Source organism: Silurus aristotelis, assembly GCF_946808225.1.
Source record: "Silurus aristotelis genome assembly, chromosome: 3".
Lineage (NCBI taxonomy): Eukaryota > Metazoa > Chordata > Actinopteri > Siluriformes > Siluridae > Silurus > Silurus aristotelis.
In genome coordinates, this window is record NC_139576.1 from 35,299,550 (window position 1) to 35,587,907 (window position 288,358).

At 39.7% G+C, this 288,358-nt stretch overlaps 10 protein-coding genes and 2 long non-coding RNA genes across 23 annotated transcripts; 7 read left to right on the forward strand and 5 right to left on the reverse strand.

The window, feature by feature from the left end:
• Positions 1 to 5,357: 5,357 nt before the first annotated feature.
• slc39a10 (solute carrier family 39 member 10) lies at positions 5,358 to 30,442 on the forward strand. Of its 5 annotated transcripts, XM_083537241.1 has the most exons (12): positions 12,923 to 13,141; positions 13,268 to 13,328; positions 16,493 to 16,572; positions 19,305 to 20,495; positions 20,579 to 20,747; positions 24,495 to 24,670; positions 24,782 to 24,955; positions 25,124 to 25,244; positions 25,433 to 25,702; positions 26,785 to 26,865; positions 29,558 to 29,748; positions 29,842 to 30,442. In XM_083537241.1, exons 4-12 carry the CDS (start codon positions 19,326 to 19,328, stop codon positions 29,989 to 29,991), a joined length of 2,502 nt encoding a protein of 833 aa, XP_083393367.1. In that variant the 5' UTR covers positions 12,923 to 13,141; positions 13,268 to 13,328; positions 16,493 to 16,572; positions 19,305 to 19,325; the 3' UTR covers positions 29,992 to 30,442. The 5 variants fall into 5 exon arrangements, with proteins under 5 accessions (XP_083393368.1, XP_083393366.1, XP_083393365.1 ...); XM_083537242.1 differs by lacking the exons at positions 12,923 to 13,141; positions 13,268 to 13,328 and adding an exon at positions 5,358 to 5,531; XM_083537240.1 differs by lacking the exons at positions 12,923 to 13,141; positions 13,268 to 13,328 and adding an exon at positions 6,324 to 6,469.
• Positions 27,216 to 127,066, reverse strand: dnah7 (dynein, axonemal, heavy chain 7). 2 transcript variants are annotated; one of them, XM_083537224.1, is made up of 66 exons: positions 126,384 to 127,066; positions 125,540 to 125,614; positions 125,366 to 125,462; positions 123,364 to 123,499; positions 122,908 to 122,983; positions 122,216 to 122,396; positions 121,627 to 121,699; positions 120,700 to 120,825; positions 120,225 to 120,344; positions 118,703 to 118,886; positions 117,582 to 117,761; positions 117,157 to 117,429; positions 115,718 to 115,845; positions 114,864 to 114,942; positions 114,542 to 114,763; positions 114,262 to 114,408; positions 113,797 to 114,117; positions 112,251 to 112,618; positions 110,110 to 110,296; positions 106,451 to 106,644; positions 102,934 to 103,132; positions 101,040 to 101,180; positions 100,743 to 100,955; positions 100,496 to 100,605; positions 99,882 to 100,050; positions 98,026 to 98,128; positions 96,828 to 96,955; positions 95,920 to 96,132; positions 93,509 to 93,607; positions 92,849 to 93,097; positions 88,428 to 88,577; positions 87,375 to 87,557; positions 80,143 to 80,319; positions 79,185 to 79,316; positions 77,125 to 77,346; positions 71,583 to 71,780; positions 69,811 to 69,966; positions 68,960 to 69,128; positions 68,611 to 68,737; positions 68,242 to 68,461; positions 67,254 to 68,126; positions 66,661 to 66,890; positions 66,215 to 66,545; positions 65,786 to 66,132; positions 65,483 to 65,663; positions 63,565 to 63,750; positions 60,367 to 60,530; positions 58,443 to 58,597; positions 54,518 to 54,708; positions 51,711 to 51,844; positions 51,116 to 51,451; positions 49,770 to 49,896; positions 49,034 to 49,228; positions 48,859 to 48,951; positions 48,591 to 48,767; positions 47,992 to 48,153; positions 47,346 to 47,546; positions 46,930 to 47,091; positions 45,257 to 45,442; positions 43,121 to 43,258; positions 41,731 to 41,961; positions 37,877 to 38,029; positions 36,452 to 36,629; positions 34,784 to 34,887; positions 31,719 to 31,929; positions 27,216 to 27,428 (listed from the first exon to the last, which is right to left on the reverse strand). In XM_083537224.1, the coding sequence occupies exons 1-65, from the start codon at positions 126,393 to 126,395 to the stop codon at positions 31,723 to 31,725; spliced, it is 11,979 nt and encodes a 3,992-aa protein (XP_083393350.1). In that variant the 5' UTR covers positions 126,396 to 127,066; the 3' UTR covers positions 27,216 to 27,428; positions 31,719 to 31,722. The 2 variants fall into 2 exon arrangements, with proteins under 2 accessions (XP_083393350.1, XP_083393351.1); XM_083537225.1 differs by lacking the exons at positions 27,216 to 27,428; positions 31,719 to 31,929; positions 34,784 to 34,887; ... (9 more) ...; positions 48,859 to 48,951; positions 49,034 to 49,228 and having other exon boundaries at positions 51,116 to 51,447.
• Positions 81,912 to 87,241, forward strand: LOC310723600 (uncharacterized protein; the record flags this gene model as incomplete). Its single annotated transcript, XM_083536861.1, has 3 exons — positions 81,912 to 81,972; positions 83,481 to 85,737; positions 87,229 to 87,241. Exons 2-3 carry the CDS (start codon positions 84,350 to 84,352, stop codon positions 87,239 to 87,241), a joined length of 1,401 nt encoding a protein of 466 aa, XP_083392987.1. The 5' UTR covers positions 81,912 to 81,972; positions 83,481 to 84,349.
• LOC310723857 lies at positions 100,438 to 114,683 on the forward strand. Its single transcript, XR_014532813.1, has 4 exons — positions 100,438 to 100,548; positions 101,045 to 101,194; positions 106,407 to 106,542; positions 114,548 to 114,683. It is a non-coding gene; the product is annotated as an uncharacterized lncRNA (long non-coding RNA).
• A 4,001-nt stretch (positions 127,067 to 131,067) lies between the features above and the next one.
• esyt3 (extended synaptotagmin-like protein 3) lies at positions 131,068 to 152,967 on the forward strand. Of its 2 annotated transcripts, XR_014532804.1 has the most exons (24): positions 131,068 to 131,969; positions 135,633 to 135,674; positions 137,009 to 137,143; positions 137,273 to 137,349; positions 137,568 to 137,637; positions 138,452 to 138,541; positions 138,634 to 138,689; positions 138,996 to 139,116; positions 139,322 to 139,498; positions 140,938 to 141,020; positions 141,129 to 141,177; positions 142,370 to 142,459; positions 142,821 to 142,883; positions 145,429 to 145,488; positions 146,445 to 146,516; positions 146,697 to 146,783; positions 147,640 to 147,789; positions 147,910 to 148,238; positions 148,703 to 148,801; positions 149,711 to 149,842; positions 149,921 to 150,026; positions 150,115 to 150,164; positions 150,849 to 151,896; positions 151,939 to 152,362. XR_014532804.1 is itself a non-coding variant. In XM_083537247.1 (23 exons), the coding sequence occupies exons 1-23, from the start codon at positions 131,670 to 131,672 to the stop codon at positions 150,886 to 150,888; spliced, it is 2,478 nt and encodes an 825-aa protein (XP_083393373.1). In that variant the 5' UTR covers positions 131,068 to 131,669; the 3' UTR covers positions 150,889 to 152,967. The 2 variants fall into 2 exon arrangements, 1 of the variants encoding a protein (XP_083393373.1); XM_083537247.1 differs by having other exon boundaries at positions 150,849 to 152,967.
• A 328-nt stretch (positions 152,968 to 153,295) lies between these two features.
• Positions 153,296 to 166,234, reverse strand: parp14rs1 (poly(ADP-ribose) polymerase family member 14-related sequence 1). Of its 2 annotated transcripts, none has more exons than XM_083537227.1 (17): positions 165,789 to 166,234; positions 164,500 to 164,603; positions 164,348 to 164,381; positions 162,821 to 163,048; positions 161,970 to 162,197; positions 159,601 to 161,840; positions 159,271 to 159,504; positions 158,966 to 159,184; positions 157,680 to 157,746; positions 157,427 to 157,576; positions 157,248 to 157,310; positions 156,956 to 157,132; positions 156,277 to 156,483; positions 155,510 to 156,172; positions 154,339 to 154,478; positions 154,030 to 154,204; positions 153,296 to 153,947 (listed from the first exon to the last, which is right to left on the reverse strand). In XM_083537227.1, the coding sequence occupies exons 1-17, from the start codon at positions 165,973 to 165,975 to the stop codon at positions 153,664 to 153,666; spliced, it is 5,400 nt and encodes a 1,799-aa protein (XP_083393353.1). In that variant the 5' UTR covers positions 165,976 to 166,234; the 3' UTR covers positions 153,296 to 153,663. The 2 variants fall into 2 exon arrangements, with proteins under 2 accessions (XP_083393353.1, XP_083393352.1); XM_083537226.1 differs by having other exon boundaries at positions 155,510 to 156,175; positions 165,789 to 166,196.
• Positions 156,543 to 173,774, forward strand: parp9 (poly(ADP-ribose) polymerase family member 9). Of its 3 annotated transcripts, none has more exons than XM_083537250.1 (9): positions 156,543 to 156,563; positions 167,920 to 168,797; positions 169,133 to 169,366; positions 169,562 to 169,780; positions 169,875 to 169,941; positions 170,192 to 170,602; positions 170,706 to 170,809; positions 171,416 to 171,572; positions 172,010 to 173,774. In XM_083537250.1, the coding sequence occupies exons 2-9, from the start codon at positions 167,922 to 167,924 to the stop codon at positions 172,294 to 172,296; spliced, it is 2,355 nt and encodes a 784-aa protein (XP_083393376.1). In that variant the 5' UTR covers positions 156,543 to 156,563; positions 167,920 to 167,921; the 3' UTR covers positions 172,297 to 173,774. The 3 variants fall into 3 exon arrangements, with proteins under 3 accessions (XP_083393376.1, XP_083393374.1, XP_083393375.1); XM_083537248.1 differs by lacking the exon at positions 156,543 to 156,563 and adding an exon at positions 166,269 to 166,422; XM_083537249.1 differs by lacking the exon at positions 156,543 to 156,563 and adding an exon at positions 166,703 to 166,853.
• A 226-nt stretch (positions 173,775 to 174,000) lies between these two features.
• On the reverse strand, positions 174,001 to 177,845 carry faima (Fas apoptotic inhibitory molecule a). The gene is made up of 5 exons (XM_083537272.1): positions 177,678 to 177,845; positions 177,063 to 177,217; positions 176,390 to 176,618; positions 175,534 to 175,583; positions 174,001 to 175,157 (listed from the first exon to the last, which is right to left on the reverse strand). Exons 2-5 carry the CDS (start codon positions 177,174 to 177,176, stop codon positions 175,008 to 175,010), a joined length of 543 nt encoding a protein of 180 aa, XP_083393398.1. The 5' UTR covers positions 177,177 to 177,217; positions 177,678 to 177,845; the 3' UTR covers positions 174,001 to 175,007.
• Positions 177,846 to 184,869: 7,024 nt separating this feature from the next.
• Positions 184,870 to 206,965, forward strand: LOC310723830 (aryl hydrocarbon receptor-like). Of its 2 annotated transcripts, none has more exons than XM_083537236.1 (11): positions 184,870 to 185,383; positions 188,049 to 188,230; positions 199,435 to 199,535; positions 200,418 to 200,507; positions 200,802 to 200,916; positions 201,398 to 201,540; positions 202,203 to 202,405; positions 202,488 to 202,597; positions 203,430 to 203,571; positions 203,659 to 205,291; positions 206,130 to 206,965. In XM_083537236.1, the coding sequence occupies exons 1-10, from the start codon at positions 185,328 to 185,330 to the stop codon at positions 205,289 to 205,291; spliced, it is 2,775 nt and encodes a 924-aa protein (XP_083393362.1). In that variant the 5' UTR covers positions 184,870 to 185,327; the 3' UTR covers positions 206,130 to 206,965. The 2 variants fall into 2 exon arrangements, with proteins under 2 accessions (XP_083393362.1, XP_083393363.1); XM_083537237.1 differs by having other exon boundaries at positions 184,921 to 185,383; positions 201,401 to 201,540.
• Positions 206,966 to 209,230: 2,265 nt separating this feature from the next.
• ndufa10 (NADH:ubiquinone oxidoreductase subunit A10) lies at positions 209,231 to 220,251 on the forward strand. Its single transcript, XM_083537258.1, has 10 exons — positions 209,231 to 209,418; positions 210,214 to 210,382; positions 211,010 to 211,225; positions 211,301 to 211,387; positions 211,583 to 211,704; positions 212,909 to 212,988; positions 213,882 to 213,936; positions 214,710 to 214,795; positions 215,107 to 215,215; positions 220,125 to 220,251. The coding sequence occupies exons 1-10, from the start codon at positions 209,344 to 209,346 to the stop codon at positions 220,191 to 220,193; spliced, it is 1,068 nt and encodes a 355-aa protein (XP_083393384.1). The 5' UTR covers positions 209,231 to 209,343; the 3' UTR covers positions 220,194 to 220,251.
• A 25,148-nt stretch (positions 220,252 to 245,399) lies between these two features.
• On the reverse strand, positions 245,400 to 247,518 carry LOC310723851. The gene is made up of 2 exons (XR_014532808.1): positions 247,225 to 247,518; positions 245,400 to 247,056 (listed from the first exon to the last, which is right to left on the reverse strand). It is a non-coding gene; the product is annotated as an uncharacterized lncRNA (long non-coding RNA).
• An 812-nt stretch (positions 247,519 to 248,330) lies between these two features.
• gypc (glycophorin C (Gerbich blood group)) lies at positions 248,331 to 278,171 on the reverse strand. Of its 2 annotated transcripts, none has more exons than XM_083537275.1 (5): positions 277,880 to 278,171; positions 272,671 to 272,774; positions 253,274 to 253,306; positions 251,325 to 251,363; positions 248,331 to 249,647 (listed from the first exon to the last, which is right to left on the reverse strand). In XM_083537275.1, exons 2-5 carry the CDS (start codon positions 272,735 to 272,737, stop codon positions 249,451 to 249,453), a joined length of 336 nt encoding a protein of 111 aa, XP_083393401.1. In that variant the 5' UTR covers positions 272,738 to 272,774; positions 277,880 to 278,171; the 3' UTR covers positions 248,331 to 249,450. The 2 variants fall into 2 exon arrangements, with proteins under 2 accessions (XP_083393401.1, XP_083393400.1); XM_083537274.1 differs by having other exon boundaries at positions 272,671 to 272,749; positions 277,880 to 278,167.
• Positions 278,172 to 288,358: the final 10,187 nt, after the last annotated feature.

Consider the following 288,358-nt stretch of genomic DNA (forward strand, 5'->3'; position numbering starts at 1 on the left):
ACCTTTTCATCAGTAACCCACAGCTTTAACCATTGATCTACCACTTCCCTGAAGGGGAGGTGAAAAGGGGAGGATCTAATAATAGTTTATTGGGTTACTGTAATACCCAGACTACGGGGAAGTACGTTTAAGTTGACAGAAAGAGTGGTAGCACAGGGTGAGTGTATGTTGTTAATAAATGAACAGAAATGAATCATCGCCTACATCGCCTCATCTTTATATGACGTGTTACTGGTGGTGGTATTTCTCCACAGAGAAACACATGGAATAAAGATTAACATGGTAGAGGTAGAGCTGTATCTTCCTGGAAACAGGAAGCACTACAAAAGCCTGTTTGTGAAAAGGTGTTAGAATTCCGAAGGCATTTAAGTGAATTGATGATTTGCTGTTTGTCTGAACCAAAGAAATAAAAGCAAACTGTAATATATTGAATTGCACAGCATCATATTTTTTTCCCATCGCATCCCATTGTGTTGAATCAAATCGGATCGCACTGCATCAGTACAGTATCTCATGGTTAGCTGTTTCATATCTATCTTTAATTCAGTGTATCGTATCAGTGGCTATGCATCGAGATGCAAATCGCATCGGCCTCAGTTATAGAGATGCGCATCCTTACAACCCACAAATGAGTACATTAAGAGAGCAAATACCTTGAAACACATTCATCTCTCAAGATCTCAGGCAGCAAGTTGTTGAAAAAACTGATTGACTGCTTAGACCCTTTTATCAATCCTGAGGGCTTTAATGGCATTACTGGAAAACAGAGGTTCTTTACTTTTTGTCCCACCATAGTAAGCGGAACATACTCTAAACCTCTGGAAAATCATCTTATATATATGTGACTTTGATAAAACATCAATGGTAGGTCTGTTGTCTGTCTCATCTAAAGAACTGCAAATGCATAGTGGTGTAGAACACAAAGTAGAGCCAGTAACCTCCTGGCTGCAGCCCAAGAATGTCAAAGAGCTCCAGTGATTTCTTTGGGTTTGCCAATTTAAATGAAAGATTTATCAGAGGCTGCTCCACTCGTTATTATTGGAGCAAAAACCCAAGACTGTCATATGAGTTGCTGATGCTGTTGCTGCTGTTTAGAAGCTAAACGAATGTTTTTTCCAGTGCCTACTTGCTCCATAATCCTGTTTTACATTTTCTCAGCTTCTTTTTTCCACCGTTTGATGATGATTTACTGTACATTGAGCACTGCTTGCCCAATCACAGGCATCTGACTGATGTCAATGGTTCTAATGAAGATAAATATGGATGCTACAGTGGTTTACACTCAACAATGATAAAATAAATATCTAAATATCTGGTTGGGAGCCAGACCTTTTCTGTCTGATTTCTCTCATAGGTTCCTCGATATTTCTCTCAGACAGTTTTCCCCTTCCAATTTCATCTCTGGCTCGTTCTTTAGGGCTAAACATGCAGGATCTCATTTATAAATTTGTTATATATATTCTTGATCTACTTATTTCTAAGCTTAAAATTCCGATCCTAATGAAAATGCTCCATACCGTATAAACACCTCAATCGGAATAAATCTTCACCATGCCTCCTCTTCACCTGGCATCCATTCCAGATCTCGTATCGGCCCATTTCACATTTACATGCAGAAGACTTTTTTTTTTTCCTTTCTCTTGTAAACAGCGAATTGATTTGCCACACCAAGATATTCCGCAGAGCTTACTAATTTTGTATAAAACAACCGCAACGCGTATAATTAGGAGAATTGGATTTCTGGTCTCTTTTTTCTGGGGCCATAAATCCCCCTACCGGTCCACACAAACGTGTGAACGATGCCAAAGTTTAGTTTCCATTCCAGGTCACTAAACTCCAGCGGTACAACCCGCTCCCACCAGTGCTAACTACGGACCTTCATTCACACGCTTCGGCTTTTCTGAGGAGGAAAGGGTGGTAATGAGATGCTCCTTAGACATGCACAGCCTCCAAAAAGCTCAGCTTCCTGCACCCATCTTTTTCTCACACCTTCCAGCAGCAGTATGCCTACAAATTCACACTGTTGCTTGATTAAGAGCAATGTTGACAGGAATATAAGACGGGAAAAACAGGACATAGGCTAATGTGCGCCTGTCACAAAGTCATTCAGATTGAAAGCACCGGCACATGCAAACACCATATCGGATTAGATCACGTCTCATGTGAACAGTCCAATTAAAATGATTTTAATCGGAAGGACAAAAAAGTGTTCGTGCTGACGTGACAATTGTCTGATCAAGTGTGGTAAGGAGGCCAGCCACTTCATCCCAAAGTAGGGTTGAGGGAAAATGTCATGCCGGTACAGCCAAAGACATCTTATTCAATTAAGTGCCTCTAATTTTGTGGTAATAGTTTGGAATCACTAATGGCTAGAAAAGTTATGTGTCCTAATACTTTTGTCCAGATATTGTAACATGGCTCGGCTATGAAACATTTCTGCAGTGGAAATTTTTGGATTGTTTTCTTCATTAAAATTGACATCTAGTAAGACATGTAGTAAGCTAGCTGGCTAGCTAGCTAGCTACATCAATACTTAAGTTGTGGTTAATTGAGCACAAATATTCACACATTTGTGCTCAATTACCCACAACTTATATATTGATGTTGGTCAGGTTGATGAGTTCTGGGGTGTAGTAAGTGTTCCAATTCATCTCAAAGGTGTTCAACAGGATTAAGGTTTAGACCCCTATAGCAAGAGATCTTCCACTCCAACCCATGTAAAGCACATCTTCATAGAACTGGCTTTGTGTACAGGGGCATCGTCATGCTGGAATTGGTCTGGGTCTCCTAGTTCAAGTCGAGGGAAAATATAATTCTAGCACATCTATCATCTGATTATAATTTGGTTTTGAAGTAAGGAATCACCAAAGTAGTTTATTCGTGTTTGATAAACGTTAAAACGAAGCACAATTTAGACATAATTTAAAATAAGTCCGAATCTTATCTGCTTTATCCATGTTTTAATTTTTTATTACAGCTCTGTTTTTCTTGTTATATTTACATGAAGACCGCAGACATGTTTTTGTTCTTTGCCTCGCAAGTTCTAACAGACAAAAAGACGAATCCTGTAGCATCGGTGCTGGATTCAAATCTTCCAAACACCAGCTGTGTATAGATACTCATCTAGAAGCTTATGATTGCGATGATGGGGTGGAATGGCATTTTCCCTTCACTTGAACCAGAAGATCCAAACCTGTTCCAGCATAACAATGCCACATAAATGCTCATCTACTCTACATGGAGTGTTATAGAGCTCTGAACCTCAACCCTACTGAACACCTTTAGGATGAAATGGAATGCTGTGTTCACCCCAGGCCTCCTCACTTACATTAGTATCTGACTTAAATAAATGCCTTTAAGATTGAATGAGCATTTCCACAAGCACACTTCAAAATCTAGTGGAGCATCTTCAAGGTTATTATAACAGCAAATGGGGATTAAATGTGGAATTGGATGTTCAAAATGCAGATACCGATTATATCAGGTGTCCACAAACTTTTGTCCATATAGTAAAGCTAGCTAGATCTCTCTGGATGGATGGATGGATGGATGGATGGATGGATGGATGGATGGATGGATAGATAGATAGATAGATAGATAGATAGATAGATAGATAGATAGATAGATAGATAGATAGATAGATAGATAGATAGATAGATAGATAGATGTAAATATACAGAGAGAGAGAGAGAGAGAAAGAGAGATAGAGAGATAGATAGATAGATAGATAGATAGATAGATAGATAGATAGATAGATAGATAGATAGATAGATAGATAGATAGATGTAAATATACAGAGAAAGATAGATGGATGTAAAGATAGATAGATAGATAGATAGATAGATAGATAGATAGATAGATAGATAGATAGATAGATAGATAGATAGATAGATAGATAGATAGATAGATGTAAATATACAGAGAAAGATAGATGGATGTAAAGATAGATAGATAGATAGATAGATAGATAGATAGATAGATAGATAGATAGATAGATAGATAGATAGATAGATAGATAGATAGATAGATAGATAGATAGATGTAAATATACAGAGATAGATAGATGGATGTAAATATAGATAGATAGATAGATAGATAGATAGATAGATAGATAGATAGATAGATAGATAGATAGATAGATAGATAGATAGATAGATAGATAGATAGATAGATAGATAGATAGATAGATGTAAATATACAGAGAGAGAGAGAAGAGATAGATAGATAGATAGATAGATAGATAGATAGATAGATAGATAGATAGATAGATAGATAGATAGATAGATAGATAGATAGATAGATAGATAGATAGATGTAAATATACAGAGATAGATAGATGGATGTAAATATAGATAGATAGATAGATAGATAGATAGATAGATAGATAGATAGATAGATAGATAGATAGATAGATAGATAGATAGATAGATAGATAGATAGATAGATGTAAATATACAGAGAGAGAGAGAGAGAGAGAGAGATAGATAGATAGATAGATAGATAGATAGATAGATAGATAGATAGATAGATAGATAGATAGATAGATAGATAGATAGATAGATAGATAGATGTAAATATACAGAGATAGATAGATGGATGTAAATATAGATAGATAGATAGATAGATAGATAGATAGATAGATAGATAGATAGATAGATAGATAGATAGATAGATAGATAGATGGATGTAAATATAGATAGATAGATAGATAGATAGATAGATAGATAGATAGATAGATAGATAGATAGATAGATAGATAGATAGATAGATAGATGTAAATATACAGAGAGAGAGAGAGAGAGAGAGAGAGAGAGAGAGAGAGATAGATAGATAGATAGATAGATAGATAGATAGATAGATAGATAGATAGATAGATAGATAGATAGATAGATAGATAGATGTAAATATACAGAGAGAGAGAGAGAGAGAGAGAGAGAGAGAGATAGATAGATAGATAGATAGATAGATAGATAGATAGATAGATAGATAGATAGATAGATAGATAGATAGATAGATAGATAGATAGATACCATATGGTCAGGTATCAACAAAAAAAATGTATTATGCTGCACAAATGAAATACATAGTAAAAAAAAAGTAGACTGGTGTAGGGGTGTTTGAGCCTAAACTCAAAATGTTTTGTTTTTAGAAGAAATAAAGCTGTTGTTTAGCCTCAGTACGAGCGTGCGACACTCGCAGCTGTTGGTGTGTCAAGTGCAACAGACGTTAAGATCCCACTCGCTGGCCTTGGTGAACGAAAATGTGAGCAAACACGACCCTTTAACAAGGCATATGCCGAGGTCAGGCCGTGTACATTCCGTCTCATTTTGCATCGGGAAAATTCTCAGACGGTGCATTTTCTTATTCGTTAAACAATCTGCCTGATCGTATTCCACTATATACTTTGAGTTTAATGCTGTACTATTAAACAAAAAGAAGTCAGTCACTGTGTTGGAGCTAGGTACTAATCAGATCTGTTTTTGTGACGGTTTGAAGACAATTTCGGCATTATGGATTACGGTCTGGTGACAGTAAGTAGCCTAAAGTGCAGAATTAAAATATACATAATGCATTAAAAGTGAACAAAGAATAAAATTTACCTAATTCATGTGTAAAAAAAAAAAGGTAAGTAATGCAATGCTTGCAACTTGGTGAACCCAGTAACCCAAATGCTTAACCTCTGAGCTACTAATTTCCAACTGGATGAATGATGACTTGAAAATCTAGTGGAACATCTTCCCAGAAGAGTGGAGATTAACAGAAAATAGGCCCAAGAGACCCAAAGCCCAAGAGTGGCATCTTGGCAAAACCACCAACCAACCTTCTGATCAGTAACCCCAAAGCGTTATCCAGTGAGCTTCTAAGTTTCTGACTGAATACAAATGTCCCCATAGTGGAACAACATCTGAGAAGATTGGCGGTTATAATACCAGTTAACTGGGACTGAATGTTAGTGGTTAGGGACCTTGCTCAAGGGTCCAAGAGTGGCAGATTGTGGAACCTGGTTTGGTCTCCCCAAACCTTCTGATCAGTAATCCAAAACCTTAACCAATGAGCTACTAATTATCTGACTGACAACATTTGAAAATCCAGGAAGCTGGAGGTTATTATAACAGCAAATGGAGGAGGTATGGAGGAAAACGTATCAGTTTTGGACAGTGTGGAATGGGATGTTTGGAAAAAAAATGGCATCTGAGGATGAAAAGAGGGGGTGTCCACAAACTTTTGACCCAACCATCAAACAGGTTGAACTTGTTAATGTTAAAGATAGAAGGGAATTAATGAATGAATGAATGGATGAATGAGAAGAAGGAGGAGAAAAAAGGAGAAGCAGCGCACGCGACATGGTCACGAGGTTGGTTGGTGAATTGTCCCTTCCCGCGCCCCGTATCGGCCCTGCTGGTGCGCTTCCGGGTTTTTTTTTTTTTAGTACCGAGCGGAGAGGAGATGCACACGGCACTCGAGTGAGGTAACTATATAAAAAAAACCGCGATTCCGTTTTCACACACTCCCACAACATGGACCCGAGACGCGAATACATGCGTAGCCATCCGTCTTGCGTTTGTAGGCAAAGCGGAATAATAAATATAGCGCGGGAAAAGGTTGAAGGTTCCCGGGGCTTCTCTCTCTCTGTCCTGGCGTTCTTGCGCGTTGACGTGTGCCTTTACCAAGCCTGGATCTTAGCTCGGTGGTTAGCTTCACCGTTAGCATTAGCTATGTATTTCAATTTCCCTCCCGTGTTATTCTATGTGACGATTTTGACAGAGGATGTAAAATGGCGGCGTCTTTATAAGAAGACTATAATAAAAGAATATCTTCAATTTTCTATCAATGTGTATGTGTGCGCGTGTCTGTGTGTGCGGGCGCGCGCTTGTCGGTGCGCATGCGCGCGTCTCATGAGGTTTAGCATTTAGCTAAAGTTGCCTCAGCGTCCTCGGACGGGAAGTAATGCTTAAACAATATAACGAAATTGATTAAACTTGATATTTTGATAAAGAAAAATGGTTTGGAAAACCTCGGGGACTGGGTGTGGACTGGGTGCTGCTTATGGTAGGTTCGGAGCTCCGTTTTAAAATTAACCCTTTTAACCGAATTATTTTTTGTCCTTAAAAAAAATGATAGAAATAAATTGCTTTTGTCATGTGTTTATGATTAAATACACGTCAATGTTTTAACGAGAAACACTTCACAACGTGTACAATATTTTTTTTATTGTATTTATTTCGTGAATTCGTGTCCCGGATGAAAACGCCTTTCACGCGCCGGAGCGTGCGCGTGGGCGGCGGTGTCTCCATCCGGGGAATGCGCAAAGGTGCGCGCGCTCGATTAAGTGCCCTTCTAAGGAAAGAGAGCTAGTGTGTAGACTCTGTATTAGTCACAAACCACTGCCCGAGGGGGTGTTTTTATTATTTGGATTTATTTATATATGTATATTAACGCAGGATAATTTTAACGGCACTCATTTCTGTTTGACTCTTTTTTATTAAACATCCAAATAAATACATATAAAAGAGGCGAAATTTAAACCTCCACTGCAACACATTTATTTACAAAGTCCTTTCTTTACTTCACTTTATACTTTACTATATATATCGCCACCGAAAAATTGTTTAATCGCTAAACATTTTGTTTTACTGCCAAGTTTGAATTCAAACAACAAAATCTGCCAAATCCGCCGATTAAAACCGTCCGTGTGGAAACAAAGCAAAAGTCCCATTTGGGGTCCTGCTGGTTTACGTAATTTAAAACACAGTAATTAAAAACGTCTTTAAGAATATTTTGTCTTCGTGCTCTATGTTGAGTTCGGTTTCACTAATAATAAACAGAGAAGTGCATAAAGTGTCCATATTTGTCCATGTTCATTAGATTGTTAAAGAGAAAGTATTTATTTAAGGTACATTTAGAACATGTGTTCAAGTTGCGATTAATCTCGATTGACAGCCCGTTATATACACATATATATATAATGACACGTGCACAAATGTGCATATGCTATTATAGGTGTGTTATGATTTGATTATTTAAATTCTTTCTAATATAATAAATTCTGAATTGGGGTGAGTTTAATTTCTCAGTGCATGGAGATTTAAAAGTGGTTTATATTTTATATATATAATGAATAAAACTCCCTGCAGACTAAATTTCACGGTCATTTATGGAATTAAATGGAAAAAAAAAATTCACAGCATGGTACTGGTCCAAATTAGAGATAATGGTTATATGTAGTGCTTATGTTTTTGTTGATTTGGGAAATAAACATTTAGACATTTTTTTTTGTTGTGAAACACATTCACACTAACACGTACTGGTTGTGCAAAACGAATAACGTCACCGTGTTACCAAGCAGAGGTATTTGCACACTTCCTGCATACCCTTCATTAACAGAGTATGTCTGATGACAACACGGTTAGACTTATGGGTTTAGTACATTCTTCTGAAATTTCAGACAAGTCTGTGGAGCATCCAGGGCTCTTAGACCTCATTATTACTGGTAATTATAACCAATTATGTCATCATTTGCCAGGTTAATGTTGACAGTGGCATCATACACCATTGAAACTCGATCTATTTTTACCGGTTCATCAACAATATGCCATCAGTCTGACTCAAACACCATACGGGTGAGATGATTTCTTGATGTGTGCTTGTCACGTCGTGTTACAGGAGGACGTTTTTTCAGATCAGCAAGCTCTATAGGTCACAGAGTTTGAAGTGTTGTCATGCCAAACTCCATGTGTATTACATTCAAATCATTCATAACAACCTAATTGTTTTGAGTTATCATAAGGGCCGTTGGGTTTGGTCACATTGACCAGAACCCTTGTTTGAAGAACTGAACATTTTACTCAAAAGCCACAGATTTGCTGCTGGCTATTTTAGAGGTCAGATCTATTTTCGTATTGCGGTTTCAACTCAAACTAAATGCGTTCTTTCAATCCGGTGTGGACAATAGACAAAACGACGAAGCGGTTCATGGATTTATACCGAATAAACAGCACAGAACCTCTGTTTTCATTTCAGATTTTTTTCCAGCATGTCCAGAGATACACCCGTAATAAATACATCACCCCACCTTCCTATCGAACCCCTTCTAAGAAAAGGAACCCGTCTGAATCAGGGCACATTCCTTCAGATTAAACCATATTCCAGGCTGATCTTGTTTCAGCTTGGACCTTCTGGTTCGCTTCCTGTAATAATACGCGAATAGAAAATTGGGTGCGTTGGGAACTAGTCATGAACCCCATAAGCGTTATTACTCATTATTCCAGTGGAAATAAAGAGAGCCGTTTTTCTAGATGAAAATCGATGCAATCTAATAGGAAATCGATTTGCTACGGTCCTAAAACAGAACATAGGACCGTTCACGAGTGTCATCGTAACTACTGGTAGCGACGAGTCGTTCACGAACGCTTCGTTTATTTTGACGAGTTCTAACGAACTAAACGACTCAAAGATTTGTTCATTTTGACGAACGAGATTCAAAGAACCAAGTCACTAAAATGATCCGATCTCCCCATCACTAGTAACTACTATCTAATCTAAGTGCTGAATTTTCTGTACAGACTAAGAATAAATACAAATGCGTAGCAGTTTAATTGACGTGTGTGTGTGTGTGTGTGTGTGTGTGTGTGTGTGCGCGCGCGCGCGCGCGCGCGTGTGTGTGTGCTCATTTCTTGTCAACTGCACCATTGTTAATTGTTATAATATGATGCTATTTATATTTATGTATAAAACAGATTTAGTTGCATCTCTTAGGAACAGGTTTAAATAGGAGTCAGGGAGTGGGCGGGGCTTGCGTTTCCTCATGTTTCTTCAGAGAAAGATTTCTGCACGATTTGGATTCTTCTCACAGTTTCTCTTCCTCTTTCTCATGCTTTTCTTCACCACAGCTGATTTTCACGCGCTGTGGCGTATCGATTTTTGTCTGTAAATTCTACAATACGAATGCACATTATCGCTGTTTAACGAGAAACGGTTTCAGTGCAAAAAAAAACACAACAAAAAGAAGTTTCGTTGTTTTATTTAAAATTTGTGCAAATGATTCCCATTAAACAAACGTGGTTTAGGCTGGCAGGCAGTAGGACTCATGTACCAAGTTCTTAGTAAATTCAGTAAATGTTTGCGTCATTTAAACGGAAGTAAAATAAAGTTTCCCAATGAGGAGGATCTGAGGGTTGTTTTGTTTTTGTTTTTTGTTTTTTGTTTTTTTTTTGGATTTATGAATAAATTATACCCACTTAAATAACCCCTTTAACTATATATTTTATCGAGTTAAAGATATAAGTTTAACGAGTTTAACACCGGTGCCGAGTTTTTTCTCAAAATATTTGAGAAAAAATTTGAGTTATGACTTTATTCTCGTAAACTCCGATTATTATTATTTTTTTTTTTTTAAATGCGACACTAAAACGGCTTCATATATTAGACGTTATAAGCGTATAGAGACTAATTAATGACACTAATGGTTTGGGATGATGTTTATTGGCTAAACATATAAAATTGAATGATTTTTAATGAATGAAATGAAAATGATTTTTTTTTTTTTTATGGAAAATGGCGGTTGTGAAAAATGTATTCATTAATCAAACACGCAGCTCACGTTTTTAAAAGAAGACGCGTGTTGGCTCCCCGTGTCGTTTCACTTGTAGTTTTTGGAAACCACATATGAAGTTCTTGGAGTGAAGCCAGAACGTTGGATGAAGCCGCTGATGTTTAATCAGTTCTTTAACCTCCAGGTTGTTCCCACACGACTACAAATAACTCAAAATATAAGATGGAAGTAAAAACAAATAAATGGTGTGTTTTTTTCTGAATATAGTTTCTGAATTCTTACTGAGCATGAAAACGAATGACACCTTAGAAACTCTCATCTTACCTACCGTGATCTTGAGTCGAAAATGTATGTTGATGCTTGCATGGATTTAAAAGAACGTCGAGAGTATTTGAACATTTCAGTAAAAAACGTGCGAGATTCATGGGATCGATGGTGTGCACTGGAGTCGGTCTTCTATCAAACGACCACACGCTTGTAACAATCTCCAGCTCCCGTGACCTCATGGTTTTTTTTTTTTTTTTTCCCCCCCATATCACAGGCTGTTGGTGTTAAGGGATTAATGCATCAGCACGCTTGTAGATTCCTCGAATTTTTCAGGTTTTGCTGATATAAGCCTGGTGAAAGGGTGGTCTGAAGGTCGAACTTTAACCTTCATTTGCAGGGTGGGTCATACGGCTTTGTTCGTATGGTTTCCATGAAGGATTTGAGTGAAATTCCATAAATGACTTTCCAACTTTTCAGTGTATTTGGTGTTTTTGTTGTTGAAATTGTAGCTAGAGGGAAATCGATGCCTTCCGAGGTGAACAGATGAATCCGAAATTGAGCTCTCGGGCTATTTTTAGTATCTGATTATCACGAGCATCAGTGCAACCCGCCGTCTCGGATTTCAGCCTCCGACAGGCCGCCACTTCATTCCCGAGACGTTTCTCAAGATGCCGAATGTCATACACACCTGGAGTGTCAAGGCAAATTCGCTCGCTACGAGGATATCAAACTGGTTGAAGTTTAAAATTAGTTTTGTTTTTTTTTCTGCTCTGTTTTAACATCAAATCCAATGTTTATTCCCCCAACACCAATCATTGACAATATAAGTGTCATTCTCGTGCCAGTTTTCTTTTCACATCCCCAGATGTGCACACAGATGTGCGTCCAGCATTCATTTCCACGCGTGATTTAGTAAATAAAAACGTACACATATTTTCTACCGAGTCTCTAAACATTGCTAAGGAGTATTTGATGCGTCTACGCAGCAGATTATTATTATTTTTTTGGTCACTTATGTGAAATCAAGGCAGGACAGTGTAACGAGGCGGGGCAAAAGTATACACACCCCTGCTGAAAATTGATGTGGGAAAAAAAAGAGACGATTTAGACATCAAAAGAGTCAATATTTTGCTAAATGTGCATGTTTATAAAAGTGCCAATCTTTTTTATTTCCTTTGAGTTTTATTATATGTATAGTGGCTGCAATGGTGGACATTGTCCCAAAGCAAGTTTAATCAAGAACACCCCCCCCATTTTTCCATCACAAACACAAGTATTGGCACCCTGGGGTTCTCTGGGATAAGTAATAAGGGCTGGAGGAGGCCCATTCCCACCACCACCATGTTTAATTAGAGGCCTGGGAAAATCCGATTTCGAGCAGAACTTTTTGCTTCTTTATACGAAAATTAAGCACGTTTTTCTCCCACATGTTTTTCCCCCTTAGTAGATTTCACTTCCTTCTCACAAACAATTGTTACATTGTCACATGACTTTTTTTCTTCTGAATTTGTCCCGTCACTAAACCTGGATTTTCACTTGATTTACTTGATGTCGTTTTTCAATTAGCGCAGTTTATTATTATGTAGTAGTAGTACTAACATTTGCGAACATCAACAGCTTTAAAACAATTTTAAATCAAATGCCTTCTTGGTGTAAATAATGTAAAATAATATTTTATAATACCTGATCAACATAAAATATATTAAAACAAAATAGAATAAATAAAAAATAATGCAATACACCATTATTATATTATATTATTATATAAAATTGTATTAAATCAAATTGAATAAATAGAAAAACTGTTTCGATCCCAGTTGGGCGATACGGATTTGTGTACGTTTTCAAGTTTGAACGAACTTTTAAAACGTCTGTGAATACGTGTCCCATTACACCACTGTCCATTTCTTGGTGTGAAAACCTCATGACGATTATAAAAAGCGCTTTAATGTTAGAACAATATACGATTCCTAGAAGCGAGGTGAAGCTGGCCTTCGTTTAGCACCCGGAACTTCACAGCTGTTCAATCAAGCGTTCCTAATCTCTCAAAGTTCACAGCTCACTGATGTTCCTCAGCTTGCTTCTTTTTTTTTTCCCCTTCAGCATGCGGTCACTCCGGTAGCCGATTAACTTAAATCCCCCTCTCCACCCACCCATTCCTATGCGTACAAGTCCGCAACCGCGCCCTTCTTGACCCAAAAAATGCATCAGCGTGAAGGAGGCGTCCTGCACGCTGCTGTAGGAGAACATTAAAGGCAGGTCGATCTCCTCAGTCCGTCCGCGCGGCTCGTTCAGCTATCCAGACCAAGCTTCGGACGGAAGGTACGCAAGGCCTGAGAGACGCATCACAGGTGCACCGTCGCCTCGTGCTGAAGGATTCGATTCAAACTTTTTAATTGTTTTTGAAATGATATGTAGCTTTTACTCACTCGTTTTACTTTATTGTAGGACTTTCGTGTCTGAGAAGTCCAGGGTTCAGGGATCAGCACTTCAGGATCAGCGCTCGAAGGTGACGCTCAGGGCGGGAAAATTTCCAGAAACTTTCTATGGGGACTTTTACTTTCTGTAAATTTGGGTCATGTTGCAAGTTTATGGGAATTAATTAGAATTTTTTTGGAAATTGATGTAAACTATGATATACAAACATTTTGTCGCTGGCATGCATGCAAACTAATACAGAATTTTTTTTCTTTGAGATTTTTTACTTTGTCAATCGTTCGACTGTTTTGCACACAGCACAAGGACGTTTCCGACGTTATTTTGTGTGCAAGATTGAAAAAAAAAGGTGTGTGTTATGTTACGGTGGAAATGCACGTGGCCTGAGTAGAAATTCAGGTTGAAATTCAACTGAATAAAATCTGGTGGTTTGAACCCAAATTATCTAAATTTAAGTTCCCTGCTGACCTTTTGTAAAATTTGCTGTTATAATTTCCGTTAATTCCATAAATTTGCGGAATTTTGCAACCTTGCGGTCGGACTAAGGACATTTGAAGACGCGATCTTATTTCCGAACACTAGCGGCGATGCTAATATACATATAACTCATATATACGATCCTATATGATTATATATATAGAAATCTGTCCAAACCTGCCTATCAGGGAAAAGTAAGTAAAAAAAAAAAATCTATTCACAGCACCGTATTTGTTGCTAGTAAAGTGCGAATCTTTTGCCGTGTTTTGACACATCAAGCTCGAGAACCTTTTAACCTCGCCGGTCATCTATCTGGGTAGTACGTGTTTGGTTTTACGGTGTGTCTTGTTTATTTTTAAGGTAGGCGTATGTGCCTTTTTGACTAAAGGATCAAGGATTTGTGGGCTTGGCTCCCTGTAGCTCAGGCATTTGTTTCTTTTGGATCATCTTTTACCGTTGCACAAGAAACGTGATCACGTTGACGTTTCGATTTATAGAACACAACAGGGTTCCTTCAGGTCCAAAAATATTTGTTTCCATACTATCACCCTATTCGGTTTTCTTATATATATATATATATAATTTTTTATTTAACTAATTAAATTTTTTTCCACAAATTTTTTTCAAATCTGGAAACATCCGAAAACGTTCGTGTCATTGGATTGGATTTTAGTTCTGTTTTGAAGTTTCTTGGCGAGTTGCACGTAAACAATCCTTCTGATGCTGTAGGATTGAAAGTTAAAAGTCGATTCTATTAATCAATAATTAAAATGCGACATTCTAACGTAACGCATGTTTATGTTGCAAAAAATTATTACAAAAAAAATTATTAGAAAAGTCTGGAATTTTGAAATGAAAAATGTGTAGGAACCCTGTGTTCAAGTGATCATCATGTGTATCACCAGGTAGTACAGAGTAGAGCGTATTTGACCATCGTATCGACCAGTCTCTAGAATTCAAATTTTTCCTCTTGAATGATCTGCACAAGTTTGGTCAGCATGTCTCCACTTTGCTTCCAGCCCATGCTGCTCCTCCCTCCATCTGCCACAGCGTTCCAAAGCCTCTGCTCATTGCTCCTGACTATCAAGGCTTTGCGAAAACATATGCACATGCTCACTCATGTGGACTTGTTTTCTTTGTGTCTATATTTACATTTGGACGGTTTAGCAGACGTACGTCTCGAACCAGTCACTGGATTTCAAATGCGTAATTCAGCCAGGAACTGATGAATGCTAAACTTTCTAGACTTCATTTTGTGCTTATGTGTAGATCAGGGCTATAAAAACAAATTTCTGAGTTTTGATAAAAAAAAAATCTACATACATAACTATAAAGGAGGTGAAAATAAAACCTCCAAAGCAACACGTTTTTCCACGACGTTCTTCCTCTAATCTGATATAAAAAAAAAATCTATAAATCTATAAACCTTTTTAAATCACTAAACATTTACTTTACTGAAGACGCGCACATCCGGCGATTAAAACCGTCCGTGTGAAAACATGGCAAAAGTTCCGTTGGGCGTTTCCTAAGATTTCCGTCATTTAAAACGCCACAATTACTTTACAAACATTTACAAGAATAGTGTGTCTTCATGCTCACGGTTGAGTTCTCTTTCACTAATAATAAACATACATTTGCATAAAGCGTCCATATTTGTCCACGATTGTCATCAGTATTCAATTCCAGTTCCAAGTTCGAATTCGTTGGAAAACCAGTGCCCTCTTGACGTTTTTTTTTTCTTACGCTAGATTTTAATCAGGGGGAAAAAAAACAACAAAAGCATGCTGTTTTTCACTACGAATATACACCACGGTTCTGCTGAGAGGGTGTGTAAGGGTTCTCTCCTCTCACTGTGTGTCTACTCTCCCTATAAAGATCTGACAGACCATTGAGCTCACCTAGAGCTCTCATAGAGCGTCCTCCATAGATATGTTTGTGCCACATATTTAATGATTTGGGGAGCATTATAACGTCTTAGAGCAAAAACCAGCCCACATAGCTTTAATGTTAACGGTTTCTTGAAGCTCCAGGAGCGGAAATCACGTTCTGATGGAACACCAGAACCTGGACTGAAGTTCAATCCGATCTCGTGTCATCGCGGTTTCCCTTTAAAGTTTGCGAGTTAATCAGCCGGTTTGGTTGATTGATACATCCGTGGACTCGCCTCGCGGCTCAGTGGGTGTTTGTTTATTCGCTATTTTATATGTTGTCTGGTGTGTGTGTGTGTGTGTGTGTGTGTGTGTGTGTGTGTGTGTGTGTGTGTGTGTGTGTGTGTGTGTGTGTGTGTGTGTGTGTGTGTTGGTGTGTTTAAGAGAGCCAGATCGGCAATTAAACAAACAAAGCAGCCTGTAAATAATGGGATAATCCGGTTTGGCTTTACCGTAAGCCCTGTCGATCCGGGTTACACGTCGGTCGCTGAACCAAGGACTGACTCGCGCTTGAGCGAAGCTGGAGAGACGAAACGAGGCGAGTCATGAGAGCGCATGAGAGTCATATGAACTCAGCTGACTTAAAGACTTTGGGAAGTTTCTTGAGCAGCACAGTACTAAAACAATGCCCTCATCTCCAGCTTTCGTCCAGCAGCTAAGAAACAAGGGGCTTAATCATATCGCTGACCTTCTACTGTGCCAAATTGTTGTCACTTACTTTTATCTTCTTTTTTTTTATTTCTTTTTTTGTCATGGAGTTTCTGAGATTGCTTAGAGATGAAATAACAGGCTGAAACGCTTTTCTGATACTAACCACTACTTTGTGATTCAGTTTCAGAGCAGAGTGAAGAGTCGGGGGGAGAAAGTCTTCGCATCAGGACCGGGGCCGAAGTGGAGGGCCGTAGTTGTACGGTACGTACTGGTTAGTTTACAACAAAAAACCTCTCATGCTCTAAAGTCTGATGTTAGACTGGACTCTCTGTGTGTATGTGTGTGATGAAACAATGATCAAACAATGTGTTCAAAGCCGTTAAAAAAGAAGGTGTAATCATATATATAAAGCAAACGAGTACGCCAACCACACCCCCCTCCCTCCCCCACCAACACACACACACACACACACACACACACACACACACACACTCACACACCAGTGACCAGGCAGATACTAAGGATGAGTAAGTACATGAATGAGTATGTCTACATGCGTACATACGTCCTGTGCTGCACATGTGACTCTTCACCAGCACCTCGGAGTAGTTCCTCTGTGTCATCATGTGTGCTCACTCTTCCAGCAGATTCCGGTCTGATCCGAAGTGTCTCATGATTTTTTTACTTTTTTTCCCCCACACACGCGCCTTTCGCTTAAAAACAAACCCTTTTGCGCAGGTAACAAAGAGCACATTGAGCAGGCAACACTGCCTCGTTTGTGAGGCCCGATCGCCTCGGAATGAGCTGCGCGATTGCCCTTTCCTATCTCCTGCGGGGTTCAGAGGTCACTGCACTCGCATGTTTATAAACACAGGCAGCGAGCGCTCAGACCGAGGCTCGATACTCACTGTTTGAAAGCGAAAGCCAGCCTGACCCGCGTGTCTTTTAATTCCACGTAAGCTGCGCGATCGGGAAGCACACACTGGTGTAAGTACAAAACATATGAGACCACCAAAGCAGGAGAAACCCATCGAAGCTGCTCGCTGCCAGTTTCTTCTTCTTTTTTTTTTCCTCAACTGCCTTACGAACGATTTCATTATTTCTTTTTTTTTTTTTACGCAGCAGCATGCGATGCGATGTGATCTCGATCTAGCCAGAGCTGTTAAATTTATAATCGCTTCTGAAGTGTAATAAAGAATTATTTAGTCTGTAATCTTTTGTTTCGCAATGGACCGCTCGAGGATAACATCGTATCAAAGTGATAATAGTTATGATTTTTTTTCTTCCTTCTTCCACTCATTCCCCTCAGGACTAATGTCGCGATCGAGCGTAGAGCGGTTTCAATTTCGCAGACGTCTCGAACGCCAGAAAACGAAGAACTTCCGCATTGCGTCCGCAACTGAGATTGACGTCTCCGCTGCTCAGTTACCTTTTATAGGGCTGGTCCTTGAATTGACGGACAAGCCGATTCCTTTCTTTCTTTATTCCTTTCTTTCTTTCTTTCTTTCTTTCTTTCTTTCTTTCTTTCTTTCTTTCTTTCTTTCTTTCTTTCTTTCTTTCTTTGTTTTTATTTTTATTTTTTTTAAAACAAGACTCTTGCTTGCATTTGCCTTTCATCTCTCAGGGCATTTATTCTGTTTTTGAAGTCTGTATTTGTTAAAATCCTCCCTCCTTTTTCTTGCTCTTTCTTTTTCTCTTCATCCCTCCTTCTCTTGCTCTCTCTCAATCTCTCTTCTTTTTCTTTTCTTTTTTTTTTTGCTCTCTTCACCAGAGGGTTCATTTCTTTGTAAACAGCACTTCTCCAATGTGACCATCACTTTTTGTCGTTTTTTTTTTTCTCACACAACCGAGGCTGATGGTAGAGAAAGGATGTCGGTCACATCTTTAAATAAATAAATAAACAGATTAGGTGATGAGGATAATCGGCTGCAGATACGAATTCTGGAAATTCACGCCGTTTGTATGTCGATTTATCAAGTTAGCGATTGAGCTGTTTTGTCCTCGAGGTATGTTTGTGAAAACTTGTATCTTCTGGGTTCAAATGATTTTAAACAGGACTTCATTTACCGACGTCCATGTGACGCGCTTCCTCTAACGCTCATTGAAATGCTCATGCAGCACTTGTGTTTGTTTTCTGTTCGTTTCCGTGGTGTTGTAGTTCTTCCTTTCTTCTTTCCAAATATAATTCGCTTGTGTTACGACTTCATATGAGACCAACAGCCAATCAGGTACTGTTATTAGAGTGAATCTCTTTCTCGGATTGTGCCACAGACGTGAAACGGATGCTATATTTCAGCATTTAGGGCTGGGTTAAGGGTAACAGCGTATTTTTGTGTTTGTGTGTGTGTTTGTTGTGATATAGGTCTTAAATTTGATTCTTAATGGTTTTAAAAAGGTCTTAAATAGTTTTACTTTTGAAACCTTCAGAAACCCCGATCTATGAGTTTATGGTTCAACTTACCAGAATGGTTATAGAATTGTTCCTTTTATTCATTTACTTATTTATTTAACAATTTAATTAATTTTATTTATTTATTTATTACCAAGTTATTTATTACTAATTTATTTATTAACAATTATTGAAAATTATTTAACTTATCAGAATTCTTATAGAATTGTCCCATTTAATCATTTATTTATTTATTTATTTATTTATTTATTTATTTATTTAACAATTTAATACATTTTATTTACCTATTTATTTAATACCAATCAATTTTGTAAAATGTATTTATTACCAATTATTGAAAATTATTGAACTTACCAGAATGCTTACAGAATTGTCCCTTTTTATTTATTTTTGTTTTTGTTTATTGCATTGAAATTCTCCCATAATTGTCAATCGTAACCGTGAAATCGTTATTCTCTCGTTAGCACTTCACTTTGTTTTCTGTGTATTTCGATGCTTCTCTGTCCAGAAAAATCAAATCCACCACAATTTAAGAGACTTGTTTTCATTTCAATTTCCTTTTTTTTTTTTCTTCAATTCGCAGCGGTGTCGAAGTGAAGAGACGATGAGAGTTCACGCCCACACCAAGTTTTGCTTTCTCTGCGTCTTCACCCTGCTGTTCCATCAATGCACTCACTGTCATGAAAGCGGCCACCACCATCACCACCACCACCATCACCACAGCAACGAGCACGAGCATGACCACGACCGTGTCCACGACGACCACCAGATATCAATGGAGTCTTACGTAGGTCCCCCCAATCACCCGGTGCCTGTGAACCGGAAAGAAGCCGCAGAGCAAGAGCAGCATTACTACATCCAGCAGCTGTTCCGGCGCTACGGCAAGCAGGACCTCCTCGACTTCGGAGGCTTCCAGGACCTTCTGCTAAACCTGGGATTGGGAGAGGTGCGAGTGGTGGAGCTGGATCACGACAACCTGGGCCATGACTACGTGGCCCATTTGGACCTTCTGGAAGTGCAGAAAGGGCTGCATTCTCATTCAGGTGGGACCTCGCGCACGAAGCATTCTAACCACCACCACGATGCCCATGAGGGAAGCTCGTGCAGCCCCAGTCTCGCTGCAAGAACCAGACCGACTGTAGAGAGCAAGTCTCATGGGCGGAAAATTAAGGATGGAGACCACCATCATGACCACGATCATGACCACGATCAGAACTCTGATCATGACCACATTCACGAACACTCGCATGAACACGATCATAACCGTGAACAAAATATTCTGACTGAAACACCTCACCATAAACATCTCGAGCCCACTAAGGAACACACCACTGAGCAGGAAACCAATGACCTCACTGGAGACAGCAAAGAAAACAAAACGCATCATCGTGGCCACCACCACCATCATCATCATCGTCATAAACACCCTCATCCTCACCACCACCACCACACTTCAGGCACAACGGACCAGTCGGGGCCTACGCAAATGACCTCGGAATCGCTGCAGCTCAGCAATCCTGAAGCACTCGCTCTCCAGAACTTCAGTCACCCTCCTACCTCGACGCCTAAGAGGCTCAGGAGGACACAGAAGGGTAAAGGACAGACCAACCCTACCCTCAGCTCCTTAATGGACGAGAGCGGGAACGTCCACGATCATAACCATGACCAGCACCACGAGGGACCATCTTTTAAAGAAAAGCGCGCCGTCCCGGAAAAGATGATGATGATCCCGAACACATCACGGCTTGAAGGCATGCTCCACCAACACGAAGAGGTACTTCATTATTACGGGAAAACTCTTACGCGTTTGCAAACATTTTAACTCACTCTTTTTTTTTTTTTTTTTTTTTTGTCCAGTGTCTAAATCTCACGCAGCTGCTCCACTACTACGGCATGAGTCCCGACTTGCTCATTTCCCCGGCGCAGTTCACCTACCTCTGTCCCGCCCTGCTCTATCAGATAGACAGTCGCCTGTGCATTCACCATTACCATCAGGACGAAGTTGAGGAAGCGATTCAAAACTCAGGTACGATTATTATTATTATTATTATTATTATTATTATTATTTCAGACGGTCTGATATTCATACCGGGTTCCTACGCGTTTTGGACAAGTATGAAAGAGGACGGAATTTGATTTAAGTTTTGTTCTTTTGCTCCGTTTTATTTATTTATTGTTTTTCCCCAAAAACATAAAACCATGGCCCGAGTGTTGAATAAAGGGTTAAACAGGCTTGTTATCTACATTCTCTAAATCAGAATTCCTTTTATGTTTTACCGACGGTTTATAACTCGCCGTAATAAAGCAGTAAAATCTTTACACATCCTCACACACAAAACAACAAACAAACCTTACTACAGGAAGCAAGTCGACTCGTTAGCGTTTCATTTTTCTGCAAGTCGCATGATCTTAACACATTAAAGACGACTACACTGCTGTATACAGGGAGCAGGAATTTGTATATCTGCGAGTCTAATTTTATATGATGTGTGAATGATGTCTTTGTGTGTAAGGTTGTGTTATCTCCATGAGGAAAGGCCATCATGTGCTCTCACTCGAGACTTACTCAGTTCTGTTAATCATCATTAATAACGAATATGCAGTAAAGCGGAGCGTAAACTCGACACAGTTCAGCAGATACACTCAACACTTGTTTTATTGAAGGAACACCTTTACAATTTAAAGTGGAACAACAACAAAAATAAATAAAAAAACTATAGTAATTAAAAAAAAAAAAAACACACACACAACAGACCAACCCTTGAGTCTAATGTGCACTTTTGCAGCTAAAAACAAAAATACCCAGGTATGTAATTTAATAATGAGAGAATTCCAGAGCACACGCACCCATCTAACTAATCTTTCTGCGATTCGAGTGTTTCGTTTCCGTGACACGTTTTTTTTTTTTCTCTCTTGCATTATTTTATTTTTATTTTTTTATTTATTTTTTACTTGGGAACAAATACGAGTTTAAATGTAGCTAAATGCAATATTTCAAACTAATCATACATACAAACAAGGCTGCCACTTTTGGGGCCCTTGAGCAAGGCCCTTAACCCTCAGTGCTTCAGGGGCGCTGTAACACGGCATCCTGATATTTATGTAATCAAAATTTGGCCAACAATCTTACTTTTTGTCATTTCCTCCGGTTGTGACGATATTTATTTTGGTTGTTGAAGGGGTTGCAAAGGGGTGAAACCTTCCATTGTCTTTCTTTCTTTCTTTCTTTCTTTCTTTCTTTCTTTCTTTCTTTCTTTCTTTCTTTCTTTCTTTCTTTCTTTCAATATTTTGTCTTCTTTCTTTTTTTTATATTTTCTTTCTTTTTTCCTTCATTCTCTCTTTCTTTTTTCTTTCTTTCTTTTATTTTGTCTTCTTTCTTGCAATATTTTATTTTTCTTTCTTTTTTTCTCAAAATATTTTGTATTTTTTTCTTTCTTGAATATTGTCTTTTCTTTCTTTCTTTCTTTCTTTCTTTCTTTCTTTCTTTCTTTCTTTCTTTCTTTCTTTCTTTCTTTCTTTCTTTCCTTCTTTCCTTCTTTCAATATTTTGTTCTTTCTTTCTTTCTTTCTTTCTTTCTTTCTTTCTTTCTTTCTTTCTTTCTTTCTTTCTTTCTTTCTTTCTTTCAATATTTTGTCTCTTTCTTTCTTTCTTTCTTTCTTTCTTTCTTTCTTTCTTTCTTTCTTTCTTTCTTTCTTTCTTTCTTTCTTTCTTTCTTTCTTTCAATATTTTGTCTTTTCTTTCTATTTTTATTTTCTTTCTTTCTTTCTTTCTTTTTTTCTTTCTTTCTTTCTTTCTTTCTTTCTTTCTTTCTTTCTTTCTTTCTTTCTTTCTTTCTTTCTTTCTTTCAATATTTTGTCTTTTCTTTCTATTTTTCTTTTCTTTCTTTCTTTCTTTCTTTCTTTCTTTCTTTCTTTCTTTCTTTCAATATTTTGTCTTTTCTTTCTTTCTTTCTTTCTTTCTTTCTTTCTTTCTTTCTTTCTTTCTTATACTGTGTCGTTTTGTTGTTGTTGTTGTTGTTTTCAGTATTGTGAGGTCTTTTTTTCTCCCCTGAACAATATCATCATTCTGGATCCTGTGCACTCGGTGGTGTCAGTAAGTCGTGACCATGTGCAGTGAGTTCTAAACAGTACAGTCCCAGTGGAAAACAGTGTCTGTGTGACCTCTAAAACTCTGCACTAACCCTCATTAAAATACAATTAACATGATTGCTTAATGAAGCTAATTACCTTTCATTTTTATTTTGCTCGGTACCCTCTGTGATCACTCCAGCATATCTAATCAGGTCTTCCATTGGAAAGTCAAAACTTATTTGCTTGCGCGCTGCATCGCTGTATTCAGTGTACGATTTCAGTGGGACAGCCGTGGCGTTTTTATTTATTTGTTTATTTATTTATTTATTTTTTGCTCGTGGTTCGGGTTGCACAGGGCCGAAAAATCTCTGGGAACTTTCCATCGGAATTTCATCTGGGGAATTTTGAAAATATTCCAATTTGGAAACTTACCAGGAATTTACAGGAATTAATTAGAATGCATCATATACAAACATAAATATAAACATATTTGGTCATAATTTGACATGCATGTAAACTAATACAGTCTTTCTTTCCTTCCTTCCTTCCTTCCTTCCTTCCTTCCTTCCTTCCTTCTAAGAGGCTGTAGAAGGCAAATCTCAGGCTGAACGTTCAGTAGTTTCAGTGATCCGATTCACTGAAGAAAGAAATTGGTGCTTTCAGTTCGTTTTTCATTTTGGATCATTCATTGAACCTGAAAGCAAAAAGTCGCACTAAAGGCTGAAGAAGAAAGAAAACGAAATCGTTTTCACTCTTCACATCGACATAGACAGATACTGCACGCTGAAATCCTTTCTTTACATATCCTAGCCAGTTAGTAAGCCGGGGTCAGAGCGCAGGATCAGCCAGGAAACAGTGCCCTGAAGAAGAGAGGGTTAAGGGCCTCTCTCAAGGGCCCAACATTGTCATTGTGGTGGTGTTGGGGATCAAATTGCTAATCTTCATGGCCAGTAACACAGAGCCTTAACCAACAGCTTCCAAATATCATTCATACATGAAGAACATGGAGAACTGCTGTTTTTTAATACATTTGTTGCAATTAGCAGCATTTCTTTCAGTAATGTGTCTTGCCTCGTCTACGTCCAGTTCACACGTTTAGTTGATCCGAAGACGTTTATATTATTACATTTCGTTAAAAAGCGCCTCAAAGCAAACTCCACGGCATGTTAGGTTCACAACCTGTGGGGTTGAAACGTTGGATCTTTTGTAAAGAAACCGCGCTGTAGTTCATGGAAGTTCAGTTTGTTTTTGGGTCCGGACCCGAGTGCGAGGGCTGCGTTCTCACCTGCGCAAACAGACCACACCGGGGTCGGGTTCTGTAGATGAAACACTGCGTATGCGACGCACCCTTAGACAATACAAACAATCATATGGATCGTATGAAATAATTTGAAGTTTGGGGCAGATGAAAGGGGCACTATGTAACTTTACCCTCCTTAAATGTTGACTATAGACTGCTGCCACCTGCTGGTACGAGCGAGTTTTGTTCTCCCGTACACAAAATGTCTGGTGTGTCAGATGCGCCCCTTGTAATACAGCCTAATTTGCAGCCGATTAATAAAAAATATCACAAAACAGCTTGATTAATCAACTAGACAATCAATTGTTGACCTCTAGTCCACATTCCATTCTGCCATTCGAACAGCACACTGTGATGTAATTTGCTCTTCAGCAGCACTGAGTTCTCGCTCTTGTCGTTGCAGCATGGGTTTGGGTGTGGGGCTTCGTGTCCATCACGGTGATCAGCCTGCTGTCTCTGCTGGGTGTGGTGCTGGTGCCCATCCTCAATCAGTCCTGCTTCAAGTTCCTGCTTACCTTCCTGGTGGCGCTGGCAGTGGGCACACTGAGCGGCGATGCCCTCCTCCATCTGCTGCCACACGTAAGATCACACAAACCTTCTGGCACGACCGCCGATCACTACCGGCCCAGTCGGAGGGTTGCGATCTCAGAGATCACATTTTTCTCAAGGTTCTTCGTTTTTATCTCGCAGTCTCATGGAAGCCACGACCACAGCAATGGGGAGCACGAGCACGAAGAGGAGGAGACGGATTGGCTGGTGAAATTCGACGGCGTGTGGAAGGGGCTGACGGCGCTCGCAGGGATCTACCTCCTGTTCATCATCGAGCACTGCATCAGGATGGTCAAACACTACAAAGACCACGGGGTACGTCACTGATACAGGTGTTAAATTTCAATCCTAATGGTCTTAAAAGTCTTTTAAAATATTTCAAACACAGAAACCCTGTGACTATGAGAATGCATTGAAACCAGGAACTGAGAACTTCAGTAACTCAATTCAGGTATTATATCCCCAGTGGTTTGGTGTGTGCAGGGTGGCTTCTGTCGGAGGAAAAAGAGAGGCGAGGACGGGAAGATCGGGAAGAAGCTGTCCGATCACAAGCTGAACAGGCGCTCAGATGCCGAGTGGATGCATTTAAAACGGTTAGATGATGGTAAGTGGCCATTTTCATATACCATAAGACCGCGATGGTGATATGCAGCATTTAGCAGACACCCATCACACACGCTTTGTTCGAAGACAGACAGTGACTCAGCGCTTCAGACGTTACATAATAAACAAACTTCCTCTTTTTTTTTTCAAGCTGAATCTCAAAATCCCTTTTTTCCCCCCCGCAATCAGCTTCCCAGAACGACACTCTGATGACTGAAGCGCAGCCTCCAGATTCTCCCAGCAAGACTCCACTCGCCATTACGGACTCTGAGCTGTCTGGAGCTGCTGCGGAAAACAGCCAGCAGGCCAAAACTAAGAAGCACAGTCACGGCCACGGCCACTCGCATCACGGCCACTGCCACACGGAGAAGGAGATGAAAGACGCAGGCATCGCTAGCATTGCCTGGATGGTCATCATGGGAGACGGCATGCACAACTTCAGCGACGGGTTGGCGATCGGTAAGGCCCGCTGAAATGTCCACAATAACGCGGGTTCAAATCTATAAAAAAAAAAAATGGTGCCGTTTCAGCAAAATGACTGATGTCGGAAAAAACGCAATGGCGCAATATTGAATCATGAATCGTGGTCTAATTTCATTTTCATATCTAATCTGATCCGAGTCCGACCCATTTCTAAATCAAATTTCAAAGAGCACCTTGTAACGAAGAATCACTACATCAGTATTATGTGCCAAAACGCATGTGTAACCTGCTGTAACACAAACGATCGGTTTATATTTACGTCTTTCTATGCGTTTTTATATAAACGGCATGATGGTCGAATAAAATAAGGATAGAGTATGGATAAGGTTTTATGATGGAATTGGATTAGGATAAGAATAGGATCTTCCTTTACCTTCCTTTTTTCCTACGGTCTGGTGGCTCCTTTCTCAGCATTCTTCTACCGATATACCCCATGTTCCTCCTCTGCACATGACTGGATAAGTGTAGGATATGGATATGAATAAGGATAGGAAATGATATGTATAATTAAAGGTATAGGATGAGTGTGGGATCTGAAGAAGTGTGAAATATGGATCAGTATGGTATACAGAATAAGGATAAGATATGATATGGAAAGGACATGGATCCGTATAGGATATGAATACAATAAGAATGAGTTCTATAATAATGGATGCTAATGAAAGAATAGGTTTTTATCGCAGCTTTAACACACAATAATAAAATGGGAGGTCCTCTTAAAACACACAATTTCACATTCATCGTTGGCAAATCGCTGCTGTATAAGCAGAGCAACACCAACACCACATAAGCGGTATTGCTCATTTTTCTGATGCAAACGAATTCTTAATAATACACTGAATTCCTCTCAACCATTTTCAAGGTCTTTTCATTGCATCATACTGCTTCAGAGTTTTTTTCCACAATACCTGATGGACATGTGTAGATACTAAAAAGAAAGTCGACAAAACTCGAAATTTGACAAAAATGGATACTGTATAATGTATTTGAATTCTACCTATAGTAAAGCTGTGGGTGCTTTTTTTTTTATTTTTAAAAATTGTATTTATTTTTTGCAGGTGCTGCGTTTAGCGCCAACGTTACAGGGGGAATCAGTACATCTGTCGCTGTGTTCTGCCATGAATTACCTCATGAACTGGGTAGGTCACTGAAAAATAAACCCATATAGCTATCATTCTTTTTTTAAACGTATAATATATATTATATTACTATCGGAAATGATCAACTGTTGCGTGTTAATGACCGACATCTAAGTTTTTTTATTTATTTATTTATTTATTTATTTATTTTACTGCTCATAGTGTTAGCATCAGTTTTATGCCTTTATCAGACGCCGGAGTTATCCAGAGTGCTTTTTTTGTTTTGTTTTGTTTTTTTTTGTTGTTTTTCAAAAGCGCATCCTCACTAGGTCAAGGACTGAAAGCATCATCGATCGAAATTCCCCGCTGGGAAGTCTATTACAGAGAAAAAAGAAACGGAATAAAAAAGCAAGGTCAAGGCACTTTTTAATAGATTTAATAATTCATAATCCACACGCTTGATGAAGAGGTGAGCCTTCAGACATTGTTTGAAGGCTGCTCGTGACTCAGCGTTTTGTACAGCCAGCAGGGAAAGTTCAGAGTCTCGCCACATGTTGCTCTTGGTCCTTGAAGCATTATTCATGCGATCATTACCTCAGTTCTTGAAGCTGGAGGAAAAGGATCTGAGGACGAACAAATTCGATTGTCACAATGGATTTCATGAGTCGTGTTGAGATTGTCAGCATGTTATTTATTCAATCCTGATGCTCTACTTCTGAATGGAGTTTTTTTTATTATTTACACTCAATCTCCATCATCGTTAATAACCTCATCATCTCCACTGACATTCTCATTGAGCGTATAGGAACAAATGTATTAGTGGTCGACCGATTCATCGGGTTTTCCGATTAATCAGCATAAATAGTAAGATAGCATGGATTTTTGCTGATAACCAATAGTTTTTCCTGCTTCCAGCACGGCGTCATTACCGAGAGCGGCCACTAGAGGTGAATCACTGTCGTTGCATGCTGTGCGCTATATTCAAGTATTTATATTTTATATAAAAAAAACACCATTATATTTATTAAGTAATATATTCATATTTATTTTATTGAACACATTTTCATAGTTTATTTTTGGATATTTTGGTATTTGTAATATCCACTATCGGTCGACCTCTAAAATGTTTGATGTTCAAATTTATATGTGCAATTTGCTATAAAGATAGAATTGAATTATTTTAAACGGTTTAAAAGACATACAATGTTCACAACAGGTTTATTATTTAATACAGGTTTACATTTTTATTTTTCTTCCAGTAACCATAAAGCATACTATATGTATACTATAATATGTGGCAGAACCAAAAAGGACGATGAATTAGAAGAAGAGCCAAAAAATGTGTTGTTACACCATATTTCCCCCAAAAAAATCGTGTAGGACGAAGTTGCCACTAGTGGCCTTCTCGCCCGCCCCTGCTATATTTTGGATATACGGAAGGTTAAGCTGGCCTTAAGGATGCCGCTAGTCCGTATGAATCACTCGTAGCGCAGCCAGATCTCCCGTAATATTTCTCCCGCTCGTGTGAGTAATGGCTTTTCATTTCCAGCGATGCCTCATGCATCCCATATCAATCGATCATCTCCTTCCAGACATCAGGCGGCGAACAGAGACCTTCCGTCCCACCTCTTTGTGTGCGTCTGCGTCTTTTCGTGTTTAAATGGAAGGAAAACAAACGGTAACCAAAACAGCCGTGCCCTCGATCGATCATGCACCAGATAAAAGAAGGGGAAAAAATTCTATTCTTTCTAGTTGTTTGGATTACCTGGAGAGAATATATATATTTTTTTTTTTTTACAAACTATTTATATCATTTTTAGTAGATGCGCTCTACTTTTATTATTTCGAAAGTAACCAATCATTTGTAACCAGCATTTTCTACGATCGATTTCTCCTCGCTTAAACGGTTTCTCGAACGCGTTCTTTCAGCACCACTACATAGAATAGAGATTAACATGGCAGAGGTAGAGCTGCATCCTCCTGAAGCCAGAACAGGGAAAAGAACGGCAGGTTCTATTTAATCTTTTTTTCTTTTCTTCTTTTTTTTTTCAAGGCGTGCTTGTAAAAGGGGTCTGAACCAAAAGAATAAAAGTGTACTTTCTGTACCATATTGAATCGTAACACATCGTATTATGGTGAATTGAATCGCACATCCCTTATATATATATATATATATATATATATATATATATATATATATATATATATATATATAATGTGTGTGTCTGTGTGTGTGTGGGAACAAAGAAGCTTGTATGTATCTTATGTTTTTACATATATTTATATTCTTGCTTTCCCCGAAAGAGCACCGAGTGTGTCATCGCCTCTTCCTGAGGTTCTGCCTACGTGGTGGTAATAAGCGCTGTTTAGCACCTCGGGGTGCAGCTAATTTCCTTTTTGACGGCTGTTTTAATTGCGCCTGTCGACACGAGGGAAAAAAGCGGCGTGCAGCCGAGCCCGCCTGTTTCCCCAAGACGGATTGATGCGCAAGACACGTTAATGACGTTAATTAGCACGAAAAGGGGGACAGGTGAGGAGGCGCGAGAATCTAGGCCGGCGACCGACTCCTTTCGGCGGTTTCCGATCCGTTTTTGCTCGGGGACGGAGACCCGTTTTTTTTTTTCTTTTATCAGCTCATAAAATAAACACGTCCAAGATTAGCGCTGTGGAAGCGGCACGATATGCAGTGGGGCTGACTGTGTTGCCTTTTCTCTCTTTTTTTTTTCTTTTTTTTTCCTTTTTTTGTCTCTAGGTGACTTTGCGGTGCTGCTGAAGGCTGGGATGACGGTTAAGCAGGCGATTGTGTATAACTTGCTGTCAGCTCTCATGGCCTACTTCGGCATGGTGATCGGCATGGCCGTGGGTCAGTACACGCACAACGTCACAAGCTGGATTTTCGCCGTCACCGCTGGCATGTTCCTGTACGTGGCCTTGGTGGACATGGTGAGTATTAACGCCCTCCTGAGGAATCAGTCCGCAATGGGAACGACAACACCGAATTCCTTCATTTTTTTTTCCTTTCCTTTTGCCGAACAGATGCCCGAGATGCTGCACGGTGACAGCGAAGATAACAAATCCTGCCAGCTGGGCCACTTCGTCCTGCAGAACGTGGGCATGCTTACGGGATTCGGCATCATGCTCCTCATCGCCATCTTCGAGGACCGCATCAAGTTCAACTTCGACTAGCCCGGTCTCCCTTAGTCGCGACACGGCGCGTCCTCGCGTTTCATCCATCTCCTCGTGTCTTCATTCGCTCTCCAAGAGGGCCTCCGCGGCTAACGACGGACATGTTTTTTTTCCCCTCCGATCATTTGAGGGTTCTGAACCCGAGGAAGCACAACACGGACACAGAAAGACATCTGTCTCGTCCCGCTTTTATCTCTCAATGCTAGCATGTCCTAGTCTTGTATCGTGTGAATCAGTAGGTGGAACGTCCTCTAAATGGCGCTACATATCAGTAAAAGGGAAATCCCACAAATTCAAGGCGTATCCCTTTAATATCACCATGGACAAACTGTTGAAAGAGGCAGACACCCCTCCATCCATTCATCCAGCAATTCATCCGTTCATCCATCTATTCGTAGCACGCTTGCTGGCCAAATCATGATGTAAAGAGTTTTGTCCGGTGTTGTTGAGCCATTAGCTTTCAAATCTTTATATACCGGGAACGAACGGCAGTGGGGGGAGAAAAAAGACGCAAAAGGCGTCTAAGTGTGCGTTTCCAGTTGTGTAGATCTCACCTGCTTTCCACCATGCTTTCCACTGTACTGTACGTAGAGAAAGCGCACTACATTTCATCGCTCCCCGAATACGAATATTCTTTTTTTTGTTGTTTTTTTTGTTGAGTGTTAGTAAAAAAACAGTATTTTGAAGGTTAGAATAACACGACGGCAAGGTCGAGCTGCTAGATAAGATCTATCCGATCAACCCAATACACAGGCTATCAACCCAGTACACAGAATATTTACTCGTTTGTCAATTTCTCGCTTGTTAAAAACAGCGAGTGCGTTCAGGATCTTCACGTGCCCATTTATTTGTCTTGACTCCAGCGTTCATTATCGTCTTTTCCGTTACCCCGGTCTATTCGAAGCGACCGCCGCTTGGTTTTGCGAATCGCAGCACCGACGTTTTTCCCACCGAAACACATTCCAACGCTCGATTAGCTTCCCGAATGAACCCTGTTCTACGAGCCGTTCTGTTCGTTTATCCAGCATTTCTTAAAACGGACCCAAGCATTGCACGTGGCACGACGAGCTACGCGGAACAAACCCTTTTCTTCTACTTTTTTTCCTTTAACCATTTGGTCAGTGTTTAATTTCTATTGGCAAGGCGAGAATTTTGTTGGTTTATACAAGCATTCCAATTTCTGAGCGGGACGCAACAAAGACACGTCTTTCAGTAAATTAAATTTACTTTATATATATATATATATATATATATATATATATATATATATATATAGGATGAAAAGAGAAGTAAAAGTATGCAATGCGATTAACAAGCGTTTTATGGCATTTTCATTTTCACACGGATTCTGCAGCTTGTATTTAACAATAATCATCACAAAAAAAAGTCTGGTCTTTGAAAGAAAACTTTTTTTTTTCACGGGGGGTAAAAATTACTTTTTTTTTTCTTTTTTTTTTTTTTTCTCCCTATCCGTTCCGAAAGCCTGCGTGTATACTTGTCTTCGTCTCATTTGTTAGTCTTGCTGATGTTGATGTGTCTCGAAAAATAAAGGTACACCAAACAGCTCTTTTTGTGTTCCAGCGTGTAAAATAATACCCCCCCACACGCGCACGCACACACACTCCAAAAATTTGATTGATTGACCCTTTTTTTGGTTAACAAATAAAAAAATGTCTTTTTAACAGTGAAGAAAAAGGTGTTCTGACGTTCCCCTTTGTAGGACTCACCGCTTTACGAGTTCATCTGGCAGAGCAGAGCGACGCCTCGCCGGATCCAGTGCTCTGGGGGGACGTCCGAGTCGAGGCTCATGGCGATGACGTAGTTGGTGGAGTGGCCCGTGGTGGACAGCGTCCCCCGTCTTTCGCTCGTCTTATACACAGGTGAAATGTAGCACAGGCGCTCGGGGATGTCCTGCTTCTTCATGGGTATGAGCCAAATCTACAACAAGGCCACATTAATGAGGAGACGCATTTGGTATGCAGACAGAAAAACTGTTCAGACTGTCTGCTTTGAGATTTTTAAATTAGATGCCACGGTATTTTATATATTTGAGTTAATTATGCTGCATTCAGGACTGGTATAATTATACTTAAAAAGTATTTATAAAATAATTAAGGGTATTTGTAGCTCAGTGTTTAAGGTTCTGGGTCATTGATTTTAAGGTCAGTGGGGTTCAGGCCCTGGTATTACCAAGCTGCCACTATTGGGGCCATTAAGCAAAGCCCTTAACTCTTTGTGCTTCAGGGGCGCTGTATCATGGCTGACCCTGGGCTCTGACCCCAGACATAATAGATTTTATCAATCTGATTGACTAAGGTTAGTAGCTACATACGAAAAATCATGTCGTTTAATGTTAAGAAATTTTTTTTTCAATCTATCGCTTTTATTTCTCGCTTTGAATGTTGCTACTACACAAGCAATCACAGCCTTATAGACCTTCAGGGGCAATTTTAAGCCCCTGAGTGTTCATTTAGTACGAAATAAACCCAGAACTGTCAGTAGCTAACGTTTCACTCAAGCTTACTATCGCCCCCTAGTGGCCTGCAATGCATCTGAAATGTAAACTATTGAAACTTTAAACTTTTTTTTTGTTTTTTATATATAATAACTTAGCGGGGTCCAAATGTGCAATAGGTTCAAGTTTGTGGGAACATTTTGCTCGTATTTTGATTTTAAATGTCAAATATTAAAAATATTAGTTAAATGATTAAGAACTAAATGAGCAACGCAAAATTTTTATTTTTAGCTTTAGTGTTAATGCAAATATAATAATAATAATAATAATTATTATTATTATTATTATTATAACAATAATGTTTTCAGTTGACTGTTGGTATAAAAATAAAATGTGATTATTGGCATTTTTAGTATTATTCAGCAACTCGTGGCACTTCAGGGCATGAGACTGAAGGAGAAAAATTGTTTGGAGTATACATAAAAAAAGTGGTATTTCCAAAACTATGCCAGCTGCAGAGACCCCCACCACCAATCAAAATCCTCTTCCTGCAACATTCACGTGGTATTTTGTATAAATATAGTTTTGGAACGTCTTCCAATCAGTGCCGAACAAAGACGGAGTGAACTTTTTATTCTTTCCTTTCCGAAGCACCGAGCTGAAATGGCTTTCTGCTTTTTCAGAAGTCTCGAGATAACACAAAGCGAGACAATAGCTCACCATGTGCGTTTTTGTCTCCTGGGTCAAAGCGGCTATAATTAATCATTCGGATCCTCAGCGTAGTGAAGGCTTCTGGGTATTGTACGCGAGATGAAAAGCGCTGCCTTCCAGGAGCCGAGCCACGTAATGTCTGAAGGAACTCGATTCTCGTCCCCTGTATGCCGTGTTTATATTGCAACACGGTTTATTCGATTCACGGTAAAACCAGGGGGTTTCCGAGACCTAGCTGAGATTTGTGGATTCCTCTTTTAATAGGAACTCGCCAATATCTGCTCTGTCCTGAGATGAGTTCTAATCCAATCAAGAGCTTTCATTAATGCTCCCATCAAACATTCGAATGAGGGATTGGTCTTTGACTGCCTCATTGAGAACCACAAAAAACCTTGATGAGGTCAAACGAGAAGACTGGTCTGAAAGAACAGACTGCTGTGGCAACCATCACTATTTACAAGCGTGGTGCGCAGAAAAACATCTCAGTCCACAGCTGATTCCTGGGATTTCTGATCAGAAGGTTACAAGTTTAAATCCCAGCACCACCGAGATGACAGCTGGGCTCTTAGAAATGCTGCAAATGAGATTCGGTTGGAAACTGATCTCCTGGGAAATGGTCTGTACCACGGATACACCTATAGCTCAAACCTCGAGGCAGATGGGCTACAATCCACGTTAAGGTTTGGAGATGCTTTTCAGCAGAAAACCACATCTGGTTCTGACCACTTTTCCTGTCATTTTCAGATCAGACTTTGGCTTCGAGAAGTTTTGCACGGAACATGCTAGTTTGGGAGCACTTTTATGCTAAGTTTGAAATGAAACTGCATAAACTTAGTAGCGGAGCGTTTGTCAGGTTATCTCGGCCACATCGAGACCAGGATCACGCACGAACGACTTCAAACCTGAAAAGCGTGCATAGCGTGGAGACGTCAATCAAACGATCAGTGAGGCTTGGTAAAGTAGGTCATGCCGATAAAAGCAGCATGGGACGATCAACACTACGCTAACGTCCTCTGGGACTGCTAGTGCATGACTCAGGAGATACAACTAATATATAAATATCATTTATTTTCTGGTTTATGAGAAAAAATAACACATTCACGTCCTTTAAATTCTCTAGATCGAAATAACATGTAAAGTATAACGACTAAAGTATTGGGACACCTGACTTTTTCTAGCCATATGTGGTTCTTCCCCAAACTTTTACAACTTGAAGGCACACAATTGTGTCTTTGGATGTTCTTGCATGAAATCTTTCCTTTACTTGAACTTCGTGACCCAAACATGTCCCGGGATACCAAACCAGCTCCATGAAGATATCCTTTACATGGATTTAAAGTTTACAAGTGATTTAAAGATCTCCTGCTATAGTGATCCGCTCGTTCATGCTCAGCCGGGACCCCTGAGATATCTCTTATAGCTTTACCTCTGGTCCTGAAGCATGCACAGGTTCTGTATGCAACCCATTACCTTCTGCACCTTAAAGAACATCCTGAGAGCCCTTTTGAACTTGGACAGCGTGTCAGGTGGAATTACACCCTGTGCCGAATGTGCAGAAGGTACACAAAGCCAGCATGATATACCCCTAAGGGAGATTATAAATAAAGGGAAGTGAAGAATAATTACCACGGGCATGGTGTCGTGGAGGACCTTTGGGTACGACTCTGCCAGTATCATCATCTTCCTGTCCCAGCGTGCCCCATCCAGGAACAACCCGCGGATGTAGACGCCTGTCGGAGAAAAGACGCACACACACTCTATCTCTAGCCTTAAGAATAAGCAGCCCTGGGGCAGACATTAACGATTTGAAATACTCTGTAAACACTGGTGCATACACACCAGCTGTCAATCTGTTTGTGTGAGTGTGTGTGTGTGTGTGTGTGTGTGAGTGTCTGCGTGCAACCCCCCGAAGAACAAGAGCGTCATCACATGCTGATGAACGAGCGCCAGGGGTCTGATGTAAAAGAGCGAGGTGATGTTGACTCTGATTGATAGCCCGTGGGCACGGCAAGGGGTTAATGCGTCCTCTCGCTCCCCCCGTTCTCCTCGTTCCCTCGTTTTTTTTTTTCTCCTCCCGTCGAATCAGTCGCTCGGGTTTCAACCTTCTCGCGTTTCTTTTTCTTCAAGCATGCACCTACGTACGCTAAAGGAACAAAAGTATTGGACTTTTCCAGCCATGTGTTTTTCTGTTAGAATTCCAGCTAGAAGACCCAAGCCTGGTCCAGCATGATGGACACACAGGTATCTGCATGAAGATATGGTTTGCATGTGTAGGAATGGAAGATCTCCAACTCTTAGCACTCCAATCTCTTTGGGATGAATGTTTCATATTTTTCTCTTCACCTACCCGAATTTTCCTTGTGGTTGAATGAGCACCAAACTTCGAACATCTTCCCAGAAGAGTGGAGCTCATTATAACAGTACTTGAATACTCAATGTGGAATGGGATGCTCAAAACTCACATTTGTATCTTATATTCATGTGTCCGTATACTGTCTGCATCCATATCCAGAAATTCCATACGCTTCAGGCTTTTTGTTCCTTCACTCACACATCTGATTGATCTATCCATCCATCCACCCTCAACAGCCACTATAAGCAGGAACACCTTGATAACTTCTGGTTCCTGAAACGAAATCCACTTATGCAGATCCAGTTTGAGAGCTAAAAATTACATTTCCATAAAATAGCATTATTTCTCATTTACCTTTGGCCTTTTCTGACCTTCTGGAATTGCCTCTGGAGGAATTTACACAGGGTGGGATTAAAACAAAAACAAAGACGCATCCAGGCACACCATAATTATTCGAGAGGCAAGAGAAGTATGTGTGGACCGGTGTGAGCTGAAGATGACGGCGACTCAAATAATCACTCTTTGAAACCGGGTTGAGCAGAAAAGCATCTCAAGTCCACATCTGGTTGGATAAACAGGAATCGTAGGCTATTATTGTATTAGAAGCTTGAAAAACATCGCCACTTGTGATGAACAGATTTGTGCTGTCATTGTCGAAATTTGCTTTGTGTCAGCCTGGTGGTGGTTGTGTAATGGTATGAGGAAGCTCCTCTTGACCTATTAATCCCTATCAATCATTGTTTGGTGAGCATTTTATTCATCAACAACGCAAATTGGTTCCTACATGTGGTAGACTGCGAGATTCCCAGCGTCGATCTCCAAACCTGAACTAGAATCCCAAAGGAATGTTTCCAACACCTTGGGGAATCCATGCTACAAAGTGATGGGGCTTTTAAAACTGAGAGAAAATGGTGTGTTGAATAAACATCTGTCTGTCTTACCATCCTCGGGCGGTCGCGTGTACTCCGTATCGTCCATGACGTGGAAGTCGAAGGCGAGCAAATCAATGGGGATGGTGTGCTTTCGGGCGTAGTTCTGCTGGGCGCCGGTCAGGAAAGCCTGCGTGAAGAAGAAGCCGGACATCCAGAACACGGCCGGGATGCCGTCATCATACCATTCCTACAGAAAGAACAAGAACGAGGGGATAAATCCGTAGAATTTATTGAACGTTTATATTAAAAGACTATTTGGACATAAATTGGAAACCACAAGATTGTAATGTGCATATTTATTTATCATTTGCACTCATAATAAGCACAAATAAGTCACAAAGAGGAGGCCTGGGGTGTACTGGATACTGTTGGAGCTCTCCAGCAGGAGATCTTCCTCTTAATCCCATGTAAAACATATCTTCATAGAGCAGGTTCGGGTCAGGGTCATGTTTTGTGCATCCAAAGGCATCCTGTACAAGTTTTCCCTCTAAATTTGTGTGAGAAACGCATCATCGCAGCATCACGGATGATCGCATCCGCTTTAACGTTGTTCCTTCTCAAGTGTCGGGCACTTAGGTTTAATTTGTCGATCACCGACAGACACGGAGCTACTTCAGTTTGTGCGAGTCCCTGATCAAATACACAGAAAAATAAATACTGATCGCGAGGTAACAATGTTTATGTGGAGAAACAATTTTTGTAATTGACGAGAAAATGACGGTGAGATCAAGAGGAGACTATGTAATGTCAAGAACGCGAGAAAAAAAAAATTCGAGATCGCGAGAAAACTTTTGTTATGGTGAGAAAAAGGGAAACTTATAACGAGATCAAGATGAAAAGTCGCGATGACGACAAAAGTTTTGTTGTGGCGTGAGTGCAAGGAAACGATGTTTGTGTCGTCGAGATCACGAGAAAATGTAGCCATGATGACGAGAAAACAGCTTGTCATGTCGAGATCATGAGTAAACAAGGAAGAAAAAAAGAATTATAATGCTGTATAATGCGATTGTTATACTGTAATATTTTGATCTCGAGTTCATGAGACGTAAAGCAGATTTGCACTAAGGGTTCGGGTTCAAGATCAAGCTGCCTCCTGATTGGATTAGGGGTGAGATCAGATCTGATTGCCATGTAGTGTAGATGTACGTCGTCTTGTCGAAAAAAATGGAAGGAAGCCGAAACACTAACGCTGTAATCCCCAATTCCAAACGTGATTTAAACAGTTATCACCGTAATTACACTGTCAGATTCAAACCCCCGAATCCACTGTTCTTTTCCGCCATCCTCCCTTTCCGTGGTGTGGGATTTATTTTCTACCCGAAGTGTTCTACTGCCCCCCTGAGGCACAGATAATACGCCTGCACGTTGCTCCTCACAGATCAACGTGCAGCTGTTTTTTGGATTCGTTCTGATTTGAGGCACCCTCGAACTCACCTGTAGGAACCGGAGCCTCTCCAGGAAGTCGCTGACGTATCCCCCGAGGGGTTTGAGGCTCGGGTACGACTTCTTCATCCACATACCTGGAACGCGGCCCTTCAAAATGCTCGTCACAACCTCCTCCAGCTCAGCCGACATCACCACCAGCCCCTGCGGCACACACGCACAAACACACATGGAGATGACGGGTAATTCATGATTTATAAGCCTTTGGGCACAGCAGTTAAGGCCAAAAGTTTGTGGACACCTAACCATTACACCTATATACCTGTTGAGCTTCTTTTTTTTAATTTATTACCGCTTTGCTAGTAAAAAAAAAAAAGACTAGATTTTTTGGGGGGGGGTTAAATGTGGGTATTTGTGCTGTTTCAGCTACAAGGGCGTTATTCAGATCAGATACTGGTGAAAAAAGGGGTTGAGTTTTGCGATTTCAAAGTTCTGTGGAGTCGAAATCTGAAATTTTGGGTTCTAACAGAAGAACTTGTGTAAGACTAAGACCAGGAGAGATGATGTTTGTAAACCACAGTATAAAAATGGAGGTGGAAGCGTAATGGTTTGGGTTTGTTGAAAAGCAGGGAATGTTGGAGACTTATTTCTGAAAGTGAAAGAACCAACATGGCAACCCTTCCATACTTCAGTTTTGTACTTATGCAATTCCATCTGGACTGCGGAAACGACTTCACCATACAAGATTAAATCTTTTTCTAAGGTTCTACAGAGCCTCCAAAGCACCTCTGAGGTTCTTTATAGTTCCCCAGAGCCAACAAAACATGTCTGAGTTTTCTCGACATTTTCACTGAGACTCCAATGGTTCTCTAGCATTTCCTCAAGGCTCTTTCTAACCTGTAAAGCTCTAAGCTTTTTCTAAGGTTCATCAGATCCTCTGAAGGACATCTAAGTTTTCTTTAATGCTCCTTCAAAACCTAGCTAGCAAAATATTTCTGTAGGGTTCCTCAGAGCCCACCAAAGTTTCTCTAATCTCATCTTGGGTTTTTCAAAGGTTCCTCTGAGCCACAAAAGCCTGTATGAAATTTCACTAAGCTTTCTTAGAGACTCCAATTCTTCAAGTTTTCTATGAGTCTTAACAGCTTTAATGAAGTTTCTGTTCTCGGTTCTTCAGAGCCTCTAAAGCTTGTCAAACATTTCTGTCAGAGGTTTCACTAAGTTTCTCTTTATTCCGAGTCTCCAAAGCTCCTCTAAAATTCAAGGGTCCCACAAAGACTCTAAAGCGCCTCGACAATTTAATTAAGGTTCCTCAGACACTCCAAAACTCCTCTAAGATCTCTCTACAAGACGACGAAGCGTATCTCCAAGGTCTCTAAGCGTTATTTAGAGAGCAGACAGTCATCTGGAGTGTTTTCATCATGGAATCACGGAATGGCCTGCCCAGTTTACGTCCGAAGCGGCAGCTCCATTCCTGGCTATCATCAGCACTCGTTGACTTGTAATTTATTAAACATTCCGATGCATATTGAACATCGGATCTCCAAATGTAGATGCAAAAAATGGCTAATCCGCTCATTTTTTTTATTTTAATAAAGATTTTACGTTCATTCTAACCATGATTAATGTATTCCAGCCAGCCCGAATTATAATTAGCCTCATGGGGGTTTGCACTTGGCAGAGTAGAGAACTGGTATTGAGAAGCTGTCGGTTCTACGAGCAGAGATATTTTGTACTACTCCGAGATAAAAGCTCGCCCGGAGCTGCGTCGCAGTTCGTATTGGCCCGCCGAAATGCCATGTTTAAAACGTTTTCGCAGGTTGAACTTCGGGGGCCGAACGTCTCCGTGTTTTTCCCTTCGGCCAAAGCCGTAATCCGACGAGAGCTCGGCGGCAAAAAAATGTCGGAGGAGATTAAAAGAAATCTCGGCCGCCTCTTTGTGTTCTCCAGAGCGCTATAGAGGATACAAGGTGGAGAAGGAGGAAAAAAAAGGGAATACAGAGGATAAAAATCGTGAAATTGCAAGGGGTTTGAGACCGGGACAGGGTTGAAGCGATGAATTGAAGCAGATGAAGAGGATTATATTAGGGTTAGATTAAGGGATATGGGGAACCACAGAGTGGATATTAATAGCGCTGCTCTTTCATAAAGAGATTGGGACGGGGATAACTGGGATTGGAGTGGTCAACACCTACAGCAGGAAAAGATCTACCACAAGTTTTGAGGACCAGGTACACTAGCAAGTACTGAAACTGCTTTTCATTACTAATATTGGGGTGATATTGCCCAAGGCTCACCATCCTGCTTCTCTGCCCAATATTCATTAATCACCAATCAAAGGACTTATACAGACCTTAACTTGAGGTTCCTCTAAGGTTCCTCAGAGCATCCAAAGTTGTTTCAATTTTCTTCCAAGTTTTTAAATGACTTTAGAGTCCGTGAGAAACATTACAGGAGCTTTAAAGTTATTCCTCAAGGTTCTTTAGGGTTTATGCAAGCCTTCATTGAAGGTTCCTTTTTGGTCCTCAGAATGCCTCTTATAGATTTATTTAATGTTCTATAGGAAATCTAAACATCCTCTATGATTTCTTTACATTTTGGTAAAGTCTTCAAAGCTCAGGCTCTTTTAACGTTCCACAAAAAGTCAAATTGTTTTCAAGGTTCCAGGAAGCCTTCAAAGCTTGTCTGAGGTTCTTTGTAGTACCTAACAGCGAATAAACCAGTCTGAGCTTTCTATAATGTTCCACTGAGATTCCAAAGCTCCTCTAGATTTTCCCTAAGGTTCACTTAAACCTGTTAAGTTCGAAGCCTTTTCTGAAGTTCATCAGATCCTCTAGAGACATCTAAGTTTTTTTTTATTTTTTTTATGCTCCTTTAAAACCCCCAAATCGAGTCGAAAATACCTTTAAGGTTCCCCAGAGCCTCCCAAGGTTCTGAGAGCCTCTAAAGCTCACTTTAATCTTCTCTTAGGATTCTCAGAGCCCCAAAAGCTCATCTGACATTTCACTAGGTTTCCTCAGAGACTACAACACTCATCTACATTTTTCTACAAGTTTCCAAAGACTCATAACAGCTTTACTGAAATTTCTGTTAGGTTCTTTTGAACCTTTAAAGCATGTCCAACATTTCTGTCTTGAGAATTCAATAAGGTTCCTCAAAGACTTGAATGCTCCACTAAAGTTTCTCTCTATTCTGAGTCTCTGCAGACTCTAAAGACTCTAAATTGCTCCTACAGTTCATTTAAGGTTCCTCAGACCCTCCAAATTCGGATCTAAAATATTCCTGGGTTTTTTTCACAGCCTCAAACCTGCCACTATCAATTCTTTAAGGTACTCAGACCCTCCAAAACTCTCTAGGTTTTCCTCAGAAACCCAAAATGGCTTCTAACTATTCGTTAAGGTTCCTTAGACCCTCCAAAACTCCTCGATGGTTTCTCTAGGTTTTCCTCACAACCACAAAAGTGCCCTTAATTATTCTTTAAGGTTCCTCAGACCCTCCAAAAATCCTCTGATTTCTCTAGGTTTTCCCAGAACCTCAAAAGTGCTTTTAAAATTCCTTAAGGTTCTGCAGACCCTCCAAAACTCCTCCAAGATTTCTCTAGGTTTTCCTCAGAATCTCAAACGTGCCTCTAACTATTCTTTAAGGTTCCTTAGACTCTCCAAAACATCTCAGAGATTTCTCTAGGTTTTCCTAAGAATATCTAAAGTGCCTCTAACTATTCTTTAAGGTTCCTCAGACCCTCCAAAACCCCTCTATGATTTCTTTAGGTTTTCCTCAGAACCTCTAACGTGCCTCTAAAAATAAAGGTTTCTCAGAGCATATCTAAGAGCTCTCCCAGGTTTCTTATTGCCTCCAAAGCCCCACTTAGACCGTCAAATTTCCTCTCAAGTTCCTTTCATGGTTCTGACCTTGATGGCCTTCTGGATGTTGATGCAAGAGTCCCGAATAGTCTGCAGCAGCTTGTTGAAGCGGCCCATCTCCTGCACCAACACCGTGTTCATACTCTGCTTGTAACTGGTGGGGAACCTGCGCATGGCTGCCTCTGTATCGAAGTCTTGTGGCAGTTTGCTCAAAACGTCCGCCGCCACCTCGTACACCATGTCGTCCGAGGACTTCGCATCTCCACCTGTCATACGAGACTGAAAGGGAAAGATGATGACTTTTTTCCATGTTACAATAGCAAGGATATGGAATTTACAGCTGTAGGTTTAGGTAACAGCTTTCTAAAATGACCTACTTAGGATGTAAATAAAGGTGGACAGATTCTGCTTATTCCTGACTGGACTTCGTTTGTTCGCTATTCCTTCATGTACTTATTGTCAAAACTCCCCAGATAAACACTTTAGTTAACAAGCAATTACAAGTCACTCAGAAAATATACAATTTGTCTCACAAATCATTTTCAATAGTTTGGCAATTGCAATCATCAGCTTGGAAAGCAAAATTCGGTAATTTGCAGCACGCTAACATTACAGAAATTAGCCCAGTTGAGGCTTTTTTGATTAGAGACGGGGTGGTATCAAAAGGTTTTGAGACCAGCTCTGTTTACAAGAAAGTACACACTAGCACCCTTCCACAGCATTCCTGAAACTTAAGGAAGGTGTACTAGACGTCTTCTTTCCAAAGCACCTCAAGAACCTTAGCTCGATTCAGCGAAGAGCTAGGTCTTAATCTTTGGGAAGATGGCGAGTTTGCAGAAACCGAATCTGGCGAGTAGGGTGGGTGTGGAATTGAGATTATGTCGCTTGTTCTCCGGCGATCATCCTGCACAAGTTGCCGAATGGCTGCGACAGAATTCGGGTGGTTGAGCACGATGGAGGTCTTCCTGTACTCTCGTCATCTTCCAGTGATGTTCTTCTGCTCTTAAAGCCGGAAGAGGGCGAAGTCCCAAGGAGCCAAATCTGGAAAGTAGGGTGGGTTCAGAATGAGATCATGTTGTTTCCGGGGAGAAACCCGCCTGTGAGGAGAGCCCACGATGAAACCGCAGACGTGGTCATAATTTGTTACACTAGATTCTGGATTCTGGTGGGTGCTTGTAGAGATTTGGGCTTCAGCTACAGGGGTTTTAGTGATGCTTATGTAGGTGATGTGAGGAGGCTTGGGGTACAGCCCTCTATAGCTATCTTCCAGTCTTCGAGTTCAAGTTTAAGTGTGTTTTTAACCTTGTGGAATAACCATCGATTGCTGGAAATACCTTTGTCCTATAGCCCTTCTTTCCTCTTCATACCTTCCTACAATGCCTGGATTTTAATTCTAACCTGTTTGTAATTTCTTCCTCGCCCTGTCCCCCCATCAAACCTGAGTGAGCAGGATGCTGTCAAACAGGAGCTCCGTCTCCACCTGGTCCTTGGAGATGTCCGCGTTGGCGTTCATGCCGAAGACTTCGGGCGACGGGTACAGTGGCAGAGATTTTGTGTACTCTATGTAGCTATTGTGCTGCACACAAAACACACACACACAGACACAAAACGAGACACTTCGTGATGCACACATGCGGAAAGCAGAGACACTAAATAACGACGGCGCACTTAAAGCACGCCACCCACGAGATCGCTGACATTTATAATAATGACTATGCAAATTCGACGCTCATGAATAAAAGATTCTGGGCCGAAAATGGCAAATAAAACGGGCTGTAGATTATACATGCGCTCGCAAATAAATTAGGCTCCGGCCACCGGTGGCATCCCACCGCGCACGCTTATTGAACCCGGAGCTCATTATGATTTTCAGAACTTTCTGGAATGGAGAAGGAAAAAAACTAAAATGAGTGGGCAAGCGAATCCGAAACGATGCGTTTTGCATTGCAGGGGTGAGGTACACAGCAGTCTTTTGATCTAAATATCATGAAGTTCTGATGGAGATTTCATTTATAATGTGGACCGAGACAATTTTGTTAAGAAAAAAAATTATGTATGCAAACGTTCGAATTGATCATTTTGGTCTGTTTTGTTTCATTGCCTGGCACCAGAAAAAAATTTAAATTATGATAATTTCTGGGGCTAATTCTTACCTGAAGAAATGATTAGACCATACACCTCAATGTCCTACTCTTTTGTTCGCATTTCTTTCTTATTAAATTTTATTTTTAAGAATAGAAATGCCAGCTTAAAAAAAATGCAATAAATCCCAGGTATAGCTTTTAAATTTGTCCTTTCAAAAAATGTATTCCTAATGAACAGCCCAGTGGTTATCTTTTCATTATGAGGTATTAGAAAAAAACCTTGAGAGAAACCAAGCTTAACCCCATTATCTAGGTTGCACTCAGTGTCTATATACAACCCCAATTCCAAAAAAGTTGGGACGCTGTGTAAAACGTCAAAAATAAAAACAGAAAATAAACCATTTTAAAGAAGGTCATTTCAGAATTATTGGCAGCACCATGTGTTGTAAATGACTGGAAAGGTGAGAGCTACTATATAAGAGCTGAAAAAACATTTTACAACTAATTTGATTAATTGAATATGTATCTTGAAATGAAAAAAACGCCAAAGAAGACCCAGGACTGTTGAGTGGTTAGAATCGTATTTCTAGCAAGTTCCCAGACGTTTACAGAGTGTTGTTAAAAGTGGTAAAAAAAGGTCCTTTTTTTACAGTCATGTTGCTGCAATCAACTTAAAAAATGCATTCTTTTTTTTCTTAAAACGGTACATTTTCTCAGTCTAAACATTTGATATGTTGCCTATGTTCCCTTGTGAATAAAATATGGGTTTATCAGATTTGAATTCTGTTTTTATTTACATTTTACACAGCGTTGAAATCTTTTATAATTGGGTTTGTATTGTTATCATTGTTGAAATTCTCAACTAGAAAAGCAAAACTGTTCATGAAAATTGCAGCCTAAACCAGTGTAGCAGACTATACTGCCCCAATCCATCTTCAAGGTTCTTAGATTTAAGCCTCCACAGTATAGACCTTATGAATGTTTAGACTGTTAATGTGTTTCCAATCAAAAACGACTCGATTCAGAAGTGGGATGTCAGGTTCAATCTGGGTTTTTGGAATCTGGCTGGTCTTACTTTTTCTGACCCCTTTCGTGTTCCATATATCGTGAAATCTCTTAGGATTCATTAGCATTTGATAAACCGATTGCGGCTTTTGGAGCCAATTATTTTGAATATGTGTTTGTGTGTGTTTGTGGGAGTGTGTGTGTAATGTAAAAATAAATATATATGTATATAGTCCCTCAGAAGTCAAATAGCAACAATTTGCTTTCTTGAAAGATTTTTCACAAAACAAAGAATATATATATTCAAAAGCAAAACGTTGCTATTTGACTTCTGAGCAACTTTGTATGTCACTTGGTAACTACTGTGTCCCGGGAACCTGGGTTCGAACCTGGTCGTGAACTTCCAAAGTGATGTACAGTACCACATAAACCATCAGCTGTACAGAACCATCTATGTGTGTGTGTTTGTGTGTATGAGATCTTACATCCCCTTCACACGGTGAGTAGTAAATCCCACTCGGGTCGAACTTGTACTCCTGATCCATGATGATCTTACTGGTGTAGAAGATAGACAGGATGGTGCGGAGGGTCCGGCGGTCCCAGTCATCCGTAACACGTCCTCCGTAGTTGCACTCACCAGTCATGTAGCGAAGGGCGTCGAATGGCACTTCCTAGAGGGGGAAAAAGTACCTTGTAGAGTGTAGCTGATATATATAACCATTGATGAGTGTGAGTTTCCACTCTGGGATTCCCCAGGATACGCAATCGATTGCAATATAATTCTCGATTGTTATTATATGAAGAGAAATCACTTTCTGATGTCATTATGATTCTAATTTAGATGAAACCACAGTCTATGCATATTATGCAATTGGGTTGGAATGGAACCATGGCAACAAGCATGAATTAGTTTTGGCTGCAGTGTAATTTTGTAAACAATTAATCTAATAATTGTAATTAGACAGCGTGAGCTAATGCTATTTACTGTATACTATGAAGTGCGTGGATATGATTGAATTTAAAGCAACGAGAACACGTTGTATTACAGTATTAAGACCTGATTTTTCCAGTCATGTGTTTCTTCCTCAAACTTGTCTTTCCCTGTCTGTGTCCAGATGCTCTGATTATAAATGACAAATTATTATATTTCTGGTTATAAAACCACAGTCCTTTGCATGTTAATGATTCTTTGTTTTGCGTTACTTGTGATATCAGGATTCAGTATGTGTTAAGGACGTGTTAGCGCTTCCAAAACACAAAACAAAATGATTCAGATCGCAACTTTTCAACTTTTTATAGTAATCAACCCTGCTATTTAAGTGCACCTGAGCGTTTCTGATCCAACCTTCCAGTCAGCAACCTTGACAATCAAGTTCGAACTTGATTGTCTAGACGACTGGGTCAGAGCGTCTTCAAAATCGTATCGGTAGCTTCTTCGTATGTATTTCTAATGTAGAGTATCACTGGCTAAGCTTAAATACTGTTTATTTTTCAATTGTACATCATGAACTAAAATATTTCATTACAATAATATCAGACTCAGACATTTGGACCCTACTGTACCTTCAGCATCTAAACAAAGCCCTTTGAAGGCAGGGTTTCATTGCTCCCTTTCCCCCTGATGTCTCCTTCGATTAGCATGAAAGCAACAAGCTACTGTATACCACTGTCTCATTTTCACACCAAAGACTCTTTTCATTACGCGGTGCCATGCTAGGTGTCAGTCGGCAAGTTCGGCGCGCTTCAGAAATGAAAAAGGTGGAGCCGGATCGTGACATTTCCTGCTGAAATTTCCCTTGCTAATGCCACGGAGGAAATGTCAGCATGTTCTCGTGTTTTTTTCTTTTTTTCAGGGGGGCTCTTGATCAGTATATGCAGAGTGCTTGTTTTGAAAGCCATACTGCAAGTGGCATCGAGAGTGGCTCTGATGTTATGGAAATGTCAAGGGTTTTTTTTTTCTTTCCCCCATGCTTCTTTAGAGGGACGTATGAAAGGATTGGTGGGGTGCGTGAAAATGAAGTCGGAGACACGGAGAGATTGTGTTAAGAGAGCATGCGATAGAGTGCAGGCGGGTGAGAATTGGTCGATGTCGCTATGAAAAGAGGAGCAGAAGTGGATGGGTGTGTGTGCGTTTGTTTGTGCGTTTGTTTGTCCTCACTTCATACTGATCCAGGAACATATGCAGCTGTTGGACGGAGATGCGTAAGTCGGTTTCGTTAAACTCGTAGGGGATGTTCCAGCCCAGGGGGCCAAACTTCCTTCGCTCTTGGGTGAGCGCATGAAAGAAACACAGGCCATAAAGTAGTTTCTTGAAAACAGCCTGCAACACAATGATTAAACATTACATTTGAACATTTATGACATTTGGCACCTAGGGGGTAAGGGCCTTGCACAGGACCCCAGAAGTGGCAGCTTAGTGTGGCTTGGATTTGAACTCATGACCTTCAGATCTACAGTCCATTATCACTAAGCGACCACCTCCCCTTGTGCATATATACGAAACACACAACCTCAAACTTAACAGCAATATTGACTTCATATGAATTAACCCCATACCACTCCCCCTTGACTCACTGGCTTTGAGCTGCTGTTGAAGAACTCCGGATCGGATATTGGGTTCATATGAAGGGAGCCGATGATGTTGGAACGCAAGCCCTTGGGGGCCTCGTTTGTCATCTTGACACCATTCTGAAGCACAGCCACTGGGAAGTTTGGTGAGGGGTAACTGGTCAGCCACAAACGGAAGTCTGGATGGGTGGTGTCTGGGTTGAGCTCCTGGAGGAAAACAAAGCAAAACTTTGAGACAACAGAAATGGAACACTTGATTTTTACTAAAATGGGATCTGTGAACTGAGCTATAAAGAAACCACACTTGGTGGGTTTTGGGATAGTTTGGTGGTTAAGGCTTAAAATCTGACGGTTGTGAAGGTTGTGACTTTAAATCCAAGTAAACACCAACGTGACATTCCTGGGCCCACGAGCAAGGCTCTTAACCTGTTTACTGAACACCTTTAAAAGGAATTGGAACACTAATTGCACCCCAGGCCTCCTCAACTTCCCCAACTTACATCAACAACACACACTGTAATTATCCAATTTTTACCATTTTTTGCGTAGGGATGGTGGGGGGGGCAACTGGACCAACTATCAATGTGAGGAATATTTTCTTATTTCTACCCTCCAGCTCAAACTTTTTTCTCATTCAATCCAAATCCAGTACCTCACAGACCCGTTCCAGGGTTGCCATCCAGGACGTAGCCAGGTGGCAGTTCTGTAGCACCACCCATGTGCCTTCCTTTACACCCATTTCAATCATATTCATGGCAATGGGTCCCTGGCCTTGGCCCAGGGACAGAGAGGCCAGCTTGTTTCCTGTAAAGCCCTGCGAGCAGAACACATGGTCATTAGCATAAAATGGTGCAGAGACACAATTGAGACAAAGACTAAGACAAGATCCTAACAAACAGCTTTTCACTGCCTAACAGTAAAAACATGGATGGATATATATAATGTATTAAATGAACAACAGTGTGTGTTATAATATCAAACTAACGATTTGGTGGGATGAATCCTGATGTCAATCAGTGTTAACACTTTTAACACCGTAAAGTGTAAGATTATTTGTGTAACATTGTGCTTTATTGCTATTTCACTATATTGATTCATCAGCGATTTACAATTATTAATATAGAGTAGAACAATTAATTCGCTATTGACTGTCTGCCCCCTGTTGACGAATTCTCGATGCACAATGCCGTGATAGTCGCAACCGGGGATGAGCATGTACTTGGTACTTAAGAAGAACATTGTTTGAGATACCTGTTCATCTCCGAATTTCAGCAGAGCTGCCATGGGGTCGGAGCCTGGTGAGAGGATGAAGATGAGGGGAGCACAGCAGTGACTGTCTCCAAAAGCTTTCCCAAGGTTAAAAGGAGGCACCTCGATAAACTGCTGTCCCAAGCTGTTGGACACAAACTCCTGCACCATAGGAATGATCTTAGGGGTAAGAAAAAAAAAAGTTATAGATCAAGACGTTGATGTTTGTAGCGCTCAAAAACAAGTGAATAGCATGAGATGGTGGTTTCACCTTGTCTGGTCTCAGGCAGCGTATGATCAACATTCTCTGAAACTGGCTGAGTTTCTCGTGCCAGTCTCCAGGAAAAGGTGTGTGATGAGGATCCTGGGTAACGCACATATAGATGAGACACACACTTTGAGAAATTTTTCATTCTGCTGTAGCATGACGCTGGTATAGAACGCACCTTGCTGTCGTACACGTCTTTCCAGCTGTCTTTAAGGCGTGCCAAGTCTTTGCGGAGACCCTTGAAACATCGTAGCTCGTCCAGGCGGCAGATCTCGTCCCACGATTTCTTAGGCAGCCACGTAAAGGGATTGGGGTGAGGGTTCTCCAGACCTACGCCTCCCGTTAGCAGAAAACGCCACTCGTTCTCATCAATCTACAGCAGGAAATGGGCAATGTGCATAGTGATGTGGGCCAGATTTTTTTTCTCCAGATTATTAATCCAACACATTTTACATAATTTCTCAATTTAGTCTTTATTAAGGGAATTTAACGGACAATTAATGCAATGAGTTTATTAACTAGAACACTTGTGCAGTTATGCTCGTTTAAATTTAAAATGAAATACTTAAAAAATGAATTTTAAGACAACATTCCTACTGTCAAATAGACTTAATTAGAAACCTGTGACGTCTCCTGCTGGTCAAAGATCGAATTAATGTCAATTGCCCCATTAAAGTCTATTTTTTCTTTTTGCCCCTAACATCTTGGTGGCCCAGATATACCTTCAGAATTTCGAGGTCTTAAGAAGTCTGATAGCTTGAAGTTGTTTTGGAAGCATACGAAGGAACCAAAGCAGGAGGTTTTGATGTTAAATATGTACATAAAATGATCTGCGGCACATTTTCTATTCATTAAATCTACACATTCGGCCGATCGACTTTTTGAACAGCGCGCTGCGCAAAGGCGAAACTTACGAGATTTTCGTGTTTCAACAGGTTGACATTGAGGCAGAATGAGAAAAGCAGCTTGTCCTTCTCGAACAGCGATCGGCACACGTTGACATACAGCGAATAGGTGAAGTGGTCTCTTAGGATCTGCAGTCTGAAAACAAATAGGCAACGAAGAATGAGTCATGAAAATCACTGGGATTTTCTTCGTATGGAAAATCAACGCAGTGAGTAATTCAAATAAATGACTTGGCGATTAACGTTTTTTGTTCAGGTTACCACATTTTGCCCCATTTGCTAAACAACCTCCACTCTTCTGGGAAGATGTTTCACTAGATTTTGTAGTTGGCTTGAGAGGATTTGTACTCATTGATTCACAAGGTTAGTGGCAGTGGTGGGTTAGTGGTTAAGCATCTGGGTTACTGATCAGAAGGTCAGGGGTTCAATCTCCAGCACTGCCAAGCTGCCTTTGTTGGGTCCTTGAGCAAGGCACTTCAAGACTCAAGGCTTCATCATGGCTGACAAACTGGTGTATATGTAAACATTTCCTTGTGTGAAGTGGTAGTTTAGTGGTTAAGTCTTTGGAAGGTCATCAGTTCAAATCCCAGCCACACCAACTGCCACTCCTAGGCTCCTAAACAAGGCCCTTAATCCTATTGCTGCTTAGTTGTGTAAATAAGATAAATCACCCTGTAAAAGGAGCGTCTGCCAAAAGCTGTAAATGTAAGGATTTCAGTAAAGTCAGGTACTGATGAACATGAGGTGATGGAGGCCTGGGGTGCACTCGGCGTTCTAATTCATCCCAAAAGTGTTCATTAAGGTTGTAAGCAGGCCACTCTGATGTCTCTCTTAATGATGCTAAGTATCTGAATAGGGCACACACTAATTTGGATAAATAAAAAAATGGCGTTTTGGTCTAAAAATGCTCCTTGTCCAACCCTTTAATTTTCGATGATTTCCCAACGTCTCCCAAAAGTTGCTTGTCTACACTGAAAGGTCCGAAAATGCTCATGTCCCTGTACGAGCGAAAAATAAAACCCTTCGACCCGCGTAATATCTGCTGGCCCTTTATTTACTTTCCGGCTCCTTGAACTGAAACATCGTTTCATCAAATCAAATTAAATGAAACATTCGAAAGCCTCAATTTTCACAGTCCTCGATGCGTCGCTAAAACAGTTTCTAAAGCTGCTCTCTGACTGATTTATCCACCATCAGTTACAACTCGTAGGTTTCAGTGATGGGTCTCATATAGATTGAGTGCAAGAACATATTAATATTTTCCAACATATTGCTTAGAGAAAAGAATCTTTGAAAGAAAAACAGCGATGCAAGAACCTCTGACACAACGACTACTTGTGTAAAACACTTCACACCTCTGCTCCAGATGCTCGCTCTTGTCCGAGTTGTCGATGGATAAAATAAAGAGATTGATGAACCAGCCGAGGGAGTACTGGTACATGGGTTCGATGTTGGCCAGGTCGGCGATTGAGAAGAACAAGATGGCCGAGTGGACTGCGATGGGAGTGTAGCCCATACGCGTTTCGTCGATCTTCCTCTCGGTCGCTTCAGCCACGGCCTGCTTCTCCGAGATTTCATTGGCCAGAACTTTGGAGGATGACAGAATCTGAACAGCTGTTTCGTCCTCGAGGATGTTCCCTTCAGATGCCGAGAGCACTTCCAGGATCTTGTCTTCGATCTCCTTGAGCTGTCTGAGGGATGGGAAAGGAATTAGTCTTCGAGATTATACAACCATTCCAATCAACCTAACATTATTATTATTATTATTATTATTAGACTATTGGAAAAACTTTCTGTTTAACAGATGAGTGTCAGTTATGTAAGGTATAAAATAAAGGTATAAAAGGATCTGCTCTCGAACAAACTGCCATGACGTACTTTGAAACTGAATGACTGGCAACCAAAGATCTATGCAAACACACAGGATATAAAGGTTCTCTCTGATCATACCTCTTGTTTTCCGCTCCCCGCAGGATAAGGGCTTGTTTCTCCTCTTCTAGATCCGGCCTCTCTCGAGCCACCACTATACCAAGCAGCTGGTCTTGCATTCCTTCAGGCGTGATCATGAAGTTCAGAAGTGTTACCTAAACCACCCAACAGGTGAATTCAGACAAAAATCATGTGACATGTTTTAAACTAGGTTTGCATGTATTGTATCTATACACAGATGTAAGGTCATTTTAAGGTCAGAGGTTTTTTTTTAATTTTTTTTTATAATAATAATACAGAAAAATATTTAATTGTTTGATAAAATAAAATAAAAAAAATGGTCGAATATGGTGGCTTCAAATAAAATGTAAATAAAATCACGAAATAAAAATGTTTAATATATAAAATCTAGTGCATAATTTTTTTTTTATTGAGATCTTTCAAATGAGATTTGAAGAAGAGGCACGTATGGATGGGGAAAAAAAAAACTTTGTCCATATAGGTTTTACATTTTTTATATTAAAATTAATGTATATATTTTTGTACTTCTGTTTGACCATTTAAAAAAAAATATATATAAATAAGTAAATAAAAGGGCGAAATTAAAACCTTCAACGAAACACACGTAAACATTTGTTTCACTAGTCTCAAATCAGCACCAAAATCCACCACGGCGCACACATCCGGCAATTAAAACCGTCCGTGTGAAAACATGGCAAAAGTTCCGTTTGGTGTCCTGATGATTTACGTCATTTAAAACACCATAATTAATTTAAAACATTTACAAAAATATTTAGTCTTAATGCTCTATGGTGAGTTTGGTTTTACAAATAATAAACATACATTTGCATAAATAATCCATGTTTGTCCGTGTTGATTCGAGAATTCAAAACTTGAAAAGTATTAATTTAAGGTACATTTAAAACTTGACTTCATGCCTTTTTGAGTCCTATAACAAAACAAATTATTTCAGCTCCATTTCAAATCTTTGTCTATATTTTTTTACCATTTGACCAATCAAGTGCCTCGATGTTATAAGAAAAAAGAATACATAATAATTCATTCTTTCTAGTGCGGAAAAAAATAATACAATTCAGAGAATTGTGCTAGAGAAAAAACTAGAATAAAATCATTTCAATGGGCCCTGAATATACACTGAGATTAGTACGATCTAATCTTGGCTTGCGGCAAAAAAAAAAAAAAAACGGCAAATCTTGGCACAGAGACGCTTTCGTTTGCCGCACAATCGCTTTCAGTTTGTAACGGAGTTGATGTTCGCGTAGAAGAAAAGGATTCGAAAAAAAAAGTACCGTGAAGACGTTTAGAACTAGAAATATTGTGTGGGAATACGGGGTACAGGGAAATCGTCTGAGCACATCTAACGCTGTAGAGCTTATTATTCATGACAGATGAAGATAGAGACAGCTCGCTGCATGAAATATCTCTGCATCTGTTTGCTGGGGATTCATTAGGGGTGCGCACACACATACACACTCATACACACCTGTTCCCTGCAGCTGTGTGTTGCCGCCTCGGACGCGAACACGCAGCATTTATGCGAAATAGATCAGCGTGATCTTGCCCGAGGCTTCATTACAAACTTTCAAAGCTAATGCCTTGCACCATTTGTGTTTGTCTACTGAGGGCTTTTCTAGTAATCCTCGAGTTATCCTTTTGCAGTTTTGCCGCCTTTTATCGAGTCGGTTTCGGAAATGAAAAGCACCACATTATACTCATAAAAAGAGGTAACTTTTTTTTTTTTTCTTTCTCACTTGTCACATGTACATTACAGAACAGTGGAATTCATTCTTCCAGTGATTTCAGGAAGCTGGGGTTAGCTACGATACAGCGCCCCTACAGGTGAACGGCAGTAGCGCGTTCGAAACATGGCGGCTGCAAATCGTTGAATTTACTGCCGGATTAAGTTGAGCGTGAGCGGAGAAATAGTGGCCGATTCAGAAGATATTTACACAACGGACTTGTTCCTTCCCGTCAATGATCAAAATACCAACGACAATGCAACGGTAGCCCCGCCTTCAAGCAATGATCGACGGAGGCTGGGCGTGGTTAGCTCTGAATACATTATCAAAACAGCAGCGACTGAACTCCATACGTCGTGGTTTATTAATTGACGTCTCGTGTGTGTGTGTGTGTGTGTGTTAATGCTCTTATTTCCGCTTGTTTCACATATCTGGGAAAATACCTTTTGTACCAAATGTTGCCCGTATGCTAATGGAAATTGTAAATTGAAATACTTAGCCATTACCTACTTAGCCGTTTTGCATACGTGTTGTAATTACGCATCAGTGAAATAAAACATTTTATACAAAACTCGTTTTTTGAGCGTTTACGAATCATAAAATGAAACCCGGTCTCTGTAGCGCTTCACGCCATTGTCAGTCGCACGCCTTACGAGATGGAGATGTCTGCTTTAGATGTCAGAGACCCAAACAATGTGCAGATCTCTGAAAGCAGCGGGAGCCTCTATTATGATCGGCAACAACGATCGTCTCTCTTTTATCTAGCGGATGGCAAATAGAAGGGGGGTTCGGGAAGGGGGGTGGGGGGGGGGAGACGGCAAATAACAGTAACTTGGCCTTAAGTTACTTTCTACACTTGTGCAGTCTTTTGTCACTAATGCCGTATTCTAGTTCGGAGAGGGCAGCCTTTCATCACCAGATTAAATCTGCGCTATCTGTGTTTGGACAGTGGGGATAAAGAAGCGCTGTGTGTATGAATCAGAACACTCTGTTCTGGGCTTTATTTTCCTGAATAACTGCAGTGTGTGTGTGTGTGTGTGTGTGTGTGTGTGTGAGATTAACTCCCACCTTGACCGAAGTCTCGGGCAGATAATGTGGGTTGCGTAGCTTGGTGGTGATGTAGAATCGGAAGTCCGGGGCGTATTCTATAGTGGAGTCTCCCAGGCGGATACACACACTCCCGCCTTGCTTGAACGTCTGCTTCAGCAGCAGAGGCTCCAGAATAGGGTCCAGTTCCTCACCTACATTCTCCAGCAGAACTGGAAGAAAAAAGTACGAAATGAGATCATGGGCCTTCGTGTGAAAATTGCAGAAAGAAAGAAATCCATGTCCTTTACACAGATTATATATGCATTTCACACCTCAGCCTTCAGTGGTGTCCTACCTGAACTTCTTAACACCGTCATGATGACGCCACGTCTATAAAAACCATCAATATTATCGAGAAACGCGGTAAAACAGAAAGCGAGAATGAATGCAAGAGCATGAATTACTGGAACTATGTCCTGTGGTCTGATAAACTTTTTTGGGTCAGATGGTGTCCAGCATGTGTGGCGACGCCCTGGTGAGGAGCACCAAGAAAATTGTCCTACCTACAATTAAGCATGGTGGTGGTAGCATCATGGTCCGGGGCTGTATAAATCCTGCTGGTACTGGAAAGCTGCGGTTCATTCAGGGAAACATGGATTCCAGCATGTACTGTGACATTCTGAAGCATCACATAAAGCCCTTTCTTCAGAAACTGGTCCGAACAGCAGTTTTCCGAAATAATAACGACCCCAAACACACCACAAACATGACAACTGCCTTGCTGAGGAAGCTGAAGGTGAAGTGGCCAAGTATGTCTCCAGACCTGAACCTTATTGAGCACCTGTGGGGCTCCTCAAGAGGAAGGTGGAGAAGCGCTATGTGTCCAACATCCAGCAGCTCTGTGATGTCATTATGGAGGAGTGGAAGAGGATCCCAGCAACAATCTGTGCAGCTCTGGTGAATTCCATTCCCAGGAGGTAGGTCGGTCTGTCTGTCTGTCTGTCTGTCTGTCTGTCTGTCTGTCTGTCTGTCTGTCTGTCTGTCTGTCTGTCTGTCTATCTATCTGTCTATCTGTCTGTCTGTCTGTCTGTCTGTCTGTCTGTCTGTCTGTCTGTCTGACAAGAAATTTCTGACACTCTCTCTCTCTCTCTCTCTCTCTCTCTCTCTCTCTCTCACTCACTCTCTCACTCTCTCTCTCTCTCTCTTTCATGCCAAACTGAGTTCACGATGTATAAAACCCCTATTTATTTTTGCTGAAACAAATGTAAAAAAAAAACTGTACCTCACAATAACACCTATTTACTCAGATGCCACTCAGGGCTTCTGAGGTGGGAATTAAAGCATTGCTTCTCATCATCAGGGCTAAAAACAGTGAATACTGAGGGAATCGTTCAAACACAAACGGAGCCATCTGGTCTATTCTCACTTATTTCTCTCTCTCTCTCTCTCCTTTATTCTCTCACTTTCTCTCTGTTTCCTCTCAGGGAAAGAGCTGACAGGCATGGAAGACGATCACAAATTCAGATCGGCTTCTCTGGCCCACCTTTGATCCGCCCAGGAGGATCAGACATGCAAAAATGATGTGCAGATGCCGCTTCCAGGCAGCGTGCGTCCTGGAAATAAGCAACGTTTTCATCGCCCGGAGGTGAGAATGTGAGTATTGCTTGTTTCAGCTCCGAGTCGGTTTCAAGTTTGCTGTTGAAGAGAGACCCCTGGGGAGAGCGGGCTGTATTGCAAGTGCGCTGTAAATATCAGGTTATTGTTTGAATAGATCAGACTTCACAAGCAGGAAGAGATTCTCAGTTATCCAGGTTCGGTTTTTTGGAAGTTGAGTCGTGTTAGTCTGGTTAGATTGAAATGTTTTACTGAGGGGAAATTAACAGGATTCCATAGATTTGTGTGCTCCAGGGTCAAGATCCTGCCCCCCTCTATAGCTAAAGGAATAAGGGGACGGTGGAAGGGGGTGGGGGGTGTTAGGAATATAAGGAGTTGTTAGGATGTAATAATCCTGCAGAAGGAGAGTAAGAAGGAGTGTATTAAAGTATGTAAAAGGTTGTAGTCTCAGAGGTAAAAAGCATTGGACTGTGGCTTGGAAGGTCACATGTTCAAATCCCAGCACCACCAAGCTGCCACTGCTGGATATTTTGAGTAAGGCCCTTAACCCCTCCACTGCTCAGTTGTAAGTCGCTCTGGATAAGGTTGTCTGCCAAATGCTGTAAATGTAAGTATTGGGGTATTGTGTGCCCCGGTGAGGCTTTTCTGGTGGACACATGAAGTGGGCTTGATCTTGCTGAGCTTGTTACAGTGACAATTGGCAAGCTGTGGGATTTATTAGGAGGAACTGTGAGTCCTCAAAGTTGGTGTGTTGAAAGATGGATTGCATAAACCTCAGAATTTCTGTGACAAAGGGCCAAATTGTGATGGCTAGACGACTAGACCAGAGAATCTGGAGAAAAACAGCTGGTCTGGTGGGGTGGTCCAAAGAAGGAAACTGGAACATGTTGGGAGTGAAGGCAAACACGTCTGATCTGATCCACGAAATTGCGTTTCTCCAGAGGCTCCAATGTGCAGATGTAACATAACAGTCAGCAGCCAAGACAGGAAACAAATAGACAGCGAAATAGACCGTGGACTAGACAGTACCGAAAAACAATAAACAGAGATAACGCAATAGACATCACAACAACAAAAATAATAAAAAATATTGCAAAGGCTTATTGCACAATAAATGTTCACATTGTAAGGTTCAGTGCAGAAGTGGCAAGAATATAAACTACCTGTGATTAATTCAAAGTGCTCAAGTGATGAGAATAATTAATAGCACATGTCTGGTTAATGCACAAGACGAGGTTGAAAAAAAAGTGTGCGGTTCAGCCGTCATAGTCGTGACAGGTCAGTCGGGTTTTTCCAGTACAGACACTCCCCATTTTACGAAAATTAACTTTCACGCATACGAATAAACCTGTCCTCAACGTGGAATTTGTTCGGAGTCTTAAAAATTGAAAACGGAGGCGAGTCGGCGCGAGCTAGTCGTCGACCGTAACGAGTCTACGAGATGCGCACTGGACTGGACTACTTTTAATTACTTAATACAAAATATTGTATACAGTATTTTGATTATTTCGATTTGTTTATTTGATAGTATATATAGCTCTTGCATCATTAGGAGATATGCGTAGTCAAAAACGAACACAGTAACAACTTACGAGTGTTTAAAGGCTCTGGCATGGAGAAGCTGGTGCTGGATCTATGATGATCACAAATGTTGAGCTATTTTATGAGTTGCTCAGTAGCTCCTAGTTTTATAACCATAAAGACTGTAGAAGACTGTAGAAAGAACATTACTGTACTTACATGAGCACTGAAGTGTAAAATTATTAGTTCTCACTCTCCAGTATTCTGTAGTGTTGAAAGATTTATGATCAAACTCTTGATGTCACCCAAATGAGGATGGGTTCCTTTTTTGAGTCTGGTTCCTCTCAAGGTTTCTTCCTCATAACATCTTTTCCTTGCCACAGTCATGGCTGCTCATCAGGGATCAATGCTTTTTTTGACCCCCAACTACACGTGAAAATAAACTGAACTCCGTGAAGACATGGTCGGAGTAGAAGAACTCGTGTCCTCTGACCTCCTCGACTGCACCAGACACCTTCTGGATGAACTGGAGCACTGAATAAATCGCTAAAGCCGCACCTAAAATCTAGTGGAAAGCCTTCTCAGAAGAGTGGAGCGTTAAAGGAGAATAAATACGGAATTGGACGTATTGCGTTTCAATATACACAAAAACACAATTTCTTAGGACAATCTGGATTGTTAATTTATAGGGAAGACTCTTCATTGGGGTCCTGATTCTTTTGAAGATGGTATATTTACTGTAGATAAACCCACCATGAAGTGTGTATCCTCTAGAGTCATACCGTTACAGTCGCACATCCTGCTGAAAGCCAAATATGAGTTTAATCACCTGGTGTGCCGAACTGGATGCAGTTCTCCAGCGTTCTCACAAAGTTTCCATCGCTCAGCTTGATGACGTGCAGACTGTTGCCCTTCTCCATATTCTTTACCCACTTGTTCGCCTGGCCCTGTGGGTCGATCATCAAAGGCCAGCGTCGGGCGTTCCTGCACGACAGAGATGTTTGCCAAACAGGTGAGGGACTTTTTAGGACCTGCTCGAGAACTTTGTAAAGAACATTCACATGCAAGAAGCGGCCTCATCCTTGCTTCATAAATCCTGTTTGAAGTCTAATTTGCATAACTCTTTTTGAAACATTGCGAATGGTCAAGGTGAGGGTGAAGGGCGTATTAGGAGTAGTGGCTTTTTTTTTTTTTGTCTCATTTGCAGGAAGCATGCGAACAGCATTAGTGGATCATGCAGGGAAGAAAAGTTTCCTTCCTAACGAAGGAAAGTCACATCTTTAGAAATACTTATAGTGGCTGTCAGAAGTGTGAAAACACCTAGTTTTTGATGGTTTTCGAGACCATTTGTTTTGCAACAAATCAGGCTAAAACACACAGGAATTGGAATGAGTGGAATCCAATTGTGACGTTTTTTTGGCATTAACACAAGAACTGGTATAAGACAGAGACCAGAAGAGAGAGAAGTTTGTAAACCTCCTCACCCTCACAGTCAAACATGGAGGTGGAAGCTTAATGGTTTTGGGGTTGTTTCGGAGCAGGGAAGGTTGTAGACTTATTCGTTTTATTTGTTTGGTCAACGTAAATCCTCAGACATTTTATTTTACCTAATTTGTTGCATAGAAACAGAAGGAACATGGACTTTCAAAAACCATTAGAGAAGGTGTGTCCAAATTTTTAACACAAAAAGTAGCTGGTTGTTAGTTTTAAAATGGTATTAATTCAAGGAACATGCAGAGGACCAATTAAAGACCACTTACATGTAAGGAACCCTCAACATGCTCCTCAAGATTTTCGACTGCAAGTTAATAACGAGAACGTGAAACAAAAAGTGGTTATGATTTCCGGCACCGGGTCCGGTTTTTGTGTTATTTTAAGTGTTTATTGATTTTACAAAAATTTCCGGGCATGCACGGGAAATAAGCAGTTTACGCAGAACAAAAGCTTTCAAACGATCTCTCGGGCGTCTTTGTGGAGCAGATCCTTGGAATATAAAGTTCATATTTTAGAAGAGATCTTTCAGGACTGGGATGAACTTTAGGAATATATGATTAGAGATCAGGATCACATGTCAACAATCTATATTATTTTCCATTGGGGGGTGGGGGGGGGGATCCGGGGTTTGGGGAATTTGAATATCTCCGATTTCTGGGATTCTGAGGGAAATTCCGGAGAACACTCTCATTTTGACTCGCACGGCGTTAATATTTTCTATTTTGAGGACATACAGTATTGTGTGCAGGACGTGATTGCATTATTTCTCAAGAATAGCATTTCTCTAATCTATTCCCACCCAACAAACCTAAATCACTTCTCGATATTAAACGCTATTTTTCTTTTTTCTTTCGAATATTGTCACACAGGCTTCTAAATGGGATTATATTGCTTCCTAAAAATACCATCAGCTATTGTGCTGTCAAATCTGGTAAAGTAAATCGTTAAAGAAGTGTCCCTTTATGAATAAAAAAGAAAGTGCTATACAAATGCTGTATTAGGAAAAAAAAAAGAAGACCCTCTAAACCAATCAGATTCCAAAATTCCGCAATGTTAAGTATTAAATTTGTATATATTTTTATTATAAGACATCACAATGTAAGAACAGTATGATGATTAGCCTGGAATGAGATGCCCTAAAACATTCACAGGTAAACACCACATCTTCAGGACCATGTAAGTGCTGAACTCCATAACGTACCATACTACCCAAAGGTACACTCAAATATTTTATGGTCTGGATTTGAGAAAGTACGTACGAGATGATGATGGCGTTGTCAATAGAGAAAGTGTCTGACGGAAGTCCGGCGATGATCCAGCTTCGGATTTTCACCGGCTCCCCCAGAGAGAGCATCAGCGACATGTTCTTAGAGCAGGGGATCGCTCTGGCCTTACACAGCTCGATCCATTCTTCTGTAGCACTCTACAAAATTGTACATTCATGCACAAGTGAGATTACTATGAACGGTTGCAGCGATGATGAAGATGTAATGATGGATATCTGGTGCCCTTCAGATGAGGATGGGTTCCCTTTGTTGAAAAGATTGAACACCCCTGATCTAAGGTTTTGTATTTTATTTTATTCATCACCATCAACCCTATAGTTCGCTCATTAGAGATGAACTCAAAGGAACAAATTTGTGAATTTAGCATTTCTATTCATAATCTGTTTATTTCTCGAAAACTTCTTTGTGACACTGTGTAACGTAAAAAAGGGGCTACTAAATTGAGTTTAACTGCATCTAAAAATGTATTTACTATCAAACCTGCAACAGATTAGGACAGTGGTCCCCAACCTTTTTGGCGCCACGGACCGGATTAATGTCGGCCAAATGTTAACGGAACGGCCTTTAAGGTGTGGCGGATAAATACAACAAAATAAAACGATACGACCATAAAAACTGGTATTTTCTAAATCGAATAATAAACGTGAACCCACTGTGTTGTTTTTTGTTCATTTTGCTCGCTTGGGGTTTGAATTTAGCGCTAATGTATTATGTGTTAGCGGCCTTTAAGAAGGTAGGGGATGGAGGTAAGACATGTGACTGAAGGCATCATGACATGCATCATGAGTGAGACATAGACAGATGTGGCGGAGGGAATCCGGTCATTTTCCAAAATAAAACCATTCAGAATTTGATAATAAATAAAATGAAAATAATGTAAGTTATATATTCTTTCTGTGCGACCCGGTACCAATTGACCAATTGCCTGGGGGTTGGGGACCACTGGATTAGTTCCCTTATTATTAAAAATAATCCTTTCCTGGAAACCCTGGATGGCGTCGTACATCCACACCACCGGAATCCAGGTCCATCGCAAGGCGTTCCAGTCTCATGCATACTAATTCCGGCTTTAAAAGTAGCTGGAGAGTTTTGTTTCGAAATGAAAGCGCACCTAATATTTAAGCGACTACCGGTCCCTGCAATATTACCTCTCTTGCATGGACTACATTTTTTTACGTGGGCCCTGACAGCAGGATATCTTGTTCCAAGCTGTTAGAAATATTACTTGTGTATATTCGATATCACTCCCACGTATAGCGAAATTGAACGCGGCTTGAAAAAGCAGTAGCGATACCAAGCATTGTTGTTGTTGAGCTCATACCTCAAAGTCTCCTGCCGGAAAAGATAACAACGGTACGGTACGACTAATAATAATTAGTTTGATTTTCCGAATCCGCCTGAAGGTTTATAAAAATATAAGAAGAAAAAAAGGTATCCCGTCCCAGTGATATCTAATAGATGAGTTCTTTGGTCTTTTTTTTGTATTTTAAAACAACAATTGCTTCGTACACACACACACACTAATTATACACACACTCCTGTTCCTGGATAGAAGACGCGTCTGCTGGGAACACAATAAAGTTAAAGTGCTCTTGTTCCCCAGTCACTACTCGGAATTCGCGGCATTATCTCACAGCACGCTCCCGAGATTTCTTCCCAGGGTTCATTCATTTTTCATAGACGAGTGTGCCAATAATGACAAAGACGCCATGAAAGGCATTTTAATATCGCTCGTCTCATAAAAAATGATTAAGTTAAATATTTAGAAATGCGGCGCCCCGGCCACCTGGGTCACATCAAACAAGGACGGAAATGAAATGCAGAACCCGGGCGGGATGTCGTACGCTCGAAATATGTCACCTTGCAAATGCGCGCATGTACTGCGAGTGTGTGTGGGTTTAAAAAAAAAAAAGGGAAAAAAAACAGACGAGAGAACAACAGAGACTTTCTAATGTCTTTATAGCAATAATAACCAGAGCGTTTTAAAATCGAGGGCAGGTATCATACGTTCCAGTGAGGAAATACTTTTCTACATTTCCTGATGTAGTTATCAATTCAAGGAAGTTCCAAAAATTGGATCGGGAATTAGATCGATTGTGCATTTTTCTTTTTTTTCTTTTTTTTCTTTCTAGAACGCAATTCCAGGTTAGAGAAACCTACGATTTTTTTGCTGTGGTGTTTTGTATGCTCTGTTTCCTCGGGGTTGGACGGTTTTCCCAGTAAATCCAATAAACATGATGGAAGACCGATCTTGAAGTGGTAGCGTAGTAAAGATACCTGATTGCAAATCCCAGCATTACCCAGCTTCCACTGTTGAATTTTTTTTAACACTGCTCAGGTGAACATAAGTGAAAATTGTAGTGCGCTTTATACGGCAAAATAACCATAAATAAGTTAAAGGTAACTTGTCGCATGAGCACAGTGCCCCAGTGTGGCAGCTTCAGTTGTAAAAGTGCAAAAGTATTTGCCTTCATATGTACTTAAGTATCCAAAGAACTATGATTTATAATGGCTATAATGTTCCTATTATCATTTTTGTCACAAGACTCTTTACTTAATTAACGTATGTGATGTTACTCTCAGCACACCGATCTATTCATAGAAAGATGTTATTAAGTTAAACACTGATTTCTATTCAAATGATCATGAGCTTAAAACAACTTTTTAAATAATTTCACAAGTTTTGCGGCGAGTCTGGAGTTTCTTCTATCATTTTATTCCTCTCAAAATGTTCTTGAAATGTTGAACTGATGCTGAACTGTATGTTGGTGATCAGTAGATACACCAAGCGCCGATCAAAACAAGTTCAAAACAGAGCAAACGCTCGACCCTGATCGGTGGTTTCCTGCGTGTTTGACCAGTTTTTATCCTCATAAATAAAAAGGAACGACTGATTTGCAAAATGTAGTTGAGTGACATGGAAGAAATTGGACTCCCCAAATGGAAATACTTCAGTAAAGTACAGATACGTGAAAAAGCTACTTCATTACATTGACTTTGTTACTGTCCAACACTGATTGCGATACTGGGGTTTGAACCCCCGACAATCCGATCAGAAGCCAAGAAAACCCACTGAGCTTCCACTTCCCCAGTCTGCATTACAGCACACCTGAAATCCACCAGAATGTTATATGTATGTATATATAACTATGTGTGTGAGTGTAGATATACCTGTCGGTAACTAGATGTAAAAGCCCCCAAATAGGCGACTATAGCAGCTGAAATGAGAATATCTCCAGTTAAATTGGTGTAGAGTTCTCCGAGGTTCAGTGCCGTCTCACTCCAACGCGTCTTCTCCCCTCCCAAGCCACCGATCAGCTGTTCCGCTCTCTTCAGCTTCTTACTGCACAGCTCGACCTATTACAAATGGTATCAAACATCAAGAGGCATCAAACATTGAGGGGTTGAATGAATCCAATTCATATCCGGCACCTACTCTCTTTAAATTGTCTGATGTTGGTGGTAAAATGGCAACTCCTCAAATCATGTCAAGTCAAGTCAAGTTTATTTGTATAGCGCTTTTCACAACAGACATTGTCTCAAAGCAGCTTTACACAAATCAACAATGATACGTTCATAACCTGAACCTGAGCACCTACATTCTCCATGGTCAAAAAGTTTTTTTTAAACGTGGAAAAATCCATGACCAGAAGAAGAAAATCCGAGTATTAAAAGGGAAATGTTTCTCAGAGGTAGCATTTAGGGAAGAGTTAGACGTTTACCCCTGGGGTGATGTTCGATATGCTCGGGGGAGCATGGCATAAACAATTTTCTCCACTGAACAGGGGAAAAAAACAGACAGGCTGGGAAATATATATAAATAAATACACAGAGAGAAAAGACAAGGGAAAGAAAAGAAAGAGGAAACATGAAAGGTAGTGAAATAGGGCAGAAAAAGACAGAAGGGCCCTGGTGGTGTGTTTAAGCAAAAGGGGGAAAAAAAATAAAATGACAGCCAGCGCCTATAAACAAATCAGAGTGGTGTGTTTGGGTGTGTGTGTGTGTATGTAAGGGGGGTGTTTTTGCTTCTGTGTGTATGCAGAGGGTGGGTTACGAAACGAGAGCTTCACTCCTCCCGACATCAAAGCGAGAACCGTGTGATGCACTGAAGGAAAGTGCGCACAAAGGCAAAGCCATGGGGCTTTCGCAAAGACATACTTTGCAGAAGATAAAACTACTAAGAAAAGTAAAAAAAAAAAAACAACGTAAACAAAGCCCACACAAAAAGACTATCAAAAAAAGGGGCAGAATTTGTAATCGGTTCAAGTTTGATTGTGTTTTGTCTCTCGGAATGTTTTTTTTCCAAGAGGCAAGAAAAAGAAAAACTTCTGCACACCCACACTTGATAGATTTCTGCCGCCGACAAAGAAAAATGTCACCGCAGAGAAGCGATATATTTATCACTGCCAATGATCAAGAAGGTTTTTGCATTGTTTAAAAATATCGGCGTGTTCTTTGGGATTGGTTCTGGATCTTTTCTGACTCTCGAAGATGAATGAGTGGTGTTTACCGATTCCAGAAACTAGTATATACATTTACACCAATCAGGCATAACATTGACATTATTACATTATGAGGGGTGAAGTGAAAAAAAAATCTGATTATCTTTTCATAATGGCACCTGCTAGTGGGTGGGAAATATTTATTAGGCAATAAGTGAACATTTGGTGCTCAAAGTTGATGTTGGAAGTAGAAAAAAATGGTGGCGGGTAGGGATTTGGGCGAGTTTGACAAATTGTGACGTCTAGACATCTGGGTCAGAGCATCTCCAAAACTGCAGCTCTTGTGGGATGTTCCCAGTCTGCAGTGGTCAGTATCTATCAAATGTGCTCCAAGGAAGAAACAGTGGTGAACCCTCGACAGGGTCATGGGTGACCGTCATGGATATCATGGGTCTGTGTGGTCCAATCCAACAGACAAGCTCCTGTAGCCAAAATTGCAGAAGAAGTTGGTGCAGCAAGTTTGAAGTCAATACTTTTTTGGCAGCAAAAGGGGGACCAACACAATATTAAGCAGGTGGTCATAATTTTATGCCAGATCAGTATATAACTTATACTTCGAAAGTAGATAGTATTAAAATAAGTCTAACTTGATTTTCCAGGTCAGCTTTCTTGTTCTTGTTGGCCTCCAGAGTCTCTTGAAGTTTGGCCAATTTGTCCTGGACCTCCTTTAGTGCTGCTTGCTTCTTCTGGAGACTCTCCGTGGCTACCTTTAGTTTAGCCTCCGCTTGGGCCAACTTCTCTTTCTTCGGCGCAACAACTTTTGCAACCCTGTAGAAAAAGACAGGATTGATTTCATCATAAACCCGTTGGAGAATGATCGATCAGTGACGACTATGAGTGGCTCATTTAGTGGTATGATTTAAGATGTTCTACATGTTATAGAAACTCACTTGTCATAAGAGTCCATAGCACAGACCCACTTGCAGAGGCCCTCAGCTGCGGTGGAGGCCGTCCGGATCTTCTCGGGGACAAAATCTGGGTTGGTGATGTATTTGTTGCGAATAATAGTCATGTAAGCGGGCGGAATGTTGTCTTTGTTGTACTCGTGCAGGCTCTGCAGGAACTTCATGTCACCTAAAAGCTTCTTGGCCGGGCCCCAGAAGTCCTCGATTTTTTTGCCTGAGCCAGAAGTATCAGGGACGCGATCAGGTTTAATACCTTTTAGGATACAAATGGCCTCCATCACAAGTTTGACTCCAGCTGGAGGGCTCTTCATGGACTTCACCACTGTAATGTCCTACAAAGAAACAAAGAAAGTTTTGGGCTGTGGTGCTGGAGGTAATTATATTATATTTGTGTAAGAGTGCGCGTTTTCTTGCCTGTGGAGTAAGTGTATCAAGTGCTGCCAGAGCTGACTCTAAGATAGGCAAAGCCACAGCCAAGTCGGCATCACATTCATCTTTGATGGCCTTAGCAGCAGTGGCCTGTTCATTTGCTACTGCCTCATCCATCCGGACTACCTTCTCTGTCTCGGCCACCTCCACTGACTCATGCTCAATTACCACCATCATCTCATCCACCTGTTTACTAGCCACATGGAGCTGAGGCTGAAGTGCCTCCAGCTCCACTTGCATAGTGGCCACTTGAGCGGCAGCAGAGTTCAGCTTTTCCAGACCAATCTCATAGCGTTGTTTTAGTTTCATGACCTCCCTGTAGAAAAGAAGATGCCATTCCATTATAGTAATGTGCATGTTCAAGCATCAGCTGAAATTCTAAATATATACAGTAGATGCACATATAATTAATCTAGACCCTAGGCCCTTACGTTCTCTTGCACTCCAGCAGGACTTTAAAGGTGGAGATGAGCTCCAGGTAGGAAGTCGGGGTCACATAGTTGTGGCGCTGCAACTCAGCCAGAAAGCGTGCCGAGAGATTGATGGTGGACGTGTGGAAGCTTTGGCACATGTCTATGCAGCCAGCACGAGCATCATCAGTCATCTCGATGTCCTCCAGGAACCGGGATGCTACAGCCTGTAGAGCATCATTGGGCCAGCTCTTAGGGGGGATAAAAATAAATAATACAATAGGATGATTGCTGGTAACAGGTAGTCACATAGAGTCTACAGGCAATGTAATGTGGCCATCAAATAGCTATGACATGCATCACATGGACATTAAACTCTGTCTTCATATAGTTTGCTTTGTGGACACGGCCATCACCATTCTGGAACATGTTTGGGCCTCTTAGTTCAGTTATACAGCATAAAAAGTCTATACAATTTAGTTTCAGCAAATATTTTGTACAAGAACACCTTCAATGAACTCTAATACTTAATTGTATAATGTACTTAATTTAGTGATTTCATCCCAGTTCCCATTGGTGTTTCTTAGAGACCAGAATAACTATGCAATGCTGACCTGAAACCAGTCTATAGTGCAGCAGTTTATAAGTGCAGGGAAACGTCTCAGGCGGCCTCGAAAGGCGTCACCAATTGGACTCATGGCCAGCACCACGTGTAACTGACTCCGACAGCGCTCTACAAAAAAGTTGAACAATGCCAAAGGACTTCCATCTGTCTGCTTCTCCCGCTCCCTCTGGCGATCCAAGACCCGCATACGCTCACAGATCTCCTGCTTCTCATCTGCAGCAAAGAGATTGGGAACTTCACCAGTGTTGAGCAAATTGCTAACATCTTCAAGGAAGAGCTCCATCTTTATCTGAGTGTCGGTAAAAAGGAAGACACCGTGGGTCTCGCCAGATGTGGATTTGCGCATAATGTTTTTCAGGTCATCACGCCATTCAGTCATGCCATAACTCCTGGAGATCTCCACCTGGAAGAGTTCGGCTTCAGCCATGTGAGCAGCCAGGCGAGTCAGGGACTGCCTCCCGCTTCCTCCAACACCAACCAGGAGCGCATGGCCCCGTGGTTGTTTTAGGATCCGAGAGATCCTGCAGACATGCTCGATTGCGAATCGGAAGAGCACTAGGTTCATGGACGCCTTGCTGATGTTGTTAAATTCCTCCAGGTGGGCCTCCACCACTTGGCGTAACTGATCGAGGTCACCAACCTCGCGGTAGTTACGGTCTTCACCCTTGGGGTCATGGAAATCACAGAACATGAGGCTGCGAAGATCATCTTCAGTTACACATCCGTCAGAGTCAAAATCCAGGTGTTTGAAGAGCTGATGGAAATCCTCCTTCAGGTGGGACTTGCAGACCTCTTGCAAGAAGCCCACCATCCATGAGCGGTCTGATGGATGAACCAATCGGTCGTAATAAACTCTCTGCGCCTGAGACAAAACGGGTGTTATGTAAGATCTTTTTGATTTTTTTTCAATAACTGAGAACAAGCCTTCAGTGTAACCCAACAAATAGATTGTTTTTAGACTACATTATCACTCCTACCTCATGCACCCACAAGCGTTTGATAGCTTTGGGGTCATCTGCAGTCTCTGGGCACGATAAGCAAATGCCCTGGATGACACGGGAGAAATCCCGCAGGTTGAAAAGATAATGAGACTTGGCTGGGGTCGGCAGCAAGTTCTTTGTGGCCTCCTGATAGACTGCCAGGGTGGCACCCACTATCTGCGACGTGAGGCTGGCAAATGCTGGAGGAAAGGGGAGTCTAAGGAAAAGAACAAAATGGACCTTTTAGAATGTTATTTATTTACTTATAGATGATATTTATTATAAGAATTTCAGAATTATGAAATCAAAAATAATTTAAGCTGTTACACATGATTCTACTCATACACTTGCACCACAGACATTTACCGTATAGTCAAGTGCCAGTTTAAGATTCTGGAGAAAATGGTATACATGGTCTTCTCATCAAATTCATTAATTGTTATGGTGTTAAAATGACAAAGGAAGCGAGGCGTCACAGGGTTTCTCCCACCGCCTGATTTTTAAAATGACAAAAGGGGCAACAAAAAGACAAGTGGAAGCACATCAGACCCACATTCCATTATGTTCAGCATTCATAACAAAATTATTCCTCCATTCGATACAAAAACCCTTTTGTCAGGGACAAAATAATGGCATGCAGTGCTTTGAGTTGGAATTTAAAAAAAAAACCTTGAATGGTCATTGAGCATTGTTTGTGTAAAATTGCCAAACCCACCAGGAGGCCCCATGGCACACATCAGCTGGATGTCCACCAGGTTGATCATAGAGCAATCCTTTATATCGTACCAGTTCCAGTGGTCCAGCCACTGGCGCAGAAGCTCCACAGGGGGCTGGGCACCGTACGTCTCTCTCTCAGGCATATTCACATCATCCACGAACACCATCTACACAGCAAACACCTTCAAGCTTTTCTAGCTTAAATCTTACAATAAAATGTAAACATCTTGACCACAAGATTTATCCAAAGATACAGAGCAAAACCTGATATACACCGATCAGCCATAGCATTTAAAAACTTGTCGAGGCATGGACTCTACAACACCTTTGAAGGTGTTCTGTTCAATCTGGCACCAAGAAGACCATTTAATACTACTAAGTTTAATTTGTCCAGCACTTTTCAAAGTTGCTCAATTATATTTGAAATCAACACCTCCAAGTCATGTTCCGCAATCCATTCTTGAATAAAATTTCCAGTGTGGCACCCCACAGAGTTCATCCATTTTGGAGATGCTCTGACTTTGCTTTTTAGCCATCGCATTTTGTTGCTTGTCAAAGTTAATTAATTAGATCCTTAGCTTGCCAAATTTTTCCACTTTCAACATATCAACTGACTATTCACTTGTTGCCCGATATAGCTTGCCCCATTCAAGGTGCCATTGTAATGAGATAATCAGTGTTATTCACTTCACCTTTTGGTGGTTTTAATGCCATGACCAATACAAGTAAATACAACTATAAAACAATGTAATAGCTAGTATTCTTACTTACAAGAACCTGCCAGAAAATTCTACCAGAGAAAAAAATATGCATTATATTTTAATAGTAGAATGCATTAAGATATCACACCATTTTCTTTCCCAGCGGGGGGCCAAACACTCCTTTGCGCCTCTTGTCAAGCTTGGACATGATGATGTTCTGAGTCTGAGCGGCCATAGTTTGGGCTGAAAAGTTGATTAGTAGCGGATTATATGTCTCCTTGTTGAGTCGATTCAGCAGGAAGTCCTGTGGAGCAACAAAGACTTACAATTACTCTCATCGGATGGGTTTGGACCACCGGTTCTGCAGATGTATGGCGGGTAAACCAAGAGGATGTGGTATCGTTATTGGGGATATTCGACATGGTAAAGCTTATTCACAAACACATTTAAACAATTGCTGCTTTTAAAATATACTATGAAGGTCTGCAGCTAGCGCTACACAGCTTATATACGTTCTTGCATATCGAATGTTTTTTTATGAATAATTAACAATAACGGCACGTTACAGTTGGCTTCATTTTCAATGGGTCAGCCAATATGTGCAAATCTGTGCACTGCTTTCTCGAGTCTGCATTTCGCCTGAGCCTGAAACACAATGCATTGAAATCACTTAACGGTTCCTGGAAGCAGCAAAGCACCCTCATTTGACAAGTGACATGATTTCGCATCTACGTTCTCAACGCAGTCATTTGCAGGCATTAAAAATATTCGCCCTGAAACTTAAATCTCCTCTGGGAACTTTATTTCTGTTTGTGCTTCTTTGATTCGGGGTACTTTCAAATACATTATTAAAAAGCTCTCCGTTCTACGAATTAACGTATAAAAAAAAAAAAAGAAACGATCGAGCGAATGAGTGTCAGGTGCTTAGTGTGTACTGATTCAGAAGGATGTAAACATAATTGTTGCAAAATGGTTCCTCAATGTGTTATGCCACCTTGAATCATTCTCACGTACTCGCCAAATGAGGACTGATCGGTGCCTTCTTGAGCGCGCTATAAAACATGATTCGTTTCGTTCGCCGGTGAAAAACTACTCCCGGACGTACTTTGCCCCTGCACTTGTAACCGTTAATCTATAGAGAGCACGAGGCAGAGTGTGTGCGAGGATTCCTGTAAATGTGAGTGTGTGTAAAATATGAGCGTAACTAGGTGGGTAATGGATGAGGCTGTTAGTGTGATGGATCTCCAGCTGGTCGCGCCAAAAATAGGAGCAGTTTTCCTCTCTTACTCTCGGCTAAAGGGATAGAACTTAAGGAAGGGGGCGCGGCGGGGCGCCGTCGGTCTCGGCCTGCTGGCTCGTTTATCACGGGCTGCTGTCATGCACATGCATGCACCACACCGATACACGCTCTAGCTCCAGCAGGGATGAGGTACTGAGAGTGTGAGCGAGAAGCCCCCTCAGTGCTAAATGCGCTTGCTAAAATTTGTCTCCGGTGTATGAGATCCCGCAAGGAATTGTTTATTTCCATCTGCCTTCCATTGTTCCATAGAGGCTGATTAAAAGCTTAATTTTTTTTTATTTTTTTTTGGAGTAAAGACCTGATTGATAGATTAGTGCCACAGTGAAAAGGGGGCTATCGTTCCCATGTCTAATTCTGCTAGCTGTAAAAAAAAAATTTGCATTCAGAAGATGGATGAAAGTGTTTAACTCGGTTTTCCATTGTTTATCGCATCACGTACACCTTTTCTTTTTTTCTTTTTTTTTTTGGCTAATAAAGTGTTTCAGAATGAAGTGGTAACGTGGAATCGGTTGTGAATAGTTGTGATGAGAGTTAATGACACGTTTTAAATTTCAAGCATCAAAGAAATTTTGTGATTTTGCTGCCATGCCGAAACTTTATAATTATCCGAACCCACTCACTATGATGTACACACTCTTGCCGGTTCCTGTGGGCCCCACAAAGATGGTAGGCTTTTGGTGTGTAACTAATAGCTCCATCAGTGCCGAGTAGCGAACCGTATCCTCCGTGGGCACGATGATCTCGTTGAACTGGACGTCTTTGGGGATCGGGGGCGCCTGCTTGAGCTCCTCAGTCCATAGTTCCCATCTGCCTGAACCCTAAGTCAAATAAGAGATGAACAAACATTTACTTATTTATCTACCAATCTATTAACTGAATCTTGCCATCTATGCAGAACTAGTGCAAAGATTTGTAAAGGGGTTACTTGGTGGTTAAGACTTAGGACTTCTGATCAGAAGGTTGAAAGTTCAAATCCTAGCGCTGCCAATGCAAAGCTCTCAAATACTCAGCTGTATGAATGAAGTAATGGCCCTGGATTATATGCAAAAGGGCTTTTGGCAACTGACATCAATGTAAATGGATACGGAGTTCTATGGCACCTGCATATCAGATTAAAATTTTGATTTGGTAAAATACTGATGAATTGGTTGATTTTAAGTAAAGGGTGATTACATCACAATGTATTATGGAGTAATAGGCCACACGACAATTCAAAGTCAAATGGCCAAAGAATTTGACCAGCACACCAAGAACAATAGTTCCTCATGAATATTTCAAATTTTCAGCATTTATTTACATTCATTCTGGCAAATTGATCATACCTACATTGTCTTACCCAGAATAGATATCATAATTTAGTTGCATAAATGTTCAACCTGGAATTGACAAAAAGTATATAGAGGTCTCACTAGGTGGTACATAAGTGGTTGGGGTGGTAGTTTAGTGGTTAATGCGTTGGACTTTGGCTTTGGAATCCCAAATCAAATGCCATAATTGCAAATGTAAACACTTTAAGATACATGTCTACATACAGTTGGCCATAAGGTATATCTTAAGCCCTGAATTTTGCTTTATTTTGCCTGTGCAAAAGGGTCTTAAATAAGTGACTGCAGTTCATCGTTGGGGGTTTGTGCATCATAATAATCAGTAAACTCTAAAACTGCAGTGCATCTGAATCCAACAAAGTCTTAGATTACAAACACTGTGATGTTACAATAAAGTTTGGATAATGATAAAGACCATTTCAGTTGGATGATTTGCTTTTTTTTTTTACATTGTTTTATTTTTAGGAAAACTGCACCAAAACGATTAGATTTTGACGTACGTCACATAGTTTTTTTAATCTATGCAACAAAGCTTGGCCTGTATACTGTAACTGTGTATAAAGAGTTGCAAAGGGGTGGACAATTTCTGTTAAAGTTCCAGAAAATTAATCCGGAAAATTTTGGAAATATCCTATGTTGGAAACATACCAGTAATGTAGGGGGGAATTTAGTGGTTTTTATGTGAATTCCCCACCACATTACTGGTATGTTTCCAACATGGAATATTTCCAATGATGGACATTTTGTGTGCAGGACTGAAAAATTATGTTATGTTATGGAGGAAATGGACAGTGCATGTAAGGGGTGTGGCCTCAGTAGCCCTGCAGTAAGTGTGCTGTGTGCATGTGATTGATGAATGTCCATTTATTTTTTATTACAATAATGCTCCCTGTTATAGACTAACCTGCAACTTTGTACATTGCCAATTTACTCCAAATCATTCTAGATAATTCCAGTCTTGAAAATTACAGGATATATATATATATATATATATATATATATATATATATATATATATATATATATATATACAGTGAGGAAAATAAGTATTTGAACACCCTGCTATTTTGCAAGTTCTCCCACTTAGAAATCATGAAGGGGTCTGAAATTGTCATCGTAGGTGCATGTCCACTGTGAGAGACATAATCAAAAAAAAAAATCCAGAAATCACAATATATGATTTTTTAACTATTTATTTGTATGATACAGCTGCAAATAAGTATTTGAACACCTGAGAAAGTCAATGTTAATATTTGGTACAGGAGCCTTTGTTTGCAATTACAGAGGTCAAACGTTTCCTGTAGTTTTTCACCAGGTTTGCACACACTGCAGGAGGGATTTTGGCCCACTCCTCCACACAGATCTTCTCTAGATCAGTCAGGTTTCTGGACTGTCGCTGAGAAACACTGAGTTTGAGCTCCCTCCAAAGATTCTCTATTGGGTTTAGGTCTGGAGACTGGCTAGGCCATGCCAGAACCTTGATATGCTTCTTACAGAGCCACTCCTTGGGTATCCTGGCTGTGTGCTTCGGGTCATTGTCATGTTGGAAGACCCAGCCTCGACCCATCTACAATGCTCTAACTGAGGGAAGGAGGTTTGGTCCCCAAAATCTCGCATTAATTCTCTCCTTAATACAGTGCAGTCGCCCTGTCCCATGTGCAGAAAACACCCCCAAAAAGCATGATGCTACCACCCCCATGCTTCACAGAAGGAATGGTGTTCTTGGGATGGTGCTCATCACTCTTCTTCCTCCAAACACGTTTAATGGAATTATGACCCAAAAGTTATATTTTGGTCTCATCTGACCACATGACTTTCTCCCATGACTCCTCTGGATCATCCAAATGGTCATTGGCAAACTTAAGACGTGCCTGGACATGTGCTGGTTTAAGCAGGGGAACCTTCCGTGCCATGCATGATTTCAAACCATGACGTCTTAGTGTATTACCAACAGTAACCTTGGAAACGGTGGTCCCAGCTCTTTTCAGGTCATTGACCAGCTCCTCCCGTGTAGTTCTGGGCTGATTTCTCACCTTCCTTAGGATCATTGAGACCCCACGAGGTGAGATCTTGCATGGAGCCCCAGTCCGAGGGAGATTGACAGTCATGTTTAGCTTCTTCCATTTTCTAATGATTGCTCCAACAGTGGACCTTTTTTCACCAAGCTGCTTGGCAATTTCCCCGTAGCCCTTTCCAGCCTTGTGGAGGTGTACAATTTTGTCTCTAGTGTCTTTGGACAGCTCTTTGGTCTTGGCCATGTTAGTAGTTGGATTCTTACTGATTGTATGGGGTGGACAGGTGTCTTTATGCAGCTAACGACCTCAAACAGGTGCATCTAATTTAGGATAATAAATGTAGTGGAGGTGGACATTTTAAAGGCAGACTAACAGGTCTTTGAGGGTCAGAATTCTAGCTGATAGACAGGTGTTCAAATACTTATTTGCAGCTGTATCATACAAATAAAAAGTTTAAAAATCATATATTGTGATTTCTGGATTTTTTTTTTAGATTATGTCTCTCACAGTGGACATGCACCTACGATGACAATTTCAGACCCCTCCATGATTTCTAAGTGGGAGAACTTGCAAAATAGCGGCGTGTTCAAATACTTATTTTCCTCACTGTATATATATATATATGCACACAGTGTAGTATGAGAATAGTGTACAAGCGTTTTTACTAGTAAAATCTTTGTGGGAGTACGAGCATATTTCGTGAAGAAGAGCATTTTATTAACACATTTCTTCGCTCGTCACCTCCATCCCCACGTTCATGCTGTTGCTTTATAGACATTGTTCTGAATGCGTTCTCTTGTGTAAATATTGTTCTTTCTGTTCTTTTATAGTGTTTTATTTGACTATAAATTCAGCACCATGGGTCCCAAAAAGTTTAGTAATCGTGCTGGAAAGAAGGTTTGTAAAAAGAATAACCATTGAAACAAAGTACGATATTGTAGAAAAGCACAAAGGGTCCCCTGGCGGTCTAGTGGTTAAGATGCGGCGCTCTCGCCGCTGCGGGCCGGGTTCGATCCCCGGTCAGGGAACCAACCCCAGCCACTCTTACTGCCTGTCCCAAGCCCGGATAAATAGAGAGGGTTGCGTTAGAAAGGGCATCCAGCTTTAAAAACATGTGCCAAATCAAACATGTGGATGATTTGCTGTGGCGCCCCCTAACGGGAGAAGCCAAAAGTTTTTAAAAATTGTAGAAAAGCACAAACGTGGTGTTTGCACACGTGATTTTTGTCTGCAATTTGGCATGTCGAGTTTTAAAGCAAGTACAAGCAAAAACATAGTTATTCATTTGGATGTAATTTATTACTTTTTATGTTTATACTTTTCTACAAATATATTTGTGTGTTAAATGAGGCATAAAACGTTTTTAAAGGGCTGAAATAAGCGATCTCCTCAGGAACGGATTCATCGCTTTTATATAATTTCCTATGGAGAAATGAACGTGAGTACGAGCGTAAGGGAACACGAGTTTTCAGCTTAGATTACCTATGTTTCTTTTCATTCTGCCCCGGTCCACCGCTCAATAAAGTCTAAAAAGGTCCCTGCACCCGATCTAAAATGAATAAATGAAGTCATCCTTCTGCTGTTTTCGTTGATTTAATATGAACCCCATTAGCTCGTGTCATTGTACGACGGTTTATCGAGTGACAATTAAACAAAAAAATGCTTTCTACATCGGCCTGTTGAAACAGTGGAACGAAGCCTGACAGAAACCCTTCTTTCCAGAATCTAATGAGGTATGAAATTGATGCATTTGTCCAAAGCATGCAGTCTAATTAGCCAGGATTAAAAGCTAATTATGAGGCAAATCAGGGCTTTATCACACTTTTACATGAACGAGCAGTAACAATAGGTATAATTGGTTTCTTACACTTCCTGTGGTTTTTGTTTTATGTAAATCCTTTAGATTCTGAGATATACGTGCCTGTCAAAAGTGTTTTTGAGAGACGTTCGTGTTCCCAACTCGGGTTATTTAACGGAATGGAGATTGACTGACCAAACAAGTAACATCCAGCTGATACTTGATTTCCATTGAAAAATCCTTCCTGAGCATGAATTACAGCTCTACACGCTTCAAACGTTCAGCTGAAATACTTTGCCGTGCCTTTTGTAAAACTCCGCCAAGTTCCCCTTCGCTAGATGGAGATTTCTCACTTTCGATCCAGTTCATCCCAGAGCAGATCAATGGGATTTGTATAGGTGATTGGGCAGGTCATTTCATGGTAGATAACACACCAGACGACCATTTGCTCTCTAAATACTGCTTACCGAGCTTCGACGTTCGCTTTGGCTTACTTTATGATGAAGTCCGTTCCAATTAGCCACAGTCCAGAAGAAATATGGAATGGTACCTATGTTGGTTCAGAATGATTTTGACCTGGAATAAGACCCTCCTCCAGAACAATCCCAAACCATTAAGCTTTATTTAACATGTTTAACTGTAAGGATGAGGCAGTCCGCTATCAACTTTTCTCCTGGTCTTTGTCTTACAGAAGTTCTTCTGTTAGAGCCAATTTTTGTCAAATCTATCCAAAGAAATCTATCTTTCACTCATTCACTGTCCAATTCTTGTCTGTTTTCGCCTTCTACCTAGTTTGTTGCATAAAATTAAATGTGAATGTGTCTCGAACTTAATAATAAGGAGTTTCTTCAACTTTTGACAGGTGCTGTACTTTAGTATCTAATGTTCCTGTAAGTACAAAATAGCTATATAACCTCAGACCCAGAATAAGGGTTGCTGTCCTTCTCCTGTCCAAAGAATGTGTTCCATGTTCTCAGCAGACACGATTCGACTCTTTCGACCCTTTCATAGTAGTGCTACTAACCTCTTTGATGAAGCGGTACTCGTAGAGAGTGCCCTCAGCAGGTAAGGGCACTGTGAGCTGCTTGCTTGGTGCCTCGATGTGCTCCAGGATGCCATATCTTGTTCGTGTCTTCTCAGACAAAGCACCCGTTAGCAGCTCCCTCACCAGACCATCAAACTTCACTCTTCCGGTTTCGGTGCAGCTGGCACCCACTGACCATACCAGAGAGAATACAAAAATGCCCTAGACAAGAGAAAGAACAGTCAGTTAGCTAGTTATTTGGCTCATTCATACAACTGAGAAGTGGAGTGGTCAAGGGCTTTGCTCAGGGGCCCAAGAGTGACCTTCTTATAAAAAGATCCAATGCCTTAACCACTAAGCTCCCACTCATCTATTTAGCAGTGGGGGTGGAAAAAGCGTAATGACGTGCGTCGTTGAATTCACATCTAAGTTTGTGAACTTGCATCATCAACACGATCGTTGCCTCGCTGCCACACCTTCTGGCATCATTTATTTAATGGCACAACACTGCAGGGTACGTAATAAACGAAAATAAATTCAGGCAATAATTTATGAGGTGGTATCAAACCGTTTCGAGACCAGCATTCCTGCCACTTCTGTATGGAGTTCTTCTTCTCAAAGCGTATCAAGCTTCTGCGATTCACACCGGCATCTCAGCAACGTTGTCGAAACAGCAATCTTTGAGCAACTTTTCATCTTCTGGAAGAGGGCGGAGTCTGCAGGAGCCGAATCTGCCAAATAGGGTGGGTGTGTCTCCGTCGATCATCATGCACAAGTTGCCGAATGGTTTTCGGGGGTCTTCCTAATCTCATGTCATCTTCAAGCAACGTTGTTCCGCGACTGACACCTCGAACGACGTCACGTCAAATGTCTCCGTGCCGGATTTGCACAGTTTCACACAGAATTTCACGTTTGCTCTTCGTTCAAACTTGCTGTCCGCGATGAAATTGGATGCGGGTCAAAATAGCACAAGTTACATCATCAGTCTCGAAACTTTTTGATACCACCTCTTACTACAATTTCACCTCTCTAACTATGGCTGACTTACTCACTCGATCAGATATTCTGTAAGGTTTCTAATCTGGATAACGGTTTATCTGGGTTTTTTTTTGGTTTTTTAGATACATCATTCTGGATTGCTTTACCCACATGTAGTCAGGGGATATAAGAAAAAGAAAACCTAGGCTAATCAATAACGGGCTAATACATGTCTGGTTTGGTGTTGTTTTGGGATATGATATGATATGATATGATGGTGATGCAGACAGGGCTCTTGCAGGACATGGTGATGGTGGTGGTGGGGGTGGTGTGGGACCTTCACACCTTTGTCTAAAGCAAGAGATTTGACAGACAGAGAGAATCAAAGCGACTTCAGTGGAAACAAGTTCATGAGAGTGCTAGACATGAGTTAGTGAGGATTTGATCTGGGGGAAAAAAGTTTTACGTGTTCTCTTTCTTCGTCTGATTTTATATACACTATATGGAATAGTGTGCTTAGCGATAGTGTGGGTTGTGTTGTCAGGGGAAAAAAAACTTTTCACGCTTGACCAAATTCAGGGTTGATACTGGGTTTGTTTTGGGAAAGTCTTTAAATAGAGCAAAAAAATAAGAGATAATACATAAAAACCCATTATTACTAGATTTTCTAGTGAACGAAGGCGTAAAACCCGAGAATATCCGCAGGAGACTTTGGTGATGAAATGCTCAGTCGCAGTAAAATGTTCTCATGGTGTAAATGTTAAAAGAAACATAACAGAATTTGGATTTATAGAGTAGGAGTGCAACTAGATCTGACTGAAGACAGCAGCTAAGTCCTTATCTTACCTTTAACCGTAAGCTAGTAGTAGACCGATATAACGTGGGTGGCTCATTCTTTAGCTTTCCAACACCTTTAATCATCAGTAAGCACTTCATTTTGTGTCATGGTGGAACAACAGTCTATCAGGGGGCATCACATTACACACAAACACGTTAGATGTTTTAGGGAGGTACGAGGCCACCTGAGATCCCTGGAAGAACGTGAGTGAGTGAGTGAGGTCAAGGTCTGCGTGATGTCTCACCTCGAGCCAGGAGCACGCATCCCTCTCGCTCATGGCCTTCATCTGGCCTTCATCGCGAAACTCGTCCATCATGCAATCCATCAGGTTCATCAGGGAGCGCACCAGGTTGGCGTCTGATGTCGGAGACAACTCCTTATGTAGGTCATAAAACAGAAAGAACTGGAGGTCAGATCTCTCTCTTACAAAGAAGTGCTCGAGGGTCTCACTGCCCCAGAAAATGTGAAGATGAAATATTGATTTCACGAACAGCTGGAAAAAATAAAACTGGGTAATGTTAATGGGTCCCCCGTGTTTCTCTTTTTTTCTTAAACACAGAATTTCTTGAAAAACTCCATGAATATTGAACATTTCGTTACCGAACGTTGGAGGGAGCGGAGATCGTTACTTTTGCTTTGTGCTCGCTCGTGAGGATCCATTTCAGCGTTTTGCTCGTAAACACTTTTAAATGTATTTATGGGATATTAAATATGTCATCAATGAGCACTGGAGGCAACTCGAGCATTAGGGTAATAAATAAATGATTCAATGAATAAATAAATAAAGCTATTTACAGTTTCAAATACTGAAACTCATGCACAAAAAAATAGCAAATCATTAGAGATGATCCTGTTCGGTGAATATCAAGAATTTCACTATGTTATTGATAAATTGAATTTTAAAATCCTTCTTTTTGATTATTTTAGAGATACTATGCTCTCAAGAGTAAATTTTTTCCCCCATTAATGTAATGTATGTTAAAGGCACACAATTTTTATCTATAATATATCTGTGGATGTGGAATAGGATGTTTTAAAGTCAGGTGTATATAAAGTGCATGTACTCTCTGTATGTTCCAAACAAAATATAGATCATATTATTCCCCACTGAACAATTTAGGCCACAAAGAGTTTCGAAAACGGTCTTTTTTCCCCTAGAAGAAAATCTAGTCAGCAGTGATTTATGTGCTAATCTAAAGCACCTTGGTCCCTTTGCGGATGAGCTGAAGGCAGGCGGGCAGCATGCGGTCGAAGAGGCCGGTGACGAGGTCTTTCAGAACCGAGCTCACCGCAGACGGCAGGGTGTTGAGCCACGAGATCATTAACGGCCTCCAGCCCAGCATATGAGGCTCCATGTAGATCATACCACAGCGAGACACCTGCACACAAAACACTTCCTGCTCTCAAATGATCACAGAGATTTCAGTTCTGGTAGATTCTTAAGCTCAAAGTGATTCATGGAGCTGTGATTATGATGCTGGGAAGGAAAGAAGGAAGGGTAGAGGGGGGGAGACAGACAGACAGACATAAAGAAAGAAAACATATAGTCAATTAGAAAGAAAGAAAGAAAGAAAGAAAGAAAGGAAAAACAGTCAATTAGAAAGAAAGAAAGAAAGAAAGAAAGAAAGAAAGAAAGAAAGAAAGAAAGAAAGAAAGAAAGAAAGAAAACATAGTCAATAAGAAAGAAAGAAAACATAGTCAATAAGAAAGAAAGAAAGAAAGAAAGAAAACATAGTCAATTAGAAAGAAAGAAAGAAAGAAAGAAAGAAAGAAAGAAAGAAAGAAAGAAAACATAGTCAATTAGAAAGAAAGAAAAAACAAACAGTCAATAAGAAAGAAAGAAAGAAAGAAAGAAAGAAAGAAAGAAAGAAAGAAAGAAAGAGAAACAAACAAAAAGAAAGAAAGAATCAGTGTGCTGTTATGCTGCTGGTCAGAATTTTTTCTTTCTTTCATTAAGCTTCAGGTAGAATTAATACAATAAATAATTAATTTGCTGATATTTATACTTACATATTTATTATAATTTATTATTTTTTATTAATTTTTTAGATGTATTATTATTTTTTTCTGTCTCTCCCTGCATATGGATTGTACCTTTTTTGACTTTTTTTTATTGTATATATTTTATTCTTGTGCATTATCAATACATTAAAACATTTTTTTTATTATTAACGAAGCAGATTTTCCTATAGAGGCCTCATAGAGCTCTTAGAGCTTTTTCCTAGTGCTAGATTGAGGTAGATTACTCTTGTCCTGTGCTAGATTGAGCTGGATCAGGCTAGATCTGAGAGAGATCACACTAGATCTGTGATATATTGCACAAGATCACACCAGATCTTCTAGATAGGATCTAGATTGAGCAACTAACAAAATGAAAACAACGTTTTATCAATTCCATTAATTTATTTTGTTTATTTCCATTGGCTGAGCAGCTGCTGGGGTCTTGAAGTCTGTAAGTATGATAAACGACCCATTAAAAGAGCCTTGTTCCATTCCCTGAATGAACACCACATATTATTGCCCCCTGTAACAGGTGAATGGGAATAAATGGTGGTGTGTAGCGGGGAGCTCGCTGAGTCCACCCCGGCTTGTTAGCGGACTTGTGACCGCGCTGCTGTGAAACAATGTGTAGTGAGGGGGAAGGAGATTGAGGAGCGGATGAGACGGAGAGAGAGAATAAAACGAGGGGGAGAGACTGAGAAAGCCAGAGAGATAACAAAAGAGACAAAAAAACCAAATCCTTTCATTTTGAGTCACAATACACACATTTTCGCATTTTTCTGTCTCGGCTCTCCCAAAGGCAGAAACACACTGCCTTTAATCAATATCGACTTTAATCTGATGGCCTGGTGCCCGCATTACACACAGATACACACATACACACATGTCTAAAGACAGCCATGTTTTTTTTTGTGTACAATACTTCCTTATATTCAATTCAATGTTATTTATATTGCTTTTAACAATGTTATTGTTTGTTTGTTTGTTGTGTTGTTTGGAGGAGTGTAGGAGTGGTTTCATGCTAAATGCAGGTGAGTTTGTCCTAAAACATGTTGCCCAGTTTAAGTATAAATGGAGCTTTACCAGATTTCCCTTTCGATTCACACGATCAGACGTGACAGAGTTATTCATTCAGAAATAAAGAATACAGAGTCGGAAAGAAAGAAAGAAAGAAAGAAAGAAAGAAAGAAAGAAAGAAAGAAAGAAAGAAAGAAAAACAAAAACAGATAGTCAATCAGAAAGAAAGAAAGAAAGAAAGAAAGAAAGAAAGAGAAAGAAAGAAAGAAAGAAAGAAAGAAAGAAAGAAAGAAAGAAAGAAAGAAAGAAAGAAAGAAAGAAAAACAAAAACAGATAGTCAATCAGAAAGAAAGAAAGAAAGAAAGAAAGAAAGAAAGAAAGAAAGAAAGAAAGAAAGAAAGAAAAACAAAAACAGATAGTCAATCAGAAAGAAAGAAAGAAAGAAAGAAAGAAAGAAAGAAAAACAAAAACAGATAGTCAATCAGAAAGAAAGAAAGAAAGAAAGAAAGAAAGAAAGAAAGAAAGAAAGAAAGAAAGAAAGAAAAACAAAAACAGATAGTCAATCAGAAAGAAAGAAAGAAAGAAAGAAAGAAAGAAAGAAAGAAAGAAAAACAAAAACAGATAGTCAATCAGAAAGAAAGAAAGAAAGAAAGAAAGAAAGAAAGAAAGAAAGAAAGAAAGAAAGAAAGAAAAACAAAAACAGATAGTCAATCAGAAAGAAAGAAAGAAAGAAAGAAAGAAAGAAAGAAAGAAAAACAAAAACAGATAGTCAATCAGAAAGAAAGAAAGAAAGAAAGAAAGAAAGAAAGAAAGAAAGAAAGAAAGAAAGAAAGAAAGAAAGAAAGAAAACAAAAACAGATAGTCAATAAGTAAGAAAAAAAGAAAGAAAGATCAAAGAAAGAAAGAAAGAAAGAAAGAAGATCAAAGAAAGAAAGAAAGTAAGAAGGAAAACAAAAACATAGTCAATCAGAAAGAAAGAAAGAAAGAAAGAAAGAAAGAAAGAAAGAAAGAAAGAAAGAAAGAAAGAAAACAAAAACAGATAGTCAATCAGAAAGAGAGAAAGAAAGAAAGAAAACAAAAACAGATAGTCAATCAGAAAGAGAGAAAGAAAGAAAACAAAAAAAGATTGTCTATCAGAAAGAAAGAAAGAAAGAAAGAAAGAAAGAAAGAAAGAAAGAAAGAAAGAAAGAAAGAAAAAGAAAACAGTCAATAAGAAAGAAAGAAAGAAAGAAAGAAAGAAAGAAAGAAAGAAAGAAAGAAAGAAAGAAAGAAAGAAAAAGAATCAGTGTTATATGCTGCTGGTCAGGATATTTTTCTTTCTTCACCAATCATTCATTTATTTATTTATTTAAATGAACTGTTAAATGAATACATTTAATTTAAAGTTTATTTGGTATGAATGAAGGTCCTTACACTAAGGATAAAAATATGATAGAAAGAGAAGTTATAGAAAAAAAAAACGACTAAGAAACACATCGTATCTGTTTGTAACGATCACATGAAATATTTCCCACTACTTCAGGTCTTGGATAAAAAGAGTTTTGTTTCGAGGGACATGGCACTGGAGTTTCTGAACGAAAATAAATATCAGCGTCGTGTCCTTTAAATCTGGAGATGAATCGCCCGAGAGAACACAACTGTTGGAAAAAACAAAAAAGGATTGGCGATGGATTTCTCCGAGCTCCCTTTTTGACAGGTTTGTTTGAAAAACCCACAGCACACCAGAGATAATCTGATTTGTAATCCCTTTTTCCTAAACATCAAAGTACATATTTTGCACACGACATGCCGTTTTTATGCACTGAGGATGAGTAAACACACGGGATTCATTTTCAGATTATTTCATCATATTTACAACAGGAGGGGTGAATTGTGGTAGCCGCTGGCAACATCCAAATTGCGTTTCGGTTCCAAATGTTGATTCGTGGCAGCTAAAAATGACTCCGTGGACATTTCTATTCGAGTCCCTTTTGTTGTGTCTCCTTGCTGAATACCGTAAATCAACATCTCAGGAAACTAAACTAGGAAACCTTGTGTTATTTAATATATTTCACTTCCAGTTTTAAACTAGAAGCCACAAAGAACAATTTCCATTTATCTCTAGAATTCAAGAAAAATTGCAGTTTATCAGAAAAGATGAAAAGAAAACCCTATTCCTCAAATCTTTTAGTCGGGGAAAGTAAGACGGCGCTGGTTAAAGTAATAAATGACCTCCTACTTCCTACTATGGACTGTAAGATTTACAGATTCTCATCGGTGCATCGGCATAACGGTTAAACATGATGCATCGATTTAAAAATGTTTTTAACATATTAGCTCCGGTAAAAAAAAACATTTATTTATATAAAATTATTAGCAAATGTGCAAAAGTGTCCTCGCCACATAAAGTGCATGTGTGCAACCTGGTGCAAACAGTGCAAAGACAACACAAGACAGTGCAAGACAATACAAGAGAGTGCAAGACAATACAAGAGAGTGCAAGACAATACAGGACAGTGCAAAGACAACACAAGACAGTGCAAGACAACACAAGAGAGTGCAAAGACAACACAAGAGAGTGCAAGACAATACAGGACAGTGCAAGACAATACAGGACAGTGCAAAGACAACACAAGACAGTGCAAGACAACACAAGACAGTGCAAAACAACACAGGACAGTGCAAGACAATACAGGACAGTGCAAGACTACACAAGAGAGTGCAAAGACAACACAAGACAGTGCAAGACAACACAGGACAGTGCAAAGACAACACAAGACAGTGCAAGACAATACAGGACAGTGCAAGACAATACAGGACAGTGCAAAGACAATACAGGACAGTGCAAAGACAATACAGGACAGTGCAAAGACAACACAAGACAGTGCAAGACAATACAGGACAGTGCAAAGACAACACAAGACAGTGCAAGACAATACAGGACAGTGCAAAGACAACACAAGACAGTGCAAGACAATACAAGAGAGTGCAAGACAATACAAGAGAGTGCAAGACAATACAGGACAGTGCAAGACAATACAGGACAGTGCAAGACAATACAGGACAGTGCAAAGACAACACAAGAGAGTGCAAGACAATACAGGACAGTGCAAGACAATACAGGACAGTGCAAGACAATACAGGACAGTGCAAGACAATACAGGACAGTGCAAAGACAACACAAGACAGTGCAAGACAACACAAGACAGTGCAAGACAACACAAGACAGTGCAAGACAACACAAGACAGTGCAAGACAACACAGGACAGTGCAAGACAACACAGGACAGTGCAAGACTACACAAGAGAGTGCAAAGACAACACAAGACAGTGCAAGACAACACAGGACAGTGCAAAGACAACACAAGACAGTGCAAGACAATACAGGACAGTGCAAAGACAACACAAGACAGTGCAAGACAATACAGGACAGTGCAAAGACAATACAGGACAGTGCAAAGACAATACAGGACAGTGCAAAGACAACACAAGACAGTGCAAGACAATACAGGACAGTGCAAGACTACACAAGACAGTGCAAGACAATACAGGACAGTGCAAAGACAATACAAGACAGTGCAAAGACAATACAGGACAGTGCAAAGACAACACAAGACAGTGCAAGACAACACAAGACAGTGTAAAGACAACACAAGACAGTGCAAAGACAACACAAGACAGTGCAAGACAACACAAGACAGCGCAAGACAACACAAGACAGCGCAAGACAACACAGGACAGCGCAAGACAACACAGGACAGCGCAAGACAACACAAGACAGTGCAAAGACAACACAAGACAGTGCAAGACTACACAAGACAGTGCAAGACTACACAAGACAGTGCAAAGACTACACAAGACAGTGCAAAGACTACACAAGACAGTGCAAAGACTACACAAGACAGTGCAAAGACTACACAAGACAGTGCAAAGACTACACAAGACAGTGCAAAGACAACACAAGAGAGTGCAAAGACAACACAAGAGAGTGCAAAGACAACACAAGACAGTGCAAAGACTACACAAGACAGTGCAAAGACAGTACAGGACAGTGCAAAGACAACACAAGAGAGTGCAAAGACAACACAAGAGAGTGCAAAGACAACACAAGAGAGTGCAAAGACAACACAAGAGAGTGCAAAGACAACACAAGAGAGTGCAAAGACAATACAATAGAGTGCAAGACAATACAAGACAGTGCAAGACAAGACAGTGCAAGACAATACAGGACAGTGCAAAGACAACACAAGACAATACAGGACAGTGCAAAGACAACACAAGACAGTGCAAGACAATACACAAAACACAAAATAGCTCCGCCACTAAACGTGTTGTAAAGAGCCAAAGTTAACAGTAGCAAAAATGTAAACAAAATGTTGTACAAAAGAGCAAATAGCAGCAATCCAGAAATATGTGCAAAAACGGCATGTAAACAGTTTATGGTAATGAAGTGATGTAAGTGATGTAAATTGGAGAACTGAATTGGAGAAATCAAAGTGAACTATCGAATTGCATAGCATCGTATATTTTATATTGCATCGTATTGCATACAATTGCTTACTTAATTCTGACAGGATGACTAGAAGTACTAGACTACCTGTCAAACTTTCTGATTGTGTAGCAAATGTGGGTGGATTTTTGCCAAAATTTCCCGTCCAAAAAAGTAAAACTTTTATTGCCTAGTCAAATAATTCTAATGAGCTAAAAAATAGCAAACTCAATTGTACCTGTGCCAGCGTTAGCCAAATCACACCTCAGGGGCTTCAAGTTTTATAATTATTATTTAAACATATGCACATCGTCATTAGAGACACCTACTATGAAGTGGGATTGAGGATTATTGTATTATAGTATTAGCATTAGGCTAGTAGTAGTAGCATGATCTGAGCTAGTCAAACCGCGCATAAACATTTTGCCGTCAAACGCTGCAATTACTTCCAGTGGAAGTTATATCCATATTTTTTACAGCAGTGCCCCCTAGAAAACAGGTAGAAATTAACGCTAACATTAGTCGCATGCCTTTATGCTAGTATTTATTTAGGTTCAGAGACAAGGCGACTGTTATTGATCTAGCGGGCTGGATCTAAACTCAAAACAAAACACTATGAATCTTGTATGGTTTTTTTTCCATATATATCGATATTGCGTGTTTTAAAAAATGATACTGTATAAAATATCATTATGCTGTGTATCAATCATTTCTTACACCCCAGTAGAGAGTAATAATAGGTAGTACTGTTTGCCATTTTGCTTAGTGACTCTTTAGTGTTATGATCAAAATCCCATTATCAGAGTTGCCTTGTAACTCTGGGTTTCATCCTACAAAAAAAAAAAAACGATACAAATGAATTGTAGCATTGTTTTGAAAGCAGTAAAGGAACCTTTTTGCAGCTGAGCAAACATATCATTAGTTGTTATAAAGAAACGTAGCTTCTCACCGTGGCGGGCGATGCCACCTCCAGGTCCATGGGTTCAAAGATGAGGCTCATTTGTGGAGACATTTGGATGATCTCACCGCTCATCAGGCACAGTTTCTTATTGTCATCAAGCACTGTGTTCATGTTCTCGATCCACACTGCATCCACAGGGCCATCAAAGATCAGCCACTTCCTGTCTGGAGTCTAAAGAGATGATTAATAGTGTTGTTTTTTGCTGGAGACGCTGGAAGGTTCAGTTAGGAGGAGCATTTTCGCTTACTAACTAACCAGCAGACGAAACTGAGTTTTATTGTTAAAGCATGCATGTGTGAGGGATGTAGTTACACTGAAATTGAGAAATTTTAGGGAGTATGTCATGAGTCACATATGCACAAAAGTTGAGCACCAAATTCCACATTCAGTCCCTATTGGCTGTTATAATAATCTCTTCTGGGAAGATGTTCCTCTAGATTGTGGCATCTGCTTGTGAAGATTTGTGGAGATTAATATAGGTACAAGTGCATTAGGAATGTCAGGTGCCGATGTAGGAAACTTGAGGTGTTCAGTTTGGTTGAGGTCAGATCTCTATAACAGGAGACCTTCCACTCCAGCCCATGTATCTTCATATCTTCATGGAGCTCACTTCAAGGTCTCGTAATGGGTCAAGCGAAAGGAAAATGTAATGCTACTACACTGAAATGTGTGGAAACAGTTTGGGGAAGAACCGCATATTGCTGGAAAAGTCAGGTGCCCTAAGACTTTTGTGAATATGGTGACTGACCGACTCCCATTGCTGAAACCAGGTGATCAATCGCAATCTTGCCACCATTATCTAGCATCTAGCATCTTCAGACATGTGTATGAAAAGCTATGTAGCCCATTTCGAGCTAGCAAAAACAAATTTCCTTGGTTATTTACATCATCATATTACTAGCTAAATTATGGGAGCTGGGGGGATGCGGGAATCATCATTGGATCAGAATATTAAACTTTTAAATAGAATTGATTAAAGTTTAATAAAAAGAAAATTGAAAATGCACGTGTTTAATCTCTAAAACTACTATAAGAGCACACCTGAGACGTGGCGAAGGCTCTGTAGCTCACTGCAAGGATGCCGTCGGACCACTCATGAGAGACAGGGTCAAACTGGCCATACAGCTGACCCATGGTGATGGACTTGGGGTTAATCACAGTGATCTGGACTTTGTTCTCGTCCATCAAGCCCTGTATATGAGGGAAGAAGGTATTGCTAGAAATGATGTGCATTTTATTAAGAACATGGTCAGAAGGTTTGATATTTCCAACTTGGATGATTGCTGTTTTCTCTGGTGTTTGTTTTTTTTTTTTTTTTATAATTTTATTTCCACTGTAAGGTTTTATCAGTGGAAATCAATGTATAATGGCATGTTCTGAAATCTAAATTAAAAAAATTGAAGCTTATATATGGAAAGAGGTAGCTCAGTGGTTAAGGCACTGGCCTCTGGAGCTGAAGCTCGAATCCCAGCATCAGCAGCTGCTGGGCCCCTGAGCAAGGCCTTTAACCCTTTCTCCAGGGTTATATAGCTAATATAACCCTGGAGAAAGAGTAAAGGGCCTTGCGCAAGGGCCCAAGATGTGCTAAGGCTTGTCCCGACTTTCCCATCAGTAACCCAAAGCCTTAAACTCTGATTTATTAGTCTATAATGAGCAAAGCTTCCAAACACTCTTGGGAAAAATTAAACAGAAATGACGTCTGAAATCTAACAAATAAAAAATATTGTGCGTATGTATTCGTAGGCTGTCTGACAACCAAGTATGAAGGCGAGGAGAAATTTGTAATGCATGCAAATATACACAAAACGGGAAACAATTAATAATTATGGAAGTAGACCAAAATTCTAATATGGCCGAAACAAATATTATGACATTGAATCGAAATCCGAATTATTTATTGATTTCCTAGGAAAAGCGTTTGGTTGCAGTTGCTTGAAGTTAAAGATTAAAGTACAGATCAAAGTAAAATACAAACAAGTAAATGTAAATAAATATACAGCTTAAGTTATATATTAAGTAAAACTTATTTGTGTAGCAACAGTGAAAACAGAGGGGCAACAAAGTCAGAATACAATAATGTTAAAATGTACCTCTTTATTATTGCACATAATTTCCTATATCTATATTATTTATATCGTGAACCAGAAGATGACGATTTAAAGAATTGTTGAATTGTTTTTTTATTTATCTAAAAACACATCCAAATTTGCCCAATCGTTGGTGCTAGAGGGCTTGTTTGTTCTACACCAACCAGCCAATGGAGTGTGTCTGTAATTGGGTAATGATCTGCACCTGCTCCAGCTTCCCTCAATCTTTTTAAGGCATGTCAGTCTGCCACTGCGATTTTTCAACACAAGCCAACATTGCAAAGCCGTGAGCTGGAAAATGAGGGTTTCTTAATTATGTTTTGGTCCATATTTTTTATCCAGAAGAAAATAATACATGAAGCAACGGTCCAGGTTAGGGATTAGGGATGGAGATTAGATCCTTGGCAAATCTAATAATATTGTGTGTCCAACTCAAAATTTGTTTAAAAAGGGTGAGAGGATGAACTTAATTAGCAGTGTTCTTGCTAACATTTAGTTAAAGTTGAAGGAAGCTGTAATTAAGTAATGGTGTGCAGCTGCTGTTGGGTTCTTCGTTCTCTTGTTTCCCCCAGTAGGCTTTTTTGAAAAGTGAGGGAAATTTCAGTTAGGAAAGTGGTAGTCGAGTCATAATTAGGAAAATTCCTAGCGCTTTTGTTGCTAGCGGATGAAACAGTGGGCTGAAAGTTAGTCATTTCGCTATGAGTTATCTGTTATGTAAGTCTCTTCAGTTCTAAATTTTTAATTACATTTACGGAATTTGGCAGCGCCCTTATCCGGAGCGAATTACACTCTTCTCATTCACAGAATCGGAATACTTTATTGATCCCATTGGAAAATGTGTTGAATTGCAGTTGCTCACAGTAAAATTGAAGCCGAATAAAATCGAAGAGATGTAAATAAAATAAGTGCTATGAAATGAAATCTTAGCAGCAGTGAAAACAGATGGCGGAAAAGTCAACGAAAGTTCAACTAGACTATAATGAATTTATTGCACATGCAACAATTATTTATGTACTGAAATGATTGCAAAATTAACATTCCATAAGATATTAATATTATATAAGCGTGGCCTCAAAATCTATAACTATATTGCCTATATACATATTGAAGACCAGCAATTTTTTTTGGAAGACCTCCACTCTGTGGTGCATCATGGAAAACTGATGAGCAATGATGGGATTAAGGGCCTTGCTCAGGGGTCCGAAATGAGCTACTAGTAGCTACGTCTACTGACATCATTTAAGCATCTAAAATGATCTCGTATACCTTCCATATGGGAGGTGGTTAGGCATCGGCCTCTGGATTGAAAGGTCACAAGTCCAAATCCAGCACCACCAAGCTGTTGGGCCCATGAGCAAAGCCCTTCACCCTTGGTGCAAATGTTCTCAGCTTATTATTCATTTATATATTCCTGCCATTGTTTTTAGACATGAAGGAAAGCGTTTCTTTGACAAATCTGCTATGACTTAAGTGGCGGTTCGGGGCTGTGGGACTCATGACCTTAACCACCTCGACGTTCTGACCCATGAACACCACCAAGATTCATATTTATTCTGCAGACTCTGGTTTTATTCTTCACTCTTGGCTTTCTTTGTGTTTCATCTACACAAGTAGGATCTTAGATCTTATTTTTGGTCAAATTTTGGCACCATCTTGGTGAAACGTGCTTGAATATTTTAATTACAATAAAGGAAAATCATTCTTTTGTAAACTGGAAATTAAAGCTCTCCAGCCAATTAGTAAATTAGTAGCTGAATGACGAGCTGCAACCACGAGCGCCACGTACGCCTTTCCGATCATTAATCTTATTTGTACCGACTTCCTGCGCTTCAGTTTTTCATGAACTCGACTTGAAAGTGGGCCGACTTCAAGAGAGCAGCGCTGCTTGAGATTCATGTACCGAATCTGCATTTTATGTCTCTTGACATGCGGGTTATTACGCTTGCACTGCTTTGGCTCGTTCTCTGAAATTCTTTTTGAGGTCAAGGCGATGTGAAATGTGGTGTGTGTGGGTGTGAGTGTGGATCATCGGTCTACATCTATTTGAGAAATGGAGTTATTTGAAATCTGGGCTCGGTTTGAGAAAAAAAAAATTACAAATCGAATTTAACAACATGGCAGATGATTGAGACGAGGGCCCTATCCTGCGTTCGCAGGCACGGACAGACGCTTCTATATTGGTTGTTGAGATCAGATTTATTTCTGGGCATTGTGGTTTATTTGGAATGACTAGACTGACGTGCAGACAATGATGCAATGTGGTAAAGAAATCAGAAATGGTTATATGGATGAGCTTCGGTTTTACAGCTGAGGATAATGGCACATGGCTGTAGCTGTGTGTAGCGGTGAAAACCACTCACACGTGGGAACGGTTCCACCTCAACAGCCATGAAGTTACTGAGCAACTTGCGCTCCCATCACTGAACATCAGACCTCAACTATGATGGAATTGTAATGAATGGACATTCGGTGATGAGGATGGGTTTCTTTTGGAGTCTGGTTCTTCTCAAAGAATATTCTAGCCTATCCTTTTATAGACTTTTAAATGGATAATGAAACCAAGCGCACAGGCAAATCTACACTAGAGTTGTGAAAAAAAAAAAAGATGAAATTCTATGGAATGATCAGATAATATGATTAAAATAGATGCAAATGTATACACAAAGACGATGTTCAAGATTATATTGTAGTCATCCTTAGTTTTGGCCTCGTTTCTGTCATGAAGGCTCCAATAAGCTCACGTAGGACTTGGTACGTCAGTGTTTCAGGCACTAGATTTTGGATCGGAAGGTCACGAGTGTGCAAGGCCCTTAACCATCAACTTCTCTGTTGTAAGTCGCTCTGTTGTAAGGGTCGTCTGCCAAATGGCGTAAATGTTATTGTTACTTTTTACACTGTATATAATTGAAGATAACAAATTAACCCATTGGAAGACATTATAGGCAGGTAGAAACAAACTTATTCCTGCATGGAATTGGAGTGCGGGATGAATTTGACTATGGGTTCGAGTGGTTGAGACTGAGAAATTGCCAGATCCAGAGTCCACCCTCCTTGCTAACAGTGCTGGAGTTTTAAAACTGTCAAATGCCTGGTGGGTTTTTCACAGTTTCATATTGCACGAGGGGAAAAGATCCGGTTCGGGCTTCACCTTTATTAGATACAGGTGTGAATATTTGGAGAACCAAACTAATACAGATTTTAATGCACTTGTCAGAAGATTTGAATGCAAATGGCAGATTCCAAGTCCAAATCTCAAATGCACATCCTTTTATAGACAATTTTATTTTGCATTAATACAAAAATTGGATTTAAACAAACCAAGGCAACATTTCTTTGTTGTATTTCTGGGCAGAAGGAAGAAGAGAAAAGCGCTACCTTCTCGCAGATGTCGTTCAAGGCGTTGGCGAGGACTCGATAGGCGCTCGTCTTCCCTCCGAACGGCTCTCCTACCAGCATGAAGCCGTGGCGCACGATCATCATCTCGAAAACCTGCAGGATCTTCTCGGCGAAAAAGTCGGTCACCTGCAGGTTCATCCTGTCACTGTTCTCCTTAATGGCGTCCAGCAGGATGCTGTAGTCCGGTTTGGGGAGTTTTACCCCCGGAAAAAGATCGGATGTGATTCCCTAGTGGGGTTTAGCACAACAAAAGGGGGGAAAGTAATTCTTTACATGGGATGGAATAGAAGATCTTGAGTGGGATTTTATAGAGCTACAGAATGACCAGAAATCTCCACAAGCAAACTTAAAAATCTAGTAAAACATCTTCCCAGAAGAGTGGAGGTTATTCTAACAGAAAAACTATTAAATATGGATTAAATATGGAATGGGATGTTAAAATATCTACAAATCCATCCATCTATCCATTCATCTATCCCCAAACTAGATAACACAAAAATAGATAGATAGATAGATAGATAGATAGATAGATAGATAGATAGATAGATAGATAGATAGATAGATAGATAGATAGATAGATAGATAGATAGATAGATAGATAGGCCTTTACTTCACAGTCTAAGGCATCTTTCTTTTTACCTCAAAAAGTGGCAGATCGTGGGCCAAAAATTTGGGAAGGTTCACATCTATGATGGACCTCAGCAGTAGAATGTCCTCGTTCTCCTCCGGAAACTTCAGCTGTGACATTTAAAACAACAAAAAGAAATAAATAATAATGTGCGAGAGGGCAAGAGGAAGAAATAAAGAAAGGAAAGGAAAGGGCAACCCTCGAGGTTGCCATCGAAGTAAAAGCATCATCACACATACAACTCTTTGATGTCTTCCGGGGAAAAGTCTCATTCACACACTCCTCTTGCGATTTTTTTTTTTTACTTTACCATCGCTGCCATTTACAAGTCGAGCCCAGGAGGCGCCGAGCTCCGCAAGTCTTTCAGCAACAGGACAAAAAGGTTCGGTCCCGAGTGCAGTCCCAAAAACTAATTGGCATCCAAATGGCAGGTGGGCATTAGTTTTTTGGGGGGTTTTCTTTGGGACGCTGAATAAAAAGAATCTGCTGAAATGGAAAAATTAAATGGAAAAGTTTTGAGGCCAGGAACAATTTCTCATCCAGATTTTTGCTGCTTTGCAAAAATAAGCAACACGAAAATGCAATAAATGTAAATGTCATCAATAGACCAGTTTGTAGTGGGGTTTTTTTGTTTGTTTTTTTACTTGCACGTCCACGTAGATCCAAAAAACCAAAGAATCCTCCTTTTTTTTGTTTGGATTTAAGAAAGAAACTTTTTTTCCGATGCAGCACAAACCCTCGTTTTCTCCTTTTGCTGCATCTAATGTCCTGATGACTTTATAAACTTTAAGGAGGAACTGGCTTTCAGAAGACAGTAAGAACAAGGTTGATTCGTGTAATGCCTTTGTGGAACGTGAAACACTTGGCAAAGACAAACACGCACTGAAAAACAAACGAATGCAAATCCCCTAACATTCATCAAAGGCAGCTAGAAGATGAAGGCAAGAATAAACAATGCAAATGATGAATCCACAGAAGCAGAACGTTGTCTTTGGGGGGGGATTGTCATCAGGTCCATAGCAAGAAAAAAAACAGTAAATAATTTGAATGTTAACAAAAATAAAAAATAATAAATATTCAAATATATATATAAATATTCAAGGTTTTCAGTAAACCTCTGAAGGGAATAGTCTCATGGTTAAAAGTCATTAATTTATTTATTCAAATATTTATTTACATTTTTTTACCAAGATGCAATGATGGTTCAATAATAATTTTAAGATTATAATTATAAGGTCATTTTATATATATATATATATATATATATATATATATATATATATATATATATATATATATATATATATATATATATATATAATGATTATTATTTTTTATGTTAATTTTCTAAAAGTCTCAAAAATCAGCATTGAAAAATAAACGTGATGAATAATATTATATATAATAATTATATTCTATTTTATTTGTCTGCACCCGCATAGAACCAGAAAGGGGGATTGTAACTAGAATTAATAGAAACATTTCGCTACAATGATTGTAAATGTCACAATGAATAAACTATAGCTACAATAAATAGACATTTGGTGTCACCCTTTTGAGTCTAGTTCCTTTCAAGGTTTCTTGAAAGGAACTCTCTCAGGGATTTTCTTCCCTCCCCATTGTCAGTTGAGCATTCGGGATAAACAAATAAGACAAATATATGATTTAGTAATCTAGTTACCTGTAAAGCTGCTTTGGGACAAAAAATGCAATGCAAATAAAATGTAATAAGTCAAAATGCATGTAAGTTGACAGCGTCTACATGTCCTGAGCATCCAGAATCACTTTAAAGCCAAAATGTGGGTGGAAAAAAGTTGCCAACTGGGCTTCCGTCTAGCCACTCTGCCAAAAAGTCTAGATCGGTGGAGGTCTGCAGTAATGCTTGTGATCTTTAGCCCACTTCTACACAGGATCTCCAGAGCTCAGTCAGTCACCATCTTGTGTTCTTGGTCATCTCTCTTACTAAGTCTTGTCTACCCCGGTTGCTCATTTTGGCCAGGTTTAAAAGAGTCCCGGTTTTCTTCCCTTTTGAGAATGGAGGAGGCTGTAGTACTTTTGGGAATCTTTTATGCACCAGCAATGTTCTTGTCGACTTCCCGAGATCTGTGTCTTGCATCAATCCTCATGGCCTGTTTTTTTGCTCTGATACCCATTGTTAGCTGCGAGGCTTTTTATAGAGAGGTGTGCATCTTTCCAAATAATGTTCAATCAATAAACTTTGGACTCTATTCATCTCATTGGACTCTAATCATCTCAACGATCAAGAGAATTGGGAGGCACCCGAGTCCATTTTCAAGTGAATCTCAGGTCTCGTCAGTGTAAAAAACATACAGACTTTTATAGAATTCTGTTTTCACTTTCATTATGGGATACTGAGTGTACAGGAGAAAACTAGAAGACTTTCCTAATGAACTTGGCTTACCTTTAAGTTTCCAGCGGCAGTCAGGACGGATTTGACGGCCCTCATACCATAATCATAGTGGCATTGAGAGGACAGCTGCTCAGAGCAGAGGCGATACGTGGCGACGATCTTCACCGAAAGTGGACGAGCCGTTACAAAACCGCAGGAGTAGAGCACGATTTCGGCGATCAGGGCGTAATCAGGAACCATCATGGCCACAGTGCGGAACAGGGCCTGGGTCAGAGATTTCGAAGATGTGTTTTTTGCACTTGGTATTGAAATCTGGCAGAATGAGTTTGGCACCCCATTACTCGTATTCTGTTTATTTTATATAATAGATTACTCATCCAAAATAGCAAACTCATAGCACAACAATATTAAAATCCGACACACACACACACACAAAAAAAAAAACACTTAAAAACAGAATTGCTTTTCAAAGCTTCGGCGCTTCTACGACTCAGAGATTGAACCTTGTTAATCCAGTAAAAGTTAAACCGCGCTAATCCGCTAAAATTTTAATTGAGTCGAGGACCCCTGCTACTCCAGGAAGTCTGGTGGGAAAACAATTTGTACGGGCGCCAATTGTGCAACGCGCCGCATGCACCCGTTTCGCGTCCCCCCCCCCGTCTCCGTATACCTCCAATATTACCACCAGAAGTTTGAGCTCCACTTTGTGGAGGATCTTCGACCTGTGAATGATGTGAAAGGGCGGTCTGGGAGGTGTTTCATGTAACGGATGGTTATAAATGACTTCTGAATGTTTATGGGGAAGGTGATTAGGATGTTAGGATTTCAGGTTAGGACTTCAGATCAAAAAGGGCGTGAGTCCAAATCCCATTTCTTCTAAACTGCCACTCTCGGGCCCTTGAGCAAAACTCATATAATAATATATATATAAATAAGGCTGTTAAAAATGATGATGGTACCTTCAAGTTATCAGGGAGTTCCGAGCGTCCGGCGTATCCCGGGTTCATGGTGATGAAGACGGCACAGGATGGGTTGAGTTTCAACTCCGTGCCCTCGAATATCAGCATCTCAGCATGAGCTGCGATCCCTATGAGGCGACAAGGTTTTTTTTAATATGGATTTAGAAATGATTTATCAACTATATGCAGACTTTATGTAATGCCATGTGTACATTTATTGGTCAGTGAATCGCTTCACGTATTGCCATAAGAACAGCAGAAATGAACAAGGCCCTCTAACAGGTGTCCAGTCGCGTTTGAGCAGATGGTCAGAGAGCGCACTATTCAGAGCTCGCAAACCGCATCTGTAGCAAACTGCACGAGCTGAAATATATTCCTTTGACTGACAAAGGAGAAGAAATTGATTTGGTCGCAGATACACTTACATCGTGAGGAAAGTTTAGCCAAACGGTTTAAATCGGTTGTTAAGTTTTTTCATGAACCGTACATGCTTTTTTTTTCTTTGCTGGTCCTGTAGAATTTGCACAAACACACAATTTGCCTTTATTTTAAATCCAAAGGAAAAACTTCATGCATTTGAAAAATTATTGATGTTTTTTGCTTGAGATGATGTATGCAGGTGGTCCATCTGTGGCTCCAGTGAAAGGAGACTTTCTAGGTTTCTATAGACGTGGAGTCATAGTGATGGCATTAAGAGGTTCAGGTAGGACACCACTGAAGGCCTAGATGGCAAATGCAAGATTTTGAAAGTATCCTCATGGTATTTTTTACTTTGGACACAAAACCCAAAATGTAAAAGGTGTGCTAAGTGAATTAAATTACCCATGAACCAAAAGCGAGTGAACAATCAGCATGACATTCTTGCTATTAGCTCTCGTTTTCCTTCATAATATCCTTTTAGAACAGCAGCCGAAGGAGATCAAATCACTAAAAGCTCCCAGAGAAATGCGTTAAATGGGGCGTCATGACCTCTATTTTTTTAAATTCCTGTTACGTCTATTTTGAAACGTCGCCTAGTGCCCAGAACGGCGCCACACAGATGGTCCATGGAAAGTTTTCTTCTAATGAGGATATCGATATAATTAAAACTTAATATAAAGAATAGTGTTGCATTTACTGACCCTGTCCAGATTGTGCAGGTCTGATCATGTAGGATGTACTGTAGAAAGACGTTACACACACACACACACACACACACCTCTCTGAATGGTGAGAATTTGTTGCGCCACCACAGACAGCACCTCCAGGTCGATGCGGTTGAACTCGTCAAAGCATGCCCACGCGCCACAGGACAGCAGGCCCTACGAGAAGCAGATGAATTCGATCGGAGAAAAAAATAATTCTATTGTAACAAGTGAAGTCTTTTAGAACGGAAATGAAGGTTACAGAGACTCGTTTTTCTTTTCCTCGATTGTGATGACGGTTGATATATTTCTCAAAAAAGGAAAAACAAGTATTCACAAGCATCTGGTAAGCTATATATACGGTATGTCTCATTTACGTCTCAACTCGCATATAATGTTTTAGCAATGCTTTGAAAGTAACCGAATTTGCGTCTTCTCCTTTTCTTTCTTTGCTTTCCTAAACCAGTCAGCATTGAATTGCATATAAAGAGAATAGAGACGAGTCAGCAATTAAATTTTTTTTTTTTATTCAATGTTATTTCTATAGCGCTTTTAACAATACTGTCCCAAAGCAGCTGCACAGAGATAAATAGATGACAAATATACTTTTTAAATGTCAAAATTTGTCCTCATGCAGTACATTTATCTCTAATGAGCGAGCCGCTGGTGAGGAACAACTCCATGAAATGATATGAGGAAGAAACCTTGATTTAAAAGGGAACCCATCTTTATCCTCAACCCAATCTTTCCACAAAAGTGTGGTTTATGGTTTTTTAGAGACCCCTGCATGTTGCTTCTATGCAACAAACACGGTCATGTCGAATGATATTTACTTTGACCAAACAAATGTATAAATGTCCAGATGTTCCACTTTATTTTCATTGAAATATACTTTCTTAGCATGAATAGGGCAATTTTGGGAAATTAATTTCTTGCAATCCAGTTCATTCCAGCGCAGTTCAATAGGATTTAGGTGCAGTGACAAAGCAGATGACACTCCAGATGACCAGGTCCACTCCAGATGACCAGGTGACCCAATACTTTTGGCAATATTGTGTGTGTGTATGTATATCGTACTGATCTATGATCTCGTACGGCGATTCAGAAACGCTTGGGCTGGATTATATTTCGCATTAAAAGCTTGTTGCTGAAGATGAAATCATTTCAAAGCAGTAAAACGCAACCAGCTGGTCATGGTCTCTTACTTGTCTCACTCGTTTTATGATCATGCTGCTTTGGAGTGTCAGAAGCAAGCGTTCGAGAAGATGCAGGCTACGTTTCATACCCAAGTGTATGTGCTAATTAATAACGTGATTAAAGGCACAATTTTTGCTAGCAAAGAACTTTTGATGTGGTTTATGTAATTGAATGAGTTTGAATGCACCTTTTAAGTTGCACTCTCACACACACACACACACACACACACACACACACACACACACACACAATCCACCATCAAGTGTTTCCAGGTAAACACCCAAGTCTGATGAGCTCCATCTGAATAAACCGCCTGTCTATGATCCATAGCGGCTGTTAGCCCCCCGCTCTAGTTTTTACACCTCTGGATTCGTAGTCAAACGAGCCGGACCCCGTCGCCATGGCAACTGCCAAATGTTCGTTCCTAGCTTTTGTTCACCGTCTCTTGAACTTCACCTAAAGTACATCTTCATACAAATGAGCCCGAGCTCCTCTATCCCTGGACTCCTTTTCATTTTCTTGCTAACTTGAATTTTTAGCCTTCTAAAAAAAATAATAATAATACAAAAAATCTACTGTAACGTAAGAGTGCAAATTCAATAATCTTTTCTTTTTCAGATATAAAAGCACAATTACCATCGGTTTCTCTGTCACACAACAATAAGAAAAATGTAGAAATATAAATAAAAATACAAATACGTTTTTACAATACGATCTGCTAAACGTGGCTGACCTTGAAGAACTTCCCCAGGGCGATGTAATCAAGGCCGTCAGAGCAGTTGAACACGACGCACTGTTTAGCCACAGCTTTGGCCAGATCTTTAGTAGTCTCGGTCTTCCCTGTACCTGCTGGACCCTCAGGAGCTCCTCCTAAATGCAAGTGCAGTGCGCCGAACAGGGTTCTAAAAACAGGCAAGTTTCTTGTTTTTAAGCCATTTTTAAAACAATATTCATTCAATGTCATATTACATGGACACCTGACCATAATTTTTGTATGTGTATTCTTCTTGGATATCCAATTCCAGGTTTAGTTCTTGTCATATCAACCTTCATTCTACTTGGAAAATATAGGTTTGCCACACCCACACTATTTAGACCACAAGATACCACATTTAGTTGCTATGTTCAGTTATAATATTTGTGCTTATTCAGGTACTGATGTAAATGAGGTGTTCCAATTCCATAGACATTCTTTGTGTTGACAGTTTGGGGAGAAATCATGTTGATTTCCTGTTTCCTGTCTGTTTCCTGTTTCATGTATTTTCAGAGTTTTTAAGAGAAACAGAGGTACATGAAGGACATACGGGTGCACCATAGGAGTCGGGCTAAGCATAAAATTCTCCTGACCTGTAGCATCGATCTGTGAGAGGGGTGATGACCAGACGTGGAGTGTTCCCCAGGTACTCATAGCCATAATCCAGGCCGGCATTAATCATTTTGGTCTGAAGCTGGTTCTCCTGCAAAAGTCATCATATATTTGTGTCATATTTTACCTCAACTTTCTCAACTACATGATTGGTGTACTTCTTCCATCACCATGTATTCGAATATTGATTCCAAACATATTGCATATACGGCATATTCACACACTTACACGCCAGTAATATCGGAGCTGGCTGAGCCACTCGAAGTTGTTCTCGTCGCACACGCCCTTGTGCACGAGCGAAGCCAAGACATCACGGCCGTGCACGTCTAACACCACCAACGCGCCCAGAGTCACTCGGTTCTGTTTGGACAGTTTCCCGCGTACGAGCGCCACTATGTCCTCGATCTGAGTGTTGTTCTGATGCAAATAAGCTTCCAGGGCCTGAAAAAGAAAAGAAGCAGAAATTTTGTCTACATTGTCGTTAAAGAATTACAATTTGATAGATAATTGTGGTTTTTATATGACCTGAGGTCCTGTTGCTATGGCTTCATGGATGTCTTTGGTCCAGTACACCTGAGAGACACACAATACCGTCTGACCTGGCCAGGCTCGCACCCAGTTCACCCGCAACTCTTTAGGGTACGCCTCGATCGCTTCGGCGATCACCTGTAAACAGTGAGGTAAAGTATTTGATTTAAAGTACTTAGTAAATTCAAATTTACTATACAGTATGTACTTTCTACTCCAATGAGAATTACATTAGTCAGTCAGCTCTAAAAATTTGTTTTGACCTTTTCTTAAATGATTTACATTCTATGTTATTTGTTAATTGAATATTAATGCTTTCTTTTAATTTGTGACACCGTACTGAAATTTTATTGGTTAATCAAAGATAACTTTTCTGAAAGATCGCTTTACAACTTTCTTTAAAAATCTCTATTTTATTCTGGCAAGTTGAAGAAGCTGTTTCGTTGATCTTAATGTTGGTAATGCAGCGTTGAGGTGTACAATTTGATTAGTTTTTTACGCAAATTAAACCGCAATCAGCGTAAAACTCTCAAGCACTGTTTAAATCAGGTACTCGAAGACTTTGTGAAGTCGTATTGCAATTGGCGACCTTTTAACTTGTGATGGAGTAAGTTTTGAGGAATATATTCTATACCTTTTGCCTGAAAATTGCAACGTTGAATAAGTTCGCTTTAACGATGGTACTTATGGCAAATACCAAAAAGTCTTATTAATTGTTGACGTGTTATTGTAACGTGGTGTGATGTATGACTCTTGAGGTCATTTTGTCATGTTTCTATAATCTGAAGTGCTTATTTTAACCTGACTATAAGATTGATGTGGTTTATGAACATTCCATTCCACATTTAATCCCCATTGGCGTTCCACTAGATTTTAGCCACAAGGACATTATTAAAACTCAGGTCCTCATGTAGGAACCCTGGGATGCACTCAGGGTTTCAATTCATCCCAATAGGGTTGAGGTCAAAACTCTAGAGCAGGCCAATCAAGATCTTTCACTCCACCCCTTTGAAAGCATATCTTCACAGAACAGGTTTTGTGCACAGGAGCATTGCGATGCTGGAACAGGTTTGGGTTTCCTGGTTGAAGTGAAGTGAAAATTTCATGCTACTGCAAGTAAAGGCATCCAATACAATTGTGTGCCTCAGACATTGTGGGAAATTGTCTCTTATGTATAATAATGTACAGTTAAACAAAAATCTAAAATGTCAACTGGAATAAGAACCGGTTGGGATATGCGATACAAGATACAAGCGATACAAGAATTATGACCAGGGGTTTGCCTTGCAATTTTTTTAATTTTTTTCTGTGCATTATGGTTTTCCTGTGGAGGCAAATTGTTTGTTTTTGTGCAAATTCTAAGAGAAGGAAAACGTAGTGTTAACGGTTCATTGAAAAAGCTTAACAACTGTTTCAAACAGATTTGGCCGACTTTTCCGCATTGTGTATCTTTTCTTGAAAATAACAAGAAAAGAACTTCTTGTCAATGTCCTTGGAAGTGTATCTTCTGTTAGCTGTTGTGGAATTAAAAGAAAAACCTATTAAATCCCCGCAAATATATTTGAGCTTGTGCAGTTTGCTACAGATGCAAGTTGCGAGCTCTGACTAGCGCAAGATAGAATTAGGTAACCTCCCAGCCAATCAAATTTGAGAATGGAACAGTGCTGTGGTATACCAGAGACTAACATCTATAACGCATGTATTACATTAATTACACATTATGTTCTGTTTATGATCCATTTTTGTCTAGATAACAGAAAAAATTAAATAAGGACCTAAAGAAGGGACATGATATGTAGTACAATGCACTTTATTTTCTTTCTTTGGACCTGAACAGATTCATAGGTTCCTAAGGGTACAGGAATCAATCCCGAGTGAAATTGCATAGCACCTTGTGTAGGGAATTGAGCATGCCACTCTCCAGCTCAAGAAGCCATTTCTCGACCTGGCCACGAGCTTTAGAAGTGGAGATGATGTCCAGCAGCTCCACCACTTCACCCTCACTGCTCTTTATATGTGTGATGTCCAGGACATCTGTGAACACGACACTGGCGATGCCCTCGAAACACTTCTTCAAATGTGGCTGCACTCTGGAGGGATTTGTAACAGAGGAATTATTTATATATATATATATATATATATATATATATATATATATATATATATATATATATATATATATATATATATATATATATATATATATGTATAAAACAAAAAATTTATTTATATACAAAGTTTTAGACTAGTTTTGTAACACGCCAACAGATGGCAGCACGAGGCTGCACGCTCACACAGTCACAGGGAGCACCGACCTTCATATGTCAGTGTGCCAAAAGACATCGTTGCGTGTACATCAGGAGCTGTGTGACTGGTGCTATTCCGACCATGTGCGCTACCAACGTCTGCTATTCTGACCTCGTGTGTACCCTGTGACCAAGATCTCCTCACACGTGAGTTTCAAACAACATGAACCCAACCTACTTGCCAGATTTGTCTCCTGCAGACTTCGCTCTCTTCCTGAAGATGACGATTCAGCTCAAAGGGCACTGTTTTAGCACAATGAAGACTTCCAGGACACTTTTTAGGAGTGGCAGGAACTCTAAATTGCTGTGCATGGGAACTATTTTAAAGGTGAAGGTGTTTTTGATACCACTTCATATATATCAAAATTATAAGCAAAACTGAATACAGATTCCAAGCCATTCCTGGATGTCTCATTTATAAATGCTGTGAAAGTAAGGAAACGTCACCCAGGCGCTCTGCTGTAGCACGAATAGACAGACGTAGTGTGCAATATTATAAATATTACTATTATTAGGAGCGAATATAAAAAGAATTCACATGGACGTCAATCCAATTAACTCTTCCATTTTTGCGAACCCATAGTGACTCTTTGCTACGTGAACGCTGTGTGTCAACTCTGTTGTACTTTAAAGCACAGTAGCTTTTTCATCATTCAGTCCCCTTTGAGCACAATTTCCCCCCTGATAGATTTGCAACACATTTTGCTTTCTATAAAACACTGGGTTTGGATCAATTCTCTGAAGAAATGAACGACTTGGAGGACAAAAGGATAATGCTCACGTGTGTGTGTGCGTGTGTGATAGAAAGAGAGATAAATGAGTGTAAGGAAAAGAGCACAATCAAGCAAGAGCACGAGTGGAAAAAAAAAAAGAAGGGATTTTGGTATTCGCGGAAGTAAATGTCCACGTGTCGGCGCATGCGTTATTTATTAAACAAATACCTCGGGTGAAATAAGACAAGAATCGGCCGGGGCTTTGCTCAAGAGAGTCGCGCTATAGGACGTAGGCTGGAATGTCATATGGAAAAGAGTTTCTATAATTAAATTCCCACAGTAAGAGTTTTTTCTCTTTTTTTTTTTTTTTTTTTTTTTTTTTTTTACAGGGCCAAGCACAAGCTAAATTGCTTTTCAAGTGTCCTTGCTCCTCTGGTCCTACTGTGGATTTAAAACGGGTTGTGGATAAACACACTTTGGTTAAACATTGTGCCGTGTTGGAGAAACAGACTGCACGGCTTAAAAATGTAAAATCTAGATAGTTTGCTAGCTATTGAGTGTTTTGAATGGTTTCTAAGATTTATAATCACACTCTTGATCTCACCCAAATGAGGATGGGTTTCCCTTTTGAGTCTGGTTCCCCTTAAGGTTTCTTCCTCATACCGTCTAAAGGAGTTTTTCCTTGCCACAGTCGCCCCCAGGCTTCATCATCAGGGATGAATAGACATCATTCACTTTCATTCCTAATTTCTATAAATTTTTCAAACAAACACCTATTAGTGTCAACATAATCCAAGATACTTTATTTCATTAATGACCTATAAAACTGATTTAAGTTAAAAGGTCGCTATTAAACCTGTCCAGATTTTTCCTCGCTACACTCAGGCAAAAACCAATTGCCCAAAAACATGACACTTTTAATGGTTTTAATGATTTACTGGTCTGGTAAATGAGAAAATTGCCCAAAATTCTACTACTGATATTCCAAAAACTAGCCATCCACAACTTTTTCCTTCAAAAGTAGCTCTCTCTCCAAACTAACCATGAGTTTACATTCTCTCATTAGCTCAAGCTAGCTACTGTATGAACTACAGTGATATTTATTTGAAACTGTTGACAAGTTTAGGTTCCTTTCGAAGCCAACTAAATGTTTAGAATCACTTTCCGAGATTTAGTTCTATCAAAACTACTGTAGCAGAGTTTACGTTCCTTTCTAAATTAGCCGCTTACATAAAAAAAGCTCCTTACCTAATATCTACATTAGCTTCACAAAAAAGGCTCTTTGGCTTAAGCTGCAGGGTTCCTGATCCAGCAATTTGGTTTCAAGCTGTTGATGAAGTCAAGTTTCATTTATTCTAAGTCGCAAAAATGAGGTCATTTTTTGTGTAAAGGAAAAAAATGAGTTAAGGTTTTTGGACGTATAATAAAAGTACACACAAATCAGAATATTCTGTTCTGCAATTTGAACCAAACCCCCATGTTTACCCCAAGTATACAATACCTGCGTTTTGTCTGCTCTGAGCAAAGGTTTGTGGATGCCTAAGCATAAGATTGGTATGTGCTTTTCAAACTACTAATTACACATCAATCCCCATTTGCTATTATAAGAACCTTTACTCTTTTGGAAAGATGTTCTACTTGATTTTTGCTCATTCAGCCACAAGAGTGTTAGTAAAGTCAGGTACTGATGAGGAGGCCTGGGGTTCATTCAGTGTTCCGGTTCATCCCAATAGGATCGATGTGAGGGCGCTACAGCAGGAGATTTTTCACGCCAACCCATGTAAACCATTTCTTCATTGAACTGGTACAGGATTGTCATCATGCTGAAACAGGTTTGGCTTTGGCAGTTTTAGTGACGAGAAACTCTAATGCTACCACCTCCAAAAGCATCCTTTACAATGATGTGCCTCCAATTGTGTGGCAACAGTTCGGAGAAGAACCAAATATGGCTGGAAAGTGTCCCAATTCTTTTGTCATTACAGTGCATCTTGTAAAAACACCAATGTTTCTTTTTCTTTAGGAAAGTCTTCAAACTCCAACTAAAGTCTGCCAGAAAAATCTGATCTGCACTGATCTCTAAATTAATTTAATATGGTTTGATTTCTCTGCCAGGGTTTAATTATAATTTTCCAACACGATTGTGCTCCCAAGTTGAATAAAAAATTGATCGTTTTTTATTGGTGCTTATAACTGTAGGATGTAGTTCTACTGGAAGCATTCCAGTAGATGGTTTCAACTTAGCTTATAAACTCTTTCTCTTTTTTTTTTTTAAATTGCTAGAAAATAGTGAAATCCAAAAAAATAAAGAATTTAAATATAAAAAAAAAGGTTTATTTTTATTGTAGCTTTTTCTTTTCCTCCAAACCAAACTGGATTTGGATCCCTGTACCTGGTTGGATCTTTGGTCTCAGAGAGAATCTCCAGCAGCTCATCGTTGGACAGAAAGAAGAAGCGTGGGAAGAAGAGTCTCTTCTTTTCCAGGTACTTGTTTAGGCCTTTTAAGATGAGCTCCAGGAACTCATTGCTCTTCTTGAGCTTCTCTAACATCTTCTCAATGGCCACCACAGCTAAGACGTGCTTGTCCTAAAGCCAAAAAGACAAAATTACTTCAGAAACACCATGAAAACCTGGTTTGCTCTACAGCAGTAAATCTGATGATTGATTTTCATAAGATTTCTAGAAATTTGCTAAATTGTTTGGCCTCAACAATACAGTTCATTATTTCATGGTCCAGGATTTGACTAAAATATTGAAATATTCATATCTGGATATAGTTTATGTATTATATCTACACATTTATATTCCATCAAATGTAGCTTATAGGTGTTCCCATCCCATTTCTTTACTTTAGGACCTGCCTGATTCATGTTACCCTTCTTCTGGATTGAGTTCTCTTCAACTGGAAACCATTCAGTAAAGCTGAGAATGGGTTACTCTGAGGTTATTGGAGATGGTAGATAACACTTTGGCATTCAAAATCTCCATCAGTGAACAGCTGATAACCTCAACAATGGAACTATAATGAACAGAAGAGTATAGGGTTCCTTGTTTTTTAGTTGCTTTGGCGCATTTCTCCAAACAGACATTAACACGAACATGTTCTGCACACGAACTCGAAAATTCGTTTTGTTGTGCTGTTTGTACGAATTGTTTTGAGAAATGCATTCAAATATCAAGGATGATTTCAAGAAATGCTCCAAAGCAACTAAGAAAAACTGTAACCAGCAAAAACGTCCCTATGCCTGGTGATGCTCAAGAGCCATGTCCGGATATCGAAATATTAAAATGTGGCTTATCCCTGGTTTAGAAATGGTGCAATCCGTCTGTGCAGTACATCATGTATCTACTCTAATTATTTTAGAATTTCTAGTGGTGCCGTTTTTGTAGCGTCGAAATAATGAAGGCCGATGATTAAGCGTAGACATCAAAGCTTTCTCGCCTGGATTTTTGAAATATCACAAAAGCATGTTGCAATGCCAGAATACAGCATTATAATCGATTTTATAATCGTTTGTTTTGTTTTTTTTCTTTCAATTATTGTGAAGCCTGACAGCTCGTACAAGGTATCGGTCGTTTCAAGAGATGAAACAGACCGACACCATCAATTTAGGACACTCCTTTCTCACATGCATTGCTTTCAAGTGCGGGGGGGGGGGGAAGCACAACAAAGGTAAACTAATTCAATCCAGAGTGTGTGCGAAAGGTTGAATTAAAGGTCTGTCCTTTATCCGAGACAAAGCAAACAATTAGAAGCACTTCCTTCCTATCTGCCCTGCTTTTGTCTCACACTCTGTGTGAGCTCGGTCCATTGAAGTTTAAAAGAAACTAATAATTGGCCCCTGAGCCTTCGAATTCTGATTGCTATTGATTTTCTATTAAGCACGTCTGGGTGGATCGGAGTCGGAGCCTTCGCGCGAGATTTCTGAAGTTTAATCATCACTTTTGGGATGAAAGACGGTTTGTCTGAAAAAGGGATTCTTTGACTGGGTAATGAAGAGATAGTAATAACCTAAAGCCTCTTCTAAATCACCTCTTTTCTTTTCTTTTTTGGCACCGGAAAGGTGATTCTAATGAAAGGGATTGTGAAGAGGCGAGATAGGAGACCTGTTTTTATTACCCTGGAGCGGCTATACAAAAACCCACAATTTTTTTTTTTTTTTTTTTTTTAATGAAGAAATAAAATTCTATCGAAGCATTGACAAAATTTTCCTTTTTTTTCCTTTTCTTCTCCTTAAGACCTCTTACCCATAATGAGGCTCTCGTTATAGAGGTTAAAAAAACAGGACTTTTTTTTCCTTCATTTCCTATTTCGTTCCAAACTCATTTAATTTGTCTTCCCCTTTTGAGAAACGGGTTTAAAAAAAAAAAAAGGCACCCTTTTTTAGCTTTGCGGTGCGATCGTAGGCTTTTTCAGACAAGACTTAATAAACAGGATGCGTTCCAAAGAGTCTTGTGTATTTAAACACGGGTGTTGCCTGTTCATATGTATAAAGAGAAAGACAGAAAGAGAGAGAGAGAGAGAGAGAGAGAGAGAGAGAGAGATAGAGCGCCTACATGTCCAGGAAGGAAAACGATGGATAAAGAGAGACACCATGTGGAGATTGCGATCTTGCAAGTTCATGATTTCAACTCTGAAGGTGTAATGAAGTAAAAACGCAATCAATTAAAGCACTTTTCCAGTACAATATCTACATCTGCTGTACGACATGATCGAATCTCATCCGTCTTATCGATTTCTGCGCTTCAGTTGTTCATCCCTGGCTGAAAATAAGTCAGGTGGTCACTGATATCATGTGATATCTAAAGTAAAAAAAAAAAAACTTCAACGCCTCCTCATTCCTCGTTTTCTCGATGACGTGCCAGGGTCGAGGCCTCCAGACGAAATCTATAATTTCCATTTGATGGCGCCGGCCTATGGCATTTTATTATTATCATTTTGGTCTGTCGTGCAAAAACAGGTTATCGACGTGTCTCGTTTCACCGCAGCTGAGAATTGCACCCTTCAGAGTGTCGAAATGAGTAGTGCTGTGTGTGTGTGTGAGAGAGACAGTGACAGACCAGAAGAGACAGTAAAGCAAGACTGATTAGTGCACGTAACCCCTATCAATAGCCTGAGTATGTTCTCATTTGGCATGACATGCAATTTATTTCTACACAGACAGAGCATAATATCAAGAGAAATATCATGTCATTTTGGGATCAATGGCTACAACCATGATTTTTTTCTCTGCCTTTTTTCGAGTGATAAGGCAAGGCAATCATCCATATGGTTTTCATAACTCTTTTCCTAATGGTGAGCTTTAAATCTGCCCCCGTAAAAAAAACAGGGTACACCCTGTTCGGGGTACCATGACATTCCGGAGCACACACTAGATAATATATGTACACACACACTAGAGGGCAGCATTGGGATTAGTAACTCCTGAAATCTCGCGAGAACGGGCGCTTTGGGCGCAGTCATGCAGAGCTAGTTGTAAGGTTTTCTTTGAAAGTTGTTTATAAGTTAGAGTTAAGGCTAATAAAAAAAATCCCAAGGTGTTTGTCATGTGCGGTGCTTTACATTAGCATTGCTTTATTTTACTTCAGCCCTGACATTTGTGTATATTTTTACACAATCTTTAAAAGCTGTGACAGAATGTTTGCAGGCGCAGATGGGAGTAGAAACAAAAATCATGGGAGTGGGACACAGAAATTGAGTAAAAACAGTCCTGCACAAAAACTAACCCATACACAGCTTACAGGCAACTTGGAAATGCCAGTCAACCTACAAGACATTTCTTAGGACCTCAGAGGAAACCGGGGTACCCATAGGAATCCCCCCTTTAAACCAAGGGAAGAACCTGCAAACTCCACACCCACACAGTGCAGAGGTGAGGTTCAACCAACTCTGAATATGCAAAGTAAATATGTGAAACGCTAAACCATGTCGTTCTCCCCCTGCTTCAAGGGTTTAATCCAAGTGCTCCGGTTTCCTCCCCCAGTCCTAAGACAAACACATATCTCTATGCCTGCAGTGAGGTACTACACTACGAAACAATAATGACTTACCAGGCTGACTTGCTTAATGGTGTCCCTCCAGGTTTTATCCACAGTCATGAAGCGGCGCCCCTCCTCGGGCATTTGAGCCATGATGTCTGGAGAACTGAAAATGGGCTCCAGGTAGAGCCATGTGGACTGCACCTTCAGCCACTCATCTAAAATCTCCTGCAGTAGCAACAGCTTGCTTTCCCATTCTCTACAACACAAAAACAAATAGTTCCATCCCTTTAACCAACCAGAGACTTATTTGGCAATCAGGAGAACAGAACAGTAAATGACAGTAGGTTTAGATTAGATACAAAGCAGGATCTAGTCATTAAAGTTTTGTAGTGCATACAGTGAGAAAAATAAGTATTTGAACACCCTGCTATTTTGCAAGTTCTCCCACTTAGAAATCATGGAGGGGTCTGAAATTGTCATCGTAGGTGCATGTCCACTGTGAGAGACATAATCTAAAAGAAAAATCCAGAAATCACAATATATGATTTTTAAACTATTTATTTGTATGATACAGCTGCAAATAAGTATTTGAACACCTGAGAAAGTCAATGTTAATATATGGTACAGTAGACTTTGTTTGCAATTATAGAGATCAAATGTTTCCTGTAGTTTTTCACCAGGTTTGCACACACTGCAGGAGGGATTTTGGCCCACTCCTCCACACAGATCTTCTCTAGATCAGTCAGGTTTCTGGCCTGTCGCTGAGAAACACGGAGTTTGAGCTCCCTCCAAAGATTCTCTATTGGGTTTAGGTCTGGAGACTGGCTAGGCCAAGCCAGAACCTTAATATGCTTCTTACAGAGCAACTCCTTGGTTATCCTGGCTGTGTGCTTTGGGTCATTGTCATGTTGGAAGACCCAGCCTTGACCCATCTTCAATGCTCTAACTGAGGGAATGAGGTTGTTCCCCAAAATCTCGCAATACATGGCCCCCGGTCATCCTCTCCTTAATACAGTGCAGTTGCCCTGTCCCATGTGCAGAAAAACACCCCCAAAGCATGATGCTACCACCCCCATGCTTCACAGTAGGGATGGTGTTCTTGGGATGGTACTCATCATTCTTCTTCCTCCAAACACTTTTAGTGGAATTATGACCCAAAAGTTCTAATTTGGTCTCATCTGACCACATGACTTTCTTCCATGACTCCTCTGGATCATCCAAATGGTCATTGGCAAACTTAAGACGTGCCTGGACATGTGCTGGTTTAAGCAGGGGAACCTTCCGTGCCATGCATGATTTCAAACCATGACGTCTTAGTGTATTACCAACAGTAACCTTGGAAACGGTGGTCCCAGCTCTTTTCAGGTCATTGACCAGCTCCTCCCGTGTAGTTCTAGGCTGATTTCTCACCTTCCTTAGGATCATTGAGACCCCACGAGGTGAGATCTTGCATGGAGCCCCAGTCCGAGGGAGACTGACAGTCATGTTTAGCTTCTTCCATTTTCTAATGATTGCTCCAACAGTGGACCTTTTATCACCAAGCTGCTTGGCATTTTCCCCGTAGCCCTTTCCAGCCTTGTGGAGGTGTACAATTTTGTCTCTAGTTTTTTTTGGACAGCTCTTTGGTCTTGGCCATGTTAGTAGTTGGATTCTTACTGATTGTATGGGGTGGACAGGTGTCTTTATGCAGCTAACGACCTCAAACAGGTGCATCTAATTTAGGATAATAAATGTAGTGGAGGTGGACATTTTAAAGGCAGACTAACAGGTCTTTGAGGGTCAGAATTCTAGCTGATAGACAGGTGTTCAAATACTTATTTGCAGCTGTATCATACAAATAAATAGTTTAAAAATCATATATTGTGATTTCTGGATTTTTTTTTTTAGATTATGTCTCTCACAGTGGACATGCACCTACGATGACAATTTCAGACCCCTCCATGATTTCTAAGTGGGAGAACTTGCAAAATAGCAGGGTGTTCAAATACTTATTTTCCTCACTGTATATCTCTGTGTGAATAATCCTTGGCTTTTGGTATCATCCATCCATTATTTCAACGTTAAAACCCTTGCTTCAGGCTTTACACCTGCAGAACATTTAAACCCAGAGCCTCGCTGTATCTTGCCAATGAATAGTGATGTTAGCCAAGCTAATTTTTTTCCCCTTTCGTAAACTTGCTCTGTGTGTAAATTGCCTTAAAAACTTTTACCGTATCGCAGTTTCGAATGGTTTAATGAAGGGCGAGCCACGCATCGTTTGCGTCTTGACTATATGATCGTCCAGGAGCATCTGGATCTCGTCCACCGAGGACAAAATGGACGTGCCGGTTTCACGGTAGGGCAGCAGTTTGAACGTCATGTCTGCCCATTCACCAGCCATGCGCTCCATTGCCTTCTCCAGTGAGTACTCTTTGCTGGCAGCTTCGCTAATGCCCTCGAAGCTGGGCAAGTGAGCCTCGAGGTGCAGAGGAATGAAGTGAGAAATGCAGGCCTCCTCTTCGGAAGGCTTCAAAGAGAACGCCACGATAGCTGACATGGCCTCCCAGTGGCGGTCTCGCAAACCTGGATTACACAGCACCTGTGTGAGAGGAGATGTGTTTGAAGAAAGGATTGTAATGCAAGTACAGGAGGTTCTTAGAAGAAGAAACAAAACACTGTTTGCTTGAGATACAGACAAGCAAAGATGTATTACATTTTGTTCACCAGTGAATTCTTGACTGATATTAAAGTAAAACGTTAAAATTTAAAGAATCATTTAAATAAATTATATTCCAAGATTTCAATTGTTATTAGACTGGATATTTGGACAAAACTTTGGGACACATAATATTTCCAAACATATGAGCCAAATGAGGCAGATGTAGAGGACAAGGGGGTATGGAGACGGATGATCCGTTGTAGCGACCCCCAATGGGAGAAGCCGGAAAAAGAAGAAGAAGATGATGTGGTGGTATCAAAAAGTTTTGAGACTCTCTGTTTACAAGAAAGTACTTAATTTATCTATGTTTACACACTATCGCCTTCAAAATAGTCCCCTTGCACAGCAACACTGTGCTCCCAGCGTTCTTCTGGAATGTGTTCTGGAAGTCTTTTTTTTTTTAAAGCGTGTCAAGCACCTTCTGGTATTCAGGTCGGACCTCTGCAATGGTGTCAAAAACGACAGTCTTTGAGCTTTAGGAAGAAGGGCGAAGTCTGCAGGAGACAAAACTGGCGAGTAACGTGGGTGTGGTAATGAGACCATGTGGATTGTTCCCCGATGATCATCATGCACAAGTTGCCAAACGGTTTCGACATTTTCTTTGGTTTGATCTCGTTAAAGGTCTTCCTAATCTCTCGTCACATTCCAGTGATGGACTTCAAGAGCGGAAGAACTTGAACTCTTTGTGGCAGATTTGCCCATTCTCATGACGAATTTCACGTTTGCATTTCGTTCTAACTTGCTGTCCGTGATGAAAATCGCAGACGTGGCAACGCACGTGGTCAGAATAGCACCAGTTAGCACCATTAATCTTGAAACTTTTTTATACCACCTCGTATTAAGTAATTTGAGAGTAAAAATCTAATCAGGTAATATTTAGAGTAGGTTAGAACTTCTGTAAGACATTGAGACATTTAAACTTATCCAATGAATTATTTTCCAGGATTGTCACTGTTTTACATCACAAAGAAACACCTTAAATCTATGCATAACAATATAACATCAAAATTTAGGGGTCGATCCATAAAGTGGTTTAGTTCTCCTTGATAATTACGTACCTGCACTAAGGGGATGTGCTGCTTGAAATCTTCCACCTGAGCCTTGACTTGAACGGCGATGTGAAGAGCTTTGGGCGAGTCCTGAAATCCTTTTTCTAGTTTGTAGAGGGAGCGCCAGTAGTTACTGATGTTGGCCTCCACCTTGTCAGGGTTGATGGACGTGAGAGGCCCGTTAAGCCACTGCTGGTGCTCAGTTTGAAACTCGGTAGCTGTCTGGTACAGGCAAAGATATGGGAGCAGCTGCTCTTGAACTTCCTTGCGTACGGGGTACTGGGAGACGGGCCATCCAAACACTTCTTCCTCAAAGTTGAACCCCTCGATCTTTAAGAGAAGGAGCGTAATAAGTGAAAAGAGTAATTGAGGTCTACAATACAACATTTCTATGGACTAAGAAACCTTGAACCATTGGTGTTTATGTCCAAAATGCTTTGATGAGACTTGGCAAATTGGATTTCATGCACTAACCTTCTCCATGGCGGTGTCCAGCTTGGAATTGAGCGCCTGAGCCTTTTTAAGATACCTGCTTACTTCGGATAGATCGCCAAAAGAAGCAAAATCTTCCACCTGCTTTGCGTAGGCTTCCAGATCTTCCAGGAACCTCTCGCACCGCAACTACGAGCAACAATTGAAGCGATTAAGGACTTGCAGATCATAAGAGCGTACACAGTGTATAATGTTCTCTACTGTGTTGAATAAGCGATCACTGTTGTTTAGAGATAACTGTACAGGTCTTCTCTCTTTTTACCTTAAGGAAATCCTGGAACTGTACGGTCTTCTCCTCTACGATCTCTCTATGCCTGTCAAACACGGAAGGCATGCGCATGTGCCACTGGAACGTCTTCTTGTTAAGGCTTATGTCCACTGCAGAGAACTCATAACCAGCCAAGAAGCAGAGACGATCCATAGATTCCCTGAGCTGGAGCTCCAGTTTGGGCATCTCTTCAGCTTCAACCTTCTTGATATAGGCCTATGGCGAGGGAGAAATTATCGAAGATATAGTCAGAACTAGAGAACAGGTGGAAAAATATGGAGCTGAAAGTTAATCTAGCGGGGTGTAACTGGATCACCTTTAGAGCTATGAGCTCTTGTGTGTTTGATGGAGTGCTGTGGGCTTTTGTGGCAATCTTCTCGAATTCATCACATAATCTGTACACATTGGACACACACATCAGCACATCAAATTGGTAAGAAGTTGGCGAGTTCAAATCCTAGTATTGCCAAATTGGTATTGTTGGGCCCCTGAGCAAGGCCCTTAACCGTGAACTGCTCATTTGTATAAAAATCAGTGTGTCACTGTAGATAAGGCTCATGTCTACCAAACCACTGTTGTTATTAAGATGAAACATATTTATCTATCTATCTATCTATCTATCTATCTATCTATCTATCTATCTATCTATCTATCTATCTATCTATCTATCTATCTATCTATCTATCTAGGCCAAGAATGGTTGGTTAACAAGTGATTTTCTGTATCTAAAATATGACATAACGCTTTACTACGTCGATATACATAATTAATACTATGACAACTGCTAAGGAGAAGAAAAAGTAGAAAAGAAGAAGAAGAAGAAGAAGAATGCCCACTATATAACACCATGGGTCTTGACAATAATTTCGATAGTGCGCTTAGTCCCTGATCCAGAAGTAAGTCTGAAATCATCTTTTGAATTTTGGGTACCTAATGTCTACAAAAAATAAACACACAAACTACTGATGCATCTGATATATACAGATGGATAAACCACAAAACCTCCAGCTGTATCTCTGACCCCAGGTCAGTATTTTTTTCTCACTTAAAACCTTTTCATTTATCGCTTGCTTCCCATCCTGTTGGCCAGAATTGCTTGGTAATAACACATCTATTTGCATATTATTGCTTTACGCATTGCATCAAGTTTTGATAAATGGAAGCACTTACGTTTTATTGCAGTTCTGGTGGTCCTTTAGCATACGGGTGACCAGTGTCTCCCTGAGTCCCTCTGCACGCTTCACTAGTGCATGGATAAGCTCATGGCAGTGCACTTCGAACATACCGAGACGTACCACCTGTCACATTCAACAACAGGGTAGGAACCTTCAATACATTTCTGACCATATTAATGGTGTATTGTAAATGTTATTAATAAACCCAGTATCACTTGTGAGTTGGTTTTTTTTCTATATCCTCTGTCTCTCTCACTTTATCAATGCAGTGCATATATATATTAAAGATACATATGAAGCAGCTTCTAATGCGATCAGATACGATTCACTGCAATTCAATGCAATTTGGTGCAATGGACAAAAATTGCTATGCCCTGCAATTTCAAATAGTACCGATAGTTTGCTTTAATTTCTTCGGTTCAGACAGACATCAAATCATCAATTTATGTAAGTGCCCTCTGACTTCTAACGCATGGCCCCTTTTCACAAACAGGCTGTGCAAAAAAAGAAAACGATAAATCGGTCCAGACGTTCTTTTCTTGTTCTGTCTCCAGGAAGATTGCAGCTCTGCCTCTGCCATGTTAATCTGTATTCTATGTGACTCTCAGGACACGCCTCATATATATACAGTATATATGATGGCTATGATACGGCGCCCCCAGAGCAAAGAGGGCCCATGATTGGCAGCTTGGCGATACTGGGGCTTGAACCACCGACCTTCCGATCAGTAACCCACTAATCTACCATCAGTATATATAGTTTTACAGTGTATATATTATATATACACATATATAAATATATATATATATATATATATATATATATATATATAGTTCCCCAAACTGGTACTACTAAGTTGGAACCATACAATTGTAAAGAATGTCTCTGTATGAAGCAGCATAAACATTTTCATTCTCTTCACTTGATCCAAGGAGACCCAAACCAGTTCCAGCATGACAATGACCCTGTGCACAAAGCCACCTCCATGAACACATGCTTTGCATAGTTTGGGATGAAAGATCTACTGCTATAGAGTTCTAAACCCTATTGAACAGCTTTGGGATGAATGTGAATGCTGACTGCAACCCAGGCCTCCTCACCTACATCAGTACCTGACTTTCATAACACCCCTGAAGCTGAATGAATCTCCACACATCTTCACTGTTTTAGCTCAAAATCATTATAATGTAATAAAATAACTATTTTTTTTTACCCATCATTCAGTTTTGCGCTACAATGGCAATTTAAATGTTAATATCATGTCACACACCCCAAGTTAATATAATAATGTGTTTTCTTTTTTTTGGTTAAAGAAGATGAAAAAAATGCAAATAGGGTGACAAATTTTAATCCCTACTGATAACCAGCTATAGAAATAATACCTGCGTATGGATTCATAAAGCATTTTCATGAAAGGGAAAAAAAAAACCTGACCTTGCAGGAGTCATACTGGATCTCATCGGCTAGATTCTGGTAGCGTGTTGCCTCCATCATCATCTCCTGGAAGGAGTGTTGCTCCAACAGGAAGTGCTCCATGTCCTGCTCAGCTTGCTGAGATATCAGTGGAGCAAATTTTTCATACAGGCACACATGTTTTTTGGGTCCATTGCTCTCCTTACGTATCACTTGAAGAATTTCATCCCTGTGTGACTTCAGGATCTCGGGGAGGATGATGGGTTTTAGGGTTTTGGCACCCTCAGTGCCAGGCTACAACAGAAAGTGTGTGGAAATGTGTAGGAGATGTTAAGCTTTGGTATTGATTCAGTGCATGGCATGGTGCATCCAGAAACGACATACAAACATACAACATACAAAATATAGCTCTCGTATCATACAAGAGGATGAAACAAAATCGTTACCCATTCTGAGTACAGTTTCGTCTCGACTCGAGGCACCGAGCTGATGCATTTTAACATTGCATCATAGACCTTCAGCAAGATGACCTCAAAATCCTCGAAATCGGGCTCGAATGTGATCTTTTTGTGCTTCAGGATCAGACGCAGAACAAAGCCCGGGTGCTCGTAAGCTCTTACTGAGCGCTTCAGGGGAAAAACACGAAAAGGAAAAGCGCTTAAAGATATGCAAAGACTATTAAATCCAGCATGCTCTCAAATCAAATACACAGGATCAGGATTACTCAGGAGGCACATTCAATAACATCTAGTGTAAAAAGTACTTCAAGCAGACCAACTGGCTGAATCATGTGACCCTAAATGCTTAGTTATTTCAATGCTAGTACGAATAGTAGATTGAGAGTTGATCTGCTAGTATATGAAGAAAAACACCAATGATCAACAATCACGTTGGCAGAATTATGCTGTTTTGTCAGACTTTTGACTGTGCTGTCACTAGTTGTCCACCAGATGTCTCCATTGTTCCCCATGTTGTTTTCCCTGTGTTTAAATTGTAATTATCACCACCTGTATCCTATTGCTCCTTTGTGCATTCAAGTTACATTTCCATTTCTTCGCTTGTTTTTTAACATTGATTGGCTTTTGTGTTCATTGAGATGTCATTTGCTCTAGGAAAGATCTACTCAAGAATCTCTGGAGACATTTTAAAATAATAGAAACTAGAGCGACAATTCCAGAGATCACAGACAATCTAGTAGACCATTATGCAGGAAAGGGCATTGTGAGTTGAGGTGGTTTTGCATTGGAGTGTCTGAAATTTTAAGCACATAGTGATCAATATGAAGTTCTAGGAGCGAAGTTAGAATGTTGGATGAAGCCAGTAAAGGATAATATGCTGATAATTGATCAGTTATTTTACATTCAAGTTGTTCCACAAACTCAACCAAAGAGAAAAATTATAAATGAGGCATAATTTATCCATTATTCACATAATACCGCAAATTTAACCATGTCTGAGTCCGTCTCTGTGCTTGGGTTCTGTCCTGTCGCTCATTCTGAGAGGGTCTAGCTCTCACGCTGTCCATCCTGGTTCAAGACAAGCCCATGACATGCACCATATTTCTTACTGGCTCTGGAGATATCAGGCGTGTGTAGTCATGAATCGATTCCAAAGCCAGGCTCTGGAGCTGAGAGGACATCAGGGCGGAGACGCAGTTGAAGAAAGACTGCAGCTGGGACGGATTGGTAATTCTGGGGACCAATCTGCGCTTGCTTCCCTGGTAGTAGATTTGTTGCACCTCAGCAACCCACCTGTTTTTTTTTTTTTTTTATACAAAACAGATTGGATTTTCCTTTCAGTAATCAGTGTTTCTGCTGTATGAACATAAGCGTCTTGTTCAGGATTATGGGTCTGGACTACAGTTCCCATCAAACACTGCTTCCTAAAATGGCTTGGTCACATGTCTCCGATCACTCACAGCTGATTCAGATTGTATTGTAATTAGCACTAGTATATAAGTCCTACCGATTGCAGCACTCTTAGTCTAGCATTTGTCTTCCGTGGTTGTTGTTTCTCTCTGTCCTCGGCTTCTTGCATGGATTTTTTAAATTCATTTTGTTGTTTTTTTTTTTTGTTTTGCATTTTTCGGATTTTCTGTTTGCATAAAGGAAGCTCCGAACTCCGATCTATCTATCTATCTATCTATCTATCTATCTATCTATCTATCTATCTATCTATCTATCTATCTATCTATCTATCTATCTATCTATCTATCTATCTATCTATCTATCTATCTATCTATCTATTATACAGTCACTATACACACATCTATCTGTCTGTCTGTCTGTCTGTCTGTCTGTCTGTCTGTCTGTCTGTCTGTCTGTCTGTCTGTCTGTCTATCTATCTATCTATCTATCTATCTATCTATCTATCTATCTACAGTATCTGTTACAGTTTTTTGAAGGGTTTTAAAATACAATGAGGTCTATACAACAAGTATGCTTTTTTTCAATGATTAGTAATTGTATTATCGCCAATAATATGTAGTGATGTTGGTTGGAGGTGAAGAGGCCTGGGGCCTGGGGTGTGTTCCAATTCATCCTAAAGGTGGTCAGTAGGGCTAAATTTGGACCCTTGTATCAGATGTTTACTCCAAACAATGTTAAGCATATCTTCATGAAGCTGGGTTTGTGCACAGGGGCATCATCATGCTGGAACAGTGAAGGAAAAATGTAATGCTCCACACACAGCAATTGTGTGTCTCTAACTTTTGGAGTAAGAACCTCTTATAATGTTGTAGGGTGTGTGGTGGATTAGTTGTTAAGACATGGTACTTAAAACGTTGGCTTTTGCATCTGAAGGTTGTGAGTTTAAATCCCAGCCACGCCTTTGAGCAAAACCCTATAGATGTTCAGCTGTATGACTAAGATAATGTAAGTCGCTCTTTATACGGGCATCTACCAAATGCTGTAAATTTGACTGTGAGTGTCAGGTGACTCAACACTTCCTCATGATGGAAGACCATATAGTTTAATTTAAACATTTAACCACTGGATAGAAGACAGAAGGACTTTCAACTTGATGATGGGGAGGTACAATTTTAATCGGTTTTCTCGCTTGTATCTAACAGTTAATAACCGTGTGCCTACTTCTTCAGCAAGACGTCTTCAGCACTTTCCATGTGTCGGTTGACAATCTGCTGAAAGACAGACAGCTCCATGGCCTCCTCTCTGGTGTGGAACTCTGTCACATCGAGAAGACGTAAATTCCTGTGCGAGGAGGAAGCATCGTTCATAGTTAAATATGTGAAAGAGTGGATGAGAGAGAAAAATTTACAGAAAAGCAGAGAAATAAAGCACTGTGTCTTGAAACTCATAGAAGCTGATGCAAGTGCTGAGGCAAAGAGAGTCTTTGGTTCGAAGCAATCCAGGTGTTCATGAGGGTTGAGGTCAGAGCTCTATAGCAGGCCACTCAAGATCTTCCACTCCAATCAGAATTGAGTATTCAGACTGACCTTCTGTAGCAATTAGGAATTCTTGAATAGATCTCTTGTTTTACAGCTGAACCCTGAAACAATTTAAGAGGTCGGTTTGTATCTACAGCACATTTTCAGTTGCTACTCACTTGAAGGACACGTGCCACAGGTTCAGCATGGAGAGCATGGCGGGGTTGATGGTGTGGAGATGCTGGCTTATTCTGTTTAGTGCTTGATGGAAGGATGCCTTCCATGGCTTCGGCACAACTGCCATCCTGAAAGACATTGTAAAAAAAAATTATTTGAAATAAAAACATTAGACCTCCATGTAGTCCTTAAATTAGATATATACCCAACATGACAGAAGCTATCAAAGAATATATGACCTTGCTGTGACCTTTACATCAAATCGAAAATCTAATTATTTCATCTGCTGGTTACATTCTGATTAATTCTTTGTAAATTCCACAAACATTAAACCATTTTTGAGACATAGACAATCTGCATATACGATATATAAACAAAGTTTGTGGACATCTAAACATAAGATTATGTCCTTTTTTTGAACATCACATTCTACTATTCTTCTGGGAAGATGTTCCACTAGACTTTGTGGATTTGTTCTCCTTTAGCCACAGGGGTGAGGTGTGATGAGGTGAGGTGAGGCCTGGGTTGCGGTCCGATTTATTCATGTTCACTATGGTTGAGGTCAGAGCTCTATAGAAGGAGATCTTCCATTCTAATCCATGTAAAGCATATCTTCATGGAGCTGGCTTTGTGTTGAGGAGTATTGTCATGCTGGAACAGGTTTGGGTCTCCTAGTTCAAGTTCAAGTAAAGGGAAAATTTAATGTGCATTCAATGACATATCATTCAAGCGAGTGCCTCAATTTTCACGTAAGGGAAGAACCAGAGAACTTTTGACGGAGAACCAAATCTGGCTGAAAATGTCAGGTGCCCCAATACCTTTGTCCATAGTGTATAATGCTTCCATCACCTAGTGTCAGTGTTTAAGGTGGCTACTCTGCATCAAGCTGCATTACACAACCCTGAATTGTAGAAATCACTTGTACTCACTCTTCACGGTGAGGAAGAAGAACGTTCACCTTGGGTTCTTCGTTATCTCTCGGGTCGCGCAGCGCAAAATCCACTGCAAAAGCAAGCAGGAGGTCAAATGATTTCTACACACTCTATAGACAAAAGTGTGTGGACACCTGACCATAAGGTTTTGAATGTTCTTTTGCACATCTATGCTCAGGCATAGAAAGGCAGGAACTGATGTAATGTGAAGAGGCCTGGTGTGCATTCCAATTGATCCCAAAGGTGTTCAATAGGTTTGAGGTTCCGAGCTCTAAAGCAGGAGATCTTCTAATCATCTGGCTTTGTGTACATTGTTATACTGGAACACATGTGGGTCTCCTTGTTGTGAAGGAAAACCAAAAGGAAAGCTATCCTACTGTATATACTGTACGACATTCTTCTCAATTGTGTGCCTTCATTTAACTGAATAGGGGGGAAAAAAAAATATAGGGCTGGAAAGGTGAGGTGTCCCAATACTTTTGTCCATATACTGTAGTATATACTGTATAAAAGATATTTATGGAAAATATCATACACAGAGATCTACTTCATTATTAAGTAATCATGCTCATGAAAAATTATCTACCTATCGCTTTCTTAGCACTCAGCAGATAATCCTCTCTTATCTCATCGTTGAGAATCTTGATGGATCTCCTTAACGTCTTCAAGCCGTTCGGGATCCGGCTGGAAATCCTCTCCAGCCAGGAATCCTCCATAGGCGCCACGTTCTGCGTGTCAATGCCGTATCGAATGTAGTTATAATATTTCTGGCGAGAAAAATGAAGCACAGCACCAAATCAACTGAACCAGATCCACTCAAGAGTCGACACTATATAGAAATGGAACTTGAATATATTTTCCAGCGATGTCAAGTCAATGCAATGTGCAGCTTGAATGACAACAAAAGTGAGTACACCCTATGTGAACATGTCAAATCTGTGTCCAAAGTGTGTGTGTGTGAGCACCGGTGTTATCTAGAACTGCCTTCATCCTCCTGAGGAATGGAATTCACCAGAGCTGCACAGGTTGTTGCTGGGATCCTCTTCCACTCCTCCATAATGACATCACAGAGTTGCTGGATGTCGGACACATGGCGCTTCTTCAACGTCCTCTTGAGGATCCACCACAGGTGCTCAATAGGGTTCAGGTCTATAGACGTACTTGATCACTCCATCACCTTCAGCCTCCTCAGAAAGGCAGTTGTCATCTTGGTGGTGTGAAATAGTTGCTGAAATGTGAGGGGTGTACTCACTTTTGTGAGATACTCGAGCTACTTACCAAAGTTGTCTTCTCAGTTAAACGGAGAGAACCGCATGGACCATGTAAGCCTTCACCTCTGTCCACTTCCTCGTCGCTATAGCAATCAAGAATCAAACAATATAATTAATACCATTTATGCCATCTGGAACATGCCATTTTTTGGGGGGTTTTTGGCATGTCAAGATTCCAAAAGCTTTTCCTAAAACTGTTCAGTAAGATGGAGGTCAAAGCTCTAGAGAAGGCCAGTCAAGATCTTCCAACCCATGTAAGGCACATCACTGCCTGCACAGGGGTACTGTGTGTCTCCAACATGGTAGATTTCTGGTATACACCCTAAAGCACAACATGAGGGTACTAAAATAACCTGAAATAACTAAAGGGGTTTGACCAAAACACCTAATTTTCCAGACTTGCCTCTTTAATGATGTAATGAGGCATAATAATAATGCTGGGATTTGGTAAAACAGGACCTACGTGAAAATGCTGATGAGCGTCCTTCGAAGCTGCTCGCGATCTTTCCTCGACTTTGCACATCTTTTGAGGGATTTGGAGACCCTGGCTGTGCTGAACGCTCCCTGGGTGTGCTGCATTCTCCCTCGAAGTGTTTCTCCTGAGAGAAAAAAAGGCATTGTGGATCGAACGTAAACCCGACATATCGTCATCTCTATCGCTAGCAATACAACCCTTTACCAGGGCGACTTGCAGTCATCTCGTTTAAACGAATGAGGGCTAAGGGCCTTGCTTAAGGGCCCGGCGGCGGCAGCTTTTCGGAAACGTGATTTTGAGCTAACGACCAACATCTTAACCACTTAAAAAAAGGTAACACTTTGTAGATCGTGTAATTCCCTGACAGCTGATGGGTTTCCTCTGGGTTCTCTGGTTTCTTCCCACCTTCCAAAAAAGCATACTGGTAGATCGATCTGAGAATTTTCCTCAATGTATGTTTGTGTGTGTGTGCAAGGTGTCCTGCGAAGACCAGGCGGTCTTATAGATATTTTTTATATATGTTTTATTATTATTATTATTATTTATTTATTATTTATTTATTTTTATTATTATTATTATTAGGAGATACAATGCAACACTTACAACTAATGATTTAAGAAATCGACCCAATTGGTGGTCCAGACATGTTCATCTTTCCCTGCTATACCGTTTAAGATTTCAAGATATTTGAACTAGGAGATCCAAAATGACAATGTCCTTGTGCACAAAGCCAGCATGGGTTGGAATGGAAGATCTTCTGTTATAGAGCTCCAACCCTATGGAACACCTTTGGGATCAATTGGAGTGCTGACTGCACCACAGGCCTTTTTACCTCACCTACATCAGTACCGGACTTCACTAATAATTGCCTTGTGGCCTCGTAAGTCTTCTCAGAAAAAAAGGTTTCCACAAACTTGTCTATATTCTTCACATTTACTACTTGAACTAATAGGAAATACTACTCCAACTGGCATTACTATCAGTGTCCAATCTCTTTAATCATTTCACATTTTGTTGGATGTGATTTAATCCAGCTCGGGGAAGCTGTTAACTGAGAAACCGTGTTATTTGTGACTATGACATGAGACGTATCATCACAACGTGAACGAGTTGCAACCGGGTATTAGAGCTGAAACTAGAAAAGGTTTCTGAGGATGATCGACTGTCTGGTGATATTGCATGAGGAGCTGTGGATGCTGTGACTTCATGTCTCGAAGGATGTGCAATAGGAGAGAAATATTTTCCAGGGAAGAACCAACGACGCCGAGATGCTGAGCGGTGCTGCAAACTTTTGTGTTTTAGAAAAAAGTCCAGAAGAGAAACAGAACAGGACAGGACAGTTTTTAATTGGATGATATCTACATAATGTGAAGCAGTTACCGACGCGATTCACCGATTTCCATGCTACCGGTTTCAATTCGATTCAATGCAATTTAATATGGTGCAGTTCACTTTTATTTCTTCGGTTCAGACAAACGGCATGCATAAGACAGACGGCATGCATTAGAAGGCGTTCTGCCTTCTAATGCATGGCCCTTTTCACAAACACGTTTGTATTGAAAAAAACAGATGTTCTGTGGGCAGGAAGTTACAGCTCTACCTCTGCCATGTTAATCTGTATTCTATGTGACTCTCAGGACACGCCTCGGTCTCCGTAGTGATGTAATACGTCATATTCACGTAGCAGCAGCGGGAAACAGTTTAGCGACGAGAAATCGATCTGCATATCAAATATCGGTCACAAATTATGAGTCACGTTCTAAATAATAAAAGTAGAGTGCATCTACTAATCATTTTATATAATTTTTTAAGATCGATGCATCACATTGGTACATTTCATGCCGATGCACCGATGCAAAATAGTTTGATATATAGATTTACATATAGATATAGATGGTTATAAAACTAAAGAGATAAAGATATATAAACAGTATTATGTAAGATTTTATGAAGTGAATTATCTTTTTATGAGCAATGCACTTTTCCTTACTGGAAATCCGAGTAGACACTCCATGTTCTGTGTTTTCTCTCAGGCCCAGGAGGACGAAACTTGGCTTTGCGTCCTGCCACATGGGCTTCGTACGAACCTGAGGGACACACGAGAGAAATATTTGTTCTCACACACCCAAAGTAATTCTGGATTGTGTTCCAGTTTATGACTTACCTTTGGAAGCTGTGGCAAAAGATGCAAGGAGCCCGGTTCCGGGAGTGCGGGAAGCTTTTTACTCCCTGATGCACCCTGATGCACGAAGAGAGGGGACTTTGTTCAAATCAATGCACCCGCCGATTTATTTCTCTCTATAAACGTTTGCAGTGCTGAGATGCAATGCAATTTAAAAGCAACCCAGTGGGAGGTCCATCTTTCCTTTAATTTTATATTGTATTGTATTATTACAAAGTAATTATGTAAAAAACTTATCAAAAATGTTCCCTCCAACCTCTAATAAACATGTAGAGTATATAACTGAGCCAGTTCCTGTTTAATGCCCAGTGTTTCTGGAATAGGCTCTAGATTCACTGTGACCCTGACTAGTGAATAAAACCAATCTTCGCCAATCCAGGCAACCTTCAGGGTAAAACCAAGAGTATACATTTCCATAAATTCCTGAACTAGGACTCGTGACCTTATGTGTGGTCAAATGATTTCCAAACTGGATCTCTTTATCCGACTGAAGCACATTCAAATGAAGATTGCACATGCAATATAGAATATTTCTTTGTTTTGTTTTTTACACAAACATTATGTATGTAGCATTATTCATTGAAATGTTGCAATAGTCTTGTAACTTTAGATGATTATAATAAAGCAGGTCATTTCTAACAGGTAACAGGTCAAACTCTCAGTCTTAAACTGCCCTCTAGTGGCACTGTTAGGATTAGCATTTTCCTTAATTCTGCACAAATCTGATTAAAAAAATTCTTATAGATGTAAAAAAAAAAAAAGAAAGAAATGTAGAAGATTTATATTAAAATATTGAAAATGGCAGTGAGTCTAAATTGAGTCTTACCTTACTTCCCATGTTAGAACATTTGAAATGCACTCCTACTGTATTTATAATAAATTATTAAGCTAAAATAAAGAGGTTTGACTGGCTGTCAACCTGTTTAACAATTACTGAGCCGCCAAATGTGGCCAAACATGCCAAATCTGTGGGTCAGTAACTCAAAATCAGCAGCACTAAATCTTCCAAGTAGGTTTGCCATCCAAAGTTGTCGTTGCTGGGATGGTAACCAAGGAAGTACAGAAGGAGTCGTTTGAGAAACGATTCGGCTTCTTTATTTGGTTCCTTGAGGTGAATCCTTGAGTTGGCTTCTTGAGTTTAATCATTGAGTGGTGGGTTCTTGAGTCGGCTTTGAGTCGTTTCATGAATCGGCTCTTTTGAATCGACTTTTCAGTTGGGTCCCTTGCTTTCGGTCTTCTGTGATTTAAGAGGGAAACAAACAAACAAACAAAAACATACATACATACATAGGCAGGTCGGCTCGCTCTTTGAGTCGACTTTTTAATCGGTGCCTAGTGAGACAAATGTTTGTTTGTTTGTTTGTTTGTTTGTCTGATCGTACACAGATATCGATTGAGAAACGATTCGGCTCCTTGAGTTGGCTCCTTGAGTCGTTTGATGAGTCGGCTCTTTTGAATCACCTCCTTCAGTCGGGTTTTTAGGTCTGCTCTTTAAATCAGCTTTTTGAGTCGGCTTTTAAAGTCGGCTCCATGAGTCGACTCCTTAATCGGTGCATACATTAGACGAATGTTTGTTTGTTTGTTTGTTTGTTTGTTTGTTTGTTTTCACTTAGCTAATTAAATACATACTAGCAAGATTGTGATTTTTTTTTTTTCCGTACTTTTGTGCAGGATCACATGAGTTCAGTTTGGGGAAAAATGTAAACGCGACTAGTGAGAGTTCATTAAAGTTCATCAAAATTTGTTCATTAACTAATTAAAATTAAATAGAATTAAAAGAGATGTGAGCTAAGCCAAATTATTTAACTAATTGTTTGGATGAAAACATGATTAAATGCCAATATATACATATTATACTCTAAAATAAAATATTGTATTTGGAAAAAATTAATAAATATAAATATATAGTTCAACATATATTTCAAGTTCACAAGCATGCGACTGCATTGAAATTTTCCTGCTTTTTTATTTATTTATCGCATTTCTGCACTTATCTAGAGCAACCTACAACTAAACAGGTGAGGGTTAAGGACCTTTCTATAGGGCTCATTTCAGCTGCAACTGCTGGGACGGTTTATTATATTACAGATTTAATCTCTACCTCCAGGAAGGACTTTCATCTGATCATACACAGATACCAATAATAATACGATCCAAATCTGTCTGCTTCTGCCAGGCCCTTGATGAATAATAACTGTGTCCTCTCTATACACATCACCATTACACACAACACTCTGGAATAAACACGCATTGCAAAAAAATTATATCATGAAAAGAGATGGTATTTGGGTTTGGAGTTAAATAAGTGGAAATAATGATAACCTTGTTAACACAGACCTGACAGACATACCAAAATGCAGTCTCCTTACAGATGTGTGGTGGGGTTTACTGTAAAAAATAAATATTTATTTTAATAAATAAAAATTATATTCTAAACACTATCTAGAGTCTAATCCATGTTTGACCCTGTTCTAGTGGACATCTTAGGAGGACGCTTTATAAACCAAGAATAAAACTAAACTCTCCAGAGCAGAGCAATGCAAAAGGGACTACAGTCGTCTTAAACTTTCCTGAATAGGAATGTGTATTATCCTGAAGCCTTCCAGAAATTGTGCATCCAGAAACGACCGTACCTCCAGTTCTTGTAACAATACAAGATGGTGGAAAAAGCTCTTTTTTTTTTCGAATAGGAAAAAAGGAGACTATGTCTTAATTTCAACATTGCATCAGAGGCCTTCATCAAAATGACCTCAATCAAATACCTCGAAATTAGACACTGAACAAAGACTCGTTAAACTCTTACTGAGCATTTCAGGGGGAAGACATGCAAATTAAAAGAACATAAAGACATGCAAAGGCTGTTTAATCCAACATGTTTTTAAATCAAGTACATAACGAATGCTAGTACAAATAGTCATGCTACATAGAATAGATTTGCTATTACTGCAGCTCTTTGGCAGGATAATGTTGTCCTATCAGATTTTTTGACGGTGCAATGTCGCCTGTTGTCCACCAGATGTCCCCAAAGTTTTCCTTGTGCGTGGAAAAGATAGTTATCACCACCTGTATCCTGGTTTCCTTGAGTGTATTTAAACTCCCCAGTGTCTTAATTTCTTCGTTTGGTTCTTAACATTCTTTGGTCAGCCCTGTGTGTTTTATCCCTGTTTTCAACTAGATTTCTGTGCATGTAAAATGTGAGTTTATTTGACTTCACAGCGATGTTAAACGCACCAAAGAGCTCTGGTTCTTTTTAAAAGCCTTCCACCAAAGTGATTATTGTTCTCAAGTGTGGGTGCATGGTCAAAGTCCAAAACACATTTCTTGCATCAAAAGTATTTACTGCTCTCAAAGAATTTCATTAAATTGGGAATGTATGTGGATTTATACTCTTTGTCTTTACTTTATATGTTTCTTGGAATGGCCAAGACTGATTTCATTCACTGATTTGTCCTCAGTCAGGGAGTCAGGATCACAGTGAATCCAGAGCCTATTCCAGAAACAGTGGGCATGAGGCAGGAATTAGACTCTGGAAGGAAATTCGCACAGTTATTCACTCTAAAAGTCATAGACAAAAGCTCTGTGTAGAAAATAACCCTAGTTTAGGTTTAAAGTAGGGACCCAGAAGCTGTGAATGTGTGCAATATGAAATGTAGGAAAGATGAACACCCCCACTTGATTGCACTGCAAACCATTATAGTAAAAAATAAGCATTGATTCTGACAAAGTCCCGTCCCTTCCCGCACTTCTGGAAGGCTTCTTGCATCTTTTGCCACAGCTTCCAAAGGTAAGTGATAAACAGGGAGACAATCCAGAATCTCTGTCTGCTTTGGGTGTGTGGAAACAAATATTTCTCTTGTGTGTCCCTCAGGTTCGAAAGGAAGCCCTTGTGGCTGGACGCAAAGCCAAGTTTCGTCCTCCTGGGCCTGAAAGAAAACACAGAACATGGAGTGTCTACTAGAATTTCCAGTAAGGAAAAGTGCATTGCTCATAAGTAATTAACATATTCATTATCCACGTATATCTTTAAAAACAGGACAAATCAGAACGAGCTCTGATTGGAGGATTTTGTAACTAAGGAGACCACAAGTCCTTGGGGCATGTGCTTTTCTGTAGACAAAAACAAGGAGTTGCATGCGACAACATGCGCAGCTTGTAGAGCAGATTTACTGTCCTCTGAAAAGAACTCAACATACAGCCAATTATTGCCTAAATAGCTGCCAACAAAAGTGAGTACACCCGAAGTGATAACAGCTGTACGTCATGTAACCGTGTAAAGCCACGTGTCCTGTTCGTCATGCTTTCGTCTGCTTTACAGGACCATACAAGTGTGTGTATCTTGTATTAAAATCTGGTGCTTTGAGTCCAATTCTCTCATACTGACCACTGGATATTCAACATGGACCTCATGGTAAAGCGTCTGTAAGGACTTAAGAATTAGAATTGTTGCTCTCCACAAAAATGCCGAGGCTGTAAGAAGATCGGTAACATCATGAAACAGTACAGTGGACAGGTTCATCTTGGAACGGCCTTTCGCAAGGGTCCATCAAAGGAGTCAAGTCCTCGTGCTGTGCGTCAGGTGCAGAAGCTGATGACACTGCAACAAGTCGGTTTGAAGGCCATCGTCCCAGAAGGAAGCGTCTTCTCAACCTGGTTTACAAGAAACCCTGCAAACAGTTTGCTGAAGACAACCTGTCCAAGAACCTGAATTACTGGAACCTTTTCTTGTGGTCTGATAAAACTAATATAAACTTGTTTGGGTCAATTGGTGTCCAGCCCTGGTGAGGAGCACCAAGAAAATTGTGTCGTGCCTCCAATCAAGCATGGTGGTGGTAGCATCATGGTCTGGAGCTGCATGAGTGCTGCTGGTACCGGGGAGCTGCAGGTCATTGAGGAAAACATGGATTCCAACATGTAATGTGACATTCTAAAGCAGAACATGCCCTCTCTTAAGAAACTGGGCCGAACCGCAGTTTTCTAACATAAAAACGACCCCAAACACACCACCAACATGATAACTGCCTTGCTGAGGAAGCTGAAGGTGATGAAGTCTCCAGACCTGAAACTTATTGAGCACCTGTGAGGAAGCACCATGTGTCTAACATCCAGCATTTATTATGTAGGAGTGGAAAAGGATTCCAGCAACAATCTGTGCAGCTCTGGTAAATTCCATACCCAGGAGGATGAAAGCAGTTCTAGAGAACACTGGTGCTCACACACAACATTGACACAGTTCTGACATGTTCACTGAGGGTGTACTTACTTAAGAGTGTCCTAGTTACAGTATAGTACATAGAACAGTATATAGAACAGTGTCCTTTCAGCTTTGTTGCAACAGTTTGGAAAAAGAAGACATGTACTGAATCCTTTTTGAGAGATTTTTATTACCACCACAAGATGGCAGTAGTGACCAGGTTTTTGAACAACTCTCCTCAGGCGCAAAGTTGCAATGCCATATGACAGATTTAAAAAGATTTAATGATTTCATGTCCTTCCTAAGCTTCATCTTGTAGCTTTGGGAGGATATATCTCAGGTCTTCGAATGCAACAAAGCCCGATTTGAGATACCACAAATCTACAATGAAGTGTGCACAAAATCCAAACCAGGAGCTGGAAATACCCCAAAATAATTGTATTTATTATTAATTAGATGTGCATTGTGCATGTATTTATTTATTAAAAAGGGCACATTTATGCCCCAAATGTGCATTCAGTGCAAACACATGCAGGTTTCTGATGCGTAACATGGTGATCAAGTGGCTTTCTGGAGAAGACTCCTCTGCGTAACCGGTGCGTTCAGCTTCCATGGATAACCGAATGGGGAGGAACACAGGCGTTTCTCCACCTATTAGTATCAGGCGTCGGAAAAAAAAAATCTGACAACCTGTATACCTGCAACACGGAAGTCAAGACGAACTGAGACCAGATTCGGGGCAGGAGAACTTTGCTTTTTTTTTATTCTTAATTGATTTATTACAAACGCCAGGAATTGAGGTCTCATCTGGACACTTTAGGTTCCACTCCATAGATCTACATCCCAACAAAACCCCCCAAGAAACAAGCATCATTTGCAGGGATGCTGGGTTGTTAGATCGTTTGGAGAGAAGGTTTGGAGATGTCGTCCGAAGGAGAAGGTGAGACGAGGAAGGAGATGAACAGCGGCGATGTGAACCGCGCGCTCACCGAGTTCGCGGTGTTCCTGGCGCGGTGCGCGGTGCTGCTCTACCCGGTGTATGTGTGCGGTGCGCTCGGCTTGAGCGCCAGCTGGCTGCTGCTCACGGTGCTGCTGTGGGGCCTGTGGGAGAAGAACCGGCGGCGCAAGGGCGAGCGAGTGGATGCCGCCATCGACTTTGTGGAGAACGAATGCCACGTGATCAAGGGCGAGATGATCAAGGCGCTCAACTCGCCCACCTGGGTGGGTAATAAAAAATATGGTGGTGGGATGGATAGGTAGATGGATGATGGGGGCGTGGCAAACCTAAAATACCATGGGGTGGCCAGGTTAGACCATGAGACTTTCTTGGGGAGGCAACTTAGTGTAGATACAACACATTTGTTCATTAGAACTTTCTCCTCATCTTACACCTTCAATTTGACACATTTCAAATGACAGAAACGTGAAGTTTCCAAGTTGAACCTCATTTCCCCTTAAACAGGTGACGGACCCACATTGTGTTGTGCCCAGGTTGTAATTCTGTTTTGTAGAGGTCAACTTCCTTGACGTTCGAGACGCTGGAAATCACAGTTGGTCAGTTATGAAAAGAAATTTGCCTAAGATGTTAGAGTGGTGGTTTTGCTCTTATCCAGAACCAATTAGACCAGACTAACCAGATGTTTCAATGCTTTCGTTTATAGGATTATATGACAACAGTATCCACACTATATCTTTTATTAATAATAATGTTAGCTTTTGGTGGTCTCTGGGTCTACTCCTGGGGGAACCTAGTGGCTTTTGAAGGTGGGTGATTTATCTTCTAGTGCTCATTATGGCAGTATTATCACCTGCAATATTGTAGATTTCAGCAATATTGGAACCTTTTGATCTAATCAGAGCCTGGGCGTCCATGATTAATTTAAAATAAAATATATATTGTCAGGGTTTACGTCTCATTATAGTGAAGGGTGGATGCTGGGAACCTTGATGGGATGCGGGAATCTGTACCATAGCCAGCACTGGATGAACTACACTTTTGTGGGTTAAAGGCCTTGCTCAAGGGCCCAATAGTGGCAGCTTGATTTAACCTTGTGACCTTCTGAGCTTAAGTCCAACGCTTTAGACACTTTTGGAATGTATCCTGGAAGTCTTTTTATTTGAAGCGTGTCAAGCACCTCCTGCGATTCTCGCCGGATCTCAGCAATGGTATCCAACGTCCGCAAATCTGGCGAGCAGGGCGGGTGGGGAAGTGAGATCATGTGGATTGTTCTTGGACGATCATCACGCACACATTTCCGGGGGGTTTGATCTCGTTGAAGGTCTTGCTGATCTCTCGTCGTCTTCCAATGACGTTCTTCGAAAACTCGTGTCGAGTCGAATTCACGTTCGCTTGTTTGTTTAAACTTGCTTGTTTGTCCACGATCAAATCGCAGACGTGGTAACACGCGTGGTCAGAGTAGCACGAGTTAGCATATATGACTCCAGTGAAAAAAGGCCCACCCCTATCTGTTCCCTATCTACTAGACTAAATGTACAAGTTCCCATTTTCAATGAACTTCAGTAAAAAAAAAAAAAAAATTAATGCAGTTTAGTCTTCTGCAAATCATAACCTTGTGCTCTCATCACAGCTTCTTATTTACCACCATGTTTTCACGACAAGGTTTTTTGTTTTTTACCTCAGAAACATAGTGAAATAGAAAAATATAGCACATAAGACTTGTAGTGAAGTAAAACTTTCCCAAAATGAAAATACTCGCTACTTAAATACTTCAAAATTTTCCAGTCTTTCATTCTGGGAAATCCTGCAAGTGTGTTGTTTTGGGGTAAATTTAGAAGAAAAAAAAAATCTGTTCGAGGTGTAAAGACTGAACCAACAATCCAGGTCATGTCACATGACTTTTAACATTAGGATCCTATAAATTGAGCCATTTAAGGTTTCATTTCAGAACCTTTTCTTCATTTTTAATTCATAAACCTATTAGTGAATGAAATACATTTCTGAACATGCAGTGATGGAAATAAAATTCATCCGTATCCTGCATGCGGTTCTGAGAATGGAATTTCCTGTTTCGGTTCACGATAGTCAGAATGGTGAAGTGGTGAAATGTGTAATCGTTTCTTTTTCTCGCTTTCATACCAGCTTGCTTTACTGTGGTGTGGTTTTAATTTGTGTCATTCCTGTATTGTGTGTTTACAGGGGTGTGGTTTTAGTTGCGTTGCCTGGGAACCTTACAGGCAAAACAGGTTTGGTTTCAAAGCTCCGCCTCTGCCTTTCGGCGTTTATTAATCTCAAGCACACACCGTGTGAGCGTGTGACTGCGTGCATGTAGAAAAAGTCAAACCAGTTGATTGTAATGTGGAACAGCCACTTCTGGGATATTCTGATCCGAAAATCGTGATTGAACTTCATATGATGTGAATTTAAGCAGGAGAACTTCTTGTTTTTTTTAGAAGAAAAAATAACACAATTGTGCGAATAGCAACCAAAATGATTGTCGAGAACATTGGAATTTGTGCGCTTGTTAATTCTTTAATCAATTGTGCAAATCGTATTGTGTGCTCACTTATTGTTTCGCACCAGCAAATGACCACACATTTGGTTCCTGCTCTTCTTCACATTTTAGACCATTTCAAAGACGAACGTTTTAATATGTTCCGTACTCAAAACCCACAAGAAGTTAGTCATCCATTGTTCCGCCTAACTTGGAGTGATCTATGTTACTTGTGTGAGGAAACATTCAGGGTTTTCGGAAAACTATTCAGAGATATTTCCCACCCTGGTTCTGCAATCGATCGCACAAATCCTATTATGTGCTCGGGTATTGTTCTGCACTGGGTTTGTTGTAACCTGCGTAATTGCATCATTTTAATGCTGACACCAGGAACGAAGTGAAATTTGAACGGTTTGGGAGAAGTTACATCTCACGCCATGCCTGGGTTTGTGATATCTGAATACACCAACATCATATATATATATACACATACACTTCTTCTGATTCACATGATGACCACACATTTGTTTCCTGCTGTCCTTTACATCTAAGAAAATCTTTTACTTTTTAGAGGAAACATTTTATAGAAGTTTAGACAAATGTTTTTGCATTGTCCTCATTTTGAAAGCAACCTTATACATGAACATGAGAAGCTTTGCTCTTAAAAATTTTAAAAGCATCACCTTTGAGATTATGTTTCACAAAAAAGTCTGAGCAAATTGGAACTGTATACTCAGTCCATGTACTTTATATTGACAAAAAACGTCCATCTTGGTTCTTAAAGCAAAGGAAAGCTTTTCCATCTCACACACTCACATATTTACATATTGTTTCAATCTTTTCATCCACTGTAGGTGGTTCAGATTTGAGCTATTTCTTTGTTTACATGCTAAAAATTGTACTTTGTTTCCCACTCGAATACGGACACACCGGTTCCTGTGGAGTTTTTTTTTTTGTTTGTTTATTTTCATATCTTGCTTTTTCTGGAACATCTGGGTTGTGTGAAAATTGTTTATAGCTTCATAGAAATGAACTGAATTAAAATTCTGCTCGAAATGCAATGTAATCCAGTATTTAGAGGAGCTTACAACTATTACATGCTGATACACTAAGCAGGTGAGGGTTGAAGGTCTTGTTCAGGGGTACCACAGTAACATCTTGGTGGTAATGGGGCTTAAATTCATGACCTTCCAATTTCCTCTTTATATCACTGTCCAAAAAAATCTAATTGTATTACCGTTCAGACCTTTCACAAAAAAGTCTGGTTCTGTTCACTGAATCCATTGACTCCATGTTGAAAAAACTTTGTATTGGTTTGCAATAATGACATCATCACAGCCATCAGACTCTCCTTTAATTTGTAATATCTGTAGGAAAAATTGGTCTCACCTTTGTCCTAATGTCTGTTTAATACTTTTCTTTTTTTGTATAGATCCAATTTAATGAAGTTGAGAAAGCTGCCTGGATCAACAAGGTAAGAACCGGATTTTTCAATCCTGTCTCAGATATTCCGATCGAACAATAGACACAAACTCCTAACATCTATAACATTCTGTTTAAACGTTGCTGACATACAGTACCAAGGCCCTATATTACTAGGTTTATATTAGATATGTGGTCAGAAGGTCAGAAAGGAACAAGGCAGCGGATGTCCTTCCATGCCTCGTAAAATCCAATCGACTCAGCCGGGCAATATCCTTCAAGAAGACACTCAATGACTCAACAATGACTACAGCAACGTTTTATTGGCATCCTTGTCAAACTATTTTTTTTTTTTAACGCCGTTTAATGATCTAGATTCAAATGAGCAAATGTCCTTGAGTTTTGGAGCAATAAAGCGCAATGTTTATTGCCAAGTATAAAGGTCAAGTCTATTTTCACAAGCAATATTACTCAGAAAAATGTTAGTATGTCATGTTCGGAAAGATGCAGGCGTTTTTTTTGTTTAGGTTTTTTTTATATATAAAGAAAGGACAAACCTCTTAAAACATTGTTTCATTATTCTAATATCTATCCAATGATAAGGAACAAGATCAGGCAATCAGCATACAGTATAAACATATTCCAATAATGATCCAAGAATTATCCAATAATCCAATAATTAACAACCGTGTCATTTAAAGGGTCAGGCAATCATCATGTGGTAAACACATAACCAAATATCAAATCATCAACTGAGTACAAGGTCAGGCAACATACAACATACACATAATCCAATATCCAATACTACAATAATCTTAACATTGTTGTCCACAGTGTCCATGTCCGTAGGCTTGATCTAGATCTCGAATAAGGATAGCCATAATGGCAGTCAGTATTCTTTACAATTAGTATAATGATTTCTCATTTGGGGGGGAGTGGTGGCTCCAGCGGTTAAGGCGCTGGCTTGCCGATCGGAAGGTCTGGGGTTCAAGCCCCGCTATCGCCAAGCTGCCACTCTTGGGCCCTTGAGCAAGGCCCTTAACCCCTTTATGCTCCGGGGGTCCCTTATGAGGGAAATATCAAGGTCCGTGACGTCGGAGTGACGTGGGGCCGCCTTCCCGTGGGCTCACCACCTGCAGGAGGGACCGTAAGGGACGGTGCTGTGAGGATTGGGCAGCAGTCGAAGGCGGGGGCCTGCTTAGACTGCTGCCCCCGCGACCCGGGGATAAACGGATAAACGGGAGAAAATGAATGAATGAATTAATGATTTCTTATTTGTTAGACCTGCAGGAATAATACAAATTATATCCGAGCTATTCGGTAAAAATGGCCTGCTGATGCGATATTTCTGAAAATGATTTGAACGTCTTTTTTGAATTTCCTCAGATCCTCCAGCAAGCCTGGCCGTTTTTTGGTGTCTTCATGGACAAACTTCTGAGAGAGAACATCCAGCCCTCTATTAGGCAATCCAGTCCTCACCTCAAGACCTTTACTTTTAACAAGGTCCACTTTGGCCAAAGGGTGAGGAGAACTGTTCTACCAGACGTTTGTGGATTTAGAGGCTTTTGAAGTACTTATTTTGTAAAAAGCAATTGAGGAAGACTGTAAAGCCAATAGTTTAACATGTATCTCTGGTTGGTGGGGTTTCAGGCTCCAATAATTACAGGAGTACGAGCGTACACGCATGAAGTGGACATGAGGGAAGTCATCCTAGACTTCAACATTGCGTAAGTGGGAATTTATGTACCGTAAAGAAGCTAAATTTGTTTCAATGTGATATTCCTGTGATTTACATTAAGAACTCAGTCCTTCAATATGTGGTACATAAGTAACATTTACAACCCAACAATTCCAAAGTCAGTCTGTATTGGTGGATCTGGCGCATCTTCTGGCGCATCTTCTTTTACAGATTTATTCATATTTGCTTTTTATATATATTTCTTAGTTACGTGGGAGATATTGACATCGAAGCAGAAATCAAGCCACGCCTCTCAGCAGGAGTTAAAGAACTTCAGGTTGGCCCTTTTTTTTTATTTTATTTTTTTTTATTATGTTTTAATAATCATCTCTTTTTACTGTATCATGTGTAGGACTGGGGTATAAAACTTGGTTATGAGGGTGATTTTTGTAGTGCATTCTTAGTAATCGTTTGTTTTTTTTGGGGGGGAAATATCTTGCCTGGCCAAAAAAACGTGTTGTTGCTGATCGATTTTAACAGGCAACTACAAAAGATTCTGTCGCAGTGTGTCGTTTCTCATTTCATGTCCGAAGATGTCTTTTGTAATTATTACAAATTATCCTGTTTTAAAGAAGGCCCTAATTATTAAAGTGCATCATGAAAAAAAAAAAAAAAAAAAACAACTACTAAGAAGAATCTGAAATCACCGGAATTTGGTGAAGAAGTATTGGAACGCATATGGAACTCTTTATAGGTTATCTTTATAGGAGAAGTGTCTTAATTGCGATTGGAGAACTTTAAAATTAGACAGTAGAACTCATGGCTATGAACAAACAACTGTACATTTATTACTGAGGTAAATGGGGGTGTGGTGGGGGGGGATGGGTGACTTGATTTGGCTAGGAAGTCTCAGGTGTGAAGATTTAACCTACTCCAGAGATGGAGGTCTCAGGGTATGAGTTGCCATATTGTTCCTTATACACTATGTGTGTATAAAATGTGGGATTTCAAAATTTACAATATGGGATATACACAATGTTTGCAAAAAGGTTATACAAAGTTTGTGTATAAATATATATATATATAGAGTAGATGGTGTACAGTATAGATATAAGGATATGTCTTTAATTGAAAGTTATTTTCTCCTTTAGCTTCAAGGGATGCTCCGAGTGATTCTTAGCCCCTTGATTGGCCAGTCCCCACTTGTAGGGGGGGTCACAATGTTTTTCATCCGTCGACCTGTAAGTAAAATTGTTATAGAAAAAATAGATATGATAAACATATAACATACAAATCATAACAGCAAAAATGACTAATGAACTTTAATTCCCAGACATTGCACTTGAATTGGACCGGCATGACCAATCTCCTGGATGGTCCAGGACTCCGGTATGTACGGTTTAATTTTTCTTTTATTTAAATGATTTGGCTGGAACCGCAAGTCAGTCCTGGTTTTGGGTCGATGTATTTTGCCATATTCTATCCTGTGCCTATGTTCCTCCAGGTTCTCAGGTTCCTTACTACTTTAAGTTAGTAAAACACATTTTAGCTAAATTGCAAAGGTGTGAATAAATGTGCATTTTTTTTGTTGGCGTCAAATTAATAACCTGTTTTTTTTTTTTTTTTTTTTTAACCAAATGGATTTTTTTATTTCAATTGACACTGAATGGATTGAATTCTCACACTTCTCCACAGAAACTTTTCCGAGTCGGCTATCCTGGACGTCATCGCTTCTACCATGGTCCTACCAAATCGTCTGTGTTTCCCATTAATTGACCAAGTCAAGGTGGATCAAATGAGATTTCCACTGCCCCGAGTGAGTGTTTGTTTAACTGCATCTTATACCAACTGGAACTTAGTTTCCAAGCCAAAGTCTTTTTATAAAATCAGGTTATTGCTGGTTTAGTCAGGGATGTACCAAAAGATTTGACCTTTGCTGAAATCTTTAATAAAGTGACCTAAAATTAATAGCAGGATGGTCATGACTGCTGTAACCTTTCTTGTGGGTTTTTTGTCCATAGGGTGTGGTACGTGTTCATGTGCTGGAGGCTGAGGATTTAAAGGCCATGGACACAAAAATTATGGGACTTGTAAAGGGCAAGTCTGATCCTTATGCAGTCCTTACGGTCGGCAATCAGCGCTTCAAAACGAAGACCATTAAAGAGACCTTGAACCCCAGATGGGAAGAAGTGTATGAGGTAATGAAATGCGAATGCTTTGCCCATAATAAAACAACATTAGTTGTTCTTAAATAACTTTATATAAAACATTATATTTTGACATTTAGCAAATGTAGAGAAAATAAAATTTCCTGCCGTTACTTGTTACTTCATTTCCTGGGACAATCTCAGGAAAAGGGGTTACACAAAAGGCACTGCAGTGGGGGAAATAATTATTTGACCCCTGCTGATTTTGTGGGTTTACCCCTCAGAAAGAAATCAACAGTTTTTTAATGTAGGTTTATTTTAACAGAAATTGACAGAATCTTAAAAAAATCCACAAAATTTGATCGAGTGAAATAAGTATTTGTTTAAATTAGCAAGAATTCTGACTCCCCAGACCTAATTATGTATATAAAAGACACCAGTCACAGAATCAAACTCTTCCATTCAACCTTCTCCACCACCATGGGTGAGACAAAAGAGCTGTCAAAGGACGTCAGGGACAAGATTTTAGACCTGCACAAGGCTGGAATGGGCTACAAGACCATCAGATTGTTGCCTTGGCCGTATGTTTTTGGTCATATGTTTTAGCCGTATGAATACTCATCCATCACCCATCTTCAGTGTTCTGGCTGAGACCAGTTGGTTCTCATCCAAGATTTTGTAGAGCATGGAATCGTTCATGTGGTAATGTCTTCCTGTACACTTAGCAGAGAAACAGCCCCAAAGCAGAATGTTTCCTCCTCAAATGTTTGACAGTGAAAATGGAGTTTTTGGAGGTCATATTCTGCATTTCTCTGCTCCAAAAACGGCAAGCCGAATTGATGCCAAAAGAGCTACATTTTGGTCTACGTCATGACCACATCACATTCTTACAAGCCTTCTCTGAATCATTCAGGTGTTTATTGGGTCTGTTCATGTGCATTCTAGAGCAGAGAGACCTTGGTGTGTTACCAAGAAGTTTTTTTGGTGACTATGGTTTCAGTTCCCTTGAGATCAATAACAAGCTTCTCTGTTGTAATTCTGGGCTGATCCCTCACCTTTCTCAGAATCATACTCACCCCATGAGGTGAGATTTTGCATGGAGCATGATTGACTTATCTTGTATTTCTTCCGTTTTCTAATAATTACATTAAAAGTGGTCTCTGACTCACCAAACTTCTTGCTGATGGCTAATTTCAGCCTTGTGCCGGTCAACAATCTCGTCCCTGACATCCTTTGACAGATCTCTGGTCTTTCCCATGGTGGTGCTGGAGGTTTGAATGGAAGAGGTTGATTCTGTGACTGGTGTCTTTTATACAGATAACGAGTGGATATTAGGAGTTCTTTCTTAAAGGTACAGGACTAATTTGGGTCTGTGGGAGTCAGAATTCTTGCTGGTTGGTATGGACAAATACTTATTACACTTTTTATTATCACATTTATATATAAATATGATTCATTTCATATGCTAATTTTCTTTCTTTTAAATACAGTTTGTGGTTCATGAGGCTCCTGGCCAGGAGTTGGAAGTGGAGCTCTATGATGAGGACACAGACAAGGATGACTTCATGGGCAGGTAGTTATTTCCTGTCGTTTTTTTCTTTTTGGAAAATTCAGTTCGAGGTTTAGTAACAGGCGCCGTGTAAATCTGAGGAATGATTTCATACGTGTTCATTTCACACAGGTTTAATCTGGATTTTGGTGAGGTGAAGAAGGAAAGAGAGATAAACAAGGTAAGAGATCACTAGAGATTGTGGAATATTCTTTTAATGTTGACAGTCGGAATCTGGAAATTCCGTTCTGTAGTAGACAGTTAAAACAAATGGGAATACAATCTGGATTATTTTACTGATGTTTTGGGAAAATAATCTTGATTTTTTAAATTAATGCCAACATTTAATACAGATGGGAATAGAATCGGGAATATTCCAGAGTTGGTGACAGTGGGAGTATTTTGGAATACTATCTTTAAACTGTTAAAGCAATTTAAAGCAAACATTTTCAACAGATGGGAATGCAATCCGGAATATTCTACTGATGTAAACAGTTGGATTATTCAGGAACAGAATCTGGATCATTTTATGAATGCAAACACTGTAAACAAATGGGAATAAAATCTGAAATATTCTATTAATTTAAACTTTTGGAATATTTTGAAATGGAATCTGGAATATTCTATTGATGTAGACTTTAGGATTATCTGGGAATAAAATCTGGAATATTCTATTGATAAACTCTCGGAATAATTGGCAATACAATCTAAAATAATGTAATGATATGGACGGTGGAAGTATTTGGGAATAGTATCTCAACTATACTTTTAATGCAAACAGTTAAAACGGATGTGAATAAAATCTGGAATATTCTGATCATCTAAACAATGAGATTATCTTGTAATAGAATCTGGAATATTCTACTGATTTAAACAGTGGGATTATTCAGGAAGAGTATCTGAATTATTCTATTAATGATAACAGTTCAAACAGATAATATTGTAATATTTTGTTGATTTTAAATTGTTGGAATATTTTGGAATAGAATATAAAATATTCTTGTGATGTAGACATTCGGAGTATTTGGGAATAGTATCTCGAATCATGTATTAATGCAAACACTTAAAACGGATGGGAATATATTCTAAAATATTCTAGTAATGTATACAGTGGAATTGTTTGGAAATCGAATCTGGATTTTTCGATTCATGCGAACGGTCAATACAGATGGAAATAGAATCTGGAATATTTTAGGGATGTAGACAGTGGGATTATTTGGAAATAGAATCTGGAATATTTTTCATCAGGGATGTATTTTTCCTTTTAAAAACCACAAACAACAGATATTTCCCATGAAATATAAAATAGGTTTCGATGCAAGGATTCCATGATGTTCTTGTTGATCATTAACACTTGTCTTTTAAATTTTCAGTGGTTCCTCCTGCAGGAGATTGAGAGAGGAAAAGTGCACCTGAAACTGCAGTGGCTCTCTCTGCAGACGGATAAGGAGCTACTGAAAGAGGTAGCATTGGGATTGTTGTAGTTTCACTGTCCTTCAGATCAGTAACCCAGAGCTTTAAACATTAAGCCTCACTTGTCCTCTTGACGCTGAAGTATGGAGCCAATTATTCAGTTTTCATGACATATGTGATTAGAAATGGATTCAAGAAATACAAGAACATATTTTGGATGTATGAAATATTTCTAAATCGCGGAAGTTGTCGTTCGCTTATTTTAGCCCAAAAAAATGCTGAAAAACAGAAAAGAAAAATGCAAGAGATTTTTTTGCAGATTGTTTTTTTCTTTACACCGAGTGTCTCATTTGCATGTCATTTCTTATTTCATAAATAAGTGAACGTATACGTATATTTTTTTCTCTTTAGGCTACGGATCGATGTGCCTGTGCCATGCTTGCCATATATTTGGACAGTGCGTCTAGCCTTCCTGTGAGTAAACTCATCTCGGATTCTTCTTCATCTTCTCCTCTTCTTTTTCTTCTTCTTTCAAGACTTTTTTTTTATTCCCTCTATTACTACTTCTACCTCTTTTTCTACATTTCCTTGCTCGATTTTCTTTCTGATTCCTCTACATCTGCTACCTCTTCCTTTTTTTTTTTGCCTTTTCTTCATCTTCTTCTTTTTCCTCCTCATCCATTACTTTCTCTTCCTCCTCTTCTTCTTTTTCTTACATTGTCTTATAACAGACAACTGTCTCCATATATTCCTTATTTTGTCATTTTTTGGTGTCCTTTTCTTCTACTACTTCTTTTTCCTCCACTTTCTCTTCTTCGTTTAAATTTTGTGTTTTTCTTCTTTTTTTTTTTGTCTACCACTTTTTCTGCCACCTCTACTTCTTTTTTCTTGCTCTATTTATTTTTTGCTTTACTTCTTCTACGTCTTTTCACTCCTCATTTTCTGCCGTCTCTTTTTATCTTCTTCTTCCTACTTCATCTTCTTCTTTTTCTTCTTTAACTCTAACAGTCAACAGTCTCCATAAATTATTCTTCATTTTCTTCCTTCTCCACCACTTCTTCCCTTTTTTTTTTCTTCCTCTTCTTTTTTTATCTGCTACTACTTCATCTATTTCTTTTTTTTTCTCTTCTTTCTTCTCCTTCCTCCTCTACTACCTCTTCTTCCTCCTACTTCTTTTTAATTCTTTTTTTTTTTTCAGTTTATTTCCTTTTCCTTTATTTATTTTTCTTCCTCTATTTCTTATTATGAAGAAACTCCTTTTTCTTTTTTCTTTTTTTTTGCTTATTCTCCTTTTTCTTCCCCTCCTTCTACAGTAGTGAACTGTCTCCAAAAGAAATAATTTGTTCCCTTCTGTCCTCCATCTTCCTTTTCATCTTTTTCTACTATTCCTTTTTATCTTTGCTTCTTCATCTGACGTTACCTACTGCAATTTGCAACTGCAATAACGTCAACAGCCATCTTCATAAATTCCTTATTTTGTGCCGTACTGGGTTTTTTCTATCCTTTTCTCCTCCTTTTTCTCTTTCTGAATTGTAGACTTGGCACTCAACAGTCCTCACCGATGACTTGTTTTTGTACCGTGAAAGAAGTTTTTGCATTTTTTGCAAATGTAACCACGGTCAGGTGGCTTTCTTGCAACTTCGCCAGACAAAAAAGCCTGTGGTTCAACACAGACAAATGCCATCGAACTATTTCCATACACGATATCGTTACAAGATATTAAACACAATGCTGACCAGTACGGCTTTCTCATCTACCCACTCTCTCATCTACCCACTCTCTCATCTACCCACTCTCTCATCTACCCATTCTCTCATCTATCCACTCTCTCATCTACCCACTCTCTCATCTACCCATTCTCTCATCTATCCACTCTCTCATCTATCCACTCTCTCATCTACCCACTTTCTCATCTACCCACTCTCTCATCTACCCACTTTCTCATCTACCCACTCTCTCATCTACCCACTCTCTCATCTACCCACTTTCTCATCTACCCATTCTCTCATCTATCCACTCTCTCATCTACCCACTCTCTCATCTACCCATTCTCTCATCTATCCACTTTCTCATCTACCCACTCTCTCATCTACCCATTCTCTCATCTACCCACTTTCTCATCTACCCACTCTCTCATCTACCCACTCTCTCATCTACCCACTCTCTCATCTACCCATTCTCTCATCTATCCACTCTCTCATCTACCCACTCTCTCATCTACCCATTCTCTCATCTACCCACTCTCTCATCTACCCACTCTCTCATCTACCCACTCTCTCATCTACCCACTCTCTCATCTACCCACTCTCTCATCTACCCATTCTCTCATTCATCCACTCTCTCATCTACCCACTCTCTCATCTACCCATTCTCTCATCTATCCACTTTCTCATCTACCCACTCTCTCATCTACCCACTCTCTCATCTACCCACTCTCTCATCTACCCATTCTCTCATCTATCCACTCTCTCATCTACCCACTCTCTCATCTACCCATTCTCTCATCTACCCACTTTCTCATCTACCCACTCTCTTATCTACCCACTCTCTCATCTACCCACTCTCTCATCTACCCATTCTCTCATCTATCCACTCTCTCATCTACCCACTCTCTCATCTATCCACTCTCTCATCTACCCACTTTCTCATCTACCCACTCTCTCATCTACCCACTTTCTCATCTACCCACTCTCTCATCTACCCACTCTCTCATCTACCCACTCTCTCATCTACCCACTCTCTCATCTACCCACTCTCTCATCTACCCACTTTCTCATCTACCCACTTTCTCATCTACCCACTCTCTCATCTACCCACTCTCTCATCTACCCACTCTCTCATCTACCCACTCTCTCATCTACCCACTCTCTCATCTACCCACTTTCTCATCTTCCCACTTACCCACTCTCTTATCTACCCACTTTCTCATCTACCCACTCTCTCATCTACCCACTTTTGTGGCATTTACGATTTTGCAAGTTTTTTCTTTTATGTTAATTCGATTCCCTTATATCTTTAGAAAGACCAGAATGAACTGAACCAGCTTGAGAAGCACGGGAAACAACCCAAAGAGGCGAGGGTGAGTACTCATGACTCTTACAACCAAAAATCTACTCGGACACATTTCTGTCATTCTTCCCCGCATTTTCGCCCCCATCAGCCTGCGAAGACCGGAAAGACCAGATTCCGTCGTTCTTGTTGTTTCAATGTTTGTATCGAAAATATCCGGAAATGATGTACGGATTGTTCCTGAGTGAGTGTTTTAGGGGAGAACGCTGAGACTAAAGAGGAAGCGTTTACACCAGTATTGCTTAGGGGACTTTAGAGCATGTGACCTGTTTAAGCAAATGAGTAGAGATCACAAACACCACCGCTAAAGGGATGGTCCAGAAATGAGAGAATAAAAAAACATGATAGAGAAAGAAGTCTTTAAAGCAGAGAAAAGATTGAACATTAGTATTCTGGAGTTGTTCCTCTGGCATTCTGAGTTTCCCGCTGAATGATAGCGATTTTCCGAATAGTTTTGATTTGAATGTTCTAGAAAGGAATTTCACTGCATATGTAAAACTTCCCACAGTTTTTATTCCGTCTTATATTTCGATAGGAAGCTTTCGCAAGATTTGCATCCGTCGAACGTTCATTTATTGTGTTGATCGCAAAAATGCACATGCATGAACTAGAAACGTTTCATACAGACGGTATTTTGCGGCGCCTGACGGACAAGGTTTCGAAGCGGGTTTTGGGTAGTAAATCACTCCTGCCAACCTGCTGAACCAGTTTCCTTCAGGAACATACGAAACGTAGACGAAGCTCCGGCCTGGTTTCGTTAAAACGCGCCACACAAAACTGGACACCATTACAAAATAAAGGATAATTCTTTTTTTTTTGTTTGATTTTTTTCATTTCATATATTTTTCTTATACGCCCAGTTATAATATGAATGAATTCCAATAATACGTGCAAAAGAAATCGCAGCTGATCGCCGTTTATGCGCGTTTATGCCGTGTTTTTTAAGTATTTTTATGCACATTGCAGCTCACGAGAAGGCAAAACAACCCCAGCTCTTATGTGAAGTTCTCCATCGATCATCAAAGCCAGAAAAGCAAGGTAATTTTGCATACCATTTGCATTTCCAACATTTCAGAGCGTTGTAGAAGTTCAGCGCCCTCTACTGGAGAATGCGTACATTATTACACCAAGAAAAAATGCAGTATGAAGTGTTTAATTTTATATTTTTTAATGAATTTTAAGTTTTTTTAACCCTTGTTTCCGTCTCTCTTTTTTTAGACCGTGTATGCCACCAGAGACCCTGTTTTTGAGCAGTACTTCACATTCTTTGTGCACAAGGTGGAAAGCCAGGTGCTTAATATTGAGGTACGGACGAATTCAACTGGCAAATGCAGGTCACGTTTTTATGTTTTATTTACAGGTTACAAAATACATCAGATTATTAAATCTTGCCTTATTATTTTTCTTTTTCTTTTGAGCTTCTGTTCGTTCTTTCTCACACCTTTTCCCTTTCTTTCTTGTTTTCTTTCTTTCTCAAGCTCAGTGTTCTTAACTGCAAGTGGGATTTTTTTCTGTCTCCTTTCCTTTCTTTAATTCTTTCCTTCTTTCTTTTTACTTACTCATTCCTCATTTTTCTATCTTTCCTTTTCTTCATCGTTTAACCTTCCCCTTTCTTTCTTTCTTTCTTTCTTTCTTTCTTTCTTTCTTTCTTTCTTTCTTTCTTTCTTTCTTTCTTTCTTTCTTTCTTTTTCTTTCTTTCTTATTTTTTCTCAAGCTCAGTGTGACTGTTATTAACTGCAACTGTTATTAACTGCAAGTGAGATTCCACTCTGACTCTTTCTCTCTCTCTCCTTTCCTTTCTTTTATCCTTTCCTTCTTTCTTTTTACTTACTTATTTCTCCTTTATTTCTTTCCTTTGCATTATCTCTTAAACTTCCCCTTTCCTTTGTTTCTCTTTTTTCTTTTTCTTCCTTTCTTTTTATGGTGACTGTCATCAGCTGCTTCTTTCTTACTTTTCTTACTTTCTTTCTCCTTTTCTTTCTTTTCTTGGACGGATGAATTAATAATCGGAGTAATTTCTTATCTCATTTTTTTCGCTCTATTATTATGGTCATTATGATTATTATTAGGCATGAAAAACTGATATGGTGACAACCGTATTTGCCTCCCAGTAAATATAATGATAAATTTATTGATAATTCTCTGTGCCTCGTGGATTCAGGTGATGTTGGCTGAGAAGAAGAATTCACTGGGCATGCTCACTCTGCCTCTCCTCCGACTGCTCAACACCTCGGACCTGACTCTGGACCAATGCTTCCAGCTGGAACGTTCCGGCACCAACAGCCAGCTCAAGATGAAAGCCATCCTCCGGGTGAGCTCCGAACCTGAGACCTGCAGGATTCCAACCTTTACATTTTCATTATGGAGGACTCTTTAAGTACCTCCTTATTCATTGCTCATAAGTGCCATTTCTCTTTTTTTTTCATTCCAGATCCTGAAACTTGAGAAGCCCATGCCCAAAGATCCAAAACCTCAAACAGGGAACCAGGTCAAAGAACCTCAGCTCGAGCAATCCCAGCCCCAGTCTTCTCTCAACTCCATGAAACCTGAGGACACCAACCAGGCTTCCAAGCAGGTTCCTATCAGCTCTTCTGGTATTTCCCAGGCTGAGTATATGAGTCGTAGAGGTTCTCTAATGGTCTCGGACAGCCGCCTGGCCGGCTCGTCACGAATGCGGCGCTATGACTCGCACAGCCTCCTCTCTGAAAACTCCATCGCTTCTTCACGCTTCGACCTGCTCGAGGGTGTCCCTTATCCAGAGTGAGTGTGATGTACAGAATAACACTGTGTGTGTGTGTGTGTGTGTGTGTGTGTGTGTGTGTGTGTGTGTGTGTGTGTGTGTGTGTGTGTGTGTGTGTGTGTGTAGTATAAGAATGAAGATTGGGGCACAGGAATGTTTTAGACCAGTGGTCCCCGACCCCCCGGCCGCTAACACATAATACATTACCGCTAAATTCAAACCCCCAAGCGATCAAAATGACCAAAAAACAACACAGTGGGTTCACGTTTATTATTATATTTATACCAGTTTTTATGGTCGTATCATTTTATTTTGTTGTATTTATCCACCACACCTTAAAGGCCGGTCTGTAAAAATATTGTCTGACATTAAACTGGCGCAGAAAAGTTTGGGGACCACTGTTTTAGAGCTGTGAAGCTGATATTTGAGTTCGATTGGAGTTGAGGCGAATGCTAACGGTGCTCACATGACTGTATGATTGCAGCGCCATCCTGAACCACCAGGGCAGCTTTGGGCAGATCCAACTGACGATACGCTACGCCACCCTGAGGAACAAACTCACTGTGACCGTTATCAACTGCAGGTCAGCTTCAACTCCGAGACAGCTTTCTTTCTTTCTTTCTTTCTTTCTTTCTTTCTTTCTTTCTTTTTTCTTTCTTTCTTTTTTCTTTCTTTCTTTTTTCTTTCTTTTCTTTCTTTCTTTTTTTCTTTCTTTCTTTCTTTCTTTATTTCTTTATTTATTTTATTTATTTTTTATTTTTTTATTTTTATTTACCCCCTTTCTTTTCTTTTTTCTTCTTCTTCTTTCTTTCTTTCTTTTTTCCTACTTTCTTTTTTTATTTGTTTCTTCTATCTTTTTCTTTTTTTGTTTGTCTGTTCTTTCTTTCTTTTTACTTACCCCTTTTTTCTGTCTTTTATTTGTTGCTTCTTTCTTTTTTAATTTCTTTTTTACTCACCCCTTTCTTTCTTTCTTTCTTTCTTTCTTTCTTTCTTTCTTTCTTTCTTTCTTTCTTTCTTTCTTTCTTACTTTCTTACTTTCTTTCTCACACCTTCCTCTTTTTTCTTTCTACTTGTTGCTTATTTTTTATTTCTCCTTTCCCATTCTTTCTTTTTCTTTTCTTTCTTTCTTTTTTTATATGTTGCTTCTTTCTTAGTTTTTCTTTCTTTCTTTCTTTCTTTTTTTCTTTCTTTCTTTCTTTCTTTCTTTCTTTCTTTCTTTCTTTCTTTCTTTCTTTCTTTATTTCTTTATTTCTTTCTTTCTTTCTTTCTTTATTTTTTCTCACACCTTCCCCTTTCTTTTTGTTTTCTTTATTTGTTGCTTCTTTCTTTTTTCTTTGTTTTTGTTTCTGTTTCTTTCTTCCTTTTTCTTTTGTGCTTTTTCACCCCTTCCCCTTTTTTTTTTTTCTTTCTTTTTCTCTTTCTTTTTCATCCCTTTTTTTCTTTCTCAAGCTCAATTTGACTGTTTTCAACATGAAAAGTTTGTTTCTCCTAGAAACCTGTTCCCCTGTAACTCCAACGGCTCGGACACCTACGTCCGCATTTACCTGCTTCCCGAACAAACGTGGAAACACCGCAAGCGCACAAAAGTGAAGCGGAAAACGGTCGATCCAGAGTTCGATGACAAGTGAGTGTGTGTTCAAAATATCTCTTGGTATCGTAGTTCTGCTCAGCGTGCCTTAATTTCACGTCCTCACGTCCTCAGATTCGAGTTTCCTGTGCCACTGGAGGAAGTCAGGAGCAGGAAGTTAGACGTTTCAGTGAAGAACAATCGAATGTTCCATACCAGAGAGAGGAAGGAGATCGGGATGGTATGCAACATGCACACAGTCATGGGGTTTATAATAATAACGCTGCTAATGTTAATCCATAACACTGCCGTCTGTCCTCCGTCTGCAGGTCCTGATTGATCTGGCTCAGCTGGATCTCGTGAAAGGCTCCACAGAATGGTTAGAGATTACCTCTCTTTCTCTTTTTCTTTCTTTCTTTCTCTTCCCATTTCAATTCAATGTCTTTTTTCTTTCTTTCTTACTCACTTCCCCTATCAATTGAATTTTTCTTTCTTTCCTTCTTTCCTCTCTTCCTTCCTTCCTTCCTCCCCGTTCTCTCCCAATTTCTCTCTTTCTCTCTGTCCCTTTCTTTTATACTCTTTTTCTTTAAATTTTTCACTCTCCCTCTCTCTCTCTTTCTATTTCTCTATGTATCTTACTTTTTTACATTTATTTTATTCTTGTCACTTCCTCTTTCTATTCCATTTCTTTCTTTCTTTCTTTCTTTCTTTCTTTCTTTCTTTCTTTCTTTCTTTCTTTCTTTCTTTCTTTCTTTCTTTCTCTTCCCATTTCCATTCATTTTCTTTTTTTTTTATTTCTTTCTTACTCACTTCCCCTTTCAATTGAATTTTTCTTTTTCTTTTCTTCCTTCCCTTTCTCTCCCAATTTCTTTCTCTCTCTGTCCCTTTCTTTTATACTCTCCCTCTATCTATATATGAATCTCTCTCTCTCTCTCTCTCTCTCTCTCTCTCTCTCTCTCTCTCTCCTTTCCTGTTATGTAAACACATTGTAAATGTGATTGAATGAAAAAATTCACTGCTGCATTTAATCTCATTAGTCTGTACATTTTGTTTCCCAAACCAGGTACGATCTCAGTATCCCAGGGCTGAAGAAATCGACCTGAAGATCAGCCGCATACAAGATCACCGATTTTACGGACTTTAGAAGTTCCTTCATTCCTGCCCTCTGTTTACAGCTTTATTGCTAAATTTCTCTCTTACCTCTCAGGAAGTCCGATCACGGCACATAGACGAGCTTTATTTATAATTCAGTACTTTTTTATCAAAATTGCACTGTATTGTACATATTATTTTTCACCTGATCATTTGTTCCTTTTCTTTTCTTTCTTTTTTTTAGTTGTTTTCTTTGCACTCTATGCTGAATGCCAACTTTTTTATTACACTGGAAGCACTGGTTCTGCTTTTGTTTTGTTTACTTGCACTTTTATTCATTCTCTGTTATTGTACTTTGGTGCGAGTTTTTATTCTATTTCTGGACTCAAAAATGGTATCCTATATTTACATTATATGGACCAAAAGTATGTGGACACCTGACACTGTAATTCTTTGAACATCCCATTTCACATTTCATCCTCATTTGCTGTTCTAATGACCTCCACTCTTCTGGGAAGATGTTGAAGTGATTTCTTTATACAACGACGTTAATTACAGGAGGTAGGTGAGGTGAGCAGACCAGCTCAATACCCTAGGCTACTTTAGATCTTCCACCAGAACCCATGTAATTCTAATAAATCTTTGGGTCTCCTAGATTAAGTGAAGGTTGGGGAAGAGTCAAGTGTCACAATACTTTTGTGCATATAGTATAAATATAAATGTGTGTATGTGTGTGTGTGTACACTCTCATAAGCTGGTCTTTCTGTACTAGGAAATGTGTTACACCTTTTAATATGTTGTTTATTGGTTGTACGATGTTGCATGATGTTCCTCGATGGATCCAGTTCCTCACAAGCAAGTATATAAACTCCATAATGACGTCCTTAACAATTACTTAACGATTAAAAGACCTGATATGGGATATTTTTCCTCAGTATTTCCCCCCTTGTGTATTCATTTAACCTGTAGGGGTATTGTAAGTAAATTGTATAAATCAGAGCCTAGTATCCCATCACTTAGTTTTTGTATGCATGCTGAGGTCATCAGATCTAGTCAGAAAGATCTTTTAGGCATTATTTTAAGAATTCGGGCGAGCAAAAGTTGCTGTTTCGGCATTTCCTGGTGTTAAGGGCTTGAAAGTATGTGCTGAAAAGTGACACTTCAAAATATAGTCACAACCCTGAGTTTCTAGCTATAGAAAGACTCTTCGCTACAGTATATAGACAAACGTTTGTGGACACCTGACCATAAGATTTGCATTGGTTATAATAAGCTTCTGGAAAGATGGTTCTGAAGAGTAGACCTAGGGTGCAACGAACGTTTAACCCCAAGGCCGTTCAATAGGGTTGAGGTCAAAGCTCAATAGCAGGCCACTCAAGATGTTTAACGTCAACTCCAACCCATATCTTCATGTAGCTAGCTTTGTGGAACAGGTTTGAGTCTCCTAGTTAAATTAAAGGGAATTTTCTTTATAATTCTACCACATGAAATTGTGTGCCTCCAGTTTTTTGTGGGAAGTGTAAAGTGTTCCAATATTTTTGTCTATATAGTGTAGTTCTGATTGAAGATTTGATGATCCGGAACATATAAGCAGTGTAATTATATTTAAAACAAACCTAAAAGTAAAACACAAATGATGTGTTCACTCGAGCTACTTTACACACACATTTGGTACAGTATTGTATTTTCCTACATTTCTGTAGTGTTGCAGTCTGGAATCACAGTGCAACCAGTCACTACCAACAGAAGTCACATGATTAGTTAAATGGAGTTCAGGTGTGGGCAATTAAAGTGTGGTTTCAGTATAAATGCACCTTCTCCCAGAACGACCTGAAGTATCACACAGAACATAGGTGGAATTCTGGAAAAAGGATGTAGTATTCTAAGAAAAAAACTAATTTTGGATATCCTGGAGATACATTTATTATGAAAACTTGATAACTATCCACCAAATGACCAGGCAAGGGGAGGATAAGTCCAGAGAAGCATTCAAGAAGAGAAGGAAAAGTCTGAAAAACCTGAAGAGATCCAGAGTGCACAGGAAACACATGACAAGCATCACCTAGACTCTCCACAAAGGTTGGTTTTAGATCAAATAAAAAAGCGTAATAAATAGAAATTTTATTTTTTTCTGTTACTGTTATTTCTTTTGCTGAATGCTTTTTGATGGCCAAAGCATGGTCTAAACCCAGGGGTTAAGCATACATTTGCTGGAAATCTCCCTGAGAAAAGACCAGTCTGTGCAGTAAAGCATGGTGGTGGTTGCATTACTCATTATGGTTGCTTAGTTACCCGTGGTATCGTGGTTGCTTTTCTGACTAGACCTCTATTTAACTTGCATTTTTAGTAGCAAGTCTTTTTTCAAGTTATATAGCCCCAGGACACCCATAGCCTTGAATCTAAAAAAAAAAAAAAAGGTTTTAGCAAAAAATGTGTGAGAAATAGAAATTCTTTTTTTGTTGTTGTTGTTGCCAGAAAAATTTGTTGTTTGTTGTTATTTCTTTGGCATTTTGAAGGATAAATGGTCAAAACCCAATCATTTTAGCTTGAAAACTCCCTGAGAACATACCAGTCCCCATAGTGAAGCATGGTGGTGGTTGCCTGGTGCCCCCCCCCCCCCCCCCCCTGAATTCATTAATAATGGATTATTATGTCCAGATGCACGACAATCCGAATTAAGTCCATTTCGGTTCCAGGTTGCAACACTACATACTGTAGGTACTATATACAAGGAACTCTATTGAGATTTGTGTTCATGAATCATGCAGCTTTTTTCAGTAAGCAGTTCAAGTGAAAGTGATTAAATAATCCGGATACGCATGGTAATCTCGGAAAACCACAAAGATGGTGGGATGAGCGGTGTTATCAACGACAGTGTCATACAGATCTGTGCCATTAGCAGATTTAGCGGGCGCGTCGATCATCGAGGAGTTTCCAAATGTATAGTCTCCGGTGAGAACTCGGCAGAAATACATGTGCTTCTGTCCTTGTGGATTTGGTACTGAGTAGGTGTCGCTGGAAGAGTAGCTTGCATTGAGTGCAAAGTACGTGCCTTTTCCATACGCTGCGGCTGTAAAAACAAAGAAATTAGAAAGATTATGAGCCTTTGAGAAAATCTGGGAAAAAAACACTGCTCATTCAGAATATTGTACCATTTTTCCCTGCATAGCTCCGGTTGAACCCATTCTGATTGATGTGATTTATTGAATCTTGTCTAGTCCCGTGAAACAGCATCTTCTCGTTGTTCTGATGCCCGTTCATTTGGTCCATATATTGTTTGTTGTTCTGGTAGTTCTTCCACATGCGAGGATTCTGGATCCGTTTAATCTAGAACAATGAAGATTGTACGAAAATCATGTCAAGAATCAAGAACACGCACAGATGGTTTTTAAATTCCTCAGGGAAATTCATTTTAAAAAAGGACGAGAGGTATAAAGTTAGACCTCTTAGAAGCTACATACCTCAATAACATTTCTGTTACAGGTTTTTTTAAACTCTCCCAGGACATAATTGTAGTCTTTGCTGTTAGCTTGCAGTGGAGAAATCTTGTAAAGCTCACCAGGTGCCATGTCTGCCCATTCCTTTGGGAGATTCTCCAAAGCTGCATTTGAAAAAAAACAAGAATCAATTCTATAAATGTAATTTAAATGCAGACAGGTCAGAAGCACCTCTAGTAATATCTCAGATTGGCAGAAACACATTAATTCCCAAGACTATACCATATGTACTTGGATTTATGGTACTAGATCCCAAGTGGGCCAGATGGCGACATGAAAAAGTTGTTTTAGTTGAATAAATTTAATTGGAAAAATACTGTAGCCCTGAGGAAACCCAATTCACCAAAAACAGGAATAAAAATAATAATAATTCCCACTATTTTCGACTTTATTTTTGGTAATTCCGACTTTATTTCTCACCGATTCCCACTTTGTTTCTCGCAATTCGGTCGCTCTCGTGGTGGTGAAGAGGTTTGAATGGAAGAGGTCGATTCCGTGACTGGGTGTTTTTTTATACACATAACTGGTTTATATCCGGAGATATTTTCTAAGGGTACAGGACTAATTTGAGTCTGTGGGAGTCAGAATTCTTGCTGGTTGGTACGAAATCAAATAATTATTTTACTCAATCAAATACAAGATAATTTATAACCTTTCTTTATTGGTTTTCTTTTATATGCTGTCTTTGTTCAAATAAACCTACCATAAAAGTTCATTTGTTTGGAAGGGGGTAAACCCACAAAATCAGCAGGGGATCAAATAATAATTTCCCCCACTGTATATATGTATGCCTATCGATTCGGATTTGTTTGCCTGTTTACATTATAATAAACGTCCTTACTCTGCGTTTTTCTCTGTTCACGCTATCGTGCATTTGGTCTGATGAGTGATTTTTAGATTAGTCAATTATGTATGCGCAGTGGTTTAAAAACCTAACGTGTTTAAACTATTTGTGAACAAATATATCCTTTCAGTGTACATCAATCAGCACCACTCTGAAACCTAGCATAATCACCTTGAAATGGCTAAGTAACTATCAATAATCGTGAAGCTTTTAACAGTATTTGTGGCCTTTCCAGGCCTTTGGAAAGCAAAAATCTGGATCTACATAAATACATTTTTTTTAAATAAGTACCTTTAGTTTTGTCAAAACGCCTGATTTCAATCTGAATCCCACCATTTGCACTCACAGCAGGACCTTCTGGCATTTTGACTTTGTAAACTTGTTTCTGAAAAGTGATGTCCACTTGTGGAGACTTCAGATTTAGCCCTTGTTCTAGTTGAAAGTTCGTAGCTAGGTCGAAGCTGTGGTATTGGCCACCCTGTTCGTACTGCCAGTCCACCAGCTCAGCTGCTATCTCCATGTTTTTCTTCTTGTTCACATCATCCCTGGTCATTTTCAGCATGTCGTTGATCTCAGTTACAACCAGCAGGACATCCTTGCTGAGACCCTCGACTAGAAGTGTGACCTCGTCCGGGTCTGCCGCATCGGGGGTCTGAGCCTTGACCTTGCGTTCAATTTTCACACAAACGTCCATGGTTCTTTGCAGCTCCTGGATTCGTTGTCTGTCTTTATCGGACAATCTGAGGATCATTTCGTCGTTGATAGGATGAATAGCCTGTTCGTGGGAGATTTCCTTTTCAAGAAACTGCTTGGCATCCTCCACGGCACTTTGGGACGGCCCACAGATGGAGAAGAAAACCGCGGTCACCACCTTGTCCTCAATTACGAAGTCGGTCTCTTTCGATGGCTTGCCGTCTTGGGGCTTGTGGCTCGTAAAAAACGCTTTGGTAAATGCTGCTGCAATGAAAGACAAGTTGCCAGTTTTGTTTAAAACACATTTCTCAGATTTAAGAAGAAACCATTTTTTAATGTGACGTTCTTGAACCAGCAAGACGTACAAGTAAGTCTTGACCAGTTGCTCTCGTTCTTTTGTTTTTTAACAAATTCTCTTCTCAGCATACTCTGATGGAAATCGACCAACATTGGGGCCTGAAAGATGACCATGCGCACCGTTTTGAGGGAAGACTGTGGAGACTGCTTTAAAAAGATTATTAAAGCATCCATCATGGCATCTGCCACCTGGCCTGGATTAACTCCACCCTGACCTGTAAGAGGGAGAAATTTATTTTCTTCGGAGAACACGTTTATTCATGGTCCTTCAACGGAGGCCCATGAAGGTCAACCGGTGAAAGATCATGTGTATGAATGCAAACTAGAGGTTGTATTGTATTGGATAAGGTTGTATTGTAATAACGCTCGTAATTTGATGAATCAGCAATTACTGGCATTGTACAGAATATATATAACGCATACCTGCACAATTTTGTTCAATACTCTATATATTCATAGTTCTATTTTTCTATAATCGTAATGAGTGGTCTGCTATAGAGCTCTAAGCTCTGACCTGAAACCTATTGAACACCCTAGGGATAAATTTGAATGAATTTGGGATTGATAAATAAATAAATAAATAAATAAATAAATAAATAAATAAATAAATAAATAAATAAATATGGTAAGATTCACTGCAGATGCATCCTAAATCCTTTATATACTATATTTTGCGCTGGAGCTCACCTGTTGAAAAGGCAGGGAAGGCAACAGACGTGAACCCATGCTTCACAGACATTTCTAATGATTGCATGACTCGTTTTTGGATTGTCCCAAGATTGTTTTTTGCTGAAACGTGGATGATCTTTTTGCATTGCAGGTTGCCCTGCTGAGTCATTATCAGTCCGTGGTTTCGTTGTGCTCCTGTCAGTGCGTAATGTGACATTAGTATTGAGTCAATATTAACAGGAAACATTTAGATACGTTTTTCTGCTATATTTGGAGTCTGGTTTTATTCAGTCATGTGAACGGTTCTCACCTAGTTGCAGGCACTCGGCTTCAACGGTCGGTCCGGCTCCGTCTAAAATAGCCCTTGAGACACCTGAATAATGAGAGATACTAACTGAGTGTCTGGCAGATAACAGTTATAACCGTTATTTCAGTGTCTTTGGTCACCAAAAGCATTATTTTCCCAAAAGGATCCCAAGTATTACCTACCCGATTTCAGTGTAAAATTCTCATTGGACGAGTTCACAATGACATCGGTTTTCTCCTTAGTGATGTCACCACTGAGAACCTGAATCACAACTCCTCCCATTGTAGTCTCATAAATCCCTGCTTTTGGTGAAGTGACCTTCGAAAACGGGCCTAGAATTTAATCATAAACATGAAATAATCCTCTGAAAGCTACCAGAATGCTACGTATTTTGTGCGTGCTTCTAGATAACAGGTTTAAAAAAAAAAAAAAAACCTTTGTTTGAGCCACTTGCTGAGGAAGGCTGGAGGTTAAACTTTTTGTTGAATTCATCTGTAAAAGCCTGGGAATAAAAAACAATATAAAAAAATGAATTAGTATGACCATATGGTTAGAATATAAAACAAGGTCTAGGCACTATTCCCCATTTCACACATTTTTTACGTAAAGAAACTCTAGAAAATCCGACCTCGTCACATACAAAGTCCTCGATATTCTTAGTCCTTCCTACTTATTCTTGGATCTCCCTTTCCCCATCCCGCTCTTTAGCCTTCCATTTAGATGGGTCGATGACAGAACCTTAAGATTATAACCACAAATTTGGGACTCCCTATCGTTTCAGAACTTCTTGACATTTAATCTTGACTTTATTACAGATTATAAGCAACTCTGCTAAGTTTGGGAGGTGGTAGCTTAGTTGTTTAGGCATTGCACTTTGGATCCAAAAATCGTGTTCAAATCCCAGCTTACACCAATCTGCCACTCCTGGGCCCCTGAGCAAAGCCCTTAACCCTTAAGGGCGTCTTACCATTTTCTTGCTTACCACCTTTAATAATGTTTTTGTTCATTATTCTATATTGTTTCAAGCTTTATTTCTTTGTCGTTGATTTTGTGTATTTGTTTTCACTATAGGTTATGGTAAGTACTTTGAGGTGGTATCAAAAAGTTTCGAGACTAGCTCTGTTTCCAAGAAAGTACTTTATCTACGTTTACACGCTATCACTTTTAAAATAGTTCCCTTACACAGCAATACTGCGTTTCCAGAGTTCCTGCCACTTCTTTAATGTGTCCTGGAAGTCTTTTTTCAAAGCGTGTCAAGCACCCTCTGCGAGTCGCGTTGGATCGCCGCACTCGAGTCAAATCGGCAAGCTTTGAGCCGGATATTCATGTTTGGAAAGAGGGCGAAGTCCGCAGGAGCCAAGTCTGGTGAGTAGGATGGGTGCGGAAGTGATATCATGTGGATTGTTCTCTGACGATCATCATGCACATGTTGCCAAATGGTTTTGACATTTTCGGGGGTTGAACTCTTGAAGGACAAACTCGTTGCAGCCTCTCCGTATGTCAAATATATGTCATGTCAAATGTATCTGTGGCAGATTTGCAGCATTTCACACCAAATTTCACTTTTGCTTTTTGTTCCAAGTTGCTGTCCATGAGGAAATTGCAGACTTGGTAACGTGGTCAGAATAGCACTATAGTCTCAAAACATTTTGATAACACCTCGTATTTTACAGAGAGTAATTAGTAGTAGTTCAGTTCGCTCTCTGGAACTCCTGACTTACCTGGATAGTTTGATGGTCACTAGGGTGGAGAGCGATCATCACTTCTTCGACATGGCGCGACGTCCTGTTTTTGCTAAACTTAAGAATTCCATCTAGCATAATGGAGGCCACCAGCGGCTTTGGAAAACCCAAGTTCCCTGTTCCAATAGCAGGAAAAACAATAGATCTCTGTTTCTGCTGTTCCGCCCGACCTAAACAATCGTCCATGATACCTTCCAACTGCAGACAGCAGGGATCATTGGAAATATGTTACATACAGCACTATAGAAAGAAAACACATATAGAGGAGAATGGAGAAGCCATACCGTCTTATCAGAACCTTGACCCTGGTTCCAGTGTGGGGCTACGGCATGGAACACCAGATTGTTCTTTAGATTGCATCCAGGAGTGACAAAGATGGCTCCATTTTTTGCAGGGCCTGTACCCTGCTGGTTAAGAAGTATCTGAATCTGGGGTCCTGCTGCAGTGAGAATGGCTTGTGCAACGGCTCCATGGTTGAGGGCCAAGTCGGCTGATACAGAGTTCACGACCACATCCAACTAACGACAAAACAACAAAAGATGTTGCAAATCCAGGAGACTTTTAAAATTTTAGAAAGAGTATGCAAAGTAATAGGTGTATAAACTGTAACTTACTGAGGTGTCTTGAATGTTGCACTTTTTAAGAGTAATAGTCAACCCCTCGTTCGTTTTGACAGTCTGAGGAGACCCTTGGTTCGAGGAGGTGGATGGTTTTGGGTGCTGAGGTTGGCTGCTGGAATTGCCCCCAAATGTTGGGCCCTGACTTGTGGAACTGCCTCCGTACACATTTTGCACTGCAGCTTCCAAAGCCTTGACGGTTTGATCATTTTTATCAATCAAATGGACCTCCTTTAAGCACGTGTCCCCGTTCATGAGCTCAAGGAATTCTTTCAGAGCGGTAACGATCGTGTCTGCACAAAGGCCTACCGGGAAACCGAGGGTACCAGAACAAATGGCTGGTATCGCCAATGACTCGCAATTCTCTCGGTCAGCAAGGTTCAGACTCCTCCTTACAGCGGTTTTCAATAGGTTCACTGCTTTCTGAGGATCAGAACTATCATAGTATGGCCCTACTGCATGTATTACATGCTTGTAAGGCAAGTTACCAGCTTCGGTAATGACCACGTCACCTGTATTCAGCTTTCGCTTTTTGATAATCTGTTTACAGGCTTCCTGCAGTTGCGGTCCTGCAGCGTTTGAAAGTGCTTTTGATAGACCGCCGCTCAGTTCGAGCTTGTCATTGGCTGCGTTCACTATGGCATCTACAGGATAGGAGCACATGTCCCCTTTGTTGACAACAATCTCCACTCCGTCGGGGGTACGAACTCTCTTTTTTCCTTTAGGTTTTAAAGAAAAAAGGTCGTGTTCCTCTACAATGTCGATCACACACCCCGTTTGGCCCTTGGCTGTTTCGAGGATGATAAATTCCTTGTTCTTAAAATACTTCTTGGCACCCGGCTTATCTAGTTTAAAGCTGGAGCAGTAAACAGACGAAAGTAAGCTCTCAAAGGCAAGCCTGCAGTCAGAGACACAAAGCCTTGGGCCACTCAATGAGATTGTATCGTTCTCAAAGCTGATCTTGACGTTGTTTTTCTCAAGTTCAAACCAATAGTCCCTTTTGTGCTTCTGAATAAAATTCACAATCATCTTATCAGTCAGCAGGGTCACGGTAATGTGGGAATTGTTCAGAACATAATCAGACAGCTGTTTTTTAGCTAACTGCACCGATTCATTAAACCCAGAAATAACAACTTGGCTGTCGGATGTGTCGATTAGAATTGTCATTAAAGACAAATTGACTTTGTTACTTAATTCGTCGACAAGATCGTACCATCCTGCCTTCCTGAGCACGCTCGGATCCTCTATGTCGATGCTTGCTTGACTTAATTGCATTCTCAGCTGATCTCTGCTGTCTTTTAAGGTCTTCTCTGTCTTAGCAACAAGAAATACCTGTTCTTCCTTAATTTCCAATAAAGCATGGGTTCCTTTCGATAAGAACAGTTCTTTGGTCAATTCCTCAATGTTACTCAAAATCAGAAACTGAACAATCGATCGGTCGAGGTCCACCAGTCCCTTATTTAAGCCCAAAACCTCCTGCAAAATCTTACTCTTTGCCTCTAAAACGTCTTGCCTTATCCCAAAAAGAAGTAAATTTTGACCTGAAGCATTGTATCTCAGCTTGAGTTCTGGAAGGCCGTGGCTGAATTCGTTCTCCAAACCACCCTTCATAATGAGCTCATAAATAGAAGGATTAATGGAGACCTCATCTTGAATGCTGTTCTTCTCTCTTTGGATTCTTTGGGTAACCACATTAACAGTACTCTGTAAAACAGCCCCAATTCTTTGTACATCGCCTGCAAGGCCTGCCACGATTATCGTTCCTTGACCTTCCTGAAGGATCATAGTAACAGGTTCAGACGACAATGTTGTGAGGAGTTCTGCCTCCAGTTCCACCCAAGCATCTCTCTCAATCTTGATTTCAACTGAACTATATTCGGACATCGCAGTAGTAAACTCAGCAGAGGCCTTCTCCCGCCACGTCTGGATGAGTTTCCTCATCTGAACACCTTGCTGAAGGATGGAAGCTAGAGGACTGATTCTTACAGCTGGCTCTTGAAACTCCACGTGGCAGAAATGCTGATGCATGAGTTTCATGATTGGGTCCAATATTTTTTGGTGTTCTTGGAGAAATTTCCAGACAGACTTATCAATATTTTCGATGAAAGATTCTGGAAGTTTTAACATGGGCCTGTCTTTACCATAGAGTGCCACTCCCAGTGATTCATAGTATGGAAAAACTTTGACAAGCTGGTTTTTTCGAATCTCATGCTGTTTCCCGAGAACTTTCTTCACAACTGGAAAAACAATTGTAAAGATTTTTAAACGTTTTGAAAAACAAACATGGATACGATTTACAAGATATCAATTTAGCTTGCAAGCTTGAAAGTGCGTCACAGCATAATATTTCATATGGATATAGTTACCTTCATGATTTTGAAATGTAATTATAGCTGATCCGTCATCTTCGAGCATTTTCACGTCTCCATCTATGTCCCCATACTTTTCAAAATAAAGACTGATATAGTCCGAGTTTATGTCTGAAGTTAAATCTTCTACTTTCACCTTTGCAGTCGTCTCAAGTGGACTGATTTCTAGATTTTTCCTCTTGAACATTGAGTACTCTGGACAAGCCTGAATGAATCGCACTGCGTCTAAAGTACAGAAAAATGTAACATTCACTTTAGATGAAATGATCGTTATTGGTTAACGTTATTGAACGTTAGTCTTGTAGGTAGTTTTATGTTTCCTTTTACACAAAAGGTTTCGAAACTGGCTCTGTTTACAAGAAAGTACTTTATTTATCTACACTTGCACACCATCAACTTTAAAATGGTCCCTCTGCTTGTAGTGAGCTCATGCGGATTGTTCTTCGACGATCATCATGCACAAGTTGTCGAAGGGTTTCGACAATTCCGGGTGTTGAGCTTGTTAAAGCTTTTCGGTACCACCTCGTATCGTGATCCTCAGTGAGCCGATCGTGCTGATGTTTGACATCAATCTGATTTCTCACTAACTAAATGAATGTTAAAAATTTTCCAGACAATTCTGACAGAAATTCCAAAACGTAACATGTTACAAGCGCTTTCTACTCCATACCACCTAAAAGACAATGTCTTATAAGCATGTCGAATAAACAACAACTGTCCCGTGACACCCGGATTCCATTCCTTATTCATTTTCTATGGACCAGAAAAGTGCATTTAGACTGGCTATAATTTACAACCAGGAATACACCAATAAAAGTGTGTTTTATGTCTTTGGATTAATGGTTCACCTTTGCTGCGAGTAAACGTAACCACAGCGCAGCCACACTCTGGGATGACTTCAATCTCTTTCGACTCGGCGTCCCCTTTGAGAATGTTCTCCACCAGCATATTCAGGAATTCAATTTTTAGGTTCTGAATGTTTCGGATGACAGCTGACGTGTGAGATGACTCCTTGATGTGTTCGTCCGCTTCGTCCATAGATGAGGTTGGCTTTTCCTCTTCTGGTGGCTGTTCTTCTGCAAGGGACAACACGCAATCCATAGTCATTTCCAACCTTGTTAGGATCAGATTGGACCAGTTTTCAAGTTATAATATGTAGAAAATCACTAGTTTTTTCTGTTTACTTTTATATCCTCAAACACAGCTATTTAACACAACAAAAGTAACTGTCACCATTTTAATTCTGAAGGTCTTGAAAAAAATAAAAGTGACATCTGTGGTGCTACTGGCCAAATTTGACCCACCAAGATTATTGACTGTCATATGCATCCATGCATCATATAAAAATGATGGGTTGCTCTGTATATCAAATTTGGTTCAACTACACACATCACAGTTACAGCTTACCCCCTCCTCCACCCACCCTGTCTTCTCTGAGTGCACAAATTACATCTTTTCGTGTGGAATATTGATACTCATCGTTTTTGGGGGTGTGGTGTGAACAATGACAGAATTGTCTGAACATTGTTATCGCTGTCGCGTTATCAGTTTCATTTTGCATTTCTACATGAGCAAGAGATTCAGTGTCTTTGGGCTGTGCTCTTCATCAGATGTGTCTTCTTGTTCAGGATCACATTTCACATCATCCTCAGACACATCCTCCTCACTGTCTCTTTGCTCAATATTACTTTCATGACCAAAGATATGATCAATAACCTCACATACAGCTCATAGATTCAGTGCATGTACAACCGTTGTGAGCGAAAGAAATGAAAGTGAATGTAACTGAGGATAATATTTCGGTGGCGCAATAACCATATTTACACCCGTGACCTGGTTTACAACGGATTATAAACGCGACAGAAGCCGATATCCATCCATCATCTCCACCACTTCTCCAACATAGGTGGAGCCTGGATGCATGGACCTTGAGGCACAATTAAACACACTACGAATGATCTGGAAATGCCTAGACTTCACAAAGCATATCTTTGGACTGAAGGAGGAAACCCGAGATGGAACATGCAATCTGCGACATTCGACCCCCCCAATCCCAGGTTCCCATAACAGTTTTTACCTCTAGGGGGAAGTATGAACAAACAATTTCTTCTTCTTCTGGCTGCTCCCATTAGGGGTCGCCACAGCAGATCATCCGTCTTCATACCCCCCTGTCCTTTACACCTGCCTCTTTCAATCCAACTACTTGCATATCTTCCCTTACCATATCAATGAACCTCCTTTTTTGGCCTTCCTCTTTTTTTCCTTCCTGGTGGCTCCATCCTCAGCATTCTCCTACCGATATACCCCATGTCCCTCCTCTACACATGCCCAAACCATCTGAACAAACAATTTAAATAAGGGGAAAAATTACTTACCTGTTGGAACAGTGCTAAATGTAGGCGTTGTTTCCTAAAAAACAAAAGTTTTTGGTCATCTCTCATAACAAGTTTTTAAATCACATATTTGTATCCCGCATAAATTTACATTCATCTTCGGGATGGAAAGGAACATCCGATCAAATAGTCACCTGACTAGGTTTGGCTTCATCTGGAGAAAGATAAACATCGAGGCTCAGGAGGTCTTTACCGAGCTTAATTCCATGCCCTTGCTTCTCGAGAACGTTTCGTCGCACTGAAACATGGCGGAAAAAAACGAAAGGTGCATTAGGTACCATGTAAGAGCTCTTCTAATTTTTGCCATATTTTTTGTATTTTTCATATTTAACATTGCTCGTCCAAAAAACAGATATAAATAAATATCTGAGCTGAGAAAAACATCCCGATCTCTATACCAGACTGCATCGCACTCACAGTCGAACATGGAGGTGGAACCTTAATGGTTTGGGGTTTGTTGTGAAGCAGGAAAGGTCTGGATTCATCCTGGACTGCAGGTAATGGGACTTCACCATACAACAAAACAACGACTTGAAGCGTACAAGCGTACATCCGCTCCGTAAGCGTTATTTAGAGAGCAAACGTTCAGCAGGGGTCACCAACATGGTGCCCGCTGGCACCAGGTCGCCCGCGGGCCTTTTCTAAAAATATCTCACAATAGCGCCACTTACCAGTGAGCTTCATCTCTCTGTTTATCTTCATCTATCTGTTTCCTACGTTGTTAAATCATTGTTGATAATTATTGTGAGATCATTAACATGATCAGTGTCTTCACATAGATGAATATCATTCATTATTAATAATAACATAGAATTAATGCTAAATTGAGCAAATTTCTTATTTCAGAAGTGTGTATCAAAACTGGTAGTTTGGTAGTTAATCGGTACCCAAGACGTAGCTCTCAGTTTCAAAAGGTTTGGTGACCCCTGATTTAGAGTATTATCTATAATTGCCCAGTCACTGCACCTAAATCCTAATGAACTGCTCTGAGGGGTGAACTGGATCACCTGAAGACATGGCGAAGTATTTCAGCCGAACGTTTGGAGAAAAACAAACTGTTCGGGTTGCCAAGAGCGTGTTCTTTATGCTAAAGGAGGATTCAGTGGCTATATAATAGAAATCTGTAATATATTTTTTGGTAAATCTTCATACCATAAAATGACCCATGTGTTGTGTAGTTAATAAGCATTTAAATGGAAGATTTAATAGTACACCAAAAATCCTTAGGGTTAACTAGTAGATGATGTGAATAGATGTGGACATGTTCCCTTGATGGCATCAAGCCAGCATGGAGAAACAATAAAAGTTCTTATACTTTCAAAAGTCTGTGTTCAAGGCTTGGTCTAGACTGGATTTGAACGCAATAACTTGTTAGAACTGTTATATTATTATTAAAATATTTTTTTGGTAATATTTATGGTACCTTCTTCCGTTTTAAAGCGCACGATCGCTCTGTTTCCGTCCGAAACCTCGAACCGAACCATACAGTCTCCACCGTTGGACTTTTTGCTCTGGAAGTATATCGTGAGCTTGTTTTTCAGCTTTGGGGTCTTGGGGTCCCATTTTCCCTCCACGATCAGGGCAAAGGGAAACTCTTCTTGTTCGTCCATGGTTTTGTTGTCTACTGAGGGTTTAGAAGGAAAGGCGGAGAAATCTGATGCGCACAAGTTTCACTTTTGTTTTTTTGCCTTCATGTGGACATTTAGGGGGAAACAGAGGAGCCTTTTCTCGTTCCAAAACCCGGTGAGAATTATTTTTTTTATGGGTCGGAGCACACTATAAGATGTGATATACGCATTTAAAGTGTGTAAAAGTGATAATAAAGGTAAATAAACCAGTTTATTTTGATAATCCAGATTGTTGTTTTGCAAAAAAGGGGGCTGGATTTACGAGGAACTGCTCCGTTTCCTGTAAAAGTCGTTCAACAAAGCAACGATTTTACTTTCGGTTTGGTCCCCCCACCCCACCATACACAAACACCCCCTTTTCCTGCATTCTGTCCCTTTCTCCGTCGTCTTGCTCCAAGCCTATATTCATTCGGTGGACACCAAAACCAGGTAAGAAATATACTTTCGACCATGTTTGCCAACTTTAATTCTGTCAGTCGGTTTTTTTCCCCCCTTAACCTTGAGCTCAAATTTCCCTATTCCAGCATTCAGTCCACTCCTTTCGTACAAATGACTTGAGGAGACTTAAAAAAAAGGCAAACAATTAGAAATTTTCTAGCGAAAAGATCGAATTTCATGCACAAAGCAGCGTTTTAAGGGCGATGTATAAACTAAAAGGCGATACGACACTGTTTGACGTCAGAGTGCTCATTTGCATATCCAGGGCTTTGTTATGAACGTTCGAACATGCTGTTTTCCGAAGACGTTTCGAATAGAAAAGAGATTTAGCAGCACTGAAAATGTTAATCGACAACTTTAATGCACGACCGTGGAGGCGAATAATGGCCCGAGTGCATTGAAATGTTGTAAAGCATATGTAGGTGTGTTATATTTAAGTTTTGTGTAGATTCAGCTCGTTTATACAGCCAAGCAATTGAGGGTTAAGGGTCTTGCTTAAGGGCCCTGCTGTGGCATTGTGGTCATGCTGAGACAAATTTGTGTGATACAAAATACAAAATTGTGCAAATAAAAAAAAAAAAAAAATAATATATATATATATATATATATATATATATATGTTGGATCTGGAATTCTGACTCTTGCAGATCATGCACATAGTAAACACAGCATGATTATAACTATTCGAATAATCAATAGATAGTAGTTATCAATGAACAGTTCACTTCAACGATGATGGAACTACCGTATAATGAACGCATTCAGTGCCACCTAGATGAGGTTTTTGAGTTTCTTCCTCATGCCATCTCAATTCAGTCATTAATGGCTTATTCATTAGAGATAAACTTAAATAAATTGAACGAATAGGCATTAAACTTTATAACATCTGTATGATCTGTACTTCATAATTTCTGTAAAGCTGCTTTGGGACAATGTTCCTTGTTAAAAGGAACTTAGGTCTACAAATTAAGATGAATCGGATTGAATGGAATTTAATGAGGGGTCTTCGCCATTGGCGAGTTCTAATGGAGTGATGTTTCGTCATATAGGTTAAAAAAAATTATATATATATATATATATATATATATATATATATATATATATATATATATATATATATATATATACCTTTTACTGTGTAACATATAGTTAATACAATTGAAGGTGGGGGAAAATTGGTACATAATTGACCACACAAATCTCATTCAGCATTATATTTAAATGCACAGTAATTAAAAAATCCTCCTCCTACTGATAGTCCTGTTTAAATCATTACAAAAATGTTTAAATGCATGGGAACATGTTTTTAAGCAACATTTTGTATGTTTTGTAATTGATCATGGAATAATTCAGATATAATGCAGGGTTATCACAGGTGAGATGAGTTTAGGGATCTCCAGCTGCAATCCCTTTTCACCTAAATGTGCAAATGAAATGCAAATCCCAATCATTTTGCTCATTCTTTCATATTTTTTATTTCCTTTTTAGTCATGGGAGAGACCAAAGACCTAATTCCACTGCAGCCACCGGGGATTGCGATTCTGAAACGATGTCGCTCTGCCTTTTGCCAAGTGCTGCAAGAGAAATTTGGTTGTACAGCTCAGATCCACAATGTGGAGGATGATTCACTTTCACCCTTTTCAACCAGCAAAGCATCTATTGTGTCTGAAATAAAGTACAGCAAACAACTGACTAGGCAGCTGAAAGTATCAGTGTGGAAAGGTGATCTTACTAATCATAAGGTCGATGCTGTGGTAAATCCAGCAAATGAAAATTTATGTCACGGAGGAGGACTTGCCCTAGCTCTGAGTTCAGCTGGAGGTCATATGATCCAGAAATGGAGTGATGATATCATAAAACAGATGGGTAAAATTCCCACAGGTGAAGCTGTTTCAACACCAGCTGGAGACCTCCCTTGTAAAATGATCATACATGCCGTTGGACCCTGTGTATCTAAAAGTCTATCAAAGACCGAACTTGACAGTGCATCACATCTGTTGCACAATACTATTTCGAACATCCTGAAAAAAGTTGACCATGAAAGACTGGAGTCTGTTGCAATCCCTGCAATAAGCTCAGGCCTTTTCAACTTTCCACTTCCAAAATGTGCCGAAGTCATCGTGAAGGCCTTGAAGTTGTACAGCGAGAAGCGCAACCCAGCAGCCCGGAACCTCGAAGTGCGTTTGGTGAACATTGACGATCCCTCAGTTCAGCATATGGAGAGAGCTTGCCTGCAATTTCTGGGTGCAAGTGACACAAAGCCAAAACAAAATCAGGGCAATTCATCAACCCAGTCTCCAATCGCTAGTCTGAATCTGGGGAACGTGACTCTTCACCTCAAAAAGGGAGCCATTGAGAATGAGAGAGTAAGTAAACAGCAGGTTAACCCGATAGAAAGTCAATAATAATGGAGCACTTCGCTAAAAACTTACTGATATTGCCAAAGTTGGCTGTTTGACGAAAATGAATACCATTAAAATAAAACCATTAAAAAAAACTTGTTTTATATAAAGAAAAGAAACGCATGCTTATCTGACAAAAATGACAAAATCAGGGTTATAGCATAGTTAAATAGTTGCAGTTTGTGCAAATTAGTAGCCTTTATTGACTCTTATTAGGTCCTTATATAAATGTTAGTAGGTTAATATTGCTCTTAGCCTCTGATGCTGTTTCGACCATTTCATTATGCTTGTGTTTGTAGACAGACGTGATCGTGAACACAATAGGCGCTGATCTTCAGTTATCAAGCGGGCAAGTTTCAGCAGCTCTACTGAATAAAGCCGGCCGGAGGATTCAAGAGGAAATACGAACCTTGAAATATGGATATATTTCTGAGGGAGACATCCTTGAAACTTCTGGACATCACCTGGGCTGTAAGGCGGTGTACCACACGGTCTGTGGGTCAAATAGGGCTACTGGCAATATGGTGCAACAGGTTGGAATTCTAATCTATAACCAGATAATCATAGATGTTTGTGACAAGTAATTTCTGATTTCGTAGCCACAGTTTATTAAGCTCTTCATCATGACTGAATTTCAATTAGAGCTATTGCTCCAAATGAATTGTTCTTGTTTAGCAGGATCAGCATGTCCCACATCAAAAATATGCATCAACTTCTTTTTTGTTTAGATTCTTTACTCTGTGGTCACACGTTGCCTTGAAATGGCAAGCAGTAAAAGCTATTCATCCATGTCTTTTCCTGCTCTCGGGACGGGCAACCTTGGCCTTGACAAGGATGAAGTTTCTCAAATCATGACCGACGCAGTAGTGGAATTTTCGAAAAACTATAAGGGCTCAAAAATGCTCATTTTTTTCGTCATTTTTCCAAAGGACACTCAGACCTTGAAGGTACGCTAAAGCTTCTATTTATTTTCATGTATAATGCACATATTAGTGTATGTTATAAAATGTGTGTAATGTTCACATATTTGATGTATTTCAGGCTTTTGAGAAGAAAATAACTTCTATCAAGGGAAGACTTCAGAACGCGAGCAGCACCAATAGCAAAAGTGAGGACTTTCTTCTAAAAATGTCTTAAAGTGATTATGGTTTCCTGATTCCACATAGGAATCAGTGGTTAAAGCTCTGTTACTGATTGAAAGTTTGGGGTTCAAGTCCCAGTACTGGCACTGTCACTGTGTTTGGACCCTTGGCCTTCTCTGCTCCAGGCTTCCTAACACACTTAGGTTTTAATAATGTATTATTACCAGGGCATTTCTGCCATGCAAAGTCTCACTTGTGATTTTATTTCTATAACAGGTTCAGGATTTCAGGACAGTCAGGACATTACAACCGAACCATGCATTGAGCTCTTTGCCTCTTCCAAAACCGCAATGAGAGAGGCCAAGCGCTGGTGTTTTGACATGCTGCATTTGTCCTCCAGCAGTCAGTGCAAAACAATCTACAATAATCATGTGGTCCATCTGAGCCAGGAGGATCATGAAAACCTGATGACTCTTCAGAGTTCATTTGAGGTCATCATCACAGAATTCATTAAGGAAGGCAAAGGAGGGGTTATCATCAATGGCAATCATCAAGGGATCCTTTGTGCTGCGTTGGAAGTGGAAGCCATGTTGTGTAAGGCCCAAGAAGACTTCGCTCGGAACGAAGAGAAATACATGTGGGCTGATTTGGAGCAAATGTTTCCAGCAGACGAGATCGAGAAGATGTGTATGTTGTCTGTACTGCGTTGTATCCTATTAAAATACCACATAATTTATACTCGATATGTACATGTGTGTATGTATGCATAATTCGTCTTCTTTGCTTATAGCAAACAGGTTGTATAAGAAGACAGCGATAGATCTCAATTCGAAAGACCCTGAAGTAAAGCAAAGGGTAAAAACCTTTGAAAGATTTGGCCTGATTATTGAGAAGGTAAGCTGGATCCTACGTTAAAATAAAAAATAATCATATCTATATTAGGGCTATTAAAGTCAAAATCGCTGCCACTTGTCTTCAGAAAATTAAATATTAAATGCAAAACACACACACTTATATACACATCTGTATTACCCAAAAGAGGTCTAACAAATGTGAACAATTTTCTAAACAAATGTTTCTATTTATTTAATTTTATATAATCAATTAAATTTGTGCCAATTGAATCGATTACTCAATATAATCGATATCATAAAATGGTTTTATGGTTTGGATTAATTTGATTAATTGTATATTGTTTTTTATGTTTTACTTGTATAAAATATTATTGTATATATTATTTATCCAAGCAGGCAATTTATTTAAAATAGTTTTAAAACTGTAAACTTTCGATGTTCACAAATATTAATAATAATAAACTGTGTTAATAAAAAAATTAGAATGTTCCCCCAAATGTTCTGAAACTAACCCAAACAGTGAAATTTGTGTACTGTTACGTTCTTACTGTTGTAATTATAACAGCATTTAAAAGTCTATTTAAGTTAAAATACAGGCTCGCAATTTGGACCTGATATAGTTTTCTTTCCTTTTTTTTTGCTGTAGATGGAAAAAATCGAGAACTATGCCCTGAATCAGTTCTTTGAATTGAACAGCAAACGTATAAAACCTTATCCTAAGCCTCTGTACCAGCGTGTAAATGCGGAGTTCTGCGATCTGATCTGCAGAGTGGGCTTCCAGAGGGAATACGCACCACCCAAAGGTACAAAACCAACACTGCCAGAACGACTGGGGATAGAGTACTGAATATTTTCCAATGTATTGGCTCTAATATAGGTAAAATAGCAACAATGGCTGTGTGGAACAAAGTTTGTGGAACCTGTGGTCCAGAAAAGGGCAATTTAGGCTTGATCAAACAAGTACACTTAATATGGGCTTTCATCTGAAGCCATAAGAGAGTCCAAGAGTGGACAAGTCCTTACAGGCAGGATTATGGACCATGGACACCATGGAACCGCAGCTTGCTGTTAGTTGGGTTACAAAAAAGAGCCTGCAAATTTTCCGTACCGCGAATTATCAAGGGTTGACTGTAAAGACTGATGTAACCGATGGAGCATTTTTTTCAAATTCCCCAAAAATGGGAAGAAATTGCCGATACCTGACAGCTAATTTTTTGACATTACACCTCTCTACCTCCAGAACAAGCCTGTGGAGCTGGAATATACTTCACTACTGAAGCGGACGAAGCATTTACGCTGTGGGAGGACAACGAAGAAGAGTACATCTACTTCATTCAAGCTCAGGTGCTCACTGGTAAACAGACTTCTGGTTCAACAGACCTGATTGTGCCTCCTCCAAATGGAACAGACCCACTGGTTCGTTACGACAGTGTGACGAACAAGAAGGGCATCCATGTTATCTTCAACGGCCAACATGCCTATCCCGAGCGCATTATTACATGCACTGAAAAGAAATCTTTCATTTAAGCAGCAGTTTCTAGTTTTGTTCTACAGAAACACTGCTTTTTCCCACTACGGCATTTTGTGTTGACGTTTAAATAGGATTTTAGATTGGATTCATTGCCTCGTTCAGAGTTAATTCGCAATCTCAAAAATAAAACCCAAGCTTGCTTTATCTGTTAGTGTACAGGCGGAAATGTAAAAAGTGTGGAAACACCTGGTCTGGTTTTTGAGAGACACCTGCATGTTCCTTTTGTTTCTATGCAAAAGATTTACCAAGCGAATTTATTATTTATATTATTTGATATGTCCAGATGTTCCACTTTATTTTTATTGAAAAATCCTCTCAGCATGAAGAACAGCATTACACTCTCTCGGCATCCGGAGAGTTAATTTCATCAAACGTTCAACTGAAATGCTTCGCTTTCTTCACTAGGTGAAGACGACTTCTTGTGATCCAGTTCATCCCAGAGCAGTTCAATAGGATTTAGGTGCAGCGGCTGGGCAGGTCATTGCATTATTGATAACACACCAGACGACCGTTTGCTCTCTGAATAACTCTTTACAGCCGTATTGTCTGGAGCCGCAGTCCAAACTGAATTGCATGGTGAAGTATGGAATGGTTGCCATGTTGATTCCTTTCACCTGGAACAAGTCTTCAATCTTCCCTGCTCCAAAACGGCCCCAAACCATTACGCTTTCGCCTCCATTTTTGACTTACATAAGATCTTCGGTTAGAGCCAAACAATTCAACAGAACTTTCTTCCCCTCGTTTACTGTAATTTTTTAGTTTTTGCCTTTTACCTTAAAAACGTGCACGTGTATCAGACTCTGTGTGTACACACTTTCGACACGCACTGTATTTAAAACCGGTATATAATTTAGTCAACTGAATTGTAATTAAATATTAATTTTAATTTGTTTAATTATAGTAATATTTTTATTATTATTGTAAAAAAAAGAAAAAAAAAAGAAAGAACATCTTGATGTATATATATATTATCTGATACGCTGGACGCTGATGGTCCTGATCCTTTTTGTGGTACTCAGAGTTTTGCTTCTGTTTCAGGGGAATCTGGTTTCCACAGATCTTGGAGTAGTTAAAACAGTTTCTGATCATATTTCTTGTGTTTAAAGTAAAGAATTACGATATATATGTATATATATATATATATATATATACACAGGATACCTAATCTGTCCATCGTATACACCTTCTAAAAGTGATTCGTGATTTGTTTTTGTTTTATAATGGGTTTTTCCCCCTTAGACTCATCTTCATATTGTTGAATGGCAAATGTAATAGAAATAATTGATCAATATAGGCAATAGATTTTTTTACTGGCAGGATAAAACGTGTTATTTTAGAGAACGGCGTCCATTCGCGAAGCTATAAAGACGCTAATTTCATGAACATGAGAATGATTCTGCTGGTTTGGTGAAGTGTGGGGTGTTTTTCCGGTCTGTCCTTTGATCACAGCAATAAAGTCTACTCCATAAAACTAGTCCGGATTCGCAGGTGATTTATGTGAGATGTGTGTGAAAGAAATTCGCAGGCGGATTCTGTAGACGGGTTTAATTTGTAACACAAACACCGAAGCAGCATTGTTGAGCCACAACGTTGCTGTACATACTTTTGAATATAGGAATACAATGATGAAGGGACTGAAGTGATTTTCTGTAAGAAATCAGAAACTTTTTTTCCTTTATTTGATATATATATATATATATATATATATATATTTATATATTCTTAGGATCCCTTTATAGTACTGGAGATAGGTAGGCACTTACAGTCTGCTATATGAATAGAAACATTTCATGAAGAACGAGAGAATCTGCAAAACACTGAATTTGGAAATAAAATACGAGTGTGTAAATACTCTGTGGCTACACCAAGGGCACTTCCACAGGAACGTCGCTGCCATTCGAGATGATCGAATCTTCGAGGAATGTTCTAACGTGTAAACTATTTCATATTTGGTTCCGAAACATCTAAGAAAATAAAGCCATGACACATGAAGGTCAATTCAGCAGTGACTGTAGCAGCTGCATTACTGTTAAAACGAAGAAAAAAAAAGTCAAACCATGCAGCTTTCTCCTCCTCAGTTCTTCTCCGTGTTTCACCGCTGAAGAATCGTGACTCAATTAATAAAAAATTAATTAATAAATAAATCACGATCTGAAATGTTAGCCTGGCCTCATACAAGATCTAATAGGTCATAATTTGGCTTCATGATTGGCAAATCGCCATGGTTTCGTACCATAATGACACACACCTACACTATAATGGCAAAAGTTTGTGGACACTTGACCATTACATCTCGGATTGTTGTGGGGTTTTGTGTTCATCTACAAGAGCATTACTGAGATCAGATACTGGTATTAGTGTGAGGAGTTCATCAGTCATGGAACGCTGAAGGACACTCGAGATCTTCCGTTTGATGTGTTCATGGAGTCTTGACAGGTGTGTGCTTTTGTGTGTCGACAAACTTTTGACCAAAAACGTGTAAATGAGAACCTCCCTCCAGGTGTAAACTCGGCAAACAGGAAACTGCTTTTGTGCTCCTACTGATAGCTTTTTTTTTTTTCGTAGGGCCGCTGGGAATGTGCTGCTAGTTTGAACTAAGCCTGTATTGCTTTCTAAAGGCCCGGCCTGAGTCAGTAGGACCGCCAGCGTAGTGAAGAACACGAAGGTCGAAATAACAACGACGTCACCGGAACGACAGACGGACAGATCATTCGTTGGACTCTGCCATTTCGTTGCCGTCCACCAGGAGCGTGTGGATGATGCCGTCTCGCCTCCTGCCGCTGCTCACCGCCTTGATGCAGCAGTCGTGGTCGCCCAGAGTGAAGTGCGTCTCGGTGCCATCGTCCACAAACTCCCCCTGCGTTCCGGCAAAACAGGACACGTTGTTTCATAGCGCCACCGAAGGTTAGAATGCGTCACTGCGATCATTTCTGAGCTCCACTAGGCCACGCCTTCAATGGCTTTCAAAATTATTAAAAAACCTACAGTATACAGTAGTAGGGGTGTGACACCGGACTATAAGGTTCTAACGTGCTTTCTGAACATCAGGTTCCACATTTGGGTAGATGTTTGATTGTGCTTGTGGAGATTTGGGGTCATTCAGCCACAAGGGCGGTAGTAAACTCGGGTACTGATGCAGGTGAGATGAGGAGACCTGATGAGGGGTGTCCCAATACTTTTGACATACCGCTTAATAGTGTACACAAACTGAGTTTTACAGTCTGGATACTTACGGCTGTCTCCATTTTCTGCCCGTTGCACCAAATGTCCATTGTGTCTTTTTCTGTCCAGAAAGAAAGACAGACAGACAGACAGAAAGAGAGTCAATCATTTACCCAATAGTTATAAAAGCCTGATGATGAAGAAGCGTGATAATTTTCATGCCGCTCTACCAGCAGATACGTTCCAGACACAGGTTGTTCTCGAATACTAGTTCTGGAAAGTCCCAGTGTCTTCGATGGCATGTGCTCCACCCGGTCCAGCTGGAACGTCTATTTCTAGATTAGATTACAAGCCGTTTGTAATATAAAAGTCGTTCTGCTTCTTTTATGGAAATGTATCATCAGAAAATGAAAGCAGAACGACCACATCTTGTCTGAAGGTGTTTATCTCTGTTTATGGCGCCTTTTACAGGCCGTGTGTCCGCAACTGTGAGTGCGGTGGAATAAAAAAGGAGACGTGTACTCTTTGTTTCCAGTTGCCATGTACATCTGTATAAACATTCACTACCTTTTAAAGGTGTAAGAAAATATCGGTACGTGTGAGTATCGCGATATTTTGTTGACGATTCTTAAGAACTCTTTATCGGTTATATATACAAAATATGTAAATACAAACGTACACAAATCTAAAGTTAGAGCGGACTGCACTTGCCTGTCTTGTAGGGGTGTAAGAAAATATCGATGCCCGTGAGTATCGCGATATTTTGTTTGCCGATAATGTATCGGTTCTCAAAAACGCAATTGTTATTTTTATTCGTACAAGATTCAATTAATTCAATTCACTCAAGATTCATGGCAGTTGAGTTTATATCCCGAGTTTTTTTTTCCCCCCTCAACCCCTGATTGATACCTTAGCAGAACTTCTTACCCAGGACGACTCTGCAGTCTACGCCATCCAGGTTGAGCAGCCACGTGCTCGTCACCTTTGAACGGTTCTCCATGTACTTCTTCAGGCTCTTGCCGTTGATCTCTAGCGTGTACTCGTAGGCGAACCCACTCACCGCATCGATGTTGATTGTGGCTTTGGTGTCGGCGCTTCCGACGTAAAACGTCTCCTTGCCCACCAGCTTGAACATCCAGTCTCTCCTCAGGACTTCCTGAAAAGTGGATGAAGAAATCGGTCAGAAATGTTCTTCATTGCTTCAAAAATTACTTCCCAACAATCTATTCTCATTTCAGAGCTTCTACTCGTGCAGGTTTACTGCAAATTTTCCATTCGGAGATTCCTGTCTGTTCTACTGCGTTTCTCTAGAACATTGGCGGATTCTATAGACGTGGCGTCGTAATGATGGTATTAGGAGGTGGATCGATTCAGGTAGGACATTACTGAAGGGTTAGTAGGTGTGAAATCTCAGAGTTTCCACTAGAATATGGAGTGTGTTTGGTATGTGTGTTTATTCGAGAGGTCAGGAATGGATTTTAGGGTTCGGTAGGTGTTCCAGTTCATCCCACAGGGATGTTCAATGAGTCGAGGAGGTCAGGAGCTCCAACCTTCACAAAGAGGACGAGTTTTTATATTTTATTTCTATATATTTTCACACCTTTCCATCAACATGGATGACCCGTTTCCCCGTGGTGGTCCCGTGTTCGAACTCGATCCTGTGAACCCCATCGCTCAGGGCCACATCCCAAACCCCGACAAGATCTCCGGACATGATCCGTCTGCCCTGGGATCACCCCTGGAGCTTCAAGTTACCTTTGAAACACCAAAAGATCAGTCAGTCACAAATTCTTGACTTTTCAGGAACTTTCGTGCAACCATACAATACACCATTACAATACATCCATAGTGGGTGCACTGCTATTATGCAGTTTTTTTTTACTTATTTATAAATAATTGTAGTTTAAACGTGTATATGGTTACATTTAATAGTTTTATCATTCATCTTTCTTTACATTTTTTATTATTACATCTGTTTTAACTGCGTTATAACCAAAGCTAGCAAGCAGCAGGATTAGCTCATGGCCGTATCCCGAATCGCGCTCTCCGGAACATGTAGTGCACTTCACACGCTATTACTTTACGCACTACGTAGTGCACCTACAAACAAAATCATGACCTATTTGGTATTCAGCCAACGGGATTTTTTTTTTCCAGCGGCTAATACCGACGTTTCCCGGGTTAACCTCTTCCCCGAATAAAAGCAGCACATTACCTGGATTGAGTGCCGGTGCTGGGTGAGTCTTTACCGTCAGCCTGATTCTATTATTAGCTCAATAACCTAGAAAAGCTAGCTCTAACAGCACATCGGTTCCCTGCCTGACAACGCACGCATGTAACCATAGTAACAGTCCGCCATTACTGCCGTGAAAAAAAAAAGTAGTCTCGTTGTTGCCCCCTGGCGGCGGTAACAGTGGCGACGTGTACACTGATTCAGTGTAGTACATTTCTTCTGCCATGTCTCCTTTATCTCATTCTAAACTTTTGGATGTGAAATGACTCCCAAAAATTCGTATCTTACTTTAATGTTCAACAATTATACAGTACGCTGTAAGTGGCATCAGTATCAGCCAGAACATTTCCACATGGTGTAGAGTGGATCTGAAAAGTACTGCCACTGCTGGGCCCTTGAGCAAGGCCCTTCGCCCTCATCTGCTCAGGTGTATATCTGAGATAACTGTGAGTCACGTTAATACGAGGTCATTTGCCAAAAGTCACGAATGTAAAAGTATGGATTGTGATTGTGAAGGAATTTTTCAGCACTTTACACAGTGTTTACACTCAAAATTTTACAATTAGCCGCAGTTCAGACGGAATTGCTTGGTGTTCAAAGTATGGAAAGGTTGCCATGTTGAAATTAAGTCCCCAACCTTCCCTGCTCCAAAACAACCATTAAGCTTCCAGCTCCATGTTTGACTGTTGGGGTGAGTCAGTCTGCTAACATCTTCTGTCGTGTTCTCTGCCTAATATCAGTTCTACTGTTGGAGTCATAAATGTCAAATTCGTCTATAAATGTTTCTTCCAGTTATTAATTTCATTACATTTTAGAGAGCGAGAACAGTGAAAGGAAAGTAACTGCAAAGGCATAAGTTGGAACACTCCATACTGGTTCAATCATTGATTTAACTTTAAGCTCGCTTTTGTTGTTGGAAAATATTCTACCCTCGTCTCCATCTTTCAGGTGAGACCTGGTAAGCCTGTTTCAAGAGTCTGCCACTAGAGGGCACTGCAACATTCCAATTTATCCCAATCCAGGCAATTATTAATTATAATATCCAATGACGTAACAAAGAAGATGAAATAATTCCGATGAGATAAAAGATGAAATCAGATAATTAATACAAATGACCATGTGATCATAAGTAATCACATACATCTTTCTCAAACTTTACCCTTGGTGTAGGTTATGTGGTGTATATCCAGGGAACACTGGAGTGCAAGATAGTCTGGTTGATATACAATCTTCTGACTTGGGGTCACTCCACTGAGTGACGTGTTTTGCTGACGGAACTGGAGAACCCAGATAAAACCCACAGTGACAGTCAGAATATGAGAAACTCTGTATAAAATGTAACCAGTGCTAAGGATCGAATGGCAGCAGCCTTGAAGCAAAGCTACATGCTTCGCTACTGTGGATATATACGACTTCCAGGAAGTCCCGTAACTAAAGATCTGATCATCAGATGCTACTCTCTCAGGTTTCTGTTGACATGCGGGACGTGTGTCTAGACATGTCTGGAATCAAACCTGCTGTCCTTTGCTTTGGCATAACACTCTAAGGGTATGTCCCTTCCTTCATTCTTCATCACGCTCATCTTGAAACACAATCCAAATAGACAGTCGTAGGTATAGTTAATGACATGATGACCACGGTAATGGCTATTAATTTAATTAATTCCAATGTCAGTGCATTGGAATTTTTTAATATTTGAAAAAAAATCCTTGTCTTTGTGCACAAATAAACATCCCCTCACAGGTCTCTGGTGACCTTCAAGCTAGCAAGACATCCTCCTACTTTCTGGCAAAATAGACTATATTTTATAACCTACATACATTGTAAGAACCTAATTATGGTGACACCTGACTTTTCCAGCCATATGTGGTTCTTCCACAAACTTTCCCCACAAAGTCAGAGGTACATAATTGTACTTTCCATGTTCTAGCATGGTAGTGCCATGCTTCATGAAGATACATCGGCTGGAGTGCAAGATCTCCAACTATAGAGCTTTGACCTCAACCCTATTAAACAGATGAATATAAATGTGCACCCCAGGCCTCCTCATATCACCTACATCAGTACCTGTCTTTACTTATGCCTTTGTTAGTGAAGAAAAAAAATCTCCACAATCTAGTGGAACATCTTTCCAGAAGACAGGAGGATATTATAGCAGCAAATGGTGAGGATAATCAGGTGTCCACCAGGTTTTTGTCCATATAGTGCCATCTAATCACCCATCATGCTCTGGGCCATATTCGCTTGCACTTGATCCTGTTTGACGTTAATGGTCTCATGAAATGTAAAGTCAAATCTAACACAAATGTCACCAATATTAAACATCCAAGCCTGAAAACCAATAAACAGACAGGAACATGATCAAAACCCTGCTCAAATGCCACTTGAAGCCACTAAATAGATAATCGGAGATCCAGACCAGCAACAATCTCATTATATCGCAATTATAGAGTTAGGCTACATGTCAAGGAATAACACATAAAAGGGTGTGCTGTTCTGGGATAATAACCACTGATGGGTTTGTGAGTGTATCTCAGACAATGTATATTTTCCATTACAGGTACATCCTGAGGTGTTTTCTTCCAATTTTACCACAGGATTTTGCTGTTTATTTTGAGTTCGCTTGTCACATTAGCAGTGTAACCATAATCACAAAACCATCCATCCTGAAGATTTGGCCGTGTCACAATAAACATATTAACATATGAACATCTGAATCATCTTCCATATCCAAGTCAGTGTGTACGTTACTATAAAAATGCTAACGTATTGGAATTAGCAAGGTAACATATACATGATTTGCCTTGTAAGCATTAGATGCACTCTGAAAATGGATCAAAACCCGCATGATCTACCAGATTTCTAAATACAAAATTGTGTCAGATGTGTCATTGTGTGTGTGTGTGTGTGTGTGTGTGTGTGTGTGTGTGTGTGTGTGTGTGTGTGTGTGTGTGTGTGTGTGTGTGTGCGTGCGTGTGTGTGTGTGTGTGTGTGTGTGTGTGTGTGCGTGCGTGTGCAGTACTGAAAAACTACTATTACTTCCCATAAAGATTTAGTGTGAGTAAAGTAATAAGACGTGTCATAAAAACTATTTAAAGTAAAAATGATTTATTTTAAAAGTACTCAAGAGTAGTGTCATCGGTGTCACTCTCTTTTGTAGATGTTTCTTTGTAAACAAACAAAAAAAACAACCTAGGTACCAGTGCTAGCAAATCAGTCGACGCTGCTACCACTTCCTAAAAATTTACTCAGGTAAAAGTACACAGTTTTAAAACAATTACAGAGAAAAACTACTTAATTACAATAACAAAAGTATTTGAAATTCTTCACTTTACACCACTAGTCTAGCCACCAGGAAAGGTGTGCTCATTTAAAATAGTGAATGGGCATAGTATTTTGAATGAATATAGTATTACAAGCATAAACGTTTTCTAGTATTGTTGGGAATTATTCTCCCACACCTAGGTTTAAACTTACGCTTTTGTGGGTAAAGTTCAGATCCAGACAAAGAAAAGTATCCCCATGACTCCAGCACTTAAGGAAGGTTTCACAGAAGGAAGAATCGCATGGTCTGGTGCAACGCACTCAGTGTACAAGGACAAAGAATCCCAGTGAATTCTATCTTATTTTATAGCAAGATCGGATCCCTTTAGTGACTTGGTTCTTTGAATCTCGTTCATCAAAATGAAACGAGTCAACTAGTGCATTTACACAAAGCTTTACACTCTTCGATAGTGCCTTTGATCAGAAACATTTTACAATTTACATTTACATTTTCATTAATCACAGGTTCCCTGGTAGTTCCATTGGTTAGGATGCGGCGCTCTCACCGCTGCAGCCCGGGTTCGATCCCCAGTCAGGGAATCAACCCCAGCCTTCAGGGTTGCACAAGCCTTAGTGCCGGTCCCAAGCCCGGATAAATGGGGAGGCCCAACAGTGGCAGAACTGACAATGATAGGGCTTAAACTCCAACCTTCTAAAGAGTAATCCAGACCCTTGACCACTCACCACCCACAAAGAGATAAGGACATCGCTAAGTGGCTCAACACTGACGTAGGATTAAGGACCTTGCTCTAGGGCCCAACAGTGGTAGATTTGGCAATAATAGGGTTTGAACACCAACCTTCTGATCAGCAAACCAGAACCTTAATCATTGCACCACCTACAAAGGCAATGGCCCAACAGAACTTTCTAATCAGAAATCCAGACCCTTAACTATTGAACCACCACCACATGTGAATGTATTTACCATTAAATTAGCAAAAACTCTCAGTTACTACTCAATTGTGTATTTTTGGGTCTGAACTACTTTACATCCAAGGCAAGCTATTCCCAATAAGCCCCACAGCCCTTTACAAGTAGAATGGCTTTCGGGTTTCAGTCAAGAACCATCAGACATGCTTTTTTTCTTCTTTCTCTAATGCAGAATGATCTGCATTACCTCAATGAATCACTACCTCTGACTCAAGCTATAAAAATCCAGAGCATCACATCTGGTAATAACCAGAGATCGTTTTTGCCCTTACAGACCACATCCGCAGGCCACATTGAGCTCCTGGGCTTAACGATTTCTCCAAGAACAAGATGGAACATTGATGGATCAGTCCTTCCTGACCTGTTTTTAGGAGAAAAATGGAGAATTCTGAGGAAACCCACTTGAACGTTGAGTGCATTATAAGACTTCTTGCTGGCACAACTACCAACTTGCACTATTAAATCCTGGAAGATGGTCCAAATCATGGAGACACTTTCACGTCTTGGGTTAATATGTTCATGTAATACCCTTGAAGATTTCACAAAGGCCTAAATATCTTTAATCTCATAGTTCCACTATTTTTTTGTGGAATTCCAATTCTCATTGGAATTTTTATTTCACCTGAAGACATGGACATACTGAGAGCACTGAAATGTTGGTGTCAAAACACTATTAGCACTTCCTGTCTGTGTTTTTTTGGATTGTCTGAAAATGTCTTTTAAGGCATGACCAGCTTTTTTTTTTAAGGTAGTTTGAGGTCTTTTGATCTTTATCTTTTACTTTTTTTCAGTTTTCAGTACCTTTATACTTCAGTAACCAGGAGAAGGCAATGAAGCTACTGCTGTATAGGCATCTGGATTGGCTTCAGACAGAGATAGAGTTTCCACGTCGCTGTAATTATGTAATTAGTTGGGATTAAATAATTAATGCTGGAGGAAGTACATGGTAGTGTTTACAGAAGTTGCCCATTACATGAATTTGGTAATTAGAGTGTAAATATGAAGAGGTACAACAACAGTTTGGGAATTGATGAGCATTTTACCCGCTTAGCATTTTTACCCGCATTTTACCCGCTAAAACTATTTTTTAATAGTTAATAGCTTGATTACAAATGACACAGGTTTATGAGGAACATATAGGAAGTGGTATCAAAAAGTAAAAAAAAAAGTTCTGTTTACAACAAAGTACTTTATTTTTTTTTTACATTTGCATGCAATCAGCTTCAAAATAGTCCCCTTGCACTGCCATTCGCACTGGATCTCTGCAATGGTGTCAAAACAACGAGTTTTGAGATGGATCTTCATCTTCGGGTAGAGGGCAACGTCTGCAGGAGCCAAATCCGGGCGAGTAGGAGATGTGGATTGCTTTCCGACCATCATTATGCACGAGTTGCTGAATGATCAAAGGTCTTCCTGATCACTCGTCATCTTCCAGTGACGTTCTTTCGCTCTTGAGGCGCCCGAAACACCTCGAACGACTACCTGCGGCATCGCCGTACGTCAAACGTATGTCATGTCGAACGTCTGTGTGGCGAGTTTGCTCTTTGCTCTAACTTGCTGTCCACGAGGAAATCGCCCATGGTCAGTTTTTTTGTGTGCATCTAGTGTTTATGGTTTTGAGACCCCTGCATGTTTCTGTTATTTAGCTAAAGGATAAAAAAACTTGAAGGTGAATGATGATTGGATCCAACTACCTCATACGACAAGACGACGTCCTACAGTGTACGTCCGAGCTCCGTAAGCGTTATTTAGAGAGTCTATCATGGATTTATGGAATCGCCTGCTCCGTCACCGTGCCTAAATCCTTCCGAACTGCTCTGGGATAAACTGGATTGCAAAGAAAGAAATCTCCAATTTGTGAAGCAGACACTTGGGAGGTTTTACAAAAGACATGGCAAAGTATTTCAGCTAAATGTTTATAGAAACTGTCCGGACCCTGGGAATTTATAAAAGTATATAAATTGGGATTGCAGATAGTCTGACAAAGTTTGGTACCTCCTCCTGCTAGAAGATCTGGCCTATTATAGTATACCATATTATGAATTTGTGGTGTTTGTATACACTCTGCAAGAGTGAAAGGGAAAGTTTATAGGACTGTGGTGAGACCTGAGATGATGTATGGTTTAGAGACAGTGGCATTGAGTAAAAGACAGGAGGTGGAGCTGGAGGTAGCAGGGCTGAAGATGTTGAGATGTTCGTTGAGAGTCACGAGGATGGACAGGATTAGAAACGAGTTTATTAGAGGTACAGTGCATGTAGGACATTTTGGAGACAAGGTGAGGGAGGTGAGATTGAGATGGTTTGGACATGTGCAGAGGAGGGACATGGGGTATATCAGTAGGAGAATGCTGAGGATGAAACCACCAGGAAGGAGGAAAAGAGGAAGACTAAGGAGGAGATTTATGGATGTGGTGAGGGAAGACATGCAGGTAGTTGGTGTGAAAGAGGCAGATGTAGAGGACAGGGGTGGTATGGGGACGGATGATCTGCTGTGGCGCCCCCTAATGGGAGAAGCCGGAAGAAGAAGAAGAAGAAGAAGAAGAAGAAGTGTTTGTATACAATTGGTCCATTCACAGATAAGAGAGGCAATGTTATGCCATTTTTTATTGATCTGGACTGTTTTGTTGCCCCATCTTGTGACCTCACCACCCCATTCATATGATCTAACCAGACTACCCCAATATCTACACACCTCTGCCCTCATATTAAATCATAATGACGAGTTTAACACTGAATAATCAATTTACAATTTTAGTCGATGTACAGTAACATGGCAGGAATTTAAAACACACACACGCGTTTATTTATTTATTTATTTATTTATCTGTTTGTTTGTTTATTTATTTATTTATTTATTTATTTATTCAAAAATGTGCGCCTATTTACGGTCCACCTTAAAAAATGGTGTATAGTTTCCTGAAACGCCCCGTGCCTGAAGTCACACACACACACACACACACACACACACTCACTCACGCACGCGCGCGCGCGCCCGCACGCTCACGGTCACACTACCTGCCCGGAATAGTGTGTGTGTATGTGTATATGTGTGTGTGTGTGTGCGTGTGTATTCTAACTAAAGGCATACTGGTCTGTGTTTGAATCTCTTGGTTTATTTTATACATCCAAAGGATTTGTGTGTGTGTGTGTGTGTGTGTGTGTTTTGAGACACAAGACGGAACATCACAATCAGGGTGAACCATGTAAAGAAGATCTTCCAGCTCATTCAACTATAGATACATTTTCTTCAAAGGTTTATTGAAGACACTAATGACTCTGGAGCTCGCGCGTCTCATCTGGAGTTTGATTCACAGCTGGATTTCGACTTCTCCTTGACGGATTTTCAGGTATCTTGGGGTTGATTCCTGAAGCCTGACCATGCAGGAGAACGACAGGTATGCAGGCAAGAAGAGGAAGAAGCCTGTCCAGAAACAGTAAGTTATTATTATTATTATTATTATTATTATTATTATTTATTTAGTTTATTTTTTTGAAAGTTTGTACACTTTTTCATAGTGAACTTACAACAAATCGGTTTTCAGACTTTTCATTACCACTAGTCTCCCTTGCATTATATTAAAAAAGCTATGTTTTTATTATATCAAATTGTTAATTTATTAATTTGGAAAAATGTGAAAAACATAACTTTTGCTATTCATGTAATAATTAAGCGTAATTGTCCATCCTGGAAATCCGGAATCGCGCCACACTTGCTATTTAGTGCGCCTAGGTTACATTCTATTTACTGGGGCTCTTAGGGCGCCTATGTAGGGAGCGAAGCCGCGATTTGGGCACGATCCGAAGTTTGTGCGAGAGGAGCTTCGCTCGCACGCGATGCTCAGGGGAGGGAGGGGGGAGGAGAGGGGGGGGAGAGGGAGGGGGGAGCGGAGGCCTCAAGTATGTTAGTGTAATCTGATATACACCCCCCCCCCCCTCTCTCTCTCTCTCTCTCTCTCTCTCTCTCTCTCTCTCTCTCTCTCTCTTTTTTTCTTTTTATTTCTTTTTTTTTTTTTTTTTATGTGGGAAAGCTTTTTTCCCTCTCCACTACCCCTGTGTTGACATATTTTGGGACCCGCTCTGCGTTTTTTTTTCTTTCTTTTTTATAAAAAGAAGGGAAAAAAAGGAAAGTTGTTCACACGAAACGAACCGAACAACCCCCGAAGATGAGTGGAAAGGCACGCGAGTCGAGAGCCTGCGAATGCGCATGCGCACTACACTCGCCCTTATGGACGTTAATGTATATATGCACATAGTCACATAGCCATTATAATACATTGTATGTTAATGGACGTTAATATTAAAACTCTCTTTGAGGCTGTTCATACAGTTTAATTGATTTTCGACAATAACTAGGGGTGTGTGTGTGTGTGTGTGTTTACCTAAGGGCATCTTATTATCACCAATGTCATACCCTAACCCAACCCTATATGGTGATAAGGTTCATATCCAGATGTTTATATATATATATATATATATATATATAGCCTTATTGAAGAAATTAAACATGTGACAGTGATGAACTGGACATTAATTATTTATCTGTAATTTAATTATTTAAAAGTTTTTCGGATTCAGATGCTTTGCAAAAGTTAGGAAATCTATCTATCTATCTATCTATCTATCTATCTATCTATCTATCTATCTATCTATCTATCTATCTATCTATCTATCTATCTATCTAAGTGTTCGGATTCAGATGTTCAGTGTTCAGATTTTATTTATTGTGTATTCTCGTGTATCTTGTGTAGTGTTTGCATCTATACACGAAAACAGAACTAAAATATAAAAATAAAATAAAAATGACCTATACAGCCTTTTTTAACACGGATCACCACGTTTCTTCCGTTTTCGTGCGATCACCTCACCAAACCTCCCGAATTTATCTTGGCGTCGATCGCCACATGTGTTTTAGATGTATAACATGGTTGATGCGTGATGAGTTCACATTTCATCCGAGTGATTCATATTGAGCCGACCAGCGCTGGGCGCCGTCCAGGCGAAGATCATTTGCAAACGGCGAAGGCTGTTGGACTTCGCGACCTCGGATTCGGCAATCGAAGAGCGAAGTCCTGGCACATCTTGACTACACCTGCTTTCTTGCTTGTGTTTAGAGTGTGTGCAATTATGTTTTGCCTCCTTGTTTGCATTACATTTTACTAATGAGCCGTTGAATAGAAACTTGCAAGTTCGAACACAAGTACAGTTCTGCCAGTCTAAACATAGTCCCATTATTAGCATTAAGGAAGTCTGGGAGTGTTTTTTGATGTGGCTTTAAAAAAAAAAGAGGGAAAAGGAAACATGGGGGGGTCAGAAACTCATACATATTCAACATAAATAATTATGAAGATATAAAGCGTCTCTGTCTTTAAGCATCTGAGCACAGTTTAATCCAACACATTATAATCCAAGAAAACTCCAGGCCCTTATGTTTTTTACATTATGCTATGCTACAATTATAAAACTATACAATTAAACTACAACACAATAACATACTGCTATAAAAGGGTTTTTTATATGCATGAAAAACTCCAAGCGCTTCGTTCTCATACCGTCTTTATGACTATAATTATAATACAAAGGAGTCTGCAATGGACGTTTTGCTGTGTCACATGTTTTCACAGTGGCCCATATGGTACTCATGGAAACGAGTGCAGACTGACGTGCACCATCCTGCTCTATGCGATAAAAACTTTTACAGACCCAGAGTTCAGCAAGCGACATCAAATCGACACGCTCAAATCACAGCATTGGCATTGAACAATGCATTTAAACGAGTTATGCTGTATATGTGCTCGGGTTTGCATTTGATTCGAGGGGTAAACAAATATAAGCGTCATATTTCAGGGTTATCCAGATGGCTGGACTAACGGTGATTGCTTACAGGTGTGTAGGATTAGTCTACAGGTGTGGCCAATTAGCAGTGAATCCAACATGAGTCTGAATTCTCTTGTGGCCATATTTGTATGCTCTGGTGGGTTCCTGGAGGCAAGAATTAAAAATTGCTTCACACTTATTTGTGTTTAAAAATGTTGTTAGCTATGCCCTTCTGAAGCTTTCCTAAATCTTGTTCTTCGATATACTTCTATCTTCCTTTAACAGGAAACCCTGTCCCGATGTGACCAAGTCCAATCCGTCGAAGCGGCACAGGGATCGCTTGAACGGCGAGCTGGACAGGCTGACCAACATGCTGCCCTTTCCCGAGAACGTGCGAACTCGCTTGGACAAGCTTTCCGTCTTGCGCCTGAGCGTGGGCTACCTGAAAGTGAAGAGCTTCTTCAACGGTTAGTTCCGGCGCTGTTACAGAAAGGTTTATCGCATGTCGCATGTGAAACGAATCGCTCTCTTTGGGGTCTTTCAGTCAAGTCAGTGAACTAATCTAAGGAAACAGGGAAATAATTATGAAACAGCTCGAGTCATCATTGCAATCGAATCCAGATGTGGCTCAGAAGTTAAAGAACATTTCCTGGTACTAGGCTACATATAGTAGACTGAAGAGGGACTGTAATCATACACTGTGCTCTCAAGCTTGCATGGCTTACACAAGCGTCCTTTCAGGCAGCATCCTTTCTAGGATTAGGCAAACTAGGCACTCGTCTAGGGTGCAACCAGCTGGGGGTGCCAGTGAATGCCCCCAGCTCCGCCCCCCATTTAATTTGCCTGTACTTTTAATATACAGTATATGTTACTTGAATTCAGGCAATGTTCCACTGATCATTATAATGTTTAACTTTTTTATGGAAAGTTCCGAACGATTTATATGGTCTGGGTGTGGAGCATTGCGGTGGGAGGGCGGAGCTTTTGCACGGGGAGGTGACAACCTTGCCTAGGATGCGCAAAAGTCAAAAGTTTCTCTCACGGTTCAGTGTAGAACCCTGGTCCAAAAAAACTTTGTAGCCTTAAGTCTTGTTATCTAAAGCAGAATCTACAGATGTTGTTATGATGTCATGACGCTCCTCTGGGTATGTAGTGACTATGAAGGCCATCAAGATGATTATCCTGCGCGCAGGAATGATTAGCATGTAGAGAATCTGATTCAAGTACTTCTTTGCCATTATACTGGTGTCTACTCCACTGTTAAAGATCAAACATTCTCATCCAGGTAATGAACATCTGCGTGAAGATAAATGGAATGCATGACCTAAAATGATGACCAAGCGTCTAGACAGTTCACCTTTACCAGAGTTGCGTCTGGCCATTATTTCGAGGCGTTGCGATACGCCGTGATTAGACATATCATGTTAGAAAAACTGTGGGATTAGAATTAATCGATTCCAAACTTGTACACAACAAATAAAGAAACATGTGGTTGAGTGAAATAACTACGCCAGCGAACCAAACGTACACGAGCGGCTTTTATCTTGCATCAAAGCGATTAGTCATACAAAATTCCATTGAGTCAGATGTTTGGTTTCATACAATCATGAAACACTTGTAAAAAAAAAAAAAGAAAAGCCTGGGCTGTCTCTCAATTCCTGGGCTTAGCTACACATCCTAACCACACCTTGTACCATGGACCGAGCTCTTTCAGAGATGGACGTTTGTGATGCGTGGCCTGAAAGAAGGGCGGTTAAGAATGACTAGTGAAGTTGAAGGATTGGCCTCGGCTTTTTAAAAGAAAAAATAAACGCAAGATATATGATTTACATAAGACCTTTTTTCCCGTCCATTGCTTTTGGAAGTCGCTACCTGAAATGGCATTTCAAAAAAACGCGTTTTTTGCTCTTTGTTTTGGATGAAATGGAAACCAAATTTTTTTAAAGGTTTTAAAAAGTCTTTAAACGAGTCTTCATTTTCAGATTTCCATGTAACGCTACATGTTTGTTGGTTACGTTTCTGTGGTGTTGTACTTCTTTCTTTCGCTAGTACTAAATATAATTCGTTGTATTACGACGACAAATCAGACCAACATGCAACAGCCAATCGGCTTTCTGTTATTGGCGTGAATCTTTTTTTCGGATTGTACCACAGATGTAAAGCAGATTAGATTTTTCAGCTATGGGGAAGTTCAAGTTTAGCGATACTTGGCTTGATATTAAAATTAGTTCATGACTCGGTTAGGGCTGGTTGCTAACAACATGTTTGTGTGTGTTTTAGATGTCATGATATAGGTCTTAAATTTTAAAGTTCTTAAATGGTCTTTAATTCGACTTTGCGAAACCTGCAGAAACCCTGTTTTTGAAAACACTCTCCAAAGTGAATACGTTCGAAATATGGCGTTTTTCGCATCGCAGCACGGATTGTAAAAACTTTTTATTGTAAAAAATTGTAAAAACGCATTTTTACTCATGTCCGTCACATTTCCCCGATGTCTCAAAGAGCCGGAAGTAAATAAACAGCAGGCGGAATTTACGTGGGTCACAGCGTCCTGTGTTGTGCTTGTGCTTGTGTTCAGCAGATTACCCTCCATTGAGCTTTAGTAATGGTTCTTGTTTGTGTAGCACTCAATGAGCAACCGGCTGATAGGAGAGCAGGAGGTGTCTCGCTTCAATCTACTGTATATGAGCAGGAATTCTCTCCATTCTGTTGGAAAGCTTATTGTTGCTGTGCTTGATTTCTTGAATTGACCTATCAAGCAGCAAGATGAGAAGGCACTACCTGAAGGGAGGTGGTGGTGGAAGCACAGTGGTTAAGCCATTTGGATCAGAAGGTCACGAATTCACATCCCAGCTCCACCAAACTGCCACCATTGGGACCCTGAGCAGGACCCTTATCCTTCAACTGCTCAGTTGTAAGTCGCTGTGGATAAGGGTGCCGTAAATGTACGAAGGTCTGTGCTGTTGGGTCGAGGTCATTCAAATGGTCATGTTGCGTTACTTGCTAATCGCTTCAGGTAAAACCTTGTCTTTAACGTTTGTTACATTTCCAGTTCTTGCCCGTAATTCATCACTTAGTCAGTATTCATGTCAGCGTACTTCAAACTTTTCCAGGGAGGCCTGCTATAAAATCTCTGAAAATGATTAAGCGCTAGGAGGCACTTTTTTTTTTATACCACTTTACTGGTACATCAAAGATAGCATCAGCAGAAACATTATCGCTCGACTCTTGTGAACGTTTTTCAGGTCTGTACACATCCCAGGGAAATTTTCAGAAAAACCACATGGAAATGTTCCTCTGACAACTTTTTTTCTTTCACAATTTCTCAAGAAAGGTTTTGAAACCTCACTCCCACATTCGGTCGTTTTGTTATTAAGGAAACGAGCGAGCGAGCGCTTTTCAAAGACGCCCAGTCAGAGGTGCAGAGGTGCAGGCTTTGAAATGAACAATACTTTACATTTCGTAAACTCTCCGGTGTCAGATTGCCTTATTGTGATTCCATGCCTCGATTTCTCACAAACCTTTTGTACGCAGTTGAATCGCTATTCGTCGTGGTTACGCGCATTGTCTTCGCGGTTCCTCCCGAGCCGAAATGCATACGGTTGTGTGTTTTCGTGAAGAAAAAAAGAAGAAAAAAAACATTCGACAAAGAAAACAGGTTTGGCTGGGATCCATCCTAGAGCCGCGCTTGGACATCGCTCAAAGACGTCGTCTTGCAACGTTTCATTCGGTTTCACAATGACACAATGACATTCCAAAACAAATATTTTCCTCCTTGAGCGATCGAGGAAATGCTTAGCACGCAAAGTGGATCTGCATCGAAAAAAAACAACAAGTCTTGTTAAGGAGGGGAGAGTTTACACCTCGGAGATTTGATTGGGAACAGATGTCCGAATCGTTTCGTTAAAATTCTTTCAAAAGGAAAAGAAATACAGCTTGGGGAACTTACCCAGCTAAAGAGAAACAGTTAAAAGTGTTGTTTTGCTCAAAAATATGTCTAATTTCTAATGTCTTTTGATAATCCTGACTTTATAGTTTAGTGCTTTTGGGTCGTCTCTGTGATTTGTAAATTTTTACCCCGATTCCACTGAGACTCGGTGTACAATCAAGGCAAAAAAAAAGCCCTTTAATTCCTAGCAAATGTGCACCAAAACAACCTTTCACCCCCATGCAAACAGGCGGCTTATCAGATCCCGGCGTCTAAATTTAGACGTACATTGGGCCAGTCCATCTTTGTTTTAAATCGTGATGACGCCAGCAAACATCGGCTCCTTTTTCTCAATCCTTTGATTATCATCATGGAAAAATGATAATGATCAGACGAGCAAAATCCTTAGTGGAGAAAGATGGGCCTCTACTGAAGCCAGATAAGGCGAGCACACATCAGGGCTTGTTTGGATCTGTGCTGGGTTGTGAATAAATGAAGGCTCCTGGCTTGTTCGGTGGAACCCTCGGAATATGCGAGGTCTGAGATTTTTCAGAAGGATTGGAAAAGGACCACTGTTTAATTCTGGTGAAATTACCAGTGGAATGTGGTCTGGTTTGTTCGTGTTTATATGCATAAACAGAATTGAATAGAGTGATGAAGGCGATGAATAGATCTTTCATCGTAGCGATGATCGGGAAGTGGCTATTCGGAGAAAGTGAGCACACAAAATTAGAACAAAAACACCGGCTTCAAAAGTCTTTCGCAAACTCTTGCGGTCACTTTCGGAGACCTTCTTGAATGGATTCGTGCGTTCGGATTGATCTTTAAGGGAGCACCGTTTTATCCCGTCGCATCGGATCTTTATCTGATGTTCAACCTATAGCTCGCATCCACTTTCTCTCTCTTTTGACTGGAAAGCAGAAGTCCAACATAGTCTAGTCTCATTTCCATCTATAGGTGAAAGGTTCCTATTTCCTTTTTAAGGTCCAGAGGGCAGGATTTCCACATTTCAATAGTGTTAACAGATCATAATAAATGAATATTCTAGCGTTCTTTTTGGGAATATGGTACTTTTCTTGTTACGTTTCTTAACACGAGATAAGAACTGGGGATTATTGCCCTTTCTGAGGTACTGATATTGCCCAATCCTGCAGCATTCAAATTAGCCATTCAACAGAGAGGAAGCAACAGGCAACCGAGGACTTCAGAGAACCTGAAAGACCTGGTAAAGCTTGTCCGTCCCTGATCATTATTCAACTTTCCTGGTTTTGTGTTTTGTTTAGATGCCCGACCTCGCATCGTACAGAATAAACATCCTAGATTTGACACAAACCTACCCCCTTAAAGCACCACTGCCCCTTCCCGTCAGCACTCAAACTGTAGCCTCGCGAGCCAGACATCGAGCTAGCGAGTCTGGTATGTTTTTTTTCTTCAATAAACATGCCCGAGAAGATGACCACATACCTTTTCCCGTAACTTTTCCACAGGCGGGGCTTTGGTGCATGAGATTTGGAGCAACTCGACCTTCCCCTAACTACACACAGGTTGTGGGAACCAGTGAGAAACTTTGATACTTCGACAATAAACCTCAGGCGTTTACCTCCGATTTGACCTTCCAAGAATTTAAAGCATGCTTTACCTATTAATATTACTTTTGTGGGGGAAAAAACCCCTCAAAAAACAAGGGATCGTAAGATTTCTCAGGGAACATCTCGTTCTACTTTCCCGGGAAGATGTTCCATTAGATTTTGGAGCGTTCTTGTGGAAAATCTGTGCTCATTCAGACATAAGAAAGTTAGTAAAGTCAGGTACTGATGTAGATGAGGCCTGGGGTGCAGTCAGCGTTCACATTCATCCCGAAGGAGCTCTATTGCAGGAGATATTCAACTCTGAAGGGAAGGAAATTTTCAAGCTTAAGCAAAGAAGATGAGTCACAACTGTGGTGACAATTGAATGTCCCAGAGTTGAACTGTAACACACTTAGTGTACATTTCCACATTTCCAGTTTTTGAACTGTAATAAGGGGAAGTAATAGCTTAGTGGTTAAGGTTTTGGGTTTCACATCAGAAAGGTATCGCCAAGCATCCACTGTTGGGCCCTTGAGCAAGGCCCTTAACCCTCTGTGCTACAGGGGGGCTGTACCATCGCTGATCATAGCTTCCTAACATTGTTGGGATATGTGAAGAAAGGATTTCACTGTGCTGTAATGTACAAGTATAAAGCACCTTTTTTTTTAGCTTGTCATGCTGTGTGTTTATTTGCAGGATTACACTGGGTTTATGTTTCAAATGCGGTCAGTCAAATATTAAAATTAATAATTTCAGTACATTTAATTTGGAATTTCAGTAATCCCTTTCGGGGTCTTCTCTGGTTTTACATGGAACGTATCTGATTTTGTTTTGCGGATTTTTCGCTGTATCGGGGGATTTTACAGTATCCTTAAGAGCCATTTGGGTTTGCGGTTCATTCATTTCATCGTCATCACCTTCATCATCATTAGTACTGCACACTTAATTCATCATCATCTTCATCATTCAAGTTGTATCTTTGAATTTTTTTATGTAACGTAGGTTTAAGAATATTGAAAGTGTTTAAGAGCAGAGGAAAGGTTTATAAGAGTGTTGGGAAGGTTTATAAAGCCTTAAGATATACATACAGATATACATACTGTACTACACTATACTACATACTACAGTATATACTATACCATACCATTTTGGTTAAAAATCTTTTATCCATTTTCTAAATCTTTGTGAGATATTTTGTACATCATGGCTTTAATATGTTATGAGGAATCGTTTTACGACAACCTGGTGTTGTCCCACATATACCCTCATATAAACACAAACACACACATGATTCAACTATCAGTCGACTATAGGCAAGACTTGACTATTCTGATTTGACTATGTAAATCATTAGTCGGGGACACCCCTAGTTACAACGTGGTACATTTAACACACAACGCAGTACAGTTATTATCCCAGCATACAAATATTAGGCAAAAAATCAGTGCGTTTACTTAGCTGGTGTGTGTTAATCTCTAATTATTCAAATTAGAGATTGTTTCTAAATTCTTGCTAAATTTATTGCAATTAGCAAACTCCAGTCGTCTTTTTCATTAGCCTCGATGTTAGCATCCACAGGTATAGGCGTGTTACAGGTTTGCCATTTTATGCCACATTTGGATAATTCTACGCACTCGGTCTGTTGAGAATACATGCAAAGTTTTTACGTTTATAAGACGTCGCTTGAGGCATCCAAACAGCAAGCAAAAATCTGCGCATCTGTAGTCTTAGCCTGTGTGTTTTATTATCTGGGTATTTATTTAACTGTAAATTCTTGCTAAATTCTTGCAATAGGCATTTCATTAGCCTCGATGTTAGCCAGATAGCTAAACTAATTTAGCGAAATAGAGAAAATTACGTCCCCCTTAATACTAGGATATTTGTTTTGGGGTTTTCATCATTACATTGCGAGCAGTGTTGGAATGCCGGAGCAAGGGTCGGACATTTGAGCTTTGAGCCACAAGAAATTCTTACTAATAAGAATAAGAATGACCACCGCATATTAGATTAGCAGAAGAGCCCAAAATATGAACATAATCCACGCTTTGAGTTCATATTCTGCGTGTTTATGTGCACTAAATTTGTTCTTATAATATCACTGTCTTTATTAATGAAGGTTTGATTTTTCGATCTTACGATGAAGAGAGCGATACGACAGCAGCGTACGATGTAGGATACGTTGGGATGAGCGTATCTCTCGCCCTGTGAGATGCCCCGCTCTCGCTAGTGGTCGACGTTGTCTCAGTGTGTATGTTTTTCTGTTTTAAACTATTTCAAACAGCAATTTTTGTGATAAAAGCATGTCTTTCAAGTGCTCAAGCATGTCTCCTGCTTGTAGTGAAAAAAAGGAGAGGAAAGCAATCAATTTATGGTAGAAAATGAAAATTAGAAATCAGCATGAAGCAGGAAAGACTGTCACAGTCATAGTACCATCTTCAACTTAAGATATTTTTGACTTACGATGGGGTAGTCGTACTGTATCTCCATCGTAAGTAGAGGACAATCTGTACCTATTTTATACAGGAGAAAAAAAAAGTGTGTAGTATTACTAGTATGAACACGATTGTTCAAAACGGGCAAAATTTATGAAACCTACACATGACGCTACTATATATATGCTGGGGTGTAAATTTGATAGGTGCTTGATATAAAATAAATGGTACTTTAAAAAGCCCTTGAATCTGGTGTTCTTGAAAGTGTGAAACCCTGGAGAATACAAACTAATTTTGGTAAGAAGTCGCTCGAGGCAGAATTTGTTTTTGCGATTCTCTTTGCATTAATTCAAGTGCAGAGTTGAGAACCCTCATGCTACAGAGCATTTGGATTGAGCCTTTTGCACCCATGAGTGTGAGGTCAGTGGCAGAGGATGCAGCGTTTACTGCAGTCAACACACTCGCGTCTCTCCTGCAAGGGTCCCTCGGGCCTCAGGGAGCACCGCTGACAAGAATGTTTCCTTATCTGAACAGCTGCCGCAGGAAAAAGCCAGGATGTGGCCTCACCCTGCTCCGGCCGTCTACTCTAGTCACGCAACTGTTTGGCTGCAACCCATTAGTTCTCCATTGTCTCATGTATTGTCCACACACACACATCTTTTTTTTTTTTTACTCCAAAAGCTGAACCTTACACCTCATTGTTTTGTTCATTGCTTCCACTGGAGCTTTGTTTGTTTCGAATGTTCTTTATCAGGGTTTTTTTTTTTTTTTTTCTTTGTTCCCTGCAGGGATCTGTCTGCTGTTTTCCTTCATCCTTACTTAACTACCGAATATTGACGCATCCTAGAGTCTCGCTCTCATACGAAGCGCATTCGCATGTTATTGAAACCAGGACCGGGTTTTTTAAGACGTCTGGTTTCAACAACAGTGAGTTAGTTTGGGTAAATCCTACATGAGTTTTTTTTTTTCTTCTTCTTTCTTTCTCTTTCTTCTACATCTGGCTTTGTCCTTATTCAATCTCCCGGAGCAACTTGAGCAAGTCTGAACGTGCCTTTGGGTCTCAGATGGTGCATGGATCCTTTGACATGAAACAAAAGCTTAGTTTAAGATTAAGAGTGTAGAGGATGATGGGGCCAAGATGCGAACGGGATTCGGGTGTACCGGAGCAGTACAATTCAATAGTTTTGTCTATCGATGGTGAAGACAGGTTAATAAAATGCAGGTCTCTAGTCAAAGGCAGGACGGAGTGTTCAAAGGCGGTTTCGGGCTCGTGTCAAGATTATATGTGTGTCTTTAGGATAAGGTCCGGCCTTGGTTTTAGTTTAAACATATTGTGTTTCAAAGAAGGATTATACAAAAGGACAAAAGATGAACGGGATTTCGGTAAACATCCAGGTTTAATTGTTTGTCGTTGCTGTGTGGTGCGACGAACCAAAGAATGTCCTCCGAAAAAAACAGGCATATTATATATACACTGTATATGTGTGCCTGTTTTTTTTTCCTGAGGACATTCTTGGGTTTGTCCCACCACATAACAATGATACACAATGTGTGTATATACATATAGACATATATACGTATATTTATAAAGCTTCACAGAACCAAGAGTCCTTTTGACTTCACAGTTTTTTTATAGTGGTGTCTAACGGCAGACCCCGGGGGGTCTTCAGTTTAATTCACACCCCTTCAGAGTATCTTCGGAAAAGAACGGACGCATTGTTTGTAAATTGCTAGCTACGCATGATTTATAGCTGACCGAAGGCCATAGCACTCATGGGAAATCGAAGACATGGCAGCTTGTAGAAAATAAGGTACATAAGTATTTTGACATAAGCATTAATTGTTCCTCTCTTTGGCATTACGATGGATTTAAAGCGAAGCAATCATTTTGGGATTGAAGTAAAGGCTTTCAGCTTTAATTTATAGAGGTTTTAACAAAAACATGGCAACCGTGCAGGAACTACGAACGTAGCTTTATCAGCGATGAGTTGTTCCGAATACAAATGAAGGAATTCGAAAAAAGTGTCTAGACAGTCTAGATACAATGAAACATTAAAAAAGTCACAGGAAAATTTTCTGTTCAAATAAATGCACAAGCTGTATTTATATTATTCACATATTATCAGGGTTTTTTTACTGTGAGGAAACAGGAAATTGGTCAACTCTACTGGGAGCTGCAACTCCCAAATGGCTGGTTTTGCTCCAAGTTTTATATATAACCCAAACCAAAATAACCAAAAAAACTAAACAAAAACCAACAGCAGATAACAAAACACAACTGTCAAACCACATACATGCAAAAATCATCGCAAACAGAAAAAAAAAAAAATTATTATATTGCTGATTGGATGAAGCATTTATTATTCTCACAATGTGGATATATATATATATATATATATATATATATATATATATATATATATATATATATATATATATATATATATATATATAGAGATCTTCAGGATAAAGAGATAATCAGTCTTATTCACTTCACAGGTCATATAATAATTTATAATTAATTAATGAAATAAATTAATAAATAAATAAAATGAAGACCTTTAGCGCGACACATTTAATTACGATGTTCTTTCTTTTCTCAGATATAAACAAAAAAACACCACTGAGAAATAATTTTTAATAACTAAACTTTGTCTCAAATGGCGATTAAAACCGTCCGTGTGGAAACGTAGTAAAAGTTCCTTTTGGTGTCCTGATGATTTACGTAAAAAAATACTTATATAATATTTCGTCTTCATTCTCAATGTTGAGTTTGGTTTCACTAATAATAACTAACGTACATTTACATAAAGCATTGATATTTGTGAATGTTGATTAAAGTATTAAAAACTTGAAGAGTATTAATTTAAGGTACATTTAGAACAGATCAAAATCACTAAACTAATCACGAGTTAACGCATGGCAATCGTGATTGTTGCATAAATATTTTTATTAAATTATTTCTTCATCATGGCTCCTGTTAGTGAGTGGGATATATTTATAAGGCAGCAAGTGAACATTTTGTCCTCAAAGTTGACGTGTTAGAAGCAGGAAAAATGGGCGAGAGTCAGGATTTGAGCGAGTTTGCCAAATTGTGACGAAGACTCTTACTAGTCCTTCGCCCTGTGTTTTCTGTTTTCTGTGATTGCTGTTGTAGGTAGCACTAGGGTTCAGGAGGAACATTGTTTCATTTCACTGTGTAATGCGTCAGATATACATGGTTGAAATGACAATAAAATCTTCTTGACTTGACTTCACTTGACGTCTAATCGACTGGGTCAGAGCATCTCCAAAACCGCAGCTCTTGTGGGCTGTTCTCGGTCAGCAGTGGTCAGTATCTATCAAAAGTGGTCCAAGGAAGGAACAGTGAAGTCGAGGCTCATTGATACATGTGTAAAGCGAAGGCTGCCCCGTGTGGTCCGATCCGACAGACGAGCTCCTGTAGCTTAAATTGTTAATTAAATGATGATAATATTAAAAATAATAATGAATACACACAGACTCACAAAATGAGTTGATTTTATAGGCTCATTTTGTCTTTTACTATAACAGGCCACTGTTTTGTTTCTTTCTGATTCCCCTAAAGTGCACAATAAAGTAATAAACCTGGCTCGATAGACGTTATTTTCCATGTACAACCTAAACACAATCATGTTCTTGTGGATGAATGTGACATAATGAACCATTTTTGTTGACATTTGGAATGGTGTTTTCTGATTTCTTGTCGTTCTTCTCCGTTTCAGCCACCATGATGAAACACAGTTTGGACTTTCACACTGGGAACAGGTTGAACACCAGCAAAAGGGATTCATTGGGCATCTCAGAGGGGGATCTTCTTCTTCAGGTAAATGACTGGAGATTAATCCTAGGAGTAAAATTTTCAACTTGGCTTTGTTTGTTTTGTTTTTTTTCTCAGCATTAATGCATGTTGCGTAACCCGGTATCTATTATATGTTTGGAGAGAGAGAGAGAGAGAGAGAGTTATTAAAGTGTATAACGGTGACTCCGGGTCAAGAAAAGAAATCTGAATAAGTTATGACAAGCCAGTTTGTTCAGGCTCTATTTATGAAAGAACCGTCACGCTTAGCAACAGCAAACAAAGCCGCTGTGTTCTTTACGTTATCGCTTGGACTCACTTGCACCATCTGTCTTACTCAAGCTGATGTCACATGTTTCTTTTGTTCTTGCTGAGAATCTGCCACGTTTTTTTACAACCAATCGGAATGCAGCACAATAGAACGCGGTTCTATTGTCATCTTTATGTACACCATTAAATGTGTTTGTTTACTGGACTGACAATGTTTTTCCCCATGAATACGTATTAAATTATTTCGCGTCTCACGGCGGTCAAAAATATTTTTCTTTTAGCGTTAACTCAACGTTGCACAAAGATGTTGCAGTAACCAATCAGACCGCTTAATCCGAGGCCCCCAATCAGGCGTCCAATGTATGTAGCGGTGCAGCTATGGCTCCAGTGAAAGGAGACTTGTGCTTCTTTTGCATTCATTCTCGCTGTATGAGATTCCTGTCTACGATGCAGCGCTCCGTTCTACTGCGTTTCTCTAGAATATTGATGGTGTTTCTTCAGCCGTGACATCATGATGATGGTATTAAAAAGGTGGATTGATTCAAATAGGACACTGCTGAAGGTCTGGGTGTGAAATGCATGACAAGTGAATGTGTCGTATCCTAATTTCTTGCAAATCTGTCCATTTATTATTACTAGGCTCTCAATGGGTTTGTGCTGGTGGTCACTGCAGAGGGTTATGTCTTCTACACGTCTCCAACCATCCAGGACTACCTGGGATTCCATCAGGTGAGAGGCAATAGATAACTCACTTGAAAACACTGTTGGATCGATGATTACTACAAGAAAGTCAAACAGCGCCATGGATTTGTTAAAAAGAAATCCTGATGCTGATGTGAGCGCTGGAATTGGGAAATTTGCATTGTGCATGCAGACGTTTGCTTATTTTAATTATAAAAAGGTCTCAGTATTGGATTGGTAAAGCTCTGGTTAGTCTTTTGCCATTGTAGAGTAAAATAAAAAAAATTCTGCTTATTTTAATTTATATGCACTTTACACTCATTGATTACTTTTCTTTTGCAGTCTGATATGGTCCACCAGAGCGTGTTCGAGTTCATCCACATAGATGACAGAGCCATGTTTCGAAGGCAGCTGCATTTTGCCCTCGACCCAAAGCTGTTAGATGTGGAAACTGATGGTTAGTCAGTCTTTATGTTTTATTTATAATTTCTACTCAATATTACTTTGTTCTCGAGCATCATGACTAGCTGGGTAGAAAGATTATATGAACAAATACATGCAGACACCTGACCATTAGTTTGGAATTCCCATTCCGGATCCCCATTTTGCTCTTATATTTACCTCCACTCTTCTGGGAAGATGTTCCAGTAGATTTTGAAATGTTTTTGTGGAGATATTTTGATCAATTACTAATGATAACTAATGTAGGTGAGGCACTCAATTCATTCCATTCAGAACTCTATAGCAGGAGATCTTTCTCTCTAACCCATGTAAAGCATATCTTCATGGCTTTGTGCACATTCCATGCTAAGGAAAGACGTGCTATACAGTTTTGTGGGAAGATATGCCTGGAAAGGTCGGGTGTCTCCAAACTGACATTTCTATCTTTTATTGACTGTTTCCATTTCATCATGTTTTTTTTATTTCGTCTCATCTAGCAGGTACCCAGAACAGCAGTGACATCACGAGGAACATTGTAACCTATGACCCACAGCACATCCCACCTGAAAACTCGTCTTTCTTAGAAAGGAGCTTCACGTGTCGCTTCCGCTGCCTTCTGGACAACTCGTCTGGATTTCTGGTACCAGGATCTTTTTTTAATTTAGACTGAAAATATCTACACTATATGGACAAAGGTTTGGGGATACCTACCCATGTGATTTTTTTTTAACATACCATTCGAGATTTAGTATCCATCTGCTGGTATGATAACCTCCACTCTTCTGGGAAGATGTTCCACTAGATTTTAGAGTGGCGATTTTTGCTAATTCAGCCACAAGTGTGTTCGTAAAGTCAGTTACTGCAGTGCAGTCTGGGTTCCAATTCATCCCAAAGGAGTTAAATAGGGGTTTGCGCTCTATAACAGGAGATCTTACACTCCAACCCATGGTTTTGTGTAGAACAGGTTTGGGTCTCCAAACTACCTAAGTGGTATCTTAGTGGGTAAAGCATTGGTTCAGAAGGTCATGAGTTTAAATCCCAGCTTCACCAAGCTACCACGTTTGGGCCCCTGAGCAAAACATTCTGCTGCTCAGTTGTATAAATGAGACAAATGTCTCTAATAGTATCTGCCAAATGCCTTAAAAAAATCCAGAGATGTCTTATACGATTGTGTGCCTTAGATTTTGTGGTAACAGCTTAAAGAAGAACCAGATATGGCTGGAAAAGTGTCCCAGGCGTCCCAGTACTTATAATATACTTTGCGGTTATATATTTACTGTTCTTGATGTTCCTTTATTTTAGAAAGTGAACATTCACGGAAGGTTGAAGTTCCTGCATGGGCAGAACAGAAAGGCTGAAGATGGGTCTCTAGTCCAGCCTCAGCTTGCTCTTTTCGCCATCGCTACTCCTGTTCAGCCATCAGCCATCCTGGAGATCCGGACTAAAACGCTATTATTTCAGACCAAGCATAAACTCGACTTTACACCGATTGGTATTGATTCCAGGTAAAGTCTGGTCTTTTATACTTGAGCTAGATTCAAAATAAAAGTCATAATTCAACAACAACATTTTTATTATTTATTTCAGAGGCAAAGTTGTTCTGGGTTACACCGAAATAGAGCTGTGCATGAAGGGGACTGGATATCAGTTCATTCATGCAGCGGATATGATGCACTGTGCGGACAATCATGTCAGAAGTAAGTCTATTTCCAGATTTACTACTTACAGATCAATGCTAGCAGGGTTTCTACACATTTTGGAAAATTATTAAAAGTTTATTTGAGTGATTTCCAGGTCTGGACTAGTATTGGAGTAAAAAAAAAGAACACAGTATTGAAAAATATTTGTGTTTTCATACTATCGCCCTGTTCGGTTTTCTAAAATTTGTACAAGAATTTTTATTTTTTTAAACAAAAGGTACCGAACACTTTAACTTTTGAAAACATTCACATCCCTGCACTGCGCAGAACGTAAGGCGCTTCAACCTGCGTCATTGCCACCTCCCGTTTATTTACTTCCAGGCTCTTTGAAACGTCATGGCGACGACTACAAAATGGAAATGGAAAGTCTCATTTTTTTCACGGTCCATACCGTGACGCAAAAAGGCAGTTTTTAAATGTAGCCACTTCGGAGAGCGGTTTCAAAACAGCTACGTTTTTGGTTGACCAGTTGAACGCCGTCTCGGTGTGGACGGAAGTACAAAATGGAAAGAAAATATGCCTTGTTAAAAGGAATCATAATAATGCGAACATGGCCTTAAGGGGATTTTTTCCGTGAAGTGAGGATCAGTTTCTCAGGGCTGCTAAAAGATCGGTGATAGACCGGATCTGCACAGCTGTGATTGGTTGTAACATTACCACGACAGTTTAGCACCCCATTTGACTAATATTTGAGTCTGGAAAAGTATGGAATTTTGAAATGAAATACGTGTAGGAACCCTGTGCTATGTAAAAGCTTAATGATGAAGCGATAATAATTTGGCACATTTTTTTAACAAAAACATTTCCTATTCAATTTATTCCTTGCTAGTGATAAAGACTGGCGAGAGTGGAATGACCGTGTTCCGCCTTTTAACCAAGGACGGAGGATGGGTTTGGGTGCAGGCGAATGCCAGGCTTGTGTACAAAGGAGGACGCCCTGACTTCATCATCGCTCGTCAGCGTGCCCTGATGTACGTATGAACGAATGAGAATTCAAACGGTCTAAACGGCGTGTACAATATGAAATGTAGATGTGAGCTTTTTCTATTTGCCCACAGGAATGCGGAAGGGGAGGAGCACTTGCGCCAGAGGAGAATGCAGCTTCCTTTCAGCTTCACCACAGGAGAAGCCCTGCTCTATGACACTAGTCCGACGCTTGACATGACGACTCCCGCGCAAGAGGGAGATGGAGGTAGCGAGAAGACCTTCGTTCCGAGCTCAATCCTCGGTTCTATTCAAAAACAGGACAAGTCGATTTATCATCAGGCGACCAAGCCTCAGTTTACAGCGGACGATGCCTTCGCGGATAGCTGGGCTCTTTTCAATGTGCCGAGCCATCCAGTACAAGATGAAACTGCAAGCGAAGAGGACACCATTGTGTCCATGATTGACTCCTTGGAACAGTTCGCTCAGGACGGAGATCTGTGCACGGTGCTTCAACAAATGGAAGTGAACACGGCCAATCTGAAAGAGTGGGAAAACGCACTTTTGCGGATGACCAAAGACAGTAATGGTAATGACAGACCTCTTAGTCTTGATGAGATTTTCACCGATGATATATTCTCCTATGTAGAGGATGCCCTGTACAAAGAGAACAATACAAACGCAATCAAAAGCGATATGTTCGGTGGATATACGCCACTGCTTTCGGGCTTCACAGATCACAACTTTGACAGCAAAGACACAGATAAAAATAATACCAAAGTAAACTCGATCGGGCAGCAAATGGACAGAATGCCTAGTACCGATTCTACCTTGGGAAACAACTTTCAGTGGTATGCTGAAGTACCTTCGAAGAATCAACTAACTAACTCGGCTTACTCGCAGCTGTCCGGCTTGTTACCGTGTAGCGAATCTGCCCAGAATGAGATGCATGTGAAATTCAAAGTAATTCAGAGAATGCCCAGCGATACCCTTTGCAATCGATGGGGGTTACCGAAACTCGCTGAGAATGGCAGAACCTCCAAGCTGGAGAGTCACGACTCCTACTACCAGTTTGCATCATGCTCTGCTCATCAGGCTAAAGGTCCACAAATAAATCATTCACCAAATCATATTCACAAGCTAAGCCAAACTACTACAAATCCTTTGAACCATACGAGTGCGGGGGACCGTAATCCGTGCTCACGCCCACCCAAAAACGGCGTCTCACCAAATCACACGTACTTTCCCCAGCAAAACGAGATCCACAATTGGCAGAACGGATCACCAGAGCATCTGGGTGCCTGCATGATCAAGAACAAGCTCGCATCTGAGGGCTGTTATCAGACTTCTGGATTCCTTCCAGCTGATCTTCTGCCAGAGAGCTCTGTTGATAAACACGTCAGCTTTGTCGGTAACGCGTACCTGTCCCCGCAGAGCGGCTCGGCGGCTAGCGATTGTTCGCCACTCAGCAGCTGCATGTTCCAGAACCACTCCCCCCTCAGTACACACGTGGACCAACAGCCTCCTCAAGCGCACGCTGTGACCATCTCGTCGTGCGGCAAGAGCACGTTACCCATCAACCATAGCCCACCGCAAGCGTCCTGTTACTTTCAGTGGGCGTGCAGTGAGCCGCTGGTGGGCACGTCCTCAATCCCGCAAAAGGACACTTGCATCAGTCCTTCGTCATGCCAAATAGGACCTGGCATTGCTATTCTCGACAGTCACAGTGTCTTCCAGAGATACCTTGACTGCAATGGACACATTTAGGTAATGACTACATGGATAATTACTTACAAATGCTTGTATATTGTACATGGAAGTGGTGTTACTGTAGCTCAGTGGTTAAGGCTTTGGGTTTCTGATCGGAAGGTCGGGAGTTCAAACCCCGGTATTGCCAAGATGGCACTGTTGCACTTTTGGGGGGCAGCATCATGGCGAGCTGTTCTAGGATTTTAGAACAGCTAAAAATGGGCGATTAATTTGCGATTAATCAAGAGTTAACTCGACAATCATGTGATCAATTGCAACTTAATCTCACATTTTTTCTGTTCTATAATTAACACTTTTTAAGTTTTTAATACTCGAATCAACATTGACAAATATTGACGCTTTATGCAAAAGTATGCCTATTATTAGTGAAACCAAACTCAACCTAGAGCACGAAGACAAAATATTCTTAATAGTTTTAAAGTAATTATAATGTTTTAAATGACGTAAATCACCAATACACCAAATGGAACTTTTGTAACGTTTCCACACGGACGGTTTTAATTGCCGGATGTGTGCGTCATGGCGGATTTTGGTGGTTGATTTGAGACTTGGCGCATCATCAGTGAAAAAGGTTTAGTGATTAAAAATTTGAATTTTTTTTATATCTGAGTAAAGAAAAGACGTTGTGAACAAATTTGTGTTGAGTTTTAATTTTGCCTCTTTTATATTTATTTATTTATTTATTTATTTATTTTTGATAAAAATGGTCATACAGGACTGTATGCTGCATTAATAGCACGCTAATAATATATATATATATATATATATATATATATATATATATACACACACACAAACTGTAGGATGAACTTAATCGCATGCTCCTCTCTTCCAGGCCAAGGACCACCACACTAAAGACATATTTCCTGTCCTCCCCTCATTGGTGGATTTTTCTGAGAAACCTGCGAAGGGCAGCTGTCGTTCTCAGGCTCGGACTTCTCGAGCTCCTCTGTGTGGACTGACACGGACGCCACAACGTCCTTTGCCTTCTGACTATAAAAGCTGCATTATTTCTTATTAAAACATGGAAGTACAATGAATATTGTTTAAATACTAAGCATCGTCTATATTACAAATAATTGCGGTCCAAATTGGAGCCATTGTAACGAAAGGAATCATTGGAAATCTCGTGGAATGTTTGACAGGTTTCTTGTTGTGTAGCTTGCTTTCTCGATTTCTTTGAAAGGATCTTCCTTTCGCACGGCCTGCTTTTCCCCCCACAGCGCCACCTCCACAGGGTATCTGCTCATATTCGTTCGTACATGTAATATCAGAGTAAAGTCCATAGTATTCCACCGATACCATCGCATGCTTTATTTGTTTTTTTCAAACATACTACGGAATTATCTACACACGATATCTAGACCAGCCTTTTAGATACCATCGATAACTTAATATCGCTACTTTTAAACGCACAGACGATTATATCGGCAAACCGCATCGACGTTTTTCAAAAGCGTTTTGCCTTTATGTGTATTCTATACGATGTATATGATGTACCTTATATAGCTTTTACACGTTTTTCATTGTTTTTTTGTCCCTTTTTTTTTTTTTTTTTTTGTGATGTACCTTTTGACAAATGTTTATACAAGCAAAATGATTCGATTTTACCTAAATCTTATAGAAATCGTTTTATATACAGTACATATAAAGAAATCGTATCACTCTGAAGTGTCTCAGTGTTCTTTCCGTCTTTTGAAAATGTACACTCAAGGAAAAGATGATTTCATACATACCGAGATTAAAGGTTTTCTCCTGACACCATACATTTCCTGTGTAAAAAGACTTCGTCTGGTTTCCAGAATCCAACTTTGGTGTGGTTACACTGTTCCATCTCAAACTCGGCATTGTACGTAAACCCATCATTATCTAGAATCCATCAGTATTGTAGAAAAATGCAGTATCAAAGAGCGCTTGATATCGACCTCCTAATATGACCCTGGGTTTCCTGTGCATTACTGTTTATCTGTGGATTTGAAATCAAGGGAAATTGTGTGTTTCTGTGCAAATTCTATGGAAAGAAAACGCAAAAGCATGAATAGTAAAAGCTTTAGTTTTGTCTGATCTTTCCTTAAAATTTCTTGAAAAATCCGTCTTCTAAATGTCTGTGTTCAAATGGAAAAAGTCCATATGAATATATTTGAGTTGCGCAGTGTGCTACAGAACCCTAGACGTTATCGGGTGCCTGCTAGAGGACCTCGGAGTCGTCTGGTTGAATTCAGATTGGTTGAAGCACCAGATTCAAGCGCTATGAAAATGAAGACAATAGACTATTTGGAATTATTGAATGCATCTTCATGGGCAGAAATATATTTTATCAGATTCTGATTTGAGTTTAAGACACCAGAGAAGGCTGAAGTCCAACATCTTAACCACTGACCAACCCTTGCTGGAAGACCTGCTTGAAACCGCTACCAACTTCCTGGCTAATATCTTCAGTATTTCTCCTCAAGAATGGTGATCATTTACAGAAGACTTTTTTTTCTCTTTTCTTTTCTTTTGTTTAACGCTTGGCTTGTAGAAAGGGTTTCTTCCTCATATAAAAGTCACGTCAGACTCCATCATCAACTCCTTTTTTGCGGTTGAGTTGAACCTTTACACCGGAGTTTTCTGATCCCTGGATGTTAAAGTATGCCTTTTTTCTGAGTGTGTGGTCACAAGATGTTTATATGACACCGGATGTTTGCATGAATGCAATGCTTGTACCTTAAGTTGTTTGGAAATTGTTCTAAAGAAGGAACCCGACCTGTGGAGGTCCACAATAAGTTGCTTAGATTGCCCAGTGATATCCTGAGGGGAAAACCTGTCACTGGTTCTAAATACAGCTGCATATGTGAGCTTCCAAATGACTCCTAATTATGACAATTGGCCAATCAGAAGCTTAGATCTGTCTGAAAGATTTCAAATTGAGTGGTGTTTTGAATGAGTGGGGAAAAAAAACCCTATTTGATGTATATATATATAAAAAAAAAAAAGATCTAAAAACTCACAACCATGAATGTAACATAATGAGGAATGTGTGGAACTGGAAAATCTTTATAATATATACCAGGATGATCCATGTTAAAAAATTTACTAGTTCCAGTTTTTAAAGGACACTGAAATTAAATACAGTTTTCAGCCGCAAGGGCTTTTGAGATTTTGTGGAGTTTTGTGCTCATTCAGTCATAAAGGTGTCATTAAAGTCAGGTACTGATTTAGGTTATCTATCTATCTATCTATCTATCTATCTATCTATCTATCTATCTATCTATCTATCTATCTATCTGTCTATCTGTCTGTCTGTCTGTCTGTCTGTCTGTCTGTCTGTCTGTCTGTCTGTCTGTGTCATTCTTTTCATATCTATCTATCTATCTATCTATCTATCTATCTATCTATCTATCTATCTATCTATCTATCTATCTATCTATCTATCTATCTATCTATCTATCTATCTATCTATCTATCTATCTGTCTGTCTGTCATTCTTTTCATATCTGTCTGTCTGTCTGTCTGTCTGTCTGACTGTCTGTGATATTCTTTTCATATCTATCTGTCTGTCTGTCTGTCTGTCATTCTTTTCATATCTATCTGTCTGTCTGTCTGTCTGTCATTCTTTTTATATCTGTCTGTCTGTCTGTCTGTCTGTCTGTCTGTCTGTCTGTCATTCTTTTCATATCTGTCTGTCTGTCTGTCTGTCTGTCTGTCTGTCGTTCTTTTCATATCTATCTGTCTGTCTGTCTGTCTGTCTTACCCACAAAGGTGTTAGTAAAGTCCGGTACTGAAGTAGGTGAAATAAGGGGACCTGGGGTTCAGTCAGCGTATCTATCTATCTATCTTTTTTTTCTTTCTTACTGACTGACCGTCTATGCATCTATCTGTCTGTCTGTATATCTATTTGTATTTTTGTCGAAAAAAAAAAAAAAGCGAGTGACTCTTATTCTGAAAGCCATAATTGATGACGCAGAATTTGCGCGACGGTACAGCTGCCTCGGTCAGACCGTCGCCCTCGGTGTCGGCGGGACGCTCGGATTTTCTTCCTTGAATCGTTTTTCTCGGAAACTTGAGCGATGGCTTCACGGATCTTTCGGTTGTTTGTGCCCACGAGCGCGGCGGCGTTTAAAACCGTCTCACTCTCACAAACGGTAAGACCGAAATCCATCAGACAGTCAGTTAAAGTTCTTCTGAAACCGCGGCCTCAGCGATGACATGAAGGGCATTCAGACCTACAGCACCCGAGAGCAGGTGTTTAACAAGCGGACTGACACTGAGCTGCAGGGGGAGAACATGGGGGAACATGGGGGAACATTAGGATAATGAAATCATAGGTTTCATGTTGATCCATCTACAAGTTTTTGGACGTGTTTGCAGCGCTGAAGAGAATCTCGAGATGATCTCGCGAGATTTCGTGGATGGAGCGGAATAACAGTGAGATTGGATGAAACCAAACTACTACTGAGGATCAAAGTCTCGTGTTTGTTTCAGTTTATGAGAAAAACAAACAGAAAAAATAATAAATAAAAAAATATATAGATGTTGCGCTCTCTCTCTCTCTCTCTCTCTCTCTCTCTCTCTCTCTCTCTCTCTCTCTCTCTCTCTCTCTCTCTCTTGTTCTTTATACCTAACTGTCAGGTGTCCCAATACTTTTGACCCCATAGTGTCTGTCTATGAGCAAAGTATTTCCTCTGGATGTTTGGAGACCGAAGAGTCCGAGAGCGTGTAAAGATTTTTTAATGTTAATAAACTGGAACATCTGGACTTCTATAGATTTGTTTGGTCAAATGAAATCTTCAGACCATGAAATGACCCGGTTTGTTGCATAGAAACAAGCAGAACTTGCACATGTCTCTCAAAAACCTCACGAGACTCGACATGTCGTGTGATCATTTTGTCTGAATCTTTGTAAATCTGATGAGATTTGATTGTGGTTCTGATTCAAGGCCGGGATCCACACGTGTCCAGTGAGGAGTCTGCGATATGGATGGTGGGCGTACGTTCTGGGAGAGAGGACCACGCCCAGGCTGAAGGAGAACAGCAAGATCTTCTGCATAGAAGGCAACATCGCGTCCGGAAAAGGGGCCCTGGCGAAGAAGCTGGCTGAACGGTTTGGTGGGTGGAGCTACAGCACACGGGGGTTTCATTTGTGGTCTTGTAGTAGTTCTTTACGAACAAGTAGTCGGAGGAATGAAGTTGGAATTGGGAATCCTTGGGGTGATTAGTTGTTGGGAATGGTGGTGATTACTGATTGGTTGGTGGGAATGGTGGTGATTAGTGATTGGTTGGTTTGGAATGGTGGTGATTACTGATTGGTTGGTGGGAATGGTGGTGATTACTGATTGGTTGGTGGGAACAATGGTGACAAGTGTTTGGTCACTGGAAGTAATGGTAATTTGTGATTGGCAGAAGGGTATAATGGTAATTGATCAGTGGGAATAGTGGTGATTGATCGGTGAGAATAGAGATTGGTGATTGGATGTTAGGAAAAGGGGTGATAGGTGATTATCTGGAACAATGTTATTGAGTGATTGTTGGGTGGGAATAATGATGATTTGTTGGTCATATTATGGGCAGTTGGTTGGTGGGAATACTGGTTGTTTTTATTTGGTTGGTGGGAATATTGGTTATTTCTTTGATTAATTGGTGGAAATAATGGTGACGAACCTCTTTAAGACGTTTTTCATGCAAAATCAGGCACTCGGTTCTTCACTTTATCTCTCTTATCTCATTTACATCTAGGGATGCTCTACATGCCCGAGCCTGATGTCCACTACGTAGATAAAATGACTCAAGAGAAAGCCCCTCTGGATTCAGCCTTCAACGGCAACTGCAGCCTGGAGAAGTTCTACCAGGATCCCAAAGCCAGTGACGGCAACTCGTACCGTCTGCAGTCCTGGATGTACCTGATGAGGCTGCTGCAGTACTCGGACGCTGTCGAGCATCTTCTCACCACAGGTTCGTTTTTTTCTTCTTCAGACAAATATATAGATATAAATACGTCGATTACTCTGATCTCTGCTGTTCCTCCAGGCCAGGGAGTCATCCTCGAGCGATCTCCTTTCAGCGACATGGTGTTCTTGGAGGCCATGTTCAATCAAGGCTACATCAGGAAGCAGTGTAAGTCCCTGTGGAGATTTATTTCGGTCTGTCTGACAACCCGGTTTTCGGTCGAGGTGTAAATGAGTCTGAAAAAAAAAAAACGTGTGAAAGGAAGATAAAAGGATGCAGTTTTTTCATGTTGCGCAGAAACCATAAAAATCTCAGACTCCCTCGTGGCGGAAAACCAGTGATGTTCTGTTCTGTGGCCCGTAGGTGTGGATCATTACAATGAGATCAAGGACATCAGCCTCTGCGAGTTCTGGACCCCTCACCTCGTCATCTACGTGGACTCTCCTGCTGAGGAGGTGCAGAAGAAGCTCAAGGCATCTGGAAAGGTGTGTGTATATGTGTGTGTATGTGTGTGTGTGTGTGTGTGTGGTGAAAAGGATTGCAAAATATATATATATATGAGTAACTGACGTAATCACAAAAATTCCAAGCACACACTGGTGGAACATCTTCCACGCAGGCTCTAGATTCGTCTCTAGAGGCCGCTCTCATAATTATATTTGGGAGGGGTGAAACCAATCAGGGAGCTGCCTTGTGGATCAGTTGGAGAGGTCGAATGGTGCTCAGAGGCAGACCTACCAGGAGCGAGTTGGAGTCCAGGCTTAAATGAGACCCGAATGTCCAGAAGTACTGAACTGGTCTAAAGCCGTGTCGTAATTTAAACGTTCTGAAGAGGAACGTTCCACTGTTCCCAGGTCGGCAGAAAATGGAAATGAAAACCGGACCCTCGAACACGGCGTTAAAAGCACAGTGCTTGGCGGAGTTCGGCTCGCGACGATTTCTAATCAAGCTGAAGTTTGTGAAGCTGAAAAGTCGAGGTTTAACTTTATTCCGTTTCGCTTTGCACCAATCTCAAGGACCCGCAGACCTTGAAAGTTAATAGATTTTTAGGAGAATAAAATGAACCTTTTGAGGACTTTGAACTGTAAAGGTGCTGCTTCTTGAAACGCCATGCTCTCATGTTCTTTCTAAAGAAATCCAGAAAGATCTAGATGCCAGACTGTGGTGAATAACAGAGCATTGGGGTTTTGAGCCCCCTGATCCTGTCTTTCTCTGCTCTCCGAATCGGCCTTTCAGCATCTTCCATTTGGAAACCACGAAGATGGCTTTGGACTGCGTACATACACATCTGTGGCAAGGGTTTGGGACTACGGATGACCCTTTTGGACGCCGGTTTCTCTCAAGGTTCTTCTCTCATGGCTTGCTCATCAGGAAATATACACCGTGGTCACCATACACTTTTTAAACATCCACATTTAGTTCCCCTTTAGAAGAACCTCCACTCTTCTGGGAAGATGTTCCATGAGATTTTGGTGAGATTACTGAAGGGGGTGGATGTGGTCAGAGATCTATAGTTGGAGATCTTCCTCTCCATCCCATGTAAAGCATATCTTCATGGACCTGGTTTTGTACCCCGTGTCATTGAAACAGCTTCGGGTCTCCTGGTGAATTCCGAAGAATCGTTTGCATTTTACCTCACAATCCCATCTCTCTCTCTCTCTCTTTTTTTTTTTTTTTCTTTCCCCCCAGCCTTATCTCCAAAACGTATCACTGTCCTACCTTAAGAGCATCGAGACGGCGTACAAGAAGACCTTCCTACCCAAGATCAGGTAACACGTGCTTATTTGCTCATCGATTCCATAAAGATAGAAAGGAAGCGACTCGAGGTGCAACTTAGAAACCCGTGTAGATATTTTGGATTTTCTTACATGGAAATGTATTAATTTATTTATTAGTATTAGTTATGATTTAATTTGTCCACAAGCCTCATCTGTACTTAGTGACTGCAGATAAAATGCACTTCTAAAATATACATTCGGAATATGTTTTATGGGCAAAAGTATTTGGACAAGCTGCTTTTTTTTTTTCTCTCCCTCAATTATTATTAGATTATTAATTATTTTACTCTCTCAATAACATGGGGCCAAGTGATTGTATGCCTTCGAATGCAGCGACCATGGCCCCATGCACAAAAGCCACGTGGGTTGGAGTGGAATACTCCTGCTATAGAGCGCCAACCTCAACCCTATTGGATGAATTGGAACACTAACTGCATCCCCAGGCCTCCTCACCCGCATCTACTTCAGTACCTGATTTTACTCCTGAGATCTCTCAAATCTCCACAAGCACAATCCAAAATAATCAATCAATAGTGGAGATTATCAAAATAGCAAACAGGGACTAAAAGTGGAATCTCAAAGCAGCTTTACAGAACTTAAAAAGGAAGTTGTGACCAAACTTTTGTCCGTATAGTGAATGTATGCGTTCAGTGCATTGAAAAATACTTATGACTTTGTCTAGACTTTTTTACGTCTAGACATTTGCACAAAACGGCTTCCCTAAAAACCTATTGTAGGTAAATTGGTGGTCTTGTTCCAGAGTCGCTCGATTTCTTTAAGGCGGACTCATCGAATCGTATGCGTAATCGTTGCATGTAATTTTGTGGCACGTTGAACCTTTTGCTGGTCGGATTGTAACGCGTACAACTCTGCTTCAATTTCAGCGAGGAGGCCGAAGTGCTTGCGTATGATGCGACCCAAGCACAGGATATCGAGAGGGTAATGGCAAAGAAAATCCACTGATAAAAATAATCTCTGTATGTAATATACACCGATCAGGCCTAACATTATGAGTCACCTGCCTAATAATGTGTTGGTCCCCCTTTTGCTGCCAAAACATATCCTATACCCAGCAACATGTCTCTGTCTATCTATCCATCTAACCATCCATCAATTTATTCCTCAATAATCCATCATCCATCCAGCTTACCATAGAACTCTGCCTCTGTCTATCTATTTATCCGTTCATTTATCTCTCAACAATTCATCCATCAATCCATTTATCCCTCAACAATCCATCAATTTATCTCTTAAATATCCATCCCACCCATCCAGTTTCCCATATGTCTCTGTCTCTTCATCTATCCATCCAACTGTACAAGTCATACATCCCTTAACAGTCCATCCATGCATCCATCAATCCACCCAGCTTCCCATATGTCTGTCTGTCTGTCTGTCTGTCTGTCTGTCTGTCTGTCTGTCTGTCTGTCTGTCTGTCTGTCCATCCCTCCACCCATCTATCCCTCATCCATCCCTCCACCCATCTATCACTCATCCATCCCTCCACCCATCCAGCTTCTCATATGTCAGTCTTGGTCTATCATTTCTTCGATCCTACTGTACTAGTCATTCATTCCTCAAACATCCTTCCATCTATCCATTCATCCATAACTATCCATCTATCATTTTTCTTATATATGTATAGGTGTGTATATGTGTATATATATATGTGTGTGTGTGTATATGTATATACCGTACATTTTTCCCCTCAGATTGCAGAGGATATCGACTATCTGAAGTTTGATAAGGGCCCGTGGTTGGAGCAGGACGATGTCACGTTTCATCACATGAGAATTCTGTAAGTAGAACCTTCACTTCTTCACATTTACAGCATTTAGCAGATGTTCTTATCCCGAGCGACTTACAATTATATAGTTTCTACAACTGAACAGTTTAGTGTTAAGGTTTTCGATTAAGTTCCCCTGCTAGCACATCTAAAGACATCTTCTACTATTGTCCTAGTTCTTTTCTCCGTAGTGTTTTTTTTTTTCTTTTTTGACCTTCATAATGACTTCTTATCGCCGTAACAACCAGCAGATGCAACGTGCTACATGTTTATCTTCCGTCCGGCATCCATAAATCGTCTCCTACACGTGTTCCTTTCTATAGCGTGGAAGACAAACAGCGGGTGGCGAACATGACCTGCATCCCCAGATACATCCCGGAGGTCACCATCGGCGCTCACGAGTTTGACAAAGCCTACTACTCATTCAGATCGGTACGTGCACCGCGAACATCCGTGACGTGCGAGGTTACTGTGTGTGTGTGTGTGTGTGTGTGTGTGTGAGAGAGGATGGGATATTTGGTCACCTCGATTAACTCACGGACTGTACTGTAGCTTCCCGAGATAATGCGTTTAGGGAGCGTAGAGCAACTAGAGCAGAAAAGCAGCAGTCCTTCAAAGTCCTTGAAAGCTAATTCAGTGAAGAAAACAATAAGGGAGTCGAGATGGAAGGGAAATTTCAACTTTTTCTTTTTCTTTTCACTTCATCAAAAATGTATTACGTTGTTAGGCAAAATGATTAAACATCGAACTTGAGGTTGTTTTTCCCGCATATTTGATCGCCTTCTCACTGGAGGCGGATTATAATTATTTATTTTTTATTTTGGGGCTGCTTATTTTCAAGGTTCTTTAAATAGATGTGGGACATCTGTTGAAGATACGGTGCAACAATCCCAAATTTAAATCCAGTTGCCCTTTTAAAAAAAATTTCTGCTCACTAGATTTTTTATTTGTATTTTTTTGCTAAATAATTTGTATATTCTAGCACTTAAAAAAAATAATTGAAATAGAAAAATACATGAAACCACTCTTTACACCTGCGTTACCTGAAAAGCATCTCAACAGTCAGATCTTGTGAGTTCCGAGATGCTCTTCTTCTCAACGCGTCTGAGGTCTTATATGTATCACACATAAAGAATCTATAAAGGCTTCCTGTTTATCAAAAATAGGAAATAAAACATTATGAAAATGTGCTAAATGAAATAAATATGAATATTAAATATATTTTGAAATATGGAGGAAAATAAGACATGCATTCAACACTCGGTCGCATCCAAAATGCATAAAAATCGCCTCTAGAGGCCGCTCTTGTACTTTATAACACAACCCGGAAAAACTATCCAGCAAGCAATCGACTATCGGTGTCTATCATTGGCCATTAAATGCTTTTTTTTGGGGGGGGGGGCTCAACAACTGGTCTTGAGAACATCAACACTGGGAATTTTGACTATTATGTTTGACTTCTGATTTGGTATCAAGATCGTTTTAAATGTGTCGCCTTCACTTAGAAATATTTTTATTTTTTGCAATTGCCAGTGCTAGCAACCAGTTCCTGACCACACAGCTGATAATCTGGTAACACAAAGTCTCATCATCTTAAATGCTGAACTGATTAAGTACGATTAAATCAATGTTCTTCATCATCATCTGATATAATGTGTAAAATTGCTTCTATCTGTCCTTCACTATTCCTTACTTCTGGACTAAACCTAAGCAGAATAAAAGCTTGATTCTGAGACATTGATCGAGAAGTAAATCCGAGCCGCCAAGAAAATTTTACATTCCAATAAGTCGTCAGGCGCCTGACAGCCATTTGTGTGTGTGCACGGTATAAATCAGCTTCTTTTCATTATTAATAATGATCCGAGCTTGCCTAGAGATTTTGAACGTGTGGGTGAAGACAGGTTGTGGATCAGAGGGGAGAAAATGGAGAACAGTGAGAACATTGTGCACTAAACAGATGGTTCACAGCCAGGCAAATTGCATCAAACTTCAGCTGTTGTAGCCCATTTCACACGGTGTCAAGTGCCAAGAGAGCGAACCTCACCGCTTAGGCGTGGAAGAGAAGTTTCCTTGTTTGGTGACTTTTTTTTTTTTGCCGCATTATGCGGATAGACAGAACAGAACGACTGCGTTTTAGCGCCACAGGAATGTTTTCTTTTTTTAATCTGAAAAAAAAATATAAAGTCAAAGCAGTATGAGAATAAAATTGTAGCATTACGAATAAAAAATCTTTTTTTTTTTTTCCTTTAGAAAATGGATGGATATCGAGATTTCTTCCTTTCTGATATCGACAGATTTTCGCAGCCTTTTCATCATCCGTTTTCAGAAAAATTTCTAACTGATGACTCTTTGCATTATTCCTATAAGAATTATAATGTTTATTTCTATAACAAACAGAAGTAGAAGATGCATTTCCAGCTCCGTATCGAACGAAATGTCTCTTGATTTGTCTCAGCGCAGCCATTAGAACATACGTATGTAAAAAGGAAAAAAAAAAAAAAGAGTGCCAAGGATTCCTAAATGGCATTTGTTCAATATGCTGCAAGTGATTCGGTCCCATCATGTCTTGCAGAAAAAACACTCGCACCTGACCTTTAAGCCTGAGCGCTCAGAGAATGGCTTTTCCACGAGCTCGCGTCTTACCAGGCGGCGTAAATTCAGTAAGGGATGTTTCCCAACTGACATTTAATTCCGCCGTATTTTATTGCTATATGCGTGAGGGCCGACGGGAATAAGTAATACAAGCAAGCGCTTTGGCTTTTTTTTTTTTTTTTCCTCATTCTTACATTCGGAAGCGCTCGAGTCCGACTGTTTCATTTCAACCCATGAAATGGTGTGGGTGGTCAGTACTAAAGGTTGAATTCTACCGATTGCTAGTTTGGATCGTACTTGCTGATATTCGTTATTAATTTTTTTAAACGTATACAGGATCAAATAAATACACAAAACACCACTATGTAAAATAGTACTAAACTTCATTATATAAAAACACAATCATGAAAATGTGTAAAATGAAATAAAGATTAACAGTAATTATATTAAGACATGCATTCAAACTCGAACCAAAGGTAACGTTCAAATAAACAGCACGCAGTGTCAGTGATTTGCCTCTAGAGGCCGCTTTCGTATTGTATAATGCAACCCGGAAAAACTATTGCTATGGGTTTTTGCCAGTAGTTCCAGCATCGGTTGACCTCTGGTCAGTACGATTACATCTACAGAAGCCGTAGCAGGCATACCTTAATTTTTTCCCCTTATTATTATTATTATTATTATTATTATTATTAAACGTTTCTGGAAAAGGCAGAATTATTTTGTTACCATAGGGTTGCAAATTTCAGTAAGCCTCCACAATGATGTAAATATTCAGATATTAAGTGTCACCCAGATGAACATGGGTGCCCTTTTGAGTCCCAGAAAGGAACCAGAAGATCTCTACTGGAGGCAAGTATTACATTTAGGATAGCGAAGGTAAAGACAAGGATGCCGTGGTCCACCACAGCATTGGTCCCATTCACAAATGTTTCTTGTGATTTAATAATCCATGACCTGCTTCTGGATGGTTCTATACTGAATAAATGGTATATGGATAATTGGCATTGGTAATTGTATAGGGCGTTTTTGGCGTTTTTGTTACGCCTTTAGTCCTGGCGGTTTCTTCAATTTCTTCTCAGTTTTATGTAACTGCTAATGGGACGTTAATGTGTTAAAGCAACATCGGTCCTCTCAGCAGACACGGGCCGTCTCGGAGCCGGGGATTCTCAGGTTCGGATTAATGCAGCTCTTTGTCTGGATCAAGCTGTCAGCGAGCACTTCGCATTAAAAACTTACACGGCTCGATCGGTGTTGGCAAAACGAGCCCTGACTTGACCGAACGTTTCGGAAGATGCCAGCGTTATTGTGATCGTGTCTAGAGAGTTTTCCAGCATTTCTTACGGAAAAGCCGAGTCCACGTCTAGACTTTACTGCAGCGAAGGCATTGCTCCGTCAAGACGTTGACCGGTAGTGGATTTTACTGATACCGATAGCTAGGTTGGATCGTACTTGTCAATAAACGACAGTTTTAAAACAGATACTGAATTTATTGCATTGAAACTGAAGCCGTTACATTCAAATAAACAGCATGTGGTGCCAGTGATTCGCCTCTAGAGGCCGCTCTCATATTGTATAATACAACCCGGAAAACTATAAATGGATTTTTGCCTCATAGTTCCAGCAATCAACTTTTGGTGCCGATTAAGAAGAAAACATTATTTTCCATCCTAAGACAAAGGCATGTCCTCCTTTAGGACTTCTGTGGATGCAATCGCACCGACTAGAGGTCGACCGAATTTGTTGGTTTTGCCGATTAATAAGCAATGATGAGGCTAAAATCCATAGCGATAGTTTTTTAAAAGTATTCAGCATTCAGACAATCAGATAAGGATTGGTTCCCTTTTGAGTCCCAAAGAAGAACCAGACTATCTCGACTGAGCGTCCACCTCAGCCCCGGTCCTGTTCAAAAAGCCACGGAATCTTTTTTTTTTTTTGGTCAGGGCTTCTGGATGATTTACACTTCATATGAAACAAACCTAAAATTACAAAACTAAAAAGAACCGAACTGAATCATGCAAATGTGCTAAATGAAATCAATACGAATGTAATTAATAAATAGAATTATATATTTATTATTAATCATTTATTAATTGGAACATAGCGTTCTCCATGCAGTGCGCAGTCTCACAAACAGCACGTGGCGTCAGCAGCCACTAGAGGCCGCTCTTGTAAAGACAGGACTGGAAGCCGGAAAAACTATCGGTACGGATTTTTGCCGATAGCGGATGGTTCCATCCAAACAGATTCGCTTGTGGTTGGTCTTTTTTGATTCAGTTGTCACACTTTTTTTTTATTTATTTATTTTAATTTCTTTTATTTATTTATTTTTTTTTTTTAAAGCAGCACTTTTTACTAGTTGTTCCATCATGAACCCCACCACACAACATGATTTATTACTGATGGATGGCATCCAGTCTTTAAACATTTGTGGACACCTGACTATAGCAATCTTATGGGAAATCCCATTTAGTCCCCGTTTGTGGAGATTTGTGTCCAGGATACTTGTCGTGCAGTCAGCGTTCCAATTTATCCCAAATGTTTTCAATAGGGTTGGAGATCTATAGCAGGAGATCTTCCAGTCCAACCCATGTAACACATATCTTCATTGAGCTGGTGCACAGCGGTATCGTCAGGTTTTGTAGTTCAAGTAGGATTAAAAAAAAAAAAAAAAAAAGCTAATTTCCTTTTTTCTGAATAGTTACATTTTATGGAACGGTTTACTAACGCATCTGTTTTCCCGCTTCAGCTTCCAGGGAAGCGGTACGCCGAGGGTTACAACGCAGACGCAGGAGACAAAGGCATCTGGTTGAAGTGAAGGGAGGGAAAGCGTTGTCTAGGAGTCCTCGTCCAGCTCGGCGCTCTCGCTTTGTCCAGCTCAGAGGAGGGTTAAAAAAAAAAAAAGGACGTTGTTCGTCGTCTGCTGGTGTGTAAATTGCTATTAATAAAAAATCTATGTTAAACAGACTTTTTTTATCGTGTCATGAGTTCAGGTACAGACATGCGAAAGGGACAGATCTACCTCCACACCGCTGAAAAACTGCAGCCACCGCAGGAGAAGGGAAAAAAAAAGCGATTTCATCTCATTTCATTGCACCAAGACGGTGACTAATCGGCCCAATTAAAAGTCGCTTTCGAGATGCGTGCCGAAGAGGAGCTCGCCACAACTCATTAGCCACCCGAAACCACTCGTTTCTCGTTAGTCCCCCCCCCCCGATCCTCCCCTCCTGAAGATGCTATCTTGGGCCCGGTCTGCCTTCTTTCATTCTCGCTGCCAGGAAGGATGCTGATCTAGAAATAGCAGTGTGCCACTAGTGATTAATTCCTGTCTTTTGTGCTGCCGAAGAGGCTTCGGATTACCATAATAAACACGGTGATTGCGAGTGCTGATACCTCTCCATCCATGAAAAAAAAAAAAAATACTGATTATTCATGAAGCTCTTCAATTACGCTGAAGTAGTTCGATGTATTGTTTCAAAAAACAAAAAAAAACCATCGTACTCTGATGACACCGAGCAATCAAACGGCTTTGATCTGCGATGTTTCTTCGAAGGTTCAGAAGTGCACCCAGGTCCTGAGATGAGTGATTGGAGGGGTAACTATGAGTAGAATAGTGATTTCTGATTGCTGATCAAAAAAAAAAAAGAGATCTATTAGTTCAGTGTGGGAATTGATCAGGAGAGGATGTAGAACCAAATCTCCAAAACTTTTCTTTGATTTCAGCATTTTCCATCTCTAAAAAGCGAACCCAGGGTTAATACCAAGGATGCTACGGTGCTTATCGGATGCTCTCAGAATATCGCCGCTGGATGGCAAACGTACACTCTAAGAAGAATTTTTTACTCCCTGCAATTTCAAAAGCTAACCAAGTGAGGGCACTGTTGAGACTTTTTTCCTTTCACTCGAACTACATCGAAGATATCACTGATTCATGCCTGATGGTGCAGAAGCCCCTTCTTTTTTTCAGCCTACTTTTTTTTTTTGCCCCTTAGCTTGTGCCTGAGGTGTAGCTGACATTAAGAGGCTTTCATTTTGACTGCGCTCTTTCAAATCTATAAATATTGCATGGCCCGCGATCCCGTCTTAGTTGTTATTTTAGCTCCGCTGCGCTCGTCAGTTTGTATAATAGCCTATGGGGGGGCCATGGGGGTGGGGGGGAGAAACTTGCAATTTGGTTAATAAAACCACCACCACAACATTAGGCACTTTCTGGATGTGAGGTTCACTCGCATTCAATAGGTAGTGAATGCACTACTAAGGCAATGTTATGCAGCTGTATGTGAAGAGGTTCATTATTTAGCAATAGCTGCACATTCCGGAAGGTTCTTCTACTTTCTTCGCACAGCCACACGGCAAGAAAGTCGTTTTTCGAAGTGCGCACTTGTTCTAGCTAATATTTTTACGTGAAAGGCCTCGTTAATGATTTTCTAATGGATGAAAACGTAAAATAAGCAGTTTCGAATAATAATAAGCATAAATGACGTACATACACTTAATAGATCGGATATAAAAAGTCCGCACATCCTTTTGAAATGGAATTTTTAACATGTAAAGAATGAAGTGTTGCCACAAACCTTTTGAGGCGCACAATCGCACAGGACGTCTCCGTATGGTTGCGTTTTCCCTTCGCTACAGGGCTACAGGCTCTGACCTCAACGGGAAACATACGAATCCTATGGTCAGGTGTGTCCAAAAGGTTTTTTCCAAAAGTATTTAGACTACTCCTTGGCCTTGTTGACCCACGATCTGAATGTCTTCATTTACTGATATAGACTTCGACACACTTTTGTAGTTTGCCCTGCGATTAAAACCGAACCCTGGTGTGATATAACTATTTAAAAAAACGGCCAGGTTTTACTAGTCGACTAGACGAAAAATCGGCGAGGCCGCAACCTGCGTCACGCTCGGGTCGGTTTAATCCGGTGTGACATTAGCGTCTGAATCGTGGGCCGTCACAGGCAGCTTTTTAGGAGCAGCGAATAAACGAGCTGGCTGGAAAGATAAACAAAGCGCACGTCACAGTGTTGGCACACAACGGATACAGAGAAGCGTCACGGACGCATTAACGGCTGTCATGGGCGCTTTGCGTAGTGTAGAAGATCGAAACCTGATCTTCGATCCTTCCTTCTTTTTTTTTCTTTCTCAAAAGTTCTGAAACACCTAATGCGTACGGAAAAGTGCTGTGGAAGTTCTCGCTTGTTTTGCTGTCTTTAGTGAGCGTTTCTTTTCTTTTTTTACTTATGCAACGAATTCCAGTGGCTCCTCCAGCAGCCTGATAGACGTTCTGATAATCTGCTTTTACCTACCAGACATTTGGTGCTCATTATTGTACTTTTCTTCAGTGCTTTGGCAAACAACTTCCGCGAAGACCCCCAGACTTCTCCAGACAGTTAAAACTTGGTGGGTTTCCACCGAAAAGAGCTTTGGAGACTAAAAAAATTAATCTGTGATGCCACCTATAACCTCCAGAGGGCAGGGCTGAAGGTATCACAATCCACCTGAAATAAAGACGCCATATTGCAAGCCATTAGTTATAAGATCAGGAAATCCAGAGTGGAATTAAGAAAAGACAATCCAAACAGGAACCACGTAAGTTCATGAACCACCCTCAATGTGATTGAAAGGACAAAGTGTGGAGAAGGAACACTTGTAATGTGTTCAATTCTCTTGTATTGTTCATTACTTTCCTTCGTTCCACAAGCTAGCTGGAACATCTCGAATATCTTCACGAAGCGAATTCGTGACCTTGCGACATTCCTAAATGATCCGGACTCATCGCAATATCCGAAAGTATTTCCTTTCTTTGTCATTTGAGCATGCTTAAACCTTTTCTCCGGGAGCTACGTGGTGGATATGTGCTCTCTGCTCCACCTGGAAGTCCTTGGCATTTGTTGTGTCCTTCACAACCCATATGTAAATGCGGGGAGAAAAAAGCCCTTGGCTACAATTTTTACAGGCCTGGTGTTGAGTGGTCATTTTATTTCCTTTTTTTTCTTTTTGGAACAACGTTTTATCTCTACTGTCACTTCAATCACATGGTTTTAAAGGAGTCGTTAGCCGGGCAGGTGGTCATGTGATTAGCAGAACGTTGCGGCGACGTCAGATTGGACACAAGGTCGTTTTCGCTGCTTGAATTTTCCCCGTATGTAATTGTGTAATTAGTGCAATTTCCACCGCACACACACACACACACACACACACACAACCTTTTATATAAGCAATCGTTGCAATGTTAATGGACTGCAATGCCTTTTTCAAGGCCAGAACTGTTCCTTTGAAGCCGTCGCCATGAAAAAACATTTCTTTTTAATATCGGAATCCCTGTGTATGGATTTATCCTAATTTAAATCGCAGATGATTTACTGCTGTACGGGTCGAAATTGGCAAAAGTATCCACATTGCTGTCAGGAAGTTGTTTTTTATTTATTTTTGGCAGATACACACTCGGAGGCGTTTGTGATAAATTGATGCGGTTATGCTAATGGTGGAGGCTTCACAGCTTTATAAGCTACCTGTCAGGATCAGGCTCGAATGGTACAAATTACACACACACACAAAGCAGTGAAAAAAACCCTTATATCATTATGGGAAATACTTTCGATTGAGACCTGCTCCAAAGCTGATGACTTCCGGCTGTAGTCAGAATTCCCAAATATAATGCCATTACTATTGATTTGTTTACAGCCGGATACAAACTGCATCCATGCACGGTCAGACTGATGCCTACTGTTCCATTCCCTGTCTGCTATGTCTTTCCGTCGTTGTATTAAAATGTTTGGAGACGCCCTCTGTTTACTAGAAAGTACTTTATTTACCCGTGTTTCCACACTATCCCCTTCCAAATAGTCAATACAGTGCTGCCAGCGTTCCTTCCACATCTGGAATGTGTCCTGGGAGTCTTCTTTTCGGAGCGTGTCAAGCACCTTCTGCGATTAGCACTGGATCTTCATCTTCGGGAAGAGGAACAGTAGGGATCATTGGGATTGTTCACCGCCGATCATTATGCACGAGTTGCCGAATAGTTTCGACATTTTCGGGGGTTGAGCACGTTGAAGGTCTTCCTGATTTCTTGTCGTCGTTCAGCGATGTTGTTATTTTGCTCTCGAAACACCTCGAATGACTCCGGCAGCATCGCCGTATGTCAAATGTATGTCATGACAAACGTCTGTGGCAGATTTGCCCAGTTTCACGCAGTTGTCTGTGATGAAATTGCAGACGTGGTAACGGAGAAAAGCACCGGTTTGGACTATTAGTGCTTCGGAGATCTGATGAAGTGTACAGGTGACGCACTGGACTGACCTGAATCGTGACGTTTCAAACAGTCGGCTTTAAAACGTGGCACGTGGAGCTGCTTGGCTTGTCATGGGAAGGTTGGAAGGAAGAATAAACCGTTGTTCATATTCACTTATGTAAATTCTTTGCATTAAACAGAGGCCAGAATTCCAGATTTATGCCCCAAAATCTGCAGAAAATACCCACTCATCTTTGAGGTCCACTTCATCTCCCAGTTCACAGGGTTTCTGTGGGGTCATAAAAAGTCTGAAATTTGGTGTTCTGTAGACTTCAACCTTTGGAGAGACATTAGAGTGCATTTAGAATGATTTTTCCAATTAATGTGTATATGCATATTGAGTCCTAGATTATTTAGATATGCTTCTGAATAAATTAATGCACTACTGTTACTATAGACACAATAATACATTTTACACCGTGTGCAGTCTATCGGCATGTCGAGGTCAAGTTTGGTCTTGAAAAAGCCATGAAACCACATGTCTGGGTGTAGCATATGACCATAATGTTATAACCCAGTATGCAATGTATATCCCACCATTGTGTTCAATGATGGCCTTGTATATGAACACTAGATCCGGTTTAGTACGGTGTTGATCCCTGCTTATGGAAAACTTCTAAAAGTTTTCCATAAAAATCTATATTTCGCTTGTTTCATGCAAAAATGATAGGAGACGCCGAACCAGACTCGACAGCAGACAATACCGTGTCTTTTTTTAGCGTTTGCTGCTGGCTATCAAAATAACGTTTTAATATATCTTTGTCCATAAATGTGTGAATTTTTCTAATAATTATTCTCTTCATTACAGCGCTCTTGGTAGCTTCATATCCGTCTTGCTCGAAGCTCTTGCTTAAACCAATCAGATTGCGAATTGCTGACTTTAAAACCGTCTAGACGGCATCCAATCGTCTGCAATTTCACCTCCTTTGATCGGACGGTCGGAGATCGCGCTAGTGATTTGTGATAGAAGAGTATCTGCAAGAGTGAAAGGAAAAGTTTATAGGACTGTGGTGAGAACTGAGATGTTGTATGGATTAGAGACAGTGGCATTGAGTAAAAGACAGGAGGTATAGCTGGAGGTAGCAGAGCTGAAGATGTTGAGGTTTTCGTTGGGAGTGACGACGATGGACCGGATTAGAAACTAGTTTATTAGAGGGACAGGGCATGTAGGATGTTTTGGAGACAAGGTGAGGGAGATTGAGATGGTTTGGACATATGCAGAGGAGGGGTATGGGGTATATCAGTAGGAGAATGCTGAGGATGGAGACACCAGGAAGGAGGAAAACAGGAAGACCAAGGAGGAGGTTTATGGATGTGGTGAGGGAAGACATGCAGGTAGTTGGGTTGAAAGAGGCAGATGTAAAGGACGGGGGGTTGGGGGTATGGAGACGGAGGATCCGCTGTGGCGCCCCCTAATGGAAGAAGCCGAAAGAAGAAGAAAGAGACTGCAACTCATTTTGTAATTAATAAAAAATTAAGATGAGTCTATAAAAGGCAGTGTTGAATATAGAACAAAGAGAAAAGGGGTAAGGTCAAAGCATAAAAATAACACTGCTATAAAAATAAGATTAAGGGCAATGGTGACATGACCCAGTTAGACTCCGTTTGCTGATCTGCCTTTCGATGTGGTGGGGAAGAAAAAAGAAAGTCCTCTTGTTGGAACCGTTCTGAGCAGCAGAGCACATGCTACCGTTCTCCTTTGAATAATGATGAATTTCGGCATGGCAAATGAATTCAATTCGATTTATTTGAGCAGAATTCACGCTCGAACCCCCTGAGCGGCGCTCTAGTCGATTTTCGAGTCAGTCATGGGGCGTTAGTGTGTGAGTCGAGGTGTGACCTAGCACTAAAGACAGCCTTCTAAACATCTGCTCAGCAGTTGCTTTAATTAAAAAACACTACGTCTCTGGTTTAGATGAACACTTTTTGTTTTCCCGAAAAACCATCGTCGGAAATTCGCCAGCGCAAACTCGCGACGTGCGAATCGGCCTTTGAGTAATCAAGTCTGAAGAGATTCAAGGAAATCACAGAAGCACATCTCGCAGGCTTGGTTATCAAATGATGGAAATATTGGAGTCTTTGTTTTTCATTAGCTTTAATAAAAAAAACTTGAAACTGCGCAAGGTCTCGGGGTCAAAGTGCTTTTTTTTGTTCACACTTTGGTGCCCGATTGCTCTTAGACCCTCCACTCTTCTGGGAAGATTTCCACTCGACTTTGAGGTGTGCTTGTGGAGATGTTATAGGGTGGTAGCCTATAGGTGGTAGCTTAGCGGTTAAGGCACTGGATCAGAAGGTCTCAAGTTTAAATCCCAACACCACCAAGGTACCAATACTAGGCCCTTGAGCAAGGCCCTTAACCCTCAGATGCTCATCTATGGATCGTTTTGGAAAAGGGCACCTTTTAAAATGCCATAAAAGTCAGGTAGGTGAGGTGAGGAGGCCTGGGGAGCAGTTAAGGTTCCAATTCATCCCAAATGTGTTCAGTAGGGTTGAGTTCAGAGCTCTATAGCAGGAGATCTTCCACCGTCTCAACCCATAGAAAGCATATCTTCATGGAGCGGGCTTTGTGCACAGGATGTTTGGGCTTCCTAGTTCAATTGAATCCTCCCATTCCCATGCTCATTTGCTCTTATAATAAGCTCTTCTGGGAAGATGTTCTACTAGATTATGGATTGATTATGGATTCAGGAATTTTGTGGAGATTTAGCCAACTAACACTAAGGTGTGTCAGTGAAGGCTTGGGGTTCTCTAGTTTTCCAATTCATCCCGAAGGTATTCCAATAAGTTTAAGGTAAGAGCTCAATAGCGGGAGATCTTCCACTCCAACCTTCATGCTTGCCGCCCTAACACTGCTATGCTAATACGGCTAATATCTTTCTGTGCTCAGAAAACACGAGCGAAATGTGTTTTCTGTGAATGCATTTGATTTGGATAGAAACACTTTGGTGATCCAGGCTTTAAATAGAAGTTTTAATCATGTTTCCATATGTTAAACACCGAAAGCTGCGAGAGGGAGAAATGACTTCAGGGAATCCGTGAAAATCCAGTTAATTTGCTCCCTGGCCAGAATGAAGTCCCGAGCGCTCATAAATTACCATTTCATTAAGATTCAGAAGGCAAGCAGATTTAAATATTAATGATCCCCCCCCCCTCCCCCCCTCCCTGCTTTTGATTAGATTTTAATTACACGACTTTGTCTTAAACAAATCGGGGGGAGGAATTGGTATAAAGGAGCTATTTGTTAGCACGGATAATGAGCGTACCTGAAAGGTAGAGAGGAAGAAGGATCATTCGGTAGACGAGACAAAAAAAAAAGGACCCCGGGGACGTACGGTTTTGTCTCATCATTTTTTTTGATATTAGGATCACAAGTCCTGCCTCTGCAGATTTTTTCATGCCTTGTCAAGGAGCATCGGGCCTTCGTTTCGACTCCTGAGATTCAGTTTGGCGTCATTGCGGTAGATTTCACGAGCTTGAGCGGTTATTTAGAGCCGAGCCCATAAGTCAGTCATACAAACAGGATTAGGCAGACAAGCTTTAGGGTTTCGCCTCTATAAGGAATTCAAAAACTATGCTTGAAAATCTTGCAGGACCAACGACTGACCCAGAAGGTTACGGTCATGACATGTGACTGAAAGAGAATCAATTTCACGTGTTTAATTTGGTCAAAACGCAGAACTTTTGCAGCCGAAACTTCCTCAGGAAGCAATTTTAGGCCAAGGGTGCTTAGGTTCTTAGGGACCGTCTGAAAAGATGCACATCATCATAGCTTGTGGTCAATAAAATTAGACTTGTCAGTGGTTTAATTCTATTTTTTTTAAGTTCGAATTTTAGGTGAAAGTTAAAAAACTACAAAATTGTCTTATTGACTTTTGAGGTATTTCGCATGCAAAACAAGGATGTATATATTAAGATTGTGGTCCAGAATGAAAGCTCAAATGTCATCCATGTCCTCAAAAAATACTCCTATCTGAAAATAGATCTGTTCGCCACCAAAACTTCCTCAGGAAGCAATATTAGGCCATGCGTTTTAAACAGATGCTTAGGGATCATCTGAAAAGGTGCACATCGTCATCACAGCTCACGAGGTTGTGGTGAATTAAAGTGAACGTATATCTGGTTTTATTCCTTTTTTATTTTTTTTTGCTCAGGCAGATGTTGAAAAACGGTGCGATTCCGATGATCGACTGCAGTTTTGAGGTATTTTTGCATGCGAAACAAGCATGTACACAAGTAGTTCCTCAGACAGCTCTGAAGTTGATCAAGAACAAGAAATTTTCCCAAAAAAAATAAAGCACATGCATGCTCATCATTTGGTCCTGTGCCAAATTCCTGCAAATCTCCTGCAAAACTCTCATCACATTTTTGACTGACTTTCTTGTTTAACGTCAATATAATGAGATCTCTCACTGTTTTTTTTTTAATATTAGAAGCTGAACCCTGACTCGTGCTGCACACATTTAACTGACCTTTTTTTTTTCTTTCTTTTTCCGGAGCTCCGAGCATCTGTCACCTCTAAATGAATCGTGACCTGCCCGATTTAAGTCTTCGCATGGGAACTGCAAGCCTCAGGCAGGGTTTTTACAGAAACTGGGCCGTTGCTCATTAATTCCTGTACACCACAGGAATTCTGACGTGACAACGTCCAGATTGCTTTGTTGTCCTCAACCTATCATTATTATTATTTATTTATTTAAATTTATAATTTTTTATTTTTTTTGCTAAGCTGGAACAAGTATAACATGACAGTACACGTGATGCCATGTGTTCTTTAGTCTTTGATTCATTTAATCTATGAATAATAGCACAGGCTGTTATTGAAAACACATGAGCAGTAAAATATAAGCTTGTAATACTTTATATATCTAAATTTAATATCACATATATAAGAATGTGCATTTCCATAGCTGAGGTCGATTCGATTCCCATCTCGACGCATAGCCGACGATAAGATATGTTAAAGATGCACACGAAACACAAACAGGCCTTCGTAGTGCAAAAAAAAATAATGAAATAAATCCAGATGTTCTTTTGCTGTTCTGTCTGCAGGAAGATGCAGCTCTACCTCTGCCATGTTAATCTGTATTCTATGTGACTCTCAGGACACGCCTCATATTCACGTAGCAGCAGTGGTGCTGAGAAAACACGCTCGAGAAACAGGAGGAGAATTCTACATATAAAATATCACAAATTATTCATTGATTTATCTTTTTTAAATAATAAAAATATAGCGCATCTATTAACCATGGATTCTAAGTAAATTGTTTTTTTACTGATGCAAATATGTGAAAAATGGATATATTCTCTTGCGAACAAATACATTTTTAAATATTAAATATCACATCAAAATATAAATAATGCATAATATTCTGTAGCTATATATTCATCCCAGAAGCTCCGAATACCCCCCCCCCCATTTTTTTTAGTCTGATTCAGTTTATATACTGCATACGATTTCTGCAGAACAGTATTTAATATGAGACCCGTGAGGCCGAGATAAACAATAAATGTCTTTATTGTTGGTTATTGTAGCGCATTTCTGCTGTCACAGCAGATTTATTTCTGGTCTCCTCACAACACGAAGCTATTTGGAGCATTAATGTTGTATTTAAGTTTTTATTTTTATTTTAGTGGAGCAGAAAGTCTGCAGAGAAAAACGTCCACATGCGCTACAGCGTTACATTGAAGACGATTCCTTTTTCTCCAGTTTATTTTTGTGGCCTAGGGCTTGGCTTCGTATTGGAGAGCAGAAGTGGAAATCCTGAGAGAAAAATTGCGGCAAACGGATTTTCCCGCGTCAAAATTTCCGTCGTCTTTACCTTACTATCAATTCTATTATCATCGTAATATCGCCAGGAAGTCTGGGCCGTCGTTTTCTTCAAAAATGGCTTACGGTTTAAAAGCGAAGCCAAACGGATAGTCTAGGTTGCTGTAAGACTTCCCAGCAAACCAGGTCTTTCCAGCACGTACGCTGCAGTCTGTTATCCGTTTCTATTATCTTCAAACATAAACACTTTAAGTTTGCTAATGTACATTCATTTACTCCGAGCTGTTTGCTGGCCCCGGATGTGGCTGTAATAGGGGCCGATAAATCAGCTCTTCCCACCATAATTGAGCCTTTTGGGGATTCGGCAGGCTCCACGTAATGGCTCTCTTAAACACACTGATTAAGATGACAGTGTGCGCTGACTCGTCCGATATGCCTGGACGCTTCCCTGGATCAGCAACCGCAATCTTTATGCTTCCTCTGTGCGTCTTCTAATGACTCAGTGGGCATGTAGAAGCTCAATACATGGACGGAGTTTAAAAGCGTTCGGGGGAAAAACTGAGCCTTTTTTTTTTTTTTTTTTTGCAGTGTTGCTGATGTTTGCAAAAAAAAACACACTGAATGTCAATCAGTAATTGAGTCGAAATGATGGATGGGAGGAGGGCGATTGTTGATCACCGATTCTCTGATCGCTGACTCGCTATCAGAATCACTGACATATTTTTGTCTATGGATTTGTATTTGATTATTTCCAATAGTCTATTCGATTAATTTTATCCAATCAGATTTCAGCCTCCACACGTTGCCAGGGTCAAAGAAAATTGCCCTAAAATTGCCTTTTGATTCAAATCTGTTGCTTTAACCAATCAGATTGCGACTTGCTTAATCCAAGGTGCCCTGAAAGGTAAACACATCATAATTTTTAAGTCCTTTGATCGCACTAGTCAAAGCTCGCACCCTGCATCTGTAACTGTGTTAAGTATATTTTAAGGCTTTGGTCGGCCAAATAAAATGATACCGGGTTTTAAATAATACTGGTGTCCTGTAGCAGAATAATGCTATTTTGCACTTTTGCAACAAAAAATCCTGGCACAGAAAATGTGTAGGAGCTGGAAAAACACTCGATGGAGATCCTAGAACTTGTTTGAGCACCACTCATAGATAGTATTGTATGTAAATCTGAAAGGAAACTGCTTTAGAAACAAACATTATGAACAACCAGTGACCCATTTCCTGTATAGCATTAAAATCAACGACCCTTGGCCTGTTCACAGACATTTCCCAAGTTAGTGTCTGATATTTAATGGTAAAAGACTGCCAAATATGAGCGCCCTTCCAGACCCAATGGTCCATTCGTAATGAGGTGATTCAAACATAATATCTAGGAGATTCTACATTGTTAGTTGGCTGTCTGTTGGAACGACCATCAGAAGCCACTCAATTAAAGCCTTACTTTGGTTTATTTGCTAATGCTAAAGCTAGATTTGATCAAGGCAGGTTAAGGATGTGTTCAAACCTTTGTGCACACCTGATTGTCATATTTTTATTTTTGGAACATCTCAATCCAGCATCTCTTTTGCTAATTTACTCTCAAAGTAAGGCTTTCTGATGGATTTTAGAGGTTGCTAATGGAGATATGGGCAGATTCCTTTATCCAGAGGGAATAACAAGTGCAGCAGTCAAGTCTTGAAAGGACCAAACAAGCAGCTGAGTGACGTGTGGATAGAAATAGACAAATTGTTTTGATGTTATAAAGCAGAAATCAGCACGAGCATGATTGTCTATTGGTTACCTCACCTCGTTTCTTGCAAGATGAGGACCCATAAATTGAACCAATGGGGTGTATCCCATCTTTGTCACATGATGTGACTGGTCCTCCATGTTGGAAGCAAACCATTGCTATGTCGTACCTGTCTCAATGTCGTACATGACTTAATAATAAAATAATTGACGAGAGTCTTTAGAGGGTTTGTCTAATCAGCCACAAGAGCATTAGTGATGTCGAGTAAGCAGGGTGTAGGGTTCGGTTTATTGGTTTCCATACCACTGATATGGGGATCCACGTATTGAGTCCATTCCTCCACCAAACCCTTATGTATCTGCTTAAAGCTCAACATGTCTGCTAGACATTTTGTGGAAAATCTCGCAGACCTCACCATGTGTCGCTGCAAGAAACCTTGAGGTAACCATGGTAAGTCATTCCTCACAATGCTCATGCTGATTTTTCCAAGTTTGTGGTAACAAACCTAAAAAAGTCCACCATTTCCATAAAACTTGTTTGATTGGTTCAGTTTTGAGGTGAAACTGCCCAGGCCATGTTGTCCTGTGGTGTTTTTGAGGACATCAGGGTTATCGTCTGTCACGGTCGTTCTTACATTGGTGAATCTGAACAGCCTAAATATAACTGAAATGGCACGTCCAACCCCTTTTTCACCCCTCCGCGTGTCCAGATGTTTGCCTGAGTGTCACATCGACGACCCTCACTGCGGGAGAAAGGTGGTGTGGTTGGACTGGATTTGGCCTTCGCGACGGGTTAAAGGCCAAAGCAGCGGGAAAGGAAATCCTAAAGGGTGGAGGGGGAAAGTAGGTTAATGGAAATCTTTCTCCAATGGTTTCTCTCCTCTCTAGAGAGATAGAGGCATAAGCTTTCTTCATCATGAATTTTCCCCCTAACTTGATTTGCCTAGTGAGGGATTTCGGTATGGAGCTTGGCCCCGGCTCGATTGTACTGGCAGCTGCTTAGCTCGTTGTTCTACTCGGGGTGCATTTCATTATGTAAATGTGATATAATAATACAATGAAACCACACTACGGGTACAGTGTTTCAAAACGAAATGAAACTGACGACTGGGTGGAATATAATGCCAGGATTTACGGACGGTTAGCTGCGTTTTCTATTATTTCCACACAATCCGACTGATTACGCTTCTGGTACGTACAACCAAGACGTACCGGAAAAAAAAAATTCCCGCAATTGTACGTAATTACTCTTTCGGCCATATTGAAAGGAAAGCTTACGGTGCAGGTCAGGAGGAGTTCAAAATGAAAAGAACCACATGTTTTAGGGAACAATTGAACCTTAATTGAATGTAACGTACCTTAGAACTTGATATCTGTCTATTGTTTTACTTACGTGTATTCTTGGTGTATATTGTACTAAACTTTTTAATATGTAAAGATATAGAAAAATATCGTTTCCACAACAACGTGGCACGATACAAAGCGAACAGCCATTACTCTGAAGTTAGCAATTAAAATATTAAATAAAAAATTCTATTTTGTTTTACTTGGTTAGCATTTTTCCAAAGTAGCTTTTTAGAAATCGATAGAACTCTAAATTATAGAAATGTCATGGATAATCTAAATCCATCATCATGGTTCCTTTGTTAAACACCACCACACGTTTTCCTCAAAATCAGTGTATTATAAGGTGAAAACTGTGTCCAATCTGTTCTCAAAGCTGCTGACAAAAGTTGCTATGTGCTTTTTGAACCATTTTACTGGATTTTGTGGAGGTTTGTGCTCATTCAGCCACAAGGGTGTTCAGGTTGCAGCCCTATAGCAGGAGATCTTTAACCTATGTACTGCATATCTTAATGGCGTGCAAAAAGCATTGTCATGCTGGAGCTGGGTCTCCTTGGTTGAAGTGAAAATGTCATGCTGGACATCCTAAGGAATTTGGCGTAATGTCCTCACAATGTAGTTTTCGCCTAAAAACAAACACAGTTTCCAGTTAAAGATTCCACATATCTGTATTCCGTAGTCACACCTCTACTATTATTTTTTATTTAGTTTCTAGTCCAAAAATGACAATTCTTTCGAGAAGAAAAAAATAGTAGAATATCGTAATTTTTCACACGGGATCCGAAGACAGATTATCCCACGCCCATATAACGAATTAACGCCGAAAGCCGTAATGTCTCTCGCTGGTGTCCTGCCTGCACTTTGCATTTCTCTCCGGCAGCGAGCTCCCCGTGACATCTATTAAGATTGAGTGTTGGCAAATCTCGCAGCAAATCCCGTGATGTGCTGAGCCACTTGTCGAAGACAAATTGCTTTCTTCGGGTTTATTTCGATGTTTCCTAACCCCTCGTTCCTGCACCCCCAGCCACCCCCCACCCCTCAACTCCCACCCCACACGCCCTTTCCACCAGGAAAAAAAAGAAAGAAGAAAACCACACAGAAACCTTCTTTTCTTTTGATGCATGATAAGACTGCGAGAAAATACGAGTTGGCAACATGTTGGGTTTTTTTGTAGCCTTTGTGTTGAAAGCGGCAAAAGCTTAGCGAGGCTGTTTGATTCGCTCCCATCGCTTTTACAGCAGCACGACGTGCTGGATATTGTTGAATTAAAAAAATAAAAAAACGGCTTCAATGGCAAGGCCATTTAGCTCGCTACCTTTCAAATTTCGCTTTAACAGACTTCGGGAATATAAACGGCGATATCAAATTTTCCGCTAAAATAATTATTTATTTATTTTTTTGCCACGTGTTTGATACATTTTATTCAGTTCCTTTTTATTTCTTTTTTTTTTTTTGTGCCACTTTTCACAATGGACATTATCTCAAGGCAGCTTTTACAGAATGTAGGAATTATTGAAGAAAATTCACTTATATTTAAATGTATGTTTTTATCCCCGATTAGCAAAATAAAAGATATCATCAGTTTCAAAGGTTTGTGGACACCTGATCACAAGATTTGTTCTTTATGAACCATCCCGTTCCACATCTAGTCCTTTATTGGCTGTTATAATAACCTCCACAAGATTCTGGATTTGGGAATATTTGAGCTCCATGAAGGCGTTAAAGTCAGATACTGATGTAAGTGAGAAGGTGAGGAGGCCTGGGGTGCAGTCAACGTTCACATTCATCCCAAAGGTGTTCTATAGCTGGAGATCTTCCACTCCAACCCATGTAAAGCAGATCTTCATGGAGCTCATGTTGGAACAAGTTTGGGTCTCCTGGTTCAATGGATGCTTTAATAGAAATTGTCAATAGAAAATGTTCCAATAATATAGAAATTCGATAGAATTGCATTTCTATAGCGTTGTCTCAAAGCAGCTTTACAGAATGTAAGAATTCTAGAACAAAGTCCTAGATTTAGATTTGTGTGAAAAGAACCCTTGAGAGGAACCAAAAAGGGAATCCATCCTTTATTGGGTGACACCAAGAGTGTGGGTAATAAACCATAAAGACTTCGCAAACACCGGAAAAGTGAGAAATGTCATGAGCACTGGAGTGTGTAATTATGAGTAAAGTAAATAAATGTAAAGTAACAGGTTAAATCTTTGTGTTTTTTTTTTAATCTGCTTCTGAAACTTGGAAGGATTGGTTTCAATTTTCTTCTTATTATACATTATTTTCTTTTTCCAATTTTATGCTTGAGAAGCTTTTTGAGATGTAACATCACTTTGAGATGGCGCTTTATGAAATAAAGACTTTATTATTATAATATGATGTCCTTTCTACAGTCTTATACAGTCGGTTGGAGTTGTGGAACCAGGTGCTCCTCAGGAACTCATAAATTAGCTCCACATCTGAGATCATTGTAGATTTAACAGCGAAACACCAACTCCTCCACGCTAGCGCCTTTAAAATTACGATGATGGATATACAGCGATTATCCTTAAATCCAAAGTCCAAAATCTTCATGAAATGGGATCCACCTGGAGCTGGAGCATCTCTAGATGGCTCGTGGGGTTGGCATCTACTCTTTGAAGGTCTGAAATCTTCGTGAATCTTATCTATTAAGTTGTAATTTGTGTTTTTCACGCTTTAAGTTACAACTTCCAAAGTTCAACCGGGACCTTTCACAACCCTGCGCCCCCTATCTGACCCCGTCTGTAATTACTCCCTACGTTTATGTGACATCAGCAGTTATTTCTGTGAGCCCGGCTTTCTTTTTTTTTCTTTTCATAATGATGTTTTCACAAAATCGAATTCTATTGTATATTTGTAACACCAGCATGACCTTACAACCTGCGGTTCAACAAGTTTCTGTAGAACTTGGTGAAGTCTTGCAAGATCTGAACTTTGTTTTGCTGTGTTTGACCTCGTGTAACATCTGTTGTTCGAGTTATTCCTTAGACTATATATTTTTATCCCTGTTGGGAAGCAGGCGATTGTTTGACCGTTGTTCGTCTCACATTCTGAGCGTCGAGTGGTGTTGCTTGGATTTTTTTTTCTTTTATGCTTCTGAGAAAAACGTGCCTCCTGAGTCTGTTGCACGATTATGTTACGTGAAACGTGCATCACAAAGGAAAACAAAAGAAAATCTGAATCCGTTTGAGACTAAAAATAATGATCCTAGGCTATGGGTTTGTCTCGAAAAGTGTCATGGAAACAAGAGTAATCTGTCAGGCACATGCTTAAGCACTTGTTTAACCCTCATCACTGCAAAATTGTCCAAGTTACAAACTGGAACTGGAATCTGAGTTATTGGCTGGAATTCATAGCCAGGAATATATTATGGGGGTCTGAGCTTGGATGAAATTTTCTCTTCACTTTCATGAGGAGGCTTCCTCCTGTTTTAGCGAGACAATTCTCCCGTGCACAAATCCAGCTCATTGGCGATATGGATTGGAGTGGAAGATTTCCCCCACACAAGAAACAGGTTTCGACATTTTAGAAGGTCTTCCTGATCTCTCGTCTTCCAGTGATGTTCTTTCGGTCTTGTATCGCCCGTGCCAACAGCGTATCGCAACAACGTATGTCATGTCAAACGTCTCTGTGGCAGATCCGGCCATTTTTACGCAGAATTTCACGTTATTAGGGTTGCACAAGCCAGTGCACTCTTCAGTGCACTGGCAGTGCCGGTCCCAAGCCCGGATAAATGGGAAGGGTTGCATTATGAAGGACATCCAGCGTGAAACATGTGCCAAATCAAATATGTGGATCAGGAATCAGAATTTCATACCGGATCGGTCGAGGCCCGGGTTACCAACAACCCCCACAGATATTGTTAACCAACAGGGTACCGGTGGAAATTGGGCTACTGTTGGCCGAAGGAGGAGAAGGAGAGGAGGAAAACATCTACAGAGACGGCAGGGAATGGAGAAGTGTAGGAGAGTGGAGGTTTGGGTTGGTACATTATGGATGTGGTGAGTGAAGACATGCAAGTGGTTGGGGGGAAAGAGGCAGATGTACAAGTCAGGGGGGTTTGGAGAAGAATGATCCGCTGTGGCGACCCCTAATGGGAGAAGCCAAAAAAAGAAGATTCAGTGGTCACATTTGTGGATCCACATCTTGCAGTTCCTGCATCTTTTGACTACTTGTTTCACACAGCTTCTACTGTTAACCCACTGCAGATGATCCAAATCCCCTAGTCTCTGTTACACCCCTCTTCATCTCACACCAAGGGACTCCCTATAGCTGCTCGCATTAAACTTTACTTATTCAGTGGAATTACTCCACTGTAGAAGAAATCTAAATAGAATCATGGCTTTGGTTCCATCCTGATAAACTACTGTCCCAAGGCGCTAATGCTGTACTTAATCCACATGCTACACGCTATGTATTGGTTTTTTATAGGGCAATAAAGTCTCCAGTAGAACGTTAAAGCTTTTGAACCCAAAAGGAACATATTATTGTGCAGTAGCTCATATTATTGAAATCGATCCCAATCAAGCACTGGTCAATTTGGATGAAAAAGTTCTGTCGTGTAGGGTGGGCTAAGCGGGTCGAAAGCGTGTTTTATTCTCATCATCCAGGTATTAATAGTGCACAGATTTTCTACGTTATACCTGTGCAAGAAGTAGGCAAAATTTTAGACCCAAGGAAAAGTCGAACAAAAAGTCCATTTAGTCATTAGTACCATCGTTTTTGAGGTTATTAAATGTTCACTAATAGACATTTGAATGCAAAACTATTAATTGCTGTTAACAATTATAGGAAGATTTATATTTATAACAGTTTAAATCCATCTTCATGGTTCTTAAGTCATCTCATGAATCTTTTAGGCTGTTCAGCAGCAATGAATGACCTTCCAGTTGAAGAGATCTCCATCCATGAGTAGGCCATCTGGTCTACATCTCCAAATTTATAAACCGATTTCTATGTATGATTCTCAGGTCCACTTTTGTTTGTATGTTGCAATACATTTTGGGATTTTGGTGCAAATTTTTGGTCGTTCACGTCATTCTCATATTATTCCTATGAGAAGTTCAATTTACATTTTATTGGAGATGCTGAAGCAAACGCTAGATACATAGTTTTAGAATGTAAACTTTGTATCTGTCAGTATTGGAGTAAATGTTCTTCGTTGCAGTACTTAAGTCATTTTTTGGCTACTAGTAGTAGTAGTATCAAAGACAGTGGCAGCAAAGCCTTCTCTGCTGGCCTAAACACTATCAGAAGCACTGACCCTTATTTACAACCTAAATTCTAGTATTTGTTTCATGAAATTGTATTAATTTATCTCCAACAGGTTATTCTCCTCATGTCGTAGTGTTTTCTCTCGGCTGCACTGCTTCCAGTACGTGTATGTGGATGTTCGATTTTTTGTCCAATCAGATTTCAGCCTCTATGTGCTGCCATGTCAATCTAATCTGCTCAGGGCCTTCAAAGTCAGTACTGCTGGCCTTTTTACCTCAGAGAATATTACCAACAGGTCTGTTTCTTTAACCAATCAGATTTCATATTCTCCTCACAGTGCAGCTCGCTGGCCCAGAATAGCGTCAGCATATTTCCGTCCTCTGATTGGTTGGTCAGTCGGAAACTGTTACAGGCAAGTTTGACTGTAAAAACACGTGTATCTCAGAGTTAATACATCTGAGTTAGACTTTTTTACGCCTATGGAGGAAGAGAGATTTGATTTGGTCTCAGACATACTTAAAAATACATTTTCCAGAAAAGCTAGACATCGTGAGGAGGTCGTCCAACCCCGAAGCTAGCTAGCGTGTCTCAGCACCGGGAAAGGGTTTGTTCACTACTTCCAGAGCAGTGAATACGAGCGGTACCACTGGATTACAGCCCCTGAGGGGCGCTGCACATTATGAGTCTGCATCTCTGGTGAGTAGGTTGTATTTTATTTACATTTTTCATGTTTTTGTCATGTTATTAGACAAATATTGATTCTGAACTGCTCCAGATGTTGTAGATGCACAGTTGTGGTTGTAGTGTAGAGGTTTGGAGACTTAATTGGGTTTCTTGCTTTAGTAAAATGTTTTTTACCCTCCATATGTAAAATTCCTCTCTCTCTGTAATGCCACGTGTTGTTATATTGCGTTTTTGTATTGTATTGATGGTTTCTATAATTGATAATGACGTGATAATGGTGGTATTAAGAGGTGGGTTAAGTCGGGTACAACTACTACTCAACTACGTTTATGATTCATTAGATGTACTTTTTATTATATCGCAATATAAAAGTGACAATAATCATTACCTGAATCAGATCTGCTGCCTGTAAGTGACTTTTTTGAACCGCAGGCTTTATTTTTAGTTCAAAGATTTTTAATAAATTAAAAAAATAAATAACTTTGAGAACTAGAGCTTTGTTAAATATTTGATCTGAATTTATCAACAATTATTTACTTTAATTTAATTTGTCTATTGAATATTAATGCTTCTTCTATTTTGTTACATGATACTCTCATTTAATTTCTTAATTGAAGATTTTATGAAAGATCGTTTTACTACTTTGCCTTGTTTTTAATTTTTGTATTTTCTTGATTGATCTTGGTTTTATTCTGGCATGTTGAAAAGGCTGTTGTGTTTATCTGATTGTTGTTAATGTAGTGTTGACGTGGACAATATGATTTTAGGAAACCAAACCTCACAAATCGACTGTTTTTGGCTTTTCACTAACATGTGATGATCAAATCAGATACTTTTACTCAAGTCATATTGGATTTGGTGACTTTAAAGTTATAACTGAGTACGTTTTGCAGCAAGGGATCTATACTTTTACTCAAGTGTTAATAGTATTAATAAAGTATTATTGAAGGTAAAGGATTGCATTAGTATTTACCCTCCTTAACTCTCAATATTGTACATGTTACAACCTGCAACTGAAATGTCGTTTATTGTAGTGGAATTGATAGACATGTATATTATAGCGGTCTATTAGCAAATAGTGTTTACCAACTGTTGAGCCTACAGAAGTCTCAACTTCTCAACAGAAGACTCTGTAGAAGTGCATCAGCTGTCCATATTTATTTGAGCATGCGTTCATTAATTCTATCTGGAAAGTGCGAATCTTGGTGACGCAAATCGCAGACCTAGACGTTTTTCTTCTACATGCCTGAAAATGTAGCATTGAACACTGTAGTTTCTTTTTATTTTCTCCTTCCGTCCAATCTGCATAGCCCGAAGTATATTTCGCTTCTGGCACAGAGCAGAGTCGTGGGATATATTCACTCAACACTCGTGACCCAAGACACCGAGAAAACGCACGCCGACATCCATTTTCGCAAATTTATTTCTGTCGTTCCTCGGGTCGCCCGTGATGCCCGCCTGAGATGGAATATTTATCATTTGCTTTTAGTTTGAATTACCTCTCTTGAATGAATAAATCATCCGAACATCAAAATGATGCAGACGCATGAATATTTTAAAATGATGGAAGTACGTTCCTGATAAAAGGTACTCGAAGGTGCATCATTTAAAGTGAAGTTCTCAAAAAAATAACACTCAAAAGTCAAGGACTTTTGGTTTTTAAGAATATTTTTGTGTTTGTCGTCCACGCTTTTTTTTTTTTTTTTATATTTCCAGTGCAGATCGTATATATAACAGCCTGGGCAATAAAACTCTGTCTGTTTTATATTCCTGAAAGTAATATGCATTGATCAGAAGATGGGAAAATAAAAGCAGAGACCACTATTGACCCGTGGTGTGGTACAAGAATTTATTGAGACCTTGCGGTGGGACTTTCCAATAAGTCTTAGTCTTCCTTCATTTCTTCCTTTAGAGTTGACTGGAGTTGATTTGATGCATAGTATATTTGTTGTACTCAAGATAATGGTCGATATTCCCAGCAAAAGCTCTCCTTGGGGATATAATTTGTTCAATTCACTCCGATTCCCTGATAGCATTTCATTTCTACAGTTGTTTGTTTGACCAGGCGAATTTCTTTAGTGGTTCACATATATATATACACACACACACACACACACACACACACACACACACACAGTGGGGCAAAAAAGTATTTAGTCAGCCACCAATTGTGCAAGTTCTCCCACTTAAAAAGTTGAGAGAGGCCTTCAACTATGAGAGACAAAATAAATAAAAAAAATCCAGAAAATCACATTGTCTGATTTTTTAAGAATTTATTTGTAAATTATGGTGGAAAATAAGTATTTGGTCAATAACAAATTTTTTTTAAATTTTGTTTTATACCCTTTGTTGGAAATGACAGAGATCAAACGTTTTCATATATATATATAAATTATGTAAATATATGTAATATATGTAAATTCGTTTTATTATTTAATTGTTATTATTTTTTTTGCAACCTTCTTGCATCAGGGATAGAAATAATTTTCTGGCATTTTATTTTCTTGGGGACTGTTTTTTTTTTTTTTTTTTTTTTTCTTTTCTTTTTTTTTTTTTAATGAGGATATTATCTTTTCTAGCTAGTTCGTTTAAAGTTACTCGCCCATTACGATTTAATTACACAAACAAATTGAAGCAATTAGTCATTCGAGTTCAGCACTGGCATGGATGCTTTCTATAAAAACCTGCAGCAAAAAGTTAACAGTGCACAATCCATTTCCTGGAAAATAACAATGCTGAATTGGAACACATCTGGAATATTCACCAATTCGGAATCTGATCTTACCTCCTTTGAAGCTTGAAAAGGAACAAAATATCTGAAATTTTTATAGCAATATATGGACAAAAATATTCTGAAATCTAATTTTTCCCAATCTTTTGTGATTCCAAACCAAATTGGAGACAGTTTTATCGAATGTCTTTGGATGAAGTAGCATTAAATTTCCCTTCACTCAAACTTGGAAATCCAAACCTGTTCCAGCATGGTGAAGCCCCTCTACACAAAGCCAGATTCATGAAGATATGCTTTCCATGGGTTGGATGATGTGGAGGACCTCCTACAAAACTTATCTTAATCCTATGAAACCTTCTACCTTTGAGATAAATTGTTCTCCTTAACCCACCCTACATCAGTACCTGCCTTTACTAACACTCTTGAAGATGAATGAGCCCAAATCAATGAGCACAGAGGTTCTTCTAACAGCAAATGAGGACTAAATTTGGTAAAGGATGCTCAAGCACATCATATAGATGTGTATCTTATAAACAGCAGAACAACCACCCCCAGGGTTCGGATGCTTCAGTATCATGGCCACTGAAACTGGACAGTTGAAGATGAGGGGAAAAAAAACCCTCACCTGGATATTTTTCGAGTCCACCCTCTCTGATTATTCATCTCAGTTTGCTGTTTTGGCCAGAGAAGTAGTAAAAGTTTCATCTTTGGTCTGTAACCTGAAAGTCTTCTTTATGATTCTAAAAAGTTTTCAATGAAAAATAGGAAGAAAAAGAAAACCACAGGCAAGTTTCTGTTAATTATGGAAGGTTGTGTGAGAAGGTTAGAAGGTTTTGTGTGAATTTGAGCTCCGGTCTTTTTTTTTCCCACCCAACTGTGTCCTTGAGGCTGTTAATTAATCACAGAAATTGTGTGACTTGCGATTTTTGCTTCTGAGTGCAGTATTATTGCAGGAGTACGAGTGTAACTGTACTGGGGAACTGTGAGGAGGCCTGCACCCGAGTGCCAGTCGCTCACGCTGTGAGGTATCAGTAGCGGTTATTCATTATGCATGCGCATTCTTTTTATTTGATGACGATCCGGCCGAGATCGCTTCACATGAAAAATATCTGAGTCACATGACAGTCATTATGAGTAGACGAATCGTTTGTGACTGGAGGCTTGGACTGCATGTGGAGGTCCGTCTGAAATTTACTTCCAGATAAGGAGGGGGAGGTCAGGACATTCGGACCTGCACTGCATAGTGTCACCTTACTGTGAAGACAGAACCAGGACTAGCATCTATCTATCTATCTATCTATCTATCTATCTATCTATCTATCTATCTATCTATCTATCTATCTATCTATCTATCTATCTGTCTGTCTGTCTGTCTGTCTGTCTGTCTGTCTGTCTGTCTGTCTGTCTGTCTGTCTGTCTGTCTGTCTGTCTGTCTGTCTGTCTGTCTGTCTTATCTAACTATCTGTCCGTTCGTCCGTCCGTCCGTCTGTCTATCTATTATGTATGTCTGCCTGTCTTTCCTATCTATCTATCTATCTATCTATCTATCTATCTATCTATCTATCTATCTATCTATCTATCTATCTATCTATCTATCTATCTATCTGTCTGTCTGTCTGTCTGTCTGTCTGTCTGTCTGTCTGTCTGTCTGTCTGTCTGTCTGTCTTATCTAACTATCTATCAATCTGTCTGTCTGTCTGTCTGTCTGTCTGTCTTGTCTGTCTGTCTGTCTGTCTGTCTGTCTGTCTGTCTGTCTGTCTGTCTGTCTCTTATGTATGTCTGCCTGTCTTTTTTATCTATCTATCTATCTATCTATCTATCTATCTATCTATCTATCTATCTATCTATCTATCTATCTATCTATCTATCTATCTATCTATCTATCTATCTATCTATCTATCTATCTATCTAACTAACTAACTAACTAACTAATGCTTAAACACTGAAATGGACGTTTTAAAGCCTGTCGAGTTTCGCCGTTGTTTCTCTTCGTTCGCACGTGTTGTTCTTCTCTTCATTAATCTCAGTCCAGTTACTCTGCATTCATTAATCTCAATATATTTATTTTAATGCTCAAAGGCACAAATGGCAATCGAACATGTACAATATCAACTTTATTCACATCAACCCAAATAAACACTGCTGGTAAGACAGATGGGTACTTTTCTTTCTTTCTTCTTCATCCTGCAATAAAAGTCGGCTTGTTATTTGGCTCATATTTAAAGCACATCATTCAGTAGACACTGTAAATAACCCAGTAAGTGTAGTGGAACTAATAGACTGGGAGTACTGGAACTAATGGTACAGGTATACAGTTATAGGAGGCAACATTAGCATTATATCTAGACACAAAAATATCTCTGAGGAGTTAATAGGGTTCAAAGGAGAAGCTTAGTTATGAGCTTTTCCAGTCACATCACAGTGATTTCCACATGTTATATATTGCATTTCGATCAAAAAGATAAAAAAAAAATAACAGTTTAAAATAACCAGTAAATACTGAATCTCTGTTAGTAATTCTTGCATATACTGTAAATGTAAATAATAAGTGTGCATGAGTATGTGTGTGTGTATTTGTATGTGTGTATGTGTGTGTGTGTGTGTGTGTGTGTGTGTGTGTGTGTGTGTGTGTGTGTGTGTGTGTTGATTGTCGTCCAGCACTGGATCATGTTAAAATGCAGGTTATTTTTGTCAATGTTTTGGACGGAGACTTATTAACATTCACGGTGAAAATGAAATCTGCTGCAAAGTGATGGAATGAAGAAAGCTTGGAGGAGAAAAGGATGCCTCATGAGCCAAAGCACACCAAAAAAACCTCTACTTACGGTGTTACAGTTCAGCTCGGGCATGTTTGTTTGCCAGAAGAGGAAGCTCACTTTACTTTATTGATGTGACAGGTGACAAAAACAGGCAGGAGAAATTTGGAAGCGAACTGAAGCATCTGAGCTGCTCAGATCCAAACCAAAATGCTACTAGTCAGGAAATAGGGTTGAGTTCTGCATGGTTTTTTGGGTTCACTGAGCATGCTGTGATCCAAAATCAGTTGATTTTAAACCTATATATATATATATATATATATATATATATATATATATATATATATATATATATACACACAGTTTGATATTATAGCACACCTGGTTATGTTCATACAGTGAAGCAATTGGAAAAAAGTCATAGAACCAAGTACCATGTTGGTCTTAGCTCCATAAACGTTGCGTTCATTCATTTTTTTGGATTCACAGTTGGAAAAAATTCAAATCTCATAATACTAATTATAACCCATGCCCTGAAGTGCACCATATTTCAACGTAAACATCCCAATCCTAACCTGGGAGTCCCAGTGAATTTTATATAATTGAAAGTCTTTTCTTAGAAAGAAATTTCCACTCTGGAGCCATTTGCATGTAATGATGTGGTACTGCTATGATCAAACCAGAGCAACATTTGTTACACTTCAGTGATTCAAATCATCAAGCAAATTTTAATATTACAAAAAAATTACCCGAGTAACCACAAAATGCAGCTTTTAAACAATAATTTTATGGAAGGTCCTAATAGGCCATGCATTATATTAATAGTTTTTTCTTTCTGTTTTTCTCGTAATCTCAACATAAAAAATTTGTTTTCTTGTGATCATGAAATAATTTCCTCGACATAACAAAAGTTGTTTTCTCGTAATCTTGACAAAGTAGTTTTTTCATAATCTCAACATAACAATATTTGTTTTCTCATAATCTCATCATAACAAAAGTAGTTTTTTTGGTAATCTTAAAATAACAAAAGTTGTTTCTTATAAAATCTCGATATAATAGTTGTTTTCTCATAATCTCATCAAAACAAAATTTGTTTTCTTATAATCTCAATATAATAAAAGTTGTTTTCTCATAATCTCAACATAACAAAAGTTGCCTTCTTATAAAATCTCGATATAATAAAAGTTGTTTTCTCATAATCTCATCATTACAAAAGTTGTTTTCTTATAATCTCAACATAACCAAAGTTGTTTTCTTGTGATCTCTACACAAGTCTCATCTCGACATAACAAAAATTGTTTTGTCGAAATCTCAACATAAAATTACTTTTCTTATAATCTCAACATAAAAGTTGTTATCTTGTGATCATGATTGAATTTTCTTGTGATCTCGACATAAACATTGTTCACTTGTTCATTGGCATAAGAGCATCTGCTACAGGCAGCTTCAGGGATGATCACAGTCACTTTTACTCTGATCAGGCACTCAAACTTGAGATAAAGTCTATATTTGCTGTGGAAAATTTGTAACTTTGATAGAGATTTCAGATGCCAACACATACCCCATGATATATAAGGGTGTTCTAGTCAAACTGGGACTTTTAAGTTTATAAGATAAAAGAGTGAACGCTGCATTTATTTTTCGACATACTCCCCTGCTACATTTATACCCTCATCCCAGCATTTAACTAACGCCTGGAAACATTTGGCATTTAAAGATCATGATAACGAGAAAACAAGAAAGCAAAAAATAATTATAATGCATGGCCTCTTAGGACTTATTAAGGGGAAAATAAATCTTTTTTTCTGCTTGGCCTGAGGTGAAAAAGTAATTGCCCCCTAAACGTAATAACTGTTTGTGCCATTCTTGGCAGTGACAATTGCAATTGAGCGATTGTTATAACTGGCAAACATCACTGTGGAGAAATTTTGGCCCACTTTTCATTGCAGAGCTGTTTTAAGTCAGCCACATTGGAGGGTTTTCGAGCATGAACAGCTTGTTGCCATAGCATCTGTATAGGATTTAAGTCTGGACTTTAACTAAGCCACTACAAAACCAAGATACTTTTACACACAATGGCTACAAATTATTATTTTTTTTTACATAAGGCCTTAATTAATAATGTCATCATTAAAAAAACTGCATTTACTCATGTTGTATTTGTGTAATAGTAAAATTTGATTAATGATCTGAATCATTTTGAACGTGGTGTTGGACCTGGCAGGGGTTATTTTTCATTGTTCTCCACCAAATGTCTGGAGATCGTATGCTTGGCATATCATTGTGAAATTTGGACATGTCTGGGACTCCCATTTCCTGTCAATCTTTCGTCAATTCGTTACTTGAAAATCACATATTGATCCATATGAACTTCTTGGAATGAAGCTCTAATGTTGGATGCAGCCACTGATCGATCACTGATGGTTGGTCATCCTGGTTGTTCATGCTAACCACAAAATCCATAAAATATGTAAGAATATGATAAGAACAAAATACATTTTAAATATTTGACATTTTGAGCACTTTAAAAGGCACGTTAAAAAGTTAAATGAAATCTAAGATTAAAGTGATGGCAATATGGGAATATTCGAAATATTTTGTATAAAAAAAAAAAATTAAAATTCGAAATCGTTTCAGAATACAGCCGAAATTACTAGGGCATAGTCGGAATTACGAGAATAAAGTCGAAATATTTTGAGAAGGTCGAAATAGTTTCAGAATAAAGTCGAAATTACTAGGGCATAGTCGGAATTACGAGAATAAAGTCGAAATATTTTGAGAAGGTCGAAATAGTTTTAGAATAAAGTCGAAATTACTAGGGTATAGTCGGAATTACGAGAATAAAGTCAAAATATTTTGCGAAAGTCGAAATAGTTTCAGAATAAAGTCGAAATTACTAGGGTATAGTCGGAATTACGAGAATAAAGTCAAAATATTTTGCGAAAGTCGAAATAGTTTCAGAATAAAGTTATGGTGGTAATATTGTATATATATAAAAAAAAAAATTAAAATTCGAAATCGTTTCAGAATAAAGCCGAAATTACTAGGGCATAGTCGGAATTACGAGAATAAAGTCGAAATATTTTGAGAAGGTCGAAATAGTTTCAGAATAAAGTCGAAATTACTAGGGTATAGTCGGAATTACGAGAATAAAGTCAAAATATTTTGCGAAAGTCGAAATAGTTTTAGAATAAAGTCGAAATTACTAGGGCATAGTCGGAATTACGAGAATAAAGTCGAAATATTTTGAGAAGGTCGAAATAGTTTTAGAATAAAGTCGAAATTACTAGGGTATAGTCGGAATTACGAGAATAAAGTCAAAATATTTTGCGAAAGTCGAAATAGTTTCAGAATAAAGTCGAAATTACAAGAACAAAGTCGGAATATTTGGAGAACAAAAACTTGAAACTATATGAGATTATAGTGGTAATATTGTTAAAAAAAAAAAAAAATTAAAAATAAAAAAATTTATCACAGAATTGTGAAAAATGTGGAGGAATTGGTTAAATCGTAGTTTAGGTTACGATGTAGCAATTCTGAAATTCTTTGTCTTTTGGCTATTCAGGACGTGGTTCTGTAGAAAAAAAGTATTTATTTAAGGATATCGACGGTTACATCTGCGTGCTATTCGCTGAGATGTTTTTTTTCTCAATTGTTTATGAGGATGATGATCAAAGAAAACGAACCTGAAGGAGTTGAACGCTGACACGTGACTTTTATCCTCAAAATATTATTACTTCCTTGTTCTTTTCCTATGACTTTAATCTTGTAATCTTAAATTTTTAGTTTTACGTTGCAATAAAATGCCGTTGTAGGGCAAAAAGGAATTTTTTTTTATTGTTTTTTCATTATCAAAGCAAAAAAAAAACTGAACGAACGCAACCTACGCAGCCTGTTTTAATTTCGCTAAAATGGAAGGACGATCGATTTAAAACGACGCTTTCATTTCAAATTCGGCGCTTCCTTTCGAAATCCGGCATGCTGGTGTTAAAAACAAGACAAAATTACAATCCATGCAGTTGATTTGGTTTCTTAGCGAATGCATAGTTTAAACACACTGATTGAAATGAAAGATTTCATCTGATTTGCATGCGAAAGATATCTCACCTCTTTTTTTTTTTCCCTCCCCACAGCCTTATAGTCACGTCCTGCCATTTCGTCTTCTCCGTGGCTAATAGTCATTTTATATTCCATTTTTGCCTTCGTTTACCCGCTGATTTGTTTCGAACGCACACGATTTTCTCTTTTTCTCACCCAATAAATGTGCGCTTTTATTCGAACACCCCTGGGTGAGATATTCTCGCTGAGATCCAGACGCTACTAGGTGAAATATTTACCCAAAGCCTTTTCTAAATTTCTCCGTGTTCCCATTATAATAAAAAAGCGTATAAACTTTGGCGGTGAACTCGAACGTGTGAGTTACTCAGATCTGATGGGAAGCTCGCCGATATCGTGTACATAAAAAAAAAACCTGTTCAGGTTGAAGAACCATTTTAAGCAAACGTTTCGTTTGGGATTCTGTCTCTGCACAACTCATATGAAATACTCTTTCTTGCTCTCGTCCATTAAGTCTTGAAGAGCCGGGTCTCCCTGGAGGGCGGCGTCCGCCGTCTCGGCGAATTCGCTGCCCTTGGCCTCATTGGTGTGGTAGGTGCCCTTGTGTCGGTACATGTAGCGAAAGAGCACGAAGAGCAGGCAGATGAAGACCAGGACTACCGCTGTGATGACGGCTGATGGATGAGACATGAACATGATGATATTTCTTGATACATGGACCGTTTGTTTCATATATGAAATGAAATGAGAAACATTTAAATAGGTGTGTGTGCATACATAGAAATATATATATATATATATATATATATATATATATATATATATATATATATATATATATATATATATATATATGGACTATATAGACCAATGTGTAGACACCTGAGCACTTTTCCTCCATTTACTCTGCACTCTTGTTCCATGTTCCAATAGATTTCAGCAACAGGCACTCCTGTTAAATTTAAAGTCATGTAGTAGTGATGTGAGGAGGAGTTTGACGACGTTCTGATTGATCCCAAACCTTTGGTTAAATAGGGTTTAGAGCTCTATAAAGGGTTTATAGACGGATTTCTATACAATTGTGTAATTTGCCATATAGTGTGTGTGTGTGTGTGTGTGTATGTGTGTGTGTGTGTGTATGTGTGTGTGTGTGTGTGTGTGTGTGTGTGTGTGTGTGTGTGTGTGTGTGTCGATTAAAATTAATAATTTTAATCGAAATAATAATAATTAATGTCACGATTGTTAACTCGTGATTAATCCCAACTCAATCGCACATTTGTATCTGTTCTAAATGTACCTTTAATAAATACTTTTCAAGTTTTTAATACTCTAAACATTGTCGCTTTATGCAAATGTGTGTTTAATATTCGGGAATCCAAACTCAACATACAGCATAAAGACATAATATTCTTTGTTATTGTGGTGTTTTAAATGGCGTAAATCTTTAGGACATCAAACTGAACTTTTGCCATGTTTCCACACGGACGGTTTTAATTGCCGGATGTGTGCATTATGGTGGATTTTGGTGCTCGATTTGGTGCAAAGCAAATGTTTATTGATAACATTTTTTTGGTAGAGTTTATTTATTTATTTATATTTGGGGGTTTTTTTGAGTAAAGAAAGGAGATTGTGTTGCGTGAAGGTTTGAAGGTTTGCCATATAGTGCACATATTCCGAAAAACTTTCCCGAATGACTACGCACAATGGGGTGGCCTTGCCGATTCATTAAGCTGGAAAAAAAAAATTGTCCGAGTTCCTGGGAAGATTCATTGATTCGTCAGGTCTAATGAGTCACCTGTCTGTGTATTCCATTACTAACATTTTTTCTATGAATTAAGTTAGAGCTTCTATTCATCCCTCCTTCTTTGACCTCGTATAACCTTAAGGAGCTCCTCTGCCCGTGAAGGCGAATCTAATACAGAAGCGATCTTCGCCTTTTTTTTTCCTTCAGGGGGCGAATCGCTGAGCTTCTTTACAGGCGCGACATCGCCGCGAGTCGCAGAGCAGAAAATTGGAAGCATTAGGTCAGGATGGAGCACCTTCGGAGTGAAGCGCCTTAATGTTTCTGGCACACAGGCATGGCCTTTTATGAGTTCCTTCATCAGAAAGTGACAGTGTTTTATATCAGCTCTTGGACTTCGCAGCTCTGGAAGGCCGGCCGTAATGGCTCTGTAATACCTCAGACCGGAGCAATCTGAGCGAGCGGCTTAGCTCGGAGTACAAAGATATGTCCTATGATTAAGCGATAGATCAGTGCTCTTCTTAAAAGTCAGAACGAAATGAAGAGACCTCGGGGTGCTTCGTGTAAACCGTTCGGATAAACTCTGCGTAACAGGTCTTCTCGGACTTACCTCCGATGATGACGTTGAAGTAGGTGCTGTCTGAGTCTTCTAAGATTGAAACACACATAAAAAAATGTATTACCGATAGTATTTCATACGGAAGCCTTTTTCATCACGTAAAAAAAATTGATAGACTATTTGCGACTTATTTCTTTATTTTTCACAGTTCCATATTTCTCGCAATTCTTTCAAGAATGTATTTCATGCTATCACGACTTTATTTCTGCCAATTCCGACTTTATTTCAGCCAATTCTGACTTTATTTCTTCTTACTTTTCTCTTTGCAATTTTTTTTCACAATTCCCACTTTATTTCCTCTGATTTCTGTTATATTTCTCGCCATTTTTGACTTTGTTGATTTTTTTTCTTGCAATTCCAAATGTATTATTTTGTCTATTCAAACTTTATTTCTCACAAGCCTGAATTTTTCGCAATTCCGACTTTTTTTTTCGAGCAAATCCGAGTTTATTCCCCACAATTCCGACTTCATTTCTCACAATTCTAACATTTTCCTTGCAATTTCTCACAATTCCGACTATATTTTTGCCAATTTGGACTTTTTGGAATTTTTTCGTCATTTTACTTGCAATTCCAAATCGATTTCTGTCAATCAGAATTCTCAGGATTCGACTTAAATTTTTGCCAAATTACGACTTTATTTCTCACGATTACGACTTTTTTATTGCGCTTCACAATTTGAAGGAATTAAGTCAGAATTGCGAGAAATAAAGTCGTAATTAGGCAAACTTTCTTTTTTTATGTAGCGGGAAACGTGCTTCCGTAATCTTCTCATGATATAGACATGCAAAAAGCTTAACTCCATTCAAATCCGTCATTTGTTTCTCGTCCACTGATCAGGAGCCGATCGCCGGCCCGCTTAATTACCCCGGCATGTGAAGGGGAGGTCCGGCAACGCTTTCCTTATCCCCCACGTCCTGACCTCTATGAAATATTTACCTTCCTCTGACTTTGTTATTATAACGTCGGTGAATTTTTCATGAGGCTTTGTTTTTATAGACAGCTGTCCCCTCACCGCGTGGCATCGTGCCTCGTCGTCTCCGCCACCGCGGGGACAAAAACCTCGTTAAAGGAAGCGATTGAAGATAATCATGAATTATTGCACAGGGAACATCTGCCGGCCTCGAACTCGACTTTTTACTGAAGGACAGTGGGGGCAGATTTTGTGGAGATTGCTGATGCTGAACTGTATGTTGGTCATCAGTAGATACACCAAGCGCCGATCCAAACAAGTTCAAAACAGAGCGATCGCTCGATCCTGATTGGTGGATTGCTGCGTTTTTGACCAGTACGTTTTTATCTACTCAAATAAAAAAGCAACTGCTGATTTCGCAAAATGTAGTTGAGTAAAAAGTCAAATATTTGACTTTGAAATGTTTTGGAAAAAAATACGTGAAAAATCTTCTTAATTACATTAACAAATTAAATTTACTTCATTACAGTCCACCACTGAAGTTATCAAATAAGCCTCTTCCATATGTTAATGTCTTCATTTGTCCTCTATAATGGCACACCTGCTGTCCTGGAAGGAGCCTGAAGGTCAGCAGGCTCTTCTGGTTCTTCAGAAGATTAAGTCTGATGGGCTCTAAGACTAAAATGTTCTCGTATTTTATCATTTTTCTCAATAGGAAATAATTATCTACATGAATTAATTTGTGAATTTCCTTTAGGGTAAAGTGATTTATCTATCTACTTACCTACCTACGTTTCTATCCATTCCAGATAAAACAATGAGAAAAATAAATTTCCCAAGTACAGTTTTTTTTTATAATAAAAAAGGCAAAGAAAATTTGTGGATAAATATCGAAAACATTGCACTTCTATTCCTCTTTCGCTCTGAAAAAAACAATTGTTCTTGTTAAAGTGAGCTATGCTCCAGCAAAAATGAAAAAAAATGGAAAAGTATAATCCCTTATGTCTAATAAAAGAACAAAACTCACCAACAATGGCTCCCCCGGTGGCTTGGCTAGCACCTGACAAGACAGAAGTGCAAACATGGTGTTAATAACAAGCACATTCTTTCTTTTTCTTCCTCTCTTTTTTTCTCCCCCTGTGAAGTTCTTTCCTTCGTAACTTGGTCCGCCAGGAAACGCTCCAGCCCTGACGATGTGTTAGCTTGTGAGGTAGGGGTGGGAAAAGATAAAGCTACGGATGAAAACCATGTTTTTGGTTTCATGTTTGGAAGATGAGTAGATGTAGAGTAGGACGTGTTTCTGCTCAGGGGAGTTCACGTATTTGATACATGAGGCTGTGTGACGATTAGAACCTGCTGGGACGTTTATGTTGCTAAAATGAAGACGTGAGCATTGAATCCTTCTAAAAAAAAAAAAAAAAAACAGTGCAATACAACACAATACCCCCCCCCCCAAAAAAAAATAAATAAATAAATAAATAAATAAATAAAGTAAATAAAATAAATATTAATAATAAAATAAAGAAATAAATGTAAGACATAAAACAAAAAAAATCTTAATTAATTAATGAATTGTTAATTATTAGTGATTAAAATTAAGTATCATAATTCATAACAATTATTAAATAATTATAAATAATTTTTTTAATAATTAAATTGTCATGAAATGGCCAAGTAACATTTATTCTACTTAATTAGCAAGTGAAGGTACTCATTTTTTCTTACCAATCATTCCAAAAATTCCAGGATATTTATTTTCCCGCCGTAAAGTGATAAAACGTGTTTTTATATACGTTTTAACACCCGTGCAAACACAACCCCCACCACACCCCCGCCCCCCCCACCACACACAAACACACATTTTATATTGTTACGACCTAAAACCTAGATGATTTGAAATAAATCTCAATCACAGGATAAATCACAAATATAAACAAAAGGAGGAACAACAATCAAACGAGTGTACTATTTTGCGGATTGGATAAATGGTCACCTGGCACCGCCCACCTTTCCCCGATTGGTGAATATTTAAGAAATAAATGAGTACTGGTGCTACCAAATGAGTTGAAACGAGGTTGTGCCTAAAGGAAGTCGTCTAGTCGTCCAGCATAAGCCAAAACAGTACAAAAAAATTCTGCAGTACGGGATCCAAGTTCTTTCTACCAAGGTTTCTTTCTTAAACCTAATATTTATTCCGTGCCACATTTGATGATGTGTCTGGGATTTTATAGAAATGCAATCTGAAACACTCTTTATGTTAATGCAAGAAAAAAAACCCAAGGCGTCCCAGATAAACGTTTCACATGACTAATGATGCGATTGAAATCCGAATCTGCGGAGTCACGGCGAGTTGTATTTTTTTTTTCTCCTCGGAGTCTCCGAGGAATTGAAAGCACAACCCTAAAAATGATCCTTTGCTGATTTACAGGATGGCTGCTCTTGCTGTGAGTGGACCGTTTCACTTTTTTCTTTCCTTCGCACAAATGACAGGCAGGATGAACCCCCTCCAGTGTGAGGAGGGTGAAAAAGTGTGAGATGAGGAGGCCTGTGCTGTATTTCGAATTCATCCTAAAGGTGTTTAATAGGGTTGGAGCTCTATAGCTGAAGATGTTCCACTCCAAACCATGTAAACCATAACTCTCTAACCTCTTCCTTCTGTGTTTGAATACAATGTTCTGTATGTAATGTTCGAACAAATGTTTCCCAGGTTTACTTTTCCCACCTTCTAACCTGTAACTTCGATATACTGCCTGTATCCTTTAATCCTCACCTGTGGACCTGAACATAAAAAAATCACCCTTGTCCTTAACAGCATTTAACGCCTCTTAAAAAAAAGGTCCAAATCCCGGCTAAATTTGCAGAGCAAACACCGGGGAGCCGGTCTCACTCGGTAACATCCCTCGTTAGCCTCGTTAGTGAGACCTGCAAGCAGCTTCGACACGGAGGAGGACATCTGTGCAGCACAGCCAGATCTGAAGATCATTTCTTTTTCCCCTTTCTTTGTTTTTTCAGGCTGCTGTGGAACCAAAAAAAGGTCCAACGAGAGCCAAAAGGCATTTAGATGCCAAGGAGCTTTAGTGTCCTTCTCATGCTTTCACACATTTTAGGGGCTGCACACTCCGGGGAGGAGAGGAGGGGGTGTAAAGCTTGAGCTAGAGGGAAGTCTTTTGCTTTCATCGCCTTCCCAGAACTGGAGCTAATCCTGTCCAAAGCCGGCTTTTTTTGAAGCGCAATGGTAATTGTCTCCACATGGGAAGGACATTGGATCCGCAAGCCAAACTCTGAAACACTGGTGCCCTTCAGCACTTGGGTGGGGTGAACATTATTATTTTTTTGTTCGCAAGGCTAAATTCATGCTAATTCCCCTTTGTTGGCTTGCTGTGTGGGTTTTTACATTTTAAATGAGGTATTCCAACATGGTGCACCTCCCTAGTTTATGGCTGAACAAATGCTCAGTCTCTCCAGCAAAGCCATTTAACACCAGTCGGGCTGTTCGAGGAGTTCTATCAGTAGCAGATCTTCTCAAGAAACAAGCAGGACCTCTAGTTATCCAGAATCCACATTCCACCCTTTGTCCAGACCCATTTGAATTTGATCTAACCAGAAGAACACCGTCTTAAAGTGTCCACCTTTACACCGCCACAGCTCTGAAGGGAGTTCTGTAATGCTCCTAAAATATTTGTCTTAGGTTTTAATAAACTCCAGTGGGAATGCAGGCAAGTAGCAAATGTCGAGGAAATAAATGGTTGAGGATGAATCTTGGTCCTGTGGAAGGACATTTGAATTTCATACTATTACATCATTAGACACATGATTTTGGAATTATTCAATTTGATTAAATGTAATTTTATTTGTCTCAACAATGGACATTTTCTTATTTTCCTACCTTGTCTAGGAATTAAGCGACAGTCTCATATATTTTTAAGACAGAGCAAATAATACTGTACCTCAAGTAAAAAAACAAACAAACAAACAAACAAAAAAAACCCTTTTAAAATGCACAAAAATGGTATTAATGATCAGCGTTTCTGCTTCTCGAGCTCTTGGCTGCTGCTCGGTCGCTTCAATCCGCATTGGCTGCAGTTTAATATTACAGTTTATATGTTAGTGTATATTTAGGAATGAGTTTATTAGAGGGACGGGGCATGTAGGACGTTTTGGAGACAAAGCGAGGGAGGTGAGATTGAGATGGTTTGGACATGTGCAGAGGAGGGACATGGGGTATATCAGTAGGAGAATGCTGAGGATTGAGTCACCAGGAAGGAGGAAAAGAGAAAGACCAAAGAGGAGGTTTATAGATGTGGTGAGGAAAGACATGCAGGTAGTTGAGTTGAAAGAGGCAGATGTAGAGGACAGGGGGGTATGGAGACGGATGATCCACTGTGGCGACCCCCAATGGAAGAAGCCGAAAGAAGAAGAAGATATGTTACTGTATATTACAGGGGTATACAGACCTGCTGATACAGATGTGTGTTGTCATGATGACCTGGAGAGCATGTTTGTGTATGAAAAAAGTTGCCAAGGTGCAAAAGCTGGTGCAATATGGGTATACATATAAATATTATATATCTTCCTCTTTGGGCTGCTACCTTTAGGGATCGCCAAAGTGAATTATTCGTCTCCAAATCACTCTTAAATCCGTAAACCTCGTCCTTGGCCAGCCTCTTCTCATCCTGCCTGGTGCCTTCATCCTAGGCATCTTTCTACCAATAAACAATAATAGTAGATAGTGGAATTGTGCTTGTTCTGTAGCCTTTGTTTCCACGCTCTTTATTTTTGTCCACGACTTGTAAAAGCCTGAGATTTTTCATTTGGATATGTGTTTTTTTTAAGGAGCTGGCAACCTTGTGAAAGACTAACATTGTCTATAGAAAAGCACAACAAGCCAAAGTTTTGTCTTATCTGCCCGACATGATTTCAGAGGCTTCTTTTATTACATAGCCGACGGAACAAAACCGCTTTTCCGAAGAAAGCTCGGCGTTCCGTCTATCCGATCCTGATTTTTCTGGCAGATTAGAAGCTATCAGAGTTACACGTGTGCACGATCTACAACACCGTACAAGGTGACTCCCGGCTTTGAACTGTGAAAAGGTATTAGCGAGAATTTCCACTACGTTACACTCGCTCATAACGCATTTACTCCCTGTGTAATTGCAACACTGTGACCATTAATCTGCTATCGATTTTACACTTTATCACACTCCTTGAGAACGCACTACTCAAAAGCTGCTGCTGGAATTACAGCAACTTTTACCAGCCTGTGATGTGCCACCGGGGGCCGGGTAGTATTTCTAAAGATAAGGTTTTCTCTCACGTGGGGTTATCTCTGGCTTGATTATCTGATGGGTTGTGGTGTGTCAAAACACGCTAGCCTGAGGCCCTTGGATGATGTCCGAGAAGATGAAATGTCATGATGGCCCGTTATATCTCACGTGAGGACAAAATAACTTCGCTTGCCGCGTCTGTCAAACAAGCATTCAGCTGTGGTCCTGTTGCTCGAGTTTAATTAGAGTGAAAACAGTTCCCAAATGCTTCGCTAAACCCTTCTCAGGCTAGCACTCTTAGTATTTAGCAGAGTCAGAATTTTTGTGCTAATGAAGGGTTTGTAGTACATTTAGCAATCTTTGGGACCGCATTGTTTGTATGACCAAGAGTATCAGACTTATAGAACAGAGGGGAGTTCTCCTACAGCTGGACTTCTGTAGAAAACTTTGACACGTTATGCCGAATTTGTAGAAGAGAGGATTTGCTGTAAAAAGGTTTTGCTCAATAGATTTGAGGGGAAAAATAACCTTTAGCCTACGCTAGTGTGAAAATAGTGATGAACCATTTATTTACTGCTATATGCGAAGACCCACTTGTGAAATTATATAATGGTGGCGTGTAAATCTGTCAGTTACTGGCGAGAGGATGTCTTAAAATTGAAGCCCATATACAATCAAGGTTTTACGGGCCTTTATTCACCCTCTCCTCGGATGTTTTTACTATCACGGTTCTCTATCAACCCGGGTAGAAGAAGCCACTGCATTTTTTTCACGGCCTGCAGAAACGATTCTATCAGAAAATTGGTGCTTGAGGGAGCGCGTGTCAAGGCCACGACACGTTCTTCAGGTTAGGACAGGTTGGGCACCGGCATGTTTTACACCGTATGCATTTTGCTAAGACCATCTCGCAAATTGCTTTATTGGCTTACGTCAGTCGGAGCTCTCCTATCTAACCGAAGCTCCAAGCTCCAAGCTAAGTGCTAGTCCCTGAGCGATGCGTATGTAGCCTGTATTTTCTTTATTCCAAAACTTCAGTTAAAAATGGCTTTAGGTTGTAGGTCTGTAGATTTTATTGCAGAAGACTCAAACGAGCTGGAGACTCACACACCCTTTTGTATTCTGCCTGTAAATTAGCTCCGACATGTTTATGTATAGTGAGATACTGCACTAATATTAGTACCAAGGACCAACCTTGATAGGAAATAGTTTTTTATTTTTTATATATATAGAGTTAGACAGAGCTGAGGATATATGAGAGAGTGAAGATCAATAAAATTGGTTAAGACTCGTTTTTATTTATCTCCAGCAACCGGTTTATTCTGGACAGAGTCTCTGGCACAGAGATATTAATTTAATAGGTGGGAGGAAACTGGAGAATCCTAAAAAAATACACATGGAATTCAAGAAAATGTGCAATAACCCGAGCTCAGGACCAAACCATGGTAAAATTATTTTTTTCGCATAAGACAGAGATGTTAGGAAGCTAGGGTCAAAGCACAGAGGAATAAGGGCTTTGCTTAAGGGCCCCAATATTGGCATCTTGGCGATAACAGGACTTAAACAGAGTGCAGGTCCGTGCCATTTTACAGTGCCCCTGGAGCACAGAGGGTTAAGACCCTTGCTCAAGAGCCCCAAGAGTGCCAGCTTGAACACCTGAACTTCCGATCAGTAACCCAGAGCCTTGGGAGGTCTGATTTTTCCAGCCATTTGTGTTTGTTTCACAAACTGTTTCCACAATGCACACAGTTGTGTAGGACAGCTCTGGATGTGGGAGCATGAAATTTTCCCTACAGAACTGCGAGACCTATCTGTTCCACCATGTGCCCAAAGCCAGCACCTTGAAGATTTGCTTTACATGGGTTGGACTGAAGGATCTCCTGATATAGAGCTCTAAATCCTACTGAACACCTTTGGAATGAACTGGAATGCTGAATTCACATCCAGGGCTCCCCAATTTACATCAATACCTGAATTAGCTTGTGGCTAAATAAACCCAAATATCCACAACCACCTTCCAAAATCTAGTGGAAAATCTTCCCAGAGTTACTGGACCGGCAAATGGGGATGACCTTTTAGATTTGGTTGTATGCAAGTGTAGACAAATCGCTAAAATTAATCTGGAAGGAAAGCGATCCACGTGGCAAAGGGTGGTAGCTCAGTGGTTAAGGCTCTGGGTTACTGATCAAAAGATCAGGATGTTCAAGCCCTCGTTATCGGCGAACTGCCACTCTTGGGGTCCCTGAGCAAGGCCTTTAACCCTCTGTGTTAAAGGGGCACTGTATCATGGCTGACCCTGTGCTCCGACCCCAGTTTTCCTCTGGGATATGCAAAGGAAACAATTTGACTGTGCCGTAACGTATATGTTATCAATAAAAGCACTTTGCCTTATCTTAAATAAATGAAAACAGACTGGTGTCTCTAGACTAATTTGGCCTGATAACAGATATCCACAAACCTCTATGGTCAGCCAGGTCTAGCCGCTGTAACCCAGTTTTTTTCTGGAGCTTAGACTAAATGTAGAGCAAAACATCGAAATGAAAGATGACCGTTTCTTCGGCGAGAGTGTCGACGTTTATGAAAACGGTGCTATTGCAATCGGTTTACATCATACAACATACAGTCGCAATTATTCATAAAGACGCCACAGCAGGCCTCCCCTCTCTGATAGGGTTTCAACTAGGCCAGATATTAAGGCGAGCTCAACGATTCACAACTGCACAGTTGTAGGCAAAGATGTCAGCAAATGACTATTACTCTAAATTCTCAGCTGTGGGGGAGGAAGGAGTGAAAAACAGAGCACTAGCTGAGAGGCGGAACAGAAAAAGAAGAGCAAGGGGGAGGGAATAAAAAAAGTAACAAATCTCCCAAGCTTGCATTATTTCACTTGTAGGAAAAAGAATGAATAGGTGGGTGAGAAGGGAGGCAGAGGCAAGTAACTAACAGAGCCTTGGTGATATTCTGGGGAGGAGAGATTGAGAGAGTGGTGATTAGATAAGGAGGGAAGAAAAGGATAGAAAGCGCGAGATAGCACTGGTTTGGTCCGGAAAGAGGCTACGCCTCGCGAAACACTCGTGATATTCTAGTTCTATCCTTCATAAACATCTGCAGCCACTCCCTCAAGTGCTTCGGCCGTTTATTACAAATCATCTCAGCTATTTGGCAACACAGCGCTTGTTCACTGATCTCACTCCCATTCTGTTGTTTTCTTTTCTTTTCCTTTTTCCATCTGCTTCTCATAGTGACCTTATTGAGAGAAAGATTTTAGGTCTCGGTGCTTAAGAACAGCTGCAGTGCTTTAATTATTGTAATAGCGCTCTAATTTCCAATATATATATATATACACACACTATATGGCAAAAATATTTGGATGGATGACTTTTACAGTCAGATGTGGTTCTTCTGAAAACTGCTACCACAATGTTGGACGCCTGCACTAGTATAGAATAGCTCTGGACGTGGTGGTATGAGATTTTCCCTTAACTTGAAGTATGAGACCCAAACCTGTTTCAGCTTGACAATACCCTTGTGCACAAAGCCAGCTCCATGAAGATATGCTTTAAAAAGGTTGGAGAGCTTTTTGGACTTGCGTTTAGACGGCGTGAGTTCGTATCCCACCCAGTTGCCATTGATCAAGGACCAACTGTTTAGTTGTAAGTCACTCTGGATGAGGGGCATCTCCCAAATGCCTTAAATGTAAATGAGGGGAAATCTTGAGTGGCTCAACTCCTATTGAGTACAAGTTGTAATGCTGATGTCCTCCTTACCCAGCATCAGTACCTTAGTGAAACAACATCTCAGAAGAGTGGAGGTTCTTATAGAAGCAAATGGTGACTAATTGAGGAATGGGACGGTTCTTAAAGCACTTTTGGTCAGGTAACCACAAAAGTTTTGCCCATATATTTTACATTGTGACTGTTAATCTGACTTGTCTCCATCTCCTGGAAATAACCTTCGATGGCTTGTAAATACTGAAGGAACTCAAGCCGGTTTCTCCGAAAGGTCATACTTGCCTGCAGTTTCTTCTCAAATTTCTCCATTCGGGTATGAGATGATTAATGATGGGCCTCCTTTTGTTGTCAGAGTGAGGGATGATCATTTAATTAGGCAAGACGTGATTTCACATATAATACTCTGGAAGCAAATGATTGAGGTAGAGGTAATTAAAGGTAGAGAGGATTTTTTTTCGCTGCGAGTGCTTAATCAAAGCAAAGCTTTTAGACCATCAGGATGGAGAGAACGAGGGGAAAAGAAATGCAAGGCGGGGAAGGAAAGGCGAACTTGAGTCACCTTGAAAGTTAGCGAGATTGAGATCTTTACACAGCGCAGGACCAGAAGTGGCTCACAATTATTGACGAAAATTTTGAGCGAAGAGTTCTTTCATCAACAGACCTTGCAGAGGTGAATTTTCCGAATGAATTCGAAAGCCTCTTTTTAATTTTTTATAAAGTGTATGTGAGTGTGTGAGTGAGCACTTGGCCTTAAAGTCCCTTAGGAATATTTGAGGAAAGAATCTTTATCATCACAGGTACACGGTATTCCCTCAGGCGCTATTCCTCAATTTGATTTTTTTCTCCGCCTCGTTCCCTGCATGGTAATCTGATTTCTAGGTCACCAGATAACTGTATCTATGGCCGAGCGACCTGTGGGTCGTTTGCAATTTCACTTTTCCTAGCGATTTTCTAATCCGTTCCTTGCGCTTGTGCCACACGGAAAGATTAAACATCCGAAGTCCGTGCGATTAGGGCGACCTTGACGGGTGCGGCATCCGGAGGAAAATGAGGAACCTATTTGGTTACGGTCGACATCCGAGTGACAAATGAAAGCTCCCGGGATGAATAGGTGATTTTGTTGTTGCTAAAAAGTAAACGCCTCTCGTTTCGAATGGTACACACGTAATTACACGAGGGTACTCCGGAGCGGTTCAGTTGAGGGTCAGCGGCATCGAGTGGAGTGCCAGGGTTAAGACTGGAATATTAATAAGGGCATCAGAGCTAATTTGTTGTGACACCTTGGTCTTAATGTCTTTGGATGAAGTCAAATTATTTTGAAAGCATCATCTATTAAATCTTCTACTCACGCAATACAATATAGAGGTTGTTTATTTTACACGTTAAGACGACAAGATTCATAAGTGCTTTCTGAGCATCCCATTTCACATTTAGTACCTTATCCAGATCGGCTTACATTTATCTCAGTTATACAGCTGAGCAATTGAGGGGTGAGGGCCTTGCTCAAAGGCCCAACAGTTTGGTAATCAGTCGTCCAACTGCGCTACCTCTTTTCTCTTCTTATTTGCTTTTTAGGGAAGTGGTAGCTCAGTCAACAAGATGATCAAAAAGTCATTGGTTCAAATTCCAACACCACCACCAAGCTGCCAGTCCTGCCAGGTCTGGGGTGCAGTCAGCATTCAAGTTCATCCCACTAGGATGGAGGTCAGAGCTCTATTGAAGGAGATCTTCCACTTCAACTCCATGTAAACCATATCTTTATGGAGGAAAGTCATTGGTTAAAATCCCAACACCACCACCAGACTGCCACTCCTGCCAGGTCTGGGGCGTAGTCAGCATTCCAGTTCATCCCACTAGGTCAGAGATCTCCAGAAGGAGATCTTCCACTTCAACAAAATGTGAACCTTATCTTTATGGATTTGAACCAATGACTTTCTTTTCTAATTTTGTGCACAGGGGTGTCATTATGCTGGAACAGTTTTGGGTTCCCACTTTAAGTGAAAATGTAATGAACATCCAAAGACATTTATGCATTTAAGGGCCTTAAACTTTGTGGAAACAGTTTGAGGAAGAACCACATATGGCTGGAAATGTTCTCAATGTGCATATACAGTTTTTTAATTCACGAGCAATAGTTTCTAAGATGAATTGCAGCACAAGAAGGCTGAGGCACACACACGCACACACCAATAGCGAAGAGACAATGCTATCAAAAGAGACAAAGCCACGTGCCGACATCCTCTTGAGGCTGTTTTGAGTTTGAGAACTCATCATGACCATGTTCATTTCAAGTGCGCGAGGGACCGAGGGGCTGTTCAGGAAGATTCTGGAGACGACACAGGCACATGCACATCTTTCGTCGCCGTCTCACGTCAGATTAGCAAGTCAGTTGGAAAGGCACTTCTTTGCAAACACATTTTCCCCTTTCTCCCCTCTCATCTCTCTGTGGCTTTCGCAGTTGATTTCTTCAGACAATTGCCCTCTTCTCTTTCTCCCCCTCCCTTCCCTACACATCCCTCAACACATCTCCCCCCCTTTTCTCTCTCCATCCCTCTCCACTGCCCGAGGTCACGTGTTTGGGAAATTCGTAGCTGAAGTGAAAACGGTGCTGCTATCTCACCTAGCCATATGTCCCCGTGTCTAGCCTCGACAGAGTTTTCGCTCCTCTCAGTCCCTCAGGTTCAGATTGAAGGATCTGTATGTGCCGCATAAAAAAAGCGTTTAAAAAAGCTAGGCAGAAGACTGTTCGGGCAGGCAGAAGCTCTCGTGATGAGGTCAGGTGACTTTTAGCTCGGCGTTGTCAAGTGCCAAACGATACGAACAACGCACAATTGTCTTTGTGGAATCGCTATTTTTTTCCACCAATTGCTTTCGTAATAATATCACATCGCCTCATGTGGTACTTACAATTGGTTAATAGGAAGTTCTCCTAGGATTAATTACCACCCCAGACTTATGTGGCTTTTGGGCAATTCAGAGTTTCTTAGGGAGAACGTCATTGTCCGATCAAATCGAGTTTATCGACTCTGCCTTCCTCTCCATTAATCTCCGTGTGTCTTACACATACTCCAGCCACTGTTCGCACAATCCTAATCCCTTGATATCTTATTTTAAAGTTCAGATAAAAATAAAGGTCTGTCCGAACAACAAACTAATAATCTGCAGTGTTCTCAGATATCCATCACTGAGCCTCCAGAAGTGTCTTCTGTGTTCATCAGATTAAGTCTGACCCAGTATATGCTTAGACCTACTTTTAAACCTCAATATACATTATATGGGGAAAAGTACCACCTGACCAATGGATGTTTGTCAATTATCTATTTCTGTCCTTCTCCATATTTATTTTCTTTATTTCATTACCCTTAACCCAAATAATCTTTAATCTTCAATCCCATTCCATATTTACTCTCCATTTGCTCTTAAGAGGTCCATAGGCCCATAGGGTTGAGGTCAGAGCTCTATAGTAGGCCACTCAAGACCTACCACTCCAAGAAGATCCATGTATTCATGGAGCTGGCTTCGTGTATAGGAATACTGGCATGCTGGAACAGGTTTCGGCCTCCTAGTTTAAATAGGGAAAATTTCATGCTACCACATCCAAAGATATTGAATGTCAGATGTTTGTGATGGTCTTCAGAAAGATTTTAGAAAGTATCCTGGTCTCCTGAAAGTCTTCTGAGAAATGTTCTGGTCTTCTGAAGGTCTTCATAAGGTCTTTAGAAAGTCTTCTGGCTTCAAGGTTAATCAATAAAGTCACTTTACAGACATTCAACAGTCCACATTCCTGGACATGATATTTATCTGATTGTCGATTTGTGATATTTTGAATCTAAACGCGAACGATACGAACGTTTCTTCCTAACCTTAACGCGCCATCATGCAGAAGGATTTTTACCAGTCTCTTCCTCAAAGAAGAATGATGTCACTGAAAATGTTCCATCTTTCTAATTGGTTTAAATACACATGTGCGGTGAAAAGAAAGCGAACTCCGAGTGGTGTCCTCGCGGAACGAGAACGAACCAATTAGCGTCGTGGGTGGGCCAAGAGATGAAACGTGATCGATTGGATTTTCGAAACGCAATTAGACAACCGGTGCAAAGTACAAGCACTTCATTATCTACGCCATCGTGCTGACAAAAGCTAAAATGAATCATCTCTCTGCCTTCCCTTTACCACGACCACCCCTCCCCCACTTCTCCAGACTGTTTGGTCTATGAAGCATGCAGCAACAGGCAAACAATATGCCTTATTAAGCATGCTAGCAGTACCAGAGAATGCAAAAGAGATTACGGATAATCAATCAACATAGTTAATGCGGGGGGAAAAAAGTCTAGAAACGAGTGCTTTTCTTTTTCCAAACACACAAACACACACACAACTTTGGTCATCTTTCCTTAGACTGGCTATACTCTGGCACATCCTCACTGCCTGCGCTTATGCATGTGAACATTTCATATCAAATTCACTGCTGGATTTTGTGCAAAGACAAAGCAAATTACGCCATCGCACGCCACCTGCCTGAGCAAACCAGCAGGTCTGCACTTCCACGAGAGCTTTTTCATCTTACATCTTTATTAGATGACTTGAATATGAGCATATTAACCAGACAAGATAAATCAACACAATTTGTCCTGCTGGGCTACTCTTATGAGGCACGCAGCATGAAACACACACACACACACACACACACACACACACACACCACACACACTCCATACACTCCGCACACTCCACACAAACATCTCCAACCCTTAAGTTTCTATCTCAGTTTCATCCTTTTCCAAGAAATAAGAGTACAGGGGGGTCATTTATGCTTTTCACTTAGTTTTTTTCCCCTCTCAAGCTTTCCGACTCGTCTTTTTTCTTAACATCGATTTTCCCGTCCATGCTTTTTCTCGCACTTCCTCTGCAGAGCAAACCCTCTCTTCTCACCTCAGCTTTCTCCGATTCTGTCTATCTTTCTTGCAATTTATTTTGGGAAGAAATATAATCACCTAAATCACCGGGGTTTAGGAAGAAAAAAGGCTTCATGGACCACAATAAAAGACGTCGTACGAACGTCTTTAGCGCAAATACGGTAATGACTATACAACTGCCATTGTTTTGTCTGGTCATAAACCGCGATTACGATACGATACGGTCCTCATAATCCCACAATACTCTATTTATTTATTTTTTTATTACATTTGTATCATTCTCTATTCAAAATGGCTACGCTTCCGGTTCCTGCATCCATTAATCCAATTGTTCTGCATAAATCCGTTGACATACACTCCTCGAAACGCGAACGAAATACAACTAACTGGGTGATTGTAGCCCTAATAGATCACATAAGAAGAAGCCACTCAGTCGTTGCTACTTAATGTGAACCGACGACGCGTCATTACGCACCGAGCATCGTTTCATTAACAGAATCAATGAAACGATTAAAATGGACGAATCGAAGAACGAGAATAAAGAGGGAATAATAAAGCAAGAAAGACACGTGATGGGGATTTGATCACGGTTACGCGAGCGTTATTTTCGAGCGTAGTTTGATGTTCTCCGTAATAATCTTCAGATTTCTGACAATTAGAGAGAAGTGCGACGAGAAAAGCGGAATCTTGTGCACAGCAGATCCCTGAATCCAGATTATTATTAGTTTATTTGAATATTTACTGCATTGGTCAAAAGTTTGTGGACACCTTTTCCTATAATTGGTATGCGTTTTTTTTTTTTGCTGACCAACCTTAATTAAACAATACTCTTCTGAGAAGATGTTCTACTAGATTTTATGGAGATTTGTGCTCTTCCAGGTATAAGGGTCTATGTAAATCTAGGGTTTATTTCAGGTACTTATGTAGATTAGGTGAGGAAATCTGGGGTGCAGTCAGGGTTCAAATTCTTCCCCTAGAGTTCAGATCAGAGCTCTGTAGATGTCATGGTTGGGTAGGAGTGGAACTTCCACTCCTACCCAACCATGGAGATGGCTCAGGTGTCTTATTATGGTGGAACAGGGTTGGAAATTTTATATTACAACATCCAAAGACATCGTGTACAGAACAGACAATCCTTATTACCTACATTCTCCTGATTCTTTTCTTTCCTGATTTTTTTTTCCCTCATAATTGTCCTTTCCATTAAAAACAATGCAGATAATTAAGCCAGGATACACGGCTCTGAAATTTCTTCTTGTGACACTGCAGGATTTGGGGGATCAGATACGTATGCTTCATCTAGGATCTTGCACCTCAGGTAAAAGATCATGTAATGTGCATGCACATAGTTTTTTTTATCCATAGAAACATCATTGCTAGTGATAAAAATCATGTCAGATAAACAGTGCAGCATATTCACAGTACACTCTACATCCTGGAGTGTTATACTGCATACTGCATATGTATGAATCCTGACAGAAGTGCGAGAGATGTGTCAGAGATTCTTCTCTACCAGGGAACCTTTTCTTTGCATTTCCATATTCGTTTCTTCCTAAGCTCAGGCTTCGCCCCGTGTCCTGACGTTGCCTTGTTACCCGACTGTGTTCACCTGTATTGTGTTTTGCATCAATTCGGTCGTCTGTAGTAGAGTATTTTTAAACGTTTATCATGAACTGGTGATGTTATACATGAAGCTAATATTTGATGTTTCATGTTCCAATGAAATGAACAGGGCCAATGAAATGAAGTTAGCATCTAACCAGAAGTGCAAAATTGGCCTATTTACAATAAATAGCAGTATGTCAACTGAGGTTATGGAGTCCATATGTACAATATGTACAAGGGTGAGAGTGATTAATTGCTCCAGAAGGTGCAGTAGGTAATAAAATATGGTGAATATATTAATATACAGTATAACTTGGCAAAGAAGATACCATGCTTAAATAACATGAAATACATATGTACATATATGAATGTTTGTATGATGACAGTATATACAGTATATATATATATGGGTAGATTATACAGTTACGGATGGTGTAGAAATGAATAGTGGATGCTATGCAGTTTACATGTGGAGAACATGCCAAATTCATTGTAGACCTGTTGGTTAATTGGTGCAAGAAATCCTGAACCAACATGGCTACTATTCCATAATTCAACACCATGTAATTGCGTCTGGACCTGAAGCGGACGTCTGAGCTCTGTATGCGTTATCTTTCATGTAACGGCCTGCCCAGTCACCGCATCTAAATCCTAACGAACTGCTCTGGGATAAACAAGAAAGAGAGAAATCGCCAACTACTGAACTTTGGTGAGTTTTACAAGAGGCACAGCTAAATATTTCAGCTGAACGTTTGGAGAAACAGACTGCCCAGACACCGAGAGTGCAAAAAGCGGTTATTCATGCTAAGGAAGATTTTTTTTTTTAATGGAAATAAAGGGGAACATCTGGAAATTTCTATCACTGCTTAGCCAAAGTGAACCTTCATACCGTTACATGGCCTTTTTTTGGTCCATTTTGTTATGGAAAACAAAAGCATGCGTCTCTCAGAAACCATTCTAGACCATATAGGTTTCGACAGGCACATGTGCTTTGATTCATCTCGTCAATACTACAGTGAATAATCTCGACCTCCAGTGAAGTAATAAAGCCAATGAAACTGCTTTCTCTCGAGGCTTTGATCATAAAGCAGGTGACTCGATTAAACGAACTGCACGAATACAATTAGTGGTCATATTAGCGTTGGCCAAATTGTTTCTAGAGATCCTTAACGATCATCCTTGCCTCTTTTTTTATTCGATATGTAATAAATAAAAAAGTTATAGGGATTATTGATTATTAAAAATGCATACCGCTAGATAAAAATGCTGAATTCTTCTTTTTTTTTGTATGTCACACAAGCCTCCGGGTCTCTCGAGACCAAATTTACATTTCAACTCCACCCGTAGGTTTTGCCCTCATTAGGCCTTCTATATTTATTCCACTATTTGCCGTGTCGCTTTCTGATCATTGTTGCCTTAATAAGCCTTTCTCCGTTTGATCCCCCCCCCCCCCACTCTCCGCAACCCCTTTTGATCGTACGCCGACCTAGATATTATGCTTTTATATTTTGATTTCCGATTGCACGCTGTCTCGTCCCTGCCGGGTTTCAGCCCCTGCTGTCTGTAACCGATGTTAAATTTACGGCTCGGATAATGGCAGCCTCGTGTGCACGCATTTCGCCTCCCACGTGCCGTTACGTTTTTCTTTTCCGCGGTAGCTGCGAACAGATTGCTCCGGAACTCCTTTTTTTGCCAATTGACTATGGTAATGAGTATGTATATGAGTAATTAGTTGCCTTTTGAAAAACCCCTGGAGTCCGTCACACTGCTCTTCTATTAATTATTGGATACTATTTTCACATTCATCATTGTCGAAGTGGAAAGTAAAGAAGAAATTGGGTTAGGCGTTAAGCTTTTTAGCTACAGATCTTCGGCCGTACGTGGTATTATTTATTTACAAGAATGCAGCCCTCATATATTATGATTACGGCTAATAGAATTTATGCTAAACGATGTATTCGCTATCGATTTTTGTCGTTTCGGTCGTTCCGCAGATGCATTTGAAGCTACAGGGTTATAGTGTGACGAAAAAACCCCCCAAAAAAGTTAAAGAAATTGCATTAAAAGTCCAAACTGTAAAACTCAGCTTTTAAGCAATGCAGCCAACCAGGCTTGAAATAACAGCACCCGATGTGATTGCTTTACCAATCGCTTTTATGGTCTTTACCCAGTCTGCCTCCTGAAACCCCTCTCTCCTGCAGCGGCATACCGGTTGGCCGCCGTGCTGCACGTGTGTTTTCCCCTTTACTATCCAATCAACCGTTGAAATGTCACCACAGGAAGTCATCAATTAGCATTGAGCCCAGCTCTTTCCCCCGTCCTCTCTATCTCCGGGGACCGAAACAGCCAAAGGTGGTGCAACTTTTTTTTTTTTTAACGCCTATTTAAACATCACTATGCAAACAAGCAGCAGGTGACCACCTTTTTTGAGCTCCTCTGGAAATTGGTGTCAGCTACCAGTTTCTGAACACATGACTGGGTCTGTAACCCTGAAACCACCTTGATGCCTTGTCAGGTTTTTTTTTGGTGTTTTTTTTACGCACAGTGGGAGGCAAATAATGCTGCATTTTTTTTTCTTTTTTTGACATTTCTTGGAGAAGTAGTACTGATTTGAGGACCAGATCAAGTCTGAAAAGTTCTAAAGCTTCTTGTGTTGGTTGTTTTCTGAGTATCGATGGTGCGGGTTTGTTTTGTTTGTTGCTCTGGAGCTGTATACATTTCAAGTTGAATGAATAAATGAATAAATAAATAATTTATTATAAATAAGGTTCATCTGGTTTAAATAATGGATTTAATAAATTTACAAATCTTTTGATCACGTTTCGGTCACTTGAGTCTTCTGACATCTTGACAAGAAGCATTTGTGTATCCATGTGCTCATAAGTTCCTGTTTGGACGTACCCAGGGCTTGAGGGAATAACAGAAAGAGGAAAGAGGAAAAAAAACCAAAAGATTGCTGAGAGAATGTCAAAGCTGAGTAAACAGAGCTTCAGTGTTGTTAGGTTCTTGTATTCGTCGCTGGGGGTCAAGATCGGTGTTGGATCTCCTTCAAAGCGTCGGCACATCATGCACATATTAAGTATAAGAATCCGCCGTGTTGGACTGCTACAGCATGCCCGTGCACAGAAAAATATCCTTATTACCCCCAGAACCTACAGAATTCACCCTGGGATCTTCTGATACCCTGTGATAATCGTAAAATATCACCGAAATATGAAGCAGACCGCGGTTCTCGTCCTGGAGAGCTAGTTCTCTGGGGGATTTTTGTTTTGCTTTTGTTTTGTTGTGAAATCACCCATGCCTGAATTCATTCATCAAGTAATTGACTGGGCTCGCCTAAATCTGTTGAGGCGGTTCCCTGTTGTTTATCACAGGAAAAGCACACAATTATGCTTAATGTTGTTCAGCTCTACACAAATAGCCTACAGGGAAATGTTACATAATGCCAATGAAACTGGTGTATATATATATATATATATATAGTTCCCTGGTGGTCTAGTGGATATATATATATATATGCAGTCAGTGTGAAAAATTTCTTCCAAAGCTGTTCAGTAGGGTTGAGGGTCAGAACTCTATAGCAGGAGATCTTCCACACCAACCTACCATCATGCTGGAACAGGTTTGGATCTCCTATTTCAAGTCAAGAGACACTTACATCCAAACTTACATCCATTTATACAATTGTGTGCCTCCAGATTTTTGGTAACAGCTTGAGGAGGAAGAAGAAGGACATGTGTTTGCTTGTCACATGTTTCATTACAGCACAGTGAAATTCTTTCTTCGCATATCCCAGCGATGTTAGGAAGCTGGAGTCAGAGCAGCTATGTTACAGCACTGATGGTCTGGGGCCATGCTCAAGGGCCCAAAAGTGGAAGTTAGTCAATAGAGGGGCTTGAATCTCTGAGTCTTAACCACTGAGGTGCTACTTCCCAAAAAGAACCACATATGTTTAGAAAAGTCAGGTGTCTTGTCTCGTGGAGGAACGTTGTTTCTTTTCACTGTAATGTATTAAATTTATACAGTTCAAATGACACAGCCAATCTTTGTGTGTGTGTGTGTGTGTGTGTGTGTGTGTGTGTGTGTGTGTGTGTGTGTGTTAGTTAGTGTCAATGAAATGCACTTAGCATTTAACTAGAAGTGCAAATAGCAATTAATATGAATAAATCTAATATAAATATATAAATATGCAAATATACAATAAACACATCTAGGCTTATCACCCAATCAGTCTGAGAACGTCAATGATCCAGACGTTTTATATATATATATTTCATTGTAAAGCTAAAAAAAAAAAAAACATGGATTCTTCACCACATTTAATAGATGAGAAGTTTTTGCGGTGATGTAATACATGGCAACCATAACCCCAGGATTCTCAGCAGGTATTAGAGCCTCGTGTTCACCACACTCGCCTGCTGGCATTCCATGTTTCCTGCAGTTCTCCTCACTTCCTTCCTCCTCCCTAATCAGAGGGAGCCCTCGCTGTGCAGGTCTTATACCGCTCCATAACCCGCACTTACACACTACCGCTCGGTGCGCACGAACAATTTACAACATTCAGTGCAAATGTAGAGGAATTGGCGTCATTGTCACGGAGTATTGACGAAAATTATTTGATTTAATTTTACTCCTTGATAAAAGTCGACGGCCGAATCTATTGATGAAGGGCTGAAAGCCGGTGAAGTTCTTTTAGAACTCTTAAAAAGTAAATTCAGGTCAGGAGTTTCAGACATGTACACGGGTTTATTTGCTGACCCTGAAATGCAGCCAGGTCTTTCAAATGTCATACATTCATAAGAGAGAAATAGTGAGAAAGAGTGTGAGAGAAAAAGTAAGAGAGAGACTCAAAGTGTTCACAGTCTGTGCAAGGCCCCTGAATGCATTAAATCCACAAAACTCCATGCTCACCTGCATTTCCGAGCCCAGATACAGTTACGTTCGGTTCCATTCCCATCGAGTCGGCCCTCAGAAGCATGGGAGGAAATGTCTGTGAGAGAGATTGAAGGGGACAGCTGAGAAAAAGAGAGAGAGAGTGGGTGATTAGAAATGATATGGTGTCTGTTGAGGGAGTGTGTGTGTGTGTGTGTGTGTGTGTGTGTGTGTGTGTGTGTGTGTGTGTGTTGCTTCACTTGGATCTTGAATCACAATGGAGACAGAGGGAGGAGACAGAGATGGCTGAAGTCTTCAACTTTTTTTTCTTTAGTCCAAGAGGAATGCACAATTATGTCATTAGAAACCTTGCATCTGTTCTTTCACAATGGAATCTATCTATCTATCTATCTATCTATCTATCTATCTATCTATCTATCTATCTATCTATCTATCTATCTATCTATCTGTCTGTCTGTCTGTCTGTCTGTCTGTCTGTCTGTCTGTCTGTCTGTCTGTCACCAACACAATAGTCTTACCCAGGTCTGTCTGTCTGTCTGTCTGTCTGTCTGTCTGTCTGTCTGTCTGTCTGTCTGTCACCAACACAATAGTCTTACCCAGGTCTGTCTGTCTGTCTGTCTCTGTCTGTCTGTCTGTCTGTCTGTCTGTCTGTCTGTCTGTCTGTCTGTCTGTCTATCTATCTATCTATCTATCTATCTATCTATCTATCTATCTATCTATCTATCTATCTATCTATCTATCTATCTATCTATCTATCTATCTGTCTGTCTGTCTGTCTGTCTGTCTGTCTGTCCCTCTGTCTGTCCCTCTGTCTGTCCCTCTGTCTGTCACCAACACAATAGTCTTACCCAGACCTGTCTGTCTGTCTGTCTGTCTGTCTGTCTGTCTGTCTGTCTGTCTGTCTGTCTGTCTGTCTGTCTGTCTGTCTGTCTGTCTGTCTGTCTGTTAAGCTAGCATTATTTCTCTTTAGTTCCTCCTTTTTTCTCTATGAACCCACTTGCAATTAACTCACTTTGCTCTAGATTTGATCAACTTATAACTCAATTTCTGCTTTAGGGAATTAAAAACTTTTTTCCCCCTTTATAAGGCAGTATTTACAAACTAACTTTCACCCTCAGGGATGCCACGAATTGCAATAATTAGTTTGTCATTCTTAATATACTGCTAATTATTCCATTGGTCTTAAAAGAGAAAAAGAATCTCGGTCCTTTGTCTTTGGTTCGACCTTGAGATGAGTCCTGCTGGCGAATAAACGGCAGGAAGACGAGAGAACGGAAACGAAGACTGACGTAACGCCTTATCACGCTCGCTCCACCTCTGTTATTTGCTTTCCGTCAAAAAAAAAAAAAAAAAAAAAAAGCCAATTCAAGGTTGTCCGACCTGCTACCTGTTCGACTCGTACGCGTTCGCTCTCGTACAAAACAGGCGTCGATATCTAGACATTTACTAGCGAACTGTGAAATTGCTTGGTGAGTAATTGCGCCAAAGACACGCTTCAGAGTTATTTCAGGCTTTTTTTTTTGGTGGATTATTTATTTATTTATATATTTATTTTCCAATACAATTCCAATATGTTGTCTCTCGGGTGAAAATAAATTTTTATTTGCTCAGCAGTCAAACTGGGGTCTTTATATATATTTATATAACAAAAAAAAAACAGACCAATAAATATGATAAACATGTCATTTTATTGACGATTAAGACAAAATGATTAGGACAGCTGGCCTTTCTGATCATATCTGACTCTTTTGTCTAACCTCCCCCTTAAAGACAGAGGCACACAATTGTGTATGTGTCAGGCGTAAGTGAGCGAGGCGGAAGCCGAGGCACAGCAAACAGACTTTAATGCACACTAAACAAAAAGCAAACGTAGAGAACATAGAGCACACTATACATAGAGCAGAGTCCAAACACAAACAATAACGGACAACGGAGTGGTGTGAGTGAGGCGTTTAAATAGCTTTGAGGGTGATGAGGAACAGGTGTGTGGAATCAGTATGATGGCGAAGCGCTCCGGGCGGGCGGGGCGCGCACCGGAGAAGAAGCAGGGTGATCCCTGACAGTATGATGCCTGTGAATGTGGGAACATCCAATTTTCCCTTCACTTAAACTAAACCTCTTCCAGCAAGACAATGCTCCTGAACATGGGTTGACTTGGAAGAGCTCCTTTTAAACACCTTCGAATTGAATTCTTTCAAAATGTTCGGCTTAATGAGCACAAATTTCCACAAGATCTAGAGCAACATCCTCCCAGAAGAGCGGAGGTTCTCATAACAGCAAACGGGGACTCAATGAAGAATGGGATGTTCACAAAGCACATAGGGTCAGGTGTCCACAAACTTTTGATAATCCAATGCATTACAAATATTTTAGAGATTCATGATTAAAGATGCTTCATAAGCATATTCTTCAGTTAAAAAAAAAAGGGGTCCGGATTGAGGTTCTGGTTTACTATCCTTCTGAGGACCTTCCACTGAGGTCAGTATAAATGCTGATAATGAATGTTACGTCTTTCAGTGTTTTTTTATAGCTGGGAAATTAGTTGGCCATGAAGATGATATAAAAGCACGGCCATATACACAAACTTAAACACACATAACCACATACCAACACACACACATTTTTTGCTAGAACAAAGAATGTCCGTAATTCTTCCTGTTTGCTGAAATTGAATCAGCGTTAGAACGAATGTGCCGACGTGCCAGAAATGTGCCGCGTGTCGACGGTAAATCTCCATCTGGTGAACGTTTCGTTTGACTGCTGACTAAATGTGCACATATATTCACCCAATTCAAAGGCTTTGAGTCCATAGTAATGCCTTTCGGTCTAAACAATTACCCAAACAAAAATAAATCTATTTTTGATAATCAATATGAATACGCTGCTGTTGTTCAGCGAGAAACAGTAAACGAATCATTTCCAGTGGTGGACAGGAAGGAAGTGAATTTAATTCGTTGCTGTATTTAAGTAGCTTTTTCATGTATCTGTATTTTACTAAATTTCTGTTTGGGGAGACTTTTACTTTTATCTTCACTATATTTCAATGCACATTTTACTCAACTACATTTTGCCAAATCAGTCGTTCCTTTTTATTAATGAGGATAAAACCAAACGCGCACCAAGTCACCAATCAGGATCGAGCGCTCGCTCCGGTTTAAACTCGTTCTGATCGGCGCTCGGCGTATCCACTGATCACCAACATACAGTTCAGCATCAGTTCAACATCAAGCAGAACATTTACAGATGAAGAAACTCCTGATTTGAACTTGTGGGTTTTTTTCAGAAGTAGCTGAAAAGAAGGTGATCATTTGAATGAATATTAATCAATGTTTGACTAATTAATATGATTTAATATCATAGATAAGCATGCTAAAAGTTATAGTCTTATGACAAAAATGATAATGGGGACATTATAGCCATAATAAATCATAGTTCTTTGGATACTTAAGTAGATTTATTCAATTGAAAGCACTTTTACTTTTACTGGAGTCACATTTTACTGCGTGCATCTCTACTTTAACTACTTTTTTCTTTCCAAAACCGTGCACTTCCATGACATAGGATGCTTTTTGATCATCTCTATCTCATATCTGTACTCTATCTCATTCTACTTTTAGTTGCCATTTTTTTTATATTAGAATCTCCACAAATCGCCACAAAATCTACTCAAGCGTCTTCCCTGAAGAATAGAGGATATTATAACAGTAAATTGGGACTAATTTGATTTTTGGGATGTTCAAAAGGCCCATGAATGTTCTGGTCAGGTGTCCACAAGCGTTTGTCCATGTAGTGTATTACAAAATATTTGATATACATCTAGAAACATAGGAAGTTCTTCATCAGGTAAGGAACAAGGTCGACCGGTTCAGTCAAACCCACTGGGAAAACAAAACTAAACAAATGACGTTGAAGCATCTCAGGAATGAGGCAGGAAATATTTCCGCAATGTGCAGCGGTGGAGATAATACACTGGGCATGTTTTTATGACGTTTGTCGTGACTGAGTGAACTGATAGTCGAATTTAAAGTGCTGGGAAATGCGTTGTACAGATTCCTGAAAAACGAACGCAGTGCTGTTGTGTAGGTTGGAGGTGTAGATGACTGACCAAGTTTAATAACAGCTCTGACTTTGTTACTATTCAGCTTATTTCATGCTTTAAGTTCATACATACAAACACACAAACACATGTATATACATATACAGTATATGCAAACCCACATACACACACACACACGCACACACATATGCATATATACGCACACAATAACATATACATATACATATACAGTATACACACACACACACACACACACACACACACACACATATATATATATCCTTCATAAACACACACACACACACACACACACACACACACACACACACACACACACACACACACACACACACACAAACATAGACAGTATGCAGTATACACACACAAACACATGCATATACTGTACACACACACACACACACACACACACACACACACACACATACACACACATAAGTATATATCCTTCATAATCACACACACACACACACACACACACACACACACACACACACACACACACACACACACACATATACGTATATATCCTTCATAATCACACACACACACACACACACACACACACACACACACACACACACACACACACACACACACACACACACATGTACTGTGTCCTTCCATGAGTATGTGCGTGCAAGATGTGTGTGTTTTTGTATCCACTTCTCCACCACACACACACACACACACACACACACACACACACACACACACACACACACACACACACACACATACACACACTATTTGCCAAACCCTGAGGCACAAAACTCTTTCTGGACTTTCAGTTCCTCTCCTAATTTTCTCTTTTCTTTTTATCTTTACGCTTCAAAAAACTTAACACAAACAAAAGCTTGGTGTGTGTGTGTGTGTGTGTGTGTGTGTGTGTGTGTGTGTGTGTGTGTGTGTGTGTGTGTGTGTGTGTGTGTTAAATAAAAATTAAATCTCCAGAGAATATGCAGTGAACGATGTCAGCAGTGGAGCAGTAGAGCAGGGCAGTAGTATATACACACGAAATCTACACAACCAGCTTTCTGACTGATCAGGGACTCGAGGTCTGCGTTCCAAGGACTAACATACGTTTGGTCCCGTAAGTAAAGTAATCAGGACCAGAATGAGTACAAGAGCAAATAAAAATGTCCAGCTTACCAACTTTCCCTGGGTTGCCTTGCAACAAGTTGTGTGTGAGCAATCTCACAAACACCTCCTCCTCCTCCTCCTCCTCCTCTTGCACAGGAAATGCTTCCTTAGACAGCTGGGAACGTTGGGAAGTGACTTTTCCTGGCTCAGCGAAGGAGAAAAGGACACTGCTTTCTCAAGTCCTGATAATCTCATATACTCGATAACCTTCTTCTACTGGTGTGTCTGATGAACTTTCGTGTGTGTGTGTGTGTGTGTGTGTGTGTGTGTGTGTGTGTGTGTGTGTGTGTGTGTGTGTGTGTGTTTTGGCGTTCTGTTTCCTCCTCCACCCCTGAATTATTCCCTTATGAACCATCTGTGCTGCTTTTTCGACCCTCCCCCTGGCCGTGTAAATAACCCACAGCTGTTGTCAGTACAGGGTCTGGGATAAATAGTGAACGGCGAAGAGGTACAGGAACACTGAGATACACTAACTACTGCAAATAAATAAATACGCAAACAAACAAATAAATATGTAAGTATATAAATAAATATCTAAGTTTGTAAGTAAGTACATTAGTATGTAAGCATGAAAGTAAGTAAATTAATAAGTGAGTAAATAAATAAATATCTAAGTATATAAGTAAGTAAATAAGTATGTAAGTAAATGAATAAAAAAGTATATAAGTAAGTAAATAAATAAGTATATAAGTAAGTAAATAAATAAACAAATAACTATGTATTTAAGTAAGTAAATAAGTATGTAAGTTAGTAAGTAAGTAAATAAATATGTAAGTAAGTAAATCAATATAAAAGTATGTAAGTAAAAAAATAAGTATGTAAGTGAGTAAGTAAGTAAATAAATCAGTATATATGTAAGTAAGTAAGTAAGTAAGTAAGTAAGTAAGTAAGTAAGTAAATATGTATTTAAGTAAGTAAGTAAATAAATAAGTATATAAGTAATATTTAAGTAAGTAAGTAAATAAGTATGAAAGTATGTAAGTAAATGAATAAATAAGTATGTAAGTGAGTAGTAAGTAAGTAAGTAAATAAATAAATAACTATGTATTTAAGTAAGTAAATAAGTATGTAAGTATGTAAGTAAGTGAATAAATAAGTATATACGTAAGTAAGTAAATAAATAAATATATAAGTAATATTTAAGTAAGTAAGTAAGTAAGTAAGTATGTAAGTATGTAAGTAAATGAATAAATAAGTATGTAAGTGAGTAGTAAGTAAGTAAGTAAGTAAGTAAGTAAGTAAGTAAGTAAGTAAGTAAATAAATAAATAACTATGTATTTAAGTAAGTAAATAAGTATGTAAGTATGTAAGTAAGTGAATAAATAAGTATATACGTAAGTAAGTAAATAAATAAATATATAAGTAATATTTAAGTAAGTAAGTAAATAAGTATGAAAGTATGTAAGTAAATGAATAAATAAGTATGTAAGTGAGTAGTAAGTAAGTAAGTAAGTAAGTAAATAAATAAATAAATAACTATGTATTTAAGTAAGTAAATAAGTATGTAAGTATGTAAGTAAGTGAATAAATAAGTATATAAGTAAGTAAGTAAGTAAGTAAATAAGTATATAAGAAATATTTAAGTAAGTAAATAAGTATGAAAGTATGTAAGTAAATGAATAAATAAGTATGTAAGTGAGTAAGTAAGTAAATAAATAAGAAATATAAATAAGTAACAAAATAAATAAATAAGTAATAAATAAACATGTATATAAGTAAGTAAATAAGTACACAAATAAGTAGGTATGTAAATAAATAGTTTAGTAAGTTAATAAATAAGTAAGTAAATATGAAAGTAAGTACAAAAATGTAAGTAAATAAGTAAACAAATAAATATATATATATATATATATATATATAAATATATCTTTCAAATATATATATAATATATATATATAATTATATTATATTATATGATTATAATATCATAATAATATTAACAGTTCCACTAATAATATTATTGACTAATAACACTTCTGTTTGGAAAACATGCTCGTTATACACCTGTATATATATATATATATATATATATATATATATATATATATATATATATATATATATATATATATATATATATATATATATATATATACAGTATATAATGTAGGATGATGGTGTATTCTGCTAAATTCAGATTCTCTCTCATTGTAACGCATGATGTCACAAACTTGCTTATCTTAGCTTTACACTCTTAAACAGTTCTTTACACTCGCACACTACACATGATCTCAAGCGCTGATCCTATAATAATAATCTCCTTTGAAGCAATCAACTAAATAGTTTGAACATTTTAAATGCAAAATGTTGTATCATATTAATATAATAAAAATGTATTCATTATTAAGGATAAATTATTTAGCTTTAATTAATAAAAACATTCTAGCAACACTGACGAAATGAAAAGAGAGGACAAAATAACAAAAGCCATAGCACGAATGTGGAACGAGGGAAACGGTGAAACCTTGAAAGGAGACAACAAATGAAGGACAGAATGTGCACTGAACCGTGACTGTGTATACATGTGGCAGTGTGGTGCAGGCAAACATGTGACATGATACGTCGAGGTGCAGTGGCTTGTGGGAAACTTAGTCTTTGTCCTAAAAAATATATGAATCCTGACAATATACATGGATTACACACACACACACACACACACACACACACACACACACACACACACACACACACACACACACACACACACACACACACACACACACTACTACTACTACTACTGCTAATAATATTATAAAAATTATTATTATAATAGAAATAAATAATCATAATTTAAGTCAATTTAACATACACACACAAGGAAAAAGACATAATGTTATGTTTGTTTGATGTATATTTTGTCTCCATTTTTTCCTCCTAATGCTTTTGTAATATTGTATGGAAACAATTAAGCCAAGAAAGCTTATCAATTTGAAATATAAAATAGAATACTTTAGTTTTCGTAATGCATGAAATGTTTTGAAATTGTTTAAAACTTTTTTTCGAACTTTTTACACCCAATCCTTTTTAAGATAAATATTTTGAATTATATTTAAAAAATGACACGTCGTACTTTTTTAAAATCAAATTCTGCTTCTGTCTACTACATTACAATGTATTTATGGCATTTGCCAATTCTCTTATCCAGTTATACAGATGAGCGATTAAAGGTTAAGGGCCTTGCTCAAGGGCCCAGCTGTTGCAGATTTGTGGTGCTGGAACTTGAACCTACAACCTTCGGATCAGTCATCCAACGTTATCATGTTATTGCTTGTTTGTTGACCTGAAATGTCTTGTTATCCATGGATCATGAGCACTTCCTTTCCTTATCCATTCGCCAAGAAAGCTTATCAATTTGAAATTTAAAATAGAAACTAGAAGTGAGAGAGAGAGAAAGAGAAAAAAAGAGAAAGAGAGAAACAGAAACATCTCACTTCCACACTCAATGTAACTGTATTTCTACTGATTTATTTGATTTGATTAAATATGATTCAACTTTATTGCCAATGTGCAGAGTGCAAGAACAGAGCTAATAAAATATATACATACATACACATCATTTTCTGTTAAAAAAAAGAGCAGGTATGATCTATTGAGCAAAGAGCAGCTCAGTGAAAATGACAGTGTGTAAACAGAGACTTGCATTGTGTCGAAAAAAGAGAAAAATTGTCCAATGACTATCAGGTGACCAAACAGAACTCACATAGTAATTACACAGTAACTTTCTCTCGGCTTCTCCCATTAGGGGTCGCAACAGCGGACCATCTGCATGTTTGATTTGGCACGTTTTTACCCTGGATGCCCTTCCTAACGCAACCCTCCGCATTTATCCGGGCTTGGGACCGGCACTAGGGCTTGTGCAACCCTAATGGCTGGGGATGGTTCCCTGACCGGGGATCGAACCCGGGCCACAGCGGTGAGAGCGCCACAGTAACGATTCACGGTAAAGGATGAGGCCAAATTCCTTGTTTTTAGGGATAAACAGGGTGCCAACATAAAGTATTTTATTTTTGTATGTTTTTTTGGGCCAGAGTTTAAATATACAGTTCTTCCACCTTTTTATTTATTTTATATCCCACATAATTATTATCATTTTTATACTTTTGCACATTTTGTCCCTTTGGCTATGATTCGATTGATTCACCTTTTTTATACTATTGTTTATATTATTACATTTTTGTGCCTATTCTTTGTCTACTCATGCTTTGGCGATATCGTATGCAAACAGTCAAGCTAATAAAATCCTTTGTGTTTGTTATAAAGACAGATAGAAAAACCAAAAACCCCTAAGAGCCCATTCAGAAAAACATTTCAGGTCCAAATTATAATTAGATTAACTCAGACATAGTTGGCTCAGGTAGGATTATAAATCAATTGTTTCAATGTTTGCTTCCAGAAAGGGAATGAGAATTGAATGTAAATACATTCTGAACCAAATAATCATTAGTTCACGGTGGTGCGATAAACAATTACTGTGGGTTAATTAAATACGCAGGGGGAGAAAAAAATAATCAGCAACAGCAACGACATGTAAATCGGAATACTTCGCTGCATGATAGGAACGAACCGTGTTGGAGAAAGCACGCGATACGTAATCCGTAATGTTGACGCGAGTGTAAAATCGATAAAAAAGTTAATGTTCCGAAGTGCGAAATCAGAGCTAATATGCGAATAGATGAAAGGCCTTGCGAGAGACAGAGGGAATTTGCGATACTCGGCGAGTTTCGCATTATCCTGCCGTCAACAATGCTCCAGGATACGGACGCCACATTGATTGACTGTGATGTAAGTAAAGCTCGCCTACGTGGAATGCGAATGGCTTTTTAATTGCTGCCATTTTCCTCTTTAGGAAAAGAAAAAAGAAAAGAATGAAAAAGGCTTGTGGCTGCTGGAGGCTGCAGATGCTTCACAAACTGTTTCTTCATACTAAAGCTGCTTGGCACAGGCCAGATGTCATCCCCGATGTCCTCCATCAATTATGCGAAAAACAACAACAACAATGAAAAGAGAAAGAAAAAAAATTGCCCTTACTCTTGGGGAAGGAAATGTCTGTTCTGTCGTCTTCTTAATGAACCTATTTATCAGCATTGTAATTCAAAGCGAAAAAAGATGATTTACACGAACGTCTTGAGAGAAGGATAATAGTGCCGTCGCTTTTATTTTTGGGGTAGGGGTGGGGATGTATAGATCAGAGTGAAACTAAAGACTCCTCTAAATATATACTTTCTACACGGAAAGTGGACATCAGAAATATTTATGACTTATTGTACACATTTATGGTTACGCTTCATGTTGTAGAGCATCTCCACTGTTCGAATTTGGGGGGTTGGAGGGCTTGGGGGGAGGTTGGGGGTGTCCCGGACCTTTCAATAGGCATTAAGGAACCCCCCCTTTAAAGGCAAAAAATTTACTTGGGGGAGGTCCACTGGTTTTTATTAAAACTAGGATAATAGTTGCATTCAAATGTAATGCAAAATATCTTTATTTTATTTATGGGAATTCTTGGGATCATGAGCAGTTCCTTTCCATTTCCATTCCATTCTCTTCCCGTAATTCTGGTACAATGTGGAGCTTTGACTTCTTTGTCTGTAGGCTGTTTTTCCAATTTTTATGTACCAGGCTTTCATTTTTTTATCTTCCTATTTAGACTATAAGGACAAAAGTTTAGGGACTTTTCCAGTTATATGTGGTACTTTGTCTTTTCGAAATGCATGAAATTTTGCGAAAATGTTTGAAACTCTTTTCAACCTTTTTACACCCAATCCTATTTAAGATAAATATTTATAATTATTTATATATATATATATATATATATATATATATATATATATATATATATATATATATATATATATATATATATATATATATATAAAAAAATGAGACGTCGTACTTTTTAAAAAATCTAATTCTGCTTCTGTTCACTACATTACAATGTATTTATGGCATTTGCCAGTTCTCTTATCCAGTATACAGATGAGCAATTAAGGGTTAAGGGCCTTGCTCAAGGGCCGAGCTGTTGCAGCTTTGTGGTGCTGGAACTTGAACCCATAACCTTCGGATCAGTCATCCAAAGTTATCATGTTATTGCTTGTTTGTTGACCTAAAATGTCTCGTTATGCATGGATCATGAGCACTTCCTTTCCTTATCCATTCGCTTTCCCATTTTGCTGTAATTCTCGTACATTTTGGTTTTAATAATGTATTTTCTTTTTTATATACAGTTTTTTTTTAACACATCAAACATGACATTTATCTTATTAATTCCAATTTTGGCAGCCAAAACAGATTTGTTTCACTTTCGACACTTTTAAAAGTTTGACAAATTATATTACACATTACTCCTTCTAATAGAATCAACAATGTAATGGAAAATATTTATACATTTTATATATTTTATCTTAGCTATATACCGATATCAAACCAGGATTTATGGCACTAAAAATGATTTTGGATCTTCTGTAAAATCAGAATCATGCCTCAAGTTTTGGAGTGGAAATTTGTTGGCCATCCTCAAAATGTATACCCTCAACAAAAAGAAGAAGATACCATTTACTCTAATTTGACTTGATCTTGCTACAGCATTATTCCCATTCTTGTTCTTGTTCTTGTTCTCGTTCTCTCTTTCTCTTTCTCTCTCTCTTTCTCTTTCTCTCTCTCTCTCTCTCTCTCTCTCTCTCTCTCTCTCTCTCTCTCTCTCTCTCTCTCTCTCTCTCTCTCTCTCTCTCTCTTTTTTTTTTTTTTTCTCCACCAGACCACTCATGAGACATCTGGGCTGTCTCCTGGCCTCCAGAACTGCTCGTTCTCATCCATTAGCGAGACAGTTGTTTACGATAATTACAGAAAACACAAGCCCGCGCTCGCCCGGGTGGCTTGGTCGGTCCGGCAACAAATTCCATTAACACCTCTCTCTGCTATGAGATGTTAATTATTTTGAAAGGTACGAGCTCCAGGCCTATTTCTTTTCTTTTTTTTCTCCATAGGTAATGACTCTGTGTTGATTTGTATTTGAATGTGACCTGATAGGTCCTTTAGCTGAATTATGCACATTTACAGGTCTGGTAATATTTTTTTGTATTTATTTTTTTTAATGATTTTCTTTCTTAATATTTGCAAAACGGCACGCTTTATTTTGGAGCGTTTTATATTAATGTGTGAAGATGCATAAAGCCAGTGCGAGAGTGAGAATGTGAGAAAAAAAAAAAAATACATGTTAAGACTACGCTGGGCTAATTTTTATTATCACCACCTCTCGGAGATCATTTCGAATAGACCTCTGATTTACAATTAAGTCAAGTCAAGTCAAGTTTATTTCTATTGCATTTTTCACAACAGACATTGTCTCAAAGCAGCTTTACAGAAATCAACAGTCAAGATGAATGGTGTGTTTATCCCTGATGAGCAGCCGTGGTGACTGTGGCAAGGAAAAACTCCCTTAGATGTTTTGAGGAAGAACCTTGAGAGGAACCAGACTCAAAAGGGGAACCCATCCTCATTTGGGTGACATCAAGAGTTTGATCATAAATCTTTCAACAATACAGAACACTGGAGAGTGAGAACTAACATGAGCACTGGAGTATAAGATTATAAGTAATGTTCTTTCTACAGTCTTATACAGTCTTTATGATTATAAAACTAGGAGCTACTGAGCAACTCAACATTTGTGATCATCACAGATCCAACACCAGCTTCTCCATGCCAGCGCCTTTAAACACTCCAGAAGGTCCAATGTCAAAACTCCACACATGTAGTGGGATCCAATTGGCACTGGTACGTCTCTAGATGGTACGGGATGTTTGCGAGTCTACTTGCATCTACTTCTTCAAAGGTCCATAATCTTCATGAGGTGGGACGTGACTGGAGCTGGCCAAACCTCAGGATGCCTCGGGATGGGGAGAGAAAGAGAAGCAGTGGAGAGAAATTAAAGAAAAAAACAATTCTACTTGCAGTTCCTTTAGAAGGTTTTCCGCACAGTAGACAATGTCTCATGTCGCCTTTGAACCACTGGATGCTTTTGAAAGCCCCCATGAATGGACAAATGCATATTCTTGAAATATACCGGAAGACTAAAGCATGCATTTCCTCTCTAATCCGGTTTGGCTTGAAATTAAGCCAGGCTTCTCTGCTGTACCTCTGCTGCCTGAACGAATCTTGGCTACTGAATCGACAGACAGACAGAGAGAGAGAAAGAGATAGATAGAGAGAAGGAGACTCTTATGCCAGTGTACTGTCCATGTTACATAAATAATTTATAAGTAGCACTTGAAGTGATTATGAAAGAAAGAGAACTGAATGCTGCTTGGATGTGATGTCACTTTTCTTTTTTTTCCCCCCACACAAGCTTCGATTCACGGACCAGGGACCTCACGATATATAAAGCACTCATGACTAGATAATATTTCAGCGTAAACACTCGGGACAAGCATGTATACACACATTTAATGTCGCGGACTCGATTTGGCTAATGAAGAAACTCTTACCACGAGCAGAACCCTCCAGGGGTGATGTTTCCTACGGTAAAGATAAATGACTTGTCTTTTCCCATAAGCGAGTCCACTGTTGAAACTGTTATTACAAACTAATTCACTTTTCCCACATCCGGTTTCTGAAATAGGGAATTTAAGAAGCGATGCAAGTTTATGGGTTTGGCTTGAATTCTAAATAATAAAAAGATTTTATTATATTAAAAAAATTTCATTCAAAAATTTGTGATAAAAGATTATGGAGACACCTGACTTTCTAATTCATTATGTAGGTGGTTCTTCCCCAAACCACACACTTGAAGACACCATTTGTACAGGATGTCTTTGGATGTGCTAGCAATATAAACTTTCGTTCGGCTTCTCCCGTTAGGGGTCGCCACAATGGATCATCCGTATTTATGATCCGCATGCATCAAATGATCAAATGTAATGCAAAATATCTTTATTTTATTATTTAATGCTTCTAAAAGGGTTAGGGTATGTGGGCCCCCACCCCCAAGGGAACCTAGGGGGAGCCTCCAAGAACTTTGACACAATTCGAACACTGAGCATCTCATTCTTTTTATCACTTATTTGCCATTAGATAATATACATCATTCTTGGGATCATGAGCAGTTTCTTTCCACTTCCATTCCATTCTCTTCTCGTAATTCTGGTACAATGTGGAGCTTTGACTTCTTTGTCTGTAGGCTGTTTTTAAACTTTCGTTCGGCTTCTCCCATTAGGGGTCGCCACAATGTTGATCACATCATGATCCGCATGTTGGATTTGGCACTTTTTTTTACACTGGATGCCATTCCTAACACAACCCTCCCCATTTATCCGGGCTTGGGACCGGCACTAAGAGTGCACTGGCTTGTGCAACCCTAATGGTTGGTTCCCTGACCGGGAATCAAACCTGGGCTTCAGCAGTGAGAGCGCCGCATCCTAAACACTAGACCACCAGGGAACCCATGTGCTAGCAATATATTTTCAATTTTTTTTTACTAGAACCCGTAGAAACTAGGTTCTTTGTCCAGTCAGAAATGGTGGATACATTATATGGACAAAAGATTGGTGTGATTTCTTTTGGACATCCCATTCCACATTTAGTCCTCAATTACTCTTATAATAGCCTCCACTCCTTTGGGAAGATGTTCCACCAGATTAGTACATTAGTACAGTAGTGTAGATTGTGTAGAATGTCAGTCTGAACAATTCAACCACAGAAATGGGGTAAATGTAAGGGGTGCAGTGTTGAAGACGAATTCCTTCAATCCACATTTAGTCCTTATTTGATGTTATAATAACCTCCATTCTTCTGAGAAGTTTCCTCCATTCGTTTACTAGATTTTTGAGGGTGTTTGTGGACATTTTTTTCCCGTTCAGCCACAAATATGTTTAGTACAATCAAGTAGGTGATGTGAGGAGGCCTGGGGGGTGCACTCAGCGTTAATGTTTATCATAAAGGTCTTCTATAGGGTTGGAGCTCTATTGCAGGAGATCTTTTACTTCAACCCATGGAAAGCATCATTTCACTGGCTTTGTGCACGAGGGCATTGGAACAGGTCTGGAAAATCCACATACTTTTGTCTGTATACTGTATATTTACTATGTATGACTGCAAAGTCACCTTCAAATTTTTTTTCGTACAAATAAGAAAGTTTATATGAGTGCTCCAAGGGCTTCCCAGAGTCATTTATTATGTTCAAGTGATGATGTTAAAAATAGAAATAAAAGCGACGCTGCTATCACGGAATGTCGCCCCTGGCAGAGGGGAAATGGATGGAAAAGAGAAAAGTGGACTCTAAAAAAAAAAAAAATCCAGTAGGAGGCTTGGATGGGTGGCTTTGCTTCATACAGAACCTTTGTCATCATTTATCCAAGCTTCATGTCTTTGTTTTGTTCACTTCTCTCAGAAGGTCAAACCCATAAGTGGCAAATAAACCAACAAGCATCACGTCTCATCAAGAGGCGTGACGCGATAAGAAACGATGCCCCCTAAAGGTGGCACTCTAGCGCTTCGGCT

Excerpts from the sequence above, each read along its gene's own strand:
- faima (XM_083537272.1), bottom strand. The coding sequence starts at position 177,176 with ATGTCCGGAGATCTTGTCGGGGTTTGGGATGTGGCCCTGAGCGATGGG. Across the intron at positions 176,619-177,062 it reads TCATCCATGTTGATGGAAAG|GAAGTCCTGAGGAGAGACTG; the intron begins GTGTGAAAATAT and ends TCCACTTTTCAG. Across the intron at positions 175,584-176,389 it reads AGACTGCAGAGTCGTCCTGG|AAAAAGACACAATGGACATT; the intron begins GTAAGAAGTTCT and ends CTTTCTGGACAG.
- slc39a10 (XM_083537238.1), top strand. The coding sequence starts at position 8,389 with ATGTCTGATGACAACACGGTTAGACTTATGGGTTTAGTACATTCTTCT. Across the intron at positions 8,492-16,492 it reads CTTAGACCTCATTATTACTG|TTTCAGAGCAGAGTGAAGAG; the intron begins GTAATTATAACC and ends TTTGTGATTCAG. Across the intron at positions 26,866-29,557 it reads TGAATTACCTCATGAACTGG|GTGACTTTGCGGTGCTGCTG; the intron begins GTAGGTCACTGA and ends TTTTGTCTCTAG.
- dnah7 (XM_083537224.1), bottom strand. Across the intron at positions 88,578-92,848 it reads TGAACGACATCTGCGAGAAG|GGCTTGATGGACGAGAACAA; the intron begins GTAGCGCTTTTC and ends CCTCATATACAG. Across the intron at positions 69,129-69,810 it reads CCCCGCTGGGAAAGAAAATG|ATGGTGTTCGTGGATGATGT; the intron begins GTGTGATATCTT and ends TTTGCTGTGTAG.
- parp9 (XM_083537250.1), top strand. The coding sequence starts at position 167,922 with ATGGGAGAGACCAAAGACCTAATTCCACTGCAGCCACCGGGGATTGCG. Across the intron at positions 168,798-169,132 it reads GAGCCATTGAGAATGAGAGA|ACAGACGTGATCGTGAACAC; the intron begins GTAAGTAAACAG and ends TTGTGTTTGTAG. Across the intron at positions 170,810-171,415 it reads TTGGCCTGATTATTGAGAAG|ATGGAAAAAATCGAGAACTA; the intron begins GTAAGCTGGATC and ends TTTTTGCTGTAG.
- ndufa10 (XM_083537258.1), top strand. The coding sequence starts at position 209,344 with ATGGCTTCACGGATCTTTCGGTTGTTTGTGCCCACGAGCGCGGCGGCG. Across the intron at positions 209,419-210,213 it reads CCGTCTCACTCTCACAAACG|GCCGGGATCCACACGTGTCC; the intron begins GTAAGACCGAAA and ends TTCTGATTCAAG. Across the intron at positions 211,226-211,300 it reads CGAGCATCTTCTCACCACAG|GCCAGGGAGTCATCCTCGAG; the intron begins GTTCGTTTTTTT and ends CTGTTCCTCCAG.
- gypc (XM_083537275.1), bottom strand. The coding sequence starts at position 272,737 with ATGCTTCTGAGGGCCGACTCGATGGGAATGGAACCGAACGTAACTGTA. Across the intron at positions 253,307-272,670 it reads ATCTGGGCTCGGAAATGCAG|GTGCTAGCCAAGCCACCGGG; the intron begins GTGAGCATGGAG and ends CTGTCTTGTCAG. Across the intron at positions 251,364-253,273 it reads CACCGGGGGAGCCATTGTTG|AAGACTCAGACAGCACCTAC; the intron begins GTGAGTTTTGTT and ends TTTCAATCTTAG.
- LOC310723830 (XM_083537236.1), top strand. The coding sequence starts at position 185,328 with ATGCAGGAGAACGACAGGTATGCAGGCAAGAAGAGGAAGAAGCCTGTC. Across the intron at positions 199,536-200,417 it reads AGGGGGATCTTCTTCTTCAG|GCTCTCAATGGGTTTGTGCT; the intron begins GTAAATGACTGG and ends TATTATTACTAG. Across the intron at positions 201,541-202,202 it reads ACAACTCGTCTGGATTTCTG|AAAGTGAACATTCACGGAAG; the intron begins GTACCAGGATCT and ends CCTTTATTTTAG.
- parp14rs1 (XM_083537226.1), bottom strand. The coding sequence starts at position 165,975 with ATGGACGAACAAGAAGAGTTTCCCTTTGCCCTGATCGTGGAGGGAAAA. Across the intron at positions 159,505-159,600 it reads GCAACATTCAAGACACCTCA|TTGGATGTGGTCGTGAACTC; the intron begins GTAAGTTACAGT and ends TTTTGTCGTTAG. Across the intron at positions 157,577-157,679 it reads AGCAAGTGGCTCAAACAAAG|GCCCGTTTTCGAAGGTCACT; the intron begins GTTTTTTTTTTT and ends ATTAAATTCTAG.
- esyt3 (XM_083537247.1), top strand. The coding sequence starts at position 131,670 with ATGTCGTCCGAAGGAGAAGGTGAGACGAGGAAGGAGATGAACAGCGGC. Across the intron at positions 138,690-138,995 it reads CTGGATGGTCCAGGACTCCG|AAACTTTTCCGAGTCGGCTA; the intron begins GTATGTACGGTT and ends ACTTCTCCACAG. Across the intron at positions 146,784-147,639 it reads GCCAGGTGCTTAATATTGAG|GTGATGTTGGCTGAGAAGAA; the intron begins GTACGGACGAAT and ends TCGTGGATTCAG.